This window comes from Pogoniulus pusillus, chromosome W, assembly GCF_015220805.1.
Source record: "Pogoniulus pusillus isolate bPogPus1 chromosome W, bPogPus1.pri, whole genome shotgun sequence".
NCBI classification, from domain to species: domain Eukaryota; kingdom Metazoa; phylum Chordata; class Aves; order Piciformes; family Lybiidae; genus Pogoniulus; species Pogoniulus pusillus.
Window position 1 is genome coordinate 104003 of NC_087308.1, and position 288358 is coordinate 392360.

At 47.1% G+C, this 288358-nt stretch overlaps 1 protein-coding gene across 2 annotated transcripts; it reads left to right on the forward strand.

Annotated features, from left to right (window-relative positions):
- The first annotated feature begins 73326 nt into the window (after window positions 1-73326).
- LOC135192884 (transitional endoplasmic reticulum ATPase) lies at window positions 73327-199024 on the forward strand. 2 transcript variants are annotated; one of them, XM_064176261.1, is made up of 17 exons: window positions 73327-73525; window positions 141166-141277; window positions 142100-142272; window positions 145858-146000; window positions 147023-147153; window positions 152162-152293; window positions 152639-152741; window positions 179158-179291; window positions 179560-179695; window positions 188848-188960; window positions 192440-192604; window positions 192705-192827; window positions 193543-193755; window positions 195034-195342; window positions 197574-197729; window positions 198029-198183; window positions 198582-199024. In XM_064176261.1, the coding sequence occupies exons 1-17, from the start codon at window positions 73509-73511 to the stop codon at window positions 198685-198687; spliced, it is 2421 nt and encodes an 806-aa protein (XP_064032331.1). In that variant the 5' UTR covers window positions 73327-73508; the 3' UTR covers window positions 198688-199024. The 2 variants fall into 2 exon arrangements, with proteins under 2 accessions (XP_064032331.1, XP_064032333.1); XM_064176263.1 differs by lacking the exon at window positions 73327-73525 and adding an exon at window positions 136461-136608.
- Window positions 199025-288358: the final 89334 nt, after the last annotated feature.

Consider the following 288358-nt stretch of genomic DNA (forward strand, 5'->3'; position numbering starts at 1 on the left):
GCTTAATTTAGTAAGAAACCACTATTCATTAATAGCTAACGCCTTTTCCAACTTGTGGCTTCCAATATGGTCAGATTATTGATGGTATCCTTGTAGGTTAATTCTCATGCAACTGAATCTGCTTATTAAACTAAATTAATCTTTGTATATATAGTTGTGGGGGCGGGTTTTTGGGAAAATAAAAAATAACTATTTTTGATAAATTCCTGACTCGGCCACATATTAATTCCTGCTCTCTGCAACATGCCTCTGTTTCTGCCACTCTGCAAATCCCTGACTCTCTTTGAAAGAGCTGAAGTAGGTTTACCATCCCACTTATTCATGTTCTTACCGTATGTGTCACGCAGAAGTATCCACAGTGACACACATGATTGCTGATGTCTGGGTGGAATTTGTCTCCTCCTAGGCTGGAATTGCCTTGCAGGAGGTGGGCATCTGTTCCTGACTGCAGAAACATGCACCCATTCAGATGATGCAGGAATGGTATCCTTTACCAGATTGGTAATGTTTTTAAGATCCTCCTTCAGTTCGTTCATACCATTTCTAATGCCACTCTCAATGCTATCCTTTATGCTATTTCTAATACCATCTTTAAGCTCTGTAGTCATAGTCTTTATGGCACAGATTATACCAGAATGTGACAAGCTGTCCTCTATCTGCTTGAGCTGATCAGTGAACTCACCAACAGTGAAAGACCTTCCATAATCACTCCATGATAGAAATTTGCTGGCCAAGATGTTAGCATAGGATGAAGGAGCAAGCTTAATAAGCTTCTTCATGAGACCTGTTCCCAAAGGAATTTCATCAGGCTCATGTGTGCCATGATCTCCATAAAGCACTTCCTTCACAGCAAACTCCTTCAGAAGCTTAATTCCCTGCTCAACGGTGTTCCACTTCTTGGCAGCCCATGGCAAATCGGGAAGGATATCTCATAGCCACAGCCAACAGAAGGCGTGTCCTCAAGCTAACCCTACCAAGAGGACTTGCTAGGTATTTGTCCACTCCACTCTCCTTGGTGAGTGGTCCCAGCTGCTTGGCAGACTTGTCTCCTACCTGCAGGACATTAGCACCAATGCCACGGCATCTCACTATCCAGCTTAGGATTGGTTCACCTGATTCCCTTGTGTATTCCTTTCTAACTTCCCTGACTTCTCTGAGAGGATCATTGGAGTCCTGGATATCATCTTCGTCCTCTTCCTCCTGTTCATCTGGTTGTCCCTGGCCAAACAGAACCTTTGTCATAGCACTCTTAAACTCATTGGAACCATCCTCTCTCTTGGCAGCCAACCTCACAACGCTCCTCTCATTTGAGTATTGATGTCTCAGCACATTTGCGAGGTCTCGCAGACTAAGTACCTCCTCTTCCTCCTCTGGCTGATCACCAGAGGTCCCCTCTCTTACATCCTCTTGCGAACCACACTTCGTCTTAGCTTTCACTTTAGCAGGTGCCAGAAGGGCCTGAACAGCAACAGACTTGGACATGTGTGCTGGAGGGTTTGAATCATTAGGGGTCTGACCTGGAGCTTGTGAGTTCAAATCTGCCTTACTTTTAACAGGGCTCTGATTCTGGTCTGCTGGCTGGGGATTCAAATTGGCTGAGCTGGTGTCATTAGGATTTGGACTGACTGGGCTAGCGTTACCAGCATTAGTGGGATTATTTGCCTGTCCTCCTGGGATGCCTGCCAACCCTGACGTGTTATCATTGTTGCTAGGAACATTCTGATTTTGGGTACCTGCCTGTGCTCCTGGGACTCCTGCCAAACTCTGCCCGTTGTTATTGTTATCATTATTGTTTACATTCCCTGTGGGAACATTGGCCACGTTCCCAGAAACTGGAGACGGAGGGGCAGAGGCTGGCAGGGGGGAAGCAGATAACTGTGTTCCCTTGTTTTGCTGTGAAAGAGACTGCTTTTGAGACACAGAATTTTTCCTAGTTCTTACAGAAGCTGGTTTTGAATTTTTCACACATGCCAAAATTAATATGAAAATTAAAATCATAAGAGCCATGATAATGCACAGTAACCCCGCCACGATTTGTTTTGAGTAAAAATCTTTGCAGGGATCTGGCATTTCAGTCTGGGGCTGGATGACCCTCATGAGAGCAGTAGATAAAGCAGAATTTTGATTGATTGTCACATTATTGATAAGTGCTCCTGTAATGTCACTAGTAAGGTTTTCAGAGACATTAAAACCAGCATAACCAAGTGTCCTGGAGTCCTGTACCCCTAAATTCCTCTCCTGCCCGGACTTCGGGGGGAAAGGGGAAAAGCCGCCTGGTTTCCCCCCCCCCTCGCCTGCCCTGCAGCCGTGAAGGGGGCGGGGACTGCCCCGTGAAGGGGGGGAGGACTGCCCCGTGAGTTCCCGCGCTGGAGACAGGCTGGGATTGGCCGTGCGCTTTTGCGCCTAAGGTGTGGTAACTCTGCCCTTTGTCTAACGAAGGTTATAAATATTGGGGGTCTTCCCGCCTTTGGGGTTCCCGCTTTGGAGTTTGCGTGTGTCTGGACGCATGTCTCTGCCTGAGTTCGTTCACTCCCTTGTGCCTGGACTGCAGAGAGACTAAGGACTTGCTTTGGTGTTAGGCACACCTTTGTCTGCCTAACGACCCTTAACGACCCTTAACGACTCCTGCAGCCGCTGGAGGAGGAAGACAGACCGCACGAGCCAGCCTGAGTGAGTTATTTGGCTTAGCTTAATTTAGTAAGAAACCGCTATTAATTAATAGCTGAGTCCTTTTCCAAAATCTGACTTCCAAATATATATAGTCAGATTATTAATGGTATCCTTGTAGATTTCTCATGCAACTCAACCTGTTTATCAAACGAAATTAATCTTTGTATATATAGTTGTGGGGATGGGTTTTGTAAAAATAAAAAATATCTATTTTTGATAAATTTTCGACTCGGCCACGAATTAATCCTGCTCTCTGCAACACCAAGGATAAAATCACCCCAGCTCCAGAAAATGCTTGAAACTTTGGCTTTAGCCTTCTTATAAGCTAAATCAATAAAATAAGCAACAATTTGAGCTTTTATCCAACTAAATGCCAAGAAAATGAAACCAGACCAGAGTAACGCCCCACACAAGTACAATAGCTGCCTTATTAGCTCCATTTTAATTCTCAGAGCCAATGAACAGTCACTCAAGTAGATTTAGCCTCACGTTGGGAAAGCCAATTAAAAATGTGATGGTTTGGGCTCTTACCCGCCCCCCCACACTTTTGGAATTGCCCCAGCTAACTCAGACGGACCCTGGGAATATAAATGAAGCTATTTATTTTACAGCAGCAAATATACAAGCAGCTATTTACAATATATACAGTTATATACAGAAATATATAAAGGATAAACAATACAGAAGCACAACTCCCCTCCCAGAAACCTGAGTCCCCAGGAGGGGCTCTCAAACCACCCCAACACCTCCCCTTGCCCTCTCAACCTTACCCCAGTTCTCAGAAAGAAGAGAGGTGCAGCCAAGAGGTTAGGGAGCAAGGTTAGTGGCAGCAAGGTTAATGAGATGCAGCTTCATCAAAGCCCAGAAGCAAAGTGAGAGACAAAATGGAGAATGTTATACTTCTTCTTCCCAGAGTTCTCAGCGTGACTGTGAGCAAATAGACACAATTGTTTTCATTTCACTGCCCATTATCTAGTTCTTTTACCAAAACATTCTAGCTTGCTTCAAACTAGCACAAACCTTTAAAAAGTCAGCCTCATATTGTGCCCCCCTTCCCTACATTATGGTGCAGAAAGACGAAACAGGGTATGCAATGACTGAATTATTTTACAGAATGACATCTATTGCTAACTTTATAGATCTAACACGGGCTATTCAAGATTTAACTAGTCTAGAACAAATTATTGAAAAATTAACTGATAATGTAATCAAACTATGTACAGACTTGCAAGACACAGATAAAAATAAAGCTACAATGGTGGCCGCTTGCACAATACATGCACATTCTACATTTAAAACATTAAGAGAAACCATAGAAGTTTTAGAGGGGAAAGTTAGATACTTGGAAAGAGAGTCAGAGAAATTTGAAGTACAGAACGAGAGATTAGAAGCCCAAAACCAGAGCCTACATGAACTGTTGGTGCTGCAAATTAGAGAGAATGGCACTGCCATCGAGAATATAAAATTGCTGGCATTCGGGAGAGCATCAGAATCAGACGCCGACCCTGCCGTCCTGTCCGAAAATCCAAAACTGCGTATCTCCGAAGAGACACAGGGGAAAAGGGAAGAACTATCCGAACACCAATCCCTTATACCCACATTCCATGACCTGCCATTGCAATCGAGAGAGGAAAACTCGGACTTAGTAGACTTTAAATTAATGGCAGCAAAGGAACCGCTAAACATGTTCGTGCCGCTTCTGCCCAAGGCACCCCTGCAATCATCGCTAAGAGGGACACCCCCCAGCTCCAGTGTACCCAAGCCGGCACCCCACTCAGAACCATTCCAGTGTGATCAGGAGAAACCCCGGAAGAGAGCCACCCATTTTAGATCGGAAGGCAATTCACCAAACGGCAGCGACACGGAATACGACTCCAAAGAGGAATACGTTGGGGAAAAGCCCCGTCGCATCCGCCCAATTTTTAAGAGAGAACATATCGAAGGCAAAAAAGGGCGTGGATCCACAACAACTTGAGTCTGGCCCTACACGGGGACAAAGCTCTGTGAGTTACGGGAAATGTTTGCGCGTTGGTCCCATGAATCGGTCACAGACTACATTTGTCACGTGGTAGATGGGGGGGGAGATACCATAATTTTAAGCTGCGATGAAGTAAAGTGATGTTCTGGGGGATCGGAGGTGTTTCTAGGTACAGGACCCGAGGGGGATTATGCGTTGACTTCCAGAATTTGTTTCTGGGCGGGATCTTTAGACCCGATTGACAGGCAGGAACCCACAGAGATCCACGTAACAGATTCCTCCGAGTTAACGGATGCAATTAAAAAGCTTGCATGCGTACAGGCTATGTACAATCGCGGAACCGACCTATGTCTGTTAGATGCCCCCATCGACCCACAAAGACTTAAACTTTTGCATGAACGCAAGTTTATGCCAGTTATTTATGACAACTTGGGGGCTCGTCCGGGATATCTCTAGACCCTGGAGGTTCACCTAGGGAGGGGTGCCCCCACCTCTTGGTGGCTCCCTGGGGAAGGACCAGTCAGGGCTGGTGGTACCCTGAACCCAGCCGGAATCAACCAATACATTTTTTTGAGCTCCCTGATGAGGCTGCAGCCACTTTTATAGACCCTTAATTCTGTGCGCACAGACCCGAGCGAAGATGACAGAGTCGTGAGTATTGCGGAATCCATTCGGTTGGGTGGGATTCAATTGCCTGGTATGAAAGAGCGTGTTTGAGATGGAGTCTGACTCCGAATTGAGTGCGGAGGTCCAATAACCGTGGTTCCAAACTCCCGTGAGGGACTTGGCTGGTGAAGGATTCGTGGGTGGGTGAAAGGAGGGTCATTTAACCCCCTGCAAGACGCTCTTTAGGCAGTCATGAGAGATGGGTCAAACTAAGTTGAGGACCCAAGACCCTAACAGAGGGAGCGAAACAAAGTTACCAGATTAATGATTAAATATTGGAATGATAGGGGCCCCAGAAAAGGGAAAACAAAAATTAAATTAGTCCATTATTGTATGAGAATATGGCCAAAGGAACCAATAAGGCCACATGTGCATTGGCCTATGTTTGGGTCTTTTGAGGACTGGGTTTGTAAAGCCTTGGTAGAATGTGTGAGAAACAGGAAAATATTTAGCCCAGAGGAAGGTGAATATGCTGAGCTCTGGGAACTATCAGCAGAAAGAAAAGTTACAGCGCTGTGTGCTCTAACAGCAGAAAGAGACAAAAGGGAGAAGAGGGAGGAATGGGAGCCCTTAGATAACTTACCGCCTGCCTCAGCCCCCCCTCTCCCCCTCGCCGCCGCTGCTGCCTCAGCCCCCCCTCTCCCCCTCGCCCCTGCTGCTGCTTCAGCCTCTGTACCGTTTCTGCAGGATAATCAACCCCCAGCTACTAGAACGAGGAGCAGGACAAGGGAGAGAATGCAGGGGCTGACCTGTATCCCCTAAGGGAAGTCCCTTTAGGGGGCAATCAAGGAGGGATAGGATTCGTGGCTGTACCATTGAACACGACTGATGTAAGAAATTTTAAGAAGGAAATGGGAACGTTACTGGATCATCCCTTAAGAGTGGCTGAGAGACTAGACCAATTTTTAGGTCCCAGCACATATACGTGGGAGGAAACTTGAAAATTTGGAAAACTGGCAGGAGAGGGGATTAGAAGAGTTACTTAGAGAAGCCCAGAAAGTGTATGTCTGAAGGGATGCAGAAAAACAGAAAGCAAAAGCTAAGATCCTTGTAGCAGCAGTAAGGGAGAGTCAGAAAGTACAAGCTACAACTAAAGAATTAAAAGGGATGGGGCCCAAGAGGCCTCTGGAGAATCAGGGTGCAAAAGAAAGAGAACCTCCTGTGTGTTATTATTGCAATAAGAAGGGACATATCCAGAAATATTGCCATAAAAGGACACAGGATAAGAAATTATTTAAGGAAGACTAGGGGAGTCAGGGGCTATATCTTTTGGGGACCCCACCATCTACTGAGCCCTGGATATTTTATTAATAGGTCCCCATAAGGAGGAAGTGGAATTTTAGTGGACATAGGAGCTGAGAAAACCACTATTAAAAAAACTCCCAACAGGAGTACAAAAAGGGAAGAATCACACAATGGTTATAGGAGCTAAAGGAGAACCATTTAAAGTACCTGTTTTAAAGGAAGTAGAAATAGAAGCAGAGGATAAAATTTGTCTAAACAATTTGTTATTATTGCCGGAGGCAGAGCATAACCTACTGGGACGAGATTTAATCTTGAAACTAAAACTGGGGATTCAGAGTGAGGGAAATAAATTACAGGTGAGGATGTACACCTTAACGCAAAGGGATGAAGAATATATAAACCCGTACGTGTGGTATAATGGTCAGGAGATGGGGAAAATAGAAATGGATCCCATCGAAATACATATAAGGGATTCTCAATGTCCAATCAGGATAAAACAATATCCAATTTCTCAGGAGGGACATAAAGAACTAAAACCAATTGTAGACAGATTGTTACAACAGGGGCTCTTGGAACCTTGTATGTCCCCACATAACACACCCATCTTACCAGTTAAGAAGCCGGATGGCTCCTTTCGGATGGTACAGGATCTCAGAGCAGTAAATCAGAGAACAGTCACTAAATTCCCTGTGGTAGCAAACCACAGAGAAGCCACCATACAGACTCTAAATTTTTTTTTGGAGCAAAAGGACTTAAGGTATCAAAACAGAAGCTACAATTTGTGGAACAAGAAGTAAAGTATTTAGCATATTGGTTGAGCAAAGGGGAAAAGAAACTAGACCCTGAACGAATATCTGGGATCTTGGGGATGAAGACTCCAGAAAATAAGAAGGAAGTCAGACAGTTATTGGGACTTCTTGGATATTGTAGACAATGGGTAGAAGGATATGGTGGAAGGGTAAAATTTTTATATGAAAAACTCACACATAAACGTCCCAGGTGGGCTCAAGAAGATGAGCAGAGGTTGAGTGACCTTAAAAATGTTTTATTGCAAGCCCCCGTTTTGAGCTTACCAGATTGGGAAGGCCTTTTTATTTGTTTGTAAATATTTCAAACCAAACAGTTTATGGGGAACTGGCTCAAAATTGGGCAGGGAGCAAGAAACCAGTGGCATATTGTTCAAAATTATTGGATCCGGTAAGCAGAGGATGGCCACAGCTTTATTAATTGAGGAAGTGAGAAGAATAACCCTACATGCTCAATTGACAGTTTACACCCCTCACAATGTGAGGGGAGTGTTACAACAGAAAGCAGAGAGATGGCTCACAGACAGCCGAGTACTGAAATATGATCCTCTAGAGTTATAGAAGGGAAATGGAAATCAAGAGATGTGACAATTAATGGGGAGTTAGAGCCAGTGGGGAATCAGGGTCCCTAAATCCGTCATGGTCAGCTCAGGCCTGTGAGTTGTACACCCTTTACAGGGCTCTTAAACCAGGAACCATCTACACAGACTCTAAATATGCCTATGGAGTGGTGCACATATTTGGGGAAATATGGGAAGAAAAAGGACTCCTAAATACTCAAGGGAAAGGATTGATTCATCAAGAATTGATAACCCTGATATTAAAGGAATTAAGGGGACCAAAGGAGATTTCTGTAGTACATATAAAGGGCCACCAACAAGGATTTGATTTACGAGTTCAGGGAAACAACAGGGCTGATATAGAGGCCTAAAAGGCTGCAGTTCAAGGTGAAGGCAGCCCTTGTGAGACTTATACACTTCACCAAGAACAGGAAATTAGCACATTTATGGGAAAAAAGTTTTCAGGAGAAGAGGAGGAAAAGAGTAAGGAGATAGGAGCAGAGTATAAAGATGGGAAGTGGCAGCTCCCGGACGGGAGGGAGATTTTGCCCAAGGCATGCAGCCGACAAATTCTTCAAAGACTGCATAATCAGACCCACTGGGGAACCAAAGCATTAGGAGACCAGTTCCTGAAACAGTATGGGTGTATAGGGATATACGATATAGCAAAACAGATCACACAGGCATGTCTGATCTGAAAAAGGGTAAACAAGGCAGTATTTAAGCAAGAAGCTCAGGGAGGGAGAAAAACAGCATATCGACCATTCGAACGAGTGCAAAGAGATTTGACAGAATTACCTAAAGCAGGAAGGATAAAATATTTATTAGTTATAGTAGATCACCTAACCCAAGGGTGGAAGCTTACCCAGTGAGCAGAGCAACTGCACATATGGTGGTAAAGGTTTTATTGGAAAATATAATACCAAGGTATGGAATAGTGGAACACATTGATTCAGATCAAGGGACACATTTCACTTCAAAAATAATTAGGAAACTATCAGAAATCTTAGGTATTTCATGGGAATATCACACTCCGTGGCACCCCCAGAGTTCAGGGAAGGTTGAACGAATGAATCAAACACTAAAACAACAGTTAACTCAATTATCATGGATTAAATGTCTGCCTATAGCATTGTTAAACCTAAGGACAAAGCCGCATAGTAGCACGGGACTTTCCCCCTACGAAATGCTATAGGGAATGCCATATTGGGCCGTGATGCCCATGGGTAACAAACTGATAGAGGATGAGAACATCCAGAAATAGGGGGATGCTAGATCAAACTCCACCTCTGAGGTTTGCAATCCATAAAATTAAACCTGGTGATAAGGTACGGATAAAGACTTGGAAAAAAAAAACAACAACAAAACTTTGTTAACTATGTGGAAAGGCCCTTTTCTTGTGTTGCTCACCACAGAAACGGCCCTCAGAACAGCAGAAAAAGGATGGACACACACCTCACGAGTAAAAGGACCTGTCCAGGAGTGGCAAGTGACTTCGGACGCAGGAGAAACAAAAGTGACACTAAGGAGGCAATAAGATAAGCTCTGGTGGAATTTCTAAACACTTGTCACTCCTAGGGGACTGATTGGGACTTCAGAACCAATACTCAAAACTGACAAAAGGTGTTGAAATTGTTAAAAACAGGAGGGATTGTTTATGGGGGAAAATTGGAGGATTTTGTTTTGTTTAGGTTTTTGGGTGTTTTTTTTGTTGGTTTTGTTGTTTGGTTGTTTGGTTTAAGATTTTATTTTAATTTGAAACACATACTTCAAGAAAAGCAAAAGGGCAGTGAGAGGCACCCAAGGAAATAAAAAGAGAGCAAGACCGGAGTGGGAACCAGTGCTGCGGCTAAAGAAGGTCTGCTGAGGGCTGCAACCCCTCTGGGCTGTGACTGCCGAGTAACATGGCCCTGACCGGACCTCTTCTGTGCATATCTGGGTTAAGCCTCCTAGCCCTGGGACAAGCCCAGAATTGCAGTGACTGCATTACTGCAACTCGGAGGGGAAAAATTGTGTCTCAAACACTGATATACCATACAATTTATGAGTGCAAAGGATGAAAGTTAGATCCCTGTTATAAAAAACAGGTGTAATTGAGACTTTAAAATTCACTTGTTATGATCCAAAGGAAGTTCCCTATCTATGGTGGGTAGAAATAAGGGCAAATGATGGGAAAGGAAAATTGTTAGGACAAAGCCAAATGGCCACCAACTGCAGCCAACCCCTTTGGGTCACTTTTGATGCTTGCCAGGCTATTGACAATGATGGTGCTTCAAATTGTGGGAATATGGGGTAGAGATGTTACTACAGTGGGCAAGAAAAATACATTTGCCCAGAGGATCCTGGCCAATGCTGCCAGTATCATAGGGAAAATCACAACATTTGGTATTTCATTAATTTTATCATGAAATAGAATCAGGAGTCAAGTATGAAATTCCAACAGTTGCTAAAATTCTTTTTGTAAATTTGGCTGAGAATATTACAAAATCATTGAATGTAACCAATTGTTATGTCTGTGGAGGTGCCAGTCAAGGAGATTGATGGCCCTGGAAATCAATGGAAGTGAACATCTCTGATCCTAACACCTGGAAAATGGAGAGAGGTAATAGAAAGCAGCAGTGGGTCCTACAAACCAGTATAATTGGAAGGAGTTGCTGGCAGAGACTGGGTGATGGTCAATTTGTAGGGAATTTGGAATGTGAAGGCAGTTATGAGTGGAATGAAACTAAAAATACATGGGAAAGATGGGGCACTCCTCTGGAAATGCCATTCCAATTGAGAAACTGGACTAAAGGTAGCACAATCATAAATGGGTGGCCAGCCCCGAGTGGATATTATTAGATATGTGGGAGAGTAGCATATGCTCACCTACCAAAAAATTGGGTAGGATCATGTGTATTGGGAACAATTAGACCCAACTTCTTGCTGTTACCTATCTCCAAGGGAGAAAGGTTAAGCGTACAGCTGTACACTAAGACTGATGAATTAAGAAGGGCCAGAAGGGATCTCCAAGTAGGAAATTGGAAAGACAATGAGTGGCCTTCCGAAAGAATCATTGCCTATTATGATCCTGCAATGTGGGCAGAAGATGGATCTTGGGGTTATCGAACCCCAATATATATGCTTAATAGGATAATTAGACTGCAAGCACTAGTAGAACTAATTGTAAACAAAACTGGAGATGCTTTGAACCTGGTAGCGAAGCAAAATACTCAAATGAGAACTGCTATATATCAAAATAGATTAGCATTAGACTATTTACTAGCTCATGAAGGGGGTGTGTGTGGGAAATTCAACCTAACCAACTGCTGCCTGGAAATAGATGATGAAGGAAATGTTGTTAACCAACTGGTAAAAGAGATTAAGAAAATTGCTCACATTCCGGTACAAACCTGGAATGGGATAAACTTAGGGAACTGGTGGAATAATCTGGGAGTATGCGATTGGTTTACTAAATTGGCTTTGGTGGAAGGGGGAGTGTTGACTGTGGTATTAATTGTACCCTGTCTCATTCCATGTTTTGTAAGACTGATCACGATGGCTGTGCAAGGGATGCAAGTAACCATTGTACCCGATAATCCAGAAGAGAGAACCAAACCCCAACCTATAATGATTATTGAGGTGACAAAAGAAAGGATAAAAGATGGAGAGTTAAACTCTCTAGAGCAAGTAATTGCCCGATTTGAAGCTAAGACACGAATCAATCTGATCAAAAAGCAAATGGGGGATTGTGAGAAATATATATTTGATCTGATCAATTCGTGGCAAGAGGCCCGAGACAGGGAGGAAGGGGGGTTTTGAATGGAGCTGCACTCCTCCTTGCACAGCCATCACAATAGCATACACTTGGCTTAAGATAACAGCAATAAATAATTAGAAGCTAGAAAGCTTGGTGGAGGAGTGAGGCAGGTGGAAGAGACAGCCTTTGCGCATGAGCAAACAGGGGACTAGTTTGGAGTTCACAGAGAGGACACTTGAGGAAGACCCCTTACTTCATCCCTGAAGACCACCAGAGGGACCACCGAATAAAAAGAGACATGCGTGGAAGAGACACCTCCCATTCTTAGAACTGATAAGCAAAACCCAACCTTTTCTTAGAATTAGTAATGAATATGTAATAGAATAGGATATAAAAAGAGAAAACTGAAAAACAAAAGGTGTGCGTTAGGGTAGAGCAGAGCCTCCCCCGCGCACCCAGGCCTGTACATTGCTTGATTCCTGCAACTCTATTAAAGCCTTATTTTGCATGAACGCAAGTTTATGCCTGATATTTATGACACACGGGAATGTAGATAATCTCAGGGTCACATCCTGCAAGAGAAAGCAGCCTGTTACGAGACTTCAGAATCAACATTGCAAACATCGCCTGCTGTAAAAAAATAGTCTTAGGAGACTGGTGAGGCAAAAAAATCCATTCAATTATGAGTAAAGGATCATCTTTCTGTGAATCCCATTGAAATATTAAAGCATAAGGCTGTTTGTCAGTATTTAGGAGAATCAGCAAGAAAGGTAATTCAGGAGAGAATCTGTGAGCTTGTCGAGATTGAATTGCTGCTAACACATTTTGCAGAGCAGCCTGGCACCGTGAATCTAATGATCTTGGTGCCTTCAGATCTGTACCTCCCTTAATAAATTCAAACAGAGGAGACAAGTCAGAGTTAGAGATTCCTAATAGAGGTCTAACCCAATTAAGAGTCCCTAACTGTTGGGGTACGGAGGCTGGCGAGAGGCGAGATCGGGGTACTGACGACTCGAGACAGCAGCTTCTAGGCATCAGTACATCAGTACTATTTATTAAGGCAATACAATGGCTTATATAGCCCCCAGATGTGTGCACAGCCAGCCTGGGGCTGGCAGAAGTGGACAGTACAGATTGGCCCCAAGTTATGTGTAAGGCAGAGATAGGTTAGCTTGCAGTAAACACCCTGAGGCTCCCACCCAGGGGGGCTGGCCGGGGTCAGTCCCCTGGGGCTGTGTCCGCCCCAGGGGCCGGCAGTTTCCACCCCCTGACAGCTGTGCGTGGGTTGCTCACTGTTCTCAGCCTAGGCCTCTGGGAATCTGTAAGACTCCAAGGACACTGCCCATCACAGGGTCTGGTGTTTACATTTCATACCTCGTTGCAGGAGAAAGCTTCCCACAACTAACAACTTCTGAACATCATGAAGTGTTTCTATTTTCTCACTAATTTGCAGTCTTTGTGGTATAATTGTTTGACTCCCGATTTTCCATCCCAGGTATCTCCACGGGGGAGCTGTTTGACCCTTTTCAAATGCAATACACAATCCTGCTTTAACAATAGCAGATTTAACAAGGGCTACGGCTTTCTCCCTGAGCTCTGTTTTGTGCTGCCACTAACAGATCATTCATGTAGTGATACAGCAAAACTTCAGGCATTTTCATTCTTACAGTGCTAGGAGCTCTAGCTACATACCACTGACAAATAGTTGGGCTATTTTTCATTCCTTGTGGGAGCACAATCCACTGATATCTTTGCAACGGGACTTGCATGTTAGTGCTTGGAACTGAGAAAGCAAATCTAGGTGGAATATTGAAAAAGCAATCTTCTAGATCAATAACAGTCAGATGCCAATCCCTAGGAATCATTGTTGGAGAAGGGAGGCCAGGTTGTACGGCTAACATCAATTCCATCACTTCATTAATTTTTCTGAGATCATGGAGCAAGTGCCACTTGCCTGATTGTGTTTTAATTACAAAGGTAGGAGAATTCCAGGGACTTGTAGAAGGCACAATATGACCCTTTTCTAATTGTTCTGTGACTAATTCTTGCAAGGCGCTAAGCTTCTCTAAAGGAAGGGGCCATTGATCCACCCAAACTGGATCCTCGATTTTCCATGAAAGTTTAAGAGTGTCGCACCCCTCAATGACCCCTCCTAAAAATGTGTCTCCAAAGAGAGACCCCATTGTGAAAGCACATCACAACCCCATAGGATCATAGGCACAGGTAGCACAAAAGGTTTAACTGAGGCTACTCATCCTTCTAGTCCTATAATTTGAATCAATTCAAGACTCTGATGACTCTTGTCTGCACCTCCAATTCCAGCCAAAATCTGTGAGACTTTAGTTAGGGGCCAATGAGGAGGCCTTTTAGCTTGAGAAATAACAGTAACATCAGCTCCCGTACCTATGATTCCACTTGAAACTATTTTCTGGGACCCTCTAACAAGCATACATTGATATGTGGGGTATGTTTGAGAAATAGAATGCACACAATATATTTCTGGGACACCTGTTGAACGAAAACTTCCCTCTTTCCAAACCTGCATCAGACCCCTCTATGCTTCTAGGAAATAGCACTAATTGCACTATTTTGCTACCCTGGGGTACCGTGCAAGGTGGAAAGGGTGTCCACGCCATGATATTAATCTCTTTACAATCTGAATCAATTACTCCAGGAAGCACAAAAAGACCTGACAATATTGTAGAAGATCTACCTATAAGCAATGCACACATATTAAAGAGAAGAGAACCAGAAATATTAGTTTCTAGCAAACGCACAGAGGAATCAATTAAGGTTACTGTGTGAGCGGTCTCCAGGTCCAGTCCTGCGCTGTCTTTGGTTGCAGGACAGAGGCCACTGGCACTGATGCTGACAGTGCTGCCTGTTGCTGATTTGTCTGGCATGGAATTTGTGTCTGAGCGTGGCACTGAGTTCCCATGCTGCGCTTAGAGTTTCCCGAGGACAGTTGACCCTGTGAATCATACTTAGAATGACGTTGATTAGCATAGTGATTTCCTCTACCACACTTAAGACAAACTGGGGAGGTCTTTTGTGGGAATGCAGAATGAACAACAGTTGTGGGATGCAGGTGCAGGACTGCTGTGGGAACAGAGTGAAGAGAAGTGACAACAGGCAGATCCTTGTAATAACAGACCTTGGTTCTCACATGCAACTGGACACCTTATCTCAGAAGGGGTAGATAACGGACCTCGCTAATGAGAATAACAAGGCATGTACTTATGCATATGTGGTGGGTCATCCCTGACTAATTATGCTAATGTGTAGGCGCGTGCTCTACTGGCTGAGTGTATAAATTTGGGCTGTCATGATCAATAAACGGCTTCAGCATAATTTGTATTTGGATCTTTCTGAAGCTCAGGCAGCTCGCCCAAACCATATTGGTTTATGGGCATGTTTACCGTTGTCCCGACGGCAAGCAGTGATAGCAGGCACGCGGCCTGCAACATCTGGCACACCGAACAGTGGAATCTAAACCCACTCTTTGGGTGCAACAGTCTTTCTGTTTTTCCTCCTCTTGTTGCAAAGCAATTCTTTCTTAAAGTGACCCGGTTTACCACATCCAAAGCATGCGCAGTCGAGGGAGGATTCATAGCAGCAAAAGCAGCTGCCATCGTTTCATATTTATAGTCTGTAGTCCCAATTCTGTTACAAGCTTCAATCATTTCCACTGAGGAAGGATCCTGATTTGGCAGGGATTTAAGCAATTTCTTACAGTCTGAGTTGGCATTTTCAACAGCCAGCTTTAAAAGCAGGATATCTCTTGCCTGTGCATTGTCAACCTGCCTTTGCAATGCTTGCTGTAGTCTGTCAATAAAATGCATGTAAGGTTCTCAAGGCTCCTGAGTTATATTCATGAACGCTTTCTGCAGTGCCTGACCATCTGGGATTTTAAGGAAGGCTTTCTTAGCCTCTTCTCAAATTGCCTCTAAGGCTTCTTGGGGGCTGCCCTTTGCCTGCGCAACAGGATCGGTATGTTGACCTGTTCCCATAAGGTGATCTAATGTTAGAGCTTGCATCGCTGCATTTTCATGAGCTGCAAAAGTGTGCAATAACTCCTGGAGCCCTTGCCTCTACTGTGATTCCCACATCATAAATTGAGCAGGCATTAGGAGGAGCTGAGCCAAAGATCTGAGATCATAGGGAGTCATAACATGTGCATCTGTGGCCATTTGAGCTGATCCTCTAGCTCAGACATAGGGGAGAGATGAACATTCCAGGGATAGATCACATAAATGGCAACAGTAGATAAATTAATATAATTTCATTGGAGCATCAAGAACTTAATGTCTAGAAGCACAGTTTGTTCTCCCCTTTTTCTCCCGCTAGCTTCTGCTGCTGCAGCTTCGCCTGTCATCCCCCGGCTGCTGTTTTGGCTACTGCTGCTTTGCTGCTTCGCCGCCGCTTGATCCCTCCCCCATCTCCCTTAAGGTTATTGTATTTTTTTTTTTCCTTCTTTCCTTCTCTAGTTATTATCTCTCTTTACATTGTTATACTATAAGAAAATACAATTTCATCTTTCCCTGACTTTCAAAAAAAGGGGGGTTTGTGTTGTGAATTTTCTTCCCAGGGGAGGGATCAGCCCAAACCCAGGACAGAATTTTTTGGCACCTTAACGTGGGGCACGATCTTGGCTTGTTGTTTTTTTTTCTTTCCCCCTTTTAATTGATAATCAGAATAAGAACATCAGGGAAAAATGAAGTTGTTTAATATATTCTGGCCTAATATTGCCTCAATTCTGACTCTATCGGTTCAGCAGTGTTTTACAGCTATGGTGCACCACCAGGTGTGTTCATTCTTCGCTAAGATGGTCTGGGACTCAGTAAAAGCTGTGCTAACGAAGGTTGGAGATGTTGTTAGGAATGTTTTAGGGTTTAGGAATGTCGTCGAGGGTGTGCCGTATGTGACATTGGTGTCAGAGACTAGGAGTTATTTGGAAGAGATGAGCTACCCAGTAGCCTGCCTAATATGTGTGAACTTGATGTTTTTGGCTGCTATTGTAGGTCTGGTTGTAGTTTGGAGATGAGAGAGATGCAGGAACAAACAGGCTGTAAGTGAGGTTTTTACCTTCTCCGGAGGCAATAGCAGGGAGCTAAGGGTTAAAGAAACAGTCTGCAACCGAAACGGGGGAGGGAGGGCCATGGCACCAGGCAGACGGACTGCTCGCAGAGCAGCAAAACGTCCTGCCTCAGAGCCTTTGAAAGGAGGAAAAATGGTTGGACATGGCCCGTACCCCACTGACCCTGAAGCATGGAGGCAGGAAACAATCTGGTTCCCATTCGTACCTAATAGAACGGAGGAAAGTAAAGGTAGAAGCGATGGAACCCCTGCAGAAGTACAGTCACAAAGGGCTGCTGCGGCGGCGCCGGATCTGGCTGCAGACGGTGTGGGCTATGGCAAAGTCCCTTGGACAGATAAAGTTGAGGAACTGGTTTGTGGAAAATGCGGCTCGAACGTTTTGATCTGTAGGAGGGTCGCTGACACCAGAGCCTCTGCCAGCAGAGAGGCTGCTGAGGCAAAGACTCTTTCGCCTGCAACCAGGGGACCGGAAGCGGTCCCGGGGGAGGTGGCGAGGTCCTCGGAAGGTGAACCCACTAATGCCATCGAGCCTGCTAATGCCGCTGCTCCTGTGTGATGGTTTGGGGGTTACCCCGCCCCCCCACACTTTTGAATTTGCCCCAGCTAACTCAGACGGACCCTGGGAATATAGATGAAGCAATTTATTTACAGCTAGCAGAATTTACAAGCAGCTATTTACAATATATACAGTTATATACAATTATATACAGAAATATACAAAGGATAAACAATACAAAAGCACAACTCCCCTCCCAGAAACCTGAGTCCCCAGGAGGGGCTCTCAAACCACCCCAACACCTCCCCCCGGCCCTCTCAACCTTACCCCAGTTCCCAGGAAGAAGAGAGGTGCAGCCAAGAGGTTAGGGAGCAAGGTTAGTAGGAGCAGGGTTAATGAGATGTGACCAGGTCTAAGGCAAAAGCAAGAGTGAGAAAACAAAATGGAGAAAAAGTCTTTCTTCTTCCCAGAGTTCTCAGCGTGACTGTGAGAGAAGTTGACATCAATTGTTTTCATTTCACTGCCTGTTATCTAGTTCTTGTACCAAAACATTCTAGCTTGCTTCAAACTAGCACAATCCACCCCTGTGTACCGCTGAGAATTATCCAATCTAATCTAAACCAATATTTACAATAAAACAATATATACAAGTTCAGTTCACACTTCAATCAGATGTAGGTGATTCAAAAGCTCAGAACAGGGACTCCCAGGTGATGTTGGGTTCGTGCTCACATACTGTAGATTCTATCGTAGATTCTCTCAGTGTTGGGCGCCAATGTTACCTAGAACAGAAAACTCCTAACAGCTTGAATTTAAAGTCTCTCAGCTAAGGTTAGATTTCTCTGTGGAATACACTGGATTTCACCATTCTCCTGCATTACCCAGTATGTATGACCTGGACCTTCAGCAGAAACCACCCCTCGGACAGGTTTCCCTTCGCCCGAAGGAGAAAATACCCAAACAGTTTTCCCTAACAGATTCTTCTCATGTACAACAGGAACTTTATCACCGTCTACTGTTTGGACCAAATCTGATTGTGCAGGTCCTGCTCTGTTTACTGAACCTCTACTATTTACCAACCAAGTAGCTTCTGCTAAATGCTTGTCCCAGTTTTTCAGAGTTCCATCCTGTGAGAGTCTGATCCTCTCTCTTGTTAATCAACAAAGATAAAGATTGCATGGTCCCTCCTTAATCAATGAAGATTGCATCATCTCTCCTTAATCTTGTTACTTCTGGGACTCAGACTCGGTGCTTGGCCCAAAAGCTCAGAGATGCAAATCAACAGACAATACCTTTGAAACTCCTAGACCTCACCCTGGCTGGACTGCCCAGGAAGCCTCCATCTTATCTCAGCTGCCCCCAAGGGCTGTGTATGCAGGGTGTGGACAGGTGTAGCCGAGAGAGGGCGGAGGCCCTCCCCCCGGCGACGCCGGACCCCTGCGAATGTGTGAGAATGCATAGGAAGATGCCCTGGGGGGGCTGCAGCTGGACACTGAGCAGAAAACTGTATAAAAAGGCAGGAGAAAGGCCTGCCAAAGAGTGGCATCCCCACCAGACCAAGCGTGGTATCCCCACCAGTGGTATTCCCACCGCACCACCAGTGGCATCACCAGCAGACAGAGTGTGGCCTTCCCAGCGGACCACCATTCCCACCGGACCAGAGAGTGGCATCCCCACCAGACCAAGCGTGGTATCCCCACCAGTGGTATTCCCACCGCACCACCAGTGGCATCACCAGCAGACAGAGTGTGGCCTTCCCAGCGGACCACCATTCCCACCGGACCAGAGAGTGGCATCCCCACCAGACCAAGTGTGGTATCCCCACCAGTGGTATCCCCACCAGTGGCATCCCCACCAGACCAAGTGTGGTATCCCCACCAGTGGCATTCCCAGCGGACCACCATTCCCACCGGACCAAGAGTGGCACCTCCATCGGACCACCAGTGACATCTCCACCGGACCACCGAGGGCAGACCATCACCGGACCACCAGACCTGCACACCGCCTGAAGAACCTCTGACAAAGATCATCCCTGGGCCACGCACCCGTCTCTCTCTCACCCCTTCATCTGCGACGGAGGGTAATATGATCACAGCCTTTTCCCCTTCCCTGCTCCTTCCTTTCTTCTCCATCGATCTCTTTATCTTTCTCTCTCCCCCTTTTCCCCTCTCTCCCTCCGTTTTGCCCAACCTTATCCTTTAATAAACAGTTTCATGGTGATATATGGTCTCGTTTGCACCTTAATTTCGCAACACGGAATCCATAAGAACTGGTCTAGCTCCGCTCGACAGAGATACTGTTAATCTCTGCTCATCCGGACCTTGACACACCCCCCATGGCTTTTAGGGTGGTTTTCAGCAAACCATTGTAGCGTTCAATCTTCCCTGAAGCTGGTGCATAGTAGGGTATGTGATAGATCCATTCAATACCATGCTCTTTGGCCCAGTTTTTCACAAGATTGTTCTTGAAACGAGTACCATTGTCTGACTCAATTCTCTCTGGAGTTCCATGTCTCCACAAGATCTGTCTCTCCAAACCAACAATGGTGTTACGTGCAGTAGCATGTGGAACTGGATAGGTTTCCAACCATCCAGTGCTGGCTTCTACCATCGTCAGCACATACTGCTTGCCAGAACGAGATCGAGGTAAAGTGATGTAGTCAATCTGCCAGGCTTCACCATACTTGTACTTTGACCATCTCTCACCATACCATAAGGGCTTGATTTGCTTAGCCTGCTTAATAGCAGCACAAATGTCACAGTCATAGATGACTTGGGTGATAGCGTCCATGGACAAGTCAATTGACCTATCACGAGCCCATCGGTATGTTCCATCTCTGCCTTGATGTCCAGATGAGTCATGGGCCCACCAAGCTAAGAACAGCTCACCTCGGTGTTTCCAATCAAGGTCAATGTCAAGATCAGAGTTGGTATCAACTTGAGCAATCTTAGCAGCTTGGTCTGCCTTCTGGTTATGTTGATGTTCCTCAGTTGCTCTGCTCTTAGGCATGTGTGCATCTACGTGCCGCACCTTCACTGGAGTTTTCTCCAGCCGTGCATCAATGTCCTGCCATAGATCAGCACACCAAATAGGCTTTCCTTTCCTCTGCCAACCATTCTTCTTCCAGTCCTTTAGCCAACCCCATAGAGCATTGGCTACCATCCACGAGTCGGTGTAGAGGTAAAGGATAGGCCAATTTTCACGTTCAGCCACATCAAGAGCAAGTTGGACAGCTTTTACCTCAGCGAACTGACTGGATTCTCCTTCGCCATCTTTCGTTTCGGTAACTCTCCTGGTTGGACTCCAGACTGCTGACTTCCATATTCTCTTGTTCCCAACAAGACGACAGGAACCGTCTGTGAACAAAGCATAGTTCTTTTCCTGATCAGAGAGATCACCATAGGGAGGAGCTTCCTCAGCACGAGTTATTTTCTCCTCTGGAGGTTTGGAACAGTCTGTGCCTTCCGGCCAGTTGGTGATCTCCTCCACCAGACCAGGTCGGTCAAGATTACCCATTCGTGCTCGTTGGGTTATCAAAGCCATCCATTTAGACCAGGTTGCATCTGTGGCATGATGTGGTGATGAACCTTTGCCCTTGAACATCCAGTTAAGAACTGGCAGTCTAGGAGCTAGAAGCAATTGTGACTCAGTTCCAATCACTTCAGAAGCTGCTTTCACTCCCTCATAGGCTGCTAGTATCTCTTTCTCAGTTGCAGTGTAATTTGTCTCTGAACCTCTGTAACAACGTCCCCAGAAACTAAGTGGACGACCACGTGTCTCGTTTGGAGCTCTCTGCCAAAGACTCCAAGTTGGACCATTGTCACTGGCAGCCGTGTACAGAATGTTTTTAATGTCCGGACCAGATCTCACAGGTCCCAAGCCCACTGCATGGACTATTTCTCGTTTGATTTGATCAAAGGCTGCTTGTTGTTCAGGTTCCCACTCGAAATTATTTCTCTTACGAGTCACATCATGCAGAGGTTTGACAATCTGACTGAAACCAGGAATGTGTAGTCTCCAAAATCCCACCACACCAAGGAAAGAAAGTGTGTCCTTCTTACTGGTGGGAACTGCCATAGTAGAGACTTTGTTGATCACATCCTGAGGAATGTAACGGCAACCATCCTGCCACCGCACTCCCAGAAACTGAATTTCTCTGGCAGGTCCTTTGACCTTGTCTCTCTTAATGGCAAAACCTGCTTGCAACAGAATGTCAATGATTTTGTTACCTTTCTCGAAGACTTCCTCAGCAGTTTGGCCCCACACAATGATGTCGTCGATGTACTGGATGTGCTCTGGAGCTTTACCTTTCTCCAGTGCATTGTGGATGACTGAGTGACAGATGGTTGAGCTGTGTTTCCACCCCTGAGGTAAACGGTTGAACTGGTACTGGATTCCTCTCCAGGTGAATGCAAACTGAGGCCTGCACTCCTTTGCTATGGGAATAGAGAAGAAAGCATTAGCAATGTCTATGGTTGCATACCATTTAGCCTCCTTCGATTCCAGCTCGTACTGGAGTTCCAGCATGTCCGGCACAGCTGTTGAGGGCACGAAAGTCAACTGTGAGTCTCCAGTCGCCCGTAGGTTTACGCACAGGCCAGATGGGACTGTTGAAAGGTGAATGAGCTTTCTCGATGACAGCCTGACTCTCTAATTGACGAATCAGCTGATGAATGGGCAACAAAGAGTCACGGTTAGTTCTGTACTGCCTATGATGAACAGTTTGAGTTGCAATTGGCACTTCCAGGTCCTCTATGTCATGATGTCCCACAACTGCAGATTCATCAGAAAGTTCAGGTCTAATAGACAATTTCAATTTATCATCCTCAATCTCTACGGATGCTATTCCAAAAGCCCATTTGTGACCCTTAGGATCTTTGAAACAACCTTGTCTCAAAAAGTCAATTCCCAAAATGCAAGGCGCATCAGGACCAGTTACAATAGTATGTGTCTTCCACTCTTTACCAGTTAAACTGATCTCAGCCTGTACCTTAGTTAACTCTTGAGATCCACCAGTGATTCCAAAGATAGATATGGACTCTGTCCCTTTGCAATTTGATGGCAATAAAGTACACTGAGCCCCTGTGTCAACTAAAGCCCTGTATTTCCAAACTCTTGAACTGCCAGGCCACCTAATGAATACATTCCAATAGATTCGGTTCTCTCCACTATCCCTTTCCTCCTCCTGGCTGGAGGCAGGGCACCCCTAATGCTGAACATGGCATGTAGGGTGTACACAGTGATTGGTGTTGTTGTGAGAGGAACTGCTACTGTTGGAACAACTGCAGTTGCTCTCGGGAGCTGAAGAAGTGACAGCTACTTTCCTGGCATTATTGCCTCTGTTTCTGCCACTCTGCAGATCCCTGACCCTCTTTGAAAGAGCTGAAGTCGGTTTACCATCCCATTTGTTCATGTTCTCACCATATGTGTCACGCAGAAGTATCCACAGTGATGCACGTGATTGCTGCTGTCTGGGTGGAATTTGTCTCCTCCTGGGCTGGAATTGCCTTGCAGGAGGTGGGCGTCTGTTCCTGATGGCAGAAACATGCACCCATTCAGATGATGCAGGAATGGTATCCTTTACCAGATTGGAAATTGAGGTTGTAAGGTCCTCCTTCAGTTCTTTCATGGTATTCTCAAAACCATCTTTCATGCCCTTTATTTCAGAAGTCATAGTTTGTATGGCAGAAATTAGGCCAGAATGTGACAAGCTGTCCTCTATCTGCCTGAGCTGGTCAGTGAATTCACCAACAGTGAAAGATCTTCCATTATCACTCCTTGCTAGAAACTTGCTGGCCAAGATGTTAGCATAGGATGAAGGAGCAAGCTTAATCAGCTTCTTCATGAGACCTGTTCCCAAAGGAATATCGTCAGGCTCATGAGTACCATGATCTCCATAAAGCACTTCCTTCACAGCAAACTCCTTCAGAAGCTTAATTCCCTGCTCAACGGTGTTCCACTTCTTGGCAGCCCATGGCAAATCATCTCGGGAAGGATATCTCATAGCCACAGCCAACAAAAGGCGTGTCCACAAGCTAACCCTACCAAGAGGACTTGCTAGGTGTTTGTCCACTCCACTCTCCTTAGTGAGTGGTCCCAGCTGCTTGGCAGACTTGTCTCCTACCTGCAGAGCATTAGCACCAATGCCACGGCATCTCACTAGCCAGCTTAAGATTGGCTCACCTGATTCCCTTGTGTATTCCTTCCTAACTTCCCTGACCTCTCTGAGTGGATCCTTGGAGCCTTGGATGTCATCTTCCTCCTCTTCCTCCTGTTGTTCTGGTGGTGCCGGGCCTAACACAATCTTCCTCATAGCATTCCTAAACTCATTGGGACCATCCTCTCTCTTGGCAGCTAACCTCACAGCACTCCTCTCACTTGAGTATTGTTGTCTCAGCACATCTACAAGGTCTCGCAGACTAACTATCTCCTCCTCCTCCTCTTGCTGCTGATCACCAGAGGTCCCATCTCTTACATCCTCCTGTGAACCACTCTTTGTCTTAGCTTTTGCCTTAGCAGGTGCCAGAAAAGCCTGAGCAGCAACAGACTTGGATGTGTCTGCTGGAGGATTTGAATCTTTAGGAGTCTGACTTGGAAGGTTTGAATCCTTAGGGGTCTGACCTGGAGCATTTGAATTATTGGAGGTCTGACTTGGAGCATTTGTATCCTTAGGGGTCTGACCTGGAGCTTGTGAGTTCAAATCTGCCTTGCTTTTAACAGGAGGATTTTGGTTCTGGTCTGCTGGCTGGGGGTTCGAATTGGCTGAGCTGGTGTCAGTAGGATTTGGACTGACTGGGCTAGCGTTACCAGCATTAGCAGTGTTAGCATTAGTGGGATTATTTGCCTGTCCTCCTGGGATGCCTGCCAATCCTGAGGTGTTATCATTTTTGCTAGGGACATTCTAATTTTGGATACCTGTCTGTGCTCCTGAGGCTCCTGCTAAACTCTGCGGCTTGTTTTGGTTATCCTTATCATTGTTTACGTTATTGGCAGGAACACTGGCTGTGTTCCCAGCACTTGGAGAAGGAGGGGCAGAGGCTGGCAAGGGGGAAGCCGATAACTGTGTTCCCTTGTTTTGCTGTGAAAGAGACTGCTTCTGAGACACAGAATTTTTCCTAGTTCTTACAGAAGCTGGTTTTGAATTTTTCACCAATAATGCCAAAATTAATATGAATATTAAAATCATAAGAGCCATGATAATGCACAGCAACCCCGCCACAGTCTCTTTCCTGTAAAAATCCTTGCATGGACTTGGCATTTCAGTTTGGGTCTGGATGACCCTCATGAGAGCAGTAGATAAAGCAGACTCTCGATTGATTGTAACATTATTGACAAAAACTCTTGTAATATCACTAGCAATATTCTCAGTGACACTAAAACCAGCATAACCAAGAATAAAATCACCCCAGCTCCAGAACATGTTTGAAAGCTTAACTTTAGCCTTCTTAAAAACTACATGAAGCAAGAAATAACCAATTTGATCTTTGATCCAGTTGTACACAAAAAACCAGAAAACAGGCCACACAGCAATCCCCACCAAATACAATAGCTGCTTGATTAGCTTCGTCTTAATTCCCAGAGCTAATTTCCACTCAGTGAAATATCTAGCCCCACGTTGGGAAAGCCAATAAAAAAATGTGATGGTTTGGGGGTTACCCCGCCCCCCCACACTTTTGAATTTGCCCCAGCTAACTCAGACGGACCCTGGGAATATAGATGAAGCAATTTATTTACAGCTAGCAGAATTTACAAGCAGCTATTTACAATATATACAGTTATATACAATTATATACAGAAATATACAAAGGATAAACAATACAAAAGCACAACTCCCCTCCCAGAAACCTGAGTCCCCAGGAGGGGCTCTCAAACCACCCCAACACCTCCCCCCGGCCCTCTCAACCTTACCCCAGTTCCCAGGAAGAAGAGAGGTGCAGCCAAGAGGTTAGGGAGCAAGGTTAGTAGGAGCAGGGTTAATGAGATGTGACCAGGTCTAAGGCAAAAGCAAGAGTGAGAAAACAAAATGGAGAAAAAGTCTTTCTTCTTCCCAGAGTTCTCAGCGTGACTGTGAGAGAAGTTGACATCAATTGTTTTCATTTCACTGCCTGTTATCTAGTTCTTGTACCAAAACATTCTAGCTTGCTTCAAACTAGCACATCCTGCCTTAGCCCCATTTGTCTCTGCTGAGCCGGCTGCTGTTGCTGCTGTGGGGAAGGGTCCTTCTGCCTCAGCCTCAGCCCCACTACCACGTGAGGAACAGAGCCAGGCAGACAAACAAAACTCAGATGATTTGGTAAAAGCCACCTCCCAGAGTAAGACACAGTTTACCTTAGATAAGGTCTCCCTTGCCCCGGTTAAAACAAGGAGAAAAATGGCAGCTAGCCTTGGGGGTCGAGATAGCTCAGATGACAATGGGGATAAACCAGAGCAGGGTGAGCAAAGGGAAGAGGATCCAGGAGAAGGTACATCAGCTGGTGTGAAGGCCAGTACCTTTGTGGGGACAAGGAGTGGAAAGGCTAAAGCAAAGGAAAAACGTATTCAGGAGAGGGATGATAGTGATGATAGTGATGATGAGGAGAAAGCCCCATTGCCAAGGAAGGAGGTCAGGCACATTGGTCAAGACTTTGCCCGGAAAGAGCGAGAACTGCTGATGAGTTGGCTGAACAGATGCTGGGATGGAGGCATGGACACCATAAAAATAAACCCTCCGACAGTAAGGCAGTTGGGAGTTTTCTCAAGAGACAATGGCATAGATAAGCACTTAGGACATCTCGGTGGCAACTCTAACCTCTGGTCACGTGTATTGACAGCTGTGGTACTGCGGTACCCTAACAGGGATGATGTACCCTGGAGACCCTTACGCTGGAATACAATTGAACAGGGGGTTTCAGTGCTTGCGAGAGATGGCCATAAGAGAGCAAATCTATGGAGATTATACAACGGAGGACCCTGAGGAGATACCTATGAGCCGAGCTCTCCTAAAGAAACTTATTCAGCTTGCCCCCTCTAATTATGCCCATACATTGGCAAGTAAAATGGTGGGGAAAGATGATGCAACAACTTCTATGACTGTGGGTGAATTTGCTGATCAAATGAGGCAAATGGAGGATAGCCTTACGGTTAATGCTATGGTGTCAGCCATAAATACTATGACTGAAGAGATTAAAGATAGCATGAAACAACTCAAGGAGGAATTTAAAACCTCCCTATCCCAGATGGCAAAGGACAGTGAACTTTCTTCTTCACCCTCAGAGTGGGTACATGTCTCGGCCATCAGGGATAGGCATCTTCCTAGAAGACCAATTCAACCTAACTCACTAAAAAATAGACAACAGTCACGTGGGTCTCTTTGGTTAATCCTACGTGACCAGTTTGGTGAAAACATGGATAAACAGGATGGGAAACCTACCTCACTTCTCCTAAAAAGAGTGAGTGAGTTACAGAGTCAGAAGCCTAAAACAGTAGTTACCTCAGTTTCCCCACATGACTCAGATGGTTCTGGCGATGATTCAACTAACACCACTAAACACTGTGCCAATTGCAATTGTAATGGTCCAACCTGGTGCCTATGGCAAAGAGCCCCAGGAGAAACACGTGGCCGACCACTTGGTTTCTGGAGTAGAGGATATAGAGGGCCAGAAGTAAACTATACACCAACGGAGAAAGAGATCCTTGCTGCTTATGAAGGTGTGAAAGCTGCTTCAGAAGTAATAGGAACAGACTCTCAGCTTCTTTTGGCTCCCAGATTACCAGTTTTGAACTGGATGTTTAAGGGAAAGGGGTCATCGCCACATCACGCAACCGATGCTACCTGGTCTAAGTGGATGGCTCTCATAACACAGCGAGTACGCATGGGGAGCCTTGAACGACCTGGCATAGTGGAGATGATCACCAACTGGACAGAAGGCACAAACTGTATAAATCCTCCAGAGGAGCGAGTAAGTTGGGCTGAGGAAGCTCCTCCTTACAGTGATTTGTCTGAAGAAGAAAGGAACTATGCTCTATTTACTGATGGTTCTTGTCGCCTTGTTGGAAACAAGTGAAAATGGAGAGCTGCAGTTTGGAACCCTATACGAGCAGTGGCTGAAGTAAAAGCTGGAGAAGGTGAGTCGAGCCAGTTTGCAGAGGTAAAAGCTATCAAACTTGCTCTTGATGTGGCTGAACGTGAGGCCTGGCCCATGCTTTACCTCTATACTGATTCATGGATGGTGGCTAATGCCTTATGGGGTTGGCTAAAGGACTAGAAAAGAAATAAATAAATAGCTTCATTTATATTCCCAGAGCCCGACTGAGTCTAGTGGGGTGCTTCTAAAGTGTGGGGGGGCGGGGTACACCCAAACCACCACATATTTTATTTGGCTCTTCCCAATGTGGGGCAAATTCATTTGAGTGACTGTTAATTAACTCTGGGAATCAGAATGAAGCTAATAAAGCAGCTATTGTACTTGGTGGGGGCTCTTATGTGGTCTGTTTTCTGTTTTCTTGCATTCAATTGGATCAAAGCCCAAATTGTTTATTACTTTCTTAATGTAGCTTATACAAAGGCTAAAGCTAAAGTCACAACCATTTTCTGGTCCTGGGGTGATCTCATTCTTGGGTATGCTGGTTTTAATGCCACTGAAAATCTTACCAGTAACATTACAGGGGTATTTGCCAATAATATTACAAGCAATCAAAATATTGCTTTAACTACAGCCCTCATGAGGGTAATTTACCCCCGAACTGAGATGCCAGACCCTTGTAAAGAGTTTTACTCAACGCAGACCGTGGCAGGTCTGGTGTGTGTCATCCTGGGTCTTATAGTTTTGATTTTCATATTAATTCTGGCATTATGTATGAAAAATTCAAATGCAATACCTGCAAAAACTAGGAAAGTCTCTGTTGCCCTTGTGGGGCAAGCAGTGACCTGGTTCAGGAACGAGACGGTGACCAGTTCTTGGCCACTCGTGACCACAGCTCACACACACTGATGCGGTGGAGAACAAATGGCGTTTATTCGTGTACAGTGCTGGATTATATAGTGTGAAGATAAACATCATTTCCATCTGCTTACATCACTACTAAATATTATGGGTTATGGCAGTAAGGAGAGGGGCCCCTGTCTTTCCGTACATTCCGTTATCTTCCGAGCGCCAGACCCTAGCTGCCCACATTTCCCCCCTCCCTATGCTCAATAAGACTAGCTACAATATAACATTTTCTTAAAAGTATAAAATTGTAAAAAAGTATAAAATTCTCTATAGAAAGAGCATAGAAAAATAGTCACAGTATCAAAAGATCTTAACAGTAAACTTCAGTAGTCAGGCACTTTAAATGAGGTATTGTTGAGAACAATGTAGTGCAACCAAGTGCGGTTAGTGTAAAAGTATGAGATGAGAACATTTTTCACGTTATCGTTAGTAAACACCCAAAGTGCTCGTACCCATCACACGTGAAAATTCCCTAAATATGTTTTTAAGTCAGTTGCCATATATTGTACTATCCCTATCTTCTATAACTATTTTCTTCACAGTATAACATTCTTTGGTGCAAACCTAAGCTACTTTGTGCAAGATAAGAGTAATAATACTGAAGGTACCTTAGAGTAAATCTTACTGCTCTACAAGCATAATATCTATTGTCTGCAGCCTACGTCTAGCAAAGGATACAAACGTGTTCAGTACACAGGGTCCAAAAATTAAAGTCAGCACGATCATCACGATCAGTCCCATCAGGGAGGATATCAGGGTGGTTAGCCATGGTGATCGATTATACCATAATTCAAACCATCCTTGTTGGGCTTCCCTATCCTTCTTTCTTTGGGTCAATCTTTCTCTTAATTTAGCCATTGAATCTCTAACTACTCCAGTGTGGTCTGCGTAAAAGCGACACTCCTCCTTCAAAGCTGCACAAAGGCCTCCTGACTGCATGAACAGAAGGTCTAACCCTCGTCTGTTCTGTAAAACAACTTCTGAAAGTGATGAGAGAGATTTTTCTAGGGAGGTCACAGAATTTTCTAGTCTTTGCAGGTCCTCATCGATGACAGCCCGTAGGTGGGTTGGGCCCTTATGTTGGGATACCAAGGAAGTCAGTATCCATTGCCCTGGTTGGTGTCTGTATGAGACATTTGATGGTCTTACCATACCCAAAATCAGAATCACACAGAGACATCGCAACCCTCCCTTTCGAGGGCCTCCTTGGTGTTGTTTGGATCTTGCTGGTGTGACACTTTCTGGCGTGGGTGGTTGTGAATCACTTTTCGGGTTGTCATCATCCTCTGCCAGGAGGGCATCCAATCAAGAGGTCCTGTGGATGAAAACTCACAGTTTTCATTAGTTTTTATTCTGGAGGTCTGGTTTAATAGATTTAAGTGGACACCACTTGACCTTGCCATCTTTTCTGACTGCGGCGTATCCACGCCCTGTTAATGATAATTTCCATCCTGATTCCCATTCTCCTAACTCATTTCTAGCTATGACTGATGGGCCCTCTTCTAATGCCTGAGTGGCCCAATGTTTTTGGGAAGGGCTGTTCGTCTCCTCCTCTCTTGGGAACTGATTTAATGCCAATAGAGCAGTCGTCAGCAGACGTGCTTGATCCCCTGAAGGAATGGTACCATTGAACCCTTCTGATTTTGCTAATACCTCTAATTTTGTTTTTAGAGTCTGATTTGCTCGCTCGACTATGGCCTGTCCTGTGCTATTGTACGGAATCCCATGAACTAAACTGATACCCCATTTTGAAACAAATGCTTGAACTGTCTTAGAGACAAAATTTGGACCATTGTCTGTTTTGATCTGATTGGGGATACCGAGCCACGCCATGGCTGTTAACCAGTGTTGAATGGTTGCTTTGGAGTCAGCTTTGAGATGTTGTGTGGCTACTATCACTCCGCTGTAGGTGTCTACAGTTACTGCCAACCACACTCGTGGTTTCAATAGTTGGCAAAGTGTAAAGTCTGTTTTGCCATATTTCTGAGGCTTTAAGACCTCTGGGGTTGACTCCGCTGGAGCACAGTGGTGTTTTTTGACAGTGAGGGCATGTAGCTACTACATGTTTAGCATCTGTGATCGAGATCACACATCTCTTTGCTAGTGCTTTGGCTCCGATGTGAAGAGACTCATGCAGTTCGCATGCATCTTTCAATGTCCACAATCCTTTTGCTGCGGCATCTGCTCTGTCATTGCCGATTTGAAAAAATCCTTTTATCGTGTTGTGGCTGTTGACATGGATGACTGATATGGTGCCTTTTCTGGAGAACAGTGCTTCTTCTAGCATCAGTGCTGCTGGAGATGTTGATACACTGGGCCCTGACATGGCCAGAGTTTTGCTACAAACATCGAGTCAGTTACAATGTTCAGGTGTTCTTCAGGGAATAGTCCACATGCTAATACTACAGCTGTTACTTCTAGCTGCTGAACTGAGAGCGTATTGTCAGTCACTCTGACACTGAGCCATTCTTCTCCCGACTGCCACACTGCTACTGCAGTTGAAGTCATTGAGGATGCATCTGTGAAAACTGTCGGTCCTTCTTGCGGCCGATCCATGACTTTTTGTGGGAGATCAACATCCACGATTGGCAGCATTTGGGTCCAAGGGGGTTTTGCAGCATACTTGATTTCTCCGCTGAATCCTACTAGAGCCACTGCTAGATGTTCTGACATCGCCACTGATTGCGTTGGAAGCTGTTTTCGGAAGGGCAAATATATTTTTGCTGGTTCTGTACCCAGGTGTCTTAGGGCAAGCTTTCTTCCTTTCATGATGAGATTTCCAAGGCACTCAACCCCTGGAGAGAATGCATGTGACACTTTTCCCAGAACTACCCACTGAATCGGTTGAACTTTCTTGGGGGGGCCTTGGGCTAATGCCCCTACTCCCCCTCCTTCTGTGAAGTGTACGTACAGGTCGAGTGGTTCCTCTGGATTCCATTTGGCGAGCGTGCTTGATGATACTTGTTGCTCGATAAAGTCAAGGGAATTCATCGCTTCTGTTGTCAGGGTCTTCTCTTCCCATGGATTTCTTCCTTTCAGTAGATCATAGAGAGGGGCCATGGCTTCTGGAGGAATCATGACAATATTGCGAAGCCACTGCAATGATCCTACCAGCTGTTGCATATCATACAGTGTCTTGATGTTCCGTTGGATCTTTATTTGTGGAGGGGTCACATAGGATTTTGTGATTCCAACTCCCAAGAAACTCATGTGTGGCCCTCTTTTGATTTTAGAGTCTGCAATTTCAAACCCATTTGATTTCAGAGTTTCTGATATTGTGGACACCAAGTGGTCTACTTGATTCTCTGATGGTGCAGCAACTAGGATATCGTCCATGTATTGAATGATGGTCGCGTTTGGGTTGTCTTGCCGAACTGGTGCCAGTGCCCGATCCACTGTAATTTGGCAGATAGTAGGCAAATTGATCATTCCTTGAGTCAGTACTTTCCATTGGAAGCTCATATTAGGACGCTGGCTGTTTGGGAACACAATTGAAAAGGCAAATCGCTCTTTATCTTCTTCATGCAGAGGTATTGAGAAAAAACAGTCTTTGATGTCAAGGATCAGGGTTGTTCTTTTGGAATCATCGAATTCATAGGCAGCATTGTCTGGACAGGTCCCATGGGCTGAATTCTTTTATTTACCTCACGCAGGTCATGCAGAAGGTGAAATCCTTCACCACTCCTTTTTGGTATTACAAAAACTGGTGTGTTCCATGGGCTGGTAGAGGGCTCTATATGGCCTCTTTGCAGTTCTCGATCTACTAATTCAAAAAGAGCATCCATTCGAGGCTTTGATAGAGGCCACTGCTCGATCCACACTGGGTCTGAAGATGTCCATGTCAGCCTGATTGGTGGGAGTGGTAATGCGGCAGTGGCCCTTACGGTAAATTTGTCACCCTGGCTTTTAGCAGAACTAGGGCATCTCTTCCCAGCAAAGGTGGGGTTCCAGATATGACATATGGAAAGAGGGTGATAGTTTTCTCTGGCCCTGTCTCTGTGTAAAGTGTTATCGCTATTAGTCCAGCACTCTTTCTAGCTTTTGATACACTTCCCACTCCTCCTACCATGGGGGCCTCTACTAATTTCCAATCTGGTGGCCAATTTGCTTCTGAGATGACTGTAACATCTGCTCCTGTATCGATTAGGAAAGGGACATTGATGGTAACACTGTTTGGAGTGTTGTGAAGAGAACACATTCCCCAGACTACTGGTCGGTTATTACATTTTATTACCAATACCACCCTGGGATCCCTCCCCCAGTTTGTGGTTCTGGCTGCCTCTGGTGTGAGGGCAGATCTGGCTGGGTTGTTGGCTGAGCTGTGAAACTGGTTGCTTCTTGAGGGGGTGGGTATGTGATAGGTGGGCTGGGATATGTCTCGCCCCATGCTGGGTAGGTGTAATTGGGCCACCTCATACTCCAATTGGGAGAAGGCTGGATGCGGCTTGGGTGCCCCCCTCCCTCCCCCGTTTCCCGGCTTCCTTGATCTACAGTCTTTTGCAAAGTGTCCTTTCTTTCCACAGACCCAGCATATCCCTCTAAAATAGCTACTGGGGGGGGGGCTGTTGGTGTTTCCCCTTTTTGAGGGCAGTTTGCTTTTAGATGACCCATCAGGCCACATTTAATGCACACCATTGTATTGGCTACTGCAGTGTGTATAGCATTCACTGTTTCTTGTGTCTTGGCCATTGCAGTGCGGACAACCTCTTGGATTGGAAGCTCTTGTTCTTCCCTCACGACATGCTTAATCATGTCTGCAATGCTTGCTCCTCTTTGCAGTGTTCACAGTATATCTCTGGTTGCTGAGTTGCATTGTTGCCGTGCGCATTCTGTCATTGTTTGATTTTTTGCTTCTTCAGGTAGGGCTGAGGAATCGATTGCAGTTTGCAGGCGATCCACAAATTTTTTGAAGCTTTCATTTTCACTTTGTCTTATGGTGGTCCATGGTGGTGGCTTTGTGACAGCTGCAAAAGTTGTGCAGAGAGCAGCTCTGGCAGCACGAGTCGTTGTCAGGATTTCACGAGCCTGTTGCGGAGGGCAGAAATACGTGACCGAGTCGAGAATTTATCAAAAATAGATGTTTTTTATTTTCTCCAAAAACCCGCCCCCACAACTATATATACAAAGATTAATTTAGTTTAATAAACAGGTTCACTTACATGAGAATTAAATCTACAAGGATACCATCAATAATCTGACTATATATTTGAAGTCAGAATTTGGAAAAGGACTCAGCTATCAATTAATAGCGGTTTCTTACTAAATTAAGCTAAGCCAAAGAACTCACTCAGGCTGGCTCGTGCGGTCTGTGTTCCTCTTCCTTTCCAGCGGCTGCAGGAGTCGTTAAGGGTCGTTAAGGGTCGTTAGGCACACAAAGGTGTGCCTAACAGGAAAGCGAATCCTTGGTCTCTCTGCAGTCCAGGCACAGGGGAGTGTGTGAGCTCAGGCAGACACATACGTCCAGGCACGGGCAAACTCCAAAGCGGGAACCTCAAAGGCAGGAAGACCCCCAATATTTATAACCTTGGCTAGACAAAGGGCAGAGTTACCACACCTTAGGCGCGAAAGCGCACGGCCAATCCCAGCCTGGCTCCAGCACGGGAACTCACGGAGCAGTCCCCCCACCCCTTCATGGCTGCAGGGCAGGCGAGGGGGGGGGGAAACCAGGCGGCTTTTCCCCTTTCCCCCCGAAGTCCGGGCAGGAGAGGAATTTAGGGGTACAGGACTCCAGGACATCCCACCCCGGTGGTAATGAGCATCTTTGTCTAGAACTTGAGTGATAGGTGATCCCCCTTCAATTTAGTAACCTATTAATATATATATATAGCTTAGCCTTTTCCAGCATTAACAATATGTAACACATTAATCGCCCCAACAATATTTAACAATAATTAACAAGGCTTAACAATAGCCCCAAACAGTATTAATAAAGCTACACAGTCAGTTGAAGATTGTTCTGTTCCTGGTAGAACAACCAAGTTCATGGCAGAGCCTTAGATGCTCTGAGTCCATGGCTGGAGGTCACAGTCCATGGGTCCTGATGCCATCATCCACTGGCCACCCCGGTGATATGACTCCATCTCTCGTGTAGCTGGTTCTCCCTTTCCCAGGTGCTGGTCAGATGGTCAGGAACTGGTCCTCTGCCTCGACCTTAACCTGTAAGGAGACAAAACCTGCCTTGGCCTATAAAGGCCAGGCTTGACAATTAATAATTGGGGACGATCCACCGTGCACTGATCCGGTGGCCTTTTGTACTGGGGCAGGTGGTCAGTGACCACGGGTGGCTCACCTAGGCAGCAGGTCTTTATTCTGAGGGCTTCTGTAGCTCTCCCCGTGACTGCTGACCATTAAAAGCTGCCGAGCCACTATTACACTAATTCAGTGTTTTGCCTCCCGTGTGGGAGACGAGAAAGGGTTAACCTTTCTGTCTGGGGGCGAGCTTCAGTTCCCAGTGGGGGGGCTGCCGTTTCTGGGCGAGCCGCTCAGGGAGCCACCGCTGGGCGTGCCGCTGCTGCTGGCCCTGGGCTTCTCACGGCTGCCTCTGGATTTTGCAGCCGATTTCTGAAGGCACCGCACTAGATCCTTCAGCTGCCAATCTGCCAGCTGCTTTAAAACAGTTTTTGGTACCCCTAAAGTCAGGCCTTGTAGATACCAACTGCTCTTTCCTCTGGGTCTCCAGTCACTCTGTTGGTCTCTGCCCCTTCCCCTCGGGGAGAAACCTGCAAGACCCGTCCCCCTGGGGGGGCAGTCCTGCACTGGCCGGACTTGCCTGTGCAGAGTCCTGGGATTTTCTGGGGGAGAAGCACGAGACTGTCTCTCCCCAGCCCCTTTTCCTTCAGGAGACCCAAACCCAAACTGCAGCCCGTGGGCATTCAAGTCGGTTAACAGTTCAGCCCAAGTCATTACATGCTCTTTAGCATCGTTTTCTGAATTTTTTTCAAGCACCTGTTGAATCTTTTCAACATTCCTCATTAGTTGGATTTGCAGAGTTGCTGGCAAACCCTTCATAATAGGGTGCAGTCTCTCCGGGTCCACAGGGGCATAAAACGGGCAATCATAATGTCCCTTATCATAGATAGCCTGGACACAGGCAAGTCTGCAGAGAGCAGTGATGAGCTCAGAGGAGCTGGTGACCCGTAGTTCCGTCGGCTCCCCCCGGTAGGCTGGGCGGACGCTGCTTGCCCAGTAAGCTATCCGGGCGGTGAGGCTGTGTGTCCCCTCGGGTTCACGTGTCAGGAACACATCGTCCCCCCAGTCTCCAGCCGCTTCCTCAGAGTCTAGAAGGACCCGGTCCCCACCGGCTCGGGACACTCGATACACATAGTCAGCGACTGAGTCCCCAGGATCTCTCGCATATTTGACTTGTAAGTCACTGAGCTGTGTGTCTGTGAACTGCTTTTTGATAACGGTGGTCTCTGCACTGCCTTTTCTGCCCTTCACGGACTGAGTCCTTATCACAGGCAGCACGTGCTTGTGCACCATGGCGCCCTCCTCACTGGAGCTCTCTTCGCCGCTAGCCATGGGGGAGTCCGGTCGGGACCGGCGCTTTCTGCGTGGCTTTGAGGCTTTCTGCCGCACAGAGGCATGTGCAGAGGAATTCTCTGAGTCTCTAGCAGAGTCTTTTGTGCCTGGTTTCGGGGAACTCCTCTCCCCCGAAGAGCCCCTTGGGGCATTCTCTGCTTTTCTCCCCGATTCCCGCGAATCACTCCATTCAAATTCAGACACGGAGACCGAAGAGGTAGTGTCTGCAGGCGTTACAAGCCTATCTTTCATCTGGGCAGTCAGTGCCGCGGTCAGGCTCTTTGTCTGCACCAGCATGTTTTCCCAGATATTTTGGCTCTTAGCTTTTTCTGCTAATAAATCCTTTTCCAAGGCCTGAATTCTTTTTTCATAGTTTTCTAATTCGGCCAGAGTCTGGGTCACGACTGACCCCAGAACAACAGAGAAATGCTCCGTTGGAGACTCAGTAATCACAGGGTCTGAGCGCTCAGCTAATTTCTCCAGGATTTTCTCCGGATTTTTACAATTTTGCTGAGCCCAAATTAAATCAAGTCCTGTGATTAGGCATCCCTTTTCATGTAGAAATTCTATGATTGAACTACCTTGCATACACTGCGCCATAATGTTGCGGAGGGCAGAAATACGTGGCCGAGTCGAGAATTTATCAAAAATAGATATTTTTTATTTTCTCAAAAAACCCGCCCCCACAACTATATATACAAAGATTAATTTAGTTTAATAAACAGGTTCACTTACATGAGAATTAAATCTACAAGGATACCATCAATAATCTGACTATATATTTGAAGTCAGAATTTGGAAAAGGACTCAGCTATCAATTAATAGCGGTTTCTTACTAAATTAAGCTAAGCCAAAGAACTCACGCAGGCTGGCTCCTGCGGTCTGTGTTCCTCTTCCTTTCCAGCGGCTGCAGGAGTCGTTAAGGGTCGTTAGGCACACAAAGGTGTGCCTAACAGGAAAGCGAATCCTTGGTCTCTCTGCAGTCCAGGCACAGGGGAGTGTGTGAGCTCAGGCAGACACATACGTCCAGGCACGGGCAAACTCCAAAGCGGGAACCCCAAAGGCGGGAAGACCCCCAATATTTATAACCTTGGCTAGACAAAGGGCAGAGTTACTACACCTTAGGCGCGAAAGCGCACGGCCAATCCCAGCCTGGCTCCAGCGCAGGAACTCACGGAGCAGTCCCCCCACCCCTTCACGGCTGCAGGGCAGGCGAGGGGGGGGGAAACCAGGCGGCTTTTCCCCTTTCCCCCCGAAGTCCGGGCAGGAGAGGAATTTAGGGGTACAGGACTCCAGGACAGAGCCTCCATGCCTTCTGCTTGTAGCATAGGAGAGGGCATCGCTGGATCCTTGCCCATCACCCTTAGTACACTGGAGCCATGTAGTGGGTGGTCTGCCCCTGTTATTTCAGCTATTTTATTTGCACAGTTTTCCTCCCAATCTTGTTTAAAAACAATCATCTCTGATCCATCAAGCATCATTTTACAAATTTGTCTGATGTCAAATGGTATCAAATTATCATTCCCAAAGAGACTATCTAAGAGAGTGGACACCATAGGCGAATTAATTCCCTTATCTGCAATTGCTTTCACTATATCTTGCATTATTCTAGGGTTAATAGGCATGTATGTCACCTCTCCCTCTCCCGTTGTTCGTACTGGGTATGCTAATTTAGATGGAGATACCCATTCAGCACACGCCGCGTTCACTTCTCTCCAGTTTGTGAGAGAGAGTTGTTTCCCTGCCAATCCTTTTTTATTTTTATTAAAAGTCTCTTGCTGTTTGTTTGCTTCTATCTCCTCCTCTGAGCTCGAGCCGGACTGCTCTCCCTCCGTGCTGTCTGACTCCGAGCCGGAAGCCGACTGGCTGCTAGTTCCCGAGTGCCAGCAGCTTTTCTCAGAGCTCCGACCCCGCCCCCTTTCTTTGTCTGCCGGCTCCATCCTTCTCCATCCACCCCACCCCTTGCTCGGGCTCCGTTCCCTCCCCTTCTTCTTACCGGTGGGTGCCGCCCCCCTGCTCGGCTCGCTCCACTTGCCGCGGGGTGGAGAAGCCAATTTGTACGTGCTTTGATTGTTTTTTTGGCTTCTTTCCCTGTTTTTTCTCCCTGCTTCTCCACTCTGATTGTCTGATTCTGACTCATCTGCCTTCCCTTTGTCCCTGCCGCGCGCACCTTCGCCACGCCCTTCGCCTTTCCGCTCGGCACTATCTTGCGAATACGGAGGTGGAGGCTTTGTCCAGGTCTCTTCCGAACCCCCCCCCCCCCGCCACCACATTCCTCGCCTCCCGAATCAGCTCGTCCCAGAGGGATTTTGATGGTACCTGTTCCTCCGTCGGGGGGTCCGGAGGTTTTGGGGGGGTTTTCAGAGGGACATTTCCCTCCTGATCTTTTATCTCAGTGGGACCGCTCCCCCCCGGGGGGTCCGGAGTCTGCTTGACCCCCCCGACTCCCGCTTTTGGAGTGACTAACAGATATTCCTTAGCCACCTTCCAAGATTCTTTCTCCTGCATGGCTGTTTTCAGAGCCTGCTCGACTCTGCCCCAAGCCTTTAGATGTTTTGCACACCCAGCAGATTTTGTTTCCTCTGCTAATGCTCAGGTGCACTTATCCCACACCTCTGGGTGGAGAATCTCCACCAGCTGGTCAATGACCCCAATTTGTAAAAGTCTCGCAATAGCAAGAGTAAAATCCCTAAACTTACAATTTATATGCCACTGTTTATGTAATTGCGATACGACCTTCACAAGGACTTCCATGGTCCTTGGGGTCCTGGAAGCGTCCTCCCTACTCAAACTCCTCCCGCCGAGCCGATCCTGCAGCTCCAACAGCCGTTCCTGGAGCGCAGGCGTCCTCCCAGGTTTCGGCACCACTTGTTGCCCTTGTGGGGCAAGCAGCGACCTGGTTCAGGAACGAGACGGTGACCAGTTCTTGGCCACTCGTGACCACAGCTCACACACACCGATGCGGTGGAGAACAAATGGTGTTTATTCGTGTACAGTGCTGGGTTATATAGTGTGAAGATAAACATCATTTCCGTCTGCTTACATCACTACTAAATATTATGGGTTATGGCAGTAAGGAGAGGGGCCCCTGTCTTTCCGTACATTCCGTTATCTTCTGAGCACCAGACCCTAGCTGCCCACATTCTCTGTCTCAAAACCAAATTCAGGGACAATTTCTCAACAACTACCTTCTCCCCAGCCAGTCCCTGCACCTCCCTCTCCAGATTCTGGCAAAACTGCCAGTGTTCCTGCCAACAAAGATAATAACACGTCAGGGTTGGCAGGCATCCCAGGAGTACAGGCTCAAAGTCAGAATGTACCCACTAATAATAATAACAATAATAACACCAGCCCAGCCAGTGCGAATCCCCAGCCAGCAGACCAGAACCCTGTTAATTCTAAGGTAGATCTGAACTCACAGACTCCAGGTCAGACACCCAGTGATTCAAACCCTCCAGTAGACATGTCCAAGTCTGTGGCTGTGCAGGCCTTTTTGGCACCTGCTAAGGCGAAAGCCAAGACACACCTTTTGACAAAGCGTGACTCAAAGGAGGATGTAAGAGAGGGGACCTCTGGTGATCAGCAAGAGGAGGAAGAGAAGGCATTTAGTCTTTGGGACCAGGCAAACATGCTCAGATTGCAGTACTCAAATGAGAAGAGTGCTGTGAGGTTGGCTGCCAAGAAAGAGGATGGTTCCAATGAGTTTAAGAGTGCTATGAGGAAGGTTCTGTTTCTAGGCCAGGGACAACCAGATCAACAAGAGGAAGAGGAGGAAGATGACATCCAGGACTCCAACGATCCTCTCAGAGAGGTCAGGGAAGTTAGAAAGGCATACTCAAGGGAATCAGGTGAACCAATCCTAAGCTGGCTAGTGAGATGCTGTAGCATTGGTGCTAATGCCCTGCAGGTAGGAGACAAGTCTGACAAGCAGCTAGGACCACTCACTCAGGAGAGTGGAGGGGACAAATACCTAGCAAGTCCTCTTGGTAAGGTTAGCTTGTGGACACGCCTTCTGTTGGCTGTGGCTATGAGATATCCTTCCCGAGATGATCTACCATGGCCTGCTAAGAAGTGGAACACCACTGAGCAGGGAATTAAGCTTCTGAAGGAGTTTGCTGTGAAGGAAGTGCTTTATGGAGATCATGGCACACATGGGCCTGATGACATTCCTCTTGGAACAGGTCTCATGAAGAAGCTGCTTAAGCTTGCTCCTTCATCCTATGCTAACGTCTTGGCCAGCAAGTTCCTATCAAGGAGTGATAATGGAAGGTCTTTCACTGTTGGTGAGTTCACTGACCAGCTCAGGCAGGTAGAGGACAGCTTGTCACATTCATAGAATCATAGAATCATAGAATCAACCATGTTGGAAGAGACCTCCAAGATCATCCAGTCCAACCTATCACCCAGCCCTAGCCAATCAACTAGACCATGGCACTAAGTGCCTCATCCAGTCTTTTCTTGAAGACCCCCAGGGACGGTGCCTCCACCACCTCCCTGGGCAGCCCATTCCAATGGGAAATCACTCTCTCTGTGAAGAACTTCTTCCTAATATCCAGCCTATACCTACCCTGGCACAACTTAAGACTGTGTCCCCTTGTTCTATTGCTGGTTGCCTGGGAGAAGAGGCCACCCCCCACCTGGCTACAATGCCCCTTCAGGTAGTTGTAGACAGTAATAAGATCACCCCTGAGCCTCCTCTTCTCCAGGCTAAACAGGCCCAGCTCCCTCAACCTCTCCTCATAGGATTTGTGCTCCAGGCCCCTCACCAGCTTTGTTGCCCTTCTCTGGACATGTTCCAGCACCTCAACATCTTTCTTGAATCGAGGGGCCCAGAACTGGACACAGTACTCAAGATGTGGCCTGACCAGTGCTGAGTACAGGGGAAGAATAACCTCCCTTGTCCTACTGGCCACACTGTTCCTGATGCAGGCCAGGATGCCATTGGCTCTCTTGGCCACCTGGGCACACTGCTGACTCATCTTCAGCTTACTATCTATCAGTACCCCCAGGTCCCTTTCCTCCTGGCTGCTCTCCAGCCACTCAGTCCCCAGCCTATAGCGCTGCTTGGGGTTGTTGTGGCCAAAGTGCAGAACCCTGCACTTGGCCTTGTTAAATCTCATCCCATTGGCCTCTGCCCACCCATCCAGCCTGTCCAGGTCCCTCTGCAGGGCTCTCCTACCTTCATAGGTTGGACTGGATGATCTTGGAGGTCTCTTCCAACCTGGTTGTTTCTATGATTCTACCCTAGTCTCTGCCATAAATACCATGACTACAGAGATAAAGGGGATGAAAGATAGCATCAAGGATGGCATCAAACACAGCATGAAAGAACTGAAGGAGTGTCTTAGAAACATTACCAATCTGGTAAAGGATACCATTCCTGCATCATCTGAATGGGTGCATGTTTCTGTCATCAGGAACAGACACCCACCTCCTGCAAGGCAATTCCAGCCCAGGAGGAGACAAATTCCACCTAGACATCAGCAATCACGTGCGGCACTATGGATAATTCTGCGTGACAAATTTGGTGAGAACATGAACGAATGGGATGGTCAACCTACTCCAGCTCTTTCAAATAGAGTCAGGGAACTGCAGAGTGGCAGAAAAAGAGGCAGCAATGCCAGAAAAGTAGATGTCACTTCTTCAGCTCCCGAGAGCAACTACAATTATTCCAACAATTGCAATTTCTCTCACAACAACAATCACTGTGTACACCTCACATGCCATGTTCAGTGTCTGGGACCGGAGGCTGGCGAGAGGCAAGATCGGGGCACTGAAGAGTCGACTCAGCAGCTTGCTATGCATCAGTACAATTTTATTAGGGTAGTGCAGTGTCTTACATAGTGCTCAGAGGAGGTTTTTCCAGCCAGTCTGGGTCTGGCACAAGTGGACAGTACAGATTGGCCCCAAGCCACGTGCAGGGTGCAGATAGGGTACCCTGTGGTAAACAACCTGTGGTTCCCACCCCAGGGGGTTGGCAGGGTCAGCCCCCTGGAGCTGTGTCCGCCCCAGGGGCCGGCAGGTCCAGCCCTCTGCAGGTGTGCGTGGGTTGCTTACAGTTCACAGCCTAGCTTCCTTGAGCCAGCAAGCTCAAGGACATCTCCCTTATGTTTACAGCTCATGTCCCTCTGTGGGAGAAATTCTCCCACAATACCCCCTTTTTTTTTTTTTGAGCAACCCCACGTCCGATCTCATATAGGCTATGTTTGGTACAAGTGTGAATGATACAAGTGCAAGTCAATAATGCTAAAGTTAAGAGAATGCATCTGTTAGAGCCTTTTTGCTAGTGGCAATAGTCTGGCAAGCTAGCCACCCAAGCTCAGCTAACAATCCCAAAAGCTATTTCTGTAAGCGACAGTAAGTCAAACGTTCAAAAACCCAAAAGTCCAGACGAACATCACAGTCACAGGAGAGTGCATATTCACCATGGAGAGCAGCCAGGAGGAAAGGGACCTGGGGGTACTGATAGATAGTAAGCTGAAGATGAGTCAGCAGTGTGCCCAGGTGGCCAAGAGAGCCAATGGCATCCTGGCCTGCATCAGGAACAGTGTGGCCAGTAGGACAAGGGAGGTTATTCTTCCCCTGTACTCAGCACTGGTCAGGCCACACCTTGAGTACTGTGTCCAGTTCTGGGCCCCTCAATTCAAGAAAGATGTTGAGGTGCTGGAACATGTCCAGAGAAGGGCAACAAAGCTGGTGAGGGGCCTGGAGCACAAATCCTATGAGGAGAGGTTGAGGGAGCTGGGCCTGTTTAGCCTGGAGAAGAGGAGGCTCAGGGGTGATCTTATTACTGTCTACAACTACCTGAAGGGGCATTGTAGCCAGGTGGGGGGTGGCCTCTTCTGCCAGGCAACCAGCAATAGAACAAGGGGACACAGTCTCAAGTTGTGCCAGGGTAGCTATAGGCTGGATGTCAGGAGGAAGTTCTTCACAGAGAGAGTGATTTCCCATTGGAATGGGCTGCCCAGGGAGGTGGTGGAGGCACCGTCCCTGGGGGTCTTCAAGAAAAGACTGGATGAGCACTTAGTGCCATGGTCTAGTTGATTGGTTAGGGCTGGGTGATAGGTTGGACTGGATGATCTTGGAGGTCTCTTCCAACCTGGTTGATTCTATGATTCTATGATTCTATGATTCTATGATTCTATGTCTTTGTTGGTTCAGTGTGGCAGACGATGTTGTAGAGCTGCAGATGTATCAGCTGTCCAATATTTCTCCTCAGACTCCCATAGTTCTGGTTTCACTCTGTAGTACTCAGAAATCTCAATGTTCTCAGCACACTCCTCAGCTATGAGCTGTGTCTGACTATTGTGCTTAAGAACTACAAACCTCTAAATACAGTACAAAGATATGCCCTAGATGTTGCTTTCAGGCTATTCTATTAGGCCTTTTCCCACAGTTCTTCACTTGCTTTTAGAATTTAGGGCAGTGTTTTTTATCCCTTGCAGGGCCCTTGCAAGAGACAAAAGTCACATTGCAATCTAGTGCCAATTTGAGTGGGCTTCGGCCTTTAGAAAAGGGTGCTAAACTGCATCTATTCCATTAAACCACAATCACTGAAACTCATGAAAATACCCAAATTCATTAACCATGATCCAAGCTTTATGATCCATACACATATAGCCATCATTTCAATACTCCTTTCAAGATCTTGTCACAATTCTGCCATCTGAGCAGAATTTCTGCTCACTTTAAGAAAAGACAGGCTAAGTGATTAAACACAAGCAAATACAAGAACAAATGCAAGTGATCAAACACAAACAAATACAGAAACAAACACAAACATATTGAGTGCCTAGGCTAACAAACCCATTGATCTTGTCTGCAGAATTTCTTTATACCTGCTTCCTTCTCTTTCTACCCCCTTTTCCCCCTCTTTTTTTTTTCTTTTTATCCCAGTGCTACCCAGATGTACAGATAAAACCCAAAACCAGAACATCCCATGATATCCCTATATAAAAAAAATCCCATAATTGTCATATTATAAACTCTTGGCCTTAACTATATTTTTTTAGCAGCTTAAAGGTCTAGGAAATTAAGGAAAATAGGAGAAAAGGCAAAGAAAAAATCAAGAAGTGTGGTACCACAACAAAGTCAGAATCAGAACAGAGGGAAAAATAAGATCTTCCTAGAAATTCTGATACAATTAGTAATCATTTAACATCCTATTCAGTAAACTCCTTATCTGTAAGATCCAGTATAATGAAAAGATAGAAACAGCATTAAGATTTGACGTCAATACTCATAGGTAGCAAGATACAACAATACGAGTCTGTCACTTTAAGAGTCAAGTCACCCAAGCTCCACGCAGGGGAGGGAGGTGGGGAAGGAGGAGGGAGAGGGGGCAGGGTGCTCGTGACACGCGGAGCCGGAGCCAATTTACAAGCCGGGAAGGGAAGGGGGGGGGAAGTGGCTCCGCACTCCCAGATGACTCGCCGCTCGAGCCGGTCTTCCAAGCCCCGTCCCCCAGAGTCTTTCTGTTCGTCCGTCTGTCTCTTTCGTGTTTTCTTTTTCCTGTACACATGATCGGTGGGGGGCACGGGGGGGGGTGGTTCCAAGTTCTCAGGCGTGGGCACTCCTGCCGTTTCTGCGTTTTCTCTGTGCTTTTCGTCCCTTTGTCCCTTCATCAACATGCTGTTACCGGTTAAAAAGCGAAAGTCTCTGTCCTGCATCGCATGCTGTCTTTGGCAGGGACGTGGTGGTGGGGGGGCTGCATTCCAGATGATAAACAGACCCGGCGAACGCGGAAGGAACGCGCCGCAGCAGCTGGCAGATTCGACATGGCACTGATGGCTGCAAGCAGCCGCTTTGCACGGGAGTCCCAAAAAACTTTTACAAGCTGAGAAGCTTTCACAGCTTGCCACCACCGGGTGGCTATCAGAATCACCATTACGGGGTGGTGGGAGTGGCTACTGGCAGCCGCCATTACGGATGCGGGTCGGGGGCGGTTCCCGGTGATGCGTGGTCACCATTCTGCCGAATGTGACGGGGAGGTGGGCTCCGTTAAGCAGCAGGACTCTGAGCGGCAAGTCTCCGCTGAGTGGCAAGACTCCAAAAGCGAGGGGGGGGGGGGGGGGTGGGGAGTTGCTGCTTTACGGCAACAGCTGCTCCTGGAAAGGATCCGTCTATGCGCAATCACCACTCACAAGAAACGCCCACCTGCATGGTTGTGTCCGCCATCGCGGCAGCTGCCGCTACTGAATAATCCCTATATCTATAGGCGATTCCAAATTTCAGTAGTCGCCCATATTTATGGTCATGCCTGTCTTCGCAGGAACTATCCCCCATGGTTAGTACCGGGTTCCCCGAGAGAGAAGAAGAAAAAAAGGAATAAAAGCAAGTTTCCCCACCAGGGGGTTGTCGTGGAACGCAGTTTCGCGGCAGAATTTATGGGGGAAATACGCGAGGCGTTGACTATTTTATCAGTGATTTATTGCAAAGAATGCGAATTCCCTCTTCCCGAAACTACACCACCACTGTGAATTCTTTTGATTGAGATCAAAGTAACATTTCCGAAAATGGCAAATTAAAGAGTCTATGATGTTTGAAGAGAATTCTTTCGAGTCTCTGAGGTTTGAGTTAACAGTTCGTCAGCTACTCACAGTCTGTAGTCTGTAGCTTGGTAGGGAGTCCCTTTCTCCCGATGAGGGTCCAGGCATGCAGGCTTTCTGCCTCTGTGTCTCGGCGTGTCCGCCCGAGGCGAGGCTATATCGGCGAGCAGTTTGTTGTTGTTAGAAGTCCGGGAAAAAAAACCAGAAAGGCTGGAAAAACCCAGAAGGACAAGACAAGGCAAGGGCAAGAGCGCAAGGGCCTCGATCCTGGCCTGTCCACCATTTTTATAATGTTCCAAAATAGGACTAGCCCACAATTCAGACCACCTTTACGTTGTTCACATACATTGGTAAAAAACAGTAAGCAATTTATATAATTGGATAATATTACTTAAACAATATAAAGACCACTCCTCAGGCCAGCCCACCTGCAGGTGCTGGGCAGGCCTAAGAAAGTCGTTTCTACTTAACCAAAACAATACCCTGTTGTCTGGAAAGCAAGGCCAAGTGAAAAGGAAACATGGCCAGTGTTTACCTTTCACTTACCCTAGAGAGAAATCTTCCCATGGGACTGAAAGATTGTTTTGGTTTTTCGATGCTTCTGCTTGAATGTGAGGCACCAGAAACTACACAATGTAGCAAAAGCTTAGAGAGCCTTTGCTACTCTCCATGACATACTCCACCCCCTGGCTCACATTAAGCCAAGAATCGAAAAAGCAAAAATGAAATACAACTTACATTTAACCCTTAACATAACTAATACATAAGCATAACTCTAATTTAAACTAACTTAATACTTATGCCCACCCCCCTGAATAAACAAAGCTTTATTGAATATTTACAAAGCAGAAAACCTGGTATATGCAAAAGCAGTTCAGAAGTCTGGGAGAATCCATCGTGCACTGATACGATGAGTCTTCCCACTTACATCAGTTGCTTCCCAAGCATACAACCCATTTGGTTTTGTCAGGGTCATAGGCACAACTCCAATTGAAGGTAAGTTTACCATTACTGGTTGTCCCACCTGTAATTTGTGTAATGACTGTTGAGAGTGCTGAGATTTATCTGGTGGATGACTAACATTCTCCACTGGATTGTCAGGACAAAATGCTCTTATTTTAGGACTACCATAATTACCCCATCTGTTGTTCACAATGAAAACTGCGTATGGCAAGCGTTTATCCCAGTTACCTTTGGATACCATGGCATGTTTCTTAACCAGAGCATTTGTTCTCTCTACAATACCATTAGCTTGAGGATAATAGGGAGTATGGAACACCCATGTAATCCCCTCACCCTTAGCCCAGTCTTGTACAGAAGATGCTGTAAAGTGAGATCCATTATCACTTTGGATGTACTCTGGCATTGGTAAGACACTAAACCACTGCTTTAAGACCTCAATAGTTTGAGCTCCTGTGGCAGCACTAGTTGCTGTAGCCATGACTAATCCTGAAACCACCTCCACCCCCACCAGTATGTATTTCTTCCCGTGTGAGGGCTTTAAAGGACCCACATAGTCAACTTGCCATGTGCTCCATAACCTTTTGTCCTCTTTGATATGCTGTGCTGGAGCTAGATTGGGATGATTTGTTTTAAGCCTGATTCTGCACTGTGGACAAGATGAAATGAGTTCCTTACAGGTACTCATAGAAACTGGCCACCCTCTAGACCTACACTCGAAGTAAAGGTCTGCTTTTCCTGAATGACCTCTTTTAATATGAAGCCACTCAGCTAATCTCCACCATTCTCCTTTGTCCTCATCCACTATGTTGATCTTTGCCAAGAAATCAGCTTGATTATTCCAGGTGGTAGCTGGTGTTTGCTTTTTGAAATGCCCTTCTACCCAACCAACTTTGAGGGGTCTGGATCGGCCAATCTCTAATAGCCTTTTCCAGTCTTCGACTCTCCAGATTTCCGCACCTGATACCTTCCACTGATTCGCTTCCCACTGGCAAATCCACTCAGTGGCGCCTTTGAACGTGGAATAAGAATCAGTGTAAATAGTTGTTGCTCCCTTCTCGGCTGCTATCATGAGAGCACGCAACTCCCCTACCTGTGCACTGCCATCACCTTCTTCAGTGATGGTCTGACCTGTAGCAATCTCCAAGGCAGCGGCTTTGTAGTGCCACTTCGCCCCTACCCTCCGAGAGGATGCATCTGTGAACCACACTCCCGACTTGTCGGAGTCTGCGGTCATCTCAGGGGCTACCTGAATAGGAGAAGGCTTATATGGCTGACTAAGCAGAGCTTTATCAGGATTTATGGGTTGCTGAAGTTTGGATACCTTTGTAGGTCCCTCTTTCAGCGGCATCAGCTGTGAAATTCCTTCTAAGTAGGCATACCACTTTCTAACAGTAGCCTTTTGGGCAATTCCTTCTGGTGGAGGAGATCCTTTAAGGATCGCTTTTAGCAGAGGAAATGGGCCTTGCACCACAACATCTTGTGCAGTACGAAGTTTTTCTGCTTCCTTAACAGCTCGAGTTAGGGAAAGAAGTCCCTTTTCCCAATCCAAGTACCGAATTTCGGCCTCTTTGAATGCTGTTGAGGAAAACATGAGAGCTCTACTAGGACCATTGGGTCCTCTCTGGAAAATTCCACAGTATGAGGCATTCGCGGAGAAACCCCATTCAGCCCTCAGGGCATCTTTTGGGTGCAATGGCCCCAACTTCTGATATGCCTTTAGTTCGTCCTTGAGAAACCTCAGGCTATCAGAATGTTCTGGAGTCCAATCCCAATGCTTGTTCTTCTTAAGCAAATCATACAGAGGACGGGCAATTACTGAGAAACCTGGAATGTGTTTCCTCCAGTAACCCAGAGTACCCAACAATTGTTGTAACTCTTTTCTATTTTGGGGTATTTGGCCCTTTTCAATGCTCTGAAGAGTGTCATCTGGTACAGACACTGCACCTGCTATCCACCATGATCCCAGGAATTTTACCTCTTGACTCGGACCTTGACACTTTTCCTTTGGAATGGTCAAACCCTGGTTAGTCAACAGTTCTCGGATATTCTCAGCCACTGCACCAACTTGCTCCTTGTCATTCCCTCCCACCAAGATATCATCAATGTAATGGTACATCTTAATATCCTTAGGAAGTTGAACAGTGTCAAGCAAAGCTGCAAGTGCATTGTGTGCAATGGTTGCGCTGTGTTTGTACCCTTGTGGAAGACGGTTGAATGTGTACTGAATACCTTGCCAGGTAAAAGCAAACTGCGGTTTGTCCTCTTCTCTCAACGGCACCATGAAGAACATGTCCTTCACGTCTAGAGTCGCCATCCAGGTGTGAGAAGCCGCTTGGATTGCTGTCACTGTGGATGAAAGACTAGGAACTGCTGCAGTAAGAGGAGGAGTGTTACTATTTAGCTTCCGGAAATCTACCGTCAATCTCCATCGGCCATTCGATTTTCGGACTGGCCAAACAGGTGAATTGTAAGGAGAATGAGTTCTAGTGATAATCTGTCTCTTTTCAAGATCAGCTATCACCTCAGTGATACCTTGCTTAGCTGCAGCTGGCAATGGATACTGTGCAACACAAGTAATGTGTGACTTTGGCAATGGAGGAGCTGTTTGCAACAAGCGAACACAAGTACGGACTAACCTTTGCCTCTTATTCCTCACCTCATAAGCACCAAAGCTCCATAATGTTCCGTCAGGAAGATGCCATCTTCTACCTGCTAGAACATCAAATCCAAGGATATTATGTTTACACGAGCCCAATGCTAACTCTACCAGGGTACCTCTTTTCTCCCCAGGTAGCCACAGCTGTGCTTTGGCTAAATAGCATGTTTCAGGTTGTCCTGTAACACCTGTTATGTTTACCTTTCTCCGGGACGGCAATATTCTCAGATGCTTTGCTAGTTGTGCATTTAGCACTGTAATTTGTGCACCTGTATCTATTAGGTATTTGACAGCAGCTCTAGTTGGTCCAGTAGGAATCATGATATAGGGTTCAGGTTTTTCAGACCATCGACATTCAGAAACAGAGCGATGAGTGTGGCCTGAATCATTCACCGCCACACCTAGTTTTTTGATTTGTTCTTATCTCCTCCCCGATCAGGAGAACCTGACTTGGTAGGAGACGTGTTTGCAGAGCCTTTCTTACGGTTCTGCTTCACCTTTCCGTCACCATTTCCTTTCATATGTTCTAATATCCTTTTAATATCAGATATGGACTTACTCATAGCACTGAGCTCAGTCTTCGCAGGATCACGCTCTGCCTGTTTCCTCTGAAACACATCACGAGGTTTCACTGCATATTTCTGCTCCTGCAGTGGGATTACACCCCTACCTTGAGAATTCGGTATCCAGATTACTCCAGATTCAGAGCGACGATTAAGCTCAGGGCTCCCCCTGGGACTTGATCGTGGGCTCGATCTTGGACTCTCATTAGGGTTACCAAATGTCCAGGCATGTCGTACCGTGTGGTGTTTTCCTCGTGATGCAGAGCTGCTCCTGCCTCCAGACTGCTTTTCCTTCTGAAAGACAGATTCTGGCACAGATAAAGGATCATGATAACCCATTTGTCTCCCTAGAGTGGCTAGTTCTGTAAGCACTTCCCTCCACGTAGGATGATGTACTACACTTTGTGAACTTTGTCCTTGCCCTTCATTCTGTTGTATTGCATCCTCGATTTGTCTCCTTATCCTAATACCTTCAGCTTTTATGAAGCCAGGCATACCCCTTATCAGGGGTCCAAGCCTCTGTGGCTCTACTGGAGCATCCATTGCATGTGCATATAACCCCTTATGATTCACAGCTTGGATACAGGCAACCATAGTAAATGCTTCATTTAACTGATCAGGGGATCTGATCCAAAACTCTGTAGGATCACCCCTGTCTAAAGCCTCATAAGCACTAGCCCAGTGAAAGATCCTAGCACTCAATGCAAGGTTTCCCTCAGGACCATCCCCAAGAAATACCTCAGGTCCCCAGTTAGTTCTCCCCACCTCTTCACGAGATAAGATAATCCTTTCCGCCCCCCTTTGCACCACGCGATACACATACTCAATTATAGATTCATTAGGCATGCGGGAATAAGTTTCCCTAAGATCGTCTATCTGCGTTTCTGTGTACGATTTGATTTTCGTGGTTGTTGTTTTGCCTCCTTTCGGTCCTTGCGAAGTTTCAGATGCAAAGAGAGGATTCACGGAGTAGGTCTTCATTTTGTGGTGCACCTCCTCCACTTCCGTGTCGCTATCAATAGACGTAACTGCAGGCTGCGACGCGGCGTGGTGCTGCACAGGCGTGCCGCTCAGCGCTGGCTGCTCGGGGCGTGGCGGTTGAGAAGATGGCGGTTGTTGTGAAGATGGCTGGGAAGATGGCGGCTGCGGCGGTGCTGCCGATGGTTGAGTTTGAGACGGCATCGGGACCGGCTGGAAAACTGGAACGAACTGAGATTGAGGAGACGGTTGTGCCGGGAAAAGCGGCACTGTAGCCGCTGCCTGCGGCATTGCAAGCAGCTGCTGCGGGACTTGTGGCTGCGGCAGCAATGATTGCGGCTGTGTCTGGGCTATCGGCTCCGTTACTATTAGTAACGGCGCTGTCGGTGGCTGGGGTGCCGGCATCGGCGGAATCACCGGGACTTGAGCCGGCTGCGGCTGAGGCAAAGCGGCAGCTGGCTGGAGCAGCAACAAGGTAGGCTGTCTGGGTACCTCCCGCGGGCACGTTGCCAACCCATACTGTAAAGTCGTCTCTGCCTTGACTTGCGGCTGAGGCAGTAATGGGGCTTGTGATGGCAATAGGGGTGGTTGTGCCGCTGGTTGGGGATTCAGTGGCAAAGGAAGATGCCTTGCCGGCGACATTTTAAAGAAGTCGGGCTCGTGGGAAGGCGTACCGACGCGAGAGACTTTAGGCGGAGAACGCAAGAGTTGCGACTCTTGGGTCTGAGAGGGGGTAGTTACCGGCTCTTTCCAGCGAACCACGGGCTGCTGCGACTTCTCAGGACATATCGGAGTAAAAGTTGGCAAGCCTAGATAACCAGTTGACTCCCAAGTTTGGGTCGAGAGCTGAGGAGTTTCTGTCCGAGACCCGATACGCGATCGCGGCTGCGGTGTGTCCGCGCGGGAACTAACGATCGATTGCATTCGCGGAGTACTTGCCCGCGACATTCGGCTAAGCACTCTGTCTAACTTTTCCTCCACAATTTTTATCCTGTCTTCAGCCACAGCAGGCTCTGCGCGAAAACCCAAATTTTGCCTGACCGCGTCTTTCAACATCGCCTCTCTCTCTCTCTGCAACGACTTAATTTCTTGCTGCGCCTCCTTCAAATGCAATTCTTTCCGGGCATTCTCCGCATTCAGCTTTTTGACCTCTGACTTCCAAACATCAACCTCATGTTTACAAGCCTCTATATCAACTTGAGACCTGAACACGCCAACACCCAGATCAAAAAAACTTTCTTTGTCAACTCCCTCGACATCTCCAAAAGCTTCGTAGAGAGACACGATTATATTAGCTGACCTGACATTTATCTGCTCTAAAGGCTCATTCGCCGTTGCCTTCATAGCTTTCCTTAAATTTGCTGATTCAAACGCTGAAGCAAATCTGGCATACAGAGCGTCTGCGATATCTGGCGATCTGGCATCTCCTGCTGCGGGAGAACTCCTTCCGAACTGAGCCATTTTTAAACTCGGCTGTTACTTCAGTTCCTCAATCCCACTTCTGACACCAATTCTGTCGTGGAACGCAGTTTCGCGGCAGAATTTATGGGGGAAATACGCGAGGCGTTGACTATTTTATCAGTGATTTATTGCAAAGAATGCGAATTCCCTCTTCCCGAAACTACACCACCACTGTGAATTCTTTTGATTGAGATCAAAGTAACATTTCCGAAAATGGCAAATTAAAGAGTCTATGATGTTTAAAGAGAATTCTTTCGAGTCTCTGAGGTTTGAGTTAACAGTTCGTCAGCTACTCACAGTCTGTAGTCTGTAGCTTGGTAGGGAGTCCCTTTCTCCCGATGAGGGTCCAGGCATGCAGGCTTTCTGCCTCTGCGTCTCGGCGTGTCCGCCCGAGGCGAGGCTATATCGGCGAGCAGTTTGTTGTTGTTAGAAGTCCGGGAAAAAAAAACCAGAAAGGCTGGAAAAACCCAGAAGGACAAGACAAGGCAAGGGCAAGAGCGCAAGGGCCTCGATCCTGGCCTGTCCACCATTTTTATAATGTTCCAAAATAGGACTAGCCCACAATTCAGACCACCTTTACGTTGTTCACATACATTGGTAAAAAACAGTAAGCAATTTATATAATTGGATAATATTACTTAAACAATATAAAGACCACTCCTCAGGCCAGCCCACCTGCAGGTGCTGGGCAGGCCTAAGAAAGTCGTTTCTACTTAACCAAAACAATACCCTGTTGTCTGGAAAGCAAGGCCAAGTGAAAAGGAAACATGGCCAGTGTTTACCTTTCACTTACCCTAGAGAGAAATCTTCCCATGGGACTGAAAGATTGTTTTGGTTTTTCGATGCTTCTGCTTGAATGTGAGGCACCAGAAACTACACAATGTAGCAAAAGCTTAGAGAGCCTTTGCTACTCTCCATGACAGGGGTACGGTAGCATCCGATCCCTTTCGTTTCTGCTAGCTCCTTACTGCGTGGAGGTGAAGCAATGTTTCAGCCCCTCATTGGGGCCCCAGCGGCCCAAGGGCCGGGCTTAGAGCTTTGTCGATTGTGGCCTATAGGCCTCTTGGTGGTCAGGATGCAGTCCTCAGTGCCTGGCCGCGTAGCAACGCGGTGGTTCAATCAGTGTGTTCGGGCGCCATCTGTCAGGGACCGGAGGCTGGCGAGAGGCGAGATCGGGGCACTGAAGAGTCGACTCAGCAGCTTGCTATGCATCAGTACAATTTTATTAGGGTAGTGCAGTGTCTTACATAGTGCTCAGAGGAGGTTTTTCCAGCCAGTCTGGGTCTGGCACAAGTGGACAGTACAGATTGGCCCCAAGCCACGTGCAGGGTGCAGATAGGGTACCCTGTGGTAAACAACCTGTGGTTCCCACCCCAGGGGGTTGGCAGGGTCAGCCCCCTGGAGCTGTGTCCGCCCCAGGGGCCGGCAGGTCCAGCCCTCTGCAGGTGTGCGTGGGTTGCTTACAGTTCACAGCCTAGCTTCCTTGAGCCAGCAAGCTCAAGGACATCTCCCTTATGTTTACAGCTCATGTCCCTCTGTGGGAGAAATTCTCCCACAATACCCCCTTTTTTTTTTTTTTGAGCAACCCCATGTCCGATCTCATATAGGCTGTGTTTGGTACAAGTGTGAATGATACAAGTGCAAGTTAATAATGCTAAAGTTAAGCGAATGCATCTGTTAGAGTCTTTTTGCTAGTGGCAATAGTCTGGCAAGCTAGCCACCCAAGCTCAGCTAACAATCCCAAAAGCTATTTCTGTAAGTGACAGTAAGTCAAACGTTCAAAAACCCAAAAGTCCAGACGAACATCACAGTCACAGTTCAGCATTAGGGGTGCCCTGCCTCCAGCCAGGAGGAGGAAAGGGATAGTGATTAGAACCGAATCTATTGGAATGTATTCATTAGGTGGCTTGGCAGTTCAAAAGTTCGGAAATACAGGGCTTTAGTTGACACAGATGCTCAGTGTACTTTATTGCCATCAAATTGCAAAGGGACAGAGTCCATATCTATTTTTTGAATCACTGGTGGATTGCAAGAGTTAACTAAGTTGCAGGCTGAGATCAGTTTAACTGGTAAAGAGAGGAAGAGACATACAATAGTAACTGGTCCTGATGCGCCTTGCATTCTGGGAATTGACTTTTTGAGACAAGGTTGTTTTAAAGATCCTAAGGGTCACAAATGGGATTTTGGAATAGCATCTGCAGAGATTGAGGATGGAAAATTGAAATTATCCATTAGACCTGAAGTTTCAGATGAATCTGCAATTGTGGGACATCATGACATAGAGGATCTGGAAGTGCCAATTGCTACTCAAACTGTGCACCACAGGCAGTACAGAACTAACCGTGACTCTTTTTTGCCCATTCATCAGCTGATTCGTCAACTGGAGAGTCAGGCTGTCATCGAGAAAGCTCATTCACCTCTCAAAAGTTCCATCTGGCCTGTGCGTAAGTCTAACAGAGACTGGAGAATCACAGTTGATTTTCGTGCCCTCAATGAGGTGACTCCACCCATGAGCGCAGTTGTGCCGGACATGATGGAACTCCAGTACGAGCTAGAAATGAATGAGGCTAAGTGGTATGCTACCATAGACATTGCTAATGCTTTCTTCTCTATTCCCATAGCAAAGGAGTGCAGGCCTCAGTTTGCATTCACCTGGAGAGGAATCCAGTACCAGTTCAACCGTTTGCCTCAGGGGTGGAAGCACAGCTCAACCATCTCTCACTCAGTCATCCACAATGCACTGGAGAAAGGTAAAGATCCAGAGCAAATCCAATTCATCAACAACATCATTGTGTGGGGCCAAACTACTGAGGAAGTCTTCAAGAAAGGTAACAAAATCATTGACATTCTGTCACAAGCAGGTTTTGCCATTAAGAGAGACAAGGTCAAAGGACCTGCCAGAGAAATTCAGTTTCTGGGAGTGCGGTGGCAGGATGGTCGCTGTCACATTCCACAGGATCTGATCAACAAAGTCTCCAACATGGCAGTTCCCACCAATAAGAAGGACACTAAGTCTCTCTTAGGTGCAGTGGGATTTTGGAGACTACACATTCCTGGTTTCAGTCAAATTATCAAACATCTGCATGATGTAACTCGTAAGAGAAACGATTTTGAGTGGGGGCTTGAATAACAAGCAGCCTTTGATCAGATCAAGAGAGAAGTAGTCCATCCAGTGGGCTTGGGACCTGTGCGATCTGGTCCAGACATTAAGAACATTCTGTACACGGCTGCCAGTGACAATGGTCCAACTTGGAGCCTTTGGCAGAGAGCTCCAAACGAGACACGTGGTCATCCACTTGGTTTCTGGGGATGTAGCTGCACAGCTTCACAGGGAAATTACACCGCAACAGAGAAAGAGATACTAGCAGCCTATGAAGGAGTGAAAGCAGCTTCTGAAGTGATTGGAACTGAGTCACAATTGCTTTTAGCTCCTAGACTGCCAGTTCTAAACTGGATGTTCAAAGGCAAAGGTTCATCACCGCATCATGGCACAGATGCAACCTGGTCTAAATGGATGGCTTTGATAACCCAACGAGCACGAATGGGTAATCTTGACTGACCTGGTCTGGTGGAGGTGATCACCCACTGGCCGGAAGGCACAGACTGTTCCAAACCTCCAGAGGAGAAAATAACTCGTGCTGAGGAAGCTCCTCCCTATGGTGATCTCTCTGATCAGGAAAAGAACTATTCTTTGTTCACAGATGGTTCCTGTCGTCTTGTTGGAAACAAGCGAAGATGGAAGTCAGCAGTTTGGAGTCCAACCAGGAGAGTTATTGAAGCGAGAGATGGAGAAGGAGAATCCAGTCAGTTCACTGAGGTAAAAGCTGTCCAGATTGCTCTTGATGTGGCTGAACGTGAGAATTGGCCTATCCTTTACCTCTACACCGACTTGTGGATGGTAGCCAATGCTCTATGGGGTTGGCTAAAGGACTGGAAGAAGAATGGTTGGCAGAGGAAAGGAAAGCCTATTTGGTGTGCTGATCTATGGCAGGACATTGATGCACGACTGGAGAGAATTCCAGTGAAGGTGCGGCACGTTGACGCACACAAGCTTAAGAATAGAGCCACTGAGGAACATCAACATAACCAGAAGGCAAACCAAGCTGCTACCCTTTCTCAATGTGCTAGTTTCAAGCAGGGTAGAATGTTTTGGTGAGAAAAAAGTAGATAATTGGCTGTGAAAGGAAAACAGTGATGATGTCTCCTTCCCTCAGAGTCTCACAGAAGAAGATTGTAAACATTAGATAACACGCTCGCCATTTTGTCTACACTCTGCTTCTGGCTTCGGACTGATCTACATCTCCCTAACCTCTCTTGCCACTAACCTTGCTTCTTAACCTCTTGGCTGAACCTCTATTCTTCCTTAGGACTGGGGTAAGATTGAGAGGGGCAGGGGGAAGGTTCAGGAGTGGTTGAGAGCCCCTCCTGGGGACTCAGGTTTCTGGGAGGGGAGTTGTGCTTCTGTATAATTTTTACCTTGTATATTTTTGTATATTTGTGAATATATATTGTAAATAACTGCTTGTATATTGTGATAGCTGTAAATAAATAGCTTCATTTATATTCCCAGAACCAGATGAGTCTAGTTTGGGCACCTTCTAAAGTGTGGGGGGGGCGGGGAACACCTAAACCACCACACTGAAGTTGATGCCAATTCTGATCTTGACCTTGATTGGAAACACCGAGGTGAATTCTTCTTAGCTCGGTGGGCCCATGAACCATCTGGACATCAAGGCAGAGATGCAACATACCGATCAGCATGCGATAGGTCAATTGACTTGTCATCCATGACTGTGACATTTGTGCTGCTATTAAGCAGGCTAAGCAAATCAAGCCCTTATGGTATGGTGAGAGATGGTCAAAGTACAAGTATGGTGAAGCCTGGCAGATTGACTACATCACTTTTCCTCGATCTCGTTCTGGCAAGCAGTATGTGCTAATGATGGTAGAGGCCAGCACCGGATGGCGGGAAACCTATCCAGTTCCACATGCGACTGCATGTAACACCATTCTTGTTTTGGAGAGACAAATCATGTGGAGACATGGAACTCCAGAGAGAATCAAGTCAGACAATGGCACTCATTTCAAGAACAATCTTGTGAAAATTTGGGGTAAAGAGCACGGCATTGAGTGGATCTACCACATACCCTACCATGCACCAGCTTCAGGGAAGATTGAGCGCTACAGCGGTTTGCTGAAAACCACCCTAAAAGCCATGGGGGGTGGAACTCTGAAAAACTGGGACAAACATTTAGCACAAGCTACCTGGCTGGTAAATAGTAGAGGTTCAGTAAACAGAGCAGGACCTGCACAATCAGACTTGGTCCAAACAGGAGACGGTGATAAATTTCCTGTTGCACGTGAAAAGAATCTGTTAGGGAAAACTGTTTGGGTATTTTCTCCTTTGGGCAAAGGGAAACCTGTCCGAGGGGTGGTGTCTGCTGAAGGTCCTGGTCATACCTACTGGATAATGCAGGAGAATGGTGAAATCCAGTGTATTCCACAGAGAAATCTAACCTTAGCTGAGAGAGTCTAAATTCAGAGTGTATAATACAAGCTGTTAGGAGTTTTCTGTTCTAGGTACCATCGGCGTCCAACACTGAAAGAATCTAGGAGAGAATCTACAGTACGTGAGCACGAACCCAATGTCACCTGGGAGTCCCTGTTCTCGTCTCATCTGTGAGGAGACAAACTGTTCTGAGCTTTTGAATCACCTACATCTGAGATAGCTGGAATGAAGTGTGAACTGAACTTGTATATATTGTTTTAGTGTAAATATTGGTTTAGCTTAGATCAGTTCTTAGCAATACTCTGAGCAAAATATACAGGGGTGGATTGTGCTAGTTTGAAGCAAGCTAGAATGTTTTGGTGAGAAAAACTTGATCATAGGCTGTGAAAGGAAAACAGTGGTGATGTCTCCTTCCCTTAGAGTCTCACTGAACAAGACGAAAGTAAACATTAGATAACACTTTCGCCATTTTGTCTTCACTCACGGGGTGGGCTTTGACTGAGCTGTATCTCCCTAACCTCACCTGCCACTCACCTTTGCTTCATAACCTCTTGGCTGAACCTCTATTCTTCCTTAGGACTGGGGTAAGGTTGAGAGGGGCAGGGGGAAGGTGCAGGGGTGGTTGAGAGCCCCTCCTGGGGACTCAGGTTTCTGGTAGGGGAGTTGTGTTTCTGTAGTGACAAAGGATGAGGAAAAGGCAGAGGTGCTTAACACCACCTTTGCCTCAATCTTCAATAGTGGGACAGGTTGTCTCCAGGACAGCTGGACTCCTGAACTGCCAGATGGAGTCAGGGACCAGTATAGTCCCCCTCTAATCCATGAGGAAGAAGTAAATGACCTGCTGAGGCACTTGGATCCTCACAAGCCCATGAGACCGTATGGGAACCATCCTAGGGTGCTGAGAGAGATGGCAGATGAGTTGGCCAAGCCACTCTCCATCATTTATCAGCAGTCCTGGCTCACTGGAGAGGTCCCTGAAGACTGGAAGCTGGCCAATGTGATACCCATTCACAAGAAGGGTCGTAAGGAGGAGCCAGAGAACTACAGACCTGTAAGCCTGACCTCGGTGCCAGGCAGGGTCATGGAACAGGTAATCTTGGGTGCCATCACAAAGCACCTAGAGGATGGCCAAGGGATCAGGCCCAGCCAGCATGGGTTTAGGAAGGGCAGGCCCTGCCTCACCAACCTGATCTCCTTTTATTATCAGGTTACCCGCCTGGTGAATGTGGGGAAGGCTGTGGATGTAGTCTACTTGGACTTCAGCAAGGCCTTTGACAATGTCTGCCACAAGAAGCTCCTGGCCAAGCTGTCAGCTCATGGTTTGGACAGATACACTCTGTGCTGGATCAAGAACTGGCTGGATGGCAGAGCCCAGAGAGTGGTGGTGAATGGTGCCACATCCAGTTGGCAGCCAGTCACTAGTGGTGTTCCCCAAGGATCAGTGCTGGGCCCAGTCCTGTTCAATATCTTTATTGATGACCTGGACGAGGGGATTGAGTCCAGCATCAGTAAGTTTGCAGATGACACCAAGCTGGGAGCAGGTGTTGATCTGTTGGAAGGTAGGAGAGCCCTGCAGAGGGACCTGGCCAGGCTGAATGGGTGGGCAGAGGCCAATGGGATGAGATTTAACAAGGCCAAGTGCAGGGTTCTGCACTTTGGCAACAACAACCCCAAGCAGCGCTATAGGCTGGGGACTGAGTGGCTGGAGAGCAGCCAGGAGGAAAAGGACCTGGGGGTACTGATAGATAGTAAGCTGAAGATGAGCCAGCAGTGTGCCCAGGTGGCCAAGAGAGCCAATGGCATCCTGGCCTGCATCAGGAACAGTGTGGCCAGTAGGACAAGGGAGGTTATTCTTCCCCTGTACTCAGCACTGGTCAGGCCACATCTTGAGTACTGTGTCCAGTTCTGGGCCCCTCGATTCAAGAAGGTGCTGGAACATGTCCAGAGAAGGGCAACGAAGCTGGTGAGGGGCCTGGAACACAAATCCTATGAGGAGAGGCTGAGGGAGCTGGGGCTGTTTAGACTAGAGAAGAGGAGGCTCAGGGGTGATCTTATTACTGTCTATAACTACCTGAAGGGACATTGTAGCCAGGTGGGGGGTGGCCTCTTCTGCCAGGCAACCAGCAATAGAACAAGGGGACACAGTCTCAAGTTGTGCCAGGGTAGCTATAGGCTGGATGTTAGGAAGAAGTTCTTCACAGAGAGAGTGATTTCCCATTGGAATGGGCTGCCCAGGGAGGTGGTGGAGGCACCGTCCCTGGAGGTCTTCAAGAAAAGACTGGATGAAGCACTTAGTGCCATGGTCTAGTTGATTGGATAGGGCTGGGTGATAGGTTGGACTGGATGATCTTGGAGGTCTCTTCCAACCTGGTTGATTCTGTGATTCTATGATTCTATTACTTTTACCTTGTATATTTTTGTATATTTCTGTATATATTGTAAATATCTGCTTGCATATTGTGCTAGCTGTAAATAAATTGCTTCGTTTATATTCCCAGAGCCCGGCTGAATCTAGTGGGGTGCTTCTAAAGTGTGGGGGGTGGGGTACTGTGGTGGTTTGGCTTCTATCCCGCCCCCCCCCCACTTTTAAAATGCCCCAGCTAACTCAGACGGACTCTGGGAATATAAATGAAGCTATTTACTTACAGCTAGCACAATATACAAGCAGCTATTTACAGTATATACAGTTATATACAGAAATATACAAAGGAAAAGTAATACATAAGCACAACTCCCCTCCCAGAAACCTGAGTCCCCAGGAGGGGCTCTCAACCACCCCTGCACCTCCCCCTGCCCCTCTCAACCTTACCCCAATCCTGAGAAAGAATAGAGGTGCAGCCAAGAGGTTAAGAAGGAAGGTTAGTGGCAGCGAGGTTAGGAGATGTAGTTCAGTCTGAAGCCAAAAGCAAAGTGAGAGACAAAATGGAGAATGTTATCTAATGTTTTCTTCTTGTTCCCGTACTTCTCAGCGGGACTGTGAGAGAAGAGACACAACCATGTTTTCCTTTCATAGCCAATCATCTACTTTCTCTCACCAAAACATTCTAGCCTGCTTCAAACTAGCACAGGTACACCTAAACCACCACAGAGAGCTTTACTATTGTGCTAGTTTGAAGCAAGCTGGAATGTTTTGGTACAAAAACTAGATAACGGGCAGTGAAATGAAAACAATTGATGTCAACTTCTCTCACAGTCTCGCTGAGAACTCTGAGAAGAAGAAAGACTTTTTCTCCATTTTGTCTCTCTCTTGCTTTTGCCTTAGACCTGGTCACATCTCATTAACCCTGCTCCTACTAACCCTGCTCCCTGACCTCTTGGCTGCACCTCTCTTCTTCCTGAGAACTGGGGTAAGGTTGAGAGGACCGGGGGGAGGTGTTGGGGTGGTTTGAGAGCCCCTCCTGGGGACTCAGGTTTCTGGGAGGGGAGTTGTGCTTTTGTATTGTTTATCCTTTGTATATTTCTGTATATAATTGTATATAACTGTATATATTGTAAATAGCTGCTTGTAAATTCTGCTAGCTGTAAATAAATTGCTTCATCTATATTCCCAGGGTCCGTCTGAGTTAGCTGGGGCAAATTTAAAAGTGTGGGGGGGCGGGGTAACCCCCAAACCATCACAACTATGCTTCTGAAGTAATTCTCTCATTAGTTCATAAGCGTCTCTTTCAGCAGAGGAAGCTTGGTTCCCCATAATTCTCAACTCTAAGTTCCACTCCGTCTCACCTTGTCGTCTAGTGATTCAGGTGTCCAGTAATCAATTCGTTCCGGGCCCGATCCTGCTTCCTTTCAGCAGCTTACGTTCCGAAGGGACCCTGTGGCCAGTCACCTACCCGGTGATCACTTTCCCCATCACGTCAGGGTACACCATTTGCCATGGGCTGCGATCCCATAGGCATCAGAAGAGACAGGGAGATGCTTGATGCAAGCAATTCCACTTTATTGTACCCCAAGCATGGTTTTATATACTTTTCATCAGAAGGCTACATAAGAAGGTTACAAATCATGTTAGACTCTAATTGGTTACATATATTTGTGTTAAGGATTATGCTAGGATTACACACTAATTGCTAGGACACATTAACCACATATTTCTTATCTCCTAACAAGACACACAGTAATTTTTCTTAACAAAGCAGAGAGTATATCACTTAATCCTAAGGAGACAGCCATGGCGTCTAGGTGAAGAGACAGGCACCAAGCTGTACTGAGCTGTAAAACCATAAAACAATTAGATAAGACTTGAGGCCTCTTGTTTTACACACATCACATTCCTTCAAGAGGCACTTTGACCCTACACTTTCACCCAGCTCAGTGTCCTGCTTTCAAGCCCATGACTTATGCTTCAGTGTACCATAGTCAGACATTTCTATAGAATCACTACATTTAATATTACTATACCCAACACACGGGTACTGACAGAACTGGTGGAGGAGGTTGCTAAACCCCTCTCTATTCTATTTCAAAAATCTGTTGGAGGGTAGGAGAGCCCTGCAGAGGGACCTTGACAGGCTGGATGGGTGGGCAGAGACCAATGGGATGAGATTTAACAAGGCCAAGTGCAGGGTTCTACACTGTGGAGAGATTTTTGCTAATAGGACATGAAATGATAAACATGAGCAACCCGTGCTGGGAAGTGTCCTTGAGTCCATCTTGGACTTAAGATACCAGGTGCTGGGTAGCACCCCCCACATGGAGCTGCAGGGGGTGGAGTGCCAGCTGCATGTGGGCAGAGTTAGCCAGCCCAAGGGGGATGGGTTAGCCAGTCTAAGGGCTGACCCCTCAGAATGTTATTGTATATCACTCTATCCATGCCATGCTTGTAACCCTGGACCAACCAGAGCTGTTTACCATGTAACCAATCCTAAACAAAGTTAGTTGTGCAGGCCTCTTGCAAGAAAGCATATAACTCGCTGCAACACAGAAATAAAACTGGAAAATGGCCATCTAACCATATTGGTGAAACAATAGTCATTTTACCCAGGTGCCCCACCGGCAAATGGCACCTGAACATGGACACAGGCATTTGGGTAAGACCAAGGCAGGCCAGCAGCGGGAAGGACTGCATTCAAGAGGGCCGGGGTTGATAAACATGCCGACCACCCTGTGGACATTTTCGTATCGGAAAATAATGTCACCGGTGACACTGGACCGGAGGGCATTGCCCAAGAAAGGGGGGTAATAGCCGGAAGCCCAGGGGCCGCGGCTGGGCACTCCGTGTGTACAGGTAAGGCTGTGTGGAGGATGCGGCACTGCTTTACTGGCGTGTATACTCTCTAAGAGAGGAGTTCCGCCAGGTCTGAAGAAGCTCCATGAGCTGAACGCATAGAAAGTTAGAGGAACTCTGTGTACTGGATCGAGCCAGTGCACTGGAGAGAAGCGGGAGACGCACTGTGGGACTGAGTTGCTTCTGACAGTAGAGCCATTAAAATCGCTCAAAAGCTCAAACCCACCTGGTGAGACATAAATAATTGGCTTAGCAGACACAAAAAGCCCGCCGACAAGTCGCGCATGACCGGGAACTGCCCCGACTGAGATCCGTGATGGCGGCTGCCGATAGGCGCTCAGCAGCAGAAACTGCAAAAGTTTCCTCAGTTTGAAAAAGTTTTTGGGACTGCCGTAAAGCAACTCAGCACTGCAGCCGTGCGTGATGCGACGAATTTACTGAGTGCTGCGGCATCTCTTAACCCGCGATCACCAGGGTCTGTTTATTGTCTGAAATGCAGCCCCCCTCCTGCGCCCCCCCAGCGACAGCGTGCAATGCAGGACAGAGATCTTTCGCTCTTAAGCGGTAAAGGAAGAAACTAATGAAGAGACAGAGGGATGAAAAGCAGAAAACAAAATAGGCAGAGTGACCACACCAGAGAAACCGGACACCCCCCTCCTTCTACGGCTTGGCGAGCAGTCCTGGATCCACCCTTCACCATCCCCCACATCGTCGTAGCGTGCCCCCCCTCCAGCGGAACGCACCCCTACAGATCTTCCTGACGAATCTCCAGAAATTAGAGGGCTGAATGCAACCCGGGACGGAGTCTCTCGGACTTTTGCCTCGCTTCTCTCGGTGTTATGTTGTTTATGGGGATGGAGGGGAGTGGCGGGAATTGGGGAAAGAATCAGTGGGAAAAAGCTACAGGTCTGCATTGCCTCAGAGAGGCTGAGTTGTTTCAGCGTGTTAGGCTAATTTGCATTTCTTTTTTCAAGCACCGGAGTCCACAGGACAGCCTTGTTCAATTGCTTAGCTCCTGCCTTTTTTTTCCCTTCCTGTTCCTGCCTTCTGTCTGAGTGTGTGAGAGAGAAACAGAAGTTTAGAAGTTTTTAGAGTAAAGCGTCAGGAGGTTGTATTTAGTGAAGCTGTAGATTTAATGCTGAGGTAAAGGACAACATCTGATGAGGGAGAGGAAAGACAAGAAAAACACCAGCCATAAGGTAACAGTGGTGGACAAGCCGAAAAGGATGGGGGCTGGGTGAGATGGAGGGCCGAGGTAAAAGCATCGAAATCTGCTGCTGAGAATGCCCCCCCTCCGCCTGCGGAGCGGCTCGCAGGGCCCGTTCCCCACCGCCTCCTTCCTCCCTCCTTATCTCCTTTGCAGGTTTTGCTAGAGGAGCCAGCTTGGTTCTTAAGGAGACAGTCCTGTATTTTGAAAGCCTTTTGATGGTAACGTATTTTGGAATTTAGGAGTTTATTGGAGAAGCTGTTAATTGCAATGGGATGAGTATTGAGGTAATTTTAGTAGCTTGGTGAGACAGCTGACTGAAGTGGAGTGTGTGTAGCACTTGTTAGGCATTATAGTGGAATATTATGGCAAGAAATTGTTTTGTAACTGTATAGGTTACTACTTAATTCTTTCTGTGATGATTCTGAGGTTCTTTTCTTTCCAAGAATACCATGGTATTATCTTCTTGAATTTTCTTTGCCCACATGGAGCTGCAGGGGGTGGAGTGCCAGCTGCATGTGGGCAGAGTTAGCCAGCCCAAGGGGGATGGGTTAGCCGGCCTCAGGGCTGACCCCTCAGAATGTTATTGTATATCACCCTATCCATGCCATGCTTATAACCCTGGACCAACTGGAGCTGTTTACATGTAACCAATCCTAAACAAAGTTAGTTGTGCAGGCCTCTTGCCAGAAAGCATATAACTCACTGCAACACGAAAATAAAGCTGGAAAATGACCATCTAACCAGCCCACGGCTTGGATTACAATACTCTGTGTTGGGTTAGGAACTGGCTGGAGGGACGAGCCCAGAGAGTGGTGGTGAATGGTGCCACATCCAGCTGGTGGCCAGTCACTAGCGGTGTCCCTCGGGGATCAGTGCTGGGCCCCATCCTCTTTAACATCTTCATAGATGATCTGGATGAGGACATCGAGTCAGTCATCAACAAGTTTGCAGATGACACTAAGCTGGGGGCAGATGTGGCTGGGTTGGAGGGCAGAAGGGCTCTGCAGCGGGACCTTGACCGCCTGGACAGATGGGCAGAGTCCAATGGGATGGCATTCAATAGCTCCAAGTGCCGGGTGCTGCACTTTGGCTACAACAACCCCATGCAGAGATACAGGCTGGGGTCGGAGTGGCTGGAGAGCAGCGAAACAGAGAGGGATCTGGGGGTGCTGATTGATACCCGCCTGAACATGAGCCAGCAGTGTGCCCAGGTGGCCAAGAGAACCAGTGGCATCCAGGCCTGCATCAGGAATGGTGTGGTCAGCAGGAGCAGGGAGGTCATTCTGCCCCTGTATTCTGCACTGGTTAGACCACACCTTGAATACTGAGCTCAGTTCTGGGCCCCCCAGTTTAGGAGGGACACTGAGATGCTTGAGCATGTCCAGAGAAGGGGGACGAGGCTGGTGAGAGGCCTTGAGCACAAGCCCTACGAGGAGAGGCTGAGGGAGCTGGGACTGTTCAGCCTGGAGAAGAGGAGGCTCAGGGGTGACCTTATTGCTGTCTACAACTACCTGAGGGGACATTGTAGCCAGGTGGGGGTTGGCCTCTTCTCCCAGGCAACCAGCAACAGAACAAGGGGACACAGTCTCAAGTTGTGCCGGGGGAAGTATAGGCTGGATGTTAGGAGGAAGTTCTTCACAGAGAGAGTGATTTCCCATTGGAATGGGCTGCCCGGGGAGGTGGTGGAGGCACCGTCCCTGGAGGTGTTCAAGAAAAGACTGGATGAGGCACTTAGTGCCATGGTCTAGTTGACTGGATAGGACTGGGGGATGGGTTGGACTGGATGATCTTGGAGGTCTCTTCCAACCTGGTTGATTCTATGATTCTATGAGATGAGATTTAACAAGGCCAAGTGCAGGGTTCTGCACTTTGGCCACAACAACCCCAAGCAGCACTACAGGCTGGGGACTGAGTGGCTGGAGAGCAGCCAGGAGGAAAGGGACCTGGGGGTACTGATAGATAGTAAGCTGAAGATGAGCCAGCAGTGTGCCCAGGTGGCCAAGAGAGCCAATGGCATCCTGGCCTGCATCAGGAACAGTGTGGCCAGTAGGACAAGGGAGGTTATTCTTCCCCTGTACTCAGCACTGGTCAGGCCACACCTTGAGTACTGTGTCCAGTTCTGGGCCCCTCAATTCAAGAAAGATGTTGAGGTGCTGGAACATGTCCAGAGAAGGGCAACAAAGCTGGTGAGGGGCCTGGAGCACAAATCCTATGAGGAGAGGTTGAGGGAGCTGGGCCTGTTTAGCCTGGAGAAGAGGAGGCTCAGGGGTGATCTTATTACTGTCTACAACTACCTGAAGGGGCATTGTAGCCAGGTGGGGGGTGGCCTCTTCTCCCAGGTAACCAGCAATAGAACAAGGGGACACAGTCTCAAGTTGTGCCAGGGTAGGTATAGGCTGGATGTTAGGAAGAAGTTCTTCACAGAGAGAGTGATTTCCCATTGGAATGGGCTGCCCAGGGAGGTGGTGGAGGCACCGTCCCTGGAGGTGTTCAAGAAAAGACTGGATGAGGCACTTAGTGCCATGGTCTAGTTGATTGGTTAGGGCTGGGTGCTAGGTTGGACTGGATGATCTTGGAGGTCTCTTCCAACCTGGTTGATTCTATGATTCTGATTCTATGATTCTATGATTCTAACATGGTCGGGCAGCTAGCAGGCTGCGTTTGCAGGCTTGCAGACTGTCTGAGGGTCTGCTAAGCCTGGATCTTTCCAGACTTCCAGAATAGCTGGCAAGCAGGGTCTATGCCGTGCTGCAGGGAGACTAATGCTCCGTAGATAAATCAAGATAGCTCTACGCTTTAGGCAGGGGGTTCTTGGCTCCCCATATATGTATGGTGCAGGCATGAATGTGCTCTGCTTCTCAAAGGGCTCACAGGTAGCATGACTGCGCCTTGAGATCAATGCATGAGGTCTGAGCCTCTGTAATGCTTGTGAGTGAGTAAGGCCTGATCCTTTGTCTAGGCCAATGCAAGCAGGTCAGTTAAGCAGGGTGCTGCTGTAGATCAGAGCTGAGTCTAAATGCTTTAAGCTTCTGAACTGGTAAAGAGTCTGGACCGTCTGAGCAGACTGAACACGTGGTGCTGCTGTGCACCCCTCTTTAAAGGCTCTGGGCCGAGATTTGTGGTTCGTTGGACATCTAAACTGACCAATCAGGCTGGCAGTAAGCCAAACCTTGCCCCAATAGGCAGTAGAGACATGCCTACACCACCCAATAGGAGATTAATGGGGCGAACCCCAGTGGCACACAGGCTAGGCGTGCGTGTGTTATGCAACCTGTTTGCTGCCTCGTGGGTCCTGGCAGAAAAACATGTCTGGGCACATAGAGGCATAGGTAAGCCTCAGTTTTGGGGCTGCTGCCCCTCCACCACACCAGCCCAGGAGAAGACAAATTCCACCTAGACATCAGCAATCACGTGCATCACTGTGGATAAATCTGCGTGACCAATACAGTGACAACATCAACAAGTGGGATGGTCAACCTACATCAGCTCTTTCAAAGAGAGTCAGGGAACTGCAGAGTGGCAGAAACAGAGGCAGCAATGCCAGAAAAGTAGCTGTCACTTCTTCAGCTCCCCAGAGCAATTTCAATTATTCCAACAACCGCAATTTCTCTCACAACAACACCAATCACTGTGTACACCCCACATGCCATGTTCAGCATTAGGGGTTCCCTGCCTCCAGCCAGGAGGAGGAAAGGGATAGTGGAGAAAACCGAATCTATTGGAATGTATTCATTAGGTGGCCTGGCAGTTCAAAAGTTCGGAAATACAGGGCCTTAGTTGACACAGGTGCTCAGTGTACTTTATTCCCATCTAATTGCAAGGGGACAGAGTCCATATCTATTTTTGGAATCACTGGTGGATCGCAAGAGCTAACTAAGTTGCAGGCTGAGATCAGATTAACTGGTAAAGAGTGGAAGAAACAAACAATTGTAACTGGTCCTGATGTGCCTTGCATTCTAGGAATTGACTTTTTGAGACAAGGTTGTTTCAAAGATCCTAAGGGTCACAAATGGGCTTTTGGAAGAGCATCTGTAGAGATTGAGGATGATAAATTGAAATTGTCCATTAGACCTGAACTTTCTGATGAATCTGCAGTTGTGGGACATCATGACATAGAGGATCTGGAAGTGCCAACTGCTACTCAAACTGTGCACCACAGGCAGTACAGAACTAACCGTGACTCTTTGTTTCCCATTCATCAGCTGATTCATCAACTGGAGAGTCAGGCTGTCATCGAGAAAGCTCATTCACCTTTCAAAAGTCCCATCTGGCCTGTGCGTAAGTCTAACGGAGACTGGAGACTCACAGTTGATTTTCGTGCCCTCAACGAGGTGACTCCACCCATGAGCGCAGCTGTGCCGGACATGCTGGAACTCCAGTACGAGATGGAATCGAAGGAGGTTAAATGGTATGCTACCATAGACATTGCTAATGCTTTCTTCTCTATTCCCATAGCAAAGAAGTGCAGGTCTCAGTTAGCATTCACCTGGAGAAGAATCCAGTACCAGTTCAACCATTTGCCTCAGGGGTGGAAGCACAGCTCAACGATCTGTCACTCAGTCATCCACAATGCACTGGAGAAAGGTAAAGCTCCAGAGCACATTCAATTCATCGACGACATCATTGTGTGGTGCCAAACTGCTGAGGAAGTCTTCGAGAAAGGTAACAAAATCATTGACATTCTGTCACAAGCAGGTTTTGTCATTAAGAGAGACAAGGTCAAAGGACCTGCCAGAGAAATTCAGTTTCTGGGAGTGCGGTGGCAGGATGGTCACCGTCACATTCCAAAGGATGTGATCAACAAAGTCTCCACCATTGCAGTTCCCACAAGTAAGAAGGACACTAAGTCTCTCTTAGGTGCAGTGGGATTTTGGAGACTACACATTCCTGGTTTCAGTCAAATTGTCAAACCTCTGTGTAGGGTTGCGCACTGTGAGCCAGGAACAACTGATAACCTTGGAGGAGTTACACCATAAACCTTGGGCTAGAGCTGCGCAAAATGACACCTACTTAATTGATAAGAAAGAGGAATTTACAACACGCTGACCTAATTTTTTGCAGGGTCTGTTGTACTGACAAGGAGTCAGAGCATATGGTTTCTTGTACTTATAAGAGATCTTAGCTAAGCAGAAATTGTGAAATTTTAGCAAGAAGCTGAGTTGGAATAGCCAATCAGCAGTATACGCGAGAAGCTTAATGAACCAATCACTGAGAGCCTTCTGTATGGAGTCAGAACTGTATTAACTATAAAAGATAGTGGATTTGTTACAATAAACGGAACTTTCTTGGCATCCAAGAGTCTCCCCGTCCCTCTGTTGCGACACCTCTGCACGATGTAACTTGTAAGAGAAACAATTTCGAGTGGGGGCTCGAATAACAAGCAGCCTTTGATAAGATCAAGCAAGAAGTAGTCCATCCAGTGGGCTTGGGACCTGTGCGATCTGGTGCGGACATTAAGAACATTCTGTACATGGCTGCCAGTGACAATGGTCCAACTTGGAGCCTTTGGCAGAGAGCTCCAAACGAGACACGTGGTCGTCCACTTGGTTTCTGGGGACGTAGCTACAAAGGTTCAGAGGCAAATTACACTCCAACAGAGAAAGAGATACTAGCATCTTATGAAGGAGTGAAAGCAGCTTCTGAAGTGATTGGAACTGAGTCACAATTACTTTTAGCTCCGAGACTGCCAGTTCTAAACTGGATGTTCAAAGGTAAAGGTTCATAACCGCATCATGGCACAGATGCAACCTGGTCTAAATGGATGGCTTTGATAACCCAACGAGCACAAATGGGTAATCTTGATCGACCTGGTCTGGTGGAGGTGATCACCAACTGGCCGGAAGGCACAGACTGTTCCAAACCTCCAGAGGAGAAAATAACTCGTGCTGAGGAAGCTCCTCCCTATGGTGATCTCTCTGATCAGGAAAAGAACTATGCTTTGTTCACAGATGGTTCCTGTCGTCTTGTTGGTGTGGTGGTTTGGCTGTTACCCGCCCCCCCACACTTTAGAAGGTACCCCATCTAACTCAGTCGGACTCTGGGAATATAAATGAAGCTATATATTTACCACTAGCACAATATACAAGCAGCTATTTACAGTATATACAGTTATATACAGAAATATACAAGGTAAAAACAATACAGAAACACAACTCCCCTCCCAGAAACCTGAGTCCCCAGTAGGGGCTCTCAACCACCCCTGCACCTTCCCCCTGCCCCTCTCAACCTTACCCCAGTCCTAAGAAGAAAAGAGGTTCAGCCAAGAGGTTAAGAAGCAAGGTTAGTGGCAGTGAGGTTAGGGAGCTGCAGCTGAGTCCAAAAGCCAGCCAGAAAGTGAAGACAAAATGGAGAAAGTGTTATCTAATGTTTACATTCTTCTTCAGCGAGACTCTGAGGGAAGGAGACATCACCAATGTTTTCCTTCCACAGCCAATTATCTACTTTTTCTTACCAAAACATTCTACCTTGCTTCAAACTAGGACTGTTGGGAACAAGCGAAGATGGAAGTCAGCAGTCTGGAGTCCTAGCAGGAGAGTTACTGAAGCGAGAGATGGAGAAGGAGAATCCAGTCAGTTCACTGAGGTAAGAGCTGTCCAACTTGCTCTTGATGTGGCTGAACGTGAAAATTTGCCTATCCTTTACCTCTACACCGACTCATGGATGGTAGCAAATGCTCTATGGGGTTGGCTAAAGGACTGGAAGAAGAATGGTTGGCAGAGGAAAGGAAAGCCTATTTGGTGTGATGATCTATGGCAGGGCATTGATGCACGGCTGGAGAGAATTCCAGTGAAGGTGCGGCACGTATATGCACACAAGCTTAAGAATAGAGATACTGAGGAACACCAACACAACCAGCAGGCAGACCAAGCTGCTAAGATTTCTCAAGTTGATGCCAACTCTGATCTTGACCTTGATTGGAAACACCAAGGTGAACTGTTCTTAGCTCGGTGGGCCCATGACTCATCTGGACATCAAGGCAGAGATGCAACATACTGATGGGCACGCGATAGTTCAATTGACTTATCCATGGATGCTATCACCCAAGTCATCCATGACTGTGACATTTGTGCTGCTATTAAGCAGGCTAAGTGAATCAAGCCCTTATGGTATGGTGAGCGATGGTCAAAGTACAAGTATGGTGAAGCCTGGCAGATTGACTACATCACTTTTCCTCGATCTCGTTCTGCCAAGCAGTATGTGCTAATGATGGTAGAGGCCAGCGCTGGATGGCTGGAATCCTATCCAGTTCCACATGCTACTGCACATAACACCATTCTTGTCTTGGAAAGACAGATCATGTGGAGACGTGGAACTCCAGAGAGAATCGAGTCAGACAATGGCACTCATTTCAAGAACAATCTTGTGAAAAACTGGGCTAAAGAGCATGGTATTGAGTGGATCTACCACATACCCTACTATGCACCAGCTTCAGGGAAGATTGAGCACTACAACGTTTTGCTGAAAACCACCCTAAAAGTCATGGGGGGTGGAACTCTGAAAAACTGGGACAAACATTTAGCACAAGCTACCTGGCTGGTAAATAGTAGAGGTTCAGTAAACAGAGCAGGACCTGCACAATCAGACTTGGTCCAAACAGGAGATGGTGATAAAGTTCCTGTTGTACGTGAAAAGAATCCGTTAGGGAAAACTGTTTGGGTATTTTCTCCTTCGGGCGAAGGGAAACCTGTCCGAGGGGTGGTGTCTGCTGAAGGTCCTGGTCACACCTACTGGGTAATGCAGGAGAACGATGAAATCCAGTGTATTCCACAGAGAAATCTAACCTTAGCTGAGAGAGTTTATATTCAGAGTGTATAATACAAGCTGTTAGGAGTTTTCTGTTCTAGGTACCATCGGCATCCAATGAAAAAAATCTAGGAGAGAATCTACAGTACATGAGCATGAACCCAATGTCACCTGGGAGTCCCTGTTCTCGTCTCATCTGTGAGGAGACAAACTGTTCTGAGCTTTTGAATCACCTACATCTGAGGTAGCCAGAATGAAGTGTGAACTGAACTTGTAATATTCATTAGTGTAAATACTGGTTTAGATTCGATCAGATAGTTCTCAGCAATACCCTGAGTGAAGTAGACAGGAGTGGATTGTGCTAGTTTGAAGCAAGCTAGAATGTTTTGGTGAGATGGATTAGATCACCGGGTATAAAAGAGAAACACCAATGTCTACTTCACTCATAGGCTTGCTGAGATGTATAAGAACAAGAATCCAAACATAGATAAAGGAGTCACACTACTTCTTCTGCTGGACAGCTTGGAGCTGCGTTTTTTTTTTCTCTCGCCTCTCTGCCGTCTCTCTGATCAATCCACTTTGCTTTCTAACCCCCTGGCCGAACCTCCATCCTTCCTTGGGACTGGGGTAAGGTTGAGACGGGTGGGATAAGGTGGAAGGGCAGTTGGGAGCCCCTCCTTGGGACTCAGGTTTCGGGGAGGGGTGTTGTGTTTCTGTATTACCTTTTACCCTGTATATTTCTGTACATAGCTGTATATACTGTAAATATCTGCTTTGTATATTGTGCTAGTTGTAAATATAAGCTTCATTCAAATTTCCAGAGCCAGCTGAGTCTAGTCTGGGTGATTTCAAAAGTAGGGGGGGGGGGTAACACCCAAACCACTACATGGTTCCAGCAATGTTTCTGTCCCTAAGCAAATGTCACCCAGGTGGAAATGTAGCGATGCGAGCGCCCAAATGGACTGGGAAGTGGTGGTTGGAGGGGAGTCAGTCGTGTTGGTGGAAGACCTGTGAGAAGACTGGTTTTGGTGGTTCGAGGGGAGCTAGAGCTTCAAACCCTTGATGGGACAGCTTCTGTGCTGGGACAAGTGAGTAGGAGCATGAGTCCTAAAGTGGGTCAGTCCAGCTCTGCCAAAAAAAGAATCAGGGAAAAGGAAACCTGGGGCCAAACCCCGCACAGGCTTTCACCGGAACGGCGGTGGGGAAATGAAACCTCTGAAGTGTGTAATTTCAAAACCTCGCCGAGGTCGCTCCGGGACCGCCCCCGATAGGATCAAGTCTGTCATGTCTGCAGCTACGCACACAAACCTACCAGTTGAGCCCAACCGCGCCCAGTGCACTGCGGCTACTCCCCAAGCACCCGCCTCCCGCCCCTCCTGATTGGCTGCTACCCTCCCCGCGCGTTTCTCTTTCCTCGGACACTAGCAAATCGTGAGACGAGGCTAGCCCAGATGATCGTCGTGGCGGTACTTTCTGCTTGTATTTTCCATTGGCGGATTTTTAACATTGGCTGTCTGACCCGTGTTGATGTGTAGAACAGCAGGAGCAGCGCTGCGATTGACTGACGGGTGTTGAGCTTGGCTCGTGATGATTGGCGAAGCGAAAGGAGAGGGGCGGAGCGGAGGAGGGAGAGCACCCGTTCTTTTTTTTTCATCGGCTCCTCGATTGGTTCTGGCACTGGACATGAGGAATTTCCGATTGGTCAGCGCACGCTGTTGCTGGGCAGGTGAGGGAGTACGGGGCGGAGTTTCTCCTTCCGATGAGTCGGCTCTGAGGTTCAGTACGAGGCGTCCCGACCTGTCGCTACTGCCTTGAGTGTGCCTGAGATCTGCCATCGCTCGCCCTGAGGAGTCGTCGCTGGTCGCTTCCTGTCGTACTTTCTACCCCACCTCCCCTCCCAGCGCCATGGCCTCAGGATCCGAGTAAGTGTGGGGTGGCCGCCAGTAGGCCGCGGCCTAGGCCCCACCACTGTGGTGCTGGGTCCGGCTCAACCTGCCTTTCCTTACCTCGCCTCCGCGCGGCGGGACTGATCCAGCCCTCGATTCTCATCCTGCTCCTGATTCTGCTGTGTCATGAGGGCTCTGATGAGAGTGGGGACGGGTCACTCCTCGTTCACGCCTGGCCAGACCCGTGCCCACAGGGGGACTCGCGCGCTATTTCCCCTCTCTCCAAACCCTCCCCCGCCTCGTACGCCTTGGGGCCTCCTCGGGAAGTGTTGAGTCATGATGAGGGTGAGGCCGGGCTATGCTTCCGCCCGAGGCCGTTCCACCTGGGACAGACTTTAGCTAGGTTGGATTTTTGTTTTCCAGTCGTCGGAACGCCAGGGAAAGCGGCCGAGCGGCTGGCGGGGTAGCGAGCGGGGAGGGGCATATCCCTGCTTCCACATCGTAGGCCCGCAGTGGCCCTCGGGTCGGGGCTAAAAGTGACTTGGCATTAGAAGAGGCAAATATGTTGTGCCGTGCTGGCCTCTGTAGCAGCTGAGGTAATCGGATATATTTTTGTCTTTGGTATCTTGCCTCACTTTGTTTTCAGTTCCAAGCTAAGGGTAGTCTATGTTCATAAAAAATTAGTTGAGTAATACTGGTCTCTCAGCTCCCAACCCATGTGTACATGTCCCATCAGAATTAATCAGGTTGGAAAAGACCTTCAAGATCATTGAGTCCAACCCATCACCTAACACCTTCTAATTAACTAACCCATGGCACTAAGTGCCTCATCCAGCCTCCTTTTAAACGCCTCCAGGGATGGTGACTCCACCACCTCCCTGGGCAGCCCATTCCAATGGGAAATCACTCTCTGTGAAAAACTTCCTCCTAACATCCAGCCTAAACCTGCCCTCGTGCAGCTTGAGGCTGTGTGCTCTTGTTCTGTCACTGGGTGCCTGGGAGAAGAGGCCAACCCCTAACTTCCTTTTCAGGTAGATGTAGAAAGCAATAAGGTCTCCCCTGAGCCTCCTCCAGGCTGATCAACCCCAGCTCCCTCAGCCACTCTTCATAGGGCTTGTGCTCCAGCCCCCTCACCAGCCTTGGTGCCCTTCTCTGAACACGTTCAAGCACCTCAACATCTTTCTTAAATTGAGAGGCACAGAACTGGACACAGTACACAACGTGTGGCCTAACCAGCGCTAAGTACAGGGGCAGAATGACTTCCCTGGTCCTCCTGGTCACACTATTCCTGATACAGGCCAGAATGCCATTGGCTACCTTGGCCACCTGGGCACACTGCTGGATCATGTTCAGTCACCTCTCAACCACCCTCCCCCCCGGGTCCCTTTCTGCATGGCTGCTCTCCAGCCACTCTGTCCCCAGCCTGTAGCGCTGCATGGGGTTGCTATGGCCAAAGTTCAGTACCTTCTTCCCCTACTCTTATATCCCTTTGTCTCTCCAGGTGACAAGAAGGCATGTGGCCACCTGCTTCTTGTGCCACCCACACCTGATGCCCCTTGCTCATAGTTGGGTGTCCCTGATTGTCCGTCAGGGCAGGCAGAGCCTAGCTCCATCAGCCAATCTCCTTTTCAGTTTCCCTGATATTCCTAAGTCTTTCAACTTCATCTTGTAATTTCTCAACTTCTGCTTGCAGCTGTGCCATCCAGCTGAGCAGAAAGTTTACCTGCTCACACCTTCCACAGTCCTCTGGTACAAGAGAGTGGCAGAGACACTCCCTGGAGCTTATGGTTTGTGTCATGGCATGTTTTTGTGGGCACCCTGTCTGGGTTCCCACCTCCATTTTGGTTGGCTTCAAGAGTATATTCTTACGTCATGTGGAGACCATTATCCTTTGACACCTCTCTGTGACCGTTGGAGCTGATTTTCTAGCTCAGACATAGGGGAGAGATGAACACTCCAGGGATAGGCCATATAATGGCAACAGCAAATAAATTAATATAATTTCATTGGAGCATCAAGTGCTTAATGTCTAGAAGCACAGCTTGTTCTGCCCCTTCTTCTGCTGCTTCAGCTGCACCTATCTTCCCCGGCTGCTGTTTTGGCTGCTGCTGCTTCGCTGCTGCTTGACCCCTCCCCCATCTCCCTTAAGGTTATTGGTTTTGGTGTTTTTTTTTCCCCTTCCTTCTCTAGTTGTTATCTCTCTTTACATTGTTATACTTATACTATAAATAATACAATTTCATCTTTCCCTGACTTTCAAAAAAATCTGTTGTGGTGAGTTTATTTCTCCGCAGGGGAGGGATCTGCCCTAACCCAGGACATTAATTTTGGTGCTTTTCCAAACGTGGGGCACAGTCTTGGTTTTGTTTTTTTTTATTATCAGAATGACGTCGTCAGGGAAAAATGAATTTGATATATTTTGGCCTATTATTGCCTCAATTCTGACTTTATCAGTTCAGCAGTGTTTTACCACTATGGTGTATTACCAGGTGTGTTCATTCTTCGCTAAGATGGTCTGGGACTCGGTAAAAGCTGTGCTAATGAAGGTTGGAGATTTTGTTATGAATGTTTTAGGGTTTAGGAATGTCGCTGAGGGTGTGCCGTATGTTATGTTGGTGTCAGAGACTAGGAGTTATTTGGAAGAGCTGAGTTACCCAGTGGCCTGCCTAGTATGTTTGGACTTGATGTTTTTGGCTGCTATTGTAGGTCTGGTTGTAGTTTGGAGATGAGAGAGATGCAGGAACAAACAGGCTGTAAGTGAGGTTTTTACCTTTTGCGGAGGCAATAGCAGGGAGCTAAGGGTTAAAGAAACAGTCTGCGACCGAAGCGGGGGAGGGAAGGGCACCGGGCAGACAGACTGCTCGCCGAGCAGCGAAACGTCCTGCTTCGGAACCTTTGAAGGGAGAACGAACTGACCTTGTTGTGAGTCTATAAAAAGATAGCAGAATTATGGGATTGAATAACAATCTTCTAGTCCCTAGAAAATTTTTTTAACCCTATAGCCTCAACCTGGGACACTCTCCTACACTTCCCCCCCGCCCCCCCTTCCCTGCACTGCTGGCTGGGTTCACCAGAGAAAGCTGCTCTCTTACCGAACCTGAGTCTCGCGCTACTGCTTCTCCGTGTTTAAATCACCTGCGCGCCTAGCACCGCCCCTGCTGCATCACTCAAGCGTGCACATACGTCACCTATCTTGCTGTGCCTGCCGCTTCCCTGCCCCCTTCTGGGATTCTCCGCTCGGGAGAGCCCCAAAGGAAAAAAAAAAAGCTTCGAAAAAAAGCGCCATTCCAGCAGAGCTAGCCTCGGTATTGCTCTCTTCCCGAAACTCAGTGTCTGTGGTTTATCATCTTTTTTTTTGCAACTCCTGCAATTTAGAACTAATTTGCCCTACTAAGTCAATTTTGGTAAGGTATACCAATAACTTTGTGCCCATGATAGAGCTTGTGATGGAAGTGATGATCTTAAAGGCATATTTTGAGTCTGAGCGAGGTGTACAATGTCTTTGAAAAGAAATTTCTACTTTTGCAAAGTTGTTTCCACTACATAGGAATCAACAAATGTTACTTTGCAACTGAACAACAGTTAATTTTTAGTTGCAATTTTTGGGTCAGTGCTGTTGGCAGCTGTTTTACTGAATTGAGCTTTAGCACAGAGAGTAGCATTGCAAGAGTGTGGTTTCTGAAGAAATTTTCATTTTTGTGTGCATACTTGTCTGAAACAGTATTTGGGAACTTGGCATCTTGAGTGTGGGTATGAACTTGCTGCTTGCTTTTCACGTGCTGTTTTAGTAAGTTGCTGCAATCATTGGATATTCCACTCATTTACTACAGTGGATACAATCTTTTATGGGTGTTTTTTTAATACTTAACTGGGGAAAGTAGTTCAATCTGTAACATGGATAGTCAGGTTCAGGGCAGTAAGAAACCACTGACATGTTTTATTTAGACAGCGAGTTCATGAGGGTATTGATTGAAAGGCACACAAGCATACAGAAGGCATTAATGTTTTCACTTTAATTACTGAAACTGAAATAATTTTGCATCAGTAGGTTTTCATTGTATATTTAGTATAGACTTGCAGGAACAACTTAATTTGCTACTTTATGTGTAGCTTTGGAGATTGGTAGTCATTTTCAGAAGAATCAGTAACTACTTTCTGTTCTTACTCTTTGTATGGTCTACCACAATGCTTAGCCTCTAGGCATTATCAAATGCTGAACAAGGGGAGCTCTGACACAGAAAAATGCTGAAGTGCTGCAAGTTCTAAAATGTCTTTCCTTACTTCTTCCCTGTGTTTAATGTGGCTATTAGGCTGCTTTACTGTGAGAGAAAAGGGGGCTAAAGATGGAAACTGGGAAGTGGAAACTAAAACTGCCCTAAAGCTACATTTTGTGTTCAGTTTATCCCATTGAGTCAGTGAAAGAAAGGAGCAGGAGGGAAAGTGTGTGAAGAAGCTGACAAAAGGGGTGAGTAGGGGAGATGATCTAGAGGATTTGCACCAGGCTTTGTCAGGAAACACACTGAGAAACTTTAAAAATTAGCTAGGTTAGCTGTCTGTCCTACCCTTTACTGAATTTTGCCAGCATACATAGGAAAGTTAACAGGAGAGAACCTCAACCCGTGCCTTAAGCTTTCTTGCTTAGTATTTTCAGTTCAGGCACTCCTTTCCTGATACGCAGATGTCAGGGATCATCTGAGTGTGGTTGAGGTGCACAGGCATATTTTGGTCCATCATCTCATGAGGAACTCCCAGGAGATATGCAATGAGGTCAAATGGTGATAATAATATTCTAAATTATGACTGGAAGATGGGGTAGTGCTTGTTTGAGGAGAAATAACATCACTCTCCCATGTAGCTGTCATGTAATTTCTTAACACCTTTGTTTGTCTGCAGAACTGTCACATCACATAACTGAAACCGACCCCTGTGGTGGGTTGGGAAGTTTCCCCCCCCCTCAATAAATTTACCAGACCAGCTCAGGCAGCTTGAAAGTAAGATAAAGCTATATTTTATATCAAGCTAAGTTTACAAGCATATATACAAAATACATTTACATGTATTTACAATTATATAAAATTATTTACAATTTAGAAATACAGAAATCCAGTCCTCCCCTCTGGACAAAGAAAGCCCAGAAAGGGCCAATGCCACCTTCTTTTCTCTCCCCAGATAGAAAACCAGTAAGATCTCACATGTTATCTGATCAGTCAAGGTTAGTACAGTGTGGAGGAGTCAGAGAGGAGAAGGAACAGTGACAGAACCTAGAGCCCAAGAGAGTGAAATTCTTTATACATTGCCATTTTATCCCTCTTAGCAAACCAATGAATGATATACACGTTATAGTTATTGTTCTTTTACAACCAATGCTGTAATTTATTTACATTGTACACTGAACTTTCAGGAAAGCCCTAATTTCCCTTACTGGATTTTTTTCCAGTGAGCCTTAAACTAGTACAACCCCATACACTTAGATGTCTGTATGCTGTTTATTGGAGATCTTTATTCCATTTTTAATGCTTTCAAGCTTAAAAGGCATAGGAGCAGGCTGTCCAAATGTGTCATATAAGACAAACTGGTGGGGAAGATGACCAGCCTGGCTGAACAGGGAACTTCTGCTGGGAAAAATCTTCATCCTTTAGTGGGGGGGGACACGATGACGACATTGCCACCAAGGATGAGGAAAAGGCTGAGGTACTTAATGCTGCCTTTCTCTCAGTCTTTAATGCCAGAGCAAATATCCTTAGGGTATTCAGCCTCTTGATCTGGAAGACAGGGACAAAGAACCGAATAAACCCCCATAATTAAGGAGGAAGCAGTCAAGAACCACATACAGCACCTGGACACTCACAAGTCTATGGGGCCAGTTGGGATCCACCCAAGAATAGTGAAGGAGATGGCAGAGGAGTTAGCCAAGACACTCTCCGTCATTGATCAGGGGTATTGTTTAGCCAGGGAGGTCCCAGATAGCAGCAGTTGCGGGAGAACATGGGCAAAGCTTACACAGAATGGTATGATCAGAGCGATGCCACATGGACTCCACATGATTCAGTGTGAATTCTACTGGAGACCTTTATTGTTTGTTCTGGCTCAATTTATATAGTCTTGAGTATAGAGTACACACCCTACACATCAGCATAACCTAGGCAAGAACAACGCAGTCTTTTACATACACTGCACCTTGTTTTTCTCATTAACTAGATGCCCACTTATCTGTCCTTCTCCCAGATAAGGTATTCTGCGGCTGTGGGAACCAAGGTTGAAGTGCTCATTTTTTGTTATTATTCCTTCTTGCAATGCATTCCCACACCAGATCACAGAATCACAGAACTGTCAGAGGGAGTTGGAAGGGGACCTCCAGGATCATAGAATCAACCAGCTTGGAAGAGATCTCCAAGATCATCCAGTCCAACCGAGCACCCAGCCCAATCCAGTCTACTAGACTATAGCACTAAGTGCCTTATCCAGTCATTTCTTGAACACCTCCGGGGATGACAACTCCACTGCCTCCCTGGGCAGCCCATTCCAATGGCAAATCACTCTCTCTGCGAAGAACTTCCTCCTAACATCCAGCCTATACTTCCCCCGGCACAACTTGAGACTGTGTCCCCTTGTTCTGTTGCTGGTTGCCTGGGAGAAGAGACCAACTCCCACCTGGCTACAGCCTCCCTTCAGGTAGTTGTAGACAGCAATGAGGTCACCCCTAAGCCTTCTCTTCTCCAGGCTAAACAACCCCAACTCCCTCAGCCTCTCCTCATAGGGCTTTCAGCAGCCTTGTTGCCCTTCTGTGGACATGTTCCAGCACCTCAACATCTCTCTTGAATTGAGGGGCCCAGAACTGGACACAGTAATCAAGGTGGGGCCTGACCAGTGTTGAGTACAGGGGAAGAATAACCTCCATCGTCTTACCAGCCACACTATTCCTGATACGGGCCAGGATGCCATTGGCTCTCTTGGCCACCTGGGCACACTGCTGGCTCATCTTCAGCCTAATATGCACCAGTAACCCCGGGTCCCTTTCTTCCTGGCTGCTTTCCAGCCACTCTGTCCCCAGCCTGTAGTGCTACTTGGGGTTGTTATGTCCAAAGTGTAGAACCCTGCACTTGGCCTTGTTCAGTCTCATCCTGTTGGCCTCTGCCCACCCATCCAGCCTGTCCAGGTCTCTCTGCAGGGCTCTCCTACTCTCCAACAGATCAACACCTTCTCCTAGCTTGGTGGCATCTGCAAACTTACTGATGCTGGACTCAATCCCCTCGTCCAGATCATCAGTAAAGATATTGAACAGGACTGGCCCCAGCACTGATCCTTGTGGAACACCACAAATGACTGGCTGCCAACTGGATATGGTACCATTTACCACCACTCTCTGGGCCCGGCCTTCCAGCCAGTTCTTCACAGTATCACAGTATCATCAGGGTTGGAAGAGACCTCACAGATCATCAAGTCCAACCCTTTACCACAGGGCTCAAGGCTAGACCATGGCACCAAGTGCCACGTCCAACCTTGCCTTGAAGTGCCCCAGGGACGGCGACTCAACCACCTCCCAGGGCAGTCCATTCCAGTGTCCAATGACTCTCTCAGTGAAGAACTTTCTCCTCACCTCAAGCCTAAATCTCCCCTGGTGCAGCCTGAGGCTGTGTCCTCTCGTTCTGGCGCTGGCCACCTGAGAGAAGAGAGCAACCTCCTCCTGGCCACAGCCACCCCTCAGGTAGTTGTAGACAGCAATAAGGTCACCCCTGAGCCTCCTCTTCTCCAGGCTAAACAATCCCAGCTCCCTCAGCCTCTCCTCATAGGGCTTGTGCTCAAGGCCCCTCATCAGCCTCGTCGCCCTTCTCTGGACACGCTCAAGCATCTCAACGTCCCTTTTAAACTGGGGGGCCCAGAATTGAACACAATACTCAAGATGTGGTCTAACCAGTGCAGAGTACAGGGGCAGAATGACCTCCCTGCTCCTGCTGACCACACCATTCCTGATGCATGCCAGGATGCCACTGGCTCTCTTGGCCACCTGGGCACACTGCTGGCTCATGTTCAGGCGGGTATCAATCAGTACCCCCAGATCCCTCTCTGTTCGGCTGCTCTCCAGCCACTCCGACCCCTAGCCTGTATCTCTCCATGGGGTTGTTGTAGCCAAAGTGCAGCACCCTGCACTTGGAGCTATTGAATGCCATCCCACTGGACTCTGCCCGTCTGTCCAGGCGGTCAAGGTCCCGCTGCAGAGCCCTTCTGCCTTCCAACTCAGTCACATCTGCCCCCAGCTTGGTGTCATCTGCAAACTTGCTGATGACTGACTCGATGCCCTCATCCAGATCATCTATGAAGATGTTAAAGAGGATGGGGCCCAGCACAGATCCCTGAGGGACACCACTAGTGACTGGCCGCCAGCTGGATGAAGTGCCATTCACCACCACTCTCTGGGTCCGGCCCTCCAGCCAGTTCCTAACCCAGCACAGAGTGTTGCCATCCAAGCCATGGGCTGACAGCTTAGCCAGCAGTTTGCTGTGGGGGACAGTGTCAAAGGCCTTGCTGAAGTCCAGATAGACCACATCCACAGGCCTCCCCACATCCACCAAGCGGGTCACGTGATCATAGAAGGAAATCAGGTTAGAAAGGCAGGATCTGCCCTTCCTAAACCCATGCTGGCTGGACCTGAGCCCTTTTCCATCCCTCAGGTGCGCTCTTATCACCCCCAAGATAACCTGTTCCATCAGTTTCCCTGGCACTGAGGTCAGGCTGACGGGTCTGTAGTTCCCAGGTTCCTCCATCCGACCCTTCTTGTGGATGGGGACCACGTTGGCCATTTTCCAGTCTCCTGGGACCTCTCCGGTGAGCCAGGACTGCTGGAAAATGATGGAGAGCGGCTTGGCCAGCTCAGCTGCCAGCTCTCTCAGCACCCTGGGATGGATCCCATCTGGTCCCATGGACTTGTGGGTGTCCAGATGGCTCAGCAGGTCCTGAACTAATTCTTCATGAATTTCCAGGGGAACACACCGCTCCCCGACCCCATCCCCCAGTTCAAGAGGCCACTTGCCCTGAACTCCTCCCTCCTTACTGTTGAAAACTGAGGCGAAGAAGGCATTCAGGACCTCAGCCTTTTCTACATCATCAGTTATAGTATTCCCCTCCTGGTCCAGTAAGGAGTGGAGGCTCTTCTTGCCCTTCCTATTAGCGTTGATAAATTTATAAAAGTGTTTTTTGTTATCTTTCATGGAAGTGGCCAGCCTAAGTTCTAGCTGGGCCTTAGCCTCTCTAATTTTTCTCCTGCATAATCTGGCTATCTCCTTAAACACATCAGGAGAAGCCTTCCCCTCCTTCCAGAGGTGATACACCCTCTTTTTTTCCCCTAATTCCTTCAGGAGCTGTTTACTCATCCAGGCTGGTTGCCTTCCCCGCCGGCTCATCTTCTGGCACATGGGAACTGCCAGCTCCTGTGCCTTCAAGAGCTCCTGTTTAAAGTAGGTCCAACTATCCTGGACCCCTTTGTTCTCAAGGACTGCTGCTCAGGGGACTTTGGAAATAAGTTTCTTAAGCAAATTGAAGTTTGCCCTCCGAAAGTCCAAGGTGTAGGTTTTGTTGTAGTGCCTCCCTACCTCCCTGCATATTGAAAACTCCACGAACTCGTGATGACTACACCCCAGGCAGCCTCCCACTGCCACATCTCCTACCAGCCCTTCTCTGTTGGACAGCAGCAGGTCAAGCTGAGCTTGACCCCTAGTAGGCTCACTTAACAGCTGGGACATGAAGCTGTCCTCCATGCACTCTAGAAATATCCTGGACTGCCTCCTCTCTGCTGAATTAAGTTCCCAGCAGATATCTGGCAGGTTAAAGTTGCCCACAAGGACAAGATCTGATTTTCAGACAGCCTCCAGCTGTTTGTAAAATATCTCGTCTGTTTCTTCATCCTGGTTGGGTGGTCTATAACAGACTCCAACCAGGATGTCAGATTTATTAGTCCTCCCTCTGATTTTAACCCACAAGCTCTCAACCCCTTCATCCCTCACCTCAAGCTCAGCGGCATGGAGTGACTCCCTAATATACAGAGCCACCCCTCCTCCTCTTCTCCCTTGCCTATCTCTCCTGAAGAGGTTATATCCCCCCAGTATAGCAGCCCAGTCATGCCTGTCATCCCACCAAGTTTCTGAAATGGCAACTATATCATAGTCACCCTGGTGGACCAGGACTTCCAATTCCTCCTGCTTGTTACCCAAGCTGCGTGCATTGGTGTAGATGCACTTCAGCTGGGCTCTGGGTTCCCCAATTGTCCCTCGATTCCTTCCCACTCTCTCCTTCTCAGAGAGAGTAATTGCCTCACCCACCCCCTTCAGACCTAGTTTAAAGCCTGCCTAATGAGCCCTGCCAACTCCATTGCCAGGATTCTCCCGCCCCTCCTAGACAATTGCACCCCATCACGATCAAGTAGGTCCGGCGCAGTAAAAGTTCCCCCATGGTCAAAAAAGCCAAAATGCCGCCGCTGGCACCATCCCTTGAGCCATTTATTGATATCGTAGGTTCTGCTGTTCCTCTCTGTGAACTCCCCTGCCACAGAGGGAACTGAGCAGAACACCACCTGCGCTCCCGCCCCATCTATCAATTTCCCCAGGGCCTTAAATTCCTTTTTAATTGCCCTAGTACCCCTCTTTTCAATTTCATCCCTGCCAGCCTGTATTACCAGCAAGGGGTAATAATCGGAGGGCCGTATTAGGTTAGGGATTCTCCTGGTGATGTCCCTAACCCGGGCACCAGGAAGGGAGCAGACCTCCCTGTGAGAGGAGTCGGGACGACAAATGGGTCCCTCTGTCCCCCTCAAGACAGAATCTCCAACAACTATAACCCTTCTCTTTTTTTTTTTTTTTGTGGAGCTAGTCACCACAGTTGGTGGCGACTGCTCCACCCTAGGCAATGACACAGTTGGATGCTCCTCATCACTCTCACCCTCTGCACCCTCTGTATGCAGGGCCTCATACTTGTTGTGCAAGGGCAGAGGAAGAGGAGGAGAGGGCTGGGGTGGATTTCCTTTACTACCCCTGACAGGGATCTGTACCCATCCCTCACTGTTTCCAGGGGCAGCTTCCTTAGCAGGGGGGATCTGCAGAGCCTGCACCCACAGATCCAGCTCCCTTTCATTCTCCCTTATTGACCTGAGCCTGGACACTTCGTCCTTCAGCTCGGCCACTTCGTCTTTCAATTCCGCCACCAAGGTGAGAAGGAAGTTCACCTGCTCACACCTGGTGCAATTGTTCTCCCCTTCCCCTTCAGCAGCAAGTGAGAGGCTGTAGCACTCCCTGCATCCAGTGGCCTGGACTCCTGTGCTTTCCCAGGTCACGTCAGTCTGTGTGCACACGCTCCTCCTGCCCTTTGTAGCACGAGTGACAGGCATAGTGCAGTGATACTGACAGTCAGGAACAGGAGAAAAAAAAAAAAATTCTCCCAGCTGCAGCTAGGCCTGCAGAGCTTTTCACTCTCTCGGCTTGGCAGCCAAAATGGCGGCCAGCGCGGCACGCGGTGGGATTTTAAATCTCCCGCGGCTGACGTCACCAGCCCCGTCACAGTCTCACTCTGTCTCGCGAGACCACAGCCCAGCCGTCCCCTCTGCTTACCTTATCGTGTCTCAGAACCACTGAGAGCAGCAGAACGGAGCATATCAGACTGAATCTGTCCAAGCCATGAGCTGCCAGCTTTGCCACTAGCTTATTGTGACAGACAGTGTCAAAGGCCTTGCTGAAGTCCAGGTAGACAAAATCCACAGACTTCCCCACATTCACCAAGTGGGTAACCTGATCATAAAAGGAGATCAGGTGTGTCAGGCAGGGCCTACCCTTCCTAAACAAATGCTGGCTGAGCCCGATCCCTTGGCCATCCTGTAGGTGCTTTGTGATGGCACGCAAGATGTCCTGTTCCATCACCTTGCCTGGCACTGAGGTCAGGCTGACAGGTCTGTAGTTTTCTGGCTCCTCCTTACGACCCTTCTTGTGGATGGGTATCACACTGGCCAGCTTCCAGTCTTCAGGAATCTTTCCATTGAGCCAGGACTGTTGATAAATGATGGAGAGTGGCTTGGCCAGCTCATCTGCCAGCTCTCTCAGCACCCTAGGATGGTTCCCATACGGTCCCATGTGCTTGTGAGGATCCAAGTGTCTCAGCAGGTCATTTACTTCTTCCTCATGGATTAGAGGGGGACTATACTGGTCCCTGACTCCATCTGGCAGTTCAGGAGTCCAGCTGTCCTGGAGACAACCTGTCCCACTATTGAAGATTGAGGCAAAGGTGGTGTTAAGCACCTCTGCCTTTTCCTCATCCTTTGTCACTATATTCCCCTCTCTATCTAATAAGGACTGGAGGTTGTCCTTGCCCCTTCTCTTGCTATTAATATACTTCTAGAAACACTTAGTATTCTCCTTAACAGCAGTGGGCAGCCTAAGTTCTAAATGGTCTTTTGCCTCTCTAATTTTTTTTTCCTACAAGACTTAGCAACATCCTTGAACTCTTCCTGGGATACCTCCCCTTTTTTCCAAAGGTGATACGCCCTCTTTTTTATCTTTAGTTCCTTCAGAAGCTCCTTGCCCATCCAGTCTGGCTGCCTCCCTCGTCAGCTCATCTTCTGGTACAATGGGACAGCCTACTTGTGTGCCTTCAGAAGTTCTTTCTTGAAGTAGGTCCAACCTTCCTGGAGCCCTTTGTTTTTAAGGGCTGTTTCCCAAGGAAGTTTCCAAATTAGTTCCTTATATAGGCCCAAGTCTGCCCTTCGTAAGTCCAGTATGGAGGTTTTGTTGATGCCCCTCCTGATTTCACCATATATTGAAAACTCTATAATTTTGTGGTCACTGGACCCCAGGCAGCGTCCGACTACCACTTCCCCCACCAGCCCCTCTCTATTTGTGAGCAGCAGGTCAAGCAGGGCTACACCCCTGGTAGAAGAGAGAAGAAGTTGTCCTCCACACACTCTAGGAACCTTCTAGGCTGCCTCTTCTCTGCAGTATTAAAGTCCCAGCAGATGTCTGGCAGGTTAAACAGGCCCACAAGAACAAGGGCAGGCGATCTTGAGGCAGCTTCCAGTTGCTTAAAGAGTAATAAATCAACCTTTCCTTCCGGATTGGGAGGTCTATAACAGACTCCAACCAGGATGTCAGCCCTGTTGGGCTTCCCCTTAATTCTCACCCATTGGGACTCAACTTGATCATCCTTAATCTCTACCTACATGACATCCAGAGCATCCCTAATACACAGGGCCACTCCTCCACCCCTTCTCCCTTGCCTGTCTCTTCTGAAGAGTCTGTAACCATTGATTACAGCACTCCAATTGTGTGAGTCGTCCCACCACATTTCTGTGATGGCGACAACATCATAGTTTTCCTCCTGCACCAAGGCTTCCAGCTCCTCTTGTTTCTTACCCATACTGTGTGCATTAGTGTACATACATTTCAGCTGGGCTGCTGGTTTTACCCCTATCTCTGGCCTACCACCCTCAGCCTCCTTTGGTTTGTCTCTAGTACTGTTGAGTTTAACCCCCTCTCCCTTCCACTCTAGTGTAAAGCCTTTTCAACAAGCCCAGCCAGCTCATGTGCCAGGATCTTTCTCCCCCTCTGAGTCAGTTGTACCCCATCTATTGCTTGCAGCCCCGGGGCCATATAAAGTTCCCCAATATCAAAGAATCCAAAATGTTGTTGGCTTTAGCCTCTCAGTCACCTGTTAATCAAGTACTGTTTTCTATTCCTCTCTGCATTCCAACCTGTGTCTATGGGTATCGGTGAAATAGATGACTGGAGGATTATCAGTATGACAACTGTCTACATGAAGGTACAGAAGGAAGATCTAGGGAACTGCAGACCTATCAGTCTGACGTTGGTGCAAGGGAAGGTTATGGAGTAATTCTTCTTGAGTGCACTCACGTGACATGTGCAGGACAACCAGGGGATCAGGCCCAGTCAGCATGGGTTCATGAAAGAGAAGTCCTGCTTGACCAACCTGATTTCCTTCTATGACCAGTCGACCTACTTATTGGGATAAGGGGAAGGCTGTGGATGTTGTTTACCTGGACTTTAGTAAAGCCTTTGACGCTGTCTTCCACATCATTCTCCTGGAGAGACTGGTGGCTCATGGCTTAGACAGATGTTCTCTTTGCTGGGTAAAATACTGGATGGGTAGCCAAGCCCAGAGAGTTGTGAATGGAGTTAAATTGAGTTGGTGGCTTGTCACAAGTGGTGTTCCCCAGGGTTCAATTTTGAGACCAGTCTTGTTTAATATCATTATCAATGACCTGGATGAGGAGATTGAGTGCACCCTTGGGAAGTTTGCAGATGACATCAAATTGGGCAGGAGTGTTGACCTGCTTGAAGGTAGGAAGACTCTACAAAGGAATCTGTTCATGCCTCACCTCCATCCCTGGAAAAATAATGGAGTGGCTCCTTCTGGAGGGCATCTCAAGGCACTTTGAAGAAGTTTATCAAGAGTAGTCAGCATGGATTTACTAAGGGGAAATCTTGCTTGACTAACTTGATAGCATTCTATGATGCTGTAACTGAATGGGTAGATTCAGGGAGACCAATGGATGTAGTCTACCTTGACCTTAGCAAGGCCTTTGACATCATCTCTCTTTGACATAGAGTCCAGAGGGTGGTGATCAGTGGTGCCAGGTCCATCTGGAGAGCTGTGACTAGTGGAGTTCCCCAAGGATCAGTGCTGGGTCCGGTGCTGTTCAACATCTTCATCAATGCCATAGATGAGGGGACATACAGACAGTGTGTGCTCAGCAAGTTTGCTGATGACACTAAACTGGGAGGCTTGGCTGATATAGCTGAAGGCTGTGCGGCCATCCAGTGAGACCTGGACAGACTGGAGAGCTGGGCACAGAGGAACCAAATGAGATTCAACAAGGACAAGTGCAGAGTCCTTCATCTGGAGAGGAATAATAAACTGCACCAGTACAGGCTGGGAGGTGATCTGCTGGAGAGCAGTACTGTGGAGAGGGACCTGAGGGTCCTGGTGGCTAACAAGTTATCCATGGGACAGCAATGTGCCCTTGTGGCCAAGAAGACCAATGGGATCCTGGGGTGTATTAAGAAAAGTGTGTCCAGCAGATCAAGGGAGGTTTTTCTCTCCCTCTGCTCTGGTGAGACCTCATCTTGAATACTGTGTTCAGTTTTGGGCTCCCCAGTTTAAGATCTGCTGGAGAGGGTCCAGACGAAGGCTACAAGGATGATTACGGGACTGGAGCACTGCCTTATGAGAAGAGGCTGAGGGACCTGGGGCTTTTTAGCCTGGAGAAAAGAAGACCACAAGGGGGTTTAATAAATGTCTATAAATATCTGAGGGCTGGCTGTCAGGAGTGGGGGGACAGGCCCTTTTCACTTGCTCCCTGGATAGGACAAGGAGCAATGGGTGTAAGTTGTAGCACAAGGGGGGACTTCTTTACTGTAAGGGACACAGAACACTGGAACAGGCTTCCCAGAGAGGCTGTGGAGTCTCCTTCTCTGGAGACTTTCAAGGCCTGTCTGGATGCATTCCTCTGTGATCTGTGCTAGGTTGTGTGGCCCTGCTCTGGCAGGGGGGTTGGACTCGATGATCTCCTTCAGTCCCTTCGAATCCCTAACATCCTGTGATCCTGCGATCCTGTGAGAAAGGGGGGAAAGTGAAGTGAAGAGAGGGAAGGGGAGGAGGTCCTATAGCTACCAACAATGCGAGGGTCCCAAAGACGTCTCTCTGCTTCTAAGGTCCAGTCCTGCTGGTCCTCCTGTTCTTGTTGTCGTGGTCTTTCTTCTTGTTGTTGGAAGAGACCTCTTCTGTTGTAGTGAAGTGCAGAGATGAAGTTGAGAGCTCAAGCAGAAACTGTTGAAGCTCTTGGTGTTCTTGGGGCTCTTGAGCTTTCGAGCTCTTGAACTCTCACCTCTTGCTAGGGAGACTTCACACCTGTTGATGACTGAACCCCTGTCTCTCTGCTCCTCGTGCCCCCCATGATGTAAGGCTTCCATGCATGCTCAAGGAGTGGTGACTGAGGTGTAGTCTAGGCCTAAGGAGGCAGGCCCAAGGCATGGTCCGCTTTGGAGGTGGGTAGCCTGAGGCTGGGAGGTGTGTTTTGGTATTATAATGACATTATAATAAGCAAAGTTCACTTGAGTCCACGGTCTCCTTAGCAACGCCAAAACATCAGTCTCTTATGAGGGCAGCTCCACTGTTTGGTTCTGAGACAACACTCTTAAACAATGGAACCATCCATCATAGCTGGCAGATACTGACCATTGGTACCAGGCCAGTTTCTTCCCACAAAGACTTGCATCTGTAGCATATTTGTTGTATGGGAACAGCAACTTAATCAGTAACTTACTATGGGATAGGCCACTGCAAACTCATGCTGAGATGTTAGTCTGAGTTTTAGTCAAAGTCTTTGAAGGTAAGGGGGTCCCTATTCCTGATGACAATGAAGTGACAGATAATGCTCTTCAGACTTCCCCTTACACCTTGTCGAAGCCCATGTCCCTCTGTAGAGGCTCCCTACCCTCATGATCAACAACGCCACTTAACTTGGTGTCATCTGCAAACTCACTGCTGACACACTCTGTCTTCATCAAGACCATCAATAAAGATGTGGTCCCAATGCTGAGCCCTGAGGAACACCACTTGTGACTGGCCACCAGCTGAATTTAATTTCATTGACCACCACTCTTTGGGCCCATTCATCCAGCAGTGCTTTATCTAGCAGAGCTGTGCTTATCCAAGCCATGAGCAGTCATTTTGTCCACAACAATTCTGTGGACAACGGTGTCAAAGGTTTCTTGGAAGTAGACAATACCCACAGCCTTTCCCTCATCCAAGTCATCATGTCATAAAAGGAGATCAGGTTTGTCAGACAGGACCTGCCCTTCATAAACCCGTGCTGACTGGGCCTGATCCCCTGGTTGTTCTCTATATGGTGTGTAATGGCACTTGAGATGCCCTGCTTCATGGCCTTCCCTGGCACCGAGGTCAGACTGGCAGACCTATAGTTTCCCAGATCCTACCGTCTTCCTTTCTAGTAGGTAGGTGTCACATTTGCTACCCTCCAGTCCATTGGTGTGGGAATGCAGGTGCAGGAGAGCCATGGGAAAGTATGTGAGGAGAAATAAACAACAGGCAGATTCAAGGAGCCCAGAACTGGACACAGTACTCAAGGTGGGGCCTGACCAGTGCTGAGTACAGGGGAAGAATAACCTCCCTTGTCCTACTGGCCACACTGATCCTGATGCAGGCCAGGATGCCATTGGCTCTCTTGGCCACCTGGGCACACTGCTGGCTCATCTTCAGCTTACTATCTATCAGTACCCCCAGGTCCCTTTCCTCCTGGCTGCTTTCCAGCCACTCCGTCCCCAGCCTGTAGTGCTGCTTGGGGTTGTTGTGGCCAAAGTGCAGAACCCTGCACTTGGCCTTGTTCAGTCTCATCCCATTGGCCTCTGCCCACCCATCCAGCCTGTCCAGGTCTCTCTGCAGGGCTCTCCTTCCTTCCAACAGATCAACACCTGCTCCTAGCTTGGTGTCATCTGAAAACTTACTGATGCTGGACTCAATCCCCTCGTCCAGATCATCAATAAAGATGTTGAACAGGACTGGGCCCAGCACTGATCCTTGTGGAACACCACTAGTGACTGGCTGCCAACTGGATGTGGCACCATTCACCACCACTCTCTGGGCTCTGCCATTCAGCCAGTTCTTGATCCAGCACAGAGTGTATCTGTCCAAACCATGAGCTGCCAGCTTGGCTAGGAGCTTCTTGTGGCAAACAGTGTCAAAGGCTTTGCTGAACTCCAGGCAGACTCCATCCACAGCCTGCCCCACATTGACCAGGTGGGTAACCTGATCATAAAAGGAGATCAGGTTGGTGAGACAGGACCTGCCCTTCCTAAACCCGTGCTGGCTGGGCCTGATCCCTTGGCCATCCTCTAGGTGCTTTGTGATGGCATTCAAGATGACCTGTTCCATCACCTTGCCTGGCACTGAGGTCAGGCTGACAGGTCTGTAGTTTTCTGGCTCCTCCTTACGACCCTTCTTGTGGATGGGTATCACACTGGCCAGCTTCCAGTCTTCAGGAATCTTTCCATTGAGCCAGGACTGTTGATAAATGATGGAGAGTGGCTTGGCCAGCTCATCTGCCAGCTCTCTCAGCACCCTAGGATGGTTCCCATACGGTCCCATGTGCTTGTGAGGATCCAAGTGTCTCAGCAGGTCATTTACTTCTTCCTCATGGATTAGAGGGGGACTATACTGGTCCCTGACTCCATCTGGCAGTTCAGGAGTCCAGATGTCCTGGAGACAACCTGTCCCACTATTGAAGATTGAGGCAAAGGTGGTGTTAAGCACCTCTGCCTTTTCCTCATCCTTTGTCACTATATTCCCCTCTCTATCTAATAAGGACTGGAGGTTGTCCTTGCCCCTTCTCTTGCCATTCATATATTTGTAGAAACATTTTTTATTTTCCTTGACAGCCGTGGCAGCCTAAGCTCTAAGTGGGCTTTTGCCTCTCTAATTTTTCCTCTACAAGACCTAGCAACTTCCTTGAACTTTTCCTGGGACACCTCCCCACTTTTCCAAAGGTGATATACTCTCTTTTTAATCTTTAATGCCTTCAGCAGCTCCCTGCCTATCCAGTCTGGCTGCCTCATTCGTTGGCTCGTCTTCCCACTCAGTGGCACAGCCTACTTGTGTGCCTTCAGGAGTTATTTCTTGCAGTAGGTCCAACCTTCCTGGACCCCTTTATTTTCAAGGGCTCTTTTCCAAGGAACTTTCTGAGTGAGTTTCATAAATAGGCTGAAGTCTGCCCTTCGGAAGTCCAGTGTGGAGGTTCTGTTGATGGCCCTTCTGGTTTCTCCATGTATTGAAAACTCTATAATTTCATGATCACTGCCCAGGCAGCCTCCAACCACCACATCCCCTACCAGCCCCTCTCTATTTGTGAGCAGCAGGTCAAGCAGGGCTGCCCCCCTGGTAGGCTCACGTAACAGCTGGGATAGGAAGTTGTCTTCCACACACTCTAGAAACCTTCTAGACTGCCTCTTATTTGCAGTATTAAAGTCCCAGCAGGTGTCTGGTAGGTTAAAGTCACCCACCAGAAGAAGGGCAGGTGATCTTGAGGCAGCTTCCAGTTGTTTAAAGAATAATAAATCAACCTCTTCTTCCTGGTTGGGTGGTCTATAACAGGCGCCAACCAGGATATCGGTCTTGTTGGCCTTCCCCTTAATTCTCACCCATAATGACTCAATTGATCATCCTTAATCTCTACCTCCATGACGTCCAGAGCATTCCTAATATACAGAGCCACTCCCCCACCCTTTCTCCCTTGCCTGTCTCTCCTGAAGAGTCTGTAGCCAGTGATTACGTCACTCCAATCATGCGAGTCATCCCACCACGTTTCTGTGATGGTGACAACATCATAGTTTTCCTCCTGCACCAAGGCTTCCAGCTCCTCTTGTTACCCATACTGTGTGCATTAGTGTACATGCACTTCAGCTGGGCTGCTGCTTTTACCCCTGTCTCTAGCCTACCTTCCTCAATTTCCTTTGATTTATCTGTAGTGCTGTCATGTGTAACCCCCTCCCCTTTCCACTCTAGTTTAAAGCCCTCTCAACAAGCCCAGCCAGCTCATGTGCCAGGATCCTTCTCCCTCTCTGCATCAGTTGTATCCCATCTGTTGCTTGCAGACCTGTGGCAATATAAAGTTCCCCAATATCAAAGAATCCAAAGTTTTGTTGGAGGCACCAGCCTCTGAGCCACTTGATAATCAAATACGCTTTCCTGTTCCTCTCTGCATTCCAACTTGTGACTAAGGGTATAGATGAAAAGACTACCTGTGCCCCTGCTCCCTCAACTGCTTTTCCCAGTGCCTTGAAGTCCCTTTTGATAGCTTTTAGCCCTCTGTTATCAACCTCATCATTTCCTGCCTGTATAACTAATAAGGGATAGTAATCAGAGGGCTTCACTACAGTAGGCAGCCTCCTGGTAACATCCCTGACCTGGTCCCCAGGGAGGCAGCAGACCTCCCTGTGGAAGGGGATCATCAATAACAATTGCCCTTCTCTTTTTCTTTTGGGTTCTTGTTCTGATGCAAGGGGGCAACTGATTTGTTTCAGTCACCCCCCCAGCTGGTGATGCTTCTGCCTGCTCCAAAACCACATCAACCTCTAGTGCCCTATATCTGTTGTGTAAGGGCAGCTGAGGATGTGAGGATGGCTGGATGGGTTTACCCTTGCCCTTTCTGGCAGGTACCTGCATCCATTCTCCTTTGTTACATGTTTCATCTCCTTCTGGCAACGGGGACTGCAGAGCATGGTTCTGTAGGTCCAGCTCTCTTTTACATTCCCTTTCAGCCTTAAGACGTTCCACTTCTCCCTTGAGTTCAGCCACTCGGTTAAGCAGACTATTAATCTGCTCACACCTAATGCAGCCAGATTACATTATTCATATCAGAACAGTCTTAGCCATTAAAATTTATTCTCTAAAATCTATTACAATCAAAAACTAACTCTGAAGTCATTTGGTCCTATCAAGGTTTGCACCTGCAAAATACTAAAACATTTTCTTGCAAGTAGAGTACATATTCAACAATGCCACTTTAAGACTTGAAGCAGCTTCTGGAGAAGGTAGAAACTGCAGGGGGGAGGGGGAGGGGGAGGGGGAAGAGGGAGGGCCAAACCATACCAGGCTGTGAAAAAAGTGAACACAGCAGCCCCTCACTCCCTGTCTAGAACCCCTCACCTCCAGAAATGCACAGGCTCTGTCATGGTTTGAGGAGTTTCAGGTTATCCCAGACTCCCTAATAATCTACAGAGACCAAGATCTGTTCCAGGGGATGAACTGGTTGCCCCTGGATATTGCAGTTATGTTATTCAATGCCATAATCCTGCAAATACTTAAAAAGTAAGCAGCAAGATCAATTTGCTCTCTTTTCTCCCTGCCTGTCCAGCTTCTCCAGAGGGATCTTAACTGGGTAACTAGGTAACCTGTGGGATGCAGGTGCAGAAGAACTGTGGGAACGGAGTGAAGGAGAATAATGACAGACCTTGATTCCCACTATCTGTGGACTTCCTTATCTCAGAAGGGGTAGATAATGGACACCTCATTAACAAGAATAACAAGGCGTGGTTTATGCTGATGTAGTGGGTTGTCCTTGACTAATTATGCTAATGTGTAGGCGTGTGCTCTACTGACTGAGTGTGTATATATTCGAGTTGTAACATAATAAATTGTCTCTAGCATAATTCACGTTGAATCATCTGGAGTCCTGAATGGCTTGATCATCACTGGTCTGCAGGACTTTGACCACGGTTCCCATGTCAAGCAAAGATAAGCAGTGCAGTCTGCAACAGTAACCATGTAGGAGATACCTTGTAGGTCACTGGCATTCAAGGTCGTGGCCTGTGGTGAATTTCGGCCTGTTTGGGGCCTAAATGGGAGACAATGGAGGATGGGAGAAAATGAGCACTGGGGGTTTGGTGGTGGTTTTTTTTGTTTGGTTGGGGGGAAGGTGTTGGGGGGAATTCTTATGTATCCTGTATTAGGTGTTAAGGATTCATGTATGCCATATCTATTCTTGCACATCTTTAAATACAGCCTTTCTGTAGTTTCATCTCCAATTCAGCGAGAGTGTTATTATTTTACTGCCCTTTTTCCTTAGAAAAAGTAAAGCGAAATAATCTCGGTCTGTCACACACTTGCACAAAAAACTATGACAGGCTCCAAATGCTAGAAGCAAGGTCTTCAGTGCATGAGTACCATTTTTTGGTATTAAAGCATTTTTCCCATTAGTTTCCTCAGTGTTGAGAAAATAGGCTACTGTTCTGTTGGAGTCCGGAGGCTGGTGAGAGGCGAGATCGGGGTACTGATGAGTCGACTCAGCAGCTTCTATGCATCAGTACAGCTTTATTAGGGTAGCGAAGCCTCTTATATAGTGCTCAGAGGAGGTGTATACAACCAGCCTGGGGCTGGCACAAGTGGACAGTACAGATTGGCCTAGAGCCACGTGCAAGGTGCAGATAGGTTGCCCTGTGCCAAAACAACCTGTGGTTCCCACCCCAGGGGGCTAGCAGGCTCAGACCCCTGTGGCTGTGTCTGCCCTAGGGGCTGGCAGGTCCAGCTCCCTGCAGGTGTGCGTGGGTTGCTCACTTGTCCACAGCCTAGCTTCCTGAGCCAGCAATGCTCAAGGACATCTCCCTCATGTTTACAGCTCATGTCCCGCTGCGGGAGAATTCTCCCACACTGTTCCTTTAAACCCAAAGCTGTACAAGGGAAAACAGAAGCCAGTGTGGGGGGGTGACAAGTGGTGGCTGGAAGAACATGTAAATCAAAGGAAAAAAAACCTGCAAAGAAACTAAACATAAAACAAATCTCTTTAGAAACTGAACAGAGAGGGGAAAAAACACACAGCAACAGCTCCCCGATTTTTCAAAATTTTCTTGATGTAGTATGCTTTAAAACTTTTGAGTCTTTAACAGTGAATTCTGTAATGCCTTCAGGGGTGGGGGAGCTGTAGGCAGGCAATGCCACGATAGGAGATGTTACTCTTGTAGCTGGCATGGAGCATCCTTCGCTGCAGAATCAGCTTCTCCAGCTTGGGCCTATGACGCTGCCAAACCATCCGGCAGATCTTCTTTTTCCATTTGCCCAAATCCTCCATCCCCAGTTGCAAGCAAAGGAAAGTCATTAGACAGAGGAGAGTGAGTTTCAGCTGCAGTCGCCACAGGAGATGACAATTGACTCTTTAGAATCATAGAATCAATCAGGTTGGAAGAGACCTCCAAGATCATCCAGTCCAACCTATCACCCAGCCCTATCCAATCAACTAGACCATGGCACTGAGTGCCTCGTCCAGTCTTTTCTTGAAGACCCCCAGGGACGGTGCCTCCACCACCTCCCTGGGCAGCCCATTCCAATGGGAAATCACTCTCTCTGTGAAGAACTTCTTCCTAATATCCAGCCTATACCTACCCTGGCACAACTTGAGACTGTGTCCCCTTGTTCTATTGCTGGTTGCTTGGGAGAAGAGGCCACCCCCCACCTGGCTACAACGCCTCTTCAGGTAGTTGTAGACAGTAATAAGATCACCCCTGAGCCTCCTCTTCTCCAGGCTAAACAGGCCCAGCTCCCTCAACCTCTCCTCATAGGATTTGTGCTCCAGGCCCCTCACCAGCTTTGTTGCCCTTCTCTGGACATGTTCCAGCACCTCAACATCTTTCTTGAATTGAGGGGCCCAGAACTGGACACAGTACTCAAGGTGTGGCCTGACCAGTGCTGAGTACAGGGGAAGAATAACCTCCCTTGTCCTACTGGCCACACTGTTCCTGATGCAGGCCAGGATGCCATTGGCTCTCCTGGCCACCTGGGCACACTGCTGGCTCATCTTCAGCTTACTATCTATCAGTACCCCCAGGTCCCTTTCCTCCTGGCTGCTCTCCAGCCACTCAGTCCCCAGCCTATAGCGCTGCTTGGGGTTGTTGTGGCTAAAGTGCAGAACCTTGCACTTGGCCTTGTTAAATCTCATCCCATTGTCCTCTGCCCACCCATCCAGCCTGTCCAGGTCCCTCTGCAGGGCTCTCCTACCTTCCAACAGATCAACACCTGCTCCTAGCTTGGTGTCATCTGCAAACTTACTGATGCTGGACTCAATGCCCTCGTCCAGATCATCAATAAAGATGTTGAACAGGACTGGGCCCAGCACTGATCCCTGGGGAACACCTCCTTGAACTGAGGAGCCCAGAACTGGACACAGTACTCAAGGTGGGACCTGATCAGTGTTGAGTACAGGGGAAGAATAACCTCCCTTGTCCTACTGGCCACGCTGTTCCTGATACGGGCCAGGATGCCATTGGCTCTCACTAGCACTTCATCAGTGGCTGCTTCTGTACAGTTCTCTCCAAGTCTTCTCCTTAAAGGCAGATTGCGCATCTACCCCATGACCGTTACGTTTGCTCCAAATGAACAAAGTCCTTAAAGTTAGTTTTCTACATTTTACACCCTTTTGATCTAATATCTTCATTAATAGGGTTGGGATAAACTTATCTTCATGAGACATCTGGGTACCCATAGTTCACAATAACCCACCTATTCAAGTATCCATCTGCTGCAGCTTCCTGGCTAATCCCTGCTGTCTGCTCGTGCTCTTCCCGCGCTCCCTGAGAATCTCCCTCGGTATCTGAGCTCCCCAGCTGATCCTGCTGGCATGTTGGTGCTTCCCGCAATATCTCAAGAATCTCCTTCGGTGTTTAATTTCCCTGGCTGAGTCTGCTGGTTTGTTGCATGAGTGTCTCACCTATTCAGGTGTTTGTTTTGATCTGAATCCACGGCTTAACTGCTGTTTTGTTATCTCTGTTACCACCATCTCTCTACCACTGCAAAATTCCTCTCATGGCCAAACTCTCACACACAAAACTCGCATGGGGCACCACTTGTTGCTCTGTCGTTGCCCACGTTCTCCACTACTTGTCTGTTATCGGCAGTGACAAAAGCGGCAACAACCTTTGGATTGATGGAGTGCCCTTTATTTCATGCAAGTGCTCTTTATTACATGCCAATGTGAGTCAAGTCTATTAAATGCCCTTGTTTTCTAATACATGGCAGTGCCTCATTTTATACCATCATACAAACAGCACATTAACATAATTCAGATAATGTACAGTCCTGTTTTTCTCCTGGGACAGGTGGCCCACTGTCTCCTCTCCCTTGTGGGAGACATTCTGAAGCTGTGGGAATCAAGGCCACTTACTCTGTACACAGCTCATTATTTTTCTCTTCTCACCTTACTTTTTTCTTGCATTCCCACAGCCTACAGCTCCTCCTGTTTATTGCCCATGCTGTGTACATTGTAGTATATAAGCATTTCAGGGATGGAGTTGAGTACATAATTGTTAGCCACGGATGCTTCCTTCAGGAACACAGCATAGGTCACCACCTATTAAGCGAAGGATACCGCATGGACTCCACACGATTCAATGTGAATCCCACCAGAGACCTTTATTGCTTGTTCTGACTCCATTTATGTAGTCTTGAGCATAGACCACACGCCTATGCATTAGCATAATCTAGGCAAGAACAACTCAGTCTTTTACATACATCGCACTTTATTTTTCTCATTAACCATGTGTCCCACTATCTCTTCTCCCCTCTGGGAGACATCCTGAAGCTGTGGGAACCAAGGCTGAATGGTCACAGACTGGCTGTTACTATTCTTTCTCACACTGCATTCCCACAATTCTCCCTTATCATTTTACAATGAAGGCAGCATTTCTCATCCGTTGCAGGGCCCTTGCAAAAGATAGCAATGTTTAAAGTGTCGTGTTTGTTATACAACAAAACAGTTGTTTCCATCTTTGCCAATGAGTGCGTCTAGCCCTTGAACTAATAACAAAGTTTGAATGGGAGCTCTATTTTGCAGAGTTGCCTGTCTCAATGAAAAGGGTTGCTGCAAGCTTGTGAAAAAGCATTTGCTTGTACACTAACCTAATTCATTAAGTGTGATTAAAGCTAGCCATTTAGCGTGGTTAAAGCTTGTGCACAACTAACTCCTAGCATAGTATCAGGATAATGCAGCTATCATCCCATGCATGCACACTTCCTATTGTTTGTTTATGCTTATGAGTTACAATCATAAACGTGCTTGATGTAAATAAGGTTAACAATAGCCACATCCAGTATACATTTCAATTTCTTGCCACAGTGTCTGCATAGCCATCCAAGCAAGACTTCTGCTCACTGCAAAAAGCAGGCTGGACATAACAAGCTGGCATCCATCAAAGACCTGTAGGCAACATAAATACAAACACATTCCTTCCCTACGCTAACAAATCTATTGGCCTTCTCTAGTGTGAATTTCTCTGTGTGATGTACCTAAAGAATTTTCCTTTTTTTTTTTTTTTTAATGCAATGGTGTTAAATTAGCATAAGCAGGTGTTAAGTATTTGAGGGGAACACTATAACTGATGATGAAGCAAAGGCAGAGGTCCTGAATGCCTTCTTCGCCTCAGTTTTCAACAGTAAGGAGAGAGGAGGAGGAGGCAAATGGCCTCTTAAACTGGGGGATGGGGTCGGGGAGCAGTGTGTTCCCCTGGAAATTCATGAGGAATTAGTTCAGGACCTGCTGAGCCATCTGGACACCCACAAGTCCATGGGACCAGATGGGATCCATCCCAGGGTGCTGAGAGAGCTGGCAGCTGAGCTGGCCAAGCCACTCTCCATCATTTTCCAGCAGTCCTGGCTCACCGGAGAGGTCCCAGGAGACTGGAAAATGGCCAACGTGGTCCCCATCCACAAGAAGGGTCGGATGGAGGAACCTGGGAACTACAGACCCGTCAGCCTGACCTCAGTGCCAGGGAAACTGATGGAACAGGTTATCTTGGGGGTGATAAGAGCGCACCTGAGGGATGGAAAAGGGCTCAGGTCCAGCCAGCATGGGTTTAGGAAGGGCAGATCCTGCCTTTCTAACCTGATTTCCTTCTATGATCACGTGACCCGCTTGGTGGATGTGGGGAGGCCTGTGGATGTGGTCTATCTGGACTTCAGCAAGGCCTTTGACACTGTCCCCCACAGCAAACTGCTGGCTAAGCTGTCAGCCCATGGCTTGGATGGCAACACTCTGTGCTGGGTTAGGAACTGGCTGGAGGGCCGGACCCAGAGAGTGGTGGTGAATGGCACTTCATCCAGCTGGCGGCCAGTCACTAGTGGTGTCCCTCAGGGATCTGTGCTGGGCCCCATCCTCTTTAACATCTTCATAGATGATCTGGATGAGGGCATCGAGTCAGTCATCAGCAAGTTTGCAGATGACACCAAGCTGGGGGCAGATGTGACTGAGTTGGAAGGCAGAAGGGCTCTGCAGCGGGACCTTGACCGCCTGGACAGACGGGCAGAGTCCAGTGGGATGGCATTCAATAGCTCCAAGTGCAGGGTGCTGCACTTTGGCTACAACAACCCCATGGAGAGATACAGGCTAGGGTCGGAGTGGCTGGAGAGCAGCGAAACAGAGAGGGATCTGGGGGTGCTGATTGATACCCGCCTGAACATGAGCCAGCAGTGTGCCCAGGTGGCCAAGAGAACCAGTGGCATCCTGGCCTGCATCAGGAATGGTGTGGCCAGCAGGAGCAGGGAGGTCATTCTGCCCCTGTACTCTGCACTGGTTAGACCACACCTTGAGTATTGTGTTCAGTTCTGGGCCCCCCAGTTTAAAAGGGACGTTGAGATGCTTGAGCGTGTCCAGAGAAGGGCGACGAGGCTGGTGAGAGGCCTTGAGCACAAGCCCTACGAGGAGAGGCTGAGGGAGCTGGGATTGTTTAGCCTGGAGAAGAGGAGGCTCAGGGGTGACCTTATTGCTGTCTACAACTACCTGAGGGGTGGTTGTGGCCAGGAGAAGGTTGCTCTCTTCTCCCAGGTGGCCAGCGCCAGAACAAGAGGACACAGCCTCAGGCTGCACCAGGGGAGATTTTGGCTCGAGGTGAGGAGAAAGTTCTTCACTGAGAGAGTCATTGGACACTGGAATGGGCTGCCCGGGCATGTGGTGGAGTCGCCGTCCCTGGGGCACTTCAAGGCAAGGTTGGACGTGGCACTTGGTGCCATGGTCTAGCCTTGGGCACTGTGGTAAAGGGTTGGACTTGATGATCTGTGAGGTCTCTTCCAACCTTGGTGATACTGTGATACTGTATTCTCTTGTAAAATGATTGTATATAGTGTGCTGTGTAGGCAGGTCTGTTGTTTGTTTTAATGTCTGAGCATACAACTCCATAGGTGTGATGGTACCTTTCAATAGTTGCAGTGGCCTATTGAAAGCCAGTGCAATATGTATATGCTATAGAAAGCCAGTGACTAATCTGGCATGCTACAAGTGAAATCTCAGTGTGTATGTGTGAAAACTGAATCCGGTAAGCTTTGCCATATTAACTTTGCCAGTGTATTTTAATAAGAACTGTTACCTTTCCTTTTTTTTTTTTTTTGACATGATCCCTATCCTATAGTGCTACTATTGATATAAAGAAAATACTCTAAAAAATAATCTATAATATCCCTATACTAACCTGTTAATGTTAACTATACTAATACTAGAAATCTATTAACTAAAAGAAGACTTAAACCATTGAATCATTACTGAGGGAAAAAAAAAAAGACATCCAAGAAGATGTTACGTTATGTAGAGCTCTTTGGAAATGCCAGCATATAGAAAAAAAAGAAAGAAAAACCTTTAAGTCAGTCAACCTAAAAGAAAATCACTAACCTACAAATTTACCCTGTTAAAATTACTCCAAATTTATTCCAATTATAATATTCTGTTACAATTAACAACTGCTTAACATCTTACCCATTAACTTTTTAACTCTAGGATCTATTACAATCAAAAGCTAAAGACATTATCAGGATTTTCGTTTGCAAAATACTACCACTGAAATACAAATGCAATGCTGCCACTTTAAGAGTGAAACAGTTCTCGCAGAAAGTAAACTGCAAGAAAAAGGGAGGGGGAGTCCCAGCGCCAGGTTGCTCTATGGAGAGCAGCAGCCAGGCCGGAGGGGGGGAAACCAAGCCGTGCTGGGTAGAATCTGCAAAGAAACTAAACCGAGAATCAGCTTCCTTAGAAACTGAACGGAGGAAAACAGACCGTTACAGTCTTTAACAGTGAATTCTGTGATGCGATCTGAGATGGAGATGGGGGGTGGGGTGAGGGTGGTGGTGCCACGGGTGGATGGCACCGTGATGGATACCTCTCCCATCGCTGAAGCAGGGCAGCGCTCGCTGCAGAATCATCTTCTCCCTCTCGGCCTGCGACCGTCCCGGGCAATGCCAAACAATCTGGTAGATTCGCTCCTTCCGTTTTCTCGAGTTCTCCCTTCTCCGTAGCAAGAAAAGTGATTTCATTAGGTAGGTGATAGTGAGTTAGAGCTGCAGATGCCTCAAGGGATGGTAATTGACTATTTAGCACTTCTGTGGCATTCAGGGCTTCATCAGTGGCTTCTAACACAAGCCTCCAGGTTGTTAAACGGGAGGTCTCTATGGGATCATCTCCCATGCCTGCTTCAAAGGGTCTGCGTCCCGTTTCTTTCCCAGTCCTCTCCTTTAAAGACAGATTGTGCATTTGCCGCGATACCGTTACTTTCACAATTGTGATGGTTTGGGGGTTACCCCGCCCCTCCCACACTTTTGAATTTGCCCCAGCTAACTCAGACGGACCCTGGGAATATAGATGAAGCAATTTATTTACAGCTAGCAGAATTTACAAGCAGCTATTTACAATATATACAGTTATATACAATTATATACAGAAATATACAAAGGATAAACAATACAAAAGCACAACTCCCCTCCCAGAAACCTGAGTCCCCAGGAGGGGCTCTCAAACCACCCCAACACCTCCCCCGGTCCTCTCAACCTTACCCCAGTTCTCAGGAAGAATAGAGGTGCAGCCAAGAGGTTAGGGAGCAAGGTTAGTAGGAGCAGGGTTAATGAGATGTGACCAGGTCTAAGGCAAAAGCAAGAGAGAAGAACCAATATGGAGAATGTTTACTTCTTCTTCCCAGAGTTCTCAGCGAGACTGTGAGAGAAGTTGACATCAATTGTTTTCATTTCACTGCCCGTTATCTAGTTCTTCTACCAAAACATTCTAGCTTGCTTCAAACTAGCACAATCCACCCCTTGTCTACTTCGCTCAGAGTATTGCTGAGAATTATCCAATCTAATCTAAACCAATATTTACACTAAAACAATATATACAAGTTCAGTTCACACTTCAATCAGATGCAGGTGATTCAAAAGCTCAGAACAGGGACTCCCAGGTGATGTTGGGTTCGTGCTCACGTACTGTAGATTCTATCGTAGATTCTCTCAGTGTTGGGCGCCGATGTTACCTAGAACAGAAAACTCCTAACAGCTTGAATTTAAACTCTCTCCGCTAAGGTTAGATTTCTCTGTGGCACACACTGGATTTCACCATTCTCCTGCATTACCCAGTAGGTGTGACCAGGACCTTCAGCAGATACCACCCCTCGGACAGATTTCCCTTCGCCCGAAGGAGAAAATACCCAAACAGTTTTCCCTAACAGATTCTTCTCACGTACAACAGGAACTTTATCACCGTCTACTGTTTGGACCAAATCTGATTGTGCAGGTCCTGCTCTGTTTACTGAACCTCTATTATTTACCAACCAGGTAGCTCGTGCTAAATGTTTGTCCCAGTTTTTCAGAGTTCCACCCCCCATGGCTTTTAGGGTGGTTTTCAGCAAACCATTGTAGCATTCAATCTTCCCTGAAGCTGGTGCATAGTAGGGTATGTGATAGATCCATTCAATACCATGCTCTTTGGCCCAGTTTTTTACAAGATTGTTCTTGAAATGAGTACCATTGTCTGACTCGATTCTCTCTGGAGTTCCATGTCTCCACATGATCTGTCTCTCCAAACCAACAATGGTGTTACGTGCACTTGCATGTGGAACTGGATAGGTCTCCAACCATCCAGTGCTGGCTTCTACCATCGTTAGCACATACTGCTTGCCAGAACGAGATCTAGGTAAAGTGATGTAGTCAATCTGCCAGGCTTCACCATACTTGTACTTTGACCATCTCTCACCATACCATAAGGGCTTGATTCGCTTAGCCTGCTTAATAGCAGCACAAATGTCACAGTCATAGATAACTTGAGTGATAGCATCCATGGACAAGTCAATTGACCTATCGCGAGCCCATTGGTATGTTCCATCTCTGCCTTGATGTCCAGATGAGTCATGGGCCCACCGAGCTAAGAACAGCTCACCTCGGTGTTTCCAATCAAGGTCAATGTCAAGATCAGAGTTGGTATCAGCTTGAGCAATCTTAGCAGCTTGGTCTGCCTTCTGGTTGTGTTGATGTTCCTCAGTGGCTCTGCTCTTAGGCATGTGTGCATCTGCGTGCCGCACCTTCACTGGAATTTTCTCCAGCCATGCATCAATGTCCTGCCATAGATCAGCACACCAAATAGGCTTTCCTTTCCTCTGCCAACCATTCTTCTTCCAGTCCTTTAGCCAACCCCATAGAGCATTGGCTACCATCCACAAGTCGGTGTAGAGGTAAAGGATAGGCCAATTCTCACGTTCAGCCACATCAAGAGCAAGTTGGACAGCTTTTACCTCAGCGAACTGACTGGATTCTCCTTCTCCAACTTTCGTTTCGGTAACTCTCCTGGTTGGACTCCAAACCGCTGACTTCCATATTCGCTTGTTCCCAACAAGACGACAGGAACCGTCTGTGAACAAAGCATAGTTCTTTTCCTGATCAGAGAGATCACCATAGGGAGGAGCTTCCTCAGCACGAGTTATTTTCTCCTCTGGAGGTTTGGAACAGTCTGTGCCTTCCGGCCAGTTGGTGATCACCTCCACTAGACCAGGTCGATCAAGATTACCCATTCGTGCTCGTTGGGTTATCAAAGCCATCCATTTAGACCAGGTTGCATCTGTGGCATGATGTGGTGATGAACCTTTGCCCTTGAACATCCAGTTAAGAACCGGCAGTCTAGGAGCTAAAAGCAATTGTGACTCAGTTCCAATCACTTCAGAAGCTGCTTTCACTCCCTCATAGGCTGCTAGAATCTCTTTCTCAGTTGCAGTGTAATTTGTCTCCGAACCTCTGTAACAACGTCCCCAGAAACCAAGAGGACGACCACGTGTCTCATTTGGAGCTCTCTGCCAAAGACTCCAAGTTGGACCATTGTCACTGGCAGCCATGTACAGAATGTTTTTAATGTCCGGACCAGATCTCACAGGTCCCAAGCCCACTGCGTGGACTACTTCTCGCTTGATTTGATCAAAGGCTGCTTGTTGTTCAGGTCCCCACTCGAAATTGTTTCTCTTATGAGTCACATCATGCAGAGGTTTGACAATCTGACTGAAACCAGGAATGTGTAGTCTCCAAAATCCCACCACACCAAGGAAAGAAAGTGTGTCCTTCTTACTGGTGGGAACTGCCATGGTAGAGACTTTTTTAATCACATCCTGAGGAATGTAATGGCGACCATCCTGCCACCGCACTCCCAGAAACTGAATTTCTTTGGCAGGTCCTTTGACCTTGTCTCTCTTAATGGCAAAACTTGCTTGCAACAGAATGTCAATGATTTTGTTACCTTTCTCGAAGACTTCCTCAGCAGTTTGGCCCCACACAATGATGTCGTCGATGTACTGGATGTGCTCTGGAGCTTTACCTTTCTCCAGTGCATTGTGGATGACCAGAAGATGAGCTGACGAGGGAGGCAGCCAGACTGGATGGGCAAGGAGCTTCTGAAGGAACTAAAGATAAAAAAGAGGGCGTATCACCTTTGGAAAAAAGGGGAGGTATCCCAGGAAGAGTTCAAGGATGTTACTAAGTCTTGTAGGAAAAAAATTAGAGAGGCAAAAGACCATTTAGAACTTAGGCTGCCCACTGCTGTTAAGGAGAATACTAAGTGTTTCTAGAAGTATATTAATGGCAAGAGAAGGGGCAAGGACAGCCTTCAGTCCTTATTAGATGGAGAGGGGAATATAGTGACAAAGGATGAGGAAAAGGCAGAAGTGCTTAAGACCTTTGCCTCAATCTTCAATAGTGGACAGGTTGTCTCCAGGACAACTGGACTCCTGAAGTATCAGATGGAGTCAGGGACTGGTACAGTCCCCCTGTAATCTACGATGCCCATCCACTGGAAAGGTCCCCAAAGACTGGAAGTTGGCCAATGTGATACCCTTCCACAAGAAGGGCCGGAAGGAGGAACTGGAAAACTACAGACCTGTCAGCCTGACCTCAGTGGCTGGCAAGGTGATGGAACAGGTCATCTTGAATGCCATCACAAAGCACCTACAGGATGGCCAAGGGATCAGGCCCAGCTAGCATGGATTTAGGAAGGGCAGGTCCTGCCTGACACACCTGATTTCCTTTTATGATCAGGTTACCCACTTGTTGAATGTGGGGTAGTCTGTGGATTTTGTCTACCTGGACTTCAGCAAGGCCTTTGACCCTGTCTGTCACAACAAGCTCCTGGCAAAGCTGGCAGCTCATGGCTTGGACAGATTCACTCTGATATGGGTCAAGAACTGGCTGGAAGGCTGGGCCCAGAGAGTGGTGGTGAATGGTGCCATATCCAGTTGCCAGCCAGTCACTAGTGGTGTTCCCCAAGGATCAGTGCTGGGCCCATGCGGGTGTGGGAATCCAGCGGAGGGCCACGATCAGGGTACTGATGAGACAACTCAATATGAGCTAGCTGCATGCAGTACAGTACGCTTTATTGAGGCAATACAGCAGCTTATATGCTACTTGGAAGAGGTGTGCATAACTAACTTAGTTTGAGATTGGTACATGTGGAAAGTACAGATTGGTTCAGGGTTATGTGTGTGATACCGATAGGTTAATTTATATCAACAGCCTGTAAAGTCCGTCCCCTGCAGCTGGCAGGCTCTGCCATACAGCTGCATGTGGGGGGTACCACTCACTGCCTGGTTTCCTGCCTCTGAGATGGACTCAAGGACACTTTGCTGCACGGGTTTGCTTATTGCTTATCAGCTCATGTCCTGTTAGCAAGAAATCCTTTCACAATTCCCTCTTTTTTTTCTTTTGAGCAACCAAGGCTTGATGTCCAACTTTGCACAGGCTGTGTTCGACACAGGAGTAAATAATACAGCTACAAATCAATAATACTTAAATCACAAAGAGCATTAACCTGTTAGAGCTTTTGTTAGTAGCATTAGTTTGGCAAGCTAACAACCCAAGCTTAGCTAACAGTCCCAAAAGCTTTTCCTGCAAGCAACAGTAAGTCATTTGTTCAAAAGACCAAAAGATTCCAGACGAACATCACAGTCACAGGAGAGTGCATGTGCACCACGGCACCACGTCTTCGTTGGGCTCTGTGTGGCAATCGATGTTGTAGAATCGCAGATGTATCTAGTTGTGCAATATTCTTTCTCAGACTCCCATTGTTCTGGATTCACTCTATAATCTTCAGAAATCTTGATGTTTTCACCACACTGCTGTGACCTGCATCTGTCTATTGTGCTTAAGAGCTACTAATTTCTGAATATGATACAAAGATATGCCCTAGATGTTACTTTCAGGCTTTGTATTAGGCCTTATTCCCACAATTCTCTATTTGTTTAAAAATTAAGGCAATTTTTATCATCTTTTTGCAGGGCCCTTGCAAAAAGATAACAAGCACATCGCCGTCTTTGCCAATAAGTGGGTTTGGCCCTTATTACAGTTTGAACTGATCTCTATTTTGCTGTTGTCCTATTCATTAAAACAGAATTGCTGGAAACTCGTGAAAAAATATCCAAATTCATTAAGCATGATCAAAACCTTATGACCTATGCACACACAACCATTATCTCAGTACTCCTTTCAAGTTCTTGCCACAATATCTGCCATCTGAGCAAGTTTTTTGTTCACTTCCAAGAAAACAGGCTGGTCATAATCACGCTGGTCTCCATCAAAAAGTCTGTGAACAAAAATGAACGAATGCACAAAGAGATACAAAACCAAATACAAACATATTCATTTCCTAGGCTAACAAATCCATTGGCCTGCTCTGTATGATGTGACTAGAGCCATTTAAAAAAAATTGTCTTCTCTCCTTCTTGCCTGCCCCTTCTTTTTCCCTCTTTTTTTTGTTTCATGATCCTAGTGATATCTAAATATACAGAGAAACCCAAGAAAAAATATACTACACTATCCCTATATCCTAAAATCCTACAATTGGCATATTGCACACTCTTAGCCTTAACTATATTATTTATCAACTTTAAAAATCTGTCAACTAAAGGTAATGAAAACATTAAACTATTACTGAAGAAAAAAAAACAAATAAAATCAGGAAGATATCACATCCAGCATGGGTTTAGGAAGGGCAGGTCCTGTCTCACCAACCTGATCTCCTTTTATGATCAGGTTACCCGCCTGGTCAATGTGGGGAAGGCTGTGAATGTAGTCTACCTGGACTTCAGCAAAGCCTTTGACACTGTCTGCCACGAGAAGCTCCTAGCCAAGCGGGCAGCTCATGGCTTGGAGAGATTCACTCTGTGCTGGGTCAGGAACTGGCTGGATGGCAGAGCCCAGAGAGTGGTGGTGAATGGTGCCACATCCGGTTGGCAGCCAGTCACTAGTGGTGTTCCCCAAGGATCAGTGCTGGGCCCAGTCCTGTTCAACATCTTTACTGATGATCTGGACAAGGGGATTGAGTCCAGCATCAGTAAGTTTTCAGATGACACCAAGCTAGGAGCAGGTGTTGATCTGTTGGAAGGTAGGAGAGCCCTGCAGAGGGACCTGGACAGGCTGAATGGGTGGGCAGAGGCCAATGGGATGAGATTTAACAAGGCCAAGTGCAGGGTTCTGCACTTTGGCCACAAAAACCCCAAGCAACAATACAGGCTGGGGAGGGAGTGGCTGGAGAGCTGCCAGGCAGAAAGGGACCTGGGGGTACTGGTAGATATTAGGCTGAAGATGATCCAGCAGTGTGCCCAGGTGGCCAAGAGAGCCAATGGCATCCTGGCCTATATCACTGGTCAGGCCCCACCTTGAGTACTGTGTCCAGTTCTGGGCCCCTCAATTCAAAAGAGATGTTGAGGTGCTGGAACGTGTCCACAGAAGGGCAACAAGGCTGCTGAAAGGCCTGGAACACAAGCCATATGAGGAGAGGCTGAGGGAGTTGAGGTTGTTTAGCCTGGAGAAGAGGAGGCTCAGGGGTTACCCCATTGCTGTCTACAACTACCTGAAGGGATGTTGTAGCCAGGTGAGGGTTGGTCTCTTCTCCCAGACAACCAGCAACAGAACGAGGGGACACAGTCTCAAGTTGTGTCGGGGGAAGTATAGTCTGGATGTTAAGAGGAAGTTCTTCACAGAGAGAGTGATTTGCCATTGGAATGGGCTGCCCAGGGAGGTGGTGTGGTCACCATCCCTGGGGGTGTTCAGGAAAAGACTGGATGGGGCACTTAGTGCCATGGTCTAGTTGAGTGGATAGGGCTGGGTGCTAGGTTGGACTGGATGATCTTGGAGGTCTTTTCCAACCTGGTTGATTCTATGATTCTATCCATGGAGCTCCTGGAAAATACCCTGTTATGCAGAAAAAGAAAAGGACCTTACATCACAAAAAGTTACACTTACAAAACAACTCTTACTATAATATTCCGTTATATTCTACCAGTTACTTAACATAGTCTATCTTAATGACATACTCTATTTTAATTACTTAAGTCTTATTAAAATTACCCTGCTAAAATTATTCCAAAACTTATCCTATTACAATTAACATCTTATTCAGTAAACGCTTAAACTCTAAGATCTATTACAACCAAAGCTAAAAACATTATCAGGATATTAGTTCACAATATAGCTATCACAAATGTGCTGTCCCTTTAAGAAATAAGTGCTTCTGTCGGCAGAAACTGCAAGGGAAAAAAAGAAAAAAGACGGGAGGGAGGGTGGTTTGGGAATGGGCTCCGCTGAGCTCCGCAGGTGGGGGGAAGGAGCGGGGGGAGCTCACATTCCCAGCCCAGGCCGGTCTGTGCGCCGGGGGCCGGGGGAAGTGGGGGGGGAACAACTGCGAGCGAATCCCACGGGGGATGCCACTCCCATGCCTCCATCTTGGAGACGAAAAATGGACTTTTTGAATCTTTGGAGCCATGGTTTCCGTTGTCTATCAGGGCTTTTTCTATCCACGTCCTAGGTGACATAAAAATCAGACTTTTGCACAGCAAATATAACTGTTATTGTAAATGTCTCACAGAGAGAAATATCTCTCAGACAGAAGGCAGAATGCGAAGGTAAAAAAAGGGCAATTTAACAAGGCTTTTGTGTGCTATTGATATGGTAATTTGAACACCTTTGCTTGGAAAAGCTTACATATGCAAATAGCCTAACCCTCTGAGGCAGCTTATCCTACAGCTTTCCCCAACACAGCCCATTCCCGCCCTCTACTCCATAAGCAGCACAGGAGATGCTGATAGCAGCATGGCAGAAATCCTACAGCCCTCGTCCCGGGCTGGATTCAGCTTTCTAACTGCTGGAGTCTTGTTAGGAAGCTCTATCAGATGTGTGTCTCTTCTGCAGGGTGCATTGTCTGCTGGGGGGCTGCTACGAGGTGTGGGGGATGGTAAGGTTGGATCCGGGACTGCTTTTCCTGAGGCTCTTGTCACTGGAGAAGGGGGTGGTGTCCAGTTCCCTGTGTGCGGTAGTCTTTGCTTTCTCTTTTTCTCTGCTGTTCCTCCCTCTGTCTCTTTGGTGTTTTCCCTCTTCCTTTTAAGAGCGAAAAATCTCCATCCTGTATTGCACGCTGTCGGTGGGGGCGCGGGGGGGGCTGCATTTTCAGACAGCAAACTGGAACCTGGCGACCACGCGCAAAAGGCGCTATAGTAGGGTCTGGGCAGATGGTCGCAGCACTTAGTAAATTAGTCGCAGCATGCATGGCTGTAGTAGTTCCGAAAACTTTTCAAACTGAGAAGGCTTTTGCTGCCTTTGCCGGCTGAGTGCTTATTGGCAGCCGCCATTGCTAATCGCCAGTTGAGGTCATGCACGCGGCAGCCATAGCGACCTGCCGGTCGGCTTTCATGTCCCTTAAGGTATTTACTATGTCTCGCCAGGCGGAATCGAGCCTTTGAGCAATTTTAAAGTCTTTGCCATCAGTAACAACTCAGTCCCACGGTGCGTCTCCCACTTCTCTCCAGTTCTCTGGGCCACAAATCATACGGATCTATTGCACAAAGTCACTTTTTCCTACTGCAACTCCCCACTTTTCTAAAAAGCTTAGTAAGAGAGACAATGCCACTTCTTTATCCATGGTCTTACCGCAGCAGTTAATCCAGCATTTGCTCCGGCTTTCCTTGTGTGAGGCGCCTGCACTTTATGGCTTTCTCTGTATGGAACGCCTGCACTTTACGTCTTTCCCCTATGGGCCGCCTGTATTGCTGATCCGTCCTTCCCCCCATTGGCTTCCTTACCGCAGCAAGTTGAAGCTTTGCTAGAGTCCTTATCGGGTTCCTATTCAGGCGCCATTCTGTGGGTGCGGGTAGCCAGCGGAGGGCCGAGATCGGGGTATTGACGAGATAACTCAATATGAGCTAGCTGCAAGCAGTACAGTACGCTTTATTGAGGCAATACGGCAGCTTATATGCTACTTGGAAGAGGTGTGCATAACTAACTTAGTTTGGGATTGGTACATGTGGAAAGTACAGATTGGTCCAGGATTATGTGTGTGATACCGATAGGTTAATTTATATCAACAGCCTGTAAAGTCCGTCCCCTGCAGCTGGCAGGCTCTGCCATGCAGCTGCATGTGGGGGGGTGCCACCCACCGCCTGGTTTCCTGCCTCTGAGATGGACTCAAGGACACTTTGCTGCACGGGTTTGCTTATTGCTTATCAGCTCATGTCCTGTTAGCAAGAAATCCTTCTACAGGCCCAGTCCTATTCAATATCTTTATTGATGATCTGGATGAGGGGATTGCGTCCAGCATCAGTAAGTTTGCAGATGACACCAAGCTAGGAGCAGGTGTTGATCTGTTGGAAGGTAGGAGAGCCCTGCAGAGGGACCTGGCCAGGTTGGATGGGTGGGCAGAGGCCAACGGGATGAGATTGAACAAGGACAAGTGCAGGGTTCTACACTTTGGCCACAACAACCCCAAGCAGCGCTACAGGCTGGGGACAGAGTGGCTGGACAGCGGACAGGAAGAAAGGGACCTGGGGGTACTGGTAGATAGCAGCTGCACATGAGCCAGCAGTGTGCCCAGGTGGCCAAGATAGCCAATGGTATCCTGGCCTGTATCAGGAACTGTGTGGCTAGTAGGATGAGGGAGGTTATTCTTCCCCTGTACTCAACACTGGTCAGGCCCCACCTTGAGTACTGTGTCCAGTTCTGGGCCCCTCAATTCAAGAGAGATGTTGAGGTGCTGGAACGTGTCCACAGAAGGGCAACAAGGCTGCTGAAAGGCCTGGAACATAAGCCCTATGAGGAGAGGCTGAGGGAGCTGGGGTTGTCTAGCCTGGAGAAGAGGAGGCTCGTTGCTGTCTACAACTACCTGAAGGGAGGCTGTAGCCAGGTGGGGGTTGGTCTCTTCTCCCAGGCAACCAGCAACAGAACAAGGGGACACTGTCTCAGGTTGTGACAGGGGAGCTATAGAGTGAATGTTGGGAGGAAGTTCTTCACAGAGAGAGTGATTTGCCATTGGAATGGGCTGCCCAGGGAGGTGGTGGAGTCACCATCCCTGGAGGTGTTCAGGAAAAGACTGGATGGGGCACTTAGTGCCATGGTCTAGTTGAGTGGATAGGGCTGGGTGCTAGGTTGGACTGGATGATCTTGGAGGTCTCTTCCAGCTTGGTTGATTCTATGATTCTTTAATATGGCACCTTCTTCTTTAGTGACACCCTGCACAATCTTGCCTCCTGGCTGCTCACCTGTTTCTTTTTCTATTTTAATTTGTTCTTCCCAGGTGCCCTTTGCAACGGTCAACTTCTCTCCGCAGCACTCACTCTGCGGCCTGGTCAAGGTCCTGCCCTGCCAGCTTCTTAGCCAGGGTCTTTCTGCCAAAGGTGGCCGTCCCTTTGAGCTGTGCAGGTCACTACATGTTGGCCACGGATGCTTCCTTGAGAAACATGGCGTAGGTCACCACATGTTAAGCGAGGGATACCACACGCACTCCACATGATTCAATTTGAATCCCACCAGAGACCTTTATTTTTTGTTCTGACTTCATTTTTATATTCTTGGTCATAGACCACATGCCTACGTATTAGCATAATCTAGGCAAGAACAACCCAGTCTTTTACATACATCATGCCTTGTTTTTCTCATTAACGATGTGTCCCACTATCTCTTCCCTCGTGGGAGGCATCCTGAAGCTGTAGAAACCAAGGCTGAATGGTCATAGACTGGCCATTATTATTCCTTCTCACATTGCATTCCCATCCATTGTTTTCAACCTTGAAGTAGGGTAGACTCTCTGGTTATCTGAGATGCCAATACACTGCTCCACAAGTGTTGGGCTATTACACCCAGGGTTCTCAGTGGCAAGGCCAGCTACATCCCCATCCCCCTTTATAACTACTTTGAAGCCTTGTCCGTGAGCCCAGCCAACTCATGTGCAAGGATTCTTTTCCCCTTATGGGACAGATGACTCCATCTGTTGCCACTAGACCTGGTGCCAAGAAAACTTCCCCGTGGTCAAAAACTCAAAGTTCTGTTGGTGGCTGTGATGGTTTGGGTGTACCCTGCCCCCCCCTTCCGCTTTAGAAATTACCCAGACTAGACTCAGCCTGCTCTGGGAATATAAATGAAGCTATTTTTGGGGTAACCCCCAAACCATCACATCACATCATCTATAAAAAAAAAAAAATTTTTTTTGGTTATCCTTATCATTGTTTACGTTATTGGCAGGAACACTGGCTGTGTTCCCAGCACTTGGAGAAGGAGGGGCAGAGGCTGGCAAGGGGGAAGCCGATAACTGTGTTCCCTTGTTTTGCTGTGAAAGAGACTGCTTCTGAGACACAGAAATTTTCCTAGCTCTTACAGAAGCTGGTTTTGAATTTTTCACATATAATGCCAAAATTAATATGAAATTTAAAACTACAAGAGCCAGTATAATGCCCAGCATCCCTGCCATGCTCTGTTTCGAGTAGAAATCCTTGCATGGATTTGGCATTTCAGTTTGGGGCTGGATGACCCTCATGAGAGCAGTAGATAAAGCAGACTCTCGATTGATTGTAACATTATTGACAAAAACTCTTGTAATATCACTAGTAATATTCTCAGTGACACTAAAACCAGCATAACCAAGAATAAAATCACCCCAGCTCCAGAACATGTTTGAAAGCTTAACTTTAGCCTTCTTAAAAACTACATGAAGTAAGAAATAACCAATTTGATCTTTGATCCAGTTGTACACAAAAAACCAGAAAACAGGCCACACAGCAATCCCCACCAAGTACAATAGCTGCTTGATTAGCTTCATCTTAATTCCCAGAGCTGATTTCCACTCACTGAAATATCTAGCCCCACGTTGGGAAAGCCAATAAAAAAAAATGTGATGGTTTGGGGGTTACCCCGCCCCTCCCACACTTTGGATTTGCCCCAGCTAACTCAGACGGACCCTGGGAATATAGATGAAGCAATTTATTTACAGCTAGCAGAATTTACAAGCAGCTATTTACAATATATACAGTTATATACAATTATATACAGAAATATACAAAGGATAAACAATACAGAAGCACAACTCCCCTCCCAGAAACCTGAGTCCCCAGGAGGGGCTCTCAAACCACCCCAACACCTCCCCCCGGCCCTCTCAGCCTTACCCCAGTTCTCAGGAAGAAGAGAGGTGCAGCCAAGAGGTTAGGGAGCAAGGTTAGTAGGAGCAGGGTTAATGAGATGTGACCAGGTCCAAGGCAAAAGCAAGAGTGAGTGACAAAAATGGAGAAAAAGTCTTTCTTCTTCCCAGAGCTCTCAGCGAGACTGTGAGAGAAGTTGACATCAATTGTTTTTCATTTCACTGCCTGTTATCTAGTTCTGTTACCAAAACATTCCAGCTTGCTTCAAACTAGCACAATCCACCCCTGTCTACTTCGCTCAGAGCATCGCTGAGAATTATCCAATCTAATCTAAACCAATATTTACACTAAAACAATATATACAAGTTCAGTTCACACTTCAATCAGATGTAGGTGATTCAAAAGCTCAGAACAGGGACTCCCAGGTGATGTTGGGTTCGTGCTCACGTGCTGTAGATTCTATTGTAGATTCTCTCAGTGTTGGGCGCCGATGTTACCTAGAACAGAAAACTCCTAACAGCTTATATTAGACACTCTGAATTTAAACTCTCTCAGCTAAGGTTAAATTTCTCTGTGGAATACACTGGATTTCACCATTCTCCTGCATTACCCAGTATGTATGACCAGGACCTTCAGCAGAAACCACCCCTCGGACAGGTTTCCCTTCGCCCGAAGGAGAAAATACCCAAACAGTTTTCCCTAACAGATTCTTTTCACGTACAACAGGAACTTTATCACCGTCTACTGTTTGGACCAAATCTGATTGTGCAGGTCCTGCTCTATTTACTGAACCTCTACTATTTACCAACCAGGTAGCTTGTGCTAAATGTTTGTCCCAGTTTTTCAGAGTTCCACCCCCCATGGCTTTTAGGGTGGTTTTCAGCAAACCATTGTAGCGTTCAATCTTCCCTGAAGCTGGTGCATAGTAGGGTATGTGATAGATCCATTCAATACCATGCTCTTTGGCCCAGTTTTTCACAAGATTGTTCTTGAAATGAGTACCATTGTCTGACTCAATTCTCTCTGGAGTTCCATGTCTCCACAGGATCTGTTTCTCCAAACCAACAATGGTGTTACGTGCAGTAGCATGTGGAACTGGATAGGTTTCCAACCATCCAGTGCTGGCTTCTACCATCGTCAGCACATACTGCTTGCCAGAACGAGATCGAGGAAAAGTGATGTAGTCAATCTGCCAGGCTTCTCCATACTTGTACTTTGACCATCTATCACCATACCATAAGGGCTTGATTCGCTTAGCCTGCTTAATAGCAGCACAAATGTCGCAGTCATAAATGACTTGGGTGATAGCGTCCATGGACAAGTCAATTGACCTATCGCGAGCCCATCGGTATGTTCCATCTCTGCCTTGATGTCCAGATGAGTCATGGGCCCACCGAGCTAAGAACAGCTCACCTCGGTGTTTCCAATCAAGGTCAATGTCAAGTTCAGAGTTGGTATCAGCTTGAGCAATCTTAGCAGCTTGATCTGCCTTCTGATTATGTTGATGTTCCTCAGTTGCTCTGCTCTTAGGCATGTGTGCGTCTACGTGCCGCACCTTCACTGGAGTTTTCTCCAGCCGTGCATCAATGTCCTGCCATAGATCAGCACACCAAATAGGCTTTCCTTTCCTCTGCCAACCATTCTTCTTCCAGTCCTTTAGCCAACCCCATAGAGCATTGGCTACCATCCACGAGTCGGTGTAGAGGTAAAGGATAGGCTAATTCTCACGTTCAGCCACATCAAGAGCAAGTTGAACAGCTTTTACCTCAGCGAACTGACTGGATTCTCCTTCGCCATCTTTCGTTTCGGTAACTCTCCTGGTTGGACTCCAAACCGCTGACTTCCATATTCGCTTGTTCCCAACAAGACGACAGGAACTGTCTGTGAACAAAGCATAGTTCTTTTCCTGATCAGAGAGATCACCATAGGGAGGAGCTTCCTCAGCACGAGTTATTTTCTCCTCTGGAGGTTTGGAACAGTCTGTGCCTTCCGGCCAGTTGGTGATCACCTCCACCAGACCAGGTCGGTCAAGATTACCCATTCGTGCTCGTTGGGTTATCAAAGCCATCCATTTAGACCAGGTTGCATCTGTAGCATGATGTGGTGATAAACCTTTGCCCTTGAACATCCAGTTGAGAACTGGCAGTCTAGGAGCTAAAAGCAATTGTGACTCAGTTCCAATCACTTCAGAAGCTGCTTTCACTCCCTCATAAGCAGCTAGAATCTCTTTCTCAGTTGCAGTGTAATTTGTCTCTGAACCTCTGTAACAACGTCCCCAGAAACCAAGTGGACGACCACGTGTCTCATTTGGAGCTCTCTGCCAAAGACTCCAAGTTGGACCATTGTCACTGGCAGCCGTGTACAGAATGTTTTTAATGTCCGGACCAGATCTCACAGGACCCAAGCCCACTGCATGGACTACTTCTCGCTTGATCTGATCAAAGGCTGCTTGTTGTTCAGGTCCCCACTCGAAATTGTTTCTCTTACGAGTCACATCATGCAGAGGTTTGACAATCTGACTGAAACCAGGAATGTGTAGTCTCCAAAATCCCACCACACCAAGGAAAGAAAGTGTGTCCTTCTTACTGGTGGGAACTGCCATGGTAGAGACTTTGTTGATCACATCCTGAGGAATGTAACGGCGACCATCCTGCCACCGTACTCCCAGAAACTGAATTTCTCTGGCAGGTCCTTTGACCTTGTCTCTCTTAATGGCAAAACCTGCTTGCAGCAGAATGTCAATGATTTTGTTACCTTTCTCGAAGACTTCCTCAGCAGTTTGGCCCCACACAATGATGTCGTCGATGTACTGGATGTGCTCTGGAGCTTTACCTTTCTCCAGTGCATTGTGGATGACTGAATGACAGATGGTTGAGCTGTGTTTCCACCCCTGAGGCAAACGGTTGAACTGGTACTGGATTCCTCTCCAGGTGAATGCAAACTGAGGCCTGCACTCCTTTGCTATGGGGATAGAGAAGAAAGCATTAGCAGTGTCTATGGTTGCATACCATTTAGCCTGCTTTGATTCCAGCTCGTACTGGAGTTCCAGCATGTCCGGCACAGCTGCGCTCATGGGTGGCGTCACCTCGTTGAGGGCACGAAAGTCAACTGTCAGTCTCCAGTCGCCCGTAGGTTTGCGCACAGGCCAGATGGGACTGTTGAAAGGTGAATGAGCTTTCTCAATAACAGCCTGACTCTCCAATTGACGAATCAGCTGATGAATGGGCAACAAAGAGTCACGGTTAGTTCTGTACTGCCTATGATGAACAGTTTGAGTTGCAATTGGCACTTCCAGGTCCTCTATGTCATGATGTCCCACAACTGCAGATTCATCAGAAAGTTCAGGCCTAACAGACAACTTCAATTTATCATCCTCAATCTCTACAGATGCTATTCCAAAAGCCCATTTATGACCCTTAGGATCTTTGAAACAACCTTGTCTCAAAAAGTCAATTCCCAAAATGCAAGGCGCGTCAGGACCAGTTACAATAGTATGTGTCTTCCACTCTTTACCAGTTAAACTGATCTCAGCTTGTATCTTAGTTAACTCTTGAGATCCACCAGTGATTCCAAAAATAGATATGGACTCTGTCCCTTTGCAATTAGATGGCAATAAAGTACACTGAGCACCTGTGTCAACTAAAGCCCTGTATTTCCGAACTCTTGAACTGCCAGGCCACCTAATGAATAAATTCCAATAGATTCGGTTCTCTCCACTATCCCTTTCCTCCTCCTGGCTGGAGGCAGGGCACCCCTAATGCTGAACATGGCATGTAGGGTGTACACAATGATTGGTGGTGTTGCGAGAGGAACTGCAACTGTTGGAACAATTGCAGTTGCTCTCAGGAGCTGAAGAAGTGGCAGCGACTTTCCTGGCATTGCTGCCTCTGTTTCTGCCACTCTGCAGATCCCTGACCCTCTTTGAAAGAGCTGAAGTAGGTTTACCATCCCATTTGTTCATGTTCTCCCCGTATGTGTCACGCAGAAGTATCCACAGTGACGCACGTGATTGCTGCTGTCTAGGTGGAATTTGTCTCCTCCTAGGCTGGAATTGCCTTGCAGGAGGTGGGCGTCTGTTCCTGATTGCAGAAACATGCACCCATTCAGATGATGCAGGAATGGTATCCTTTACCAGATTGGAAATTGAGGTTGTAAGGTCCTCCTTCAGTTCTTTCATGCTCTCTTTGATGCCATCCCTTATCTCTGTACCTAGAGTTTTTATGGCAGAGACTAGGCCAGAGTGTGACAAGCTGTCCTCAATCTGCCTGAGCTGATCAGTGAACTCACCAACAGTGAAAGACCTTCCATTATCACTCCTTGCTAGAAACTTACTGGCCAAGATGTTAGCATAGGATGAAGGAGCAAGCTTAATCAGCTTCTTCATGAGACCTGTTCCCAAAGGAATATCGTCAGGCTCATGAGTGCCATGATCTCCATAAAGCACTTCCTTCACAGCAAACTCCTTCAGAAGCTTAATTCCCTGCTCAATGGTGTTCCACTTCTTGGCAGCCCATGGCAAATCATCTCGGGAAGGATATCTCATAGCCACAGCCAACAGAAGGCGTGTCCACAAGCTAACCCTACCAAGAGGACTTGCCAGGTGTTTGTCCACTCCACTCTCCTTAGTGAGTGGTCCTAGCTGCTTGGCAGACTTGTCTCCTACCTGCAGAGCATTAGCACCAATGCCACGGCATCTCACTAGCCAGCTTAAGATTGGCTCTCCTGATTCCCTTGTGTATTCCTTCCTAACTTCCCTGACCTCTCTGAGTGGATCCTTGGAGCCTTGGATGTCATCTTCCTCCTCTTCCTCCTGTTGTTCTGGTGGTGCCGGGCCTAACACAATCTTCCTCATAGCATTCCTAAACTCATTGGAACCATCCTCTCTCTTGGCAGCTAATCTCACAGCGCTCCTCTCACTTGAGTATTGTTGTCTCAGCACATCTACAAGGTCTCGCAGACTAACTGCCTCCTCTTCCTCCTCTTGCTGCTGATCACCAGAGGTCCCATCTCTTACATCCTCCTGCGAACCACTCTTTGTCTTAGCTTTTGCCTTAGCAGGTGCCAGAAGGGCCTGAGCAGCAACAGACTTGGATGTGTCTGCTGGAGGATTTGAATCTTTAGGAGTCTGACTTGGAGCATTTGTATCCTTAGGGGTCTGACCTGGAGCTTGTGAGTTCAAATCTGCCTTGCTTTTAACAGGAGGATTTTGGTTCTGGTCTGCTGGCTGGGGGTTTGAATTGGCTGAGCTGGTGTCATTAGGATTTGGACTGACTGGGCTAGCGTTACTAGCACTAGTAGTAGTATTAGCATTAGTGGGATTGTTTGCCTGTCCTCCTGGGATGCCTGCCAACCCTGACTTGTTTTCATTTTTGCTAGGAACATTCTGATTTTGGGTACCTGTCTGTGCTCCTGAGGCTCCTGCTAAACTCTGCGGCTTGTTTTGGTTATCCTTATCATTGTTTACGTTATTGGCAGGAACACTGGCTGTGTTCCCAGCACTTGGAGAAGGAGGGGCAGAGGCTGGCAAGGGGGAAGCCGATAACTGTGTTCCCTTGTTTTGCTGTGAAAGAGACTGCTTCTGAGACACAGAAATTTTCCTAGCTCTTACAGAAGCTGGTTTTGAATTTTTCACATATAATGCCAAAATTAATATGAAATTTAAAACTACAAGAGCCAGTATAATGCCCAGCATCCCTGCCATGCTCTGTTTCGAGTAGAAATCCTTGCATGGATTTGGCATTTTCAGTTTGGGGCTGGATGACCCTCATGAGAGCAGTAGATAAAGCAGACTCTCGATTGATTGTAACATTATTGACAAAAACTCTTGTAATATCACTAGTAATATTCTCAGTGACACTAAAACCAGCATAACCAAGAATAAAATCACCCCAGCTCCAGAACATGTTTGAAAGCTTAACTTTAGCCTTCTTAAAAACTACATGAAGTAAGAAATAACCAATTTGATCTTTGATCCAGTTGTACACAAAAAACCAGAAAACAGGCCACACAGCAATCCCCACCAAGTACAATAGCTGCTTGATTAGCTTCATCTTAATTCCCAGAGCTGATTTCCACTCACTGAAATATCTAGCCCCACGTTGGGAAAGCCAATAAAAAAAAATGTGATGGTTTGGGGGTTACCCCGCCCCTCCCACACTTTGGATTTGCCCCAGCTAACTCAGATGGACCCTGGGAATATAGATGAAGCAATTTATTTACAGCTAGCAGAATTTACAAGCAGCTATTTACAATATATACAGTTATATACAATTATATACAGAAATATACAAAGGATAAACAATACAGAAGCACAACTCCCCTCCCAGAAACCTGAGTCCCCAGGAGGGGCTCTCAAACCACCCCAACACCTCCCCCCGGCCCTCTCAGCCTTACCCCAGTTCTCAGGAAGAAGAGAGGTGCAGCCAAGAGGTTAGGGAGCAAGGTTAGTAGGAGCAGGGTTAATGAGATGTGACCAGGTCCAAGGCAAAAGCAAGAGTGAGTGACAAAAATGGAGAAAAAGTCTTTCTTCTTCCCAGAGCTCTCAGCGAGACTGTGAGAGAAGTTGACATCAATTGTTTTTCATTTCACTGCCTGTTATCTAGTTCTGTTACCAAAACATTCCAGCTTGCTTCAAACTAGCACAGCCAGCTACATCCCCATCCCCCTTTATAACTACTTTGAAGCCTTGTCCGTGAGCCCAGCCAACTCATGTGCAAGGATTCTTTTCCCCTTATGGGACAGATGACTCCATCTGTTGCCACTAGACCTGGTGCCAAGAAAACTTCCCCGTGGTCAAAAACTCAAAGTTCTGTTGGTGGCTGTGATGGTTTGGGTGTACCCTGCCCCCCCCTTCCGCTTTAGAAATTACCCAGACTAGACTCAGCCTGCTCTGGGAATATAAATGAAGCTATTTATTTACAGCTAGCACAATCTACAAGCAGATATTTACAGTATATACAGTTATATACAGAAATATACAAGGTAAAAGGTAATACAGAAACACAACTCCCCTCCCAGAAACCTGAGTCCCCAGGAGGGGTTCTCAACCACCCCTGCACCTTCCCCCTGCCCCTCTCAACCTTACACCAGTCCTAAGGAAGAATAGAGTTTCGGCCAAGAGGTTAAGAAGCAAAGTGGGTTAGGCCAAATGGAAGGTGAGGTTAGGGAGATGCAGCTCAGTCAGCAGCCCGAGGCAGAGAGAGAAAATGGCGAGAGTGTTATCTAATGTTTTCCTTTCCTCTTCCCAAACTGCTTAGTGAGACTCTGAGGGAAGGAGACATCACCAGTGTTTTCCTTTCACAGCCTATGATCTAGTTCTTCTCACCAAAACATTCTAGCTAGCTTCAAAGTAGCACAGTGGCACCAACCTCTAAGCCATGCATTTTGATCACTTAAAATAACATTGCTTCTCATTTCCAACATGTTTCCTATGCTACCATAGCTTATGCAAAGCTTGAAAACTGTTTGAAAACAAGCTGGCTGTCCTCTTAGGTATGCTTGGTGTTGTTCCCCCTTTTACGTGTTGGAGAAAGGAGCCAATAGCGCATAGTCTGTCTTAGAAAAAACTGTCTTGAGGGGTGGGAGGATCTTGGGTGACATCACACTGTGGGTATGTCACCTCTCTGATGTACTTTTAAAAATGCAGTGAGCAGGTGATACACTGCTACCATGGTTGTTGTTCATGCTGTGTATCTGCCTGCATTGCCAATTCCACTCAAGGTTTTGATTCTTCTGGTTATTTTGTCCCTAAACCAGCAAAATGGAGCTAAACTGTATTGTCAACACTGTTGTGCATAGTGACTCCTGTGAAGGTATTATGGAAAGATAATTATGTCCTAAAAAGAAAACCATTTTTAATAAGCACTAGCTCATTATTTTTACTGCTTTGCTAGGTTTAACTAATAGGCCTCAATAGGCTAAACTCTTACAACTCTTCCTGTCAGGAGAGCTGCAGCATTGTCCTTTAATTCTTCTATTTGTCTGATATTTGACACCAAATAGACTTGAACTTTTGTTTCAGTGGCATTGGTTGGATGCGATTTCAGATGAGTCTGACTAATTCTTTTATGGAAAACATCTTGCAGTCAGCAGCATCTCACTGATCACTGCTTTTCATAGATACCTGTGACGGTTTGGGTGTTCCCCGCCCCCCCACACTTTAGAAATCACCCAGACTAGACTCAGCTGGCTCTGGAAATATGAATGATGCTTATATTTACAGCTAGCACAATAGACAAGCAGATGTTTACAGTATATACATTTACATACAGAAATATACAAGGTAAAAGGTAATACAGAAACACAACTCCCCTCCCAGAAACCTGAGTCCCCAGGAGGGGCTCTCAACCACCCCAACACCTTCCCTCTACCCCTCTCAACCTTACCCCAGTCCCAAGGAAGAATACAGGTTCGGCCAGAGGTTTAAGAAGCAAAGGTGGGTTAGGCCAAATAGAAGGGTGTGTTAGAGAGATGCAGCTCAGTCAGCAGCGCAAGCAAGAGTGCAAATGGATGCCGAGAGTGTGTTATCAAATGGTTTTGTTTCTTGTTCCCATACATCTCAGCAAGACTGTGAGCAAAGTAGACATCACCATTGTTTTCTTTTTACAGCCTGTAATCTAGTTCTTCTCACCAAAACATTCTACCCTGCTTCAAACTAGTACAATACCTTGGTGGCTATTTCCATTTCAGGCTATGTCCTAATTTGAGCAGCCAGCTCTAGACAGAATGTAGAATTTACCCCAAAGGAGTAAATAACACTAGCACAGAATTGGAAGTTAAATAGAAATAATGTTGTGGTGGTTTGGGTGTTACATGCCCCCCCCCCCACTTTGGAAATCACCCAGAATAGACTCAGCCAGATCTGGAAATTTGAATGAAGCTTATATTTACAGCTTAGCACAACATACAAGCAGATATTTACAGTATATACAGTTATATACAGAAATATACAAGGTAAAATGGTAATACAGAATCAGAACACCCCTCCCAGAAACCTGAGTCTGCAACATGGGCTCACAACTGCCCTCCCACCTTATCCCACCCCTCTACCTTACCCCAAACATTGCCTTGTGTCCTAAGGAAGAATGGAGGGTGGGCAGGGGGGAGTAGGAAGCAACTGGGTTAATCAGAGAGATGGAGGATGAGGTTAGAGAGAAATGCAACTCAGAGCTCAGGCAAAGAGCGGCTCCCTTATCTATGTTTGGATTCTTGTTCTTATACACCTCAGCAAGCCCATGAGTGAAGTAGACATCACCCTTGTTTCTCTTTCATAGCCTATGATTTTCTCAACAAAACCTCCTAGCTAGCTTCAAACTAGCACAATCCACCCCTGTCTATTTCACTCAGAGAATTGCTGAGAACTTTCTGATCTAATCTAAAACAATATTTACGCTAATGAATATTACAAGTTCAGTTCACACTTCATTCCAGCTATCTCAGATGTAGGTGATTCAAAAGCTCAGAAAGCAGCAAACAGTTTGTCTCCTCACAGGTGAGAAGAGAACAGGGACTCCCAGGTGACGCTGGGTTCGTGCTCATGTACTGTAGATTCTCTCATAGATTCTTTCATTGTTGGACGCTGATGGTACCTAGAACAGAAAACTCCTAACAGCTTGTACCATACACTCTGAATTTAAATTCTCTCAGCTAAAGTTAGATTTCTCTGTGGAATGAACTGGATTTCACCATTCTCCTGCATTACCCAGTAGGTATGACCAGGACCTTCAGCAGACACCACCCCTCGGACAGGTTTCCCTTTGCCCAAAGGAGAAAATACCCAAACAGTTTTCCCTAACAGATTCTTTTCACATATAAGAGGAAATTTATCATTGTCTACTGTTTGGACCAAATCTGATTGTGCAGGTCCTGCTCTGTTTACTGAACCTCTACTATTTACCAACCAGGTTGCTTGTGCTAAATGCTTATGCCAGTTTTTCAGAGTTCCACCCCCCATGGCTTTTAGGGTGGTTTTCAGTAAACTGTTGTAGCGCTCAATCTTGGTGATCACCTCCACCAGACCAGGTCAGTCGAGATTACCCATCTGTGCTCGTTGGGTTATCAAAGCCATTCATTTAGACCACGTTGCATCTGTGGCATGATATGGTGAGGAACCTTTGCCATTGAACATCCAGTTTAGAAATGACAATCTAGGAGCTAAAAGCAATTGTGACTCAGTTCAAATCACTTCAGAAGTTGCTTTCACTCCTTCATAGGCTGCTAGTATTTCTTTCTCTGTTGGGGTGTAATTTGCATCTGAACCTCTGTAGCTATGACCCCAGAAACCAAGTGGATGACCACATGTCTCTTTTGGAGCTCTCTGCCAAAGACTCCAAGTTCACAGTATCACAGTATCATCAAGGTTGGAAGAGACCTCACAGATCATTAAGTCCAACCCTTTACCACAGAGCTCAAGGCTAGACCATGGCACCAAGTGCCACGTCCAATCTTGCCTTGAACAGCTCCAGGGACGGCGACTCCACCACCTCCCCGGGAAGCCCATTCCAGTATCCAATCACTCTCTCAGTGAAGAACTTTCTCCTCACCTCGAGCCTAAATTTCCCCTGGCGCAGCCTGAGGCTGTGTCCTCTTGTTCTGGTGCTGGCCACTTGAGAGAAGAGAGCAACCTCCCCCTGGCCACAACCACCCCTCAGGTAGTTGTAGACAGCAATAAGGTCACCCCTGAGCCTCCTCTTCTCCAGGCTAAACAATCCCAGCTCCCTCAGCCTCTACTCATAGGGCTTGTGCTCAAGGCCTCTCACCAGCCTCGTCGCCCTTCTCTGGACATGCTCAAGCATCTCAGTGTCCCTCCTAAACTGGGGGGCCCAGAACTGAACACAGTACTCAAGGTGTGGTCTAACCAGTGCAGAGTACAGGGGCAGAATGACCTCCCTGCTCCTGCTGACCACACCATTCCTGATGCAGGCCAGGATGCCACTGGCTCTCTTGGCCACCTGGGCACACTGCTGGCTCATGTTCAACTCCATCATTCCCTTCTCCTAATCCATAATCTATCCAGTGATTTCTAATGTGGATTACACAGTACTCATGCTCTCGCTGAGAGAGGCGATGTCTGAGTTCTAGTAACAATTGTGCTAGTCTTTCCCATTTTGGTGCTTTTAGCAATGAATCTTCAATTCTAGCGACGACACCTGCAACATAAAGAGAGTCAGTGACCACTTTCAACGGCTCTTGTGCCCAGTTTTTAAATGCCCACACTACTGTTGTTAATTCTAGGGTCTGTAGTGAGTTGTCTTCAGTTCCTACCATAAGGTGATGATGCCATCGACCACTGTTATACCATGTGCATACTGCTTTCATTTTGCTCCTACCTGTGTCTGTGTATACTGTTTGTCTGAGTACAGGTATGGGGCTTAATTTTGGAATTCTAAACCACTCTAGGTCTTTACCTGCCAGGTCCTTCCATCTGGATAAGCATCTTCCCTGTAAACCCCAACAAGGTGTCCTGTAATGGTGCATAGTTGTAGAGGCACCAGTCCAGCTGGTCACTGGTCTATGGTACACAAATCATAGCTAGCTCCTTTCCATCAGTTTCAGTGACTCTAAGCCTACCCCTTTTAATCAGTTCAGCAAGTACCTCTGCAGAGGTCTGTACAGCATTCTTTGGATGAGTGGGCAAGAATACCCATTCTATGATCTTCCAATCATTGTAAGCTGCACTGGCATCTCTCCTACCCTTGGTAATTTCCCTCTTTTCTTTTTGCCACTGAGCAATGAGTGCAAAAGGATGTCACTGCCTATTGACACATAGAAGCACTAGGGGTTGATTAGCAAGGTGACGGGTGGATACACCAGTCAAGAATTTATTGGCTATCGAGTTGACTGCCAACTGCTGTTGGGTCATTAAGCAGATGCGCCTGTGCCGGTGGAGCGCCTGGGTAAAATGACTCTTTGTTCACCAATATGGTTAGATGGTCATAATCCACTTTATTTCCGTGATACAGTGACTTATATGCATTCTAGCAAGAGGCGTGCTCAACTTAAGATTGGTTACAATCAGAGGGTACAGGGTTACTTGTAAGGCATCAATAGGTCAGCATATCATAACAATCTAAGGGTCAGCCTTCCAGACCACCTACTCCAGCCCCCTTGGCTATCTAACTCTGCCCACTACAGCTGTGTGTGGGGTGCTCACTTGTTTACAGTTTGATTTCCTAGGCTAGCAGCGTCCCAAGGCCGTTTCTCAGCACAGTTGCTCACGTTTATCATTTCTGTGTCCTCTGCTAACAAGAATTCTCCAACATATCCCTCTCTTTCTTTTGAGCAACCTGGGCTGATCTTTCAACTTACATAGGCTGTTCAACACAGGGGTAAATGATACAGCTACAAATCAACAGTGCTGAAACCAAAAAGAGATTAAACCTGTTGGAGCTTTCATCAGTAGCATTAGTCTGGCAAACTAACAACCCAAGCTTAGCTAACAATCCTAAAAGCTATTTCTGCAAGCGACAGCAAGTCATTTGTTCAAAAACCCAAAAGTCCAGACGAACATCAGTCACAGGAGAGTGCAGGTGTGCCACGTCTTTGTTGGCTCTGTGTGGCAATCAACTTGTAGATTCGCAGATCGATCAGCTGTCCAGTATTTCTCCTCAGACTCTCAAAGTTCTGGATTCACTCCGTAGTTCTCAGAAATCTCGATGTTCTCATCACACTCCTTAGCTATGAGCTGCATCTGACTATTGTGCTTAAGAACTACTAACCTCTAAATACAATACAAAGATATGCCCTAGATGTTGCCATCAGGCTATTCTATTAGGCCTTTTCCCACAGTTCTTCATTTGCTTTTAGAATTTAGGGCAGTGTTTTTTATCTCTTGTAGGGCACTTGCAAGAGACAAAAGCCACATTACCATCTGTCTTGGGTTCTAACGCAAGTTCCCAGAGACTCTAATAAATTTGATAGACCCAATAACAATTTATAGAGTGCCCTCACCTCTTCCCCCTCCTTTCCCAAAGATAGGGATCAGATATAGGGAGAGAGATAGATAAGCACACCCGAATAAATCAATCTCACTCAATGTGGAAGTTAAAAGGAAAAGTTTAACAATAACTTAGAAAGGTATTGGAGGTAGGGAAGTTTACAAAGGATAGGGAAGGGAAAACAGCAAAATACAAAAAAGGGATAAATACAACCCGAGTGGTGTGATGGTGGCTCTGCCTCGTGGCTGCCACGTGGTGTGCTGGTATGCAGGCAGAGCTGTGTGTAGTGTGTGTAGCGAGAGGGAGCGAAGAAGCTAAGAGCAGAGAGAGAGCGAGGAACAGGAAGCCCCTCTCCTTTATAGGACAGGAAGTGGGGGGGAGTGGGCTAACCATCACCTGGAGTGTGGCCCACCCCTGTGGAGGAGCCAAGACCCCTAGGGTCAGGTTCAGGGTTACTCCCCTGGAGTGTTAACCCTATACATTCCACCCCTTGGTTAGACCACTTCCACCTTCCTACACATAGTCTTCTTCTCCAAAGATAGGAAAAAAGTGTCCATGGATTAAGAGTTCTTAAAGTCCTTCTTGGTCCCCAGCTGTATCCCAAGGTGATGTGCTTTTCTGGTCTGGTGCACGTTGGTGAGGTGTGAGCAGGACAGGAACATGGAAGAAGAGTCAGTGAAACAGGAACAGTTCTTGTTGGAACTCAGGAAAGAGTCTCTTCCCTCTGTGAAGAAAACATCAGGAACAGTCTCTTGGTGTATGGCATCAGGGGAACAGGTGTAGATGAGATGGCTGTAGACATCCTCTGGAGGGAAATCGGGAACAGTCTTTTCACTGCGGGGCATCAGTGAAGAATCTGGTGCAGGGTTCTGTCGGACGCTTCATTGTGATGCGATGCTGTAGGACTCCTCTGGATAGCTGCTGCTGTGATGTAGGTTCTGTTCGACACCGTGTTGTGGTGAGGGTATAACTACAAAAACAACTTGTAACCCCTTATGAACTATAATACAAGTATTACACAACTATGATACAAATATTATACAACTATTACACAACTATAATACAAGATAACATGGAATATCTGGAATACATGGAATCAACTCTGAGATTTCAAACCTTTTCAGCTAAAGAGAGATTTCTCTGAGGGACACACTCGATAGTACCAGTTTCAAGCATTACCCAGTATGTGTGACCAGGACCCTCTGCAGATACCACCCCTTTGATAGGTTTTCCCCCACCAGAGGCAGGAGCAACCCACACAGTCTTTCCCAGTAGATTCCTTTCACAGACTACAGGGACTCCATCTCCCTCAACTATAGGCAGTAGGGCAGACTGAGCAGGACCAGCTCTGTTAACTGATCCCCTGCTGTTCACCAGCCAAGTGGCTTCTGCAAGGTGCTTCTCCCAGTTTCTGAGAGTTCCACCTCCCATAGCCTTCAGGGTGGTTTTCAGCAGGCCATTGTGTCGCTCAATCTTTCCTGCAGCTTGTGGGTAGTATGGGATGTGGTAAACGCATTCTATCCCATGCTCTTTTGCCCAGTTGCTTACAAGGTGGTTCTTGAAATGGGTCCCATTGTCTGACTCAATTCTCTCTGGGGTACCGTGTCTCCACAGGATGTGGCTCTGCAGACCCAGAATGGTGTTACGGGTAGTAGCATGAGGTACTGGGTAGGTTTCCAGCCACCCAGTGCTTCCCTCTACCATGGTTAACACATACTGCTTGCCACTGTGAGACCGAGGCAGAGTGATGTAATCGATCTGCCAGGCCTCCCCATACCTGTACTTTGACCACCGTCCCCTGTACCACAAAGGCTTCATGCGCTTGGCTTGCTTTATGGCAGCACAGATGTCACATTCATGGATAACCTGAGTTATGGCCTCCATGGGTATGTCCACGGACCTGTCTCGGGCCCATTGGTGTGTGGCATCTCTTCCTTGGTGGCCAGAAGAGTCATGTGCCCACCGAGCTAAGAACAGTTCACCTTTGTGTTTCCAGTCCAGGTCAATCTGGGAGATGTGGGCAGCCAAGTCAGCTTGGTGGTTGTGTTGCTGTTTTTCAGTGGCTCTGCTCTTGGGGATGTGAGCACTGATGTGTCGGATTTTAACTGGTAGTTTGTCCAGGCGTGCAGAAATGTCTTGCCAGAGATCAGCAGCCCAAATAGGCTTTCCCTTTTCTCTGCCAGTCATTTCTCTTCCACTCCTTCAGCCACCCCCATAAGGCATTTGCTACCATCCATGAGTCGGTGTAGATGTATAGCATTGGCCACTGTTCTCGCTCTGCAATGTCCAGGGCCAGCTGGATGGCTTTTACCTCAGCATACTGGCTGGATTCACCTTCTCCGTCTCTTGCCTCTGCAACCCTGCGTGTAGGGTTCCAGACGGCAGCCTTCCATCTCCACTTGCTGCCTACCAGGCGGCAGGATCCATCTGTGAAGAGAGCATATGCCTTTTCCTCCTCAGGAAGGTCACTGTATGGGGGGGCTTCCTCGGCACGGGTCACTGTCTTCTCTTCTGCTGGCTTTCCGAAGTCAGTGCCCTCTGGCCAGTTGGTGATGACCTCCACAATGCCTGGGCGCTCGAGAGTCCCCATCCTAGCTCTCTGAGTTATCAGAGCCATCCACTTACTCCAAGTGGCATCTGTGGCATGGTGCGGAGTTGAACCCTTCCCTTTAAACATCCAAGTCAGGACTGGAAGCCTTGGAGCTAAAAGGAGTGGTGACTCCGTCCCAATCACCTCAGAGGCAGCTCTAACTCCCTCATAGGCAGCTAGGATTTCCTTCTCTGTGGGGGTATAATTGGCCTCTGAGCCTTTGTACGCCTTGCTCCAGAACCCGAGTGGGCTGCCTCGTGTTTCACCAGGAGCTTTCTGTCATAGGCTCCAGCTAGGACCATTCTCACCGGCTGCTGTGTAGAGAATGTTCTTAATCTCTGGGCCGGTTCGAACTGGTCCCAAGGCCATGGCATGGACCACCTCTCGTTTGATCTGGTCAAATGCCACCTGCTGCTCAGGTCCCCACTCAAAATTATTTCCCTTTCTTGTAACGTCAAAAAGGGGTTTCACAATTTGACTGTACCCAGGAATGTGCATCTTACAAAAGCCCACAAACCCCAGGAAGGATTGTGTCTCCTTCTGGTTAGTGGGTTCCACCATAGTGGCCACTTTATTCACCACATCCATAGGGATGTGGCGTTGGCCATCCTGCCATAGAACTCCCAGGAACTGGATCTCTCTGTCAGGCCTTTTCACTTTGCTTCTCTTAATGGCAAAACCTGCATCCAACAGGATATTAATGATCTTCTCACCCTTCTCGAAGACCTCCTCTGCTGTCTCACCCCATACAATGATGTCATCGATGTATTGCACATGTTCTGGAGCTCCACCCTTCTCCAGTGTGGTCTGGATGATGCTATGGCAGATTGTAGGGCTGTGCTTCCACCCTTGAGGCAGTCTGTTCCAGTGGTACTGGACTCCTTTCCAGGTGAAGGCAAACTGTGGCCTACATTCTTCTGCAATGGGGATGGAGAAGAAAGCATTAGCAATGTCGATTGTGCCATACCATTTGGTCTCCTTCGTTTCCAGTTCATACTGGAGCTCCAACATATCAGGCACGGCTGTGCTGATTGGAGGAGTCACTTCATTCAGGCCTGTGAAGTCCACAGTCAGTCTCCATTCCCCATTCTCCTTCCGCACTGGCCATATCGGGCTGTTGAAGGGTGAGTGGCTCTTGCTGATGACAAGCTGCTGCTCCAGGCGGCGAATCAGCTGCTGTATGGGTAGCAGGGAGTCTCTGTTGGTGCGGTATTGCCTACGATGAACTACATGAGAAGCAATGGGTAACTTAACATCTTCCACCTTGTGGGTACCAACCACGGAAGGGTCATCTGACAAGCCAGGCATGATGGACAGATGCTATGCCAAATGCCCACTTGTTCCCTTTCGGGTCTTTAAAATACCCTTCCGGGAGAAAGTCGATCCCCAGGATGCAAGGTGCATCAGGGCCAGTTACTGTTGTATGCTTCTCCCACACATTCCCGGTGAGGCTTATCTCAGCCTGCAGCACAGTGAACTCCTGAGACCCCCCTGTGACTCCTGAAATTGTAATAGTTTCTGTCTCCCTATGGTTGGAGGGTATCAGAGTGCATTGGGCACCGGTGTCTACTAACGCTCTGTACTTCTCAGCTTCAGAAGTGCCAGGCCATTTCACAAACACATCCCAATATACTCTGTTATCCCTGGCCTCCACCTGGCTGGAGACAGGGCACCTCTAATGCTGAGCACTGTGACCACATGAGGCACATGGACCTGAGTTACTGGCCTCACCACCCCTTGGACGAGAGGGCTGCCTGCGGGACACTGCAGCAACCCCTCTTCTGGAGGAGTTATTCCCTGTGTTTGTCCCCTGCAGTTCCCTTACTCTGGCCCATAGAGCTGAGGTGAGCTGGCCATGCTATCTGTCCATGTTTTCCCCATGTTCACACAGTGTTCCCCAAAGTGAACCCCTGTGTGTCCCCTGTCTGCTCTGGGCTGGTCTCCTACGGGGAGGAGGAGGAGTACGGCGGCATGTGTTCCTGACAGCTGAGACCTGTACCCATTCAGAAGGTGAAGAGCAGCCATCCTCTGCCTTCTGCAGTTCAGAGACAGAGGCTTTCAGCTCGTTCATCTCCTGGGTGAGGGTTTCCACAGCTGCAATTAAGGTCCTAGACAAACTATCTTCGAACTGTCTCAGGTCATTCACAAACTCTCTGATTGTGGGAAGGTTGTTGGGGGTCTCTGCCCAGCAGCAGTGCTCCCAGGGTAGGGGCATATGTGGAAGGAGCACACTGGGTCAGTTTCTTCAAGAGGGCTGGCTTCATGCAGACATCATCGGGGTCCAAGGGCATCTGGCCATCTCCATAGATTATCTCCTGTACAGCCATTTGCCTCAGGTATGAGATACCCTGTTCCATATCTGTCCATTTAAGGGGATGGAAAATCATGTCATCCTTGGAGGGGTATCTGTATCTCACGGCGCTGAGAAGCCTGGCCCAAAGTGAGTGGGTACCATCCAGCCTCCCCAGCTCTTTATCTACACCCCCATCCCTCGACAAGGATCCCAGCTGCTTTGTCTCCCTCTGATCTAGGTCCACGGTTTCTGCGTCTGCATCCCAACATCTCAAAAGCCAGGCTAAAAGGGACTGTCAATTTGCCCTAGCATATTCCTGCCTTGTGTGCCTGATTTCCTTTCTGGGCGTGGAGCTGATAAAGATAACTCCATTATCAGATCCATTTCCAGATGGTTGCTGTTGCTGGGAGCTACTGCTTCCCGACGAGGTTCCTTGCCCTGGATCTGTGTCTGTTTTAAGGGTTCAGGTGTGGTCTAACTTGCTGCGTGGTGATGGGAGCGAGGTGGACAGGGCTGTGCTGAGGGGGCAGGGTCCGAGGAGCTGCTCTGGGTGGGACTGGGGGCGGAGTTCAGGGCGGAGCCGCGCTAGGGGCAGTGGCTGTGCTCAGGGCTGCCTGACTCATCGGACCAGTCTGACCTGTCACCCACCCTCCGAAGCTGCAGCCACAGCACCGCGGGCCACCCCTCCCCCTAAGCATCCTAATGGCAGTGTCCACACGAGGTCTCCACGTGTTCCAGCTCAGAGCTGCAAAATACCTTCCAAAAACAACATTTAAAGACAGTGAAATAACTGTTATCCAGTACCATTTTTCCCCCAAAATATCTGGAGCTTCTGTGTCCCAACACACATACTCAGAGTGATTCCATGTTCCAGAAACATTTCCAAACACAGTTAGATTAGTAACAGAATTCAGGAAATAGGCATAGACCCGGAAAGGCAAATGCTTAGAATATTCCCAGACCACATCAATGACTATTCAGAAGACATGGGAACTGACAAACTTCAGCATCCAGGACCAAAACAGCCATCCAAAAGCCTGAATAAGACTCTTTGAATATCCATTTTTTAACTTCCAAATCTTCTCTGAAATAATTCTTTCTGCCTAGCCCCACGTTGAGACGCCAAATAAATTGTCTTGGGTTCTAACGCAAGTTCCCAGAGACTCTAATAAATTTGATAGACCCAATAACAATTTATAGAGTGCCCTCACCTCTTCCCCCTCCTTTCCCGAAGATAGGGATTAGATATAGGGAGAGAGATAGATAAGCACACCTGAATAAATCAATCTCACTCAATGTGGAAGTTAAAAGGAAAAGTTTAACAATAACTTAGAAAGGTATTGGAGGTAGGGAAGTTTACAAAGGATAGGGAAGGGAAAACAGCAAAATACAAAAAAGGGATAAATACAACCCGAGTGGTGTGATGGTGGCTCTGCCTCGTGGCTGCCATGTAGTGTGCTGGTATGCAGGCAGAGCTGTGTGTAGTGTGTGTAGCGAGAAGGAGCAAAGAAGCCAAGAGCAGAGAGAAAGCGAGGAACAGGAAGCCCCTCTCCTTTATAGGACAGGAAGTGGGGGGGAGTGGGCTAACCATCACCTGGAGTGTGGCCCACCCCTGTGGAGGAGCCAAGACCCCTAGGGTCAGGTTCAGGGTTACTCCCCTGGAGTGTTAACCCTATACACCATCTTGTGCCAATTTGAGTGGGCTTTGGCCTTACAATAGGTGCTAAACTCAATCTATTCCATTAAACCACAATCACTGAAAACTCATGAAAATACCCAAATCCGTTAGCCGTGATCCAAACCTTATGATCCGTACACACATAATCATCATGTCAGTACTCCTTTCAAGTCCTTTCCACAATTCTGCCATCTGAGCAAGACTTCTGCTCACTTAAGGAAAAAACAGGTTGATCGTAATCAGGTTGGTCTTCATCAAGGCCTGTGAAGATAAATGATCAAACACAAGCAAATACAAGAAGAAATGCAGACATATTCATTGCCTAGGCTAACAGATCCACTGGCCTAGTCTGTATAATGTAATTACAGAAATTTTGAAAAAAGAAAAATTTCTTCTGCTATCCTGCTTTCCTCTAAACCCATTTTCTCCCTCTTTTTTTTTAAATGATGCCCAGATATACCTAAGAAAAAACATCCCATAATATCCTTATATCCTAAATTCCAAAAATTGTCATATTACAAACCCTTAGCCTTAACTTATCTTACTCTAAAAATCTATCATCTGAAGGAAATTCAAGAAAAAGCAAAGAAACTTCAAGAAGATAACAATACCATGGTATTCTCAGAAAAAGAAAAATCAGAATTGTCACAAAGCTCATTCCATTGTAAGTAGCAGCTGCTCCAGTAAACTTCTATACTCCAAAATATGGTACCATCAAAAAAGGCCTTCAAAAATAGTCCTGTCTTTATCTGTTTGAACATATTTATTGGGGGAAGGAGCTGACTGGCGTTAGCCTACAAGCTCTATCATTCCCTTCTCCTACTCCAGAATCTGGTTAGTGACTTGTAATGTGGATTTCAGTGCTCGTGCTCTTGCTGAGAGAGGCAATGCATCTGAGTTCTAGTAATAAGTGTGCTAGTCTGTCCTGTTTGGTGCTTTCTGTGTCTGTATGATTTTCCACTCATTGTCAGTGGGACTGGCATCTCTGCTATTGCCTAGCAATCTCCCTCTCTTTCTTTTGACACTGAACAAGGGTGCAAAAGGTGTTGCTGCCTAGTCCGTAGAAGGAATTAATCAGTAAGGCGACGGGTGAATACCCCAGTCAGGAACTATTAGCTATCATTTTGAGTGCAAACTGTCATTATCTGGTGGCTAAAAAGATGCACCTGCGTGTGTCCATGCCTGTAACAGGGGCAGAAATGGTTCTAAGTCATTGTCGTTATTCTTACTGTCTTTTCCACAAACTTTCTAACATCTGGCATTGCTTTCAAGTCCGTGTGTAAGTCAATCTCCTGAGGTCTGACTCTGGCCTCAGTAATTTTCCAGCTCAAAACAATTCCGAGGCCCTGTTGCTTCCAGCAGAAAAAAAAAAAATCTGTAAAGAGATAACGGACGGAGGAGACGGGGGGGGGGGGGGCCCGGCGGGCCTCTCCGCAGCCGGGGGGGGAGGAGGGGGAGGGCCAGCCCCAGCGCCGCTGGCGTTCTCCGCTCTCCATCTTGCCCAGCCCCCAGCTGTTTCATTCCTTCCTTCTCCCTCATACTCCTGTCCTTATTATCTAGTATGAAATCTACTTTGAAAATTTCGAAACCACTGATTTTCTCAGACTCTTCAAGACAGAGGCAGAAAAAAGGGAAAAGGCAGAGGCTAAGCTGTCTGAGCTATTGAAATGCTAATTCCCCTGTAGCTTTACAAATGCAAATTGACCGAACTTCTGAAGCAACTCAAGGAAACCCATGAATTCTTTCTTCCCCACCGATCTCCTGCCGTCCTAACGCAGTCTCTCCCCGTGACACACGAGCACCGAGAGAATCGAGGCAAAGAGCCGACAGTCTTTGTTCTCGGCTGCGGGGCGCGGTCCGCCGAGCACGGGGCGGACGGGCGGGGGCGCGGCGGGCTGCGACGGAGAAAGGGGGGGGGGGGGCGGATCCAGAGTGTCGCCGAGCTGCGGGAAGTAGGGGGGCGGTCCCGAGCTCTCCGGCGCGGGCGGGCTGGGAGGGCTCTGCCGGCGGCGAAACTCCGAAAGCGAGGAGGGGGGGGTGTTTCCGAGTTCTCTGGCATGGGCGCTCCTGCCGTTTCTGTTTTTTCTCTCTGCTTTTCGTCCCTCTGTCCCTTCAGCAATGTCATGTTACCAGTCAAAAGCGAAAGTCTCTGTCCTGCATCGCATGCTGTCGTTGGCGGGGGTGCGGTGGGGGGGCTGCATTCCAGACGATAAACAGACCCGGCGATCGCGAAAGAAGGCGCCGCAGCAGCCGGCAGATTCGCCACGGCGGTAGATTTGTTACAGCACTCACGGCTGCAGACGAGCTGCTTTGGCCGTCCCGAAAAACTTATTCAAACCGAGAAGCTTTCGCAGCGTGCTGCCGTCGGGCGGCCATGGGCAGCCGCCATTACGGGGTGTCGGTGAGTCGCTACAGGCAGCTGCCATTACGGGTGCTGGTCGGGGGCGGTTCCCGGTGATGCGCAGCCGCCATTGCGCCTGTCGGCAGGATTTTCGTCCACTAAGACAATGATTTAAGTCTCGCCAGGCGGATTTGGGCGATTTTAACGGGTCTACACTCAGCAGCAACTCAGTCGCAAGCACGTCTCTCCCACGTCTCTCCCAGCGCTCCGGCTAGACCAATATAAAGTCTTCTAGCCTCCTATGCGCTCAGCCCACAGAGCTTAAGCAAGTCTGTGAGATGTCTCTCTCGGAGAGTAAAACACGTCAGCGGGGATAGTGCCGCGTTCGTTCCTACGTCGGCCTCACTTGTTTAACTCGGAGTATCCACCCGCGACGTGGATTTCCGGCTATCGCCTCCGTCCCGAGGTAACGCCCTCCGGTCCAGCGGCACCGGTGACGATAGTTTTTTCGATACGAAAAACGTCCGCAGGGTGATCGGCCCCTTTTTGGCCAACCCTCCGGCCTCTTGAACGCGGTCCTTCCTGCAGCCGGCCTGCCTCGGTCTTAGCTGAATGCCTGATTCGCTGTTCAGGCACCATTTGCCGGTGGAGTGCTTGGGTAAAATGACTCTTTGTTCACCAATATGGTTAGATGGTCATAATCCACTTTATTTCCGTGATACAGTGACTTATATGCATTCTAGCAAGAGGCGTGCTCAACTTAAGATTGGTTACAATCAGAGGGTACAGGGTTACTTGTAAGGCATAGATAGGTCAGCATACCATAACAATCTAAGGGTCAGCCCTCCAGATCACCTACTCCAGCCCCCTTGGCTATCTGACTCTGCCCACTACAGCTGTGTGGGGGGTGCTCACTTGTTTACAGTTTGATTTCCTGGGCTAGAAGCGTCCCAAGGCCGTTTCTCAGCACAGTTGCTCATGTTTATCATTTCTGTGTCCTCTGCTAACAAGAATTCTCCAACACGCCTGTGCGCATCCGTGCCCTGCAACAGAGGCAGCAATGGTGCTACGTCCTCATTGGTTATTCTCACTATCTTTTTGAATCCAGTGAACATCATCCATAAACTTTTTGACATCTGGCAGTATTTTCAAGTCTGTGTGTAAGTCAGTCTTTTGAGGCCTCAGTAATTTTCCAGCTCAAACAGTTCCAAGGGCTCTGCTGCTCCAGCAAAACCTGCAAAGAGATAAGGAGGGAGGAAGGAGGCGGGGGAACGGGCCCCGCGAGCCAGAGGTGGAGGGGGAGGGCTGGCAGTCTCAGCATCAGATTTCGCCGCTTTTGCCTCTGCCCTCCATTTCGCCCAGGCTTTTTGGCTTGTCCACCTGATGGCTGTTGTTTCTTTTCTTCCCTCTCCCTCATATGTTTCCTGTCCTTTACTTCAGTACTAGATCTACAGCTTTACCAAGTACAACCTCCTGATGCTTTACTCTGAAAACTTCTAAACTGCTGTTTTCTCTCACATACTCAGACAGAAAGCAGGAACATGAAGGGAAAAAAAAAAAAGGCAGGAGCTAAGCAATTTAACGAGGCTGTGTGAGCCATTGAAATGGTAATTGGACCCCGTAGCTTTTCCCACTGATTTTTTCCCCAATGCACCTATTCCTGCCACTCCCCTTAGTCCCCATAACACAACACTGAGAGAAGCAAGGCAAAAATTGACAGACTCCGTCCCGGCTGCATTCAGCCCTCTAATTTCTGGAGATTTGTGAGGAAGCATCTCGTCTGCGGGTGCATTCCGCTGTGGGGGGCATGCTATGATGGTGTGGGGGTCAGTGAAGGGCGGATCCAAGACTGCTCGCCGCACGGTAGAAAATGTGGGGGGTGTCCGGTTTCTTCTGGCATGGTTGCTCTGCTGTATCTTTTTTCTCTAGGCTTTTCATCCCTCTATCTCTTCAGTAGTTTCTTCCTTTACCGAATAAGAGCGAAAAATCTCTGTCCTGCATTGCACGCTGTTGTTGAGGGGGGGCGTGGGGGAGTGTTGCATTTCAGACAATAAACGGACCCTGGCAATCGCGGGTTAAGAGGTGCTGCAGCACTTGGTAGATTCGTTGCAGCACACATGGCTGCAGTGCTGAGTCACTTTATGGCACTCCCGAAAACTTTTTCAAACTGAGGAGGTTTTTGCGGCTACAGCCGCTGAGCACCTATTGGCAGCTGCCATTACGGATGCTGGTTTGGGCGGTCCCGGTCACACGTGGCAGCCATTGCCTTTTGGCGGGCTTTTTGTGTCCGTTAAAGCAATGGTTTATGTCTTGCCAGGCAGATTTGAGCATTTGAGCGATTTTGATGGCTCTACCGTCAGCAGCAACTCGGTCCCAAGTGCGTCTCCCACGTCTCCAGCGCTCTGGCTAGATCCGGTACAGAGAGTCCTCTAGCCTCCTATGTGCTCAGCTCATGGAGCTTATTCATGTCTGATGGAACGTCTCTCTCAGAGAGTATGCATGTCAGCGGGGACAGTGCCGCGTCTGTTTCCATAGTGGCCTCACCTGTTTAACTCGGAGTGCCCAGCCACAGCCCTGAGTGTCCAGCTAATGCCCCCCTTCCTTGGGCAATGCCCTCCGGTCCGGTGTCATTGGCTGACATTACTTTTTGATACGAAAATGTCCACAGGGTGGTCGGCACGTTTGCCAAACCCGGCCCTCCTGAAGGCGGTCCTTCCCGCTGCTGGCCTGCATCGGTCTGATCTGCATGCCTGATTCACTGTTCAGGTGCCATTTGCCAGTGGAGCACCTGGGTAAAATGACTCTTTGTTCACCAATATGGTTAGATGGTCATAGTCCGTTTATTTCCGGTGTTACAGAGACTTATATGCTTTCTTGCAAGAGGCGTGCACAACTTAAGATTGGTTACAATCAGAGGGTACAGGGTTACATGTGAGGCATGGATAGGGTAATATACCATAACAGTCTGAGGGTCAGCCTCTGGGGCTGGCTAACTCTGCCCACATGCAGCTGGCACTCCACCCCCTGCAGCTGCATGTGGGGGGTTCTACCCAGTGCCTGGTATCTTAACTCCCAAGATGGGCCCAAGGACACTTCCCAGCATGGGTTGCTCATGTTTATCATTTCATGTCCTCTGCAAGCAAGAAATCCTCCAACATCAACGTACCATCCTCAATCTCTACAGATGCTATTATGAAGGAGCAAGCTTAATAAGCTTCTTCATGAGACCTGTTCCAAGAGGAATGTCATCAGGCTCATGTGTGCCATGATCTCCATAAAGCACTTCCTGCACAGGAAACTCCTTCAGAAGCTTAATTCCCTGCTCAATGGTGTTGCACTTCTTGGCTGCGCGTGGTAGATCATGTCAGGAAGGATATCTCATAGCCACAGCCAACAGGAACCGTGTCCACAAGCTACCCTTACCAAGAGGTGAGGGTATTTGTCCTAGGTATTTGTCCACTCCATTCTCCTTTGTTAGTGGCCCTAGCTGCTTGGCAGACTTGTCTCCTACCTGCAGGGCATTTGCACCAGCATCTTGCCAGCCAGCTTACGATTGGCTCTCCTGATTCCCTTGAGTATTCCTTTCTAACTTCCCTGACCTCTCTGAGGGGATCATTGGAATTCTGGATGTCATCCTTCTCCTCTTCCTCTTGTTGTTCTGGTTGTCCCTGGCCTAGAAACAGAAATTTCCTAAGAACACTCTTAAACTCCTCGGAACCATCCTCTTTCTTGGCAGTGTGAGGGTTTGGGTGTTCCCCGCCCCCTCACACTTTAGAAATACTCAGACTAGACTCAGCTGGCTCTGGGAATATAAATGAAGCTATTTATTTACAGCTAGCACAATATACAAGCAGGTATTTACAGTATATACAGTTATATACAGAAATATACAAGATAAAAGGTAATACAGAAACACAACTCCCCTCCCAGAAACCTGAGTCCCCAGGAGGGCCTCCCAACCACTCTTCCACCTTCTTTCCACCCCTCTACCTTATCACAGAGTATAGCTTGCATGCAAGGTGAGTTTGGAGGATTGGCAAGGGGGGTTAGAAAACAGAAGGATTAGTTACACAGAAGCAGCTCAGGGCACTCACTGCAACATAGACACGCACACACTGACTCTCACTCCGTCTTATCTATATTTGTGTTCTTGTTTTTATACATCTCTGCAAGCCTATGAGTGAAGTAGACTTCACCATTGTTTCCTTTTCACAGCCTATAATCTATTTTTTCTCCCTAAAATATTCTAATTTGCCTCAAACTAGCACAGTAGGGATAATACAGGAAGAGGAATGGAATAACATATTACAATATCCACTGTCCTCCCCCTTGAGACTTTCCACCACCTCTGGAGTATTTCCATTTCTGTGGTATAACAGTGAATCATTAACCTACAACAGGCTAGTAAAGTAGTTCTATTGAATGACAGAAAACATTCTGCTTTGAACTGAAACTGGTCCCTAGGAATAATATTCTCCTTTGTCTTACAAACAAATATAGTTTCTAAAAGACAAGGCAACAAAGAAACCTGTAGAATATGTAGAATGAAACAGAGGGGTGTCTGGAAAGGAAGTAGCAATATCACATGGACTCATTAACTTCTGTTTCCTTTGCCAGTTCTAAAGTGGATGACTTGTCAACTGCTATTCTGAAGCAGAAGAACAGACCCAATCGGTTAATTGTTGATGAAGCCATCAATGAAGACAACAGTGTTGTGTCACTGTCCCAGGTATGTCATCTATAAAAGCAAAGCATTTAATCTGTGTGATGGTTTGGGTGTTCCCTGACCCCCCCACTTAAGAAAATCACCCAGACTAGACTCAGCCGATCTGGAAATTGAATAAAGCTTTATATTCACAGCTTAGCACAATATACAAACAGATATTTACAATATCTACAGCTATAGACAGAAATATACAAGTTAAAAAGTAATACAGAAACACAACAGCCCTCCCAGAAACCACTTCCCAGGAGGGGCTCCCAACCACCCTTCCACCTTCTTCCCACCCCTCTACCTTACCCCAGACTTTGCCTTATGTTCAAGGTGAGTTTGGAGGATCAGCCAGGGAGGTTAGGACGTGGAAGGATTAGTCACACAGACGGCAGGTTAGAGAGAGATAAGTGCAGCCCAAAGCCAGAGAGCAAACTCTGTTATCTATGTTTGTGTTCTTGTTTTTATGCATCTCAGCAAACCTATGAGTGAAGTAGACATCACCATTGTTTCCTTTTCACAGCCTGTAATCTAATTCCTCTCACTAAAATAGCCCAGCTAGGCTCAAACTAGCACAATCTGGTAATATGCAAGCTATTACTGTCTATTAACCTGAAACGTAGCTTTGCAACATGAATCCAAGTATTTGTGTCAGAAGCTGCAGCAGTTCTTAGTCTGACTTTAGGATGTAGCTCTTGAATGGTATTGTGGGAGCCTCTGTCTTTGTAGATGTAGTGTATCATTTCCAAGATGTAATTCTTCAAAGTCAAGTAGCTGTCCTTCAAATGCTTGAATTCTTGTTTTCTCAAAAGCTTGTCTTAATGCCGTTACTGTTTATAGGCAAAAATGGATGAATTGCAGTTGTTCAGAGGAGACACTGTTCTGCTAAAAGGAAAGAAAAGGAGAGAAGCAGTCTGCATTGTTTTGTCAGATGATACCTGCTCAGATGAGAAAATTCGCATGAACAGGGTTGTTCGCAACAACCTGAGAGTGCGCCTGGGTGACGTGATCAGGTGAGGACTAGTTTGCTAGCCATTGTATATCCCTGGGATGCCTAAATTTGTGTCTGGACTTGATTCAGTCTGTAGCAGAGACAGGGCCTACAGGAAGTATTCTCATGTCTTCCAGATGAGATTACAGAAATGTTTTCAAGTGTATGTCTTGCATCAGGGATCTCAGTTTACTTTTGCATGTGTTTCTGACCCTATGTATATTTAGATTAATAATAAAAAAATATGCTAAAGACTCTTGAAGTCTCAAGACCTTCACAGGCCCAGGTCCTGCCATTAAATTAAGTGGTTCAATTGTCCCACTGTTGTCTCAGTCTTCTTCCCAAATTTACACTATCAGATGAATTCAAAAGTTTTTCCAGTCTAAATTTTTTGTTTGTGAAGTTAACTGTGGAAAGCAGTAAGCAACTTTGTAACTGATCTCATAGTATGGTTAGCTCAAGCACTGAGATGCCCTATGACAAATAGAAGTTAAAGCTTCCTAGAAATGAACAACAAAAATATGAAGTAGTCAAATAGCAAGATTAAAAATCCTTGGAGGTTGTTTATATTGCAATTTTTATTATATATATTTTTTTTAAATAGTGTTGCACAAATTTTGTGCAACATTTGCAAAATGTAGCAGGAAAGCATTGAAGTATATATCTTGGCTTACAGGAGGCAATTTCCATTCTATGATGACAGTGAGGGGAGAAAATCTGAGTGTTTCTAAAATGTAAAAATGCCAATTTGCAGGCTTAAATATGTGAGGGTTTGACAGCTCTTTCTCCTGAGCATCTTAAACTGGAATATCATGCATATGTTCTTGGAAAATTTGAACTTGGTTTCTGGTACTAGAATTCCTGGGGTGATACCTGGAATAATGTTTAAATGCAAAATGCGTTTCATGTGAACTTTGTAGAGGAGAGAAAAGTCTGACTCATCTCTCTACCAGTAGAAAATGCAACACAACTGTAGTTGGAACAGAACAGCACTTTGAGTCAGTCTGTGGATTTAAAATAAAGATGAATCCTTATTTTAACTTGATGTGGGATTACTGTTTGAGTAATTTCTAGTGTGACAGTTTAGTCTGTGCTCTCCCTTTCTCTGCTGGGACTGTGTCTGTAGTTGTTCTCAGCCTTCTAGATGTATTACCAATTGCCTTTGTTTTGTTGCAAGGATCGGAGGCCTTCATAGTATTCTAGAATGCTTTGGATTGGAAGGGACCTCAAAAGGTCACTTAGTCCAACCACAATTTTCACACCTCTTGTCCTCAAAGTTTTCTTGTTGATTTTTAAGGGAACAGAGTGCACTGTCAGCAAGTTTGCTGATGACACAGCTCGGTGGAGTGGCTGACACACCTGAAGGCTGTGCTGCCATTCAGTGAGACCTAGACAGGCTGGAGAGTTGGGCAGGGAGAAATTTAATGAAATAGTTAGGACAAGTGTAGAGTCTTGCATCTAGGAAAGAACAACCCTGTGTGCCAGTATAGGTTGGGGACTGACCTGTTGGGGGTCCTGGTGGACGGAAGGATGCCCCTGAGCCACCAATGTGCCCTTGTGGCCAAGAAGGCCAATGGCATCCTGGGGTGTATTAGAAGGGGTGTGGCTAGTTAGGTCTAGAGGAGTTCTCCTCCCCTTCTATTCTGCCCTGATGAGGCTGCATCTGGAATATTGTGTCCTGTTCTGGGCCACTCATTTCAGTAAGGACAGGGAATTGCTGGAGTCCAGTGCAGAGCCACAAAGATGGTGAAGGGAGTGGAACATCTCCCTTATGAGGAAAGGCTGAGGGAGCTGGGGCTCTTTAGTTTGGAGAGGAGGACACTGAGAGGTGACCTCATTCATGTTTATAAATATGTGAAGGGTGAGTGTTGGGAGGATGGAGCAAGGCTCTTGTCAGTGATGACCAATGATAGGACAAGGGGCAATGGTTGCAAGCTGGAGCATAGGAGGTTCCACATAAACATAAGGAAAATCTTTTTCACTGTGAGGGTGATAGAGCACTGGAACAGGCTGCCCAGAGAGGTTGTGGAGACATTCAAAACCTGCCTGGATGTATTCCGGTGTGACGACTTCTAGGTGATCCTTCTCGGACAGCGGATTTGGAGTAAATGATCTTTTGAGGTCCTTTCCAACCCCTATCATTCTGTGATTCTGTGATACTTATTGTGTTACTTTCTGTGACCTGATTTCTGCCAAAATCCAGATTCATGTGTTAATCATTTCCTGCTTGTAGTCTGCCAAATGTTTTTCCTTCTGGGGCAGTCTGTCTTTTCCTTTACTATTATGCTATATCCTATCTGTAAAGCATGTCGTAAAGCAATCTCTTAAGTCTCAAAGTAGCACATGAAAAGTCGCATGCTCAGCTGCAGTTCCACATAGGCTTTTCTTAGCTGAGAAAGCCAGTTTGAGTTTTCTGCCTCTCTGCTGCAGCTTGATACTCTGAGGTGTTGCTACAATAGGATGTTGGTCTACACTGTAAAATAATAGCTGAAATATTTATTTAAAAAGGAGGAAGGGGCTTTAGACTTCAACCTAAATGTAAATTTCCACAAAGGGGAATTGACAGACAATTGGCTGCATTTGCTTGGTACTGTGCGAGCCTTTGCTCAGAATCAGGGCAACAGGAGCTCAGTTCTCTGTAGTAAGTTATGAGAGAGAGGAAGGAACAGTTTCCCACAGCTTACTTTCCTTTACAGTTGGTTCAGCAGTAGCTCTTGTTGAAACAAAATTTAGCTCATGATTCTTGCAGATCTTTAGGCTGCATCAGTAATTTGTGAATATGCCTATGGATGGCTAGGGGGGTGCTACAGAAGAGCAGAGAGTAGGAAGTGTGGTGGTTTGGCTGTTACCCTGCCCCCCCACACTTTAGAAATGCCCCAGCTAACTCAGATGGGCTCTGGGAAAATAAATGAAGCTATTTATTTACAGCTAGCACAATATACAAGCAGATATTTACAATATATACAGTTATATACAGAAATATACAAAGTAAAAGTAATACAGAAGCACAACTCCCCTCCCAGAAACCTGAGTCCCCAGGAGGGGCTCTCAACCACCCCTGTACCCCCCCCTACCCCTCTCAACCTTACCCCAGTTCTCAGGAAAGAAAAGAGGTGCAGCCAAGAGGTTAAGGAGCAAGGTTAGTGGCAGTGAGGTTAAGGAGATGTTGCTTAGTCTGAAGCCAAAAGCAGAGTGAGAAAATGGCGAATGTTATCTAATGTTTACCCTTCTTGTTCCCATAGTTCTCAGCGAGACTGTGAGAGAAGGAGACACAACCATTGTTTTCCTTTTTTCAGCCAATTATCTAGTTCTTTTCACCAAAACATTCTAGCCTGCTTCAAACTAGCACAGGAAGAAAGTATGAAACTCCTTAGCAGTTTTGGACAGGGTTGAAAAGAGTGAAGTAAAATGTGTTGTAAAGACTAGCTCTCCAATAGGCATGTTTTTTGCTTTGTCAGCATTCTCATGCAGATCCGAAGTCCCACCAAAGGCTTTGGAGGGTCCTTTCTGGCATTTGTACTGGCCTGGGAAGGAACATCACTGCCTTTTCAAGACTAGAGTGTAAGTCTAGGATGATATGGCTAACCAAAGTTTTCTTCTGTTGCAGCATCCAGCCTTGCCCAGATGTGAAATATGGCAAACGTATCCATGTGCTGCCAATTGATGACACAGTAGAAGGGATCACAGGGAATCTGTTTGAGGTCTATCTCAAACCATACTTCCTGGAAGCATACAGACCCATCAGGAAAGGTAATAGCACCTGTTATTAAAGTCCTGATAGTAGTGAGCATTAGCTGAGCTAGTCTTGAGATGAAATAAAGAGAATTTCTAAAAGCTTGCAGAGATCTCTACAAAGCATTAGACTGACATCTGTAGAATGAGACACTGCTAGTGATGATTTTTTTTTCCATAATTGTTAGGAGATAGGGTGATACCTGCTGGCTGGCTGGCAGGCAAAGAAGCTTGGTAAATCTCCTGTGGTTCATTTTGGTTTTATTTTTTTGTGTGTTTTTTGGTGGTGGATTTTTTGCTATATGGGATGGGAGAACATCAGAAAAGGCTCAGGTAGAACTCACTTTCATGGAATTTTCTCCTAAGTTGCTACCATTTGATAAGATTGGGTAGTTGCCCACATCTTAATCAATTGGTTGGATATACTAGCTGGCACTCTGACTAAATTCACTTTTACAAAGTAATTTAATTAATAAATGGGAGAGTGCATAAACCCCAAATATACTTTCAGAGTTGTGTTAATAGCACTTCTATTGGAATAAATAGACACTAATACAGTATAAACAAGTTGAAGTTATTCAGCTTCTGTATCCAAATTTAGCCAGGAATCATAGTGCGGTATTATGTATTCTGCTTCTGAAGACAACCAGTTCTAATTAGTAATGGCTAGTTGTTATAACTTCAAAATTAATTTTTATTAAGTTTGGGCATTTTACCTGTTTTAGAAATGTTAAATTGAAACTGAATGGAAATGATTGCTTTTGTGCTTTGTGTTTAGGAAGTATTCTTTTCTGTTTGCTGGTTTTGTTTACTGTTTTTTATGGATGAAATTTGAGAACTTCAGCTGCTCCTGGTCTAAGTGGTGCTCTGATAGTCACAGTACATACAGCTCTTGAGTTTAAAATGCAGAGCAATGTTAAAAATGCCAGCAGTGTATACCTATGTAACTCACTTCTTTGTCATTTGGGGCTCCTGGTAGTACAAGGGTTGACATTTTTCAGACGTGTTGCAGCAGGCTACTGAATTGTGGAGTTTTATAGGTGACATCTTCTTGGTGCGTGGAGGAATGCGTGCAGTGGAGTTCAAAGTAGTGGAGACAGATCCAAGTCCTTACTGCATAGTAGCTCCAGACACAGTGATCCATTGTGAAGGAGAGCCCATTAAACGAGAGGTGAGCTGAATTTTGCCATGCAGTTATACTGAATCCCCTCTGCCTGAAATCTGTTTTTGAGAGCAGCAGTGTTTACAGTTCCTGGTTTTGCATTTTATATATTGAATGTAATTATTAAAAGCTATGGTTTCAGGAGATGAGCTGCTGGTGAAGGTAATCATAGAAATATACTTCTGGTATCCTTCCAGATGCTGAGATGGCACTAATGCTTAGATTTGCTGTCAAGATGCCATACTTCAGCAGCAGCCGGTTTTGCATTTGCTTTCAGACATCTCATGCTGGACTTAAATGCACCATTTAATTCCAAAATACTCTTGATCTATAACAGGGTGGGCTTACAATGTTACTAAATTCCATGTCATGTGAAAAGAAAGCAATTAGTACTTTTCCAGTGAGAAATCTGAATCCCTAAATGTTCGAGATTTAAAAAAAAAAAATTCCCACAGTCCCTTAAGGTATCTAGCCTTGAGTGTCCCAAGCTTGAGGCAGCCTGAGTGGGTTGTCTGTCAGGTCTTGGCCACTGTTACAGAGTAGGAAATCTCAGAGAAGTGAGTTAAGGTGGTTGTATACTTCATAAAGTAAATGCTTCTTTACTACCTACAAATCAGAGTGAGTGTTGGTTTGTAGTTAGGTGCCTTCTGAAAAATTGACCTCTATTTGACACTTGTGGGAGTATGTCTGGGCATTGGATGAGTCCGGTTTGGGCTCTTCAGGACACAGCATAGGCAGATCGCAACAAATTCAGCCAAGGCCATCAAAATTATGAGATTCTGAGGGCAAAATGAATGAGGAGCAGCTAGGAGAATGGGTTGATGCAGTATGGAAATGGTAAGGCAAAGAGGCAAGCTTACTGGCAACTGCATGATGGGAAGGGGTGGATTACCAGGCTCTTCCAAGAGAGGACTAGAGGAAATGGCACGAGCTCTATCAAGGGAAATTACCAATGGATACTGAGAAAAAGATTTTCCTAATCCTGGAGCAAGGCCTGGAGAGGGCAGGAATCTCCAGACCTGGAGACCTTCAGTGCTTGATAGGGCCAGACCCTCAGCAACCTGCTTGAAGTAGTAGTTCTTGTTTGTGGGGTTTAACTGAGTGTTACGTTTAGGGAAGCATACATTTGGTAAGACATGAATCCCCTTGCATTCTAGCCAGTCCTCAGAGATACACCGATTGCTTTAAGATTGCTGATGATAAACACACTAAACTACAAAATCACTATATAACTCAAAACTGTGATTGCAATCACAAATTTGATATCCTGGGGATGCACTCAGCATAGCTAAGATCACAAATCATACCCAAAAGGGATCCCTTCAGAGAGGGGGGAGGCTGGGGGAAGAGGGAGACAAAGCCATTGACCTCTCCCCGCCCATTGGTGTCCAATTCTGATCCCCTCCAAATGAGATAAGAAATGTGATGGTTTGGGTGTACCCCACCCCAACACACTTTAGAAATACCCAACTAGACTCAACCAGCTCTGGGATTATAAATGAAGCTATTTATTTACAGCTTGCACAATATACAAGCAGCTATTTACAGTATATACAGAAATATACAAGGTAAAAGTAATACAGAAGCACAACTCCCCTCCCAGAAACCTGAGTCCCCAGGAGGGGCTCTCAACCACCCCTGCACCTTCCCCCTGCCCCTCTCAACCTTACCCCAGTCCTAAAGAAGAATAGAGGTTCAGCCAAAAGGTTAAGAAGCAAAGGTGAGTGGAAGGTGAGGTTAGGGAGCTGCAGCTCAGTCAGAAGCCAGAAGCAGAGTGCCACAAAATGGCGAGAGTGTTATCTAATGTTTTCCTTTCTTCTTCAGCAAGACTCTGAGGGAAGGAGACATCACCATTGTTTTCCGTTCACAGCCTATGATCCAGTTCTTCTCACCAAAACATTCTAGCCTGCTTCAAATTAGCACAAGAAATTTGGGCAATATTTATAGCTCATTATTTATAATTGTGCAGGGATGGGACTGCTGTCAGTCATCACTCCTAGTGGTCAATGTGATCGTCTGGGTGTTACTCGTCCCCCCCCCACTTTGGAAATCACCCAGACTAGACTCAGCTGGCTCTGGAAATATGAATGAAGCTTATATTTACAGCTAGCACAATATACAAGCAGATATTTACAGTATATACAGTTATATACAGAAATATACAAGGTAAAAGGTAATACAGAAACACAACTCCCCTCCAAGATACCTGAGTCCCCACGGGGGGCTCTCAACCACCCTTCCACCTTCTCCCACCCCCTTCTCAACCTTACCCCAGTCCCAAGGAAGAATAGAGGTTCGGCCAGGGGGTTAAGAAGCAAAGTGGATTAATCAGAGACATCAGAGAGACTACAGAGAAAAGCAGCTCAGCCAGTTCCCCTAGAAGAAGTAGAAGCGACTCCCTTATCTATGTTTGGATTCTTGTTCTTATACCTCTTAGCAAACCTATGAGTGAGGTACACATCAGCCTTGTTTTCCTTTCACAGCCTGTAATCTAGTTCTTCTCACCAAAACATTCTAGCTAGGATCAAACTAGCACAATCCACCCTTATCTCAGTCAGTATTGCTGAGAACTATCTTTATATTTATACTAATGAATATTACAAGTTCAGTTCACACTTCATTCTGGCTATCTCAGATGTAGGTGATTCAAAAGCTCAGAACAGTTTGTCTCCTCACAGATGAGACGAGAACAGGGACTCCCAGGTGTGATGGTTTGGGTGTTCCCCGACCCCCATGCTTTAGAAATCACCCAGACTAGACTCAGCTGGCTCTGGAAATATGAATGAAGCTTATATTTACAGCTAGCACAATATACAAGCAGATATTTACAGTATATACAGTTATATACAGAAATATACAAGGTAAAAGGTAATACAGAAACACAACTCCCCTCCAAGATACCTGAGTCCCCACGGGGGGCTCTCAACCACCCTTCCACCTTCTCCCACCCCCTTCTCAACCTTACCCCAGTCCCAAGGAAGAATAGAGGTTCGGCCAGGGGGTTAAAAAGCAAAGTGGATTAATCAGAGAGACGTCACAGAGGCTAGAGAGAAAAGCAACTCAGCCAGTTCCCCTAGAAAAAGCAGAAGCGACTCCCTTATCTATGTTTGGATTCTTGTTCTTATACCTCTTAGCAAGCCTATGAGTGAGGTACACATCAGCCTTGTTTTCCTTTCACAGCCTGTAATCTAGTTCTTCTCACCAAAACATTCTAGCTAGGCTCAAACTAGCACAGTCAACCAGTTGTTTATCAGTTGCACAAGACGTTTCTTGTTTTCTTTTTGGTTGTGACTCCTCTGGTCAGCGGTGTTGCAGGTGTTAAGTGCAAGAATGGAATGGTGGGCTTCTGCCTCGCCCCCTCCCTTCTGCCCAGTGCCATGACAACACAGACCAGCCAGTCTCCACCCAGCCCCTGTGCTTGCTCTGGTCACCATGTGTTTATCAGCAACATTTGGCTTGATATTTTTGCCATTATTTTATGCTTCCAACACTGAGCCCCTCTGAGATTCCAGGCTGTGTTATTGTATTATTTTAATGTAGCCTAATTTGACAGATGACTAAGGCCAGTAGAGATTTGGACAGTCAAATGAATGGATGTGGTAGAATTATACTGAAAGAGTTGGTCACAGTTAGTCTTGCCTGCACACCTGTAACATTCTCTGTTAGTTCAAGTCAATCCCAAAAGAAAACACTGTGTCAGAGAACTGTATGGTAGCTAGTATATGTCACATAGTTAGAAATATCAGTTTAAGGAATAAGTATATTTTAGACTGGGCTTCATTGTCTATTTTTATCTCTGTGAGCCACATCAGAGGAACATATGACTTGTTTTGCACTAGAGTCTTTAGGGCAGCAGAGGCCATAATTCATGAGGGTGGACTTCAGTGAGGTCTAGTTATGTGCAGACATTTCCCTTTGCATGTCTGGGAAGAGAGAACTAAGAAACAATTGTAGAAGACACCATGAAGACTTGAAAGTGAGAATCTTAAGACAGCAAAGAAATGGCAATGAGCTTTGGGGGCACTCACTGCAAGAAAGACATTGAGGTGCTTGAGTGGATCCAGAGAAGAGCAAGTGTTGGGAATAGTAGTATTAAATGTAGTGATTCTATAGAATTATCTGAATATTATACACTGGAACATAAGCCATGGACAGGCGAGAGTGCACAAGCTCAGAAGTACTGAGTTAAGATAAAATAGAAGGTTGGAATGACTTTAGAGAATGGTGTAACAAATATAAACAAATGTAAGGCTGGAGCCTGTGGTTTTCACCTGTCTCTGCTGACTTAGATTGTTTAGACACAATGCATGTATTGTTGAGAGAATATGATGTATGTCTACGCCAATTAGTATGTAATTTCTAACACAAGTACATGTAACCAATTACAGTTTAATACAATTTGTAGCCTTCTGATGAAAGTTATATAAACACGTTTGGAATTCAATAAACAGATTGAACTTGCTTGCATCAAGCATCTCCCCATCTCTTCTGATGCCTATGGCATTGTAGCCCATGGCAAGCAAGAAAGCTGGTGAAGAATCTGGAGAATAGATCTGGTGAGGAGCAGCTGAGAAAACTGGAGATGTTTAGTCTGGAACAAAGGAGGCTGAGGAGAGACCTTATTGCTCTCTACAACTAACTGAAAAACAGTTGTAGCAAGGTGGATGTTGGTCTCTTCTCCCTAGTGACAGGTGATAGGATGAGAGGAAATGGCCTCAAATTGTGATAGGGCAGGCATCAAACACTGGAATAGGCTCCTTGGGGAGGTGGTTGAATCTCCATCCCTGGAGATGCATAGATGTGGTGCTAAGGGACATGGTTTAGCACCAGACTCGGTAGAATTAGATAATGGTTGGACTTGATGATCTTAAAGGTCTTTTCCAACAAAAACAATTCCTTTAAAATCCTGGATTGTTGGGTTCTGTAGACTAGGAGGAATTATTGAACTATTGTTTTCACTCATATTCCACTCATATTTCACTTTTCACTCATATTTCACTTCATTCCTACCGGGTAGGATGAAGAAGAGTCACTGAATGAAGTGGGCTATGATGACATTGGTGGCTGCCGGAAGCAGCTGGCTCAAATCAAAGAGATGGTGGAGCTTCCCCTCCGACATCCTGCACTTTTCAAGGCTATAGGGGTGAAGGTAAGTACCCATGTGCACCAGGTGGATGAGTGGGTTTGCCCCTGTGGATGACTCTTGGTCTAAGTTAGTGAATAAGTAATTTGAATGGGGGGTTTAAATGTTGGTGTTAGGAAAGTATTTCCTCACATGTTTTGGACACATACTGGCAACTTGCAAAACAGAGGAATGTTTTAAATCAGCCAGTTACTTACAAGGTTTCTGTTTGTAAGGGTGTTGATAGCAATGTTTCATGAGTTTGCATCACAATTTCAGACTGGCTTTATCAAATGCTTACAGCTTCACTGTGGAAATACTTAGGCATTCAGATACTAGCTCAAAACCTATGTCCCTTGCTTTTGCCCTTAGCCTCCACGTGGGATCCTGCTGTATGGTCCTCCTGGCACTGGTAAAACACTGATTGCCCGAGCGGTAGCCAATGAAACAGGAGCTTTCTTCTTTCTAATCAATGGTAAGTTTTGTGGCCGCTTTGACCCCAGATCTACTGTGTGTTCATTCATCCATCTCATGATGATAAATGGTATTAATAAGGCTTATAGAGCCACATTGTCCCCCTGAGATCCTTCCTTACCTCTTTGAAGTGTGACTCTGGGGACACTTAAGAGGCCATTTGTGTGGAAGCATCTGTAGTGGCACTTTCCTTAAGCTTGATTGTTTTGTGTCAGGCTAGTTAGAAAGGATAAGTAGAGAGTCCTGCACCTGGGGAGTAATAATACCATGCACCAGTACAGGTTAGGGATTGACTTACTGGAGAGTAGCTCCACAGAGAAGGACCTTGAAGTCCTGGTTGATAAAAAGTTATCCATGGGACAGCAATGTGCCTTGGTGGCCAAGAAGGCAAATAGTATACTCAGATGCATTAAGAAGACTGTGCCCAGCAGATCGAGGGAGGTTCTCCTCCCCCCTCTATTCAGCCCTGGTTAGACCACATCTGGAATACTGTGTACAGTTCTGGACTCTCCAGTGCAAGAGGGACAGGGAACTATTGGAGAGAGTTCAATGGAGGGCTGCAAGGATGATTAAATGACTGGAGCATCAGTCTTATGAGGAAAGGCTGAGAGACCTGGGGCTGTTTAGTCTGGAAAAGAAAAGGCTGAGAGGAGACTTTATCAATGCCTACAAATATCTGAAGGGTGACTGTCAGAAGGATGAAGCCAATTTCTTTTCAGTGATACTCAGTGATAGGACAAGGGGCAGTGGACACAAACTCAATCACAGGAAATTCCATCTAAACATGAAAAAAAACTTTTTTACTGTGAGGGTGATGGAGCACTGGAGCAGGCTGCCCAGAGAGGTTGTGGAGTCTCCTCTCGAGATCTTCAAAACCCTCCTGGATGCATTCCTGTGTGACCTGCCCTAAGTGGTCCTGCTTTGCAGGGGGGTTGTACTCAATGATCCCCAGAGGTCCCTTCCAAACCCTAGCATTCTATGATTCTATGAAAGACAGCTTTGTGATGCAGGGACTGTCTTTCTGAGTCTTCATTTATGTTGACGAAGGCAGAACTGGGAGTAAAGTGCTAAAATAATTCTATGTATATGGATGTGGGACACTTGTTTGTGTTGCTGCTGGCGTGTTCCATTCAGAGAAAAAGCTGATCTGGGGATTTCTATTTTCCCCTCAAGTAAAGTACAAGACCTCTTCTGTTTCACACAACATTAGTCTTGGGAACTATCTTGAAAGCTATAATGAGTACCTTGGGACTTAGCTACAAGTGACAGAACCTCCTATTGATCACTCTTCACCTGTAGCAGTTGAGATGGATACTGGTTTATGTCCAATAAGGACCAGATTCTGAATTTTCCTCACTGTTTTTCTGTCCCATTTTACAGTCAGCTGGAATAACCAAACATTTGTATTAAGGAATACTGCTTTGCTTTTCTGATTTCAATCACTTAGACACATGACGGTGAATGTAAAGGAGTGTATAGCACAGCTTAGCAGTGGGGAGCGGTAAGGAAGTGACTTGTTTTGTATCTCAACATATAAGATGTAAACAGATTGGTTTTAACTGTATGTCACCCTTGTCATATACTTCCTAAATGTATGGAAGGTGTCACTACATGCTAATGAGACAGATGTTTCTTTAGATGCTTGTGTCACGGATGGGGTATTCTGTGACCTACGCCGATTAGGTGGAGGGGAGAAATTCACAGAATCATAGAAACATAGAATCAACCAGGTTGGAAGAGACCTCCAAGATCATCCAGTCCAACCCATCACCCAGCCCTATCCAGTCAACTAGACCATGGCACTAAGTACCTCATCCAGTCTTTTCTTGAACACCTCCAGGGACAGTGATTCCGCCACCTCCCTGGGCAGCCCATTCCAATGGCAAATCACTCTCTCTGTGAAGAACTTCCTCCTAACATCCAGCCTATACCTACCCTGGCACAACTTGAGACTGTGTCCCCTTGTTCTATTGCTGGTTGCCTGGCAGAAGAGGCCACCCCCCACCTGGCTACAATGTCCCTTCAGGTAGTTGTAGACAGTAATAAGATCACCCCTGAGCCTCCTCTTCTCTAGTCTAAACAGCCCCAGCTCCCTCAGCCTCTCCTCATAGGATTTGTGTTGCAGGCCCCTCACCAGCTTTGTTGCCCTTCTCTGGACATGCTCCAGCACCTCAACATCTTTCTTGAATTGAGGAGCTCAGAACTGGACACAGTACTCAAGGTGTGGCCTGACCAGTGCTGAGTACAGGGGAAGAATAACCTCCCTTGTCCTACTGGCCACACTGTTCCTGATGCAGGCCAGGATGCCACTGGCTCTCTTAGCCACCTGGGCACACTGCTGGCTCATCTTCAGCTTACTATCTATCAGTACCCCCAGGTCCCTTTCCTCCGGGCTGCTCTCCAGCCACTCAGTCCCCAGCCTATAGCACTGCTTGGGGTTGTTGTGGCCAAAGTGCAGAATCCCGCACTTGACCTTGTTAAATCTCATCCCATTGGCCTCTGCCCACCCATCCAGCCTGTCCAGGTCCCTCTGCAGGGCTCTCCGACCTTCCAACAGATCAACACCTACTCCTAGCTTGGTGTCATCTGCGAACTTACTGATGGTGGACTCAATCCCCTCATCCAGATCATCAGTAAAGATGTTGAAGAGGACTGGGCCCAGCACTGATCCTTGTGGAACACCACTAGTGACTGGCTGCCAACTGGATGTGGACCATTCACCACCACTCTCTGGGCTCTGCCATCCAGCCAGTTCTTGATCCAGCACAGAGTGAATCTGTCCAAACCATGAGCTGCCAGCTTGGCCAGGAGCTTCTTGTGGCAGACAGTGTCAAAGGCTTTGCTGAAGTCCAAGTAGACTACATCCACAGCCTTTCCCACGTTCCCCAGGCAGGTAACCTGATCATAAAAGGAGATCAGGTTGGTGAGGCAGTGTTGGGAATCACATTCGGTGGAGCGCTATGGGAAGATGACTCCTTGTTCACCAATATGGTTAGATGGTCAAATCCACTTTATTTCCGTGATACAGTGACTTATATGCATTCTAGCAAGAGGCGTGCTCAGCTTAAGATTGGTTACAGTCAGAGGGTCCAGAGTTACATGTAAGGTGTGCATAGGTTAACTTATCACAACATTCTAAGGGTCAGCCTTCCAGACCACCCACTCCAGCCCCCTTAGTTATCTAGTCTCTGCCCACTGCAGCTGTGTGTGGGGTGCTCAGTTGTTTACATCTCGGTTTCCTGGCCTCGCTGGGAACCAAGGACATTCTCAGTGCCAGTTACCCATGTTTATGACTTTATGTCCTCGACTGGTGAGAAATTCTTCCACAATTCCCTCTTTTTCTTTTTGAGCGACCCACACCTGGCTAACTGCCTTAGTTAAGCTCTTCTTAATGCAAGCAAAGACAATACAAGCGCATAGCAAAATTATTATGAAAATGACAAATAGCTGTAAGCCTTCTCCTTATAAGCTGCTTAACCACCCCGGGATTGTCCCAAACAGGTTCTGCAACCAGTCATCAAAAGTCGATGTTTCCTTTTCGATCTTGTCAATATGGCCTTTCTACCAGGTTATACTCTTGTGAATGGACTCACCATGATCTGATAAATTCAAACAACACATCCCTTCGAAGTCCTCGCAGCCGTGTCCTTGGGCTAGCAAAAGAAAATCAACGGTTGCTCGATTTTGCAATAGGGCATGACGAAGGCTATTTTGATCAACCAATAGTTGTCCTAAAACCTTTGTGGTGACATTGGCTTGTTTTGCTGACCAACACGCGAGTCTCTCTAGCTGTACTAATGCTTTTCCAGCTGCTCCTCCTGGTAGAAATACAGCTAAGGCAACACAAGCAGCTGTAGATAATAATTGAACGTTGTCATTGCAATTAGGACTCAATTTTAAAGATCGCTTAGGCCGGCGTTGGGCTAGGTCCCTGAGCTGACTAAGATGAGGGGCAAACATTGTCAGTTTACCCAGATAACATGGACCTCCATAAACGTTCTTGGTATGCCTTGCCAGGCTCTATCACCACAAATAAGGAACACATCAGTGGGAAGTGCCTTAGCGGTTCTGTTGTTCCACAACAGATGACCTCGGCCCCTTCTTGATGCTTTGACACCATAACACCAATTGTTTGTTCCAAAAGCACCTAAGGGTCTAATATGGGCCTTGTCAGTGTTGTTTGAACCGCAGTGTCCGCCCTCATTGCTAAGGAAGTTATCATAGGCTGTTTAACACAGGGGTGAATGGTGCAGCTACAAATCAACAGTGCTACAATCAAAAGGAATAAACCTGTTAGAGCTTTCATCAGTAGCATTAGTCTGGCAAGCTAACAACCCAAGCTTAGCTAACAATCCCAAAAGCTATTTCTGCAAGCGACAGTAAGTCATTCGTTCAAAAACCCAAAAGTGCAGACGAACATCACAGTCACAGGAGAGTGCAGGTGTGCCACGTCTGCACTGGCTCTGTGTGGCAGTCGACGCTGCAGACTCGCAGATCACTCAGCTGTCGAGTATTCTTCTCAGACTCCCATAGTTCTGGATTCACTCGATGTTCTCATTACACTCCTTAGCTATGAGCTGTGTCTGACTATTGTGCTTAAGAACTACAGACCTCTAAATACAATACAAAGATATGCCCTAGATGTTACTATCGGTCTATTCTACTTAGGCCTTTTCCCACAGTTCTTCATCTGCTTTCAGAATTTAGGGCAGTGTTTTTTTATCTCTTGCAGGGCCCTTGCAAGAGAAAAAAGTCACATTGCCATCTCATGCCAATTTGAGTGGGCCTTGGCCTTTACAAAGCTGTTAAACTGAACCTATTCCATTAAACCACAATCACTGAAAACTCGTAAAAATACCCAAATTCGTTAGCCATGGTCCAAACCTTAAAGATCCATACAAATACAATCATCATGTCAGTGCTTCTTTCAAGTCCTTTCACAGTTCTGCCGTCTGAGCAAGACTTCTGCTCACTTTAGGAAAAAACAAGTTGGTCATAATCAGGTTGGTCTTCATCAAGGCCTGTGAAGATAAATGGTCAAACACAAGCAGATACAAGAACAAATGCAGACACATCCATTGCCTAGGCTAGCAGATCCACTGGCCTAGTCTGTATGATGTGATTAGAAAAATCTCGAGAAAAGAAAAGATTTCTTCTGCTAACCTACTGTCCTCTAACCCGTTTTCCCCTTTTCAATAATGCCTAAACGTACCCAAGAAAAACATCCCATAACATCCTTATGTCCTAAGTTCCCAAAACTACAAACCCTTAGTCTTAACTTATCTTACCCTAAATATCTATCAGCTATAGGAACTTCAAGAAAAGGCAAGGAAAACCCAAGAAGATAACAATACCATGGTATTCTCAGAAAAAGGAAAAGTCAGAATTGTCACAAGGCTCATTTCATTGCAATTTGCAGCTGTTCCGGTAAACTTCTATACTAGTCCTGTCTTTATCTGTTATTGGGGGAAGGAGCTGACTGGCATTAGCCTACAAGCTCTATCATTCCCTGCTCCTAGTCCAGAATCTGGTTAGTGACTTGCAATGTGGATCTCAGTGCCTACACCCTCGCTGTGAGAGGCAATGCATCTGAGTTCTAGTCTGTCCTGCTTGGTGCCTTCCATGTCTGTATAAGTTTCCACCCATGGTCAGTGGCATTGGCATCTCTGCTATATCCTAGCAATCTCCCTCTTTTTCTTTTTGCCACTGAGTAGTGGGTGCAAAAGTCATTGTTGCGTAGTCTGTAGAAAGAATTAACCAGTAAGGCGATGGTAAATACCCCAGTCAGGAACTACTAGCTATCATTTCGAATGCAAACTGTTATCATCAGGTGACTAAAAAAATACACCTGTGCATGTCCATGCCTGTAACAGGGGCAAAAATGGTCCTAAGTCATCCTCGTCATTCTTGCTACCATTTCCATAAACTTTCTGACATCTGTCTTCAGTAGCATAGTATCACAGTACCATCAGGGTTGGAAGAGACCTCATAGGTCATCAAGTCCAACCCTTCACCACGGGGCTCAAGGTCAGACCATGGCACCAAGCGCCACGTCCAACCTTGCCTTGAACAGCTCCAGGGCACCAGGGACGGCGACTTTACCACCTCCCCGGGGAGCCCATTCCAGTATCCAATCAGTCTCTCAGTGAAGAGCTGTCTCCTCACATCTGGCATTGTCTAAACAGCTTCGAGGCTTCGCTGCCTTCTAGCAGGGAAAAAAAAAAAAAATCCGTAAGAGGAGATAACTCCGGCAGAAAAAAAAATCAGTAAAAGAAACAACGGGCGGGGGGGGAACGGGGCCCCGCGGGCCCTCCACAGGTGGCTAGAGGGGGGGAGGAGGAGGGGGAGGAGGCCAGCAGCCGCAGCGCCGCTTTTGTCCTTGGCCCTCCATCTCGCCCAACCCCCAGCTGTTTCAGGTCAGCCACCACTTGTTGTTTTCGTCCTTCTCCCATCCCACTACCAATCCTTAGTACACAACATGAAATCTACCCTGAAAACTTCCAAACTGCCGTCTGTCCTCTCAGACTTCAAGACAGACAGAGAAAAAAGGCAGAGGTGAAGCTGTGAGCTATCGAACAGCTAATCTCCCTGTAGCCATACAAACGCAAATTGACTAAACTCCGAAACTACCCAAGGAAACCCACAAACTCTTCCCACCCCACCGATCCCCTCAGCATCTCCCTCAGTCCCCCAGCTGTTGAAGACTCGCGGGAGACCCCTCGGCTTTGGGATGCGGTCCGTCGGAGATGGGCGGGCGGGCGGCGGTGAAGGGGGCGGATCTGAAGACTGTTCCACCGAGCCGCGGGAAAGGGAGGGTCCCGAGCCGTCCGGTGCGGTCGCGTCTGCCGTCGGTCCATTCTCTCTTTACCGTCCGTTCCTCTGTACATTCAGTAACGTCTTTTACCGGCTGAAAAACTAAAAGGCGGTGTCCTGTATCGCGTGCAGCCATCCGCGGGGACGCGCGGGCTACAGCGGCAGATTCGACACAGTACACACAGCGGCAGGCAGCCGCCCTCCGCGCGGCAGGTCCGAAAACTTTTCCAAGCTGAGAAGCGATTGTAACTGGCTGCCGGCGGGTCGCTACGGGCAGCCGCCATCATGGGTGTGTCAGTGAGTCGCTACGGGCAGCCGCCATCATGGATGTGTCAGTGAGTCGCTATGGGCAGCCGCAACAACTCAGTCCCAAGCGCATCTCTCCCAGCGCTCCGGCTAGACCGATCAAAAAGTCCTTAGCTTCCTACGCACAGCCCACAGAGCTGAAGCAAGACGAGATGTCTCTCGGAGACTAAGACTCGTCAGCGGGGACAGAAAACAAAGTCATTCACATAGTGATAAACAATTGCACACACCCAGTTCTCTTCGGGGGCTTGCAAATGCTTTGCAACGAACAATCAGCAGAGAGTTGGTGTGGTCTGCATGCCTCGCGGCAAAGTTGTGTACTCAGAGCGGCTCGCAGGCTCAGCTTCAGTCACAGATGGTACTATAAAGGCAAATCGCCGGCAACCTTGTTGCGAACCGCGTATCGCTCCCTGCCGTGGATACGTTCTAACATGTCTCTTGCCGATGTCCCTGTGGTCAACGTGACTACAATCGGGTTACCGGACACGGCTCCAGTAGGGAAGGAGGGCGGAGGCGGGCGCGCGGGGCGGGTGACACGGGTGCCTGCCGGGATCGTACGGCACGCTCATTTTCAACTCCGCCACAGAGCTGGCAACCTTCCCAGCCACGCCTTTAACAGAAGCAGCTCTGCCGAGACCGAAAAACCGAAGCACGGAGCCTTCTCTCTTCGGGACGCTCGGGGCGGGGGTGGAGGAGAAACCTGGCGCCGCGCACGCGTCAGAGCTGTTCGTAGCGGCCGGCAGGGCTAGGAGTACCAGGAAGACCACCGCCGCCGCCTTGCATTCGGCTTTCATCCTTAGTAACGCGTGGAGCACCTCCCGCCGGGCGGGACTTAGCTGGCGGCTCGACTCAGAGTGTGTTCCGTTGCTAAGAACCGCGTCCCACAGTGCGTCTCCGACCTCCCGCTGCACTTTCGATCTTAAAATCATGGGAGGCTCATTACTCGCATGACCCTGCGCACACGCCCGGGCCAGCAGCTCTCAGAGCTCAGTGTCCGGCGAACTTCTCTCACGAGATAAATACGCCAGCAGATGCAGTGCCCCAGCAAATCCACTGTGGGCCTTACCTGCCTTACACACGGGCTGTTCACTCCGGAAATGAACGTCCAGACTACTGCCACCTCGGGGCAGCGCTACCCGGCCCAGCGGCACCGAATGACGCTTACTCTCTCCGATACGGAGAACGTCCCACAAGTTGATCGGACCCCTCTGTCTTCGGGCCAACCCTCCGGCCCCCAATGCAGTCTCACCTGCGGCCGGCTTGTGTCCTGACTCCTCTGTTCGAGCGCCAGATGTTGGGAATCACATTCGGTGGAGCGCTATGGGAAGATGACTCTTTGTTCACCAATATGGTTAGATGGTCAAATCCACTTTATTTCCGTGATACAGTGACTTATATGCATTCTAGCAAGAGGCGTGCTCAGCTTAAGATTGGTTACAGTCAGAGGGTCCAGAGTTACATGTAAGGTGTGCATAGGTTAACTTATCACAACATTCTAAGGGTCAGCCTTCCAGACCACCCACTCCAGCCCCCTTAGTTATCTAGTCTCTGCCCACTGCAGCTGTGTGTGGGGTGCTCAGTTGTTTACATCTCGGTTTCCTGGCCTCGCTGGGAACCAAGGACGTTCTCAGTGCCAGTTACCCATGTTTATGACTTTATGTCCTCGACTGGTGAGAAATTCTTCCACAAGGCAGGACCTGCCCTTCCTAAACCCATGCTGTCTGGGCCTGATCCCTTGGCCATCCTGTAGGTGCTTTGTGATGGCACCCAAGATGACCTGTTCCATGACCTTGCCTGGCACTGAGGTCAGGGTGACAGGTCTGTAGTTTTCTGGCTCCTCCTTACGACCCTTCTTGTGAATGGGGATCACATTGGCCAGCTTCCAGTCTTCCAGGACCTCTCCAGTGAGCCAGGACTGCTGATAAATGATGGCGAGTGGCTTGGCCAGCTCATCTGCCAGCTCTCTCAGCACCCTAGGGTGGATCCCATCCAGTCCCATGGAATTGTGGGAATCCAAGTGTCTTAGCAGGTCCCTTACTTCTTCCTCATGGATTAGAGGGGGACTGTACTGGTCCCTGACTCCATCCACCACTTCAGGAGTCCAGCTGTCCTGGAGACAACCTGTCCCACTAGTGAAGATTGAGGCAAAGAAGGCGTTAAGCACCTCTGCCTTTTCCTCATCCTTTGTCACTATATTCCCCTCTCTGTCTAACAAGGACTGGAGGTTGTCCTTGCCCCTTCTCTTGCCATTCATATATTTGTAGAAACATTTTTTATTTTCCTTGACAGCCGTGGCCAGCCTAAGCTCCAAGTGGGCTTCTGCCTCTCTAATTTTTCCTCTACAAGACCTAACAACTTCCTTGAACTTTTCCTGGGACACCTCCCCTCTTTTCCAGAGGTGATACACTCTCTTTTTAATCTTTAATTTTTAATTAATTAATGCAAGAGAATATTTATAAAAATATATATATTTATTAACTTCCAGTATTTCAACTCTCGCCACCCCCAACCACTGAACTTTAATATTAAAAGCATTCTTTACATGGTTATGAAGACATTATGGGAATATCTATCTACAGAAACTTATTAATAACTGGCAGACATTGAAACTATTAACAGAGAGAGAGTTTTCCCCCCGGCTTAATGCCACCTGGGGTCTTATACTATTTGCCCAGCAAAGCTGAGCTGAAAGCTGCTCTCTGCTTTATGGCAGAGGTAATAGAAATTACAGAGGCATTTCAAGTATTTACTCACAGTTCAGGTTAATAAGAAATCACTCTCTGGGGCCTATGTCACAGCCTATTGCAAGTGTCCAGTTCTTCAGGGTCTCTGCCTGTGGACTTTAAGGCGTCAGGGGAAATGGCCGTATGCTGCTGGATCCTGCTGGCTGCTCTCTCCAGGGGTACGCAGGCAGGATCTCCAGGTGCAGAGGCAGGATTCCGTGCAGTCTGAGCACGGGTCTAACGCTGACTCCTCAGGCCGATCGAATGCAGACAAGTGGCTCTGCTTCTGGCAACCCATGGCAGTGGCACACACCAGGCAATCATGTAAAGGCAGGCATAAAGCTGCAAGGAAGTACGCAGGCAGGCAAGCAAGCAATATGGTGGAGCTGCAAGTAATGTGGGGAAGGCTGCATGTGAGCCTGTGCACCCCTATTTATTAAATGTGGGACAAGAGTTAATGGTCTCATTGGCCACTCAAATGACCAATCAGGTTGGCAGTCAGCCAAACCTTACCATACTAGGTAAAACCACAGGCCTGGACTCCAAATATGGGAATCGCATGGGCCCAGCACCAGGCAGGCATGAGCTGGGCTTGTGGGGACTTACACAATCAGGTGTCCTGGGCAACTGACTTTATGACCCCAATCTGTTGTGCCCCTTTGTGCTTGTTTACCCCTGGTGCAGGCAGAGAGACATGTCCAGGCAGAGCAGGCATAAATAAGCCTGCTTTCGGGCCTACAGGCCCTCCACAACAGCTTGTACTTCTATTGAATAATAAAAATAATATTTTCAGAATTTGTGATGTGTTCTCTGTCTGATAGTCCCAAGCACAGAGCTGGTATAAATTGGCAAGTTACTTATAATGAAACACTCAGTACTTGCCTGCACCAGTGGCTCTGCAGCTGGTTCACTTCAGTTAGCAAGCAGGTTTGCACTCCTGACGGTCAGATTTCTTTTTCTTTGATCTCTTAGAAGCATACTTTTGTCTTCATTATCACTCCCATCAGCATGGGAGGACTTCCAAAGGGCAGACTTCAGCCTATTTAAGGAACTAACTCGAAAAGTTCCTTGGGAAACAGCCCTTAGAAACAAAGGGGACCAGGAAGGTTGGAAGGCAATACAGGATCTGGTCCTGGTAACTCACCGCAGTGGCATGCAGGTGTGCACAGCTGGCTGGGAGACTATGTGAGATTCTGTCTCTGTAATAACAGCAAAGTAATTAGGCATGCAGGCATAAGCAAGAAGCAGTGCTGGCGAGTCTAAGCCTAACGAGTGAGTGAGCCTGAACGTGAGCAAGTGAGCATGAGCAATGCAGGGGAGTCTGAGCATGTTGTTTACCTGTGTATCTCTATTTATCAAGTGTGGGCTGAGATTAATGGCCCCTTGGCTACTAGAATGACCAATCAGGTTTTGGCAGTCAGCCAAACAATACCATAATAGGCAAAAGCCACAGGCCTGGACTTTCCAAATATGGTAAACACAACAGGCTAGCACCTGGCGAGCATGAGCTAGGCGCATGGGCTTACACAAACAGGGGTCCTGGGCAGGCCAGACTTCATGGCACCAGGCATATTGTGCCCCTTTTATCCATTTAATGTGTTTACCTCTGGTTTGGGCAGAAAAACATGTCCAGGCAGGGCAAGGCATAAATAAGCCTATTTTTGGGCCTTCAGGCCCTCCACAACAACCTACTTCAAGAAAGAACTCCTGAAGGTGCAGAAGCAGGCTGTGCCATTGCGCCAGAAGACAAGCCGATAAGGGAGGCAGACAGACTGGATAGGCAAGGAGCTGCTAAAGCAATTAAAGGTAAAAAAGAGGGTGTATCGCCTTTGGAAAAAAGGGGGGGTATCCCAGGAAGACTTCAAGGATGTTGCTTAGTCTTGTAGGAAAAAAAATAGAGAGGCAAAAGCACATTTAAAACATAGACTGCCACTGCTGTTAAGGGGAATAAAAATGTTTCTATAAGTATATTAATGGCAAGAGAAGGGGCAAGGACAACCTCCAGTCCTTACTAGATAGAGAGGGGAATATAGTGACAAAGGATGAGGAAAAGGCAGAGGTGCTTAACACCTTCTTTGCCTCAATTTTCATTAGGCCTCCTGAACTGGCAGATGGAGTTAGGGACCAGTATAGTCCCCCTATAATCCATGAGGAAGATGTATGGGACCTGCTGAGACACTTGGATCCTCACAAGTCCATGGGACTGGATGGGATCCATACTAGGGTTCTGAGAGAGCTGGCAGATGAGCTGGCCAAGCCACTCTCCATCATTGATCAACAGTCCTGGCTCACTTGAAAGGTCCCCAAAGACTGGATGCTGGCCAATGTGATACCCATCCACAAGAACGGCCGGAAGGAGGGGAAGACTGCAGACCTGTGAGCCTGACCTCAGTGCCAGGCAAGGTCATGGAACAGGTCATCTTGAGTTCCATCGCAAAGCACCTACATGATGGCCAAGGGATCAGGCCCAGCCAGCATGGGTTTAGGAAGGGCAGGTCCTGCCTGACCAACCTGATCTCCTTTTATGATTAGGTTACCCGCCTGCTGAATGTGGGGCAGTGTGATGGTTTGGGTGTTCCCTGCCCCCCCACACTTTAGAAATCACCCAGACTAGACTCAGCCGGCTCTGGAAATATGAATGAAGCTTATACTTACAGCTAGCACAGTATACAAGCAAATATATACAGTATATACAGTTGCATACAGAAATATACAAGGTAAAAGGTAATACAGAAACACACCTCCCCTCCCAGAAACCTGAGTCCCCAGGAGGGGCTCCCAAGCACCACTTCACCTTCCCCCTACCCCTCTCAACCTTACCCCAGTCCCAAGAAAGAATAGAGGTTCAGCTGAGAGTTTAGAAAGCAAAATGGAAGGTGAGGTTAGAGAGATGCATTTCAGCCAGGAGCCCGAGCGAGAGTGATGGCGAGAGTGTTATCAAATACTTTTGTTTCTTGTTCCTATACTTCTCAGCAAGACTGTGAGCGAAGTAGACATCACCATTGTTTTCCTTTCACAGCCTGTAATCTAGTTCTTCTCACCAAAACATTCTAGCCTGCTTCAATCTAGCACAATCCACCCCTGTCTACTTCACTCAGAGTATTGCTGAGAACTACCTGATCTAATCTAAACCATATTTACACTAATGAATATCACAAGCTCAGTTCACACTTCAATCCGACTATCTCAGATGTAGGTGATTCAAAAGCTCAGAATAGTTTTGTCTCCTCACAGATGAGATGAGAACAGAGACTCTCAGGTGACGTTGCATTCGTGCTCATGTACTGTAGATTCTCTCGTAGATTGTTTCAGTGTTGGGCGCCGATGGTACCTAGAACAGTAAACTCCTAACAGCTTGTATTATATACTCTGAATTTAAACTCTCTCAGCTAAGGTTAGATTTCTCTGTGGAATACACTGGATTTCACCATTCTCTTGCATTACCCAGTAGGTGTGACCAGGACCTTCAGCAGACACCACCCCTCGGACAGGTTTCCCTTCGCCCGAAGGAGAAAATACCCAAACAGTTTTCCCTAACGGATTCTTTTCACGTACAACAGGAACTTTATCACCGTCTACTGTTTGGACCAAATCTGATTGTGCAGGTCCTGCTCTGTTTACTGAACCTCTACTATTTACCAACCAGGTAGCTTGTGCTAAATGCTTGTCCCAGTTTTTCAGAGTTCCACCCCCCCATGGCTTTTAGGGTGGTGTTCAGCAAACCGTTGTAGCGTTCAGTCTTCCCTGAAGCTGGTGCATAGTAGGGTATGTGGTAGATCCACTCAATACTGTGCTCTTTGGCCCAATTTTTCACTAGATTGTTCTTGAAATGAGTGCCATTGTCTGACTCGATTCTCTCTGGAGTTCCACGTCTCCACATGATCTGTCTTTCCAAGCAAAGAATGGTGTTACGTGCAGTAGCATGTGGAACTGGATAGGTTTCCAGCCATCCGGCGCTGGCCTCTACCATCGTCAGCACATACTGCTTGCCAGAACGAGATCGAGATAAAGTGATGTAGTCAATCTGCCAGGCTTCACCATACTTGTACTTTGACCATCTCTCACCATACCATAAGGGCTTGATTCGTTTAGCCTGCTTAATAGCAGCACAGATGTCACAGTCACGGATGACCTGGGTGATAGCGTCCATGGATAAGTCAATTGACCTATCACGTGCCCACCGGTATGTTGCATCTCTGCCTTGATGTCCAGATGAATCATGGGCCCACCAAGCTAAAAACAGTTCACCTCGGTGTTTCCAATCAAGGTCAAGATCAGAGTTGGCATCAACTTGAGAAATCTTAGCAGCTTGGTCTGCCTGCTGGTTGTGTTGATGTTCCTCAGTAGCTCTGCTCTTAGGCATGTGTGCATCTACGTGCCGCACCTTCACTGGAATTCTCTCCAGACGTGCATCAATGTCCTGCCGTAGATCAGCACACCAAATAGGCTTTCCTTTCTTCTGCCAACCGTTCTTCTTCCAGTCCTTTAGCCAACCCCACAGAGCATTGGCTGCCATCCATGAGTCGGTGTAGAGGTAAAGGATAGGCCAATTCTCACGTTCAGCCACATCAAGAGCAAGTTGGACAGCTTTTACCTCAGTGAACTGACTGGATTCTCCTTCTCCATCTCTCGCTTCGGTAACTCTCCTGGTAGGACTCCAGACAGCTGACTTCCATCTTCGTTTGTTCCCAACAAGACGACAGGAACCATCTGTGAACAAAGCATAGTTCTTTTCCTGATCACAGAGATCACCATAGGGAGGAGCTTCTTCTGCATGGGTTATTTTCTGCTCTGGAGGTTTGATACAGTCTGTGCCTTCCGGCCAGTTGGTGACCACCTCCACCAGACCAGGTCGGTCAAGATTACCCATTTGTGCTCGTTGGGTTATCAAAGCCATCCATTTAGACCAGGTTGCATCTGTGGCAGGATGCGGTGATGAACCTTTGCCTTTGAACGTCCAGTTTAGAACTGGCAGTCTAGGAGCTAAAAGCAATTGTGACTCAGTTCCAATCACTTCAGAATCAGTTTTCACTCCCTCATAGGCTGCTAGTATCTCTTTCTCTGTTGGGGTGTAATTTGTCTCTGAACCTCTGTAGCAATGTCCCCAGAAACCAAGTGGACGACCACGTGTCTCATTTGGAGCTCTCTGCCAAAGGCTCCAAGTTGGACCATTATCACTGGCAGCTGTGTACAGAATGTTTTTAATGTCCGGACCAGATTGCACAGGTCCCAAGCCCACTGCATGGACTACTTCTCGCTTGATCTGATCAAAGGCTGCTTGTTGTTCAGGTCCCCACTCAAAATTGTTTCTCTTACAAGTCACATTGTGCAGAGGCTTGACAATTTGACTGAAACCAGGAATGTGTATCTAAGAAAGATAGAGTGTCCTTCTTATTGGTGGGAACTGCCACGCTGGAGTCTTTGTTGATCACATCCTGTGGAATGTGACGGCGACCATCCTGCCACCGCACTCCCAGAAACTGAATTTCTCTGGCAGGTCCTTTGACCTTGTCCCTCTTAATGGCAAAACCTGCTTGCAACAGAATGTCAATGATTTTGTTACCTTTCTCAAAGACTTCCTCAGCAGTTTGGCCCACACAATGATGTCATCGATGAACTGTATGTGCTCTGGAGCTTTACCTTTCTCCAGTGCATTGTGGATGACTGAGTGACAGATGGTTGAGCTGTGTTTCCACCCCTGAGGTAAACGGTTGAACTGGTACTGGATTCCTCTCCAGGTGAATGCAAACTGAGGCCTGCACTCCTTTGCTATGGGAATAGAGAAGAAAGCATTAGCAATGTCTATGGTAGCATACCATTTAACCTCCTTCGATTCCAGCTCGTACTGGAGTTCCAGCATGTCCGGCACAGCTGCGCTCATGGGTGGCGTCACCTCGTTGAGGGCACGAAAATCAACTGTGAGTGTCCAATCGCCGTCAGGTTTGCGCATAGGCCAGATGGGACTGTTGAAAGGTGAATGAGCTTTCTCGATGAGAGCCTGACTCTCCAGTTGACGAATCAGCTGATGAATGGGCAACAAAGAGTCACGGTTATTTCTGTACTGCCTGTGGTGCACAGTTTGAGTAGCAGTTGGCACTTCCAGATCCTCTATGTCATGATGTCCCACAACTGCAGATTCATCTGAAAGTTCAGGTCTAATGGACAATTTCAGTTTACCATCCTCAATCTCTACAGATGCTCTTCCAAAAGCCCATTTGTGACCCTTAGGATCTTTGAAACAACCTTGTCTCAAAAAGTCAATTCCCAAAATGCAAGGCGCATCAGGACCAGTTACAATAGTATGTGTCTTCCACTCTCTGCCAGTTAAACTGATCTCAGCCTATATCTTAGTTAACTCTTGAGATCCACCAGTGATTCCAAAAACAGAAATGGACTCTGTCCCTTTGCAATTTGATGGCAATAAAGTACACTGAGCACCTGTGTCAACTAAAGCCCTGTATTTCCGAACTTTTGAACTGCCAGGCCACCAAATGAATACATTCCAATAGATTTGGTTTTCCCCACTATCCCTTTCCTCCTCCTGGCTGGAGGCAGGGCACCCCTAATGCTGAACATGGCATGTAGGGTGTACACAATGATTGGTGTTGTTGTGAGAGGAATTGCAACTGTTGGAACAATTGCAGTTGCTCTCGGGAGCTGAAGAAGTGACGGCTACTTTTCTGGCATTGCTGCGATGTCCTGGAGTCCTGTACCCCTAAATGCCTCTCCTGCCCGGACTTCGGGGGGGAAAGGGGAAAAGCTGCCTGTTTTCCCTCCCTCCTCGCCTGCCCTGCAGCCGTGAAGGGGCATTGCTGCCTCTGTTTCTGCCACTCTGCAGTTCCCTGACTCTCTTTGAAAGAGCTGCAGTAGGTTGACCATCCCACTTGTTCATCTTCTCACCGTATTTGTCACGCAGAATTATCCAAAGTGACGCACGTGATTGCTGATGATTGGGTAGAATTTGTCTCCTCCTGGGCTGGAATTGCCTTGCAGGAGGTGGGCGTCTGTTCCTGATGGCAGAAACATGTACCCATTCAGATGATGCAGGAATGGTATCCTTTACCAGATTGGTAATGTTTCTGAGATCCTGTTTCAGTTCTTTCATGCTGTCTTTGATGCCATCCTTAATGCTATCTCTAATACCATCTTTAAGCTCTGTACCCAGGGTTTTTATGGCAGAGACTAGGCTAGAATGTGACAGGCTGTCCTCTATCTGCTTGAGCTGGTCAGTGAATTCACCAACAGTGAAAGACCTTCCATTATCACTCCTTGATAGAAACTTGCTGGCCAAGATGTTAGCATAGGGTGAAGGAGCAAGCTTAATCAGCTTCTTCATGAGACCTGTTCCAAGAGGAATGTCATCAGGCTCATGTGTGCCATGATCTCCATAAAGCACTTCCTTCACAGCAAACTCCTTCAGAAGCTTAATTCCCTGCTCAATGGTGTTCCACTTCTTGGCAGCCCATGGCAAATCATCTCGGGAAGGATATCTCATAGCCACAGCCAACAAAAGGCGTGTCCACAAGCTAACCTTACCAAGAGGACTTGATGGGTATTTGTCCCCTCCACTCTACTTGGTGAGTGGTCCTAGCTGCTTGGCAGACTTCTCTCCTACCTGCAGGGCATTAGTGCCAATGCTATGGCATCTCACTGGCCAGCTTAGTATTGGCTCACCTGATTCCCTTGTGTATTCCTTTCTAACTTCCCTGAACTCTCTGAGTGGATCATTGGAATCTTGGATGTCATCCTTCTCTTCTTCCTCTTGTTGATCTTGTTGTCCCTGGCCTAGAAACAGAACTCTTAAAGTCATTGGAACCATCCTCTTTCTTGGCAGCCAACCTCACCATGCTCCTCTCATCCAAGTACTGGGATCTAAGCATGTTTGCCAAATCCTGAAGACTATTGTCTCCTCTTCCTTCTCTTGCTCACCAGAGATCCCCTCTCTTACGTCCTCTTTTGAATCGCTCTTTGTCATATGTGGTGTCTTAGCTCGGGCTTTGGCTGGCGCCAAGATGGCCTGCGCGGAGACAGACTTTGATGAGTTCGCTGGTAGGTTTGAAGCATTGGGTGTCTGTTGCCCTTGTGGGGGCAAGCAGCGACCTGGTTCAGGAACGAGACGGTGACCTGTTCTTGGCCACTCGTTGTCGTGGAACGCAGTTTCGCGGCAGAATTTATGGGGTCACACTCGTGACCACAGCTCACACACACCGATACGATGGAGAACAAATGGTGTTTATTCGTGTACAGTGCTGGGTTATATAGTGTGAAGATAAACATCATTTCCATCTGCTTACATCACCACTAAATATTATGGGTTATGGCAGTAAGGAGAGGGGCCCCTGTCTTTCCGTACATCCCGTTATCTTCCGGACGCCAGACCCTAGCTGCCCACAGGTGTCTGACCTGAGGCCTGTGAGTTCAGGTATGCCTTAGAGCTAGAGTCTTATTGTCTGCTGCCTGGGGATTCGAACTGGCTGAATTAGTGTTGTTAATTGAGGGAGCATCTTGGCTTTGAGTAGTCACCTGTGTTCCTGGGAATCCTGCCATGTTATCATTCCCAGTTAGAACATTGGCAGCTTTCCCAGAATCTTGGGGAGGAGGTGTTCCTTGCTGTGCCCCTGAGTTATCTTTGTTTTGGTTTGTACCCCTGGGTTGTTTATGCAACACTATCCCTTTCTCTTTGCCATTATGGGACACAGACAGCTTCTTAGTTTTTAAAGGCATCACAATCAATTTTTTCTTACATAATGCCAAAATGAGTATGAAAATCAAAATTACAAGACATAAATTCACACACGACAGAAATACCACAGTCTGACATGAACAAAATTCTGAATAAGGATCTGCCTGACTTTTAGATAAGATAACTCTCATGAGGGCTGTAGATAAAGCAGAAGTTGTATACTTCCATTGCCTGTAATGTTACTGGTAAAAGTCTCAGTGGCATTAAATCCAACATAGCCAAGGATAAAGTCCCCCCAACTCCAAAAAATGGATGTGAGTTTAGCTTTGATCTTCTTAAAAATTATATTAAACAAAAACTAACCAGTTTGGGCTTTGATCCAATTATGAATAAGAAAACAGAAAATAGGCCACACAGTAGCCCCCGCTAAATAAAACAGCTTCTTCATTAGCTTCATTCTGATTCCCAGAGTTAAATAACTCAAAATCAATTTGCCCCACGTTGGAGTACCAAATTAAAATATGTGATGGTTTGGGTGTTCCCCGCCCCTCCACACTTTAAAAATCACCCAGACTAGACTCAGCCGGCTCTGGAAGTATGAATGAATCTTATATTTACCGCTAGCACAATATACAAGCAGATATTTACAGTATATACAGTTATAGACAGAAATATACAAGGTAAAAGGTAATACAGAAACACAACTCCCCTCCCAGAAACCTGAGTCCCCAGGAGGGACTCTCAACCACCCCTTCACCTTCCCTCTACCCCTCTCAACCTTACCCCAGTCCCAAGGAAGAATAGAGGTTCGGCCAAGAGTTTAGGAAGCAAAGTGGGCTAGCCCAAAATGGAGGGTGAGGTTAGAGAGATGCAGTTCAGCCAGCAGACCAAGCGAGAGTGATGGCGAGAGTGTTGTCAAATGCTTTTGTTTCTTGTTCCTATACTTCTCAGCAAGGCTGTGAGCGAAGTAGACATCACCATTGTTTTCTTTTTACAGCCTATAATCAAGTTCTTCTCACCAAAACATTATAGCCTGCTTAAAACTAGCACAGGCAGTCTGGATGTAGACTACCTGGACTTCAGCAAAGCCTTTGACACCATCTGTCACAACAAGCTCCTGGCAAAGCTAGCAGCTAGTGGCTTGGACGGATTCGCTCTGATATGGGTCAAGAACTGGCTGGATGGCAGAGCCCAGAGAGTGGTGGTGAATGGCTAAAAGCTATCAAAAAGGACTTTAAGACACTGGGGAAAGCAGTTGAGGGAGCAGGGGCACAGGTAATCTTTTCCTCTATACCCTTAGTTACAGGCTGGAATACAGAGAAGAGTAGGAAAGCATATTTGATGAACAAGTGGCTCAGAGGTTGGTGCATCCAACATAACTTTGGATTCTTTGATCTTGGGGAACTTCATCTTGCCACAGGTCTGCAATCAGCAGATGGAATACAACTATCACAGAAAGGGAGAAGGACCCTGGCACATAAGCTGGCTGGGCTTGTTGAGAGGGCTTTAAACTAGAATGGAAGGGGGAGGGGGTTAAACATAACAGCACCAGAGATAAATCAAAGGGAATTGAGGATGGTAGGCTAGAGCTAGGAGTAAAAGCAGCAGCCCAGCTGAAGTGCATGTACACTAATGCACGCAGTATGGGTAACAAACAAGAGGAGCTGGAAGCTCTGGTGCTGGAGGAAAACTATGATATTGTCGCCATCACTGAAACGTGGTGGGATGATTCGCATGATTGGAGTGCTGTAATCAATGGCTACAGACTCTTCAGGAGAGACAGGCAAGGGAGAAAGGGCGGGGGAGTGGCTCTGTATATTAGGGATGCTCTGGATGTCATGGAGGTAGAAATCAAAGATGATCAAGTTGAGTCATTATGGGTGAGACTTAAGGCAAAGGCCAACAAGGCTGATATCCTGGTTGGAGTCTGTTACAGACCACCCAACCAGGAAGAAGAGGTTGATTTATTGCTCTTTAAGCAACTGGAGGCTGCCTCAAGATCACCTGCCCTTGTTCTGGTGGGCGACTTTAACCTACCAGACATCTGCTGGGACTTAAACACTGCAGAGAAGAAGCAGTCTAGAAGGTTTCTGCAATGTGTGGAAGACAACTTCCTATCCCAGCTGTTACGTGAGCCTACCAGGGGGGCAGCCCTGCTTGACCTGCTGCTCACAAATTGAGAGGGGCTGGTAGGGGATGTGGTGGTTGGAGGCTGCCTGGGGTCCAGTGACCATGAAATTATAGAGTTTTCAATACATGGAGAAACCAGGAGGGGCATCAACAGAAACTCCACACTGGACTTCCGAAGGGCAGACTTCAGCCTATTTAAGAAACTAATTCAGAAAGTTCCTTGGGAAATAGCCCTTAGAAACAAAGAGGTCCAGGAAGGTTGGACCTGCTTCAAGAAAGAACTCCTGAAGGCACAGGAGCAGGCAGTGCCACTGAGCCGGAAGATGAGCCGACGAGGGAGGCAGCCAGGCTGGATGGGAAGGGAGCTGCTGAAGGAATTAGAGATTAAAAAGAGAGTGTATCACCTTTGGAGAAGAGGGGAGGTGTCCCAGGAGAAGTTCAAGGAAGTTGTTAGGTCTTGTAGAGGAAAAATTAGACAGGCAAAAGCCCACTTGGAGCTCAGGCTGGCCACGGATGTCAAGGAAAATAAAAAGTGTTTCTTTAAATATATGAATGGCAAGAGAAGGGCCAAGGACAACCTCCAGTCCTTACTAGATAGAGAGGGGAACATAGTGACAAAGGATGAGGAAAAGGCAGAGGTGCTTAACACCTTCTTTGCCTCAATCTTCACTAGTGGGACAGGTTGTCTCCAGGACAGCTGGACTCCTGAAGTGGTGGATGGAGTCAGGGACCAGTACAGTCCCCCTCTGATCCATGAGGAAGCAGTAAGAGACCTGCTGCGTCATTTGGATCCTCACAAGTCCATGGGACCGGATGGGATCCACCCTAGGGTGCTGAGAGAGCTGGCAGCTGAGCTGGCCAGGCCACTCTCCATCATTTATCAGCAGTCCTGGCTCACTGGAGAGGTCCTGGAAGACTGGAAGCTGGCCAATGTGATCCCCATTCACAAGAAGGGTCGTAAGGAGGAGCCAGAAAACTACAGACCTGTCACCCTGACCTCAGTGCCAGGCAAGGTCATGGAACAGGTCATCTTGGGTGCCATCACAAAGCACCTACAAGATAGCCAAGGGATCAGGCCCAGCCAGCATGGGTTTAGGAAGGGCAGGTCCTGCCTCACCAACCTGATCTCCTTTTATGATCAGGTTACCCGCCTGGTGAATGTGGGGAAGGCTGTGGATGTAGTCTACTTGGACTTCAGCAAAGCCTTTGACACAGTCTGCCACAAGAAGCTCCTAGCCAAGCTGGCAGCTCATGGTTTCGACAGATTCACTCTGTGCTGGATCAAGAACTGGCTGGATGGCAGAGCTCAGAGAGTGGTGGTGAATGGTGCCACATCCACTTGGCAGCCAGTCACTAGTGGTGTTCCCCAAGGATCAGTACTGGGCCCAGTCCTGTTCAATATCTTTATTGATGATCTGGACGAGGGCATTGAGTCCAGCATCAGTAAGTTTGCAGATGACACCAAGCTAGGAGCAGGTGTTGATCTGTTGGAAGGTAGGAGAGCCCTGCAGAGGGACCTGGACAGGCTGGATGGGTGGGCAGAGGCCAATGAGATGAGATTTAACAAGGCCAAGTGCAGGGTTCTGCACTTTGGCAACAACAACCCCAAGCAGCGCTATAGGCTGGGGTCGGAGTGGCTGGAGAGCAGCCAGGAGGAAAGGGACCTGGGGGTACTGATAGATAGTAAGCTGAAGATGAGCCAGCAGTGTGCCCAGGTGGCCAGGAGAGCCAATGGCATCCTGGCATGCATCAGGAACAGTGTGGCCAGTAGGACAAGGGAGGTTATTCTTCCCCTGTACTCAGCACTGGTCAGGCCACACCTTGAGTACTATGTCCAGTTCTGGGCCCCTCAATTCAAGAAAGATGTTGAGGTGCTGGAACATGTCCAGAGAAGGGCAACAAAGCTGGTGAGGGGCCTGGAACACAAATCCTATGAGGAGAGGCTGAGGGAGCTGGGGCTGTTTAGACTAGAGAAGAGGAGGCTCAGGGGTGATCTTATTACTGTCTACAACTACCTGAAGGGGCATTGTAGCCAGGTGGGGGGTGGCCTCTTCTCCCAGGCAACCAGCAATAGAACAAGGGGACACAGTCTCAAGTTGTGCCAGGGTAGGTATAGGCTGGTTATTAGGAAGAAGTTCTTCACAGAGAGAGTGATTTCCCATTGGAATGGGCTGCCCAGGGAGGTGGTGGAGGCACCGTCCCTGGGGGTCTTCAAGAAAAGACTGGATGAGGCACTTAGTGCCATGGTCTAGTTGATTGGTTAGGGCTGGGTTATAGGTTGGACTGGATGATCTTGGAGGTCTCTTCCAACCTGGTTGATTCTATGATTCTATGATTCTATGAATGGTGCCACATCCAGTTGACAGCCAGTCACTAGTGGTGTTCCACAAGGATCAGTGCTGGGCCCAGTCCTCTTCAACATCTTTATTGATGATCTGGATGAGGGGATTGAGTCCAGCATCAGTAAGTTTGCAGATGACACCAAGCTAGGAGCAGGTGTTGATCTGTTGGAAGGAAGGAGAGCCCTGCAGAGGGACCTAGACAGGCTGGATGGTTGGGCAGAGGCCAACGGGATGAGATTTAACAAGGCCAAGTGCAGGGTTCTGCACTTTGGCCACAACAACCCCAAGCAGCACTACAGGCTGGGGAGAGAGTGGCTGGACAGTAGCCAGGAAGAAAGGGACATGGGGTTACTGATAGATATTAGGCTGAAGATGGGCCAGCAGTGTGCCCAGGTGCTCAAGAGACCCAATGGCATCCTGGCCTGCATCAGGAGCAGTGTGGCCAGTAGGACGAGGGAGGTTTATTCTTCCCCTGTACTCAACACTGGTCAGGCCCCACCTTGAGTACTGTGTCCAGTTCTGGGCCCCTCAATTCAGGAGAGATGTTGAGGTGCTGGAACGTGTCTAGAGAAGAGCGACAAAGCTGGTGAGGGGCCTGGAACACAAACCCTATGAGGAGAGGCTGAGGGAGCTGGGTCTGTTTAGCCTAGAGAAGAGGAGATTCAGGGGTGACCTCATTACTGTCTACAACTACTTGAAGGGAGGTTGTAGCCAGGTGGGGTTTGGTCTCTTCTGCCAGGCAACCAGCAATAGAACAAGGGGACACAGTTTCAATTTGTGCCAGGGAAAGTATAGGCTGGATGTTAGGAGGAAGTTCTTCACAGAGAGAGTGATTTGCCATTGGAATGAACTGCCCAGGGAGGTGGTGGAGTCGCCATCCCTGGGGGTGTTCAAGAAAAGACTGGATGAGGCACTTGGTGCCATGGTCTAATTGACTGATAGGGTTGGATGATAGGTTGGACTGGATGATCTTAGAGATCTCTTCCATCCTCGTTAATTCTATGATTCTATGATGCAAACGTTTGTAAAACCAGAGGAAATCTCCAGCCTGCAGTAGTGTTCAGCAGTTGTAGATTTCGGGGGAGTGCGGTCCTTCCTTCTGGGGTTGATGTACTTACACATTTATTTTAACTATTTGATTTTTTTATTCTTTGAGAGGAAATGGGTTTGAGATTTTTTTCAGTTTTGGGATATTGGTTCTTTGGTGGTGTTTTGTTGTGGTGTGGTTTGTTTTTTTTTAAACTTATTGATAGGATCTTACAGAAGTAAATGTACACCAACAGATGTCATCTCTCTGGACTACTGCAAAACCTTTGACACAGTCCCCCACAACATCCTTCTCTCTTAGCTGAAGAGATATGGAGTTGATGGATGGACCATCCAGTTGATAAGGAATTGGTTGCATGATCACATATGAAGATTAGTGGTCAATGGCTTGATCTCTAGATGGAGACAGATGACAAGTGCTGGTCATTGTCTTCATCAGTGATATAAACAGCAAGACTGAGTGCACACTCAGGAAGTTTGCAGATGATAGCAAGCTTAGTATTGTGGTTGATAAGACTGAAGGACAGGATGCCTGTGTTTCAGCCATGAGGAGTAGGTGCTCTCCTGTCCAGGGAAGAGAATCTGGGAGGTACACACTGTAGCATACCCTGTAGTTTTACTTGTGTGGCCATGGGGAAGACATGAGGAAGTGGGATGGAAAACCCACTTCAGTCCTAGCTACATGAGTACATGAATTACAAGGAAATTCTCTCCTGAAGGATGCTGTCTCAGTTTCCAGTGGAAAATTACCTAAAAAGAGCAGACAAGCTAATACTGCTTCTGATTCTCCTGAAGAGACTCACAAAGCATCTTTACAAGATGCAAGTGATTCCAATCAAAATTAGAGGAGTCCTCAGGTGCCCAGCATAATCCAATGCCATCAAAACAGGAGGGGTGGAACTCATCTGTATTTCTGGTGTGACAGGGGGATTTCCACGCCTGGATGTGTTGGAAGCTCAGCACTGGAATGAAAGCCACAGTTTGCTTTCACTTGAAGGGGTGGAAGGAGTCACTGGAATTAGTTGCCCCAGGGGTGGAAACACAGCTCTACCATTTCTACTGGTCATGGACTGATCCAGACTGTACTGGAACAGGGTGAAGTGCTCATCTGCCATGAGAAGTCTTCTGTATACTGCAAAGCAATCTCATTTTGAGTGAGAATGGACAGTGAATTATGATATATGATGTATGTTAATTGGTGCTAGACATGACAGATAGTATAGAATAAGGGGTTGGGAATGTCATGGTTTAAGTTGAATCTGCTGCTGATATTCAATACCATGCTGCCATCATGCCAGCTTCAAAATGGCTGCAGCAGAGTATTATGGGGCTTGAAGTTCAGATTGTAAGATGAGAGGTTTCCTGTTCCACGTGTGGCTTTCGTTTTCCAGGTTTTGGAGGTGTGGTTCTCTTCTGCTGGGATGGGAGGGGTGGGAGGTTAGTTCACTGACTTCTGCTTTCTGCTGCTTTTCTGCGTTTTGCTGTGCTTTTTCTACAAATAGGCTAAGGTAATTGTGCATTATATTATCTCATTTATATTAAACTCTTTTATCTCAACCCAGAGTTGTTTTGGTAGGGTTTTGTGTGTGTGTGCGTTATTCTCCTTTACTTCTGTGTTGTAAGGGAAAATGCCATTTAACCTATTAGAGGAGGGGACCTACAGGAAGGCTGGGGAAGGATTGTTTAAAATGGCTTGTAGCAATAGGTCAAGAGGCAATGGTTTTGAACTGGAGCAGGGTAGATTTAGGTTATACATAAGGAAGAAGTTCTTTACAATGAGAGTGGTAAAATACTGGTCACCCAGGGATGTGGTTGAGGCCCTGCTCCTCAAGACATTTAAGATCACACTTGATGTGGCCCTAAGCAGCTTAATTTAGTTGGAGGCATCCCTGCTCATTGCAGGCAGGTTGGACAAGATGCCTTTTGAGGGTCCCTTCCAACTCAATGCAATCTGTGAATCTGTAATGCAAGCTGAAGACAGCTTCAATAATTTACAGCTTTTTTTTCCTACCGTGATAATTCATTGCCATATGATTTGATTGCTTCTCTTGCAAGCTAGGACTGGCATTAACTGTGTGTAGCAGCACATAACAGAGCAGCTCACCAAGTGTGAAATAGGCTAAGGAAAGAGGCATCTAAAGGTACTGACTAGTACTGTGTTCTGTTAAACTGAAACACCAGAATGATAAAAAGTTATTCTGCATGCTGTTCTTGCCTGTTCAGTTGCAAATTTAGTGAACTTGCTTGATACTATCTGCTGTGGCTTGAAATATAAATTACTTCCATGTGAATGTTGTACTAAAAAAATCAGCTGCATGCCTTGTTGGCTATCTGACTCTCTTTTGAGTGCCACAGTGCCGTTATTTTTTTCAGGTCCTGAGATTATGAGCAAGCTGGCTGGTGAGTCTGAGAGCAACCTGAGGAAAGCCTTTGAAGAAGCAGAGAAGAACGCTCCTGCCATCATCTTCATTGATGAACTGGATGCCATTGCTCCTAAGAGAGAGAAGGTAAAGAAAGCTTGTAGAAGATAAAGAGGTACATCTTTTTTGGTAGCAGCTAGTGTGAATCTCTGCATTTGACTACAGGGTAAAGCAGTATTTAACTTAATGCTTGAATTCAGTTTGATCTCAGAAGCTGGATAGCAAAAGAATCTGATTTAGTCCACAATATTTCTTAACAGCTTGCATCTGTTGTATCTGTCTGCTCTGGTGTGGTACTAGCTCCTGTGCTGTGTTTTAGAACTTTTGGTCTGATCATTGCTTCATCTCTCCATAGACACATGGAGAGGTGGAACGTCGCATAGTGTCTCAGCTGTTGACTCTTATGGATGGACTGAAACAGAGAGCACATGTAATTGTTATGGCAGCCACCAACAGACCTAACAGCATTGACCCAGCACTCAGACGATTTGGTAATCATAATTTGTATCTTTTTTGTGTGTATCAATGTTACAGTTTGGGAGTTTTCCACCCCGCAATGCACCAGACTAACTCAGCCAGCTGGAAGTTAAGGAATGAAGCTATATTCGCAACGTAGCACAAATATACAAGCGTATGTACACAATATATACAGATATTCACAACCATATGCAATTATACACAAGTTCAAAGTAATACAGAACTTCAAAACCCCTCTCAAACAGCAGAACCACCCAGGAGGGCTCCAAGCCAACTCCCCTCCTGTTTTTCCCACCCCTTCTCAGAGCAGAACCCATGAGTGATATAGACATCACTTTTATTTTCTTTTCACAGCCAATGATCTACTTTCTCTCATCAAAATATTCCAATTAGTCGCAAACCAGCACAATCAAATACTTTGTTATGAGCAATGCTTCAGGGGCATTGGAGCAAAAATTAATATTAAACATATCCTGTGTGTTACGTAATCTATTGACTTGTCTCTAGCTGTTTGTTTGAAATTAATTTCTAGACTTCCAGCCTTAGTTTCATGTTATTTTAGAACTTATAGAAATAAAATACTTAGAGGGTAGCATACTTTTTCACTTCGCCAATTAGATGAGGCTATTTCAAGATTAAATGCTTAAGGGGTTGTCACGTTAAGGGTAAGATCCTGATGTTTGCCAGTCTCAGAGTCCAGGACTCTTGATGGAATTATTTGGCAAAATTAATGTTTGCCTCTCGTTTCCAGTGCCTGATAAGGACTTCAATTGACACAGGTTCAGAAAGTTAAAACAATTAAATATTTTAGTTGTTCAAAGCAGCAGATAGAACAGATTCAAAATTGCTGGTGATAAATGAACCAACTGCAAGATGATCTCATGGCTGAAGCTGACTGTGTTGTGTATTTTATATGCTTTTGTACTGTTTTATGTAGTTGTGAATAGTACTTCCATTTAAATTTCCAATTCTTTCCAATCCTGTGTGGAATGTTCTCCTTACTCCTCTAGGGAAGCATAAAGAGCATCTGTCTCGCTCCCTAAACCCAAGACATAAAAATAATAAACTGAAGAAATAGAGCACGTGGAAGTGAAAGCAGAGAGATATCTTCTTTCCATCAGTAGAACGGTGGTTGGTCTCGGGAAGCAGGGCTCTCTATGCATAATGGTTCCTCTGGAGGACAGATCCCATGGACAAATCTCTCCACACTTTCTTCTTTAATTTCATTCTTCTATCTGAGCTGATGTCATATGGCATGGAATACTCCTTTGGCCAGTTTGGGTCAGCTGGCTCAGCTGTGTCGCCTCAGCATATTTGCGGAGCAGGGAAATGTTGGAAAAGCACATCCTGAGTGCTCGGCTCAACACACCAGTGCTTTGGCTACTGCTATCAGCACTCAGCTACAGCACTGCAAAGCACAGCACTAAAAAGATACTTTGAGAAGAATTAACTCCAGCTCAGCCAAACCCAATATAGGAGAACAGACACCATGGACAAATATCCCCCCACTTCCTCCTTGTGATGGTTTGGATGTTACCCACCCCCACACACACTTTGTAAAATCACCCAGACTAGACTCAGCAGCTCTGGAAAATTGAGAGGGCTTTAAACTAGAATGGAAGGGGGAGGGGGTTAAACATGACAGCACCAGAGATAAATCAAAGGGAATTGAGGATGGTAGGCTAGAGCTAGGAGTAAAAGCAGCAGCCCAGCTGAAGTGCATGTACACTAATGCACGCAGTATGGGTAACAAACAAGAGGAGCTGGAAGCTCTGGTGCTGGAGGAAAACTATGATATTGTCGCCATCACTGAAACGTGGTGGGATGATTCGCATGATTGGAGTGCTGTAATCAATGGCTACAGACTCTTCAGGAGAGACAGGCAAGGGAGAAAGGGCGGGGGAGTGGCTCTGTATATTAGGGATGCTCTGGATGTCATGGAGGTAGAAATCAAAGATGATCAAGTTGAGTCATTATGGGTGAGACTTAAGGCAAAGGCCAACAAGGCTGATATCCTGGTTGGAGTCTGTTACAGACCACCCAACCAGGAAGAAGAGGTTGATTTATTGCTCTTTAAGCAACTGGAGGCTGCCTCAAGATCACCTGCCCTTGTTCTGGTGGGCGACTTTAACCTACCAGACATCTGCTGGGACTTAAACACTGCAGAGAAGAAGCAGTCTAGAAGGTTTCTGCAATGTGTGGAAGACAACTTCCTATCCCAGCTGTTACGTGAGCCTACCAGGGGGGCAGCCCTGCTTGACCTGCTGCTCACAAATTGAGAGGGGCTGGTAGGGGATGTGGTGGTTGGAGGCTGCCTGGGGTCCAGTGACCATGAAATTATAGAGTTTTCAATACATGGAGAAACCAGGAGGGGCATCAACAGAACCTCCACACTGGACTTCCGAAGGGCAGACTTCAGCCTATTTAAGAAACTAATTCAGAAAGTTCCTTGGGAAATAGCCCTTAGAAACAAAGAGGTCCAGGAAGGTTGGACCTACTTCAAGAAAGAACTCCTGAAGGCACAGGAGCAGGCAGTGCCACTGAGCCGGAAGATGAGCCAACGAGGGAGGCAGCCAGGCTGGATGGGAAGGGAGCTGCTGAAGGAATTAAAGATTAAAAAGAGGGTGTATTACCTTTGGAAAAGAGGGGAGGTGTCCCAGGAGAAGTTCAAGGAAGTTGCTAGGTCTTGTAGAGGAAAAATTAGACAGGCAAAAGCCCACTTGGAGCTCAGGCTGGCCACGGATGTCAAGGAAAATAAAAAATGTTTCTACAAATATGTGAATGGCAAGAGAAGGGCCAAGGACAACCTCCAGTCCTTACTAGATAGAGATGGGAACATAGTGACAAAGGATGAGGAAAAGACAGAGGTGCTTAATACCTTCTTTGCCTCAATCTTCACTAGTGGGACAGGTTGTCTCCAGGACAGCTGGACTCCTGAAGTGGTGGATGGAGTCAGGGACCAGTACAGTCCCCCTCTGATCCATGAGGAAGCAGTAAGAGACCTGCTGCGTCATTTGGATCCTCACAAGTCCATGGGACCGGATGGGATCCACCCTAGGGTGCTGAGAGAGCTGGCAGCTGAGCTGGCCAGGCCACTCTCCATCATTTATCAGCAGTCCTGGCTCACTGGAGAGGTCCTGGAAGACTGGAAGCTGGCCAATGTGATCCCCATTCACAAGAAGGGTCGTAAGGAGGAGCCAGAAAACTACAGACCTGTCAGCCTGACCTCAGTGCCAGGCAAGGTCATGGAACAGGTCATCTTGGGTGCCATCACAAAGCACCTACAGGATGGCCAAGGGATCAGGCCCAGCCAGCATGGGTTTAGGAAGGGCAGGTCCTGCCTCACCAACCTGATCTCCTTTTATGATCAGGTTACCCGCCTGGTGAATGTGGGGAAGGCTGTGGATGTAGTCTACTTGGACTTCAGCAAAGCCTTTGACACAGTCTGCCACAAGAAGCTCCTAGCCAAGCTGGCAGCTCATGGTTTCGACAGATTCACTCTGTGCTGGATCAAGAACTGGCTGGATGGCAGAGCTCAGAGAGTGGTGGTGAATGGTGCCTCAGCCAGTCACTAGTGGTGTTCCCCAAGGATCAGTACTGGGCCCAGTCCTGTTCAACATCTTTATTGATGATCTGGACGAGGGCATTGTGTCCAGCATCAGTAAGTTTGCAGATGACACCAAGCTAGGAGCAGGTGTTGATCTGTTGGAAGGTAGGAGAGCCCTGCAGAGGGACCTGGACAGGCTGGATGGGTGGGCAGAGGCCAATGGGATGAGATTTAACAAGGCCAAGTGCAGGGTTCTGCACTTTGGCCACAACAACCCCAAGCAGAGATACAGGCTGGGGTCGGAGTGGCTGGAGAGCAGCCAGGAGGAAAGGGACCTGGGGGTACTGATAGATAGTAAGCTGAAGATGAGCCAGCAGTGTGCCCAGGTGGCCAAGAGAGCCAATGGCATCCTGGCCTGCATCAGGAACAGTGTGGCCAGTAGGACAAGGGAGGTTATTCTTCCCCTGTACTCAGCACTGGTCAGGCCACACCTTGAGTACTGTGTCCAGTTCTGGGCCCCTCAATTCAAGAAAGATGTTGAGGTGCTGGAACATGTCCAGAGAAGGGCAACAAAGCTGGTGAGGGGCCTGGAGCACAAATCCTATGAGGAGAGGTTGAGGGAGCTGGGCCTGTTTAGCCTGGAGAAGAGGAGGCTCAGGGGTGATCTTATTACTGTCTACAACTACCTGAAGGGGCATTGTAGCCAGGTGGGGGTTGGCCTCTTCTCCCAGGCAACCAGCAATAGAACAAGGGGACACAGTCTCAAGTTGTGCCAGGGTAGGTATAGGCTGGTTATTAGGAAGAAGTTCTTCACAGAGAGAGTGATTTCCCATTGGAATGGGCTGCCCAGGGAGGTGGTGGAGGCACCGTCCCTGGGGGTCTTCAAGAAAAGACTGGATGAGGCACTTAGTGCCATGGTCTAGTTGACTGGATAGGGCTGGGTGATGGGTTGGACTGGATGATCTTGGAGGTCTCTTCCAACCTGGTTGATTCTATGATTCTATGATTCTATGATTTACAGCTTAGCACAATATACAAGCAGATATTTACAGTATATACAGTTATATACAGAAATATACAAGTTAAAAAGTAATACAGAAACACAACAGCCCTCCCAGAAACCTGAGTCCCCAGGAGGGGCTTTCAACCACCCTTCCACCTTCTTCCCACCCCTCTCCCTTACCCAAGACTTTGCCTTATGCCCAAGGAAGATTAGAAGGTTGGCTAGGGGGGTTAGGAAGCAGATGGATTAATCACACAGACAGCAGATTAGGTGAGAGAGAGAAGTGCAGCCCACAAAGCCCAGAGAGCGACTGTGTTTTATATCTTAGGTTCTTGTTCTTATACATCTCAGCAAGCCTATGAGTGAAGTAGACATCACCATTGTTTTTGTTTTTACAGCCTGTAATCTAGTTCTTCTCACCAAAACATTCTAGATAGCTTCAAACTAGCACACTCCTTTCACTTAGTTCTTATATCTGAGCTGGCATCATCTGGCATGGAATACCCCTTTGACCAGTTTGGGTCATCTGGCCTGGCTGTATCCCCTCCCAAGATCTTGCCCTACCCCTCAGCATACTCTTGGGGTGGGGAAATGTTGGAAAAGCACAGCCTGGGTGCTCGTTCAGCTGTAGCCAACACACTGGTGTGTTATCAACACCCAGCTACAGCACTACAAAACACAGCACTAGAAAGATGCTCTGAGGAGAATTAACTCCAGCTCAGCCAAACCAAGTACATATGTGTACCGACTGCTGTGGAGGCTGCGCTTGAGCCACAGCAGCATTCATAGCATGGGCAGTTTGTGTGCTGTCCTGGGCATTAGTTTCACACATTTTAAGGCTGATATTTGGGAGGCCACTGATAAAGGCAGTTAACCATGCAGGGTTGATAGGAGCTGACATCAGAGATCTCCTTAAATCATTCCTCTCATACATTGCTTTCATGCAGGCTGCTTTTTGCACAGGCACTGTGAGATCTGAGAAACTGGTAGTTTTAATAACAAGAGGATCTTCTCTTTCCTGTTGCTGCATGCTGCCAACCCAGTGAATTGCTAATGCAGTTAATGAAAGATTATCATAATCACCGAGTTCAATACTTAAAAATACTTCAGAACTCCAACAACCTTCTGCTTCGTCCTCACTTAATAAGATTTGACCTCCCCCCATCAAGGAAACTCTGGAAGCCTGGAATACTTCTGAAACAACTCATCCAGAGACCATGGAATGGAGCGCATCGTAACACAGGCATTAATGTCCCCCTCATCTGTAACTTCAGATTTAATCAGTGGTCATAAAGACGCGGGTTCTGAGGTTGGGTCAGAATTGTCACCAGGAGCATTGTTGTCATCATCCTCACTGCTCCAGCTGTCTACATTCCATGTTTCTGGATCCACAGTGTATTAATTTGCAGATATGTTTAACTGAGACTGAGGGTGGTATTAGGTCCAGTAAAAGATCTAGTCTTTCCTGTAATTTCCTTCTTACTTTTTGTTTGAGTCCAGTAGTGTTGCAAGTACCCCATTCTCCCTATTTAGGGCCTGGGTTTCAGGAATGAGGATATCTATTCTAGCTTCCATTTTCCCTCTTTCAGAAACCAGCACTGTTAGTAGCTTTTTCTAGCTCTTTTTTTCAAAAGCCACTTTTTCTTCTTCTCAGAGGCCAATGATGTTTCCAATTTCTCCTGACTCTCCCTCTTAAAAGCCACTGATGCCTCTAACTTCCGCCTCTCTTTTGGAAGCCAACAATACTTCTGGTTTCTCTTTTTCAGAATTTAACACCATCTAACTTCCTCAGGCTCTCTAAGAGCCACTGATGGCTCTAACTTCTCCTGTCTCTCTCTTTCAGAAGTCAATAACACTTCTGATTTTTCTTCTTTCCCTTTTCTCAAAAGAATCATTGGCATTAAAATTCCTGATAATCAGGGGTTGTTATCCATAAGAAAGCAGTTTAAAAATTGAAAATGTATAAGGTTTTCTTTTTGCAGTCCCACTTTCAGGGTGGCTGCCCTTGTACCCCCTTTTTTATTTTTTTAAATTTATTTTTATTTGTTTTTATATAATCCTTATCCTATAATGCTATATTAATATACAAAAAAGACTTAAGAAAATATATTTTATAATATTCTATTATTTTCTATTATAAACTCTTAACCTTAGCTATATTATCAACTTTAAAAGTCTAAACAAGTAAATCATTACTGAGGAAAAAGCAAAGAAAATCTAAGAAGATGATACATTCATGGAGCTCCTTGAAAATACTATGGTAAAAGAAAAAAAAACTTAAATTAGCATAAAAGAGATCATCATTAGCCTATACATTCACAAAACAAATTCTTACCATAATATTCTATTATATTCTACCACTTACTTAATGTGCTCTATTTTAATTACTTAAGCCTTATTGCAATTATTCTGTTAAAATTATTTCTAAACTTATCCTATTGCAATTAACAACTTATCCAGTAAACTCTTAAAACTCTAAGATTTATTGTAATCAAAATTAGAAACATTATCAGGATTTTAATTTGCAAAGCAGCTATCAGAAATTCAGTCTGGTCCCTTTAAGAAAAGGCACTTCTTCTTCCCAGTGGCTGTAAAGAAAAATATTAGGAGAAGGCGGGGCAAGCTCCGCGAGTCTGGCCCGCAGGCAGGCGAGGGGGGAGGATTTGACGTGCTCTCACTGTCCCTCTCCATCCGTATGTGCGGGGCTCGCCCTCCCACCATGTTGTTGTGAGCCCCTGGCGGCCCAAGGGGGGGGGGGCTACTGCATGCTATAGCAGCACCTGAGCAGCAGCAGCGAGCGCATTCTCCGGGGGGGCACCACTCCTATGGGTCCAGTGGACTGCCATGGCATCCTAAGTAGAGTTGTTACTGCTCAGCAGATTCGCTGCTTCTTTCTTGCCTCTCCATTGCTTGCAGTCTTCCATCTTGCAGCTAAAAGTTAAATTTCTCTGCAGACAAATTTGGAGCCGCAGATGCTTAAAGGAGTTGGCAATTAATCTTGTAAGACTTTTACAGCTTTCCAGCTCATCAGAAATTCTTCAAATACCTTTGTAGCTGCTAACTCTGTTACTTTTCTATGTTTTGCTGTTCATGTCTTCTCTTATTGACAGATTTAAGGGCCTTTTGAACCTTTTTCTCACCACATCTCAGGTGAATTAAAAAATCAGACTTTTTGCATTGCAAAAATAACTCTTAAAGCTTAAATGTCTCTCACAGAGAGAAGAAGTTCATAGCTCTCTTATTTTTTTCTGTCTCTTCCTTCTCAGACCTCAGCAGATTTATGACTTTCAGCCAATACAGCTTTCCCAATGTTTATCCCTGTCATAAATCTTCTCCTGCTTCCTGCAGACCTCTGTTGTTAAAACAGCTAGCTTAAGGGTTTTTTAGAAGTCTAATACAGTTCATAATAGCAACTTTACATGCTTCTTAAAGAGCTCCTTTCATAAGTAATACATCTCTTTCAGAGGAAGCTTGAATCCTCATAGTCCAACCTCTAGCTCACCTTTTTGTCCAGCGATTAAAGTGTCTGTTGAATTTGATTTGGGCCCGATTCTGCTTTCTTCCAGCAGCTAAGATCTGGAGGTGCCCTATGACTGGCTGTCTATCCGACAGTGAAATTTCCCCATCACGTCGGGGTAAACTGTTTGTCATAGGCTGCGATACCATAGTATCAGGGGGATAATATGAAACGGGGCAAAGGCCTGATACAAGCCAATCCAAATCCGTATCCTTTTATTGCACCCCAAGCATGGGGTTATATACTTTTTTATCAGAAGGCCACATAAGAAGGATTACAAAATCATGTTAGATTCTGATTGGTTATACACACCTACGTTAGGACTACATTAGGATTACACACTACTTGGCATAGACATTCTTCATATTCTCTAAGTCAGCAGAGAGAGGCAAAAAACACAGACTCCAGGCTTACATTTGTTTACATTTGCTACACCATTCTCTAAGGTCATTCCAACCTTCCACTCTGAGATTCAGATTCTTGAAACTTTGCAGTGTGAATGAATGTCTCTTGTATGACCAGTTGGCAAAGCCAACTTTGCAGAAAAAAAGGACTCTTAAATGTGTAGTGAGGTATTTGAATGTACAGCTATGGCTAGAGGAAAACCATAGGTGTATGTACCTTAGCTAATATTGCAGTAATACATAAATTTCCTGTTTCCCCAGATATTGGGGCAATTAATATTTTTCACTACTTGGGTACTGCTATGAAAGTTCCAAAAAATTAATTTCCAGTATTTGTGGACCCCTGTGCTGAGATCACAGTGGTAGAAATAAGCAAAAATGTCTCATGTGTTGGTTAGGGGAAGCATATTTTCCTATAAATGAAGCTTGGAAAAAAATTCCCCTTTGTTTGTATAATCTCGAACTCTAGTTAATACAGTAGTCTCATGTTCCTTAAACGGCTAAAGCCCTTCTTCCTCTGATCTGATTCTGCTACTGTGCTGACAGTTGCTGCAGATAAACTCAAAGTTCTGGTGTTTTCTGAAATTGTTTGTGTTTGCAGCTCATCATCATGTTCCTCTGTCAGAGGAAGGCAACAACTGCATCTCCTTCAGTTTGCAGAATCAGCAGCTCAACATATTTTTTGTATTCCCCAGGTCGTTTTGACAGAGAGGTAGATATTGGTATCCCAGATGCCACTGGGCGCCTGGAGATTCTGCAGATCCACACAAAAAATATGAAACTGGCTGATGATGTGGATCTGGAACAGGTGAGTAACATGTTATTAGGAAAGCTTGTCTCTGATTATTTAGGATAAAATGAAAACTTGCTGCTCTGGACTTCAGAAGAGCAGATTTCAACCTCTTCAGGGACCTCCTTGACAGGGTGCCATGGGAAAAAAACTCTGGAAGGAAGGGGGGCCCAGGAAAGCTGGTCAATGTGCAAGGATCACCTCCTCCAGGCCCAGGAGCAATGCATCCTAAAAAAGAGGAAGACAGGTAAGAATGCCAGGAGGCCTGCATGGATGAATAGAGCTCCTGGACACACTTGGATGCAAGAAGAAAGCCTACAGAGAGTGGAAGCAAGGACAGGGAACCTGGGACAAATACAAAGAAATTGTTCATGCAACCAGAGCTCAGGTTAGGAAAGTTAAAGCACAGCTGGAATTGAATCTGGCTAGGGACAGTAAGGGGAACAAGAAGAACTTCTTCAGGTATATTAGCGAGAAAAGGAGGATTAGGGAGAATGCGGGACCCTTCCAGAAGGGAAATGGAGAACTGGTGACAAAGGATATGGATAAGGCCAAGGACTCAATGACTTCTTTGCCTCAGTCTTCAACGGCAAGGGCTCCAACCACAATGTGCAAGTCCCAGAGGGCAAAAGTAAGCACTGGGAGAAGGAAGATCTGCCTACTGCAATTGAAGATCATGTTTGTGAGCACCTAAGGAATCTGAACATGCACAAGTCCATGGGGCCTGACAAGATCCACCCATGGGTCCTGAGGGAACTGGCAGATGAGGTTACTAAACCACTGTCCATCATATTTGAAAGGTCCTGGCAGACTGGTGAAGTTCCTGCTGACTGGAAAAGAGGAATCATAACACCCATGTTCAAGAAGGGAAAAAAGGATGACCCCAGGAACTACAGACCAGTCGGTCTCACCTCTGTGCCTGGCAAGATCATGGAGCAGATCTTCCTTAAGGCTCTGCTAAGGCAAATGGAGAACAAAGCAGAGGTGATTGGTGGTAACCAGCAATGGCTTCACCAACGGCAAATCGTGCCTGACAAATTTGGTGGCTTTTTATGATGAAGTCACAGCAATGGTGGACAAGGGAAGGGCAACTGACATCATCTACCTGGACCTGAGTAAGGCATTTGACTCTGTCCCACATGACATCCTGCTCACCAAACTGGAAAAACACAGACTTGATGGGTGGAGCACTGCTGGATAAGGAATTGGCTGGATGGTCACATGCAAAGAGTGGTGATCAACAGCACAATGTCTACCTGAAGACCAGTGACAAGTGACGTCCCTCAGGGGTCAGTGCTGGGCGCAGTGCTGTTTAACATCTTTGTCAACGATATGGACAGAGGAATCAAGTGCACCCTCAGCAAGTTTGCAGATGGCGCCAAGCTGTGTGGCACAGTTGACTTGCTAGAGGGCAGGGATCCATCCAGAGGGACCTGGACAGGCTGGAGAGGTGGACCCAGGCCAACCTCATGACATTCAACAAGGCCAAGTGTAAGATCCTGCACCTGGGTTGGTGCAATCCCAAGCACAGATACAGGCTGAGTGGGGAATGGCTGAGAGCAGCCCTGAGGAACAGGCCCTGGGGGTCTGGATTGATAAAAAGCTCAACATGAGCCGGCAGTATGCATGTGCAGCCCAGACAGCCAACTGTGTCCTGGGCTGCATCAGGAGAAGTGCGGCCAGCAGGGCAGGAGAGTGGATTCTCCCCCTTTACTCTGCTCTCATTAGACCCCACCTCGAGTGCTGTGTACAGTTCTAGAGCCCCCAACACAAGAAGGACATCAAACTGTTAGAGTGAGTCCAGAGGAGGGCCACGAAGATGCTCAGAGGGCTGGAGCACCTCTGCTATGAGGACAAGCTACAAGAGTTGGGGCTTTTCAGCCTGGAGGAGAAAAGGCTTTGAGGAGACCTTGTAGTAGCCTTCCAGTATCTTGTAATGACAGGACAAGGAGTAATGGGTTTCAACTAGCAGAGGGGAGATTGAAACTAGATGTTAGGAAAGGGCTCTTTACAGTGAGGGTGGTGAGACTGGAACAGGTTGCCCAGGGAGGCTGTGGATGCTCCCTTCCTGGAGGTGTTCAAGGCCAGGTTGGATGAGGCCTTGAGCAACCTGTTCTAGTGGGAGGTGTTCCTGCTTATGGCAGGGAGTTGGAACTGGATGATCTTTGAAGTCCTTTCCAACCTAAACCATTATATGATTCTATGAAATGTGTGACCTCTGGGATTCCTTCAAAGTACTTTACCAGTGACCAAAAATCCTCACTAGTGAACAATGGCACGACTAAGTGAAATGAACTTCTATCAGTTCAGTCTGGAAGTGCCTTGCCACTGTCCTCCTTGGTTTGTTTGTTGTTGAAACAGTGTTCAAAGAGCTGGATGAACATTTAGATTATACTTGATGGTTACTGTAATCTCTGTCCTGAATTCCTGAATGAAGAACTGCATTCCTCAGGGTTATCTTTCTGCACACCATCTGAATTCAAGTTGCAGCTTTGATCTCAAGTATGAGGTGGAACAGCAGTGCCTTTGCCTGTTAAATATGTGATAGTATTTGTTTTGAATTTTCAGCAGAACACTCCTACAGAGTTTTGTTGCACCTCTGAGTGAGTGACCAGAGCATGCATTGCCCTTGCAGAGAGCTTGCCCTAGATGAGTGCACAGAGTACAGTCAGCAAGTTTGCTGATGACACCAAACTGGGTGGAGTGAGACTTGGACAGGCTGGGGGGCTGTGCAGGAAGAAATTTAATGAAATTCAACAAGGGCAAGTGTAGAGTCTTGCACCTGGGAAAGAACAACCCCAGGGATCAGTATAGGTTTGGGACTGACCTGTTGGAAGGCAGCAAAGGGGAAAAGGACTTGGGGGTCCTAGTCGATGGGAGGTTGACCGTGAGCCAGCAATGTGCTCTTGTGGCCAGGAGGGCCAATGCCATTCTGGGGTGTATTAGAAGGGCTTGAGATAGGTTCTCTTGCCCCTCTACTCTGTCTTGATGAGGACACATCTGGAGTACTGTGTCCAGTTCTGGGCCCCCCAGTTCAAGAGGGACATAGAACTGCCTGAGAGAGTCCAGCACAGATCCACAAAGACGATTAAGGGAATGGAACAGCTCTGTTACAAGGAGAGACTGAGGGAGCTGGGGCTGTGCTGCTTGGAGAGAAGGAGACTGAGAAGTGATCTCATCAATGTTTATAACTATGTAAAGGGTGAGTGCCAGGAGGCTGGAGCCAGGCTCTCCTTGGTGATGCCTGATGACAGGACAAGGGGCAATGGGTGGAAGCTGAAGCATAGGAAGTTTCATTTAAACATGATGAGAATTTTTTTCACTGTGAGTGTGACAGAACACTGGAATAGGCTGCCCAGGGGAGTTGTGGAGTCTCCCTCTCTGGAGATATTCAAAACCTGCCTGGATGTGTTCCCATGTGATCTGGTATATGTGATCCTGCTCTGGGGGTTGGACTAGATGATCTTTCAAGGTCACTGTCAGTGCTCTAATTTCAGGTGGCAAATGAGACTCATGGCCATGTTGGTGCTGACTTGGCTGCTCTTTGCTCAGAAGCTGCTCTTCAGGCTATCAGAAAGAAGATGGATCTCATAGACCTAGAAGATGAAACCATTGATGCTGAAGTCATGAACTCACTGGCTGTGACCATGGATGACTTCAGGGTAATGCAAGAGTGCCCCTCTTTCTTTTGGGTGCAATGTCCAATTGCTCATGTGAACATAACGTGTTGGAATTCATATAATGCTATTTCTTAATAAATAGTGGGCTCTGAGCCAGAGCAACCCTTCTGCTCTTCGAGAGACTGTGGTGGAGGTGCCACAAGTTACCTGGGAAGATATTGGTGGTTTAGAAGATGTAAAGAGAGAACTTCAGGAACTTGTACAGGTAAGGGTCTCCAACAGATTTTTGCCTAGTCAGCTTGAAAAATAATTAAAAAATCTAGAACCTCTTCACATTCCTATGCAGAATTTTGATTGTATTTTCTTGTAATGGACTGAAAATACCATCTTAGTGTGAAGGTAGGGGGAGGAAGGTGCTGGGAAGCAGCATCAGGCTTTCTTTAGCTGAGTCTACAGTGACATCATTGGTGGGTGTTTTGCTATATGCAGAAACAGCAGCAGTTCTGCTTAAGTGGAGACCAGCAGTGGGACCACTGCTAAGAATCCTGCAATGTGGTGGCTTTATGTGACAGAAAGTGGATGAAGATTCTCATACAGAGAGCCTCTGAAGGGCTTTCCATTATCATTAGCATAGGGACAGGTGAGAAGTAATTGTAAAGCCTTCTATGAAAGTCGAGGCTGGAACAAAGTTATGAATGGTCTGGTGCCTTCTGGTGCCTTTTCAAACCAGTGTCCATTTTAAAACTCCAGTGACACCAAGCATACAAAATCTTGTGTTTAACCCACCAGAAATCTCAGGTAGTGTTTCTGGTAGGAACAGAAACAAAGCTGATCTAGTGAAAGATGTCCCTGCCCATGTCAGGGAAGGTTGGAATAGATAATCTTTGAAGGTCTCTTGCAACAGAAACCATTTTGTGAATCTAAAGTACAGACCTGTTCTGGCTCATCACAAGAAGTTTTGGGGTTTATTTGTTTTCCAGTATCCTGTAGAGCATCCAGACAAGTTCCTCAAATTTGGCATGACCCCATCAAAAGGGGTTCTGTTCTATGGGCCACCTGGTTGTGGTAAGACACTGCTTGCTAAAGCCATTGCAAATGAATGCCAGGCAAACTTCATTTCCATCAAGGGGCCAGAATTGCTCACCATGTGGTTTGGTGAGTCTGAAGCTAATGTGCGTGAGATCTTTGACAAGGTAAGTGTATCTTCTACTCCTTGTACTATGTTTGTGCTGAAGTACCCCCAAAACATTGTCTCCAGTGCACCTGTCTTACTGACCTGCTTCTTGTTTGTGTTTTCACCACTTGCACTGAGAGCAGAGGCTGCTTTCCTGATGTTAGGGAATTCTCTTTGGCAACATAGCTAAATGGTTTTCTCCTGCTTCAATTTGTATCTGTTGTTACAGGATGATAAATGCTCTTAGCAGTGAGGCTGGCATTAGAAATCCTCAGCATGCCTGAAAACTGGATACTCATTAGATATCACTTTCTGCAGATTTTCAAAACATGCTGCAAGTTCTTCTGCAGTTGGACTTAGATGATTGTTGTACATCACTTCCAACTGAACTTTTCTATTCTGTTTTTGTCCTGCAATATAGGACTAGAAAGGAGCTCACTTCTACTGCCTGGTTCCCCCATAGACAGTGTGACCTGTCCCAGGAGGTATCTGCATGGATTATTATCTTGGGAAACCTCACTCCTGTGGTTAGGGAAGGTGCTGAAAGAGCAAATTTAGAAGGAGAGTGAGAGAAAAATTTAGGTTGAGAGGGAACCTCAGAGGCTGTCTGGTTCAGCTGTTTGTCCAGAGCAGGGAGATAACTTGGAAATTCAATCAGATTGCTCAGGACCTCGTGTTTGGAGCATGTGTGAAGGATGGAGAATCTCTGACTGCTCTGGGCTTCGTGCTAGTGTTTGAGCTCTCCTTGTGAAGAATTATTTTTTCCTTTATTTCTAACTGAAATTTTCTTTACAGCCATTTGTGCCTGTGATCTTTCATCCTTCCACTGCACATCTTGAAGAAGGATCTGGCTCCCTTTTCCCTATAATTACCCATTATATTATGTTGCTGAAGACAACAATTGGATTTCCTCCTTTCATTTGATATGATACACCTCACCTACTGATACTTGAGTGCTTAAATAACTAATTGACATCCTCAGATCTTGCAGGGAAAGTTCTGGTTCTGGCAAATTTCTTCCAGCTTTCCTTCTAGGAATTGGAGATACTACTCTTCACCTTGGTTCACAATGCTCCTAGCTTTGGAGAAATACAGCTTGTTGTTCAAGAGAATTTAATTGAGGGTTTGTGTGGCAGGAGACTGTTCTGGAGCAGCTCATCCAAACTCTTCTTGTGGCAGTAGTGTTCTGGTGCTCCTCTGAGCTATTTTAATTGTAGAGTGGGCTTAGTGTGAAATCAGCATACTCCTCACCTGATGATATTAACATGGAGTAATCATTCCCACTTTCTTTTTTCAGGCCCGCCAAGCAGCTCCTTGTGTGCTGTTCTTTGACGAGCTGGACTCCATTGCAAAGGCTCGAGGTGGGAATATCGGAGATGGTGGTGGTGCTGCAGATCGTGTCATCAACCAGATCCTGACAGAGATGGATGGCATGTCCACCAAGAAAAACGTCTTCATCATTGGTGCCACCAACAGGCCAGACATCATTGACCCAGCCATCTTGCGCCCTGGCCGCCTGGATCAACTCATCTATATTCCCCTGCCTGATGAGAAGTCCCGAGTTGCTATTCTTAAGGCCAACCTGAGGAAATCACCAGTTGCCAAGGTAGTATCTGGACCCTGTCTGTGTCTGACTTGGGTTTGCTGTGTGCTCCTCACAAACTGGGGATAGAGCAGAGGACTAGCAACTGCTCCACATGGTGCAGAGCTGGGAAGCCTATAGTCCCTGAAGGACGGAAATGAAAGAGATAGGGGGAAGCTTGAGCTTTGAGACTAGGTATCAACAAAGATAGGTGTTGGTGTGTAAGCACAGCAGGTCTTCATCACATAGTAGAGTTCTGCTCACAGTGTGGGAACTGGAAAGCGTGTCATGGCAAGATGGAAAAGATTCTTGTACTCTGAAAGAAAAGTAAATGCAGAAAACAGAGGTGGGGAATAGAAATTGAACCATTGCAGTTAACTGTTGATGAACTATCATAGGCAAGAGCTATGTCCCTTGCCTGGGGAGCAGACAATAATGCAACTGATAGTTAATCACAGAAAAATAGATGTCAAGTGCTGTTGAGAAGGAAACCTGCAAAAGAGGTTGTAGTACTACTCCCTCAGTTAAGGGGAAGAAGGAGGAGGTTGGTTGTCTAGGTCTGCCTGCGTCACATCTCCATTTCCAGTCTGATAGTGTTTCATTTGATTCCTTGTGCTGAGACCTCAGCAAATCATATCCTAAATCCACAAGTCAACCTGCCTCTTCTTGAGGGTGAACACTGCAGAGGCATTCTCCTCCTCTACTCTGGTGAAACCCCACCTGGAGTACTGTGTCCAGCTCTGGAGTTCTCAGCACAAGAAAGACATGGACCTGTGTATTGGTTTGAGCCAAATCATATATATCCTACACCATTCCGAGCAATGCTTGCTGTGTAACAGAAGTGGGCGTTGCCAGGATTTGTGAGGCTTGCGGGATATTTGTGAAGTTCCTAGTTCCAGGGTGGGGTGGGTGCTGGGCTTTTTCTTTCTGATTTCAATTTTGTGCAGGGGCTTGGCGTGGGTATGTGTACAAGTTCCATCAGGTATTTTCCTTTTATTTTTCCCCTGTCTCTCTTGGTGTAATCTGATATCCCCGCAATAGAGTAGTGTCGTGGTTTTTAAAGAGAGCTGACAGAAATTAAACTCTCAAATCAAATTGGAGAGAAAATACAGAATTATATGTATATAGCGAAAAAATACAACGATAGACATTACAAAGCAATTACCCCATCCATGGCAAACCCCATTGAATTTTTCCTCATCCCGAAAACTAAATCTACACTCCCCAGTGCTCCAATCCTCCCCTCCCCCCCCCCCAATGTTTCTACCATCCAAAGAGGCCTAAACAAGCCTCTGGAGTCCTACTGCTTACATGTTCTTCCCGATAAAGTGGCTCCTGCCACACACACAGGGCAGGAGGAGGAGGAAAGGAGAGCGAGCTGACCTTGTTGTGCATCTATAAAGAGATAGCAGAATTATGGGATTGAATAACAATCTTCTAGTCCCCAGAATTTTTTTTTAGCCTCAACCTGGGACAAGTAGTAAATCATATCTCTCAACTAAAACTCTACCTCCCTTCTGTTATTTCTGGTTGGGGGAGGGGAAGGTTTTATTAACCCCTTACAACCTGTTGGAGTAGACCTAGAAGAGAGCTAAATAGATGATGAGAGGGCTGGAACACCTCTGCTGTGAGAAAGGTTGTTCAGCCTGGAGAAGACTGGGGGGAGACCTTATAGCAGCCTTCCAGTACTTAAAGAGGGCCTACAGGAAAGATGGGGAGGGACTCTTTATCAGGGAATGTAGTAATAGGATAAGGGGTAATGGTTTTGAACTGAAAAGAGGGTAGATTTAGATTAGATATAAGGAAGAAATTATTTTCTGTGAGGATGGCAAGACACTGGAACAAGTTGCCCAGAGATGTTGTGGATGACCCCTCCCTGGAAGTGTTCAAGGCCAGGTTGCATGGGGTTGTGAGCAACCTGGTCTAGTGGAAAGTGTCTTTGGCAATGGCAGGGGGAGTGGAACTAGGTGATCTTTAAGGTCCCTTCCAATACAAACCATTCTCTGATTTTACAGCTGCATCACAGAGTCTTACTGGGTGCGTGGGGAATGTGGACTGCCTTTGTATGTGGCTAACTTTTCCCCAAAGCAAGAATCTTCACAGCTCATCTTTTCAAAATTGGCCAAAGTTAAGACAGCACCTTGATACCATGGGATCTAAAGACACCTCTTTGTCACCTGAGGGTGTAAGATGTGAAAGGACAGGCCTCTGTTTGTTTGGTTGGTTTTGTTATTTGTTTGTTTGTTTTTCACTAGGATGTGGACCTGGATTTCCTAGCTAAGATGACCAATGGCTTTTCAGGGGCTGACCTAACAGAAATTTGCCAGCGTGCTTGCAAACTGGCTATCCGTGAGTCCATTGAGAGTGAGATTAGGCGAGAACGTGAAAGGCAGACCAACCCTTCTGCCATGGTGAGTGGAGCATTCTGAGCTTTCCTTGCTCATCTCTCCATAATCCTTGGATGAAGATGAGTGGGCTCTCAACAGAGTGTTGAGCTGAAGCACTTTGTTCTCAGATTGTGGGAGAGTGAGGTCCTCCTGGGTACCTCATTGTTAGCATTGCTCAGAAGGCCCTTGTTGCAGCCCTGACTCATTCTGCCAGTTTCCCTCTCCAGCCTTTACTTTGTCCAGCATTAGAGCATCCTGGCCTAGAGGGAGACTGTGAGTGGCCGTTGGGTTGCAGCTCACCTGGGCCCTCTGTCCCACTGCAGGAAGTGGAAGAGGATGACCCAGTTCCTGAGATACGCAAGGATCACTTTGAGGAGGCTATGCGCTTTGCTCGACGCTCTGTCAGTGACAACGACATCAGAAAATATGAGATGTTTGCACAGACTTTACAGCAGAGCCGTGGCTTTGGCAGCTTCAGGTAACCATGGGGAAGTGGGAGGAGGGCAAGCATAGCTAAGCCAGCCTCAGATTAGAGCACCAAGGCAGCTTTCTGCTGGATTCTGGGCAACAAATTTCCTCTTCCACTAAATTTTTTCATTCTCCCCAGTGAGCATGTAGCATGTGTAGGTTGTGCTGCAGTTCAGTTTTAGCTGCTCTGTTAGTGCTCCTGAAGTCTATCGATTCTTTTTTCCTTTAACATGAGTGACATCCATCAGCTGTATAAGCCTTTTGCATGACCTGCTGTAAGGCTTTGTCTTATTTCTCCTGCCTGTCCTACTTGGCACTAGGGCATTGGTGTGGAGGGAGGGGATTGTGCTGAGCTGTGAGGCTTTTGAACAGCGTCTCTTCTCTTCCCTTCTACAACACTGCACACAGGTTCCCATCAGGTAACCAGGGTGGCGCCGGTCCGAGCCAAGGCACAGGAGGTGGCAGTGGGGGCAATGTGTACAGTGAAGACAATGACGATGATCTCTACGGTTAACTTGCTGTCCTCTGTGGACCAAACTCCATATCAGGCCACGTTGTATAGGAAAAAATCCAATGTTCAATGGATTCTCGGCTTCTTCATTCCTCAGTCAGAACAGTGTAGCTGCACATCAGACTTTGTATAGGGAATGTTTTCTGCAAACACAAATCCAGAGCAGTATTCAGTTGGGAGACAGTGAATTAACAAGGAGGGGAACTGACTTAATTTCTGAGAAATTTCTGTTCTAGTTTATGTGGCAGAATAAGCAGCTTTAGCAAAGAGTACAATGCTAGCCTGTATTAAAAAAAAAACACAAAAAAATTAAAATTAATAAAAATCCCACAAAATTCTAGCTAGACCCTGGCAATTCCTTTCTGTGGGAACGATGCAATATAGCTTGTGCTGTCTCTGTAAACCCTGTGTCTCATGCTATCTGAGCACTCCTCAGTCTAGTGGAGCCCATCTGTATGCATGCTTCCCTGGTGTGTTTGAGGTTGCTCTTTGTTCTTAGCCCAAATTAACAGAAGAAATTGGTTTGTTAGTCTCTCCCCTGCCCTAATTTGACAGGAAGCACCAAGTAAGAGAGCTTGATAGCAGATATCTCTTGTTTCTCTGATGCTGGCCCTGAGCTGTAGGGTCTCCTGCTGCTTTAGCTCCTCTGCAGCAAGGGACTTCTCCAGCAATCCCTGTTTCATCTGCCCTGCTTGAAGGCAGGCACATGGAGGCTCTTGGGATGTCTCTGGAGTTTATGGTGCAGCATGACCCTTCTGTGATTAAGGAAGAGGGGAGCTTCATCTTCTGATGCTGAGGCAGGGCTGTTCATCATGCTCTGTGGAGAGATTTCCCCCTTCTCCTGCAGTGTTTCATGCATTCCTTTGGGTCTCTGATGAGATGCATAGCTCTCTGCTGCCAGCATGTCCCTTGTGCCTCATAGTCTGTTTCTGATCATGGTTCTTATCCTTCCTTTCCACTTAGAGGTTACTGTCTTCCTCTTTGGTTTATTTTCCTTTCTCTGAACTGAAAAATGTGCTACTGCTGTACTTCAATGTTTTATATAAGAGAAGCCCTGGGCCTAGTCCCATTATGCACATAGGAGCAGTGTGGCAGGCTGGATACAGCCAGCCCTGAACTGAGAGAAGAGCCTGTTTGAGGCAATGGCCATAGGATGCATACAGTGGCCATGTGCTGTTGGCTTTTGCCGGGGGAGAGTACAGGAACTGAGGATTTCTGCAGAGAGGCTTAAATGTAATGTGTGGCAGAAGGGTGCCCTAGGCCTTTGAGGCTGATCCATGCTGAAGATGGCAACCTCCCCTGTGGCAGAAATTGTGTGGGGCCTGGACAGTGGGAATTTCAGCCCCAAAGTTTGGCTAGATTTAAGGGGAGAGGTGAGACAGGTGAGGCAAGTCTCATCTCAAAATGGTAGAAGGATGGGACTATCCATGAGAGGAGGGCATGTGCATAGCAATGGGGAGAAAGACACTGAAATTTGGAACAATGTTTAAATAGCACAACCTCCTGCTATGGTAGGGGGACATATAAGCCCCTGGAGAGGGTGGGTAGCCCCTGCTCAGATGCTCTGTCCTACTTCAGAGCTGTCTGCCCACTAATACCACTCTTGCCCTGTCTTTATACCATCTATTCTTTGCTGCAGAGAAAATGCTTGGCCATTGTCGCCTCCTACGGCAGTGGAATTGAGATGGCCTGTCCAGGGGCTAGGAGAGCCAAGCAGGGAGGAATGGCACTTCCTTTGCCCCACAGCAGCCCTTTTTTGGGATAAGTGGCACCTGGAAACCTTTATACCTTTATTTCAGGGCTTCTTCCCTGCCTGTACTTGTCTCTGCTGCTTTGTGCTTCTCCAAGCAGTGTGAGTGCAGACGCTGTCTTTGCTTTCATCATGTCCTACCCATTCATCAGTGCAATCCCGAGAGAGGCAGCTTCAGACAGAGAGGGAACCAGCTACTTTCAGCCACCACATGCACCTACTAGGATTTCTCCAGGACCCTCCCAAAAGCCTTCCTCATTTCTGGTATCGGGTGGATTTCTTCCTCCCTGACAGTTTGGGATCATGACCATTCAGCAAGCCCCCAGCAGATCCACCCTGATGTCTGTGCTGTGGAGGTCAGGGTAAGCAGGGCATGGGATGGGGGGGGGGGCATGTTTTCCAGCTCCTAGCAGCCCAAAGCCTTCACTGTCACTTCTCCCTTTATTGCAGATGCTAATTAAATCCACGATGAGTGCTGGAAAGCCTCATCTTGCCTTATTAGCAAACATTTTTCCTGGTATCAGTGTACACAGTTCCTGGGTGTAACATGTGCTGCTGCCTCTTCACCAGCCTCAGGGCCCCTCCAAGAAAAGCCAGGCAGTAGTGTCTCTTCAGCCCCGCCTCAGGCGGCCTCTGCCAGCAAGGAGCCCCCACTCCTCTTCACAGTCTCATCCCCAACTGTACCACCCTACCACTCACATACCCTCCTCAACTGGCCACTGCTCCTGCTGCCTGTATCAACTACATCCTGGGAGAAGCCAAGGGGATGCAGAACCCAGTGAGGTTTCCTGGTGTAAGCCCTTTTCCTGACCCCCCTGCCTGCACCCAACATCTCCCATCACAACACACCCCAAGGAGGTATATATTTTTAAATACTTTGTTTTTTCTCTCAGTATTGGCATAAAACCCAAAACAAAACACTGTAAAATATTCAAGTCTCACTGAAATTTGAATAAAACAAAGCAGCTTGCCAGGATTCCTGGCTGAGGGGGAATATTTTGGCAGAAGTTTTCTCAGTGGTGCTGTAGTGGAAGAGGAGCCATGCAAAGCCAATTCAAATGCCCCTCCCACTCTGCAGAAGCCCTTCCTGGAAAAAAAAAAAAAGGCATGAGGCAAATTTGGCCAAGAAAGGTAAGAATTATAAAAAAATCTCTAGATGGAAATCCAAAGTTTTTTAAAAAATGCAACATTTAGAAACAAAGCAAGATTGTGTCATGTACCTCCTATCTAAATCCTAACACTCAGAAATGCCTACTGAATGAATTGTACCTGTAGAAAAATATATACACGTGTATTTATCTTCCTAGTAAAATCTCAGAGTTTGAGCACAAGTGCTGGTGAAAACCACAGCTCTGCTCATGCTTGGTTCTGTTCTTGCACTCAGGCTCATGGTACATATGTATGTACACGCACAGCATGCCCCTCCAGATGGAGAAAAGCCCTTATGAAATTTATCTAATGAGCTCTGTATGTATTAAAAAAAAAAAACAAAACCCAAAACAAACAAAAATATGAAGTCAGCATATATGAACAAGATAGCTTTGCCTTGGGCTTTCCCTTCTGCCTGGGGCTCTGCAGCAGCAGGTGCAGGCAGGTGCTGCCCAGCTGCCTGTGGACACCAGGAACAGCCCTGGCTGGGGGCAGGAAACTAGACTGGCCCATTCCAAAGTGTGTGGCTGGTCTTGGTACCATGGTCACATGTTACAAACAGCCTGGTTCTGCGTGAGCACTACAAACAGGAGTGATCCCTCTGCCCTATGTGTGTGGGACAGACTCCTCTGCATAGTGAGGCCCTGAACAAAAAGAGGAAGAGAAAACTAACAGTGAGGATGTGAGATCCTGTGGAGTCCTATTTATACCACACCAAATCCCAACAAGTCCAGCCTCTTGGAAAAGTGGCCTGAAAATCAGTTGGCATAAAAACCCAGAACATGATGCACCTCCCTGGGCAAAGGGTCCATGCCTCTTGTACAAAGCAGAAAATATGGACCTCTTGGGAAAAATAAAAAGCTATGAGACCTGTGACAGGACAGGAATCTCCACATTGCCAGAGTAGGAAATGGGCCAAGAGCAATGTGTGGGGAGTTCAGTTGGATGGGAGTTTTGGGAAAGTGTGCAGTGTTTGCATGTGAAAGTGCTCTACCACATCTGCTTTGTGCAGGCCAGATGCTGTGGCGTGTTTGGAGTATTGCTGCTTGTAGGAGAGTCTCTGGGCTGTAGGAACATGGGAGGTGCTGTTTTATCTGTCTTATCTGGGAAGCATATTTTGAATTACACAATCAAGTCTCCTTGCTAGCTGGGAGCCCAAGGGAAAGGCAGCCCCTCCCCATGCAGTCTTCACTGTCCCAAGCTTGATATCATTTCAGGGAATCAGGATCACTTGCTGGTCAGTGGTGGGAATGTTTACAGTGCAGCCATGCAAAGCCCATGGGGAGAAGAGGGGAACACACTGTGTGATGGTTTGGGTGTTACCCACCCTACACACACTTTGGAAATCACCCAGACTAGACTCAGCTGGCTCTGGAAATTGAATGAAGCTTATATTTACAGCTTAGCACAATATACAAGCAAGTATTTACAATATATATATACAGTTATATACAGAAATATACAAGGTAAAAAGGTAATACAGAAACACAACACCCCTCCCAGAAACCTGACTCCCCAGGAGGGGCTCCCAATCACCCTTCCACCTTCTCCCACTCCTCTCTACCTTACCCCAGACATTGCCTTGTGCCCAAGGAAGAATGGAGGATCAGCCAGGGGGGTTAGGAAGCAAGTGGATTAATCAGGTTAGGTTAGAGAGAGAAGAATGCAGCCCACAGCCCGGACAGAGAACGACTCCCATATCTATGTTTGGATTCTTGCTCTTACACCTCTCAGCAAGCCTATGAGTGAAGTAGACATCACCATTGTTTTCCTTTCACAGCCTGTAATCTAGTTCTACTCACCAAAACATTCTATCTAGCTTCAAACTAGCACAATCCACCCCCGTCTATTTCACTCAGAGTATTGCTGAGAACTATGTGATCTAATCTAAAACAATATTTACATTAATGAATATTACAAGTTCAGTTCACACTTCATTCTGTATGTACACCAATGCACGCAGTATAGGTAACAAACAAGAGGAGCTGGAAGCCTCGGTACAAGAAGAAAACTACGATGTCACTATCACAGAAATGTGGTGGGATGACTCACACAGCTTGTGTACATACACTTCAGCTGGGCTGCTGGTTTTACTCCTGTCTCTGGCCTGCCACCCTCTGCCTTCTTCAGTTTGTCTCTAGTACTGTTGTGTTTAACCCCCTCCCCCTTCCAGTCTAGCTTAAAGCCCTTTCAACAAGCCCAGCCAGCTCATGCTTTTAGACCTCTGGTATCAATCTCATAATTTCCTGCCAGTATATCTAACAATGGACAGTAATCAGAGGGCTGCACTACAGTAGGCAGCCTTCTGGTAACATCCCTGACCCGGCCCTCAGGGAGGCAGCAGACTTCCCCGTGGGAGGGCTTTGGCCAGCATATGGGGCCCTCTATTCCCTTCAGAAGGGAATCACCAATAATAATCACCCTCCTCTTTTTCTTTTGGTTACAAGTTACTTTAGTCAACACCCCAGATGGTGATGCTTCTGCCTCCAAAACCACCTCACCCTCAACCTCTAGTGCCCTATATCTGTTGTGCAAGGGCAACTGGGGAGGTAAGGGGGGGCTGGAAGGGTTTTCCCTTGCCCCTTCTGGCAGGCACCTGTGTCCATTCTCCCTTGTTTCTTGGGTCACTTCCTTCTGTTAAGGGGGTCTGCACAGCCTGGTGCCATAAATCCAACTCCTTTTCACATTCCCTTATAGCCCTTAGCCTTTCCACTTTGTCCCTCAATTCAGCCACTAGGTTAAGCAGGCCATTGATCTGCTGACAGCTAATGCAGGCATTTTCTCTGCCACCCTCAACTTCGAGTGCCAGGCTCCAACTCTCCTCACAGCCATTTGCCTGGATGCCTGCATGCCTACGGGTGGGCTCTGTTTGGGTGTCCACAGTTTTACAAGTAACCTTTGGCTGAGTTTTCACCATGTCTCACAGGAGTTGGTTGGGTGTGGATTGTTCTTTTTTTTGTGTGTGTGTTTTTTTGTTTGTTTGCCTCTTTTTTTTTTTTTTTTTGGCGCGTGCTGCAGGCTGGGTTCAGCAGAGAGTTGCTCTCTTCCTGAATCAGGGTTTGGTGTTGCTGCTGCTCCTCGTTTAAAGTGCCTGTGCACCAGGCACTGCTCCTACTGCATCACCCTAGAGCGTGCACATACGCCATGTATCCTGCTGCACCTGCTGCTTCCCTGCCCCCTTCTGGGTTTCTCTGATCGGGAGAGCCCTAAAGTAGAGAAAAAACTTTGAAAAAGCTTCTAAAAAAGCACATTCCAGCAGAGCTAGCCTCAGTACTGCTCTTTTCCCAAATCAGGCAGGATGGCACAGGCTTGTCCAGTCCTCCCATTCTCCTCTCCACCAAACACCCTGCAAAGGAAGGGGAGGAGGATGCAATTTGATGTTTCTTGGGAAGATGGGAGGATGTCCTACATCCTCCCCAGGAAAAGCCTTTGGTATCAGAGCAGCAACAGCCACCAGGAGAAAGATCTCATGCTGGCCACTGGCTCAGAGCCGATGGTTGTAGCTTCTACAGCTGAGAGCCAGAGCAATTGCAGTGGGACCCATGCTCCAGGAAACAGAGAACACGAGAGCTGGGGCCATCTTCTTGCACAGCTCCTCTGCACAGGGTCCCTTCACAGAACACTTTTCTAGCTGCAGGAATGTGCCCATTGCCAGCTCAATGGGAGCAATAAGTGCCCAGCTGGTTCTCCAGCAGGTTGAGGGGGGAAGTGAAGGACAATCTCCCTATGTCAGTTCATTTCTGCCTGTCAAAGCCAGAACACTGCCCCATGCTCATCCAAGGATGCTGGAGCCCTCCTGTTTATTGGTACCTGGCATCATACACCATGGAGGGTTGCATGGGTCCATGTGTGTCAGGAAAAGGACATCTCCAGCCATAAAATGGGAAGGAGAGCAGGAACTCCCTATGGGAGTGCATGAACAGGGAAAGCAGAGGAATGCAAGCAAGAGCAGGCAATAGCAGCAAAGGTAGGTGGGATCTTAATGTTTCATTCATAAAGCCAAGACATAAGAAACAGGCAATTGCTCCTCCACCATCTGTTCATATTTTTCATTATTCTTGTCCAACTTCATTGGCATTTGGGAAACTAGTTGCTGAAGTAGCACTAGTAACCACGGGAGCTTCCCTGCATCCTAGAAAGAGGCTTGGTTTATCCCTAGGTATCAAATTATCACAGGCTTGATAGCTGAGCTGTGCCATGCACTGTGAAAGCTGATCTTTATCTAGGTCAGCAGCAGGTCCTCCTCCTCTTGGTGGGGGGGGAGGGGCAGGAACATCACCACTGTTCAAATCTCAGCCAGGTGCTGAGGTGTGGATGCTTCAAGGAAGCTGATACCTGGTAAATGATGCAAAGTGAGTGGCTGCTGAAGACAAGCTGGTAGCTGGGCAGGTGCAAGCCCCTGGTGGCAGTGCTGCTTGAAGATCTGCCTCTCAGGATGTCGTGGAATGCAGTTTCACGGGAAATTTATGGGGAAAACACGTGAGGCTGACTTGTAAAGATCAAGTGATTTATTGCTAAAATACGGAGATCCCCTTCCCGGAACTAAATTGCCCACGTGAATTCTTTGATGAGGTTAGAGTAACATTTCAGAAAATGGTAAATAAAAGAGAGCCTGTAATTTTAAGAGTTCTTTGAGTCTTTGAAGTTATTCAGTCTTGATTTTAAGAGTTCATCAGTTACTCACTGTCAAAGCAGTTCAGTAGAGTTTCGAAATGTTTATGAAGTTCGGGCGTGGTCCCTTCCCCTGGTCAGGATCGGGCCTAAGCAGGCCCTCGGCCTCTGAGGATCGGGCATTGCCAGTCTTGCGCCGAGCTGGCCGACCAGGAGCGAGCGCGAGCAGGCAGGCAGGCTGAAGCAGCTGAAGCAGGCGAGCAAGCGGAGCAGGCGAAGCAGGCTCCAGATGAAGGCAGACACACCATTTTATAATGTTCAAAAGAGGTGTGCTCACCAGTTCAGGTGATTTTTACGTTACTTTTACAGATTGGTACAAAGTTATGATCAACCTGCACAATTGGACAATTCTTACCAAAACAACCTGTAAGACCACCCAAAGTTCGGCCCATTGACAGGTGGTCAGCGTACATGAGAACCAAGGCCGATAGCTGGAAAACATTGGCCGATGTTTACCTTTTATCTTCATTAGGGAGGAAACTTCTCATGGGTACTGAAGATTGTTTTGGGTTTTACGATGCTTTGGCTTACAATGTGAGACACTGTAACTTGCACAACATGGGGACCTGCTAGGGGGCTTTGCCACCCTCCATGACACAGGAGAGACAGCTGACAGTGGAGCTATGTTACTCCTCCCTCTCTCAACCTTTTATTTATTTGGTGTATGGTAATTTTTTTCCATACTGCCCACCTTCTCCACCATTATTCTGTCTTAGCATTTTGTGTAAGAGCACAACAGACTGAGATTATTTCACTTTACTCTTTTTCTAAGGTAAAAGGGCAGTAAAATAATAATGCTCTCATTGAACTGGAGATTAATACAGAAAGGTTATATTTTAAAATGTGCAGGAAAAGATACAGCATACATGAATCCTTAACACCTAATGCAGATACAGGATACATAAAAGTTCCCCCAAAACCTTTCCCCCTAAGCAAACAAAAAAAACCACTAAAACCCCAGTACTCATTTTCTCCCCTCCCCCATTATCTCCCATTTGGCCCCAAACAGGCTGAAATTCACTGTGGCAGCCTGCAGCCTTGAAGGCTGCAGTCTACCTACATAATTATCTTATGCAAGGTCCTCCTACATAATTATCTTGTTACCAGATAAAGATCCCGATGGAGAGTTGAAGAGGAAGGGAGAAAAGAGAGTGAATTGACCTTGCTGCTTACTTTTAAAGTGTTTGCAGGGTTATAGAATTGAATCTTGGTCTCTAGTTTTTTGGGAAATCTGACATAACCTGGAACCCCTCAAACCATGACACCACTGCAACATGCACCTGTAATTTTAAGAAGGGACACTCTCAAAGCCCATAAGTCTCTGGAGAAGCCCTCTTACACCTCTGGTTTCTGCAGCAGCACCTACCAAGCAGTAATCACACCATGCTGACTCAGCTGGGGTGACCCAACATGTAGTAGGGTGAGGATGCGAGCAATGCCTCCCTGGGCTTCTCTGTGGAGGGTGTGGAGGATGAGGATGCGGATGCTCTCATGACTGCCCTCAGCTTGAGCACCAGGTGGCAGCAGGGTGCTGACAAAAGGGTCTCCAGCATGGCCACGAGTTAGGCCACAGCACCCACTGCCTGCTCTGTGCTATGCTGCTCTTGCAGCAGTGAAAGACTAAAGCTCAAGCTAAAAAAAGGCAGACTTGCAAGGAGGGAGGCTATGCACCCAAGGCTATGACCATAGTCTCAATTGATGAAGAGGTGGTATTGTGAGGTTCTCTCACATACTGAGATGGTGGCATATGGAACTGGGGAATTCCCAGCATCTGCTTGTGCTCCAGAACACTTAAAACTATTTCTTGTGGAAGATAAAAGCAGCAAAGTATCGCCCTGCTCTGGCAAGCAACAGGCTAGGGATGGCAACCATCTCAGAAGCAACCTAAGGATATCTGACATGTTTGGTTTGCAGTGGGGGAGGACAGAGACCAGGTAGTCCAGCTCAAAGAGATGAGAAATTTGCCCAGACCATCAATTTCCACCAATCTCTTTCCAACTGCGTCATGCAGACCAAATGCCAGCACATGCACCTTGCTCACAGGCAGCTGGATGAAGGTCACAGGCACCCTGTGAGTGTGAAGTGACTGGGGAACTGCTCAGTATGGCAGAGTCAGCACTTCCCTGGGCCCAGCACCATCACTTCTGGTGCAATAGTGCACAGGGCCAGAGCAGGTTTCTTTGCTTGCTTACACCCAGAAAGCTCAAAACCCATTCATGATTTGTCCCCACTACCCTTGCTTGGTTCTCTCCACCCAATTAATGACCTTTTCATTTAAAACATTTCCTGACCAGCTCATCTCTATTTCTCCCCATGGACAAGCTCCCTTCTGCTCAAATAGCTCTGTCTTTTGGGGTGCACCAATGGCTGTGGTCCAGGAGCATCACATCCAGCATGTGAGAAAAGGCTATGAGCTCAGCAAGCAACCATGCAGATCAGGTGGAAGTCATCTGACCTCCATCCAGGTTGGCACACAGCAGGAGGGATACAGCTCTCTGTTTATAGATTGTATAAAATGTAAGGTAAGTTTAAGGTTTGGATCTTTTGTCAACCATTCCAATGGGAAACCTCAAGCAGGGCCTTATGTCACCGTAACAACCTCCTCTCCCAAAATGCCAAGCAGCCAAAGCCAAGATACATAACAAGTGGCCTTCAAAGAGGTCACACATGTCCTGCTATTTTTGACCAGGAGGGCCCAGGAAGGGTAAGATCAAGGACTATTTTCAGAGCACGCAGGTGACAGTGAAGGGCTATTTCTGACAAGCTGGCCCTTGTGCCAGTCCTCCACCGTGGGAGATAGGACGCAGACAAGCACAGAGCAGGCAAGTTTGAAGATCTTTTCTGATTAAGTTTCTATCCTGAGGTGAGAGACCTTTCACTTCACCTTGCTCATCCCAGTATGTGGGACCCAAAAGCCCCTTAAAATGCCAATCCCCAGACCATATTGCTAAAAAAAAAAAAAAAGGCATCTGATGGGAAATTAAAAGTTTGTGGAGCTGTGGACCATGACTGCTGCCTGCATTGGAGTGGCTCTCCTCTATGCCAGTTTCCAAACAGCAGCCCCTTGGTTTCAAAACAAGGACCTATTACTTAAATCAGGAAAAGCTTTGAATCCTGTAGGTCAGCCTATATCAGGGAGGACAACAGGACCAGCACTCAAATGTGGAGGTAAATGCAGACAAAAAGCATTTCTCCACTAGGAAATCCAGGTTAATTAAAAAGTTGCTAACAAATTACCCCAGGTGAGCTCCTTCCACTTTGATTGTCCAACTGGCTGCCAGGCTCTGAGGCAGAAGGTATGGAGAGCTCAGCAATACCAGGAAGCAGGGTGGCAGGTTAGAAAAATGAAGCAGCTTCAGAAGGAATGGGATGAAAGACAATTTCTGGCATCGGCAGAGCCTTTGCTCTCCCCAATTCTGTGGCTATCAATCCCATTTCAGAGGAAGGCATGAATCATGAGGGCAACTCCAGCTGTGCCAAGGGTATGAAAACACTCCCTCGCCTATTTGGACCAAGCACCCTTGCCTTTGAACAGCAGCATTCATCCCCTTACCTTCCTCCTCATACTTGTCCTAAGCAGCTCATTTCTTAAGGTCACTTAGGACATCAAAAGACTCTACAATCTCCTTGAACATCTCAGTGTTGAGGTCTTTATTCTTATCAGGGTGATACTTCAGGGACATTTTCCAGTAGTCTTTCTAGATTTCATCCTCATTGGCACTTGACGGGATGCCCAAAATCTTATAATAGTCCTTCCCCATGATGGCAACACTACTGGGAGATGAATACTTACTCCTGAAAGCAGAAAGACATCTCTTCATAAGGTAAATATTGCAATCAGGCAGCTGGGATCAGACTGGCATGCACTTATCGCAGAGCCACCACTTCCTCTGCCTCACCAGCCAGCAGCTGTCTGGAGTCCACGTTTTCTTCCAGAGATCAGCAAGCTGGTGTCAGGATCTTCCCCAGTTCTGTTTTTATCTCAGTGGGGATGGGGAGACTCTTCTTTGAGACCGATGGGGAAAGTTCAAGCCAGGGCATGGCAGGAATATACAGACCATACCACTGATATTGTCAGGCAAGGACTGCATCACCCCATCCAGTCCCATTCTGTCTCACATTCCCCTTCCCCCTCCCCCTCCCTCTCTGAGCCAGGAGGGCTGAGCCATGTAGAAATGTAGCCACTGGTCCATCCTCCCCTGCTTTCCCAGCTGTGGACCTGGGACTCGAGACAGGGTGATGACAGAGGGTTTTTGGAGGCTAAAAGCAGTGTCAGGGACCAAACTGCCACCTTCACCTTAAAGGAACTTAAAACATTTTATACCTGAAAGCAATTGGCAGTCAGCTGGAGATAAACACCTCTGGCATGTCAGAGCTGTAATAAGTATTTAGCAAAGAAGGAACAAAGCCATTAGACAGAAACATCTTGTGATGGTGGGAAGCTTTTTTTGTTGTTTTTTGTTTGCTTGTTTGTTTTAAATCACTTTCTAGCCTGACTTGTACTCCCTGAGAGTCTTCAACTATATCTTGCAGTAAACCAAAAAGATGACGTGGGAGAAGAGGCAATGAAACACCATAGCATAGCATGAGACTGAGGTTAGCACAGGCAACTGACTCCTGGGGCTTGCTCTGTCCATTGCACAAGGGCCAAGGCCAGAGCCATGCATGGAAAATCCAGTGGCTGTAACCCAAGGAAGGAAAATGACAGGCAATTAATTCACCCCCTAGGCACACTGCTGGAGCAGCAAACACCAGGGGAGTTTCAGAAACCCAGAGAGCAGCTGATGGAGACAAGAGAGCAGCTCAGGCTGAGCAAGCCCCACTCTTCCAATAATGCTTCCTGCTGCTTCTTGCCCTTTAGTTTTCTGATGGCAAACTCCCATCCCTGTCCTGCTGTCCCCACCTCACACAGCACAGCTCTGTGCTTGCTCCTGGCCTCACTCTTCTCCAGGTGTTGCCTCTAGCAGACCGTTATGCTCACATCCTGCTCCCCACTATGGTCCAGGTTTAATCCTCTCACCCTATCCTTGTTCCAAACACCCTTGGGCAGCCCCAGCCAGTTGAGCCCCTCCAGCAGCTGGATTTCTGCATCAGGTGCGAGCCTTGGTGTTCCTTCACCATCATAAAAGTTACCAGATGTTCTCCTCCCCACCCTTACTCTATCCATAAGCTCCCAGCAGAGGCCATGGAGAGACCGTCCCCCAACCACAACAGCTCAGATGAGAGTAACTGGGCACCCCCAGGGGTGCACATCTGCAGTGCTTCATTGAGCCCCTGGAATCAATCCCAAGCATACAAGGCTTGCTGTTGCGGAGAGCAAGAATTAATACGTGGCCGAGTCGTGAATTTATCAAAAATAGTTATTTTTTATTTTTCCAAAAACCCGCCCCCACAACTATATATACAAAGATTAATTTAGTTTAATAAGCAGATTCAGTTGCATGAGAATTAACCTACAAGGATACCATCAATAATCTGACCATATTGGAAGTCAGAAGTTGGAAAAGGTGTTAGCTATTAATTAATAGCGGTTTCTTACTAAATTAAGCTAAGCCAAATAACTCACTCAGGCTGACTCATGCGGTCTGTCTTCCTCCTCCAGCCGCTGCAGGAATCGTTAAGGGTCGTTAGGCACACAAAGGTGTTAAGAGGAAAGCGAATCCTTGGTCTCTCTGCAGTCCAGGCACAGGGGAGTGTGTGAGCTCAGGCAGACACATACGTCCAGGCACAGGCAAACTCCAAAGTGGGAACCCCAAAGGCGGGAAGACCCCCAATATTTATAACCTTCGCTAGACAAAGGGCAGAGTTACCACACCTTAGGCGCGAAAGCGCACGGCCAATCCCAGCCTGGCTCCAGCGCGGGAACTCACGGGGCAGTCCTCCCCCCCTTCACGGCTGCAGGGCAGGCGAGGGGGGAGGGAAACCTGGTGGCTTTTCCCCTTTCCCCCCGAAGTCCGGGCAGGAGAGGAATTTAGGGGTACAGGACTCCAGGACACTTGCTTTAGGTCATTCCTTCAGCAATAACTCCTATACAGCTGAGTAGATGCTATAGGAGTTTGGAAATTTACCCTCTTGATCCAAGCCACCAACTTATGCTCTTTTTTGTCCCAGCTGTTCAGTGAGTACTTTGCTGCATGTGAGGAGGGCAGATAAGCTACACAATGCAGAAGAGCTGACAGGTGCAGGGACCTCTGAAAAACACATCAAGGGGAGATGGAGGCACCTGCAGATGTGTAAGGCAGCCTAGAGGGGCACATAAGAGACAAGAGAAGATGCCTGGGGCCATAAAGAGCATCTGACAGCATCTCCCATGGCAGCTCTGGAATGCCACCACAGTTCTGTATCAGCTTCCTGGCAGGAGTCTGCCAGCTCCTGCGCACAGAGCTGCCATCATCACTCAGCCCTTATAGGTGCTAGGGGATGCTTTACCCTCTGCTTGCCTCCCCCCTTCTGCCTTCCTAATGGGATCAGGGACTGAAGGAAAATCCAGGGTAAGCGATAGGAGGGGGGGAGAGTTAACCTGCTGATTCCTCTGCCAAAGATCACCACAGCACCTCCCTACCCTGCAGCAGCCTCTGATGTGGGTCAGGGGCTTCCCATGACCAGAACCAGAATTTGGCCCCTGTTTGTATGATGCCAACTCTCCTGCAGAAAGGGCAAGCAAGGCAGCTCTGAAGACAACCTCACTGCACCCTGGCTCAAGACACGGAGGTCACAAACCTTCAATTTTTCCCCTTGGGCATTGCAGCATCTGGCTCCAACACTGTGCAGCCCAATCTGATGGCACCACCGTGCCCATTCAAAACACCATGGCGCTTCCCACAAAGGTATGTCTTGCTCCAGAAAAACACTGGTGCCCTCCTCAAGCTCTCCAGCCTTGATCTTCAAGGCAGGGATGCCCACTGAGGGATGCTTTCTCAGATGGGGAGCCCTTTGTCTGTGGGCTCAGGGAAGAGGGAATTCCTCTGCTGAAGCACAGTCCTGCACTGCAGTAGTTTACTGTGCTGGTGAGGATCAGATGGCCTGGTGGGTTAAGGCATGATCCAGAGGCAACACTCAGATGTGCAGTGGTAAAACATGAATCTCCTTCAGTCCCTCCCTCCTGGGATAAGCTTCACCTTGCTACCACTGCAGTGCTTCTCTCCCTTCTGCTCAGTCATCCCCTCCTGCCTTCCCATTTAATCCCCTCAGGAGCAGCAGGGAAGATGTCACAGGGCAGGTTTCAAGCAGGCAAGCAATTTCTGCATTCACTCCCCCAACCCAGATGTCATAGGACAAGCTGTGACTACCCAGCTGTGGAGAAAATCACAATCATCTCCCGGTCCGAGCCAGCCCTGCCAAGATAGCCCAGCTTCCCTCCTCCGCTTGCAACCACAATAATTAAATAAAAAAAGAAATCTTTCTTCTGGGTCCACACATGGCATCAACTTGTGCAACCTCTGTATGAGCATGCCAGCTGAATAGCAATCATTAGACATAATCCTTCTGCTCAGTAGTCATGTAAAGTCACAAACCCACACAGGCAGCAGCACTGGGGAGATCATCCTCCATCTTGGGGTGCAAGGTCACTGCAGGATGCCATGCTCTGGAGATGAGCATCAACTGGCACATAGTCCCTCAGTAATGAGGGCACAAGGATGGGAAGTGGAAACTCACCAACATCCAGAGTCCAAGCTGCCATTTTTAAAGACTCTAGTTTTATTTTAAATGCGATTGTCCACAGGCACCCATCAGGCGCTGTATGCCTATCTGGGAAGCAGTGGAGAGTGGCAGGAGGACAGAGGAGAAGGTGGTGCCAGCTTGTGCCATCAATGTCACCACCACCAAGTGATGGCCATCTGACAAGCCTCCCCCTCTGGCTCCTCCAGCACACAAGACAACTCCTTTCCAGCCCAGTGTCTGCAGTTGTCCCCAGCCTCCACTCCCAGGACAGCTCCAAAACAGCTTTGGCTGTGGAGAAGCAGGCATCAATGCAGTGTGGGGAGCTGCTATCCTTTGTATGTTTCCCAGCAGTGCCCACACAACCCCTTCCTGCAATGTGCAGGGGAACCCTTCAGTGGTATCACTCCCTGAGCTGTAATTTTCCTTTTAATTGGTTTCTTGTTCCTTTCTGAGGTGGCAAAACAAAGCAAGCTCACTAAGACAGCAGATAAAGACCACCACCATTGCCATCAGCTCAGGCATCCTCTCTGCTGACCCCTAGCTGCCCCGTTACCATCACATCTTCCACGCAGCTCTGGATACTGCTACATAGCAAGAGTGAGGAGCTCCTGGGATCCACAGCAATTACCTGCTTGTGCCCAGGCTAGTATACCCACAAGGCAAATTGGGGAAGAAGTAGGGTGGCAGTGATGTACCAGGCAGAGAAAGTCATGTTTGCAGGATCACAGGATGTTAGGGGTTGGAAGGGACCCAAGGAGATGATCGAGTCCAACCCCCCTGCCAGAGCAGGACCACACAGTCTAGCACAGATCACAAAGGAACACATCCAGACAGGCCTTGAAAGTCTCCAGAGAAGGAGACTCCACAACTTCTCTGAGGAGCCTGTTCCAGTGCTTTGTGACTGTGATGGTTTGGGTGTTCCCCACCCCCCCACACTTTAGAAATCACACAGACTAGACTCAGCCAGCTCTGGAAATATGAAAGAAGCTATTTGTTTACAGCTAGCACAATATACAAGCAGATATTTACAGTATTGTCACGGAAGGTAGTTTGGGAGGTTGTGGGGAAAATACGCGAAGGCTCACTTGTATAGTTCAAGTGATTTATTGCTCAAACACGGAGATCCCCCTCCCGAACTAAATTCCCCACGTGAATTCTTTTGATCTGAGGTTGTAGAACAACATTTCAGAAAATAGCAAATAAAAGAGAGTCTGTGATTTCTTTAGAGTTCTTTGAGTCTTTAAAGTTATTCAGTCTTTAGGTGAGGAGTCCTTTCTTTGGTGTACTCACGATCAGGCGGTTCAGATTAGCAGGATTCGAAGTTTGGGCGGTGTCCCTTTGTTCGTCAGGATCGGGCCCAAGCGGGTTCAGACCTCTGCAGGCCCCTCGTCGGGCAGGGCCAATCAGGAGTGAGAGGTCACCGGGGCAGGAGCGAGGCAGGCAGACAGGCTAGCGAGGAGCGATCCAGGAAGGCACACCATTTTATAATCTTCAAAGAGGTGCAACCCACCAGTCCAGGCTAATTTTACGTTATTCTTACAGATTGGCACAAATTATAATTAACCCATATAATTGGACAATTTTTACCAAAACAACTTCTAAGACCACCCCAAGCTCGGCCCACACCAGGTGTTGAGCGGGCATGAGAACCGCCATTCCCCCTAACCAAAACAGTGGCCAGCATGCCTGGGAAGCAAGGCCGAATAGTTCCAAAACAACAGCCAGCGTTTACCTTTTATCTGTACTAGGGAGAGACTTTCTCATGGGACTGAAGGATTGTTTTGGTTTTACGATGCTCTTGGCATTAATGTGAGATACTATAACTTTCACAACAGGGAGGCCTGCTAAGGGCTTCTGCTACTCTCTATGACAAGTATATACAGTTATATACAGAAATATACAAGGTAAAAGGTAATACAGAAACACAACTCCCCTCCCAGAAACCTGAGTCCCCAGGAGGGGCTCTCAACCGCCCCTTTACCTTCCCCCTGCCCCTCTCAACCTTACCCCAGTCCCAAAGAAGAACAGAGGTTCAGCCAAAGGGTAAGAAGCAAAGTGGGTTAGCCCAAAATGGAGGGTGAGGTTAGAGAGTAAGATGTAGCTCACCCAGCAGCCCCAGCAAGAGTGAGAGTGATGGCGAGAGTGTTATCAAATGTTTTTGTTTCTTGTTCCTATACTTCTCAGCAAGGCTGTGAGTGAAGTAGACATCACCATTGTTTTCTTTTTACAGCCTATAATCTATCATAGTATCATAGTATCATCAGGGTTGGAAGAGACCTCACAGATCATCGAGTCCAACCCTTTACCACAGAGCTCAAGGCTAGACCATGGCACCAAGTGCCACGTCCAACCTTGCCTTAAAGTGCCCCAGAGACGGCGACTCCACCACCTCCCCGGGCAGCCCATTCCAGTGTCCAATGACTCTCTCAGTGAAGAACTTTCTCCTCACCTCGAGCCTAAACCTCCCCTGGCGCAGCCTAAGGCTGTGTCCTCTTGTTCTGGCGCTGGCCACCTGAGAGAAGAGAGCAACCTCCCCCTGGCCACAACCACCCCTCAGGTAGTTGTAGACAACAATAAGGTCACCCCTGAGCCTCCTCTTCTCCAGGCTAAACAATCCCAGCTCCCTCAGCCTCTCCTCATAGGGCCTGTGCTCAAGGCCTCTCACCAGCCTCGTTGCCCTTCTCTGGACACGCTCAAGCATCTCAACGTCCCTTTTAAACTGGGGAGCCCAGAACTGAACACAATACTCAAGGTGTGGTCTAACCAGTGCAGAGTACAGGGGCAGAATGACCTCCCTGCTCCTGCTGACCACACCATTCCTGATGCAGGCCAGGATGCCACTGGCTCTCTTGGCCACCTGGGCACACTGCTGGCTCATGTTCAGGCGGGTATCAATCAGTACCCCCAGATCCCTCTCTGTCTGGCTGCTCTCCAGCCACTCCGACCCTAGCCTGTATCTCTCCATGGGGTTGTTGTAGCCAAAGTGCAGCACCCTGCACTTGGAGCTATTGAACCCCATCCCATTGGACTCTGCCCATCTGTACAGGCGGTCAAGGTCCCGCTGCAGAGCCCTTCTGCCTTCCAACTCAGTCACATCTGCCCCCAGCTTTGTGTCATCTGCAAACTTGCTGATGACTGACTCGATGCCCTCATCCAGATCATCTATGAAGATGTTAAAGAGGATGGGGCCCAGCACAGATCCCTGAGGGACACCACTAGTGACTGGCCGACAGCTGGATGTGGCACCATTCACCACCACTCTCTGGGTCCGGCCCTCCAGCCATTTCCTAATCCAGCACAAAGTGTTGCCATCCAAGCCATGGGCTGATAGCTTAGCCAGGAGTTTGCTGTGGGGGACAGTGTCAAAGGCCTTGCTGAAGTCCAGATAGACCACATCCACAGGCCTCCCCACATCCACCAAGCGGGTCACCTGATCATAGAAGGAGATCAGGTTAGAAAGGCAGGATCTGCCCTTCCTAAACCCATGCTGGCTGGACCTGAGCCCTTTGCCATCCCTTAGGTGCGCTCTTATCACCCCCAAGATAACCTGCTCCATCAGTTTCCCTGGCACTGAGGTCAGGCTGACGGGTCTATAGTTCCCAGGTTCCTCCATCCGACCCTTCTTGTGGATGGGGACCACGTTGGCCATTTTCCAGTCTCCTGGGACCTCTCCGGTGAGCCAGGACTGCTGGAAAATGATGGAGAGCGGCTTGGCCAGCTCAGCTGCCAGCTCTCTCAGCACCCTGGGATGGATCCCATCTGGTCCCATGGACTTGTGGGTGTCCAGATGGCTCAGCAGGTCCTGAACTAATTCTTCATGAATTTCCAGGGGAACACACCGCTCCCTGACCCCATCCCCCAGTTCAAGAGGCCATTCTTCTCCTCCTCCTTCCTTACTGTTGAAAACTGAGGCGAAGAAGGCATTCAGGACCTCAGCCTTTTCTACATCATCAGTTATAGTATTCCCCTCCTGGTCCAGTAAGCAGTGGAGGCTCTTCTTGCCCTTCCTTTTAGCATTGATAAATTTATAAAAGTGTTTTTTGTTATCCTTCACGGAAGTGGCCAGCCTAAGTTCTAGCTGGGCCTTAGCCTCTCTAATTTTTCTCCTGCATAATCTGGCTACCTCCTTAAACACATCAGGAGAAGCCTTCCCCTCCTTCCAGAGGTGATACACCCTCTTTTTATCCCCCAATTCCTTCAGGAGCTGTTTGCTCATCCAGGCTGGTCGCCTTCCCCGCTGGCTCATCTTTCGGCACATGGGAACTGCCAGCTCCTGTGCCTTCAAGAGCTCCTGTTTAAAGTAGGTCCAACTATCCTGGACCCCTTTGTTCTCGAGGACTGCTGCCCAGGGGACTTCTCACCAAAACATTCTAGCTAGGCTCAAACTAGCACAGTGATCTTTACAGTAAAAGTAAAGAAGTTCCCCCTTGTGTTGAGGCAGAACCTCTTGTGCTGCAACTTACACCCATTGCTGCTTGTCCTATCACAGGCAGCAAGTGAGCAGAGCTTGTAGTGTCCCCCCCTGACCAGCCCTCAGATGTTTATAAACATTGATTAAATCCCCTCTCAGTCTTCTCCAGACTAAACAGCCCCAGGTCCCTCAGCCTCTTCTCATAAGGCAGTGCCCTCCAGTCCCCTAATCATCCTTGTAGCCTTTGGCTGGACCCTCTCCAGCAGATCCCTGTCCCTCTTAAACTGGGGAGCCCAAAACTGAACACAGTATTCAAGATGAGGTCTCACCAGGGCAAAGTAGAGGGGAAGGAGAACCTCCCTTACCTCCCTTGATCTGCTGGACACACTTTTCTTAGTACACCCCAAGATCCCATTTGCCTTCTTGGCCACAAGGGCACATTGCTGTCCCATAGTTAACTTGTTATCCACCAGGACTCCCAGGTCCCTCTCCACAGGACTGCTCTCCAGCAGATCACCTCCCAACCTGTACTGGTGCAGTTTATTATTCCTTCCCAGGTGCAGGACTCTGCACTTGTCCTTGTTGAACTTCATTTGGTTCCTCTGTGCCCAGCTCTCCAGTCTGTCCAGGTCTCACTGGATGGCAAGACGTTATCCAATTTACACCCCCCAGATTTCTCTTTCAGATATGTGAGGGTCCCTCTGCCTCCCTCTCCAAGTGCTGACACTGATCCCCCAACAACAAAAGGTCTGACTGCTGCACTCCCACCCAGTGACTGGAGCTGCCCACCAGCTGCAGGCTCTTAGCAATCTCCTCAACACAGCAGGACATAAGAATGATGCCTTCTCCCTGCCTGGCAGTGCAAAACCTACTTCTGAGAAGTCACCTTCAGGCACAACAAGGAAATCCAGTGCCACTGAATCCCCCATCTGTGATCATAATTCAAGGGCCACAGTGAGCATGCTCTCTGTGTGCCTACCACTGAAACAGGACAACTGTGGCCAGGACATCACCAGGCAGCTCCTGAATCCTGGCTTCAGCAAGCAAAATGCCAGGCAGGTGACAGCCTCAACCCACTGTGTCCCCAGGGGTTGGGGTCTGGTGGCTCACTGAGTGACAAACATAAGGGTCAACAATCTGAGGTGGATGCATACCTCTCTGCACGGCTCCAGAAGAGCAGTATGGCTGGCATAGCAATGTGTCTTGGATTTGATCAAGGAGCTAGATGGGATCTCTCTGCATTGGAGCAGGCAGAGCTTCCCGTGCCTATGCCGGCTGGCATTCCTGAGGAATCAGGAAGCAACGTCAGGCAATGAATCATCCCCTCCTCGGGCCCTCCCACGAACCGCCCTTCCCCTCCCCCACTGGGGTGCTGCCTCAGTTTGCACGGACCCTGCAGCTAGCCTGTATGGGGGTGGAGTCAGGCTTTAGGAAATGTTTCTCACTGTGAGGGTGACGGAACACTGGAACAGGCTGCCCAGGGGGCTCGTGGAGTCTCCTTCTCTGGAGACATTCAAAACCAGCCTGGATGCTTTCCTGTGTGATCTACTCCAGGTGACCCTGCTCTGGCAGCGAGGTTGGACTAGATCAGGGGTCCTCAAACTTTTTAAACAGGAGGCCGGTTCACTGTCCCTCAGACACTGTCGGGGGCCAGACTATAGTTTGTCGGGGGCCGGACTATAGTTTGGTTCCAGCCCAGTCCCGGCGAGAGGATTAAGTGGCAGGAAGTGGCTGCTTGGTTTCCCCCCCAACCCCCGGCGGGGGGGGTGGGTGGGAGCGTTCTGTAAATACCAGCGGGCCGGATTGAGGACCCTGGGGGGCCGTATGCGGCCTGCGGGCCATAGTTTGAGGACCCCTGGACTAGATGATCTTTCAAGGTCACTTCCAACCCCTAACATTCTGTGATTCTGTGATACAATGTCTCCCACTTCCAGTCCCACTGAGGTGCTCATACTGGTGTGATGATGAGATCAATTCCACCCTCTCCCCTATATGGTGCTCCATTTAGGGGGTCTGTGAGAAGCTGTCACCTTCATGGGGAGGGGTTCACACACACACTTTTTCCTGTTTCCAGCCTCACCCAGGTGCTGGCAACTCGAGGTTAACTCCTGCCTTGCTGACTCCGACTAAATTACTGTTACCTGGAGAGGGGCTACTAATTTCCTCACCACCCGATTCAGCCCAACAAGGATAGGCTGGTGCCTCCAACAAGGATGGAGGGTGGTGTTAACTTCTTCCTAACCATACCAAGCAGCTCCAGCAGGGCACATTATTCCCTCCAAAGCAGGAGGGAAGATGCTGCGACGAAGGAACGGGGAGGCATCTTGATGCAAGCTAAGTTCCAACTTTATTAGGCAGCATACAGGACTTATATACTTTGTCAGAAGGTATCAGAAGGCTTAACATATTTACATATTGATTAGTCATTTTATCACATGCAAAACCGTCTCTTCTTCCAATCTAAATTCTTGTCTGCCACATCTGCTTCCCCGTGGAGCAGGGGTCTTAGCATATTCATCAGATAAGAAGGACAGTCTTGGCCTATTCATCAGGTAGCAAAGGACCTGTCTCCTTGCTTCTTCTGATATGCAAATTCTCATTCTTTCCTCTTGCACAATGTTCAGGTCCACTCTGACTCAGATAGTTTGGCCAAGGGCTTGTGTTGCAGCTGGTCCACTGTTGTAGAGCTGCAGCTGCACCAAGCTGTCCAGTATTTCTCCTCAGGCTCCCACAGTTCTGGATTCAGTCTGTAGTTCTCAGAAATCTCGATGTTCTAATCACACCTCTTAGCTATGAGTTGCATCTGTCCATTGTGCTTTAAGAACTACTAGTCTCTAAATATAATACAAGGATATGCCTTAGATGTTGCATTCAGAGTATTCTGCTTAGGCCTTTTCCCACAGTTCTTCATCTACTTTAAGAATTTAGGGCAGTGTTTTTTATCTCTTGCAGGGCCCTTGCAAGAGATAAAAGGTCACATTGCCATCTTATGCCAATTTGAGTGGGCTTTGGCCTTTACAAAAGGATGCTAAACTGAATCTATTCCATTAAACCACAATCACTGAAACTCATGAAAATACCCAAATTCACTAACCATGATCAGACCTCATCATCCATAGACACATACAGCCATCATTTCAATACTCCTTTCAAGATCTTACCACAATTCTGCCATCTGAGCAGGATTCCTGCTCACCTTAGGAAAGGACAGGCTAATCATACTCAAGCTGGTCCCCATCTTACAATGCCTGTGAAGATAAGGGATCAAACACAAACAAATACAGAGACAAATGCAAGTGAACAAATACAGAAACAAACACAAACATATTGAGTGCCTAGGCTGACAAATCCATTGATCCTGTCTGCAGAATTTTTTATACCTGCTCCCTTGTCTTTCTACCCCCTTTTCCCCCCCCCCTTTTTTTTTTTTTTTATTCCAGAAAAAACCCAGATATACGGAAAGAACCCAAAACCAGAATATCCCATGATTTCCCCATATCAAGAAATCCCATAATTGTTATATTACAAACTGTTAGCCTCAGCTATACTATTTTAGCAGCTGAGAGGTCTAGGAAATGAAGGAAATAGGAGAAAAAAAAAAGGCGAAGAAAAACTCAAAAGTGTGGTACCACAGGAGAGTCAGAATCAGAACAGAGGGGAAAAGAAGATCTTCCTAGAAATTCTGATACAATTAACAATCATTTAACATCCTATTCAGTAAACTCCTAACCTGTAAGATCCAGTACAATCAAAAAAAGAGCATTAATACTGACGTCAATAGTTCATATAGGTAGCAAGATACAACAATACGAGTTTGTTACAGTAAGAACTAAGCTGTTCGTTTCTCGCTGAGGAAGTGCAGGGGGGGGGGGGGGGGGTGAGCCAAGCTCGCCGCCCGTGTCAGGGGAGGGAGGCGGGGGAAGCAGGGGGGGGGGAGAGGTGGGCGGTGTGTCGCGTGACCTGCGGAGCCGCCGCCATTTTCGAACTTTCCAAGCCGGGACGGGAAAGGGACCCTGCCGAACTCTGCCGCCGGCCGGGGGCGGGGGGGGGAAAGGGGAGGGCGGCTCGGACTTCCAGACGACTTCTCGCTGATCCCCGCAGGCTGGTCTTCGAGCCCGGTCCCCCAGAGTCTTTCTGTTCGTCTGTCTGTCTCTTTGGTGTTCTCATGTCCTGTACCCACGATCGGTGGGGGGCACGGGGGGGGGGTTGGGTTCCGCCGGGCTCCGCAGTTGGGGAGGGGCGTTTCCCGACGGCGGCGAGACTCGGGAAGCGCGGGCGCTGCTGCCGTTTCTACTTTCTCTGTCTGCTTTTCGTTCTGTCCGTATCGGGGACGGGGTGGTGGGGGAGCTGCCGTCCTGATGATGGAACGCAGAAGGAAAGCGCCGTAGCGGCTGGCAGTGGCGGCTGGAAGCAGCCGCTTTGGACGGCAGTCCCGAAAAACTTTTACAGGCTGAGAAACTTTGGCAGTTTGCCGCCGCCGGACGGCCCTCGGCAATCGCCATCACGGGGTGGTGGGAGCGGCTACCGGCGCCACGCGGTCGCTATTCCGACGAAAGTAAAAAAAAGGGAAGGGGGGGAAAGGGGGTGGTCTGCTTTCCGGCGGCAACTGCTCCGGGGGGATCTGACTATGCACGATCACTGCCCCCAGAAGTGCCCATCTATATGGTCGCACCTGTCGTCACAGCTGCCGTTATTAAAGTCCCCCATATTTATGAGTGGCATTATTTAATAAACGCCTATCTATATAGGCCGCCCGTACCAGCAGACACTGTCCCCCGCGGTTAGGGACGGGATAAAAAAAAGGAAAACCAGCGCACTTCCCCGGAAAAATTCCGTAAGCGAGAAAGAGGGGGGGTGGGGGGGATGGGTGTGTGTTCCTGCCTTCCGGCAACAACTGCTCCGGGGGGGACCTGACTATGCACGATCACTGCCCCCAGAAGTGCCCATCTATATGGTTGCACGGCCGTCGCCACAGCTGCCGTTATTAAAATCCCCCATATTTATGAGCGGTATTATTCTTTAATAAACGCCTATCTGTATAGGCCGCCCGTACCAGCAGACACCTATCCCTCATGGTTAGTAACAGGTTTAGCGAGGGGGAAGAGGAAAAAAAAGAAAAAAAAGAAAAAGAGGAAAAACAGGGCGTTTCCCCAGCAGGGGGTATAGTAGCGTCCGATCTCTTACGGTTCTGCCAGCTCCTTACGCACGGAGGTGAAGCGATGTCTCGGCCCCTCGGGGCCCCTGCGGCTCAAGGGCCGGCTTAGAGTTCTGTCGATCGCGGCCTGGAGGCCTGCCGGTGGTCACGATGCAGGCCTCAGTGCCTGGCCGCAGCGATACGGTGGTCCAATTAGCCTGTTCGAGCGCCATTTGTCGGGGTACGGAGGCTGGCGAGAGGCGAGATCGGGGTACTGACGACTCGAGACAGCAGCTTCTAGGCATCTGTGCATCAGTACATCAGTACAACTTTATTAGGGTAGTGCAGCGTCTTATATAGTGCTCAGAGGAGGTGTTTCCAGCCAGCCTGGGGCTGGCAGAAGTGGACAGTACAGATTGGCCCCAAGTTATGTGTAAGGCAGAGATAGGTTACCTGTGGTAAACAACCTGTGAGTACCACCCAGGGGGGCTGGCCAGGGTCAGCCCCCCTTGGGGCTGCGTCCGCCCCGGGGGCCGGCAGATTCCACCCCCTGACAGCTGTGCGTGGGTTGCTCATGGTTGCCAGCTTAGGCCCCTGGGAATCAGTAAGACCCAAGGACACTTCCCATCACAGGGCCTGATGTTTACATTTCATGCTCCGCTGCAGGAGAAAGCTTCCCACACTCAGGGTCCCACCTTTGGGTTGGCAGCGACTGAATGGCTTCACAAACCTTTTCAAAGTGCTTCTTCAGCTGTTTTTGATAAGCATCTGGGAGCTGTCAGGCTAGGGTCTCCTTTCAAACAAGGGAGTTAAATCAGAATCCTAGTAATTTTTGAACTTGGATCCTAGTAATTTTTGAACATCATGTAAATTGGTTATTTGAGTTTGAAGCTGCACCTTCTGAGCTATTATTGTTTGAGCCCTTATTTTCCATCCTAAGTATTGCCAAGGTTCTTTTTCTTTGGAAATGCAAAGACTAACTATACAGGGTGGGGGCGGCGTTCAGACCATTATCGTTACCTCTTTAGCATCGTTATCAACAACCCCAGGAAGCACAGAAGACCTGTTAAAGCAGTTGATGACCTTCCCAAACTCATGTTTCTCAGCAAAGGTCCTTTTAAAGTTGGTATCTAGCACACTGACTGAAGAATCAAGTTATTTAAAAGAAAAATCAATGTCTGCAGCAAACGAAAAAGCTGGAAATTAGAAACATAACAATCCCTGCAACATAAGCAGAATCAGTAATCAAGATTAAAGGCTTGTTAACCAGGTCAAATAAGCGTCTATAAGTCGGGCCGGCAGGCAGGTGAGGTGGGCTCGTTACGCTTTCACTGACCCTCTCCCTCCGTACGCGCTGGGCTGGCCCTCCCGCCGTGATGTGAGCCCCTCGTGGCCCGAGGTGTGCGTGGGGGGGTACTGCGTGCTGCGGCAGTGCCCGAGCGGCGGCGGCCGCGGGTGAATCCTCCGGGGAACGCCACTTTCAGGGGTACCGGTGTGCTGCCACGGCGTCCCAAGTAGTTGCTACAGCTCCGCAGATTCGCTGCTCCTGTCTTGTTTCTCTGCCACCCGCAGTCTTCCATTTTGCAGCCAAAAGTTAAATTTCTCTGCAGACAAATTTGGAGAAGCAGACGCTTTTTTCTTTCTGCATCGTTTCTTATCAGCAGATTCATGAGCCTTTTGGAGCTCTTTCTTCAGAGCTCTTGTCACTACGTCTCAGGTGAATTAAAAAGCAGACCTTTTGCATTGCAAAAATAACTCTTAAAGCTCAAATGTCTCTCATAGAGAGGAAAAGTTCAGAACTCTTTTTGTCTCTTTCTTATCAACATCCCCTTCTGCCAAGGCTTACAGCAGCCCATACGGCACGGGTGTCAGTATCGTCATGGGGGATCTCGTTTGGGGTCGAAGGAATCCGTCTCGAAGGGGTCCTCGCTCGAGGGTGCCATTCGTGAAACCCCAACAGCAAAATGGGATCGTACACGGGGTTTAGGCACTGGCACGGGTGGACTGATGGAGGCAGCAGGGGGGAGCGGGGGGGGCAGAGGGCTGTACAGGTGGCAGTTTTGTCCCTTTCTTCCGTGCCCCACTCAACTTCCCCTCTTGTTCCTTAACAGCCTCAAACACTGTTCCTTTTCTTAAGAGATCCGACAAACAGACCCTTGCTTTGTCCCATAGTTCTGATGTAAGTTTATAAACGTCCCTTTCTTCATGGGAGCTCTGGTTTCCCGTTTTCAGTTTCTCTGGGCTCACCTGCCAATCTCGAGGAGGTGATCAGTCGCGGGCCCGCTCGCTGCTTCTTTCAGCAGAATTCCAAGTTCCCAGAGACTCACAGCCGGTCGTCCTCTTTCAGACGTTCAATGCCGATATCACATCGGTGGTCACCATTTGCTGCGACGAAGGAACGGGGAGGCATCTTGATGCAAGCTAAGTTCCAACTTTATTAGGCAGCATACAGGACTTATATACTTTGTCAGAAGGTATCAGAAGGCTTAACATATTTACATATTGATTAGTCATTTTATCACATGCAAAACCGTCTCTTCTTCCAATCTAAATTCTTGTCTGCCACATCTGCTTCCCCGTGGAGCAGGGGTCTTAGCATATTCATCAGATAAGAAGGACAGTCTTGGCCTATTCATCAGGTAGCAAAGGACCTGTCTCCTTGCTTCTTCTGATATGCAAATTCTCATTCTTTCCTCTTGCACAATGTTCAGGTCCACTCTGACTCAGATAGTTTGGCCAAGGGCTTGTGTTGCAGCTGGTCCACTGATTGACCACTGTTACATTAATCCCACAGGAAGAGAGGGGTTAACCCTAACCTCACCATTGTCTTCAGCCCCATAGAGATTTACTACAGCCCCATGGAGGGGGAGGTTTAACCTCTTCTTCCCAGTCCCACTTGGATGCAGTGTTATTGTTACCCTTCCTCTCATCCCCTTTAGACCCACAAGGACACCTTGTCATTACATAAGGCAGAGCAGTTAACCCTGCCCCCCCACCATGAAACTCTGTCACTCCACTGAGGCAGAGTTGCCAATCCCTTCCTTGCCTACCTTCAGCCTTATAAGCATGCCCTGTCATCCCATGGGAGTAATGGGGCTGGCCTGTGTTCCACACCCACAAAAGGGCAGAGGGGTTAACCTCTACTTCCCAGCCCCACAGCAAAACCCTGTCCCATAGGGATACTCCCTCACTCCATAAGGCAGAGGTTTAATTCCCCCATTGGGACATCCTGTCACCCCATGGATGCAGAAGGGCTAATCTTCCTTCTCAGCCTCATAGGAACACCCTATTATCCTGTAGGGCAGAAGGACTAATCCTTCCAGCCTTATAACAACACCCTGTAAGGCAGAGGGACTGACTCTCTCAGCACTGTAGCAACACTCTATAAGTTGCATGTTGTCCCAGGTTGAGACTATGGGGTTAAAAAATCTTCTGGAGACTAGAAGATTGTTATACAATCCCATAATTCTGATATCTCTTTATAAACTCACAACAAGACCAGCTCGTTCTCCTTTCCTCCTCTTCCTCCTGCCCTGTGTCTGGCAGGAGCCACTTTATCGGGAAGAACATGTAAGCAGTCGGCCTGTTTTGGGGCCTCCAGAGGCTTGTTTATGCCTCTTGGATGGCAGAGGCATTGGGGGTGTTATAGAGGGGTTTGAGTCTGAATTTGGGGTGAGATATGAGGCCGATGTAAAGGTTATTGAATAATTTATTAATATATACAAAGAGAACTTTCCCCCAAACTTATATACAACTAACCCACACAAATTCTTTGATACAGTTGGTAAAACTATTTTGCAGAATGTCTATATACAGCCAAATTAAACAACTTGGTAAAGATTTTAGAAATGTTTCGGATCAGAGTCTTGCGGCATAAACTGCCTCTGGTAAAGTTAATGAAATTCCTTTAGCAACTTGAATCAAGAGAGTTCAAATTCTCACTAGTTGGACATTTCAATATCTGTGTTCCCAAAATATATATATGATGAAAGCCACGTGGTTGATTTCATGTGGAGCTGATAGTTCAATTCAAATTGGGGCACGCCATCTGAGAAGGTTTCATGGGCACGAGGGAGGTCTTCCACGGCTTCTCAGAAGGACATCGGGTAGTCAGCCACCTGGGCAAAGCAGGGTTCCAGGTTTGCGGGCTGGAGCAGTCCGATTCAGTGCTGTGTGCAGCTAGAAGGCGTCCCTCAGGCTGGCATGGCGGGCTGGAGCAGCAGGCCAGCCAGGAATGAGTGGTCCAATCATCCACTGGATCGATGAGAAGTGTGGTGGAACAAAGAAGCACGTAAAGCAACAACAAAGGTAGTAGCCCCAGGCAGCAGGCAGGCAGGGAGAGGTGAGCAGAGAGAGTGACAAAGGCATCTTGTTTACCTGGATTGCCCTATTTATCAGATGTGGGCCAAGACTAATGGTCCTTTGGCCAGGATATCATCCAATAGGCTTTTGCCAGTTGGCCAAAACACACCAAATTAGGAAGGGTCCACAAGTCTAGTTCCCCCAAATATGGGAAGAGCAAGGGCCTTACATCCGGTGGGCCATAAGCTAAGCAAGTGGGCTTATACAACCACTTACACAATGCGTTACACAACTGTGATGGTTTGGGTGTTCCCCACCCCCCACACTTTAGAAATCACCCAGACTAGACTTAGACGGCTCTGGAAATATGAATGAAACTATTTATTTACAGCTAGCACAATCTACAAGCAGATATTTACAGTATATACAATTATATACAGAAATATACAAGGTAAAAGGTAATACAGAAACACAACTCCCCTCCCAGAAACCTGAGTCCCCAGGAGGGGCTCCCAACCGCCCCTTCACCTTCCCCCTGCCCCTCTCAACCTTACCCCAGTCCTAAGGAAGAATAGAGGTTTGACCAAGAGGTTAAGAAGCAAAGTGGGTTAGGCCAAATGGAAGGGTGTATTAGAGAGATGCAGCTCGGTCAGCAGCCCAAGCGAGAGTGAGAGAAAAATGGTGAGAGTGTTATCTAATATTTTCCTTTCTTGTTCCCATATGTCCTGGAGTCCTGTACCCCTAAATTCCTCTCCTGCCCGGACTTCGGGAGGAAAGGGGAAAAGCCGCCTGGTTTCCCCCCCCCTCGCCTGCCCTGCAGCCGTGAAGGGGGGGAGGACTGCCCCGTGAAGGGGGGGGGCGACTGCCCCGTGAGTTCCCGCGCTGGAGCCAGGCTGGGATTGGCCGTGCGCTTTCGCGCCTAAGGTGTGGTAACTCTGCCCTTTGTCTAGCGAAGGTTATAAATATTGGGGGTCTTCCCGCCTTTGGGGTTCCCGCTTTGGATTTTGCCCGTGCCTGGACGTATGTGTCTGCCTGAGCTCACACACTCCCCTCGGCTGGACTGCAGAGACCTTCAGGAATTCGCTTTCCTGTCGACACCTTTGTGTGCCTAACGACCCTTAACGATCATTAACGACTCCTGCAGCCGCTGGAAAGGAAGAGAAGGACAGACCACACGAGCCAGCCTGAGTGAGTTATTTGGCTTAGCTTAATTTAGTAAGAAACCGCTATTAATTAATAGCTGAGTCCTTTTCCAACTTCTGACTTATAACATAGTCAGATTATTGATGGTATCCTTGTAGATTAAATTCTCATGCAACTGAACCTGTTTATTAAACTAAATTAATCTTTGTATATATAGTTGTGGGGGCGGGTTTTTGGAAAAATAAAAAAATATCTATTTTTGATAAATTCTCTACTCGGCCACGTATTGCTGCCCTCCGCAACACCATACTCCTAGCAAGACTGTGAGGGAAGTAGACATCACTGTTGTTTTCCTTTCAAAGCCTGTAATCTAGTACTTCTCACCAAAACATTCTAGCTAGCTTCTAACTAGCACAACCCACCCCTGTCTACTTCACTCAGAGTACTGCTGAGATCTGATCTAATCTAAAACAATATTTACACTAATGAATATCACAAGTTCGGTTCACACTTGTCCCGGGTTAGGGCAGATCCCTCCCCCGGGGAGATATAAACTCACCACAACACAAATTTTTCTTTTTGAAAGTCAGGGAAAGATGAAATTGTATTTCTTGTATAAGTATAGCAGCGTAAAGAGAGATAATAACTAGAAAAGGAAGGAAAAAAAACAATACAATAACCTTAAGGGAGATGGGGGAGGGGTCAAGCAGCGTCGAAGCAGCAGAAGCAGCAGCAGCCAAAACAGCAGCCGGGGAAGACAGGCACAGCTGAAGCAGCAGAAGCCAGCAGAAGAAGGGGGAGAACAAGCTGTGCTTCTAGACATTAAGCTCTTGATGCTCCAATGAAATTATATTAATTTATCTATTGTTGCCATTATGTGGCCTATCCCTGGAGTGTTCATCTTTCCCCTTTGTCTGAGTCAGAAAATCAGCTCAAACGGCCACAATCCACCCCTTTAATATAATTTACCATTGCAGCATCAAGTCATTCTATGTAACTAGGGATAACATCAGTATCGTAGATGGTCGTTGTCCAGGTTTCAAGCATCTTTCTTCAACTTCCGGTCATTCATCTTCTCATTTCCGTCTGTCTCAGGCGTTGGCTAGCTCAATGGTTTTCTAGAACAGTCAGATGTTTTCTTCAATGAGTGGAATAGAGCAGGACTCTTGGCACTCACAGGGTTCATGCTCATGGATAGGGGGCTCTTCATGGGTTTTATGAGCACCACAATCATCTGCAAAAGAACTCATAACAACATATCTACATTCTTTCTGCCAATGTCAGATTCTTTTGTGGCACACATTGTATTTCACCATTCTTCTGCATAACCCAATATGTATGACCAGGTCCTTCAGCAGAAACCACCCCTCGGACAGGCGTAGCCTCCCCCGAAGGGGAGAATACCCAAACAGACTTGCCCAACAAATTCTTTTCACGAATGACAGGAACCCTGTCACCTTCTACCTTTTGTAAGACCTCTGAATGAGCTGGGCCAGCTCGGTTGGTGGAACCTCTACTACTCACTACCCAAGTGGCTTGGGCTAGATGTTTCTCCCAGTTCTTTAAGGCTTCTCCCCCCATTGCCTTTAAAGTTGTTTTTAGCAAGCCATTGTAGCGTTCAATTTTGCCTGAGGCAGGTGCATAATAGGGGATGTGATAAATCCACTCAATGCCGTGCTCTTTGGCCCAAGTTTTTATGAGATTATTTTTAAAGTGGGTGCCATTATCCGATTCAATTCTCTCTGGAGCGCCATGTCGCCACAGGATTTGTTTTTCCAAGCCCAAAATGGTGTCGTGGAGGGCTTCGTCTGGGTTTTGGGGGAAATGAAATATGAGGCCGAATTTTAAAAGGGTTTAAATAATTTAATATTGTATACACAAGGAACCCCTTCCCCAAACTTATTTACAGCTACCCTACACAAATCCTTGGTATGCGGTCGTGAAATAACTTTACAGAATGTCTTATTTACAGCTAATAAAATCAGGAATTTAGCAGAGGGTTTAGAAAGGATTTAGGAAGAGAGTCTGTGGCATGAAAGTGCCAATGGTAGGTTACTGAGAGTTTATGCTGGCTCAGATCGAGTTCGCTCAGTTACTCACTGGCTGGAGTCAGTTTCGATAGTCCCAAATATCGTGGGTTCGAATAATTCAACTCAGGGGTTATTGGGGCGTGCTGTCTGGAGCTTCCATGGGCACAGTCAAGCTGGGAACGGCGGCTGGAGCGGTGGCTGGCCAGGAGCGCCTTGGTCAGTTTCCCTGGGCTGGTGCCGTGGGCTGAAGTCATGCAGCGGCGATGGTCCCCAAAAGCAGCAAAGTGGCTAGGAATAGCAGATGGGTGGTCAAGCGGAGCAAGGAGCGAGGGGCAAGATGCGAGATAGAGAGGTAGGTAGCAGGGATACTGTATTGTCCCTTTTTATGAGTATTGACCCCACGATTGATGGTCCTTGGGCCACAATTCTGTCCAATGAGGGCTTGGCAACAGGCCAAAACATACCAAATAAGGTGAAGTCCAAGGGTCCAGTACCCCCGAATAAGGAGAGGCCTCAGGTGGGTTCTCCACCCTAGGCGTGTGAGCTTATGTAACGTGTTTACTTCAACCTTCGAGGAGGCAACCCAGACTGGAAGGCACCAAGGCTATTGTGTCTCATTGTCCCCTTAACTTGTTTACTCCAAGTTTAGGCAGGGCAACACCCTTTGGGGGGATAACACGTCCAGGCATGAATAGGTTTGTAAACAAAGTCATTTGAGGCCTGTGCAACCCTCCACCACAAATGGTGTTACGTGCAGTAGCATGGGAAACTGGATAGGTTTCCAGCCATCCAGTGCTTGCTTCTACCATGGTCAGCACATATTGCTTTCCAGTCCGAGAACAAGGTAGAGTGATGTAATCAATCTGCCACGCTTCACCGTATTTTCGCTTGTTTCCAACAAGGCGACAGGAACCATCAGTAAATAGAGCATAGTTCCTTTCTTCTTTACACAAATCACTGTAAGGAGGAGCTTCCTCAGCCCGATTTATTCGCTCCTCTGGAGGATTTATACAGTTTGTGCCTTCTGGCCAGTTGGTGATCATCTCCACTATGCCAGGTCATTCAAAACTCCCCATGCGTGCTCACTGTGTTATGAGAGCCATCCACTTAGACCAGGTAACATCGGTTGCATGATGTGGCAATGACCCCTTTGTTGTGGAACAGAGTTTAGGGGAATTTCGGGGAATAACATGCGAGGCCGGTGGATAAAAAAGTTTAAATGATTTATTACTAAAACACTATAAATTCCCTTCCCCAAACTTATTTATAACTATCCCACGTAAGTTCTTGGTTCACGGTTGCAATTTAAAATACAGAATGGCTAAAATGAAGAGAGTCTGTGATTTTAAGAGAGTTCATTTGAGTCTTGAGAGATTATTCAGTCTTTAGATTAAGTTTATCAATTACTCACAGTTCAAATGCAGTTCAGAGAAGTTTCAAAGCATCACAAATTCAAGATGCGTTGCCCGAGCCTCTGCGAGTCCGGGCTGCGCTGAGCACTGGCTTCCAAAGTTGATGAGGGTCGGGGCGCTACCATGCCGTCCCGAGCTGGCCGTAACTTTAATGCTGCAGTGCGAATGCCGAGCGATGCGTGTGCAGGCAGGGTATCAGTCAGAAGATGGGTGCAAGGGACGCTCAATTAAGGCAAATGCAGCATTTTTACAGCGTTCAAAGGAGGTGTGTTCAGCCAGTTCAGGCGAACTCACGTTAATTTTACAGATTGGTACAGAGTTATAATCAATTCATACAATTGGCTAATTCTCACCAAAAACAACCTGTAGAACCACCCAGGGGTCAGCCCCCAACAGATGTTCATCGGGTGATGGGAACCAAGGTCTTTTACTCCAAAACATAGCCTATGTTTACCTTTTGACCCTCTGGGGGAGAAATCTTCTCAGAGGCTCTGTAGCTGCTGGGACAGCAGATAGAAAGCAGTGTTTTGATTTTGCGATGGCTGGCCTTCATGTGAGCGACGACCCTGTGCACAAATGGGGCCTGCAAAAGGGCTCTGCTACCTTCCATGACACCCTTTCCCTTAAACATCCAGTTCAAAACTGGTAATCTGGGAGCCAAAAGAAGCTGAGAGTCTGTTCCAATTACTTCTGAAGTAGCTTTTACACCTTCATAAGCAGCAAAGATCTCTTTCTCCATTGGTGTATAGTTTGCTTCTGACCCTCTATATCCTCTACTCCAGAAACCAAGTGGTCGACCACGTGTTTCTCCTGGGGCTCTTTGCCATAGGCACCAGGTTGGACCATTATCACGCGCAGCCGTATACAGAATGTTCTTAATGTCTGGACCAGTTCGAACAGGCCCCAAACCCATTGCATGAACTACTTCTTGTTTTATCTGATCAAAGGCTGCTTGTTGTTCAGGTCCCCACTGAAAGTTGTTCCTCTTTCGAGTTACATCATACAAAGGTTTTACAGTTTGGCTGTATCCAGGGATGTGCAGCCTCCAAAATCCAACTGTTCACAAGAAAGACAATGTGTCCTTCTTATTTGTGGGATTTGCCATGTCAGAAACTGCTGCGATGGAGGGGGGCAAGGAGGCAGCTTGATGCAAGCTAAGTTCCAACTTTATTAGCCAACATACAGGATTTATATACTTTGTCAGAAGGCTTAACATTTTACATATTGATTAGTCATTTTATCACATGCAAAACCATCTCTTCTTCCCATCTAAATTCTTGTCTGCCACATCAGCTTCCCAGGTAGCAACAGTCAGCATATTCATCAGATAAGAAGGACAGTCTTGGCATATTCATCAGGTAGCAAAGGACCTGTCTCCTTGCTTCTGATATGCAAATTCTCATTCTTTCCTCTTGCACAATGTTCAGGTCCACTCTGACTCAGATAGTTTGGCCAAGGGCTTGTGTTGCAGTTGGTCCACTGATTGACCATTGTTACATTAATGGCCTGCGATCCCACAAGAAACTTTATCACATCCATTGGAATGTGGCAGCAACCATCTTGCCAATGAATTCCCAGGAACTGAATCTCTCTAGCAGGTCCTTTCACCTTGTCTTGCTTTATGGCAAAACCTGCCTTCAGCAGAATGTCAATTATTTTGTTACCTTTCTCAAAAACTTCTTGTGCTGTATTCCCCCAGACAATGATGTCATCAATGAACTGCAGGTGCTCTGGAGCTCCACCTTTCTCCAATGCATCATGGATCACTGCATGACAAATTGTTGAGCTGTGCTTCCACCCCTGGGGCAAACGGTTAAATGCATACTGAATTCCCCTCCAAGTGAAAGCAAATTGAGGCTTGCATTCTTCTGCTATTGGAATAGAAAAGAAAGCATTAGCAACATCTATGGTTGCATACCATTTAGCCTCCTTGGATTCCAGCTCATACTGGAGTTCTAACATGTCTGGCACAGCAGAACTCATGGGCAGAGTCACTTCATTTAGGCCGCGGAAATCAACTGTCATTTGCCATTCTCCATTTGCCTTTCGCACAGGCCATATGGGACTGTTGAAAGGGCAAGGGTTTTTTTTAATGACGTCCTGGCACTCCAGACGAATCAGATCATGTATGGGCACCAAAGAGTCATTGTTTGTTCTATATTGCCTGCGGTGTGCAATTTGAGTGGCAAATGGCAACTTCACATCCTTTATATTATGCTGTCCAACAACTGCAGACTCATCTGAGAGCTCAGGCCTAGCAGACAACTTCAATCTATCTCCAACAGCTTCTACAGTTGCTATTCCAAAGGTCCATTTAAAACCCTTGGGATCTTTAAAGCACCCTTCTCTCAGAAAGTCAATTCCCAAGATGCAAGGTGCATTTGGACCTGTTACAATGGCATGCCTTGGCCAATCACTCCCAGTCAAACTCATCTCTGCCTCTAACCTTGTCAATGCTTGAGAGCCTCCTGTAATTCCAGAAATAGTAATAGACTCCATTCCTTTACAGTTTGAAGGCATCAATGTGCATTGTGCACCCGTGTCCACTAGAGCCCTGTATTTCTGAATTTTCAAGGTACCAGGCCATTTAACATAAACATTCCAGTATATCCTATTATCTTCCTGGTCCCTGGCCTCCGCCTGGTAAGAGGCAGTGCCCCCCTAATGTTGGCCATTACAACAGTGCAGTTGGCACAGTGTTTAATAGTACTAGTTGAATCATTGCCAGAACTATCTGAGTCATGTGGGGAAACCGAGGCAACTACTCTTTTAGTCTTCTCACTCTGCAAATCTCTTACTCTTTTTTAGGAGAAGTGAGGTAGGTTTTCCATCCCATTTATCCATGTTTTCACCAAACCGGTCACATAAGATTACCCAAAGAGACCCACGTGACTGTTGTCTATTTTTTAGTGAGTTAGGTTGAATTGGTCTTCTAGGAGGACACCTATCTCTGATGGCCGAGACATGTACCCACTCTGAAGGTGAAGAAAGTTCACTGTCCTTTGCCAACTGGGATATGGAGGTTTTAAATTCCTCCTTGAGTTGTTTCATGCTATCTTTTATCTCTTCAGTCATAGTATTTATGGCTGGCACCATAGCATTAACCGTAAGGCTATCCTCCATTTGCCTCATTTGATGAGTAAATTCACTCATGTCATGGAGAGTAGCAGAAGCCCTTAGCAGGCCTCCCTGTTGTGAAAGTTATAGTGTCTCACATTAATGCCAGGAGCATCGCAAAACCAAAACAATCCTTCAGTCCCATGAGAAAGTCTCTCCCTAGTTGAGATAAAACGTAAACATTGGCCACTGTTTTCCTAACTGTCGGCCTTGCTTCTCATGCCCGCTCGACACCTGGTGTGGGCCGAACTTGGGGTGGTCTTAGAAATTGTTTTGGTAAAAATTCTCCAATTGTATGGATTGATTATAACTTTGTGCCAATCTGTAAGAATAACGTAAAATAGCCTGTACGCCTCTTTGAAAACATTATAAAAATGGTGTGCCTTCCTGGATCGGGAGCTCTCGCTCTCTGCTCTCGGCTCTATGCCTGCTCGCTGCCTGCTTCGTTCCTGATCGGCCCTGCCCGATGAAGGGCCCGCAGAGGCTTGAAGCCCGTTTAGGCCCGATCCTGACAAACAAAGGGACACCACCCAAAACTTCGAACTTTACTGAAGCAACTGCTAAACAGTGAGTAAATCAAAGAAAAGACTCTTCGACCTAAAGACTGAATAACTTTAAAGACTCAAAAGAACTCTAAAGAAATCACAGACTCTCTTTCATTTGCTATTTTCTGAAATGTTATTCTACAACCTCAGATCAAAAGAATTCACGTGGGGAATTTAGTTCGGGAGGGGGATCTCCGTGTTTGAGCAATAAATCACTTGAAATTTACAAGTGAGCCTTTGCGTATTTTCCCCTAATCCCCCCAAACTATCTTCCGTGACAACCCACAGTCAGAGAAGTTGTTGCATCATCTTTCCCCACCATTTTACTTGCCAATGTATGGGCATAAGTAGAGGGGGTGAGCTGAATAAGTTTCTTTAGGAGAGCACGGCTCACAGGTATCTCATGAGGGTCCTCTGTTGCATAATCTCCATAGATTAGCTCTCTTATGGCCATCTCTTGCAAGCACTGAACCAGCATATTCCAGCGTAAGGGTCTCCAGGGTAAATCATCCCTGTTATAGTACCGCAGTTCCACAGCTGTCAATACGCGTGACCAGAGGTTAGAGTTGCCACCGAGATGTCCTAAGTGCTTATCTATGCCATTGTCTCTTGAGAAAACTCCCAACTGTCTTGCTGTCTGAGGGTTTATTTCTATGGTGTCCATGCCTCCATCCCAGCATCTGTTCAGCCAACTCATCAGCAGTTCTCACTCTTTCCGGGCATAGTCTTGCCTAATATGCATGACCTCCTTCCTTGGCAATGGGGCTTTCTCCTCATCATCACTATCATCCGTCTCCTGAGTATATTTTCCCTTTGCTTTAGCCTTTCCACTCCTTGTGCCCACAAGGGTACTTGCCTTCACACCAGCCGATGTACCTTCTCCTGGATCCTCTTCCCTTTGCTTCATGAGTTGAGCAGACTTCTGAAGCTCCTCACCCACAGCAAAAGTGTTACCCTGCTCTGGTTTATCCCCATCGTCATCTGAGCTATCTCGACCCCCAAGGCTAGCTGCCATTTTTCTCCTTGTTTTAATCGGAGCAAGGGAGATCTTCTCTAAAGTAAACTGTGTCTTACTCTGGGAGGTGCCTTTCATTGAATCATCTGAATTTTGTTTGTCTGCCTGGCTCTGTTCCTCACGTGGTAGTGGAGCTGAGTCTGAGGCAGAAGGACCCTTCCCCACAGCAGCAACAGCAGCCAGCTCAGCAGAGACAAGCGGGGCTAAGGCAGGAGCAGTGGAATTAGCAGGCTCGCTGGCATTAGTGGGCTCACCCTCCGAGGACCCTGCCGCATTCCCTGGTACCGCTTCCAGTCCCCTGGTTGCAGGTGAAAGAACTTTTGCCTCAGCAGCCTCTCTACAGTCAGAGGCTCTGGTGTCAGTGACCCTCCTACAGATCAAAAAGTTCAAGCCGCATTTTCCACAAACCAGTTCCTCAACTTTATCTGTCCGAGGGACTTTGCCATAGCCCACACCGTCTGCAGCCAGATCCGGCACTGCCACCGCAGCCCTTTGTGACTGCACTTCTGCAGGGGTTCCATCGCTGCTACCTTTACTTTCCTCCGTTCTATTCGGTACGAACGGAAACCAGATTGTTTCCTGCCTCCATGCTTCAGGGTCAGTGGGGTACCGGCCATGTCCAACAATTTTTCCTCCTTTCAAAGGTTCCGAGGCAGGACGTTTCACTGCTCTGCGAGCAGTCCGTCTGGCCTGGTGCTGTGGCCTTCCCTCACCCGCTTCAGTCGCAGACTGTTTCTTTAACCCTTAGCTCCCTGCTACTGCCTCCGGAAAATGTAAAAACCTCACTTATAGCCTGTTTGTTCCTGCATCTCTCTCATCTCCAAACTACAACCAGACCTATAATAGCAGCCAAAACCATCAGGTTCAAACATATTAGGCAGGCTACTGGGTAGCTCATCTCTTCCAAATAACTCCTAGTCTCTGACACCAGTGTAACATACGGCACACCCTCAACGACATTCCTAAACCCTAAAATATTCCTAACAACATCTCCAACCTTTGTTAGCACAGCTTTTACTGAGTCCCAGACCATCTTAGCGAAGAATGAACACACCTGCTAGTGCACCATAGTGGTAAAACACTGCTGAACTGATAAAGTCAGAATTGAGGCAATAATAGGCCAGAATATATCAAACAACTTCATTTTTCCCTGATGTTCTTATTCTGATTATCAATCAAAAGAAAAAAAAACAAACAAACGAAGATTGTGCCCCACATTGGGCGTCAAAATTAATGTCCTGGGTTAGGGCAGATCCCTCCCCCAGGGAGAAATAAACTCACCACAACACAGATTTTTTTTGTTTTTTTTTAAAGTCAGGGAAAGATGAAATTGTATTTCTTATAGTATAAATATAACAATGTAAAGAGAGATAATAACTAGAGAAGGAAGGAAAAAACCCAATACAATAACCTTAAGGGAGATGGGGGAGGGGGTCAAGCGGCGGCGAAGCAGCAGAAGCAGCAGCAGCCAAAACAGCAGCCGGGGAAGATATGCAGGCGCAGCTGAAGCAGCAGAAGCCAGCAGAAGAAGGGGGAGAACAAGCTGTGCTTCTAGACATTCAGCACTTGATGCTCCAATGAAATTATATTAATTTATCGATTGTTGCCATTATATGGCCTATCCCTGGAGTGTTCATCTTTCCCCTATGTCTGAGCTAGAAAATCAGCTCAAATGGCCACAACACTTCATTCTGGCTATCTCAGATGCAGGTGATTCAAAAGCTCAGAACAGTTTTGTCTCCTCAATTATGAGATGAGAACAGGGACTCCCAGGTGACGCAGGGTTCCTGCTCATGTACTGTAGATTCTCTCGTAGATTCTTTCATTGGACGCCGATGGTACCTAGAACAGAAAACTCCTAACAGCTTGTATTATACACTCTGAATTTAGACTCTCTCAGCTAAGGTTAGATTTCTCTGTGGAATACACAGGATTTCACAATTCTCCTGCATTACCCAGTAGATGTGACCAGGACCTTCTGCAGACACCACCCCTTGGACAGGTTTCCTTTCGCCTGAAGGTGAATATACCCAAATGATTTTCCCTAACAGATTCTTTTCCTGTATAACAGGAACTTTATCACCGTCTACTGTTTGGACCAAGTCTGATTGTGCAGGTCCTGCTCTGTTTACTGAACATCTACTATTTACCAACCAGGTAGCTTGTGCTAAATGTTTGTCCCAGTTTTTCAGCGGTCCACCACCCATGGCTTTTTGGGTGGTTTTCAGCAAACCACTGTAGTGCTCAGTCTTCCCTGAAGCTGGAGCATAGTAGGGTATGTGGTATATCCACTCAATGCCATGCTCTTTGGCCCAGTTTTTCACAAGATTGTTCTTGAAATGAGTGCCATTGTCTGACTCGATTCTCTCTGGAGTTCCATGTCTCCACATGATTTCTCTTTCCAAACCAAGAATGGTGTTAGGTGCAGTAGCATGTGGAATTGGATAGGTTTCCAGCCATCCGGTGCTGGCCTCTACCATCGTTAGCACATACTGCTTGCCAGAACAAGATCGAGGTCAAGTGATGTAGTCAATCTGTCAGGCTTCACCATACTTGTACTTTGACCATCTCTCACCATACCATAAGGGCTTGATTCGCTTAGCCTGCTTAATAGCAGCACAGATGTCACAGTCATGGATGACTTGGGTGATAGCGTCCATGGATAAGTCAGTTGACCTATCGCATGCCCATCGGTATGTTGCATCTCTGCCTTGATGTCCGGATGAATCATGGGCCCACCGAGCTAAGAACAGTTCACCTCAGTGTTTCCAATCAATGTCAAGATCAGAGTTGGTATCAACTTGAGAAATCTTAGCAGCTTGGTCTGCCTGCTGGTTGTGTTGGTGTTCCTCAGTGGCTCTGCCCTTAGGCATGTGTGCGTCTACGTGCTGCACCTTCACTGGAATTCTCTCCAGCCATACATCAATGTCCTGCCATAGATCAGCACACCAAATAGGCTTTCCTTTCCTCTGCCAACCATTCTTCTTCCAGTCCTTTAGCCAACCCTATAGAGCATTGGCTACCATCCATGAGTCAGTGCAGAGGTAAAGCATAGGCCAATTTTCACATTCAGCCACATCAAGAGCAAGTTGAACAGCTTTTACCTCAGCGAATTGACTGGATTCTCCTTCTCCCTCTCTCACGTCATTAAATCTCCTGGTAGGACACCGTATCACTGACTTCCATCTTCATTTGTTCCCAACAAGATGACAGGAACCATCTGTGAAAAAAGCATAGTTCTTTTCCTGATCAGAGAAATCACCATAGGGAGGAGCTTCTTCAGCAGGGGTTATTTTCTCCTCTGGAGTTTTGGTACAGCCTGTGCCTTCCGGCCAGTTGGTGATCACCTCCACCAGACCAGGCCGATCAAGATTCCCCATTCGTGCTCGTTGGGTTATCAAAGCCATCTATTTAGACCAGGTTGCATCTGTAGCATGATGTGGTGATGAACCTTTGCCCTTGAACATCCAGTTTAGAACTGACAGTTGTCCTGGGTTAGGGCAGATCCCTCCCCCAGGGAGAAATAAACTCACCACAACACAGACCCCATTTTTGAAAGTCAGGGAAAGATGAAATTGTATTTCTTATAGTAGAAGTATAACAATGCAAAGAGAGATAGTAACTAGAGAAGGAAGAGAAAAAAAACCAATACAATAACCTTAAGGGAGATGGGGGAGGGGTCAAGCAGTGGCGAAGCAGCAGAAGCAGCAGTAGCCAAAACAGCAGCCGGGGACGATAGGCGAAGCTGAAAGCAGCAGAAGCCAGCGGGAGAAAGGGGGAGAACAAGCTGTGCTTCTAGACATTAAGCACTTGATGCTCCAATGAAATTATATTAATTTATCTGTTGTTGCCATTATATGGCCTATCCCTGGAATGTTCATCTTTCCCCTATGTCTGAGCTAGAGGATCAGCTCAAATGGCCACAACAGTCTAGGCGCTAAAAGCAATTGTGACTCAGTTCCAATCACTTCAGAAGCTGCTTTCACTCCTTCATAAGCTGCTAGTATCTCTTTCTCTGTTGCAGTGTAATTTGCCTCTGAACCTCTGTAGCTACAACCCCAGAAACCAAGTGGACGACCTCATGTCTCATTTGGAGCTCTTTGACAAAGGCTCCAATTTGGACCATTGTCACTGGCAGCCATGTACAGAATGTTCTTAATGTCCGGACCAGATCGCACAGATCCCAAGCCCACTGCATGGACTACTTCTCGCTTGATCTGATCAAAGGCTGCTTGTTGTTCAGGTCCCCACTCGAAATTGTTTCTCTTACGAGTCATATCATGCAGAGGTTTGACAATTTGACTGAATCCAGGAATGTGTAGTCTCCAAAGTCCCACTGAACCCAAAAAAGATGTCCTTTTTCTTTGTGGGAACTGCCATGGTGGAGACTTTGTTGATCACATCCTGAGGAATGTGTCGGCGACCATCCTGCCACCACACTCCCAGAAACTGAATTTCTCTGGCAGGTCCTTTGACCTTGTCTCTCTTAATGGCAAAACCTGCTTGCAACAGAGTGTCAATGATTTTGTTATGTTTCTCGAAGACTTCCTCAGCAGTTTGGCCCCACACAATGATGTCATCAATGAACAGTATGTGCTCTGGAGCTTTACCCTTCTCCAGTGCATTGTGGATGACTGAGTGACAGATTGTTGAGCTGTGACTCCACCCCTGAGGCAAACGGTTGAACTGGTACTGGATTCCTCTCCAGGTGAATGCAAACTGAGGCCTGCACTCCTTTGCTATGGGAATAGAGAAGAAAGCATTAGCAATGTCTATGGTTGCATACCATTTAACCTCCTTCGATTCCTGCTTATACTGGAGTTCCAGCATGTCCGGCACAGCTGCGCTCATGGGTGGCATCACCTCGTTGAGGGCAGGAAAATCAACTGTGAGTCTCCAGTCTCCAGTCGGTCTACGCACAGGCCAGATGGGACTGTTGAAAGGTGAATGAGCTTTCTCGATGACAGCCTGACTCTCCAATTGACGAATCAGCTGATGAATGGGCAACAAAGAGTCACGGTTAGTTCTGTACTGCCTGTGGTGCGCAGTTTGAGTAGCAATTGGCACTTCCAGATCCTCTATGTCATGATGTCCCACAATTGCAGATTCATCTGAAAGTTCAGGTCTAATGGACAATTTCAATTTACCATCCTCAATCTCTACAGATGCTCTTCCAAAAGCCCATTTGTGACCCTTAGGATCTTTGAAACAACCTTGTCTCAAAAAGTCAATTCCCAAAATGCAAGGCGCATCAGGACCAGTTACAATAGTATGTGTCTTCCACTCTTTACCAGTTAAACTGATCTCAGCCTGCAACTTAGCTCTTGAGATCCATCAGTGATTCCAAAAATAGGTATGGACTCTGTCCCTTTTCAAGTGGATGTCAACAAAGTACACTGAGCACCTGTGTCAACTAAAGCCCTGTATTTCCGAACTTTTGAACTGCCAGGCCACCTAATGAATACATTCCAATAGATTCAGTTCTCTCCACTATCCCTTTCCTCCTCCTGGCTGGAGGCAGGGCACCCCTAATGCTGAACATGGCATGTAGGGTGTACACAATGATTGGTGTTTTTGTGAGAGAAATTGCAATTGTTGGAATAATTGCAGGTGCTGTGGGGAGCTGAAGAAGTGACAGCTACTTTTCTGGCATTGCTGCCTCCGTTTCTGCCACTCTGCAGTTCCCTGACTCTCTTTGAAAGAGCTGAAGTAGGTTGACCATCCCACTTGTTCATGTTCTCACCATATTTGTCACGCAGAATTATCCACAGTGACGCACGTGATTGCTGATGTCTGGGTGGAATTTGTCTCTTCCTGGGCTGGAATTGCCTTGGAGGAGGTGGGTGTCTGTTCCTGATGGCAGAAACATGCACCCATTCAGATGATGCAGGAACGGTATCTTTTACCAGGTTGGAATTTGAGGTTTTAAGGTCCTCCTTCAGTTCTTTCATACTGTCGCTTATGCCATCCTTTATCTCTGTACCTAGAGTTTTTATAGCAGAGACTAGGGCAGAATGTGACAAGCTGTCCTCTGCTGTTGGAGTTTAAACCGGTGGAGCGCTATGGGAAAATGACTCTTTGTTCACCAATATGGTTAGATGGTCAAATCCACTTTATTTCCGTGATACAGTGACTTATATGCATTCTAGCAAGAGGCGTGCTCCACCAAGATTGGTTACAGTCAGAGGGTACAGAGTTACTTGTAAGGCATAGATAGGTCAATATACCATAACAATCTGAGGGTCAGCCTCTGGGGCTGGCTAAACTCTGCCCACCTGCAGCTGCACTCCACCCCCTGCAGCTGCATGTGGGGGGAAGTTACCCTGTGCCTGCTATGTAAACTCCCAAGATGGATTCAAGGACATTCCCAGCATGGGCTGCTCATGTTTATGATTTCTGTGTCCTCTGCTAGCAAGAATTTCTCCAACATATCTCTCTCTTTCTTTTGAGCAACCTGGGCTGGTCTTTCAACTTACATAGGCTGTTCAACACAGGGGTGAATGGTGCAGATACAAATCAACAGTGCTAAAATAAAAAAGAGAATAAACCTGTTAGAGCTTTCATCAGTAGCATTAGTCTGGCAAGCTAACAACCCAAGCTTAGCTAACAATCCCAAAAGCTATTTCTGCAAGCGACAGTAAGTCATTCGTTCAAAAACCCAAAAGTCCAGACGAACATCACAGTCACAGGAGAGTGCAGGTGTGCCATGTCTTCGCTGGCTCTGTGTGGCAATCGACGTTGCAGATTTGCAGGTCAATCAGTTGTCAAGTATTCTTCTCAGACTCCCATAGTTCTCTATTCACTCTGTAGTTCTCAGAATTCTTGATGTTCTCATCACACTCCTTAGCTATGAGCTGCGTCTGACTATTGTGCTTAAGAACTACTAATCTCTAAATACAGTACAAAGATATACCCTAGATGTTGCTTTCAGGCTATTCTATTAGGCCTTTTCCCACAGTTCTTCATCTGCTTTCAGAATTTAGGGCAGTGTTTTTTATCCCTTGCAGGGCCCTTGCAAGAGACAAAAGTCACATTGCCATCTTATGCCAATTTGAGTGGGCTAGGCCTTTACAAAGCTGTTAAACTGGATCTATTCCATTAAACCACAATCACTGAAAACTCGTGAAAATACCCAAATTCGTTAACCGTGGTCCAAACCTTATGATCCATACACACACTATCATCATTTCAGTGCTCCTTTCAAGTCCTTTCACAGTTCTGCTATCTGAGCAAGACTTCTGCTCACTTTAGGAAAAAACAGGTTTGTCATAATCAGGTTGGTCTTCATCAAGGCCTGTGAAGATAAATGATCAAACACAAGCAAATACAAGAACAAATGCAGACATATTCATTGCCTAGGCTAGCAGATTCACTGGCCTGGTCTGTATAATGTGATTACAAAATTCTCGAAAAAAGAAAAAAAAATTTCTTCTGCTATCCTACTTCCCTCTAACCCATTCCCCCCCCCTTTTTTTTTTTCTTTTTTCAATAATGCCCAGATATACCCAAGAAAAAGCATCCCATAATATCCTTATGTCCTAAATTCCCAAAATTACAAAACCTTAGCCTGAACTTATCTTACTCTAAAAACCTATCAGCTGAAGGAAATTCAAGAAAAGGCAAAGAAACTTCAAGAAGATAATAATACCATGGTATTCTTCAGAAAAAGAAAAAATAAGAATTGTCACAAAGCTCATTCCATTGTAAGTAGCAGCTGCTCCAGTAAACTCCTAGGCTTCAAAATATGGTACCATCAAAAAAGGCCTTCAAAAATAATCCTGTCTTTATCTGTTTGAACAAGTTTATTGAGGGGAAGGAGCTGACTGGTGTTAGCCTACAAGCTCTATCATTCCCTGCTCCTAGTCCAGAATCTGGTTAGTGACTTGTAATGTGGATTTCAGCGCCCATGCTCTCGCTGAGAGAGGCAACGCATCTGAGTTCTAATAATAAGTGTGCTAGTCTGTCCTGTTTGGTGCTTTCTGTGTCTGCATGAATTTCCACCCATTGTCAGTGGCACTGGCATTTCTGCTATTTCCTAGCAATCTCCCTCTCTTTCTTTTGACACTGAACAAGGGTGCAAAAGTTGTTGCTGCCTAGTCTGTAGAAGGAATCAATCAGTAAGGTGACAGGTGAATACCCCAGTCAGGAACTATTAGCTATCATTTCGAGTGCAAACTGTCATTATCAGGTGGCTAAAAAGATGCACCTGTGTGTGTCCATGCCTGTAACAGGGACAAAAATGATTCTAAGTTGTCATTGTTATTCTTGCTATCATTTCCATAAACTTCCTAACATCTGGCATTGTACTCAAGTTCTTGTTTAAGTCAATGTCCTGAGGTGCGACTGGCCTCAGTAATTTTCCAGCTCAAAACAATCCCAAGGCTCTGCTGCTTCCAGCAGAAAGAGAAGAAAAAAAATTCAAACCTGCAGAGATAAGGGAGAGAAGGGAGGAGGCGAGGGCGGGGGGGAACGGGGCCCTGCGAGCCTCTCTGCAGGTGGTGAGTGGGGGGGGAGGAGGAGGTGGAGGACCAGCGCTGCTGGTGTCCTCTACTCCCTATCTTGCCCAGCCCCCAGCTGCTTCAGCTTAGCCACCATGTCGTTGTTTCATCCTGTCCCTCATACTTCCTATCCTTGCCGTTAGTATGAAATCCACCCTGAAAAACTTTTTAAACTGCTGTCTGTGTAAGTCGATCTTTCGAGGTCTGATTGTGGCCTCAGTAATATCCCAACCTAAATAATTCTAGGGGCTTTGCTGCTGTATCTTTCCTGGGGCGATAATCAGACCACGTCTTGTGCAGACTGTCTCAATCGTTTTCAAGTCTGCAGGCACAAAACGGCCGTGAATGACAGAAAATAATGTTGTCCATATAGTGATAGACAATTGTACATGCCCAATTTTTTTGGTGGGGTTGAAATGCTGTGCAACGAACAAGTGGCAGAGAGTTGGTGAGTTCTTCATTCCTTGCGGCAAAACTGTCCACTCATAGCGGCTCACGGGTTCGGCTTTGGTCACAGATGGTACTGTAAAGGCAAATCGCAGGCAATCTTGTTCGGCGAGGGAGATAGCGAAGAAGCAGTGGTAGGAAGTTTCGTGACTTGTGTATCCTGCAAGGTGACACTTACTGCTGTTGCCAAGTCAACTCCGCGGCTCCCACTGGCGGCTGGGTAGTGGGTGTCCAGGTACCCTTTGCCTCGTCCTGTGCTACAGCTCTTGTCATCTGCACATGGCTGTTTGCACTGGGTGTGAAGTTTCCCGACCAGCAAACTGCTGTGGTGTGGCCAGGAGATTGGCACTGGGCACACCACACCGAGGCTGAACAGTGCTTTGTTGCATGACCCAGCTGGCCGCAGCGATAGCAGCCCGCGGGCGTCGGGCGGGTCTCCCGCTGTTTTGCCGAAACAAGAAGGACTTTGTTGTAAAGCGCCGCAGCTTGATTAGATGCATGTATGGCGTCCGCCACAAGCACATATTGCTCCCTGCCCTGAGCACGGGATACTCGTTCTAACATGTCTTCTACAGATGCCCCTATGGGCAACGTGGCTAAAATACCCAGGTTTTTGGGATTAGTGTTTTTAATGACACCAGACCGCTTCAGATTATGTTGAGACGCTTTCTCTCGAATCTCAGTGTCCGGCTCCTGGATCTCCCGGAGGCGCTTGGCCAGCGGGCAGACGGCTAGTGAGGGAGGGGGCGGGGGGCGGGTAGAGTCACCGGGCGTAACGGCCCTTCATGTTGTTTAGCACGGTCAGGCGTCCATTTTTCTAACAACTTAACTACTTGTTCCAGTGACCGCATAGTATCATCAGTGGCAGCCGTGGGCGACTGGTGACCGCTAATGCACGCCGAACCACGGGAGCACACCCCTCTGGCTGCACCGCCATTGTCAGGCTCGGAGATGTCAACGATCGGTTTATCGGGCACGGCCCCAGCAGGGAGGGGGGGCGGAGGCGGGGTGCGGGGCGGGCAACATGGCTGTCCGCCCGGATTGTGCTGCACTCTCTTTTTCAACTCCGCCACCGAGCTGGCAACCTTCTCTGTCATGCCTTTGACTGGAGCAGCACTACTAAGTACGAAAAACCAAGCTACCGAGCTCTCTGTCTCAACCCCAGGCAGCGATGGAGCGCTTGAGGTGGGGGCAGAGGTGGAAGCTGGCACCGCGCATGCATTAGAACTGCTTGCGACAGCCGGCGCGGCCAGAAGCTACTGAGAAGCCACGATTGCAGCATTTCTTTCGGCTTTCATCTCTAGCAACGCGCGGAGCACATCCCGCCAGGTGGGACCTACCTGTCGAGCCGTCTTAGAGTCTTTTCCATTGTTAATAACCGCATCCCACAGCGCGTCTCCGACCTCCCGCCATGCTTCTGATTCAAAGATCATGGGAGGCTCAGTCATATGACCCTGTGCATGCGCCCGGGCCAACAGCTCTTGGAGCTTTCCAATGTCCGGCGGAACTTCTCTCATGAGAATATGTACGCCAGCAGATGCAGAGCCCCAGCAAATTCCCTGTGGGCCTTACCTGCCTTATACTCAGGCTGTACACTCACACAAATGAACATCTAGCAACTGCCCCCGTCCTGAGGCAGCGCTACCCAGCCCAGCGTCACCAGATGACGATAGTTTCTTCGATACGAAGAGTGTCCGCAGGACGATCAGCCCCCTCTCTTCGGGCCAACCCTCCGGCCTCCTGATCGCGGTCTTACCCGCTGCCGGCCTGCCTTGGTCTGAGCCGAATATCTGTTTCACTGTTCAGGCGCTAATTGTTGGAGTTTAAACCGGTAGAGTGCTATGGGAAAATGACTCTTTGTTCACCAGTATGGTTAGATGGTCAAATCCACTTTATTTCCGTGATACAGTGACTTATATGCATTCTAGCAAGAGGCATGCTCCACCAAGATTGGTTACAGTCAGAGGGTACAGAGTTACTTGTAAGGCTGTGGCCGTTTGAGCTGATCCTCTAGCTCAGACATAGGGGAGAGATGAACATTCCAGGGATAGGCCACATAAATGGCAACAATAGATAAATTAATATAATTTCATTGGAGCATCAAGAACTTAATGTCTAGAAGCACAGTTTGTTCTCCCCCTTCTCCCGCTGGCTTCTGCTGCTGCAGCTTCGCCTATCTTCCCCGGCTGCTGTTTTGGCTACTGCTGCTTCTGCTGCTTCGCCGCCGCTTGACCCCCTCCCCATCTCCCTTAAGGTTATTGTATTGTTTTCTTTTTTTTCCCTTCCTTCCTTCTCTAGTTATTATTTCTCTTTACATTGTTATACTTATATTATAAGAAAATACAATTTCATCTTTCCCTGACTTTCAAAAAAGTAGGGGGGTTTGTGTTGTGAATTTCTTCCCGGGGGAGGGATCAGCCCAAACCCGGGACAGGACTCTTTTTGGCGCCTTAACGTGGGGCACGATCTTGGCTTGTTGTTTTGTTTTTTTTTCCTTTCCCCCTGTTGATTGATAATCAGAATAAGAACATCAGGGAAAAATGAAGTTGTTTGATATATTCTGGCCTATTATTGCCTCAATTCTGACTCTGTCGGTTCAGCAGTGTTTTACAGCTATGGTGCACTACCAGGTGTGTTCATTCTTTGCTAAGATGGTCTGGGACTCGGTAAAAGCTGTGCTAAGGAAGGTTGGAGATGTTGTTAGGAATATTTTAGGGTTTAGGAATGTCGTTGAGGGTGTGCCGTATGTGACATTGGTGTCAGAGACTAGGAGTTATTTGGAAGAGATGAGCTACCCAGTAGCATGCCTAATATGTGTGAACTTGATGTTTTTGGCTGCTATTATAGGTCTGGTTATAGTGTGGAGACGAGAGAAATGCAGGAATAAACAGGCTGTAAGTGAGGTTTTTACCTTCTCCGGAGGCAATAGCAGGGAGCTAAGGGTTAAAGAAACAGTCTGCAACCGAAGCGGGGGAGGGAGGGCCACGGCACCGGGCAGACGGACTGCTCGCAGAGCAGTGAAACGTCCTGCCTCGGAGCCTTTGAGAGGAGAAAAGATTGTTGGACATGGCCCGTACCCCACTGACCCTGAAGCATGGAGGCAGGAAACAATCTGGTTCCCATTCGTACCTAATAGAACGGAGGAAAGTAAAGGTAGAGGCGATGGAACCCCTGCAGAAGTGCAGTCACAAAGGGCTGCTGCGGCGGCGGCAGATCTGGCTGCAGACGGTGTGGGCTATGGCAAAGTTCCTCGGACAGATAAAGTTGAGGAACTGGTTTGTGGAAAATGCGGCTCGAACGTTTTGATCTGTAGGAGGGTCGCTGACACCAGAGCCTCTGCCAGCAGAGAGGCTGCTGAGGCAAAGATTCTTTCGCCTGCAACCAGGGGACTGGAAGCGGTCCCAGAGGAGGCGGCGAGGTCCTCGGAAGGCGAACCCACTAACGCCATCGAGCCTGCAAATGCCACTGCTCCTGCCTTAGCCCCGTTTGCCTCTGCTGAGCCGGCTGCTGTTGCTGCTGTGGGGAAGGGTCCTTCTGCCTCAGCCTCAGCCCCACTACCGCGTGTGGAACAGAGCCAGGCAGACAAACAAAACTCAGATGATTCAGTGAAAGGCACCTCCCAGAGTAAGACACAGTTTACCTTAGATAAGGTCTCCCTTGCCCCGGTTAAAACGAGGAGAAAAATGGCAGCTAGCCTTGGGAGTCGAGATAGCTCAGATGACAATGGGGATAAACCAGAGCAGGGTGAACAAAAGGAAGAGGATCCAGGAGAAGGTACATCGGCTGGTGTGAAGGCCAGTACCCTTGTGGGCACAAGGAGTGGAAAGGCAAAAGCAAAGGAAAAACATATTCAGGAGACGGATGATAGTGACGATAGTGATGATGAGGAGGGAGCCCCGTTGCCAAGGAAGGAGGTCAGGCATATTAGGCAAGACTATGCCCGGAAAGAGCGAGAACTGCTGATGAGTTGGCTGAACAGATGCTGGCACGGAGGCATGGACACCATAAAAATAAACCCTCCGACAGTAAGGCAGTTGGGAGTTTTCTCGAGAGACAATGGCATAGATAAACACTTAGGACATCTCGGTGGCAACTCTAACCTCTGGTCACGCGTACTGACAGCTGTGGTACTGCGGTACCCTAACAGGGATGATTTACCCTGGAGACCCTTACGCTGGAATACAATTGAACAGGGGGTTCAGTGCTTGCGAGAGATGGCCATAAGAGAGCTAATCTATGGAGATTATACAACAGAGAATCCTGAGGAGATACCAATGAGCCGAGCTCTCCTAAAGAAACTTATCCAGCTTGCCCCCTCTAGTTATGCCCATACATTGGCAAGCAAGATGGTGGGGAAAGATGATGCAACAACTTCTATGACTGTGGGTGAATTCGCTGATCAAATGAGGCAAATGGAGGATAGCCTTACGGTTAATGCTATGGTGTCAGCCATAAATACTATGACTGAAGAGATTAAAGATAGCATGAAACAACTCAAGGAGGAATTTAAAACCTCCCTATCCCAGTTGGCAAAGGACAGTGAACTTTCTTCTTCACCCTCAGAGTGGGTACATGTCTCGGCCATCAGGGATAGGCGTCTTCCTAGAAGACCAATTCAACCAAACTCACTAAAAAATAGACAACAGTCACGTGGGTCTCTTTGGTTAATCCTACGTGACCAGTTTGGTGAAAACATGGATAAATGGCATGGAAAACCTACCTCTCTTCTCCTAAAAAGAGTGAGAGAGTTACAGAGTGAGAAGCCTAAAAGAATAGTCGCCTCAGTTTCACCACATGACTCAGATGGTTCTGGTGATGATTCAACTAACACCACTAAACACTGCGCCAATTGCAATTGTAATGGCCAACATTAGGGGGGCCCTGCCTCTTACCAGGCGGAGGCCAGGGACCAGGAAGACAACAGAATATACTGGAATGTATATGTTAAATGGCCTGGTACCTTGAAAATTCAGAAATACAGGGCTCTAGTGGACACGGGTGCACAATGCACATTGATGCCTTCAAACTGTAAAGGAATGGAGTCTATTACTATTTCTGGAATTACAGGAGGCTCTCAAGAATTGACAAGGTTAGAGGCAGAGATGAGTTTGACTGGAAGTGATTGGCGAAGGCATGTCATTGTAACAGGTCCAAATGCACCTTGCATCTTGGGAATTGACTTTCTGAGAGAAGGGCGTTTTAAAGATCCCAAGGGGTTTAAGTGGACCTTTGGAATAGCAACTGTAGAAGCTGTTGGAGACAAATTGAAGTTGTCTGCTAGGCCTGAGCTCTCAGATGAGTCTACAGTTGTTGGGCAGCATAATGTAGAGGATGTGAAGTTGCCAGTTGCCACCCAAATTGTACACCACAGGCAATATAGAACAAACCGTGACTCTTTGGTGCCCATACATGATCTGATTCGTCGTCTGGAGTGCCAGGACGTCATTAAAAAGACCCATTCACCTTTCAATAGTCCCATATGGCCTGTGCGAAAGGCAAATGGAGAGTGGCAAATGACAGTTGATTTCCGCGGCCTAAATGAAGTAACTCCGCCCATGAGTTCTGCTGTGCCGGACATGTTAGAACTCCAATATGAGCTGGAATCCAAGGAGGCCAAATGGTATGCAACCATAGATGTTGCTAATGCTTTCTTTTCTATTCCAATAGCAGAAGAATGCAAGCCTCAATTTGCTTTCACTTGGAGGGGGATTCAGTATACATTTAATCGTTTGCCCCAGGGGTGGAAGCACAGCTCAACGATCTGTCATGCAGTGATCCATGATGCATTGGAGAAAGGTGGAGCTCCAGAGCACCTGCAGTTCATTGATGACATCATTGTCTGGGGGAACACGGCACAGGAAGTTTTTGAAAAAGGTAACAAAATAATTGACATTCTGCTGAAGGCAGGTTTTGCCATAAAGCGAGACAAGGTAAAAGGACCTGCTAGACAGATTCAGTTCTTGGGAATTCGTTGGCAAGATGGTCGCCGTCACATTCCAATGGATGTGATAAATAAGGTTTCTGCCATGGCAAATCCCACAAATAAGAAGGACACATTGTCTTTCTTAGGAACAGTTGGATTTTGGAGGCTTCACATCCCTGGGTACAGCCAAATTGTAAAACCTTTATATGATATAACTCGAAAGAGAAACAACTTTCAGTGGGGACCTGAACAACAAGCAGCCTTTGATCAGATAAAACAGGAAGTAGATAGGTCAATATACCATAACAATCTGAGGGTCAGCCTCTGGGGCTGGCTAAACTCTGCCCACCTGCAGCTGCACTCCACCCCCTGCAGCTGCATGTGGGGGAAGCTACCGTGTGCCTGCTATGTAAACTCCCAAGATGGATTCAAGGACATTCCCAGCACGGGTTGCTCATGTTTATGATTTCTGTGTCCTCTGCTAGCAAGAATTTCTCCAACACTCTACCTGCCTGAGCTGATCAGTGAACTCACCATCAGTGAAAGACCTTCCATTATCACCCCTTGATAGAAACTTGCTGGACAAGATGCTAGCATAGGATGAAGGAGCAAGCTTAATAAGCTTCTTCATGAGACCTGTTCCAAGAGGAATGTCATCAGGCTCATGTGTGCCATGATCTCCATAAAGCACTTCCTTCACAGCAAACTCCTTCAGAAGCTTAATTCCCTGCTCAATGGTGTTCCACTTCTTGGCAGCCCATGGCAAATCATCTCAGGAAGGATATCTCATAGCCACAGCCGAAAGAAGGCGTGTCCACAAGCTAACCTTACCAAGAGGACTTGCTAGGTATTTGTCCACTCCACTCTCCTTGGTGAGTGGTCCCAGCTGCTTGGCAGACTTGTCTCCTACCTGCAGGGCATTGGCACCAATGCTACAGCATCTCACCAGCCAGCTTAGGATTGGCTCACCTGATTCCCTTGTGTATTCCTTTCTAACTTCCCTGACCTCTCTGAGTGGATCGTTGGAGTCCTGGATGTCATCCTCCTCCTCTTCCTCTTGTTGATCTGGTTGTCCTTGGCCTAGAAACAGAACCTTCTTAATAGCACTCATAAACTCATTGGAACCATCCTCCTTCTTGGCAGCCAACCTCACAGCGCTCTTCTCATTCAAGTACTGGGATCTAAGCATGTTCGCCGGGTCCCGAAGACTAAATGCCTCCTCTTCCTCCTCTTGCTCACAAGAGGTCCCCTCTCTTGCATCCTCCTTTGAATCACACTTTGTCAAAAGCTGTGTCTTGGCTTTTGCCTTAGCAGGTGCCAAAAAGGCTTGCACGGCGACAGACTTTGACATGTCTACTGAAGGGTTTGTATCATTGGGGGTCTGACCTGGGGTCTGTGAGTTTAGATCTGCCTTGGAGCTAACAGGGTTCTGGTCTGCTGGTGGCTGGAGGTTCGAACTGACTGGGTTAGTGGTACTAGTATTATCAGTGTTATTAGGAACATTCTGACTTTGAGTATGTGCTCCTGGGACGCCTGCCAATCCTGGTTTGTTATCTTTGGTGTCATTCCCGCTAGAAGTGTTGGCAGCGTTCCCAGAATCTGAAGAGGGAGGTGTAGGGACTGTTGTCCCTGAAATTTACTGGTAGAGAGATAGTTGTTGTTGAGACACTGTCCCTTTTTCTTTCTTTTTAGCTTTCACAGGCATTGCATTCGAATTTTTCACACAGAATGTTAAATGTATTATAAAATCAAAAACTATATGACACAAGATCACACACACCAAAAAAGCCACGGTTTTGCAAGAACAAAATCCTGAACAAAGGTCTGGCATCTCAGTTCTGGGGTGAATTACTCTCATGAGGGCTGTAGTTAAAGCATTATTTTGATTGGATGTAATATTATTGGTAAATACCCCTGTAATGTTACTGGTAAGATTTTCAGTGACATTAAAACCATCATACCCAAGAATGAGGTCACCCCGGGACCAGAAAATGCTTGTAAGGTTAGCTTTGACCTTCTTAAAAACTACATTAAGCAAGAAATAACCAATTTGGTCTTTGATCCAGTTGTACAGAAGAAAACAGAAAACAGGCCTCACAATAGCCCCCACCAAGTAAAATAGCTGCTTTATGAGCTTCATTCTGATTCCCAGAGTTAATTAACAGTCACTCAAATGAATTTGCCCCATGTTGGGAGAAGCCAAATAAAGATATGTGATGGTTTGGGTGTAACCCGTCCCCCCCCACTTTATAAAAAGCACCCAGACTAGTCTCAGACGGCTCTGGGAATATAAATGAAGATATTTATTTACAGCTAGCACAATATACAAGCAGATATTTACAGTATATACAATTATATACAGAAATAGACAAGGTAAAAAGTAATACAGAAACACAACTCCCCTCCCAGAAACCTGAGTCCCCAGGAGGGGCTCTCAACCACCCCTGCACTGTTGGGGTACGGAGGCTGGCGAGAGGTGAGATCGGGGTACTGATGACTCGAGACAGCAGCTTCTAGGCATCTGTGCATCAGTACATCAGTACGATTTATTAAGGCAATACAATAGCTTTTATAGGCCCCAGAGGGGGGTGTGCACAACCAGCCTGGGGCTGGCAGAAGTGGACAGTACAGATTGGCCCCAAGTTATGTGTAAGGCAGAGATAGGTTACCTGTGGTAAACAACCTGTGAGTACCACCCAGGGGGGGCTGGCCAGGGTCAGCCCCCTGGGGCTGTGTCCGCCCCAGGGGCCGGCAGATTCCACCCCCTGACAGCTGTGCGTGGGTTGCTCATAGTTCTCAGCCTAGGCCCCTGGGAGCCTGTGAGGCTCCAAGGACACTTCCCATCACAGGGCCTGATGTTTACATTCCATACCTCGTTGCAGGAGAAAGCTTCCCACACTGCACCTTCCCCCTGCCCCTCTCAACCTTACCCCAGTCCCAAGGAAGAATAGAGGTTCAGGCAGCAGGTTAGGAAGCAAAGGTGAGCAGAGGGTGTGTTAGAGAGATGTAGCTCAGACAGAAGCCCAAGGCAGAGTGTGAGACAAAACGGCAAGAGTGTTATCTAATGTTTTCCTTTCATCTTCAGCAAGACTCTGAGGGGAGTAGACATCACCAGTGTTTTCCTTTCACAGCCAAGATCTAGGTCTTCTCACCAAAACATTCTAGCTAGCTTCAAACTAGCACACCAGTCCAACCATTAACCTAACACCACCTAACATCCAAAGTGCAGTATCTGTACATTTTTTAATACCTCCAGGGATGATGACTCCACCACCACTCTGTGCAACCTGTTCCAAGCCTGTCCACTCTTCCTGTAAAGAAATTTTCCTTAATAACCAATTTGAACCTTCCCTGGCACAGTTTCAGGACATTTCCTCTCATTCTGTCACATGACACTAGGGAAAAGAGATCAGCCCCCACCACACTACGACCTCTTTTCAGATAGCTGTGGAGGGCAACGAGAATAGAATAGAATAGAATAGAATAGAATAGAATAGAATAGAATAGAATAGAATAGAATAGAATAGAATAGAATAGACTAGACCAGGTTGGAAGAGACCTCCAAGATGATCCAGCCCAACCTATCCCCCAGCCCTATCCCGTCAACTAGACCATGGCACTAAGTGCCTCATCCAGGCTTTTCTTGAACACCTCCAGGGACGGTGCCTCTACCACGTCCCTTGGCAGCCCATTCCAGTGGGAAATCACTCTCGCTGTGAAGAACTTCTTCCCAACATCCAGCCTATACTTCCCCCCTTGTTCTATTGGTGGTTGCCTGGGAGAAGAGGCCAACCCCCACCTGGCTACAATGTCCCTTCAGGTAGTTGTAGACAGCAATGAGGTCACCCCTGAGCCTCCTCTTCTCTAGGCTAAACAACCTCAGCTCCCTCAGCCTCTCCTCATAGGGTTTGTGTTCCAGGCCCCTCACCAGCTTTGTCACCCTTTTCTGGATGCATTCCAGCACCTCAACATCTCTCTTGAATTGAGGAGCCCAGAACTGGACACAGTACTCAAGGTGTGGCCTGACCAGTGTTGAGTACAGGGGAAGAATAACCTCCCTCGTCCTACTGGCCACACTGATCCTGATACAGGCCAGGATGCCACTGGCTCTCTTGGCCACCTGGGCACACTGCTGGCTCATCTTCAGCCTACTATCTATCAGTACCCCCAGGTCCCTTTCCTCCTGGCTGCTTTCCAGCCACTCAGTCCCCAGCCTGTAGCGCTGCTTGGGGTTGTTGTGGCCAAAGTGCAGAATCCTGCACTTGGCCTTGTTCAGTCTCATCCCATTGGCCTCTGCCCACCTATCCAGCCTTTCTAGGTCCCTCTGCAGGGCTCTCCTACCTTCCAACAGATCAACACCTGCTCCTAGCTTGGTGTCATCTGCAAACTTACTGATGCTGGACTCAATCCACTTGTCCAGATCATCAATAAAGATATTGAACAGGACTGGGCCCAGCACTGATCCCTGGGGAACACCACTAGTGACTGGCTGACAACTGGATGTGGCACCATTCACCACCACTCTCTGAGCTCTGCTATCCATCCAGTTCCTGATCCAGCACAGAGTGAATCTGTCCAAACCATGAGCTGCCAGCTTGGCTAGGAGCTTGTTGTGGCAGACAGTGTCAAAGGCTTTGCTGAAGTCCAGGTAGACTGCGTCCACAGCCTTCCCCACGTTCCCCAGGCAGGTAACCTGATCATAAAAGGAGATGAGGTTGGTGAGGCAGGACCTGCCCTTCCTAAACCCATGCTGGCTGGGCCTGATCCCTTGGCCATCCTGTAGGTGCTTTGTGATGGCACTCAAGATGACCCGTTCCATCACCTTGCCTGGCACCGAGGTCAGGCTGACAGGTCTGTAGTTTTCTGGCTCCTCCTTACGACCCTTCTTGTGGATGGGATCACATTGGCCAGCTTCCAGTCTTTGGGGACCTCTCCAGTGAGCCAGGACTGCTGATAAATGATGGAGAGTGGCTTGGCCAGCTTAGCTGCCAGCTCTCTCAGAACCCTAGGATGGATCCCATCCGGTTCCATGGACTTGTGAGGATCCAAATGTCTCAGCAGGTCCCTTACTTCTTCCTCATGGATTAGAGGGGGACTGTACTGGTCCCTGACTCCATCCACCACTTCAGGAGTCCAGCTGTCCTGGAGACAACCTGTCCCACTATTGAAGATTGAGGCAAAGAAGGCGTTAAGCACCTCTGCCTTTTCCTCATCCTTTGTCACTATATTCCCCTCTCTATCTAACAAGGACTGGAGGTTGTCCTTGCCCCTTCTCTTGCCATTCATATATTTGTAGAAACATTTTTTATTTTCCTTGACAGCCGTGGCAGCCTAAGCTCTAAGTGGGCTTTTGCCTCTCTAATTTTTCCTCTACAAGACCTTGAACTCTTCCTGGGACACCTCCCCACTTTTCCAAAGGTGATATACTCTCTTTTTAAGCTTTAACGCCTTCAGCAGCTCCCTGCCAATCCAGTCTGGCTGCCTCTCTCATCAGCTCGTCTTCTGGCTCAATGGCACTGCCTGCTCCTGTGCCTTCAGGGGTTCTTTCTTGAAGTAGGTCCAACCTTCCTGGACCCCTTTGTTTTCAAGGGCATTTTCCCAAGGAACTTTCTGAATTAGTTCCTTAAATAGGCTGAGGTCTGCCCTTCGGAAGTCCAGTGTGGACGTTCTGTTGATGCCCTTCCTGGTTTCTCCATGTATTGAAAACTCTATAATTTCATGGTCACTGGACCCCAGGCAGTCCCCAACCACCACATCCCCTACCAGGCCCTCTCTGTTTGTGAGCAGCAGGTCAAGCAGGGCTGCCCCCCTGGTAGGCTCACGTAACAGCTGGGATAAGAAGGATGAGAAATGCTGCCTTCATTGTAAGCTACACGGTGCTAAGTGCTCGATTGGAAGGTGAGGCAGAGGGTGCGGTGCCTGGCGAGCGGGTGATTTAAATGAGGAGCGGCAGCGGCGACGCCACTGCCTGGTTCGGCAGGAGAGCTAGTCGTCTCTGCTGAGCCCAGCCGCAGCGCGGGCCGGGGGAAAAAATTTTTTTTAAAATCCCTAAACTAATTACTAACTTAACTGCCATGAGACATCCAAGAAAGCGAGACATGGTGCAAACTAGGTCCAAGTTGTACAATACTTGTAAAACTGTGGGCACCCAAACAGAGCTCACCCGTAGGAATGCAGGTGTCCAGGCGACTGGATGTGAAGAGTGTTGGAGCTTGGCACTCAAAGTCGAGGGTGGCAGTGACAATGGCTGCATTAGGTGTGAGCAGATTAATAGTCTGCTTAACCTAGTGGCTGAACTCAAGGGAGAAGTGGAACGTCTCAAGGTGGAAAGGGAATGTAAAAGAGAGCACCATGCTCTGCAGTCCCCCTTGCCAGAGGGAGATGAACTAAGTAACCAAGGAGAATGGATGCAGGTGCCTGCCAGAAGGGGCAAGTGTAAACCCTTCCAGCCATCCTCACATCCTCAGTTGCCCTTACACAACAGATATAGGGCACTAGAGGTTGAGGTGTTTTTGGAGCAGTCAGAAGCATCACCAGATGGGGGTGGGGTGGTGGAGGGCCACATAGGCCCAAATAGCCTTGTTTACAAGTCTATTCTTGCCCGGACATGTTTTCCCCCCCGAAAGGTGTTTTCCTATCTAAACTAGGGGAAAACAAATCAAGTGGACAAAGGAGCACAACAAGCTTGGCGCCTTCAAGTCTGGCCTGCCCTGCTTGCAAGGTTGAGGTAAACAAGTTGTATAAGCTCACGCGCCTAGGGTGTGCGCCCACCTGAGCCCTCTCCATATTTGGGGCTACCGGACCTGTGGACTCTACCTTATTAGGCATGTTTTGACCTGCTGCCAGATGCTTATTGGACCGTATTGCGGCCAAAGGGACCATCAATCTCAGGCCAACATCTCATAAAAAGGGCAATTCAGTGTTCCTGCCACCCTCCTCCACCCACCGCTCCTAGCCTCTTCGCCGCCTGGGGCTATCACTGCTGTATGTTTCCAGCCCTCGGTACTTTTGCACCTATCCAGAGGGACGATCGACCAAGGTGCTCCTGGCCAGCCACCGCTCCAGCCCGTCGTTCCCAGCCCGATCGTGCCAGTGGAGCCTCCTCAGACAGCGCGCCCCAATAATACCCGAACTGAACTATTCAGATCCACGAGGGTCAACAACATGGCTTTTGCTACACATATTTGGGACCACCATGACTGTGACTCCAGCTAGTGAGTAACTGAACAATCTTGATTTGAGCAGCATAGACTCTCAGTGACTTTACCAGTGGCACTTTTATGCCACATGTTGGAAAACACGTTCGGTGGAGCGCTATGGGAAGATGACTCTTTGTTCACCAATATGGTTAGATGGTCAAATCCACTTTATTTCCGTAATACAGTGACTTATATGTGTTCTAGCAAGAGGCGTGCTCAGCTTAAGATTGGTTACAGGTGATAATTGAAAGGTTACATGTAATGTGCACATAGGTTAACTTATCACAACATTCTAAGGGTCAGCCTCCCAGACCACCCACTCCAGCCCCTTGGTTATCTAGTCTCTGCCCACTGCAGCTGTGTGTGGGGTGCTCAGTTGTTTACATCTCGATTTCCTAGCCTCGCTGGGAACCAAGGACGTTCTCAGCGCAAGTTACCCATGTTTATGACTTTATGTCCTCGACTGGTGAGAAATTCTTCCACAGCCACAAGACTCTCTATCCAAACCTTTTCAAACCTCTACTAAATTCCTGATTCTTGCTGTAAATAGACATTCTGTAAAATATTTTTCACAACTGCATACAAAGATCTTGTGTAGGTTAACTGTATATAAGTTTGGGGGAGAAATTCTCTTTGTATATAATATTAAATTATTTTAACCCTTTTAAATTCGGCCTCATATTTAATCCCCTAAAGCCCAAACAAAACCCCTTCACAACAGGGGGCGACTGAAGTAAATCAGCTGCCCCCTCGCATCAGAGCGAGTGCCCAAAAGAAAAAGAGGAGAGTAATTGTTATTGGTGACTCCCTTCTGAAGGGAACAGAGGGCCCCATATGACAGCCAGACCCCTTCCACAGGGAGGTCTGCTGCCTCCCTGCGGCCTGGGTCAGGGATGTTACCAGGAGGCTGCCTACTGTAGTGAAGCCCTCTGATTACTATCCCTTGTTAGTTATACAGGTGGGAAATGATGAGGTTGATAATAGAGGGCTAAAAGCTATCAAAAGGGACTTCAAGACACTGGGAAAAGCAGTTGAGGGAGCAGGGGCACAGGTAGTCTTTTCATCTATACCCTTAGTCACAGGTTGGAATGCAGAGAGGAATAGGAAAGCATATTTGATTAACAAGTGGCTCAGAGGCTGGTGCCTCCAACAAAACTTTGGATTCTTTGATATTGGAGAACTTTATATGGCCCCGGGTCTGCAAGCAAAAGATGGGGTACAACTGGCGCAGAGGAGGAGAAGGACCCTGGCACATGAGCTGGCTGGGCTTGTTGAGAGGGCTTTAAACTAGAGTGGAAGGGGGAGTGGGTTAAACACGACAGCACTAGAGATAAACCAAAGGAGACTGAGGGTAGTAAGCCAGAGATAGGGGTAAAACCAGCAGCCCAGCAGCTGAAGTGTATGTATACTAATGCACACAGTATGGGTAACAAACAAGAGGAGCTGGAAGCCTTGGTGCAGGAGGAAAACTATGATGTTGTTGCCACCACAGAAACATGGTGGGATGACTTGCATAATTGGAGTCCTGTAATCAATGGCTACAGACTCTTCAGGAGAGACAAGCAAAGGGAGAAGAGGTGGGGGAGTGGCTCTGTATATTAGGAATGCTCTGGATGTCATGGAGGTAGAGATTAAGGATGATCAAGTTGAGTCATTATGGGTGAGAATTAAGGGGAAGGCCAACAAGGCTGACATCCTGGTTGGAGTCTGTTATAGACCACCCAACCAGGAAGAAGAGCTTGATTTATTACTCTTTAAACAACTCCTTTGCTATGACCTGTGTCTGTCTATTGTGCTTCAGAGCTACTAATTTCTGCATATGATACAAAAGATATGCCCTAGATGCTGCTTTCAGGCTTTCTATTTGGCCTAGTTCCCACAGTCCTTCATTTGTTTTAAAAATTTAAGGCAGTGTTTCTCGTTTTTTGCAGGGCCCTTACAAAAAGATAACAAGCACATCACCATCTTTGCCAGTAAGTGGGTTTGGCCCTTACAACAGAAGCTAAACTGATCTCTGTTTTGCTGTTATCCATTCATTAAAGCAGAATTGCTGGAAACTTGTGAAAACACCCAAATTCGTTAAACATGATCAAAGCCTTATGACCTATACACACAGAGTACTCCTTTCAAGTTCTTGCCACAATATCTGCCATCTGATCGAGGTTTCTGCTCACTGCAAGAAAACAGGCTGGTCAAAAAAAGCTGTTCTCCATTGAAAACCTGTGAATATAAATGAACAAAACACACAAACAAATACAAAGACAAACATATTCATTGCCTAGGCTAACAAATCCATTGACCTTGTCTGTATGATGTAACTACAGAAATTTCAAAAATTTTTTTCTTCTCTCCTTCTTTCCTGTCTATCCCTTTTTCCTCCCTTTTTTTTTGGACACGATCCCAGTGCTACCCAGATACACAGAAAAACCCAAGAAAAAACATCCCACGATATCCCTATATCCTAAAATCCCAAAATTGTCATATTACAAACCCTTAGCCTTAACTATATTATGTTAAAAATATATCAGCTGAAGGAAATTCGAGAAAAAGCAAAGAAAATTCAAGAAGATAATACCATTGTATTCTTAGATTCAGCACAGAAGAAATAAGCAGTAACCTATACAGTTACAAAACAATTTCTTGCCATAATATTCCACTATAACGGCTACCAAGTAACACACTCCACTTTAATCACCTAAGTCTCACCACACTGCTAAAATTATCCCAGAACTCATCCCATTGCAATTAACAGCTTACACAGTAAACTCTTAAACTCCAAAATATGTTACCATCAAAGGCTTTCAAAATACAGGACTGTCTCCTTTAAGGATTAGGCTGTGCTTTCAGCAGAATCCTGCAAGGAGATAAGGAGGGGGAGGGAAGCGAGGGGGAATGGGCCTCGCTGAGCTCCGCAGGCTGGGGGGGGAGGTGGTGATGCTGGGGGAGGAGGGGGGGGAGGGGGCTCGCATTCCCAGCAGGCAGATTCTCCCAGCAGGCAGATTTGCCATTTGTCTATGCCCTCCGCTCTCCCTTATCAGGTCTTTCCTGTCATAGAATCAACCAGGTTGGAAGAGACCTTCGAGATCATCCAGTCCAACCTAGCACACAGCCCTATCCAAGCAAATAGTCCATGGCACTAAGTGCCTCATCCAGTCTTTTCTTGAACAACTCCAGGGACGGTGCCTCCACCACCTCCCTGGGCAGCCCATTCCAATGGGAAATCACTCTCTCTGTGAAGAACTTCCTCCTAACATCCAGCCTATTACTTCCCCTGGCACAACTTGAGACTGTGTCCCCTTGTTCTGTTGCTGGTTGCCTGACAGAAGAGATCAATCCTCACCTGGATACAACTTCAGGTAGTTGTAGACAGCAGTGAGGTCGTCCCTGAGCCTCCTCTTCTCCAGGCTCAACGACCCCAGCGCCCTCAGACTCTCCTCATAGGGCTTGTGTTCCAGGCCCCTCACCAGCTTTGTCACCCTTCTCTGGACACGTTCCAGCACCTCAACATCACTCTTGGATTGAGGGGCCCAGAACTGGACACAGTACTCAAGGTGTGGCCTGACCAGTGTTGAGTACAGGGGAAGAATAACCTCCCTCGTCTTACTGGCCACACTGTTCCTGATACAGGCCAGGATGCCATTGGCTCTCTTGGCCACCTGGGCACACTGCTGGCTCATCTTCAGCTTACTATCTATCAGTACCCCCAGGTCCCTTTCCTCCTGGCTGCTCTCCAGCCACTCTGTCCCCAGCCTGTAGCACTGCTTGGGGTTGTTGTGGCCAAAGTGTAGAACCCTGCACTTGGCCTTGTTAAATCTCATCCCATTGGCCTCTGCCCACCCATCCAGCCTGTCTAGGTCCTTCTGCAGGGCTCTCCTACCTTCCAACAGATCAATACCTGCTCCTATCACAGTATCACAGTATCACAGTATCACCAAGGTTGGAAGAGACCTCATAGATCATCAAGTCCAACCTGTTACCACAGAGCTCAAGGCTAGACCATGGCACCAAGTGCCATGTCCAATCCTGCCTTGAACAGCTCCAGGGACGACGACTCCACCACCTCCCTGGGCAGCCCATTCCAGTAGCCAATAACTCTCTCAGTGAAGAACTTTCTCCTCACCTCAAGCCTAAATTTCCCCTGACGTAGCTTGAGGCTGTGTCCTTCTGTTCTGGTGCTGGCCACCTGAGAGAAGAGAGCAACCTCCTCCTGGCTACAACCACCCTTCAGGTAGTTGTAGACAGCAACAAGGTCTCCCCTGAGCCTCCTCTCCAGGCTAAACAATCCCAGCTCCCTCAGCCTCTCCTTGTAGGGCTTGTGCTCAAGTCCTCTCACCAGCCTCGTTGCCCTTCTCTGGACACATTCAAGAATCTCTAGCTTGGTGTCATCTGAAAACTGTGAAAAATAGTACCCGTGTCAATATGAGACAAGGCAGAACAGAATATAAAAATATGAGAAAATAAAAATATGACAATATAAGAATGGCAAAGCAGGGTGTGTCGGAGCTAACTAAGGTGGAGACGTTGAAAGCTACGAGCGATAACACAAAACACTGTGGAAAGATAGCCCCCTTTCAATATGGGACGTGAGTAAAACAGGGGAACAGGGGTGTTGTTGCAGAGGGCAGTAATACGTGGCCGAGTCACTGAGCTGTGCGTCTGTGAACTGCTTTTTGATCACGGTGGTCCCTGCAGTGCCTTTTCTGCCCTTCACGGACTGAGTCCTTATTACCAGCAGCACGTGCTTCTGCACCATGGCGCCCTCCTCACCGGAGCTCTCTTCGCCGCTAGCCACGGGGGAGTCCGGTCGGGACCGGCGCTTTCTGCGTGGCTTTGAGGCTTTCTGCCGCACAGAGGCATGTGCAGAGGAATTCTCTGAGTCTCTAGCAGAGTCTTTTGTGCCTGGTTTCGGGGAACTCCTCTCCCCTGAAGAGCCCCTCGGGGCATTCTCTGCTTTTCTCCCCGATTCCCGCGAATCACTCCATTCAAATTCAGACACGGAGACTGAAGAGGTAGTGTCTGCAGGCGTTACCAGCCTTTCTTTCATCCGGGCAGTCAGTGCCGCGGTCAGGCTCTTTGTCTGCGCCAGCATGCTTTCCCAGATACTTTGGCTTTTAGCTTTTTCTGCTAAAAAATCCTTTTCCAAGGCCTGAATTCTTTTTTCATAATTTTCAAATTCGGCCAGAGTCTGGGTCACGACTGACCCCAGAACAACAGAGAAATGTTCCATTGGAGACTCAGTAATCACAGGGTCTGAGCGCTCAGCTAATTTTCCCAGGATTTTCTCCGGATTTTTACAATTTTGCTGAGCCCAAATTAAATCAAGTCCTGTGATTAGGCATCCCTTTTCATGTAGAAATTCTATGATTGAACTACCCATAATGTTGCAGAGGGCAGTAATACGTGGCCGAGTCGAGAATTTATCAAAAATAGATATTTTTTATTTTTACAAAAACCCGCCCCCACAACTATATATATACAAAGATTAATTTCGTTTGATAAACAGGTTGAGTTGCATGAGAATTAATCTACAAGGATACCATCAATAATCTGACTATATATTTGAAGTCAGAATTTGGAAAAGGACTCAGCTATTAATTAATAGCGGTTTCTTACTAAATTAAGCTAAGCCAAATAACTCACTCAGGCTGGCTCATGCGGTCTGTCTTCCTCCTCCAGCGGCTGCAGGAGTCGTTAAGGGTCGTTAAGGGTCGTTAGGCACACAAAGGTGTGCCTAACAGGAAAGCGAATTCTTGGTCTCTCTGCAGTCCAGGCACAGGGGAGTGAGCGAGCTCAGGCAGAGACATACGTCCAGGCACAGGCAAAATCCAAAGCGGGAACCCCAAAGGCGGGAAGACCCCCAATATTTATAACCTTCGCTAGACAAAGGGCAGAGTTACCACACCTTAGGCGCGAAAGCGCACGGCCAATCCCAGCCTGGCTCCAGCGCGGGAACTCATGGGGCAGTCGCCCCCTTCACGGGGCAGTCCCCGCCCCCTTCACGGCTGCAGGGCAGGCGAGGGGGGGGAAACCAGGCGGCTTTTCCCCTTTCCCCCCGAAGTCCGGGCAGGAGAGGAATTTAGGGGTACAGGACTCCAGGACAGGTGTGTCAGAGCTAAGGAAGCTGGAGACGTTGGAACCTACGGGTGATAACACAAAGCGCTGTGAAGAGATAGCGACCTGTCAATGGGGGACGTAAACAAAACAGGAGTATGCCAGGGCTAACTGAAGCCAAGCCAGGGACGAATGATAACAGAAAAGCACTATGAGCATGGTAGATAAGAAACTGAAAAGCGCGCGAACATGAAGACACAAAGAGCTGAGTCATAAGGACACCTGAGGAAGACTCGTTACTTCAGCCTCACGACTACCAGAGAGACCCCCAGGAGGATTAACACGCATGCGTAAAAGTTCCAGGAAAAACTGCAACCGTTTCGGGAAATGATAAAATATGTATTAAACTGCTTTATGAATATGTATCTGAGCGGGAAATAAAAACCCTGCAACCGCGTGTGTACAGCGTGCAGCTGTGGAGATAAACTCCCCTGTGCCCAGTGCTGCTCCCTGCTTGCCAAAATAAAACTCCTTAAACTTATCTCTAAGTTTTTGGTGGCTCAATTTTAACAATTTGGGGGCTCGTCCGGGATCACCAGAACTCCGCAGACTAAGTACCTAGGACGGAAAGGTGCACCTCTGCCTTTTTTTTGCAGACCCTCCTACTGCACTTAGGCTGTGAACTGACAGTGACATTTTAGACCCGGGAAGGCAAGCAAGGGAAAAAAAAAAAAAAAAAAAAAAAAATTTTACCACATTGCGAATTCGCCGGCAAGAAGACACATCAAGACCCATAATTCTGCGCGTGGATCCGAACGAAGAAGCCTTGGAGTGTGAGTATAAAGCGTATTCCGTTCGGTTGGGTGGGATTTGGCTGTCTGAAAGTGCGTGAGTGAGACGGAACACAGTTCCGAAGCGAGTGCGGAGGTTTTTCAATACTGCGGTTCCAATCCCTCGCGAGAGGCTTGGCCAGTGAAACACCAAAGCGAGTGTAAACGCGATTGGACAGCCATGGGACAAACCACTTCCAAGGGGCGGGAGGATAGGAAGGGACCCAAAAGTTCAAAGAAGAGATTACCAGACATTCCCCCAGAGAGTCTGTTAGGGACAAAGATTGTAAACTGGGATAATAAAGGGCCCCAAAAAGATAAAACAAAGGAAAAGTTAGTCTACTATTGTATGGAAGTGTGGCCAAAAGAACCCCTAAGGCCAAACATATACTGGCCAATCTTTGGTTCCTCTGAGGACTGGATTTGTCAAGCTCTAATGCTACATGTAAACTCCAAGAAACCTTTCAATCAGGAGGAAAGTGATTATGCAGCTCTATGGTTACTAGAAAATAAAGAGGAGACAACAGAAGTTTATGCCTTGAAAGAACAAGGGAAAGGAGAAGAGAAACAAAAGAAAAAAGAGTGGGACCCATTAGACAATCTGCCCCCACCATACAGACCGCAACACAACCAACAACAGTTACCAAACCCCAGTGCACCGCCGATACCACAGATACCCCCAGGATCGGGAGAAGACCAGCCAATAGCAAACCGGACCCGAAGACGGATTCAAGAAGAAATCGAAGCAGGGATGTATCCCCTACGAGAAGTACCCCTAGGAGGGAACCAAGGGGGAATAGGCTTTGTAGCAGTTCCATTGAACTCCTCGGATGTCATAGGATTTAAAAGAGAAATGTGGAATCTCTTGGAGGATCCCCTGGGGGTGGCTGAAAGGTTAGACCAGTTTTTGGGACCCAATACTTATACCTGGGAAGAGATACGGTCAATCTTAGGGATCCTCTTTACTACAGAGGAGAGACAAATGATTAGGCAAGCGGGTATGAGAATATGGGAAAGACAAAACCAGGCAGGCCCCCCAGGTGATCAAAAATGGCCAAATGTTGATCCACACTGGGACCATCAACAGGCACAGGGGCGGCAGAATATGAGAGACTTACGAACCTTATTAATCCAGGGAATAAAAGAGGCAGTACCTAGGGGGCAGAATATAAATAAAGCCTTTAGTGAACAACAAGGCAAAGAAGAATCCCCTACAGAGTGGCTAGAAAGATTGAGAAAAAGTTTACAGATGTACTCTGGCATAGATCCAAATTCACCTGCTGGAGTGGCCCTTTTAAGAACACAATTTGTGGCCAAATCCTGGGGAGATATTAGGAGGAAATTAGAGAAACTAGAAGATTGGCAAGATAGGGGTCTGGAAGATCTTTTGAGAGAAGCACAGAAGGTATATGTGAGAAGAGATGAAGAAAAACAAAAGGCGAAGGCAAAAATTTTTGTAGCTGCTATGAAAGAAAGCAGACAAGGAAAAGATGTAAGGACACAAGAGAAGCCCCTAAGAAGCCATCAACAAGACGGCGGAACAGACACAAGAAAGCAGGAACCTCCTGTGTGCTACTATTGCAACAAGAAGGGACACATCCAAAGGAATTGCAGAAAAAAGAAACAGGATGAGGAGATGTTCCAGGAATAGGGGCGTCAGGGGCTCTACCTCCTGGGGACCCCAGAACATCAAGAGCCCTTGATAAAATTATTAGTAGGTCCCCAGAGAGAAGTGGAATTTTTAATTGACACTGGAGCAGAAAGAACAACTGTAAAGAGCATTCCTAAGGGAATAGAGAAAGGAAAGAAAACTTTAACAGTAACAGGGGCAAAAGGAGAACCCTTTAAGGTCCCCATATTAGAAAATGTGGTAATTGAAACTGATAAAAGAATAGAATTGAATGACCTGCTATGGTTGCCTGAAATAGAATATAACCTTTTGGGAAGGGACTTACTGTCAAAACTAGGGTTAGAAATAAAAACCAAGAAAGGAGAATGGGACATTAAGATTTATGTGCTCACAAGGGAGGATGAGGAAATGATAAACCCACTAGTATGGCATACAGGAGAGGAGGCAGGTCGAATAGATATGGAGCCTATCCGGGTGCAGTTATCAGACCCCCGAAACCCGGTTCGTGTGAAGCAGTATCCCATATCTTTAGAAGGCAGGAAGGGATTAAAACCAGTGATAGACAGGCTCCTGAAACAGGGCTTACTGGAACCCTGTATGTCTCCCCATAATACCCCCATTTTACCTGTAAAAAAGTCAGATGGAACATACAGGCTTGTACAGGATCTGAGAGCAGTGAACCAGAGAACACAGACAAAGTTCCCTGTAGTCCCTAATCCATATACACTGGTGAGCCGCTTATCTCCGGAATACCAGTGGTATAGTGTTATAGATTTGAAGGATGCTTTTTGGGCCTGCCCATTAGATGAAGCATCCCGAGATTATTATGCTTTTGAATGGGAGGATCCAGAGACTGGGAGGAAGCAGCAGCTGAGGTGGACTGTGCTACCCCAAGGGTTCACAGAGTCACCTAACTTATTTGGACAAGCTCTGGAAAAGATATTAGAAAAGGTAGATTTACATCCAGAGGTAAAATTATTGCAATATGTGGATGACTTGTTGCTTGCTGGAAAATATGAATCAATAGTAAAAGAAAACACAATTAAACTGTTGAACTTCTTGGCCCAAAATGGACTCAAAGTATCTAAAGGAAAACTCCAGTATGCAGAACAGGAAGTGAAATACTTGGGACACTGGCTGACGAAAGGAGAAAAGAGGTTAGACTCTGTGATGGTTTGGGGGTTACCCCGCCCCTCCCACACTTTGTATTTGCCCCAGCTAACTCAGACGGACCCTGGGAATATAGATGAAGCAATTTATTTACAGCTAGCAGAATTTACAAGCAGCTATTTACAATATATACAGTTATATACAATTATATACAGAAATATACAAAGGATAAACAATACAAAAGCACAACTCCCCTCCCAGAAACCTGAGTCCCCAGGAGGGGCTCTCAAACCACCCCAACACCTCCCCCCGGCCCTCTCAACCTTACCCCAGTTCTCAGGAAGAATAGAGGTGCAGCCAAGAGGTTAGGGAGCAAGGTTAGTGGGAGCAACATTAATGAGATGTGACCAGGTCTAAGGCAAAAGCAAGAGTGAGAGACAAAATGGAGAAAAAGTCTTTCTTCTTCCCAGAGTTCTCAGCGAGACTGTGAGAGAAGTTGACATCAATTGTTTTCATTTCACTGCCCGTTATCTAGTTCTTTTACCAAAACATTCCAGCTTGCTTCAAACTAGCACAGACTCAGAAAGAGTGGCAGGGATCCTGGGTCTTAAACCTCCTCGATCCAAGAAGGAAGTAAGACAACTGCTAGGCTTGTTGGGTTATTGCAGACAATGGATTGAAGGATACTCGGAGAAAGTTAAATTTCTCTACGAAAAGCTACTGGGAGAAAAAGTAACTTGGAAGAAAGAAGATGAACAAAGGCTAGAGAAAATTAAGACTTTGCTAATCCAGGCACCAGTGCTTAGTTTACCAGATCTGGAGAAACCTTTCCTCCTATTTGTAAATGTAAGTGAACAAACAGCATATGGAGTGTTAGTCCAGGACTGGGCTGGAATGAAGAAACCTGTAGCATACTGTTCCAAATTATTAGACCCTGTCAGCAGAGGATGGCCTGCTTGTGTACAATCCATAGTGGCCACAGCTTTATTAGTAGAAGAGGCTAGAAAGATAACTTTTAATTCTCCTCTCAAGGTATTTACCCCACATAATGTAAGGGGAATTCTACAAGAAAAAGCAGAAAAGTGGTTAACAGATAGCAGGATGCTTAAATATGAGGCAATACTCATAGATTCCCCTCAATTAGAATTAGGAGTTACGGGGGCCCAAAACCCAGCTCAGTTTTTATTCGGGGAACCCAGCTCAAAGTTAGAGCATGATTGTCTTAAAGTGATAGAACTGGAGGTGAAGGTGAGGTCTGATTTAAAGGATTATGAGCTCAGAGAAGGGGAGAAATTATTTATAGATGGATCTTCAAGAGTGATAGGAGGACAACGAAAGTCAGGGTATGCGATTGTGGGAATAGACTTAGAGGTTAAGGAATCAGGACCCCTAAGCCCTGGGTGGTCAGCTCAGGCTTGTGAATTATATGCTTTATGTAGAGCATTGGAACTTCTAGAAGGAAAAGTGGGAACAATATACACAGACTCCAAATATGCCTTTGGAGTAGTACATACCTTTGGAAAAATCTGGGAAGAAAGGGGACTGGTTAACACACAAGGAAAAGGGCTAATCCATCAAGAACTGGTAACGAGGGTGTTGAAAGCCTTAAGGAAGCCCTTAGAGATTGCTGTGGTCCATGTTAAGGGACACCAAAAAGGAACTAGTTACCAAATTCGAGGAAATAATTTAGCTGATGAGGCAGCAAAACAGGCCTCCTTAGGAGAATCACACACTATGATCAGTCTATTGGAAACAGAGGTAGAAAACACGGAAGAATTAAAATTTACTAAGGAAGAATTAAAGAAGATAGAAACTATTGGCACTTTAGAAGGAGGAAGATGGAAGTTACCAGATGGACGAGAAGTGATTCCAAAGGCCTTAGCCCGGCAGATTTTAGAGAGAATTCATGAAAAAACACATTGGGGTGCAAAGGCCTTGGGAGACCACATACTTAAATGATATGGGTGTGTGGGGATTTTTGAAATAGCAAGACAAGTCACAGACAGGTGCCTAATCTGCAGGAAAATCAATCATAATCATTCTAGGCAGGTGGCACGAGGGGGAAGGACGATCGCATATCGACCCTTCGAGAAGGTTCAAGTTGATTTTACTGAATTACCAAAGGTAGGAAGAATCAAATATCTATTGGTCATAGTAGACCAGCTGACAGGATGGGTAGAAGCCTTCCCATCAGCACGGGCAACTGCAGCAGTGGTAGCAAAGTTCCTGCTGGAACAAGTGATTCCCAGATATGGAGTAATACAAGTAATAGATTCAGACCAAGGTTCACATTTTACTTCCAGAGTAATTAGACTTCTAAGTGATGCGCTGGGGATCCGGTGGGAATACCACACACCTTGGCATCCTCAGAGTTCAGGCAAAGTTGAAAGAATGAATCAAACTCTGAAACAGCAGTTAACCAAATTGATGACAGAAACTCAGCTTTCTTGGGTCAAGTGCCTTCCCTTAGCATTACTAAATGTACGAACACAACCCCAAAGTGAGACGGGATTGTCAGCATATGAGATGATGTTTGGAATGCCATATACTCAAGGGATGCCTATGAATGAAAAGCTATTTGGAGACTTTAATATCTCTAAATATGTCAAAGCCTTGGCAGAAAGAATAAAGGAGCTCAGAGATATTGGTGTTTTAAATCAAACACCGCCCTTAGGTTTCCCAGTGCACGACATTAAACTGGGAGAAAAGGTGCTGATAAAAACTTGGAAAACTGAACCACTAGTCCCACAATGGGAAGGACCCTTTGAAGTCTTGCTAACCACTGACACAGCAGTAAGAACTGCAGAAAAGGGATGGACACATATCTCCCGGGTCAAAAAGAGTAAATCTAGTTATGGGTGGCAGGTAACTTTGACACCGGGGGAGACAACCATTAAATTAAAGAGGAAGACCGAATAAGTTATGAAAGACTGCCAAGAAAACTTCAACCCCTCCTGAGGAAGATATTAAGAATTCATGGGTGTGGAAGATCTTGAAGATCTTTATCGAAATCCACAAAGATGGTTAAGGAGGGGAGAAAACCTAAAAACAAATTTTAATCTAAAATAGAACAAAACCTCGGTAAGCATTGTGAACACGAGATTGAATGGTGATATATATGGTATAGATTGCGTGTAAGACACTGATGGGAACCTAAAGATAAACTCCTGAAGGAAGGGAGGAGTTTGCAAGCATAAAAAGCAGTTAGAGAAATTTGAGAGCAGAGGAGAAACTTTAAAATAACCTGAAAATTTCTTTAACTCCATGTTGGGGAAGCCATTTCTTGTTTCACCTATCACAGAAATCATCATCTGGACGGCTGAGAAAAGGTGGACACAAACCTCCTGAGGAAAAAGACATCTCCAACTCGCTGATCCCGCAGAAAAAGGGGTGCAATTAGTTTGTTTTTTTATGTATGCCAAACATGTAAGATATCTATATATGTGTAAGTTGTAATGAAAATTGGTGGCACCACTGTAAGCATAACCGCCTCCCATAAGGGTACTGGGGTTTTAGAAAAAAAAATAAATTAAAAAAGGAATTAACTGATAGCACACTGGACAATTTGAAGAGATAAGAATAATATCATCTAGATACCTAGGGTAGTGAAGAATTACAGATAAAAGAGCAAGAGTGTGGAGGTATTGTGCAAGCTAAGAGTGAAGAAGACACACGGAGAGGAGAGCCTCTAAATCCCCTGAAGAATACCCTTGCTGTCGAGAAGATGATATACCCCGTTGCTCGAAGCAACCGAGTAGACGGAGGAGACAGAGGAGTAAAAGTGTGGGGAATGGTTGGACTAATGTTTGGCCTCCTCAAGTTTGGGACTACAGATCCCTGCTTAAAATGTCACCAAACGGTGAAACATGGAAGACAAACTCTTGTAGCCTTTACCTCCCACACCCATATTAATGCAGCTTGTTATAACAAGCAACAATTAGAAACTTGCACTATAGGAGGACGCAACTTTTGGGTAGGTCATAACCTAGCAATAGGGGGCATACGTAATGGTCAGAGTTGTCCCAGAGGGGAGAAAATACTATGCTTTACTAAGGAAGGAATGTGGGGTCTTAGTGATGGAGGAGGAGTCCAGGATCACTACAAAGAAGAATTAGTTAGAAATAGGACAAAAACTTTGAAGAAACTACCAAACCCTAGAACAGGTCAAAATAGACTCTATGAAAGTGTAAAGAAAATTTTAGGAGAGGTCAAGGACCATTCTGGCAGGGCTAATCTGTTTCTAAATTTAATGGAAGAAATAGCAAAAGAATTAAATGTAACCTCGTGCTGGATCTGCGGGGGTACCCAAATGACGGAGCAATGGCCATGGAAAGGAGAATCATTAACCCCAGCCCAGCTGCTCGAGTGGAACCGGACCGAGGTCACGCGAATAATACGACCCGAGGGGTGGATTTTAAACAATGAGGTAATTGGGCATTATTGTATTAAGCGGAAAGGAGAGGAATTCCAAAAAAGGGTAGGAGAATTGGGTTGTAGGAACCTGTTAACTACTAATGGCAGTTCTGCCTCACATTGGTGGCCACAAAGCCCTGAAGGATATTGGAGTAAGAATTGCACTAATGAAACTGTGTGTTATCATTTGCAAAATAACAGTAACCCTTTTATGGAGATAGATGGATTAAAAGATTTTTGGGAAAATCCCCAAAAAAGTGATTCGGCATGGCAAGCACCAGATGGGTTATTCTGGATTTGTGGAAAAAGAGCCTATACAGAATTGCCAAGAAAATGGAGGGGGGTTTGTACTATTGGAATAATACAACCAGCCTTCTTTCTGTTACCAAAAGCCAGGGGGGAACAGGTATTGGGGATTCCAATATATGAGATACTGGGTAGAATGAAAAGAGAACTTAAAATTGGTGGACAACAGACCTGGAAAGATGATGAATGGCCCGCAGAAAGAATTATTGACTACTATGGACCGACCACATGGGCTCAAGATGGGACCTATGGCTATAGAACACCTATCTATATGTTAAACCGAATAATTAGGTTACAAGCTGTAGTAGAAATAACTTCCAATCAAACCGCAGAAGCTCTGAAATTAGTGGCTAGACAACTCTCCCAAACAAGAGCAGCTGTATATCAACATCAAGTAGCCATAGATTACCTATTAGCTGAGGAGGGAGGATTCTGTGGAAAATTTAACATGTCAGAATGTTGCTTAGAAATAGATGACAATGGGAAAGCGATTACTAAATTAGCAGAAGAAATCAAACGGATAGCACATGTACCGGTTCAAAAATGGAACTCTCTTTTAAAAGATGACTGGTGGAATAACTTATTCGGGGGAGCTTGATGGAAACGAGTGGGGTTTATTCTGTTATGTGTATTTGGAGGATTGATATTCTTGCCATGCATGATTCCTTGCTTTATTCGCTTGATCCAGTCAACAGTACAAGAAATGCAGGTGACAATACCTCATGGAGATAGAGGGGGGTCAGGTGTAAAGATGTATGTTCTCAGGAAAAAGAAAAAAGGGAGTCAAAGTCAAGTGGAAAGAGTACTTGGAAGAATAGAAGCTTTGACACGGGTAAAAATGATCAAAAAGGAAATGGGGGACTGTGAAAAATAGTACCCGTGTCAATATGAGACAAGGCAGAACAGAATATAAAAATATGAGAAAATAAAAATATGACAATATAAGAATGGCAAAGCAGGGTGTGTCGGAGCTAACTAAGGTGGAGACATTGAAAGCTATGAGCGATAACACAAAACACTGCGGAAAGATAGCCCCCTTTCAATATGGGACGTGAGTAAAACAGGGGAACAGGGGTGTGTCAGAGCTAAGGAAGCTGGAGACGTTGGAACCTACGGGTGATAACACAAAGCGCTGTGAAGAGATAGCGACCTGTCAATGGGGGACGTAAACAAAACAGGAGTATGCCAGGGCTAACTGAAGCCAAGCCAGGGACGAATGATAACAGAAAAGCACTATGAGCATGGTAGATAAGAAACTGAAAAGCGCGCGAACATGAAGACACAAAGAGCTGAGTCATAAGGACACCTGAGGAAGACTCGTTACTTCAGCCTCACGACTACCAGAGAGACCCCCAGGAGGATTAACACGCATGCGTAAAAGTTCCAGGAAAAACTGCAACCGTTTCGGGAAATGATAAAATATGTATTAAACTGCTTTATGAATATGTATCTGAGCGGGAAATAAAAACCCTGCAACCGCGTGTGTACAGCGTGCAGCTGTGGAGATAAACTCCCCTGTGCCCAGTGCTGCTCCCTGCTTGCCAAAATAAAACTCCTTAAACTTATCTCTAAGTTTTTGGTGGCTCAATTTTAACAAAACTTACTGATGCTGGGCTCAATCCCCTCATCCAGATCATCAGTAAAGATGTTGAACAGGACTGGGCCCAGCACTGATCCTTGGGGAATACCACTAGTGACTGGCTGCCAACTGGATGTGGCACCATTCACCACCACTCTCTGGGCTCTGCCATCCAGCCAGTTCTTGACCCAGCACAGAGTGAATCTGTTTAAGCCATGAGCTGCCAGCTTGCCTAGGAGCTTGTTGTGGTGTACCTCAGCATTAGATCTATAGCTTCACCAGATACAGCCTTCTGATGTTTACTCTAAAAACTTCTCCTGTTTCTGCCAGAAAGAGCTGAGCCATGCTGTTTAAGAAGCTCTGTCATAAGTTGTAAAAAAAAAGAAATTGCCTCTCTCACACTCCGAGGGAAGGCAGAAAAAAGAGCAAGAGCTAAGCAATCTAACAAGGCTTTTCTGTGCTGTTGATACGGTAATGTGGACACCTTTGCTTGAAAAAGCTTAGCCTAACACTCTGAAGCAACTCAGGCTCTCTGAGGCAACAGAGACCCGTAGATTTCCCACTAATTTTCCCCAGTACACCCACTCCCACCCCATAAGCAGCACACACGCTTATAGAAGCAAAACAGAAGTCCGACAGACTCTGTCCCGGGCTGAATTCAGCCCCCTAACTTCTGGAGACATGTCAGGAAGCTCTGTCAACTGTGTATCTCTTCTGCGGGGTGTGTTCTGCTGGGGGGGGGGGGGGGGGGCACGCTACGAGGTGTGGGGGATGGTGAAGTGTGTATCCGGGACTGCTTTCTGAGGCTCTCGTCACTGGAGAAGGGAGTGGTGTCCGTTTTCCTGGTGTGGTCGCTCTGCTCTTCGTCCCTCTGTCTCTTTAGTGGTTTTTCCTTTTCCTTTTAAGAGCAAAAAATCTCCATCCTGTATTGCATGCTGTCGGTGGGGGCGCAGGGGGAGGCTGCATTTTCAGATGGTGTGCTAGTTTGAAGCAAGCTGGAATGTTTTGGTAAAAGAACTAGATAACAGGCAGTGAAATGAAAAACAATTGTGTCTACTTCTCTCACAGTCACGCTGAGAACTCTGGGAAGAAGAAAGACTTTTTCTCCATTTTGTCTCTCACTCTTGCTTTTGCTTTAGACCTGGTCACATCTCAATAACCCTGCTCCTACTAACCTTGCTCCCTAACCTCTTGGCCGCACCTCTTTTCTTCCTGAGGACTGGGGTAAGGTTGAGAGGGCCGGGGGGAGGTGTTGGGGTGGTTTGAGAGCCCCTCCTGGGGACTCAGGTTTCTGGGAGGGGAGTTGTGCTTTTGTATTGTTTATCCTTTGTATATTTCTGTATATAATTGTATATAACTGTATATATTGTAAATAGCTGCTTGTAAATTCTGCTAGCTGTAAATAAATTGCTTCATCTATATTCCCAGGGTCCGTCTGAGTTAGCTGGGGCAAATTCAAAAGTGTGGGGGGGCGGGGTAACCCCCAAACCATCACATTTTTAATTGGCTTTCCCAACGTGGGGCTAGATATTTCAGTGAGTGGAAATTAGCTCTGGGAATTAAGATGAAGCTAATCAAGCAGCTATTGTATTTGGTTGGTGCATTGCTCTGGTCTGGTTTTGTTTACTTGGCATTTAATTGGATAAAAGCTCAAATTGTTGCTTATTTCATTGATCTGGCTTATAATAAGGCTAAAGCTAAGGTTTCAGATATGTTCTGGAGCTGGGGTGATTTTATTCTTGGTTATGCTGGTTTTAATATCTCTGAGAATATTACCAAGGACATTACAGGAGCTCTGGTCAATAATGTGACAATCAATGGAAATTCTGCTTTGAATATGGCTCTAATGAGAGTTATTCAGCCTAAGACAGGAATTCCAACTGTTTGTATAGGCACATGCTCGTGTAAAACTGTTTTTCTTCTCACAATTTTTAATATTTGCCTCATGATTTTAATATTCATATTAATTTTGGCATTATTGGTGAAAAATTCTAAACCAGCTTCTGTAAGAGCTAGGAAAAATTCTGTGTCTCAGAAGCAGTCTCTTTCACAGCAAAACAAGGGAACACAGTTGTCGGCTTCCCCCTTGCCAGCCTCTGCCCCTCCTTCTCCAAGTGCTGGGAACACAGCCAGTGTTCCCGCCACTAATGTAAACAATGATAAGGATAACCAAAACAAGCCACAGAGTTTAGCAGGAGCCTCAGGAGCACAGGCAAGTACCCAAAATCAGAATGTTCCTAGCAAAAATGAAAACAAGTCAGGGTTGGCAGGCATCCCAGGAGGACAGGCAAATAATCCCACTAATGATAATAACGCTAATGCTGGTAACGCTAGCCCAGTCAGTCCAAATCCTAATGACACCAGCTCAGCTAATTCAAACCCCCAGCCAGCAGCCCAGAACCAAAATCCTCCTGTTAAAAGCAAGGCAGATTTGAACTCACAAGCTCCAGGTCAGACCCCTAAGGATACAAATGCTCCAAGTCAGACCTCCAATAATTCAAATGCTCCAGGTCAGACCCCTAAGGATTCAAATCCTCCAGCAGACACATCCAAGTCTGTTGCTGCTCAGGCCCTTCTGGCACCTGCTAAGGCAAAAGCTAAGACAAAGAGTGGTTCGCAGGAGGATGTAAGAGATGGAACCTCTGGTGATCAGCAGCAAGAGGAGGAAGAGGAGGCAGTTAGTCTGCGAAACCTTGTAGATGTGCTGAGACAACAATACTCAAGTGAGAGGAGCGCTGTGAGGTTAGCTGCCAGGAGAGAGGATGGTTCCAATGAGTTTAGGAATGCTATGAGGAAGATTGTGTTAGGCCCGGCACCACCAGAACAACAGGAGTGTGCTAGTTTGAAGCAAGCTGGAATGTTTTGGTAGAAGAACTAGATAACGGGCAGTGAAATGAAAAACAATTGTGTCTACTTCTCTCACAGTCACGCTGAGAACTCTGGGAAGAAGAAAGACTTTTTCTCCATTTTGTTTCTCACTCTTGCTTTGGCCTTAGACCTGGTCACATCTCATTAACCCTGCTCCTACTAACCTTGCTCCCTAACCTCTTGGCTGCACCTCTTTTCTTCCTGAGAACTGGGGTAAGGTTGAGAGGGCCGGGGGGAGGTGTTGGGGTGGTTTGAGAGCCCCTCCTGGGGACTCAGGTTTCTGGGAGGGGAGTTGTGCTTTTGTATTGTTTATCCTTTGTATATTTCTGTATATAATTGTATATAACTGTATATATTGTAAATAGCTGCTTGTAAATTCTGCTAGCTGTAAATAAATTGCTTCATCTATATTCCCAGGGTCCGTCTGAGTTAGCTGGGGCAAATACAAAAGTGTGGGGGGGTGGGGTAACCCCCAAACCATCACATTTTTTAATTGGCGCCCAACGTGGGGCTAGATATTTCAGTGAGTGGAAATCAGCTCTGGGAATTAAGATGAAGCTAATCAAGCAGCTATTGTACTTGGTGGGGATTGCTGTGTGGCCTGTTTTCTGGTTTTTTGTGTACAACTGGATCAAAGATCAAATTGGTTATTTCTTACTTCATGTAGTTTTTAAGAAGGCTAAAGTTAAGCTTTCAAACATGTTCTGGAGCTGGGGTGATTTTATTCTTGGTTATGCTGGTTTTAATATCTCTGAGAATATTACCAAGGACATTACAGGAGCTCTGGTCAATAATGTGACAATCAAAGGAAATTCTGCTTTAAATATGGCTCTAATGAGAGTTATTCAGCCTAAGACAGGAATTCCAACTGTTTGCATAGGCACATGCTCGTGTAAAACTGTTTTTCTTCTCACAGTTTTTAATATTTGCCTCATGATTTTAATATTCATATTAATTTTGGCATTATTGGTGAAAAATTCTAAACCAGCTTCTGTAAGAGCTAGGAAAAATTCTGTGTCTCAGAAGCAGTCTCTTTCACAGCAAAACAAGGGAACACAGTCATCGGCTTCCCCCTTGCCAGCCTCTGCCCCTCCTTCTCCAAGTGCTGGGAACACAGCCAGTGTTCCCACCACTAACATAAACACTGATAACAAAAACAACAACAATCCACAGAGTTCGGTAGGAGCCTCAGGAGCACAGGCAGGTACCCAAAATCAGAATGTTCCTAGTAAAAATGAAAACAAATCAGGGTTGGCAGGCATCCCAGGAGGACAGGCAAATAATCCCACTAATGCTAATACTACTACTAGTGCTAGTAACGCTAGCCCAGTCAGTCCAAATCCTAATGACACCAGCTCAGCCAATTCAAACCCCCAGCCAGCAGACCAGAACCAAAATCCTCCTGTTAAAAGCAAGGCAGATTTGAACTCACAAGCTCCAAGTCAGACCTCCAATAATTCAAATGCTCCAGGTCAGACTCCTAAGGATTCAAACCCTCCAAGTCAGACTCCTAAAGATTCAAATCCTCCAGCAGACACATCCAAGTCTGTTGCTGCTCAGGCCTTTCTGGCACCTGCTAAGGCAAAAGCTAAGACAAAGAGTGGTTCGCAGGAGGATGTAAGACAGGGGACCTCTGGTGATCAGCAGCAAGAGGAGGAAGAGGAGGCAGTTAGTCTGCGAGACCTTGTAGATGTGCTGAGACAACAATACTCAAGTGAGAGAAGTGCTGTGAGGTTAGCTGCCAAGAGAGAGGATGGTTCCAATGAGTTTAGGAATGCTATGAGGAAGACTGTGTTAGGCCTGGCACCACCAGAACAACAGGAAGAAGAGGAGGAAGATGACATCCAAGGCTCCAAGGATCCACTCAGAGAGGTCAGGGAAGTTAGGAAGGAATACACAAGAGAATCAGGTGAGCCAATCTTAAGCTGGCTAGTGAGATGCCGTGGCATTGGTGCTAATGCTCTGCAGGTAGGAGACAAGTCTGCCAAGCAGCTGGGACCACTCACTAAGGAGAGTGGAGTGGACAAACACCTGGCAAGTCCTCTTGGTAGGGTTAGCTTGTGGACACGCCTTCTGTTGGCTGTGGCTATGAGATATCCTTCCCGAGATGATCTACCATGGGCTGCCAAGAAGTGGAACACCGTTGAGCAGGGAATTAAGCTTCTGAAGGAGTTTGCTGTGAAGGAAGTGCTTTATGGAGATCATGGTACTCATGAGCCTGACGATATTCCTTTGGGAACAGGTCTCATGAAGAAGCTGATTAAGCTTGCTCCTTCATCCTATGCTAACATCTTGGCCAGCAAATTTCTATCAAGGAGTGATAATGGAAGATCTTTCACTGTTGGTGAATTCACTGATCAGCTCAGGCAGATAGAGGACAGCTTGTCACATTCTGGCCTAGTCTCTGCCATACAAACTATGACCACAGAGATTAAAGATACCATGAAAGAACTGAAGGAGGATCTCAAAAACATTACCAATCTGGTAAAGGATACCATTCCTGCATCATCTGAATGGGTGCATGTTTCTGCCATCAGGAACAGACGCCCACCTCCTGCAAGGCAATTCCAGCCCAGGAGGAGACAAATTCCACCCAGACAGCAGCAATCACGTGCGTCACTGTGGATACTTCTGCGTGACACATACGGTGAGAACATGAACAAATGGGATGGTAAACCTACTTCAGCTCTTTCAAAGAGAGTCAGGGATCTGCAGAGTGGCAGAAACAGAGGCAGCAATGCCAGGAAAGTAGCTGTCACTTCTTCAGCTCCCGAGAGCAATTGCAATTGTTCCAACAGTTGCAGTTCCTCTCACAACAACACCAATCATTGTGTACACCCTACATGCCATGTTCAGCATTAGGGGTGCCCTGCCTCCAGCCAGGAGGAGGAAAGGGATAGTGGAGAGAACCGAATCTATTGGAATGTATTCATTAGGTGGCCTGGCAGTTCAAGAGTTCGGAAATACAGGGCTTTAGTTGACACAGGTGCTCAGTGTACTTTATTGCCATCTAATTGCAAAGGGACAGAGTCCATTTCTATCTTTGGAATCACTGGTGGATCTCAAGAGTTAACTAAGATACAGGCTGAGATCAGTTTAACTGGTAAAGAGTGGAAGACACATACTATTGTAACTGGTCCTGATGCGCCTTGCATTTTGGGAATTGACTTTTTGAGACAAGGTTGTTTCAAAGATCCTAAGGGTCACAAATGGGCTTTTGGAATAGCATCTGTAGAGATTGAGGATGATAAATTGAAATTGTCTATTAGACCTGAACTTTCTGATGAATCTGCAGTTGTGGGACATCATGACATAGAGGACCTGGAAGTGCCAATTGCAACTCAAACTGTTCATCATAGGCAGTACAGAACTAACCGTGACTCTTTGTTGCCCATTCATCAGTTGATTCGTCAACTGGAGAGTCAGGCTGTCATCGAGAAAGCTCATTCACCTTTCAACAGTCCCATCTGGCCTGTGCGTAAACCTACGGGCGACTGGAGACTCACAGTTGACTTTCGTGCCCTCAACGAGGTGACACCACCCATGAGTGCAGCTGTGCCAGACATGCTGGAGCTCCAGTACGAGCTGGAATCGAAGGAGGCTAAATGGTATGCAACCATAGACATTGCTAATGCCTTCTTCTCTATTCCCATAGCAAAGGAGTGCAGGCCTCAGTTTGCATTCACCTGGAGAGGAATCCAGTACCAGTTCAATCGTTTGCCTCAGGGGTGGAAACACAGCTCAACCATCTGTCACTCAGTCATCCACGATGCACTGGAGAAAGGTAAAGCTCCAGAGCACATCCAGTACATCGACGACATCATTGTGTGGGGCCAAACTGCTGAGGAAGTCTTCGAGAAAGGTAACAAAATCATTGACATTCTGTTGCAAGCAGGTTTTGCCATTAAGAGAGACAAGGTCAAAGGACCTGCCAGAGAAATTCAGTTTCTGGGAGTGCGGTGGCAGGATGGTCGCCGTTACATTCCTCAGGATGTGATCAACAAAGTCTCTACCATGGCAGTTCCCAGCAGTAAGAAGGACACACTTTCTTTTCTTGGTGTGGTGGGATTTTGGAGACTACACATTCCTGGTTTCAGTCAGATTGTCAAACCTCTGCATGATGTGACTCGTAAGAGAAACAATTTCGAGTGGGGACCTGAACAACAAGCAGCCTTTGATCAGATCAAGCGAGAAGTAGTCCATGCAGTGGGCTTGGGTCCTGTGAGATCTGGTCCGGACATTAAAAACATTCTGTACACGGCTGCCAGTGACAATGGTCCAACTTGGAGTCTTTGGCAGAGAGCTCCAAATGAGACACGTGGTCGTCCACTTGGTTTCTGGGGACGTTGTTACAGAGGTTCAGAGACAAATTACACTGCAACTGAGAAAGAGATTCTAGCAGCCTATGAGGGAGTGAAAGCAGCTTCTGAAGTGATTGGAACTGAGTCACAATTGCTTTTAGCTCCTAGACTGCCAGTTCTTAACTGGATGTTCAAAGGCAAAGGTTCATCACCACATCATGCCACAGATGCAACCTGGTCTAAATGGATGGCTTTGATAACCCAACGAGCACGAATGGGTAATCTTGACCGACCTGGTCTGGTAGACGTGATTACCAACTGGCCAGAAGGCACAGACTGTTCCAAACCTCCAGAGGAGAAAATAACTCGTGCTGAGGAAGCTCCTCCCTATGGTGATCTCTCTGATCAGGAAAAGAACTATGCTTTGTTCACAGACGGTTCCTGTCGTCTTGTTGGGAACAAGCGAGTATGGAAGTCAGCGGTTTGGAGTCCAACCAGGAGAGTTACCGAAACGAAAGATGGAGAAGGAGAATCCAGTCAGTTCGCTGAGGTAAAAGCTGTTCAACTTGCTCTTGATGTGGCTGAACGTGAGAATTGGCCTATCCTTTACCTCTACACCGACTCGTGGATGGTAGCCAATGCTCTATGGGGTTGGCTGAAGGACTGGAAGAAGAATGGTTGGCAGAGGAAAGGAAAGCCTATTTGGTGTGCTGATCTATGGCAGGACATTGATGCACGACTGGAGAAAATTCCAGTGAAGGTGCGGCACGTAGATGCACACATGCCTAAGAGCAGAGCCACTGAGGAACATCAACATAACCAGAAGGCAGACCAAGCTGCTAAGATTGCTCAAGTTGATACCAACTGTGAACTTGACATTGACCTTGATTGGAAACACCGAGGTGAGCTGTTCTTAGCTCGGTGGGCCCATGATTCGTCTGGACATCAAGGCAGAGATGGAACATACCGATGGGCTCGCGATAGGTCAATTGACTTGTCCATGGATGCTATCACCCAAGTCATCTATGACTGTGACATTTGTGCTGCTATTAAGCAGGCTAAGCGAGTCAAGCCCTTATGGTATGGTGATAGATGGTCAAAGTACAAGTATGGTGAAGCCTGGCAGATTGACTACATCACTTTACCTCGATCTCGTTCTGGCAAGCAGTATGTGCTAACGATGGTAGAAGCCAGCACTGGATGGCTGGAAACCTATCCAGTTCCACATGCTACTGCACGTAACACCATTGTTGGTTTGGAGAGACAAATCTTGTGGAGACATGGAACTCCAGAGAGAATCGAGTCAGACAATGGTACTCATTTCAAGAACAATCTTGTGAAAAACTGGGCCAAAGAGCATGGTACTGAATGGATCTATCACATACCCTACTATGCACCAGCTTCAGGGAAGATTGAACGCTACAATGGTTTGCTGAAAACCACCCTAAAAGCCATGGGGGGTGGAACTCTGAAAAACTGGGACAAACATTTAGCACAAGCTACCTGGTTGGTAAATAGTAGAGGTTCAGTAAACAGAGCAGGACCTGCACAATCAGATTTGGTCCAAACAGTAGACGGTGACAAAGTTCCTGTTGTATGAGAAGAATCTGTTAGGGAAAACTGTTTGGGTATTTTCTCCTTCGGGCGAAGGGAAACCTGTCCGAGGGGTGGTTTCTGCTGAAGGTCCTGGTCATACATACTGGGTAATGCAGGAGAATGGTGAAATCCAGTGTATTCCACAGAGAAATTTAACTTTAGCTGAAAGAGTTTAAATTCAAGCTGTTAGGAGTTTTCTGTTCTAGGTAACATCGGCGCCCAACACTGAGAGAATCTAGGATAGAATCTACAGTACGTGAGCACGAACCCAACATCACCTGGGAGTCCCTGTTCTGAGCTTTTGAATCACCTACATCTGATTGAAGTGTGAACTGAACTTGTATATATAGTTTTATTGTAAATATTGGTTTAGATTAGATTGGATTATTCTCAGCGATACTCTGAGCGAAGTAGACAAGGGGTGGATTGTGCTAGTTTGAAGCAAGCTGGAATGTTTTGGTAGAAGAACTAGATAACGGGCAGTGAAATGAAAAACAATTGTGTCTACTTCTCTCACAGTCACGCTGAGAACTCTGGGAAGAAGAAAGACTTTTTCTCCATTTTGTTTCTCACTCTTGCTTTGGCCTTAGACCTGGTCACATCTCATTAACCCTGCTCCTACTAACCTTGCTCCCTAACCTCTTGGCTGCACCTCTTTTCTTCCTGAGAACTGGGGTAAGGTTGAGAGGGCCGGGGGGAGGTGTTGGGGTGGTTTGAGAGCCCCTCCTGGGGACTCAGGTTTCTGGGAGGGGAGTTGTGCTTTTGTATTGTTTATCCTTTGTATATTTCTGTATATAATTGTATATAACTGTATATATTGTAAATAGCTGCTTGTAAATTCTGCTAGCTGTAAATAAATTGCTTCATCTATATTCCCAGGGTCCGTCTGAGTTAGCTGGGGCAAATACAAAAGTGTGGGGGGGTGGGGTAACCCCCAAACCATCACAAGGAGGAAGAGGAGGAAGATGACATCCAAGGCTCCAAGGATCCACTCAGAGAGGTCAGGGAAGTTAGGAAGGAATACACAAGGGAATCAGGTGAGCCAATCCTAAGCTGGCTAGTGAGATGCCGTGGCATTGGTGCTAATGCTCTGCAGGTAGGAGACAAGTCTGCCAAGCAGCTGGGACCACTCACTAAGGAGAGTGGAGTGGACAAACACCTAGCAAGTCCTCTTGGTAGGGTTAGCTTGTGGACACGCCTTTTGTTGGCTGTGGCTATGAGATATCCTTCCCGAGATGATTTGCCATGGGCTGCCAAGAAGTGGAACACCGTTGAGCAGGGAATTAAGCTTCTGAAGGAGTTTGCTGTGAAGGAAGTGCTTTATGGAGATCATGGCACTCATGAGCCTGACGATATTCCTTTGGGGACAGGTCTCATGAAGAAGCTGATTAAGCTTGCTCCTTCATCCTATGCTAACATCTTGGCCAGTAAGTTTCTATCAAGGAGTGATAACGGAAGGTCTTTCACTGTTGGTGAATTCACTGACCAGCTCAGGCAGATAGAGGACAGCTTGTCACATTCTGGTATAATCTCTGCCATACAAACTATGACCACAGAGATGAAAAATACTATGAAAGAACTGAAGGAGGACCTTAAAACCTCAATTTCCAATCTGGTAAAGGATACCATTCCTGCATCATCTGAATGGGTGCATGTTTCTGCAGTCAGGAACAGACGCCCACCTCCTGCAAGGCAATTCCAGCCCAGGAGGAGACAAATTCCACCTAGACAGCAGCAATCACGTGCGTCACTGTGGATACTTCTGCGTGACACATACGGTGAGAACATGAACAAATGGGATGGTAAACCTACTTCAGCTCTTTCAAAGAGGGTCAGGGATCTGCAGAGTGGCAGAAACAGAGGCAATAATGCCAGGAAAGTAGCTGTCACTTCTTCAGCTCCCGAGCGTAACTGCAATTGTTCCAACAGTTGCAGTTCCTCTCGCAACAATACCAATCATTGTGTACACCCTACATGCCATGTTCAGCATTAGGGGTGCCCTGCCTCCAGCCAGGAGGAGGAAAGGGATAGTGGAGAGAACCGAATCTATTGGAATGTATTCATTAGGTGGCCTGGCAGTTCAAGAGTTTGGAAATACAGGGCTTTAGTTGACACAGGTGCTCAGTGTACTTTATTGCCATCTAATTGTAAAGGGACAGAGTCCATTTCTATCTTTGGAATCACTGGTGGATCTCAAGAGTTAACTAAGGTACAGGCTGAGATCAGTTTAACTGGTAAAGAGTGGAAGACACATACTATTGTAACTGGTCCTGATGCGCCTTGCATTTTGGGAATTGACTTTTTGAGACAAGGTTGTTTCAAAGATCCTAAGGGTCATAAATGGGCTTTTGGAATAGCATCTGTAGAGATCGAGGATGATAAATTGAAATTGTCTGTTAGACCTGAACTTTCTGATGAATCTGCAGTTGTGGGACATCATGACATAGAGGACCTGGAAGTGCCAATTGCAACTCAAACTGTTCATCATAGGCAGTACAGAACTAACCGTGACTCTTTGTTGCCCATTCATCAGCTGATTCGTCAATTGGAGAGTCAGGCTGTCATCGAGAAAGCTCATTCACCTTTCAACAGTCCCATCTGGCCTGTGCGCAAACCTACGGGCGACTGGAGACTGACAGTTGACTTTCGTGCCCTCAACGAGGTGACGCCACCCATGAGTGCAGCTGTGCCGGACATGCTGGAACTCCAGTACGAGCTGGAATCGAAGGAGGCTAAGTGGTATGCAACTATAGACATTGCTAATGCTTTCTTCTCTATTCCCATAGCAAAGGAGTGCAGGCCTCAGTTTGCATTCACCTGGAGAGGAATCCAGTATCAGTTCAACCGTTTGCCTCAGGGGTGGAAACACAGCTCAACCATCTGTCACTCAGTCATCCACAATGCACTGGAGAAAGGTAAAGCTCCAGAGCACATCCAGTACATCGACGACATCATTGTGTGGGGCCAAACTGCTGAGGAAGTCTTCGAGAAAGGTAACAAAATCATTGACATTCTGTTGCAAGCAGGTTTTGCCATTAAGAGAGACAAGGTCAAAGGACCTGCCAGAGAAATTCAGTTTCTGGGAGTGCGGTGGCAGGATGGTCGCCGTTACATTCCTCAGGATGTGATCAACAAAGTCTCTACCATGGCAGTTCCCACCAGTAAGAAGGACACACTTTCTTTTCTTGGTGTGGTGGGATTTTGGAGACTGCACATTCCTGGTTTCAGTCAGATTGTCAAACCTCTGCATGATGTGACTCGTAAGAGAAACAATTTCGAGTGGGGACCTGAACAACAAGCAGCCTTTGATCAGATCAAGCGAGAAGTAGTCCATGCAGTGGGCTTGGGTCCTGTGAGATCTGGTCCGGACATTAAAAACATTCTGTACACGGCTGCCAGTGACAATGGTCCAACTTGGAGTCTTTGGCAGAGAGCTCCAAATGAGACACGTGGTCGTCCACTTGGTTTCTGGGGACGTTGTTACAGAGGTTCAGAGACAAATTACACTGCAACTGAGAAAGAGATTCTAGCAGCCTATGAGGGAGTGAAAGCAGCTTCTGAAGTGATTGGAACTGAGTCACAATTGCTTTTAGCTCCTAGACTGCCAGTTCTTAACTGGATGTTCAAAGGCAAAGGTTCATCACCACATCATGCCACAGATGCAACCTGGTCTAAATGGATGGCTTTGATAACCCAACGAGCACGAATGGGTAATCTTGACCGACCTGGTCTGGTAGACGTGATTACCAACTGGCCAGAAGGCACAGACTGTTCCAAACCTCCAGAGGAGAAAATAACTCGTGCTGAGGAAGCTCCTCCCTATGGTGATCTCTCTGATCAGGAAAAGAACTATGCTTTGTTCACAGACGGTTCCTGTCGTCTTGTTGGGAACAAGCGAGTATGGAAGTCAGCGGTTTGGAGTCCAACCAGGAGAGTTACCGAAACGAAAGATGGAGAAGGAGAATCCAGTCAGTTCGCTGAGGTAAAAGCTGTTCAACTTGCTCTTGATGTGGCTGAACGTGAGAATTGGCCTATCCTTTACCTCTACACCGACTCGTGGATGGTAGCCAATGCTCTATGGGGTTGGCTGAAGGACTGGAAGAAGAATGGTTGGCAGAGGAAAGGAAAGCCTATTTGGTGTGCTGATCTATGGCAGGACATTGATGCACGACTGGAGAAAATTCCAGTGAAGGTGCGGCACGTAGATGCACACATGCCTAAGAGCAGAGCCACTGAGGAACATCAACATAACCAGAAGGCAGACCAAGCTGCTAAGATTGCTCAAGTTGATACCAACTGTGAACTTGACATTGACCTTGATTGGAAACACCGAGGTGAGCTGTTCTTAGCTCGGTGGGCCCATGATTCGTCTGGACATCAAGGCAGAGATGGAACATACCGATGGGCTCGCGATAGGTCAATTGACTTGTCCATGGATGCTATCACCCAAGTCATCTATGACTGTGACATTTGTGCTGCTATTAAGCAGGCTAAGCGAGTCAAGCCCTTATGGTATGGTGATAGATGGTCAAAGTACAAGTATGGTGAAGCCTGGCAGATTGACTACATCACTTTACCTCGA

Bases quoted from the DNA above. Each gene is read 5' to 3' on its own strand.
- LOC135192884 (XM_064176261.1), top strand. The intron at 179,696-188,847 runs GTAATCATAATT...TGTATTCCCCAG, and splicing joins CCCAGCACTCAGACGATTTG to GTCGTTTTGACAGAGAGGTA. The intron at 192,828-193,542 runs GTAAGGGTCTCC...TTTGTTTTCCAG, and splicing joins AACTTCAGGAACTTGTACAG to TATCCTGTAGAGCATCCAGA.